The 288,358-nt window shown below is 48.9% G+C and overlaps 1 protein-coding gene across 1 annotated transcript; it reads right to left on the reverse strand.

The window, feature by feature from the left end:
- Window positions 1-11,650: 11,650 nt before the first annotated feature.
- On the reverse strand, window positions 11,651-218,916 carry SLC14A2 (solute carrier family 14 member 2). The gene is made up of 20 exons (XM_075532623.1): window positions 218,825-218,916; window positions 63,068-63,251; window positions 59,015-59,195; window positions 57,858-58,047; window positions 57,062-57,190; window positions 53,545-53,737; window positions 49,486-49,633; window positions 47,755-47,889; window positions 46,592-46,641; window positions 46,183-46,354; window positions 29,706-29,831; window positions 27,959-28,041; window positions 26,581-26,740; window positions 25,185-25,374; window positions 24,095-24,223; window positions 23,174-23,366; window positions 18,382-18,529; window positions 17,273-17,407; window positions 14,179-14,228; window positions 11,651-12,079 (listed from the first exon to the last, which is right to left on the reverse strand). Exons 2-20 carry the CDS (start codon window positions 63,239-63,241, stop codon window positions 11,879-11,881), a joined length of 2,787 nt encoding a protein of 928 aa, XP_075388738.1. The 5' UTR covers window positions 63,242-63,251; window positions 218,825-218,916; the 3' UTR covers window positions 11,651-11,878.
- Between the last annotated feature and the right edge of the window lie 69,442 nt (window positions 218,917-288,358).

The following is a 288,358-nucleotide window of genomic DNA, read 5'->3' on the forward strand; positions in this document are numbered from 1 at the left end:
CACCAGCACGCTTCGGATCCCTACTCGTTGCTTATGTCAGCGCTTGCTCAGCTGTCTCGCTCTGTGCGTCTGCAGTGAACAGAGAGGGCGCGGCCTCTCTCTGAGATAAGCAGGGGCTGGTGTGACAAGTCCCCCGGCCCAGCATTTCTCGGAGGAGATTGTATCAGGCTGGAACATCTATCAGGTAGTAGAGGGCCAAGGCACCTGTGGGGTGGACACATGTGGGTCTGACCTCACAGCCCTGTGCATTCTGACAGCTTGCATGCTCCTAGTAGCTTCGGGGGAGCAGAAGCCATCCTGGAGAGGGAGCAGGGCTCAGAGGGTCCCCGTAGGGGCTGCCTAGGCCCCCCACCGGCCAGGCTTCAGTGCAGGGAAAGGTTTCTGCCTCTTGGTAACTTGAGACTTCTGTCTCCTGCGGTGACAAGAACAAAGAACCCCCCCCCCCCCCTGGAACTGCTGTGGATGCTCACAGCACCCCGGGAGAATGCGGAACCATGCTAGAAATGAATGCAAATAAACAAAAATAGACAAACAACGTTCTTAAATGAACAGGAACACACGCCCAAGTGAGCAAAGAAAAGTCCGGGGGAGAGACGGAACGGCAGCAGGAATGAGAGTTCCAGGCGGATGCGGAAGTCTGATCACCCTGGGTTACAGGTGGGTTCCTGTTTCAGGACACAGGCGACATCACACCTGAGAACACAGCATGAAATTGGTACTCCTGGCTATCTACGGCCGCAGAGGAAAAAACGGCCTAGAAAAAATTCACATACTGGTCGAGTGTCTCAGGGTCACTAGCTTGTCTCAACGATGGCTCCAGGCAGAGAAAGCAAAACCACATTGAACAAACTCTTCGGGAGACACTAAGCGAAAACACTGGATTCACGTGGGTTTGGGCGTTGAATGTTCACTCCCCAGGAGCCCTGGTGGCAGAGTGGTTACGGGTTGGGCTGCCATTCAAAGGTTAGCACTTCAAAGCCATCAGCCAGCCACGGAGAGAGAGATGGGGCTTTCTGCTCCGTAAGTGGCAGGAGTCTCGGAAACACGCAGGGGCAGTCTGCCCTGTCCTACAGGGTCGCCTCAAGTCGGCATGGAGCCGATGGCAGCAAGTGGTCTGGCTGCAGTGGCTACTACATTGTTAGGCTCCGGCATGACGGTGATTGTGCGGCTGGTCCAGGACCAGGACCTGTTCCTGTCTGTTCTCAACAGGGTTGTTGTGAGCTGGAAGCTACTTGATGGCACCTAACGACAATGACAACAACAACAACAACAACAACAACGGTCTGGTTTAGCAGATCGCCCATCGGGCTGATCACCCATGGCCAGCAATCGGAACCCCCCAGTGCCCTATGGGAGAAAGACGAGGCTGCCTGCTCCCGTAAAGATGGACAGCCTTGGAAGTGCACAGGAGCAGTCCCACGCTGTCCTGTAGGGTGACTGTGAGTAAGAATGGGCTTGACTTGATGGCGCTGAGCTTGTTAATATGGACAACGGGCTAGAAAAATCCTAGACCAGAAAATTCCGGTTAAAAGCAGCCCCCCGCCCCCTCGTGTTGCTCCTGTCAGCTTCTGTGGAGTGGCCTCCGGTCCCAACTGCGGTCCCAAGACTGTCTAGATGGGTTCAAACGGACATCCTCTCGTTAGCAGCCCGCGTGTGGTTCGTGCCACCTGGGGTCTCTGCATCCAATGCAGGGAAGGAAGATCTCTTCTTCCCACGCTCAGGACTCCTGCAGGACTAGACCTGCCAGATGTGAGGGTGTGAGTCCCCACCAGTCAGCAGACACAATAGACACAGTTTGATAATGACTGGAATTCTCAGCTTTAGGATGTAAAAAAGCTATGCTAAAAAGGCTAACAGGAACAAAGCAGAGTTTTGAAATGATAAGCAAGGTTGAAGGGTCTGCTGAGAAGGAAAGGCTCACATCAATGTATTGATAGTGCTTTTTAAACACACACACACACACACGGAAATAAGATGACGAGGAAGATATCTAATCAAAGACACGAACTTCTGGGAGAAAACGATACAAATGTATTGAATACTACTAGCTAAACCAAACTCAAACCCCTTTCTCTTGAGTCAATTCCAACTCATGGCCACACTATAAAAACCCAACCCAACCCAACCCAACCCAACCCAACCCAACCCATTGCTGTTTGAGTTGATTCTGACTCAGCAACCGAATACAAGAAATGAGGAATATTGTTATGGTGGTAGTGAACAGAAGTTCAACATCATAAATATGTCAAGTTTGCCCAAAATAGAATTGCACAAAATTTATGCACCTCCAAGGAGCCTTAAATGCCACGGAGGGCCCTGCCCCACCTCCCATGCAGGGGTGCCAACCTCGGCCGGGCGGTGGTGCCCTCTGGGGGATTCGGCGAGTCCCGGCGAGTCTGATTGAGCCAGTCTGGGCGGGGGCTGGGACACCTGGGTTTTTAAATGCTCTGCCGCCGCCAAGTTTTCTTATTGCCAACACCCCACCCCCGGGGACCCTCCTTGTCACCGTGGCTCAGGTCACACTTGAGACGATGCCCCCCCACAACAATAGAGCAGCGGCTCTTCATGACCCAGACTGGCACCCCTGAGAAACCAGTGTGGAGACAGCAGTGAGAACCACTCCCCACCCTCACCCTGCCGTCCCTGTCCCCATACCTGGCCCCGAAGGAAGGCAACTGGCAGAAGGCAACTCCACCACCAAGATCAGCCTGAGCTTCTTCCTCTTTCTGTTCAGTGTCACCTGAGCTCCAGGTGTTCCAGAGCCCCTATCCCCACCCCCCTCTCACTTGCCCTGTGTTCTGCTTTTCTCCATCCGGGAACGTCTGGTCTCAGATGTCCACCTCGTGAGGGCTTCCTGCCCATCTGGAGGGAACCGTCTTTATATTGGTAGCACCTGCCTGTGCACCTGCGGCTGTGGCCACCGTCACCACCTCTCCCTCCCTCTCCCCAGGGCAGCCATCCTTGGGCCACCGAGTACCCGCTCTCACCGCACACCTGTTGCCAAGCTCGGGCCGGCAGTGCCAGGGGGCTGGGCTTCCCATGGAGTGCAGGGTGGCAGAGATGCTGCCGACAGCATGCTGCTGTCCTTCCCCCCAGAGCTGAGCAGGCGCTCAGCAGGCTTCCGGTGCCAACCCCAGCCGTGGACGCTTTGCAAGTAACTCTGAGCCGGATGTTTGTTCGTGGTTTCTTCCTTTTTAAAAACATCGAGTCTCCTCCGCTGTGCTTCCTCGCCCCCAACCACACAGAGAGGCAAGCTTTCCTTGTGAGGAGTCTCTGTACCCCTTGTATTTGCCCCTCCTGTCTCGAGGTGCCCATGTTGAGCCCATTGTCCCCACAGGACCCCGTCGGAATCCACCTGGGTGGGACCTGCCTGCCCCAGGAGGACACTGGTTGGAGGAGACAGGTTGGGACCCAGGAAATAGACACCACACAGTCGGCTATCTTTCTATCATTTCCTATGCACACCAGAATCATCTCGGAAGTCTACACAGACAAACAAGATCTGTGCCCCAGCCCATGAGGGTCTCACTGGCCCGGGACAGGGCTTACTCACTCACTCACTCACTCACTCACTCACTACCCACTCACCCACCCACCCACTCACTCACTCACTCACCACTCACTCACTCACCACTCACTCACTCACTCACTCACTCACTCACCACTCACTCCCCGCTTGCCCTGAAGCCCATGCCCACTCATACTGCCCCACAGGACTGTAACTCTTCAAAGGGAGTAGAAAACCCTCTCTCAAAATGATTTAGTGAAATAAAAAAGAAAACTCTGTCTTTCTCCCGAGGATCAGCTGATGGCTTTGAACTGCCAACCTTATGGGTTGCAGCCCAATACATACCCACTACGCTACCACTGTTCTGGTGCAGTATTTCAGACGGTTCCCCTTTGTTTCCTCTGCTTTTGTGTGTGGCTTCAGGCTCCCATTGACCCTACAGGGCAGGGTCTTATGAGACTGTACATTGGTATAGCAACAGTCATCTTCTTCCCGTTGAGCGACTGGTGGGTTTGAACTACTGACCTTGTCATTAGCAGCCTGTCATGAAGTGAAATCGCTTCACATGGGTCTTCTAGCCATAGTCGTTGTCACTTCCGTCAAACGACTGGGCGGGAGCATGTGGCAGAGCTGTAGGGATTGGACAGGGTTGGCCTTCTGCTGGGTCTAAGAGTGAGCCATCTCAGAAGCAGGAGAGAGGCCTGTGACCACGAAGAGAGAAGAGCCACCTGTGGAGTGCACCTGAGATCTTTCTGCAGGGGCAGATGCAAGTTACAGAGGTCACAACACCAAGACCATGAGACAGAGCAGAGTGGCCCTGCAGAGACTGCGAGGCAGATTGGTGGGTGGGCTTCCTGGCTCATGGAGGCAGAGACCAGGTGCATGATAGGCCAAGGACCAGCAAGGTATGCCTGCAACTCTGGCTGAGAAGAGGCCCTGTGGTCAAGAGAACTGTATTGTTATCATTTAGAAACTCGTAAGCTTCCTGAATAAACCATACAATCATGAGTATTGTCTAAGATTTCTAAGTGGCCATTGCAGTGCATAAAGACCTCTGAGTCCTTAAAGGGGAGCCTTGGTGGCACTGTCGGTTAGGCATTGGACTGCAAACCAACCTCAAGGTTAGTGGTTCAAACGCACCAGCCTCTCTGAGGGAGGAAGATGAAGCGGTCTGCTTCCGTAAAGGTTTACAGAGTCTCAGAAACCTAAATGGAGTTGATATGAGTTGAAGTCTACTTGAGGGCAGTGGCTGGAGCTCTGGTGGCTAAGCAGTAGACTACTGACAGCAAGGTCAGTGGTTCAAACCACCAGCCTCTCTGAGGGAGAAAGATGAGGCTGTCCAATCCCATAAAGAGCGACAGTCTCGGAAACCCTAAGGAGCAGCTCTACTCCACCCTAAGGGGTCACTGTGAGTTTCAAACAACTTGTTGGCAGTGGGTCATTGAGGGTCCTGGCAGCAGCAGCAGGCCAGGAGTTCGTCAGAAGCCCACATTTTCACCTCCAATACTGAGGTCGGTGCTCCAGGCTGTGTGTTTAAATCAACTCTCCAGTTGATTCTGACATGTGAGGGGCTCCAAGGAGTCCACGAGAAAGTGCCATTATCCTGTCTTTCTATTTTCCATGGAGGTTTTAAATCCCCCTCCTATACAAGAGTGTGCAAACAAGTGTCAGGTCTGGCGACAGCCCAATCTGCAACCATTCCAAAGGAAACAGAGGCAGAGAAAAGCTGTTCACCGGGCAGCCTGCTAACCGAGCAGCAAGCGGGAACAAAGGCTCAGCTCCTTTCAGGGTATAAGTAACATTAATACTGAGTTTCTAACAATACTGGTCATATTTCACATGGTGGTGGGCTATCATTCTCAAGGTACATGATAGACAACCAGAGGGTCGTTGGCCATGGTCCGAACACACCAAGAACTTTGCAATGAATCACCTTGAGGCTACTTTCCAAGTGACTACTTACCAGACCTCACATCCTGGTGGTGGTTGGATACATTTTATGTCAATTGAAGAGGTATAACAGTGTAGGGGTGGAGTCCAACCTGATGATGTCTCCTTGGGTGTGCGGCTTTCTTTTAAGCTGGGAGATTGGAAACTTCCCTCTTTCTCTGCTCCGTTGCCTGCCTTCTTGCTGGGACTCGCCTCTGACCTTGCACCACATGAGTGCACCCACCGGCCCGTGATCTTCCTGCGTTCTGCATCATTGCGTGTGGTTATGTGAGAGTCTGGAAGAGGGACTTGTGGACTAGAATTGGATTTGTGGATTTGAGTTAGACTGGGCTTGGATGCCTTCTTCGTATGTGATTACTTGATGTAACACTCTCTCTTAGACATAGATGGATGTCACTGGACTTGTTACTCTAGACAACCCAGCCTAACCCAACCATCCCCAGGGACGCTGGAGGGTCAAGGCGATCTAGAATGGGCTCTGAATGGTAATTCACACCCCAAAAGGCTGAAGCATGCATGTGGGAAACAGTGACAAGCCACATGAAGCCCTAAGAAAATTGATTACACTGAAACGTGGCTGACTTAAAACGAAGATGGCTCCAGTCACGCTTACAAAACCAGCGTCCCGCCCCATGCACTGAAGGGGGTAGGGATGACTGAAAGGGTTATTCCTTCTATGCCTCCACCGGGGGTCCTCAAAGTGTGGTCCTTGAGTCACCGGTGGTTCTGTTGACACTCGTTGGAGAAGCAACGCTCTACCATCACTTGCCACACTTGAGACCCAACTGAAGGACAGGATGGTTGAAGAGGACAATGTGAGGGCCTGTCCATCAGATGGTCCAGGGCTTAGGGTTAGGCCGTGTGTTATCAGTCAGAAGGGCTTTTTCCTAGGATGTGACTTGCGTGTGTTGGGAGGAGGTGATAGACCGGAAGTCTGGAGACGGAAGCCTGGTCTTCCTGTGTGTGGTTGTGAGCGAGAACCATTTTCAATGTTGCGGGGGCAGGGGCTCTGTTATAGACTGCACCGTATCTCCCTGCCAGGCCATTGATTCTGACTCCGAGTGACCTTCTAGGGAGAGGTAAAACTGCCCCTTGGGTTTCTGAGGCTGTAAATGTTTACAGGAGGAAAAAAAGCCTTATCTTTCTCCCAAGGAGCGGCTAGTGCATTTGAACCAAAGACCTTTTGATTAGCAGCCCAACAAGTAACCCACGATGCCACCAGGCTCCCTTTCCTCCCATAGAATGTACTATAAATGTTAACCTCTGTGGCTATGATGAAGATCCACACGGAATGGGCTGTCTTGTTATGTTAAAGGGCAGGATTAGAGTACCGTGCGCTTCCAATCATTTTTTTTGCGGGGTGGGGGTGTAGGAGTCTCCAAAGAACCACAAAGCACAGCTTAAAGAGACAAGGACCTTCCCTCACAGTGGACGCAGAGAGAAAGCCTCTCTCCAGGGTTGATGCTCTGCCCTGGCCCTTCCAGCCTCCTAAACGGTGAGAAGACCCAGTTCTGCCGAAGGCATCCCTTGTGGGATTTATGTGGTAGCGGCTCTGGCTAAAGAAGCCAGGGCTCTGCAGACTTTGTGTCTGTGCCTGGTGCTCAGAGAAAGGCCTGGCGGTGCAGGGTTAAGTGTTCTGGCTGCTAACTGATCAGTTGGTAGCTTTGAAAACACCGGTGAGGTAGTTAATTGTGCCAACCTGGCCGATAAACATGTGGGGTTAATTGAAGGGCAGAGGGATAAATGCCTCAGTGAGCCTCGTCTTTCTAGTTTTTGGGTCTCTTGCTTTGTGATGATCGGACCAGGGTGCAGCTGCCTTAGCCATTTCCCTGCCTCAGCTGGCAAGGCTCACTTCCTGTAAGACATCCCTGAGGAGAAGCCACATGGACCTACCCCAATGCAGCCCTGGGTGCTGGAGCAGCTGTGTGGAGACCCCTGCCAGCGCCGAGGTGCTTACACGCTCACTGACTCGGCTTTCCTCCTGTAGTTGTGTCATAGTGTGTGTTTTGTGAGACGGAGGAGGACTTTGCGGATTGGTGTTGGACATATGGGCTAATGTTGGACTTGTGGGCTTGGGCAGCACAGGGTTGGGATGTTTTCTTGATGTGCACTTACCCTTTAGTTTATAAAAAGCTCTCTCTTATACATGAGTTTCTGTGGATTTGTTTCTCTAAAGTACCCAGACTAACATAACCGGCCCCTTCTTGCTGGCTCAGGATAAAGATTTGCAAACTGTAGAGAGCAGTTCCACTCTGCTGTCAGGTGACAGTGGGTGGGCATCGATTTGACCAAGACGGAACGTGGTTGTGAATGCATATTCCAAATACCAGCCAGGAGGAGTGAATGGACTTGGAGGGCGAGAGGAGGGTCGGGATGGGAGAGCTGCTCTCTGCATTCCATCAGCAACTATCTCTTAGGAGCTCTGGTGGTGTAATGGTTTTGCGCTAGGCTGCTAACTGCAAGGTCAGCAGATCAGAACCACTGGCTGTACTGTGGGCGAGAGATGAGACAGTCTGCCCTCGTAAAGAGTTAGTCGGAGGAACCCACGGGGTAGTTCTACCGGGTTGCTGTGAGTCAGCATTGACTTTATGACCATGGGAGATGTGCCCACCAACGAAGAGAAGGGACAAAAAAGATGACCCTGTGTGTGTGTGTGTGTGTGTAGACATACACAACCCTATCTCTATCTCTACCCCTGTCTCCGTATCTAGATATATGTGTGTGCATGTATATCTTTATACACATATGTGTATGTATGGATGCACATGCATTTGTATGCTACACACGTACTCCCGTGTCTGCCGATGTGTGGGTGTATGTATGGATCACATGCGTGTGTTCTTCACCATTGCTAGCCTCACATTGCTCATGACTTTATTGGCGTGATAGGACCCACATCATCAAAACAGAACCTGCGTACAGTGCTCTCCGCGGTGATGACCCTCAGGCGGCCTCTGGAATGTCCCATCGAGAAGGATTTCTTACAACAGGGCCACCTGCTCCGGGGAAGAGGGCAAGGAGCCACAGCCCACATTTCTGCCACTTTTCCAGATGTTCCTGGAATTCTAAAGTAGTAATAGTTCATAACTGGGACCACTGTGGGGATCACAATCCTGATCTAATCGGGACACAATGCAGAGCTTTTTCGGTTTGTTTCTGTTTTCCTCTCATCATTTGACCAGGGTGTGGCCAGAATGAGAGCCAGTGGGGCCCGAGTGGCGCACTCTGGGGCTTAGCAGAGGGCAAGAGCCCCTGTCCTTGCTGACAAGGACATGCAGTGGCGCTGACCACGCTGCATGGAGTCTGAGAGTCCGTCCTGTGTGTCTGTGGAGAGCCTCTGGAGCATTGCTGCGTTGAACATGTTGACCATGGCCTCTTATTCTTTGGTCAGGAGCCCCATTACTGTTTATCTCTTTCTGCCAGTCAACTTGATCGATCAGTGGTATGCTGGTAAGCCAATTGGGTGGAGGGGATATAGGTAGAGTCTGCTGATTCCTGGGGTGTAGATACTCCCATCATGGCTGATTTCAGGTGATGCTACTGAACCTGGAGTTGGGAGAACTGTGCTCACTCACCCAATCAGCTCTCAGGAGCTGGTGCAACCTGGCTCTGACAGTCCAGGGCTTGAAGCCTAATTGAGGGGCTGGATTCAATTGTCTACTTTGGTGTATTTTCTAGGCAGGGCTCACTTACATGGGGCTAATTATTTTACCTCATCAGTTTCCATCTTGCTTAGATTCTGGAGCCAACCCAACCTGCTTGAGACATGAGGCTATTGAAATACTTAGAACAGCTGAAGGCTTTTATTAGTGACCAATAATCAGAACTACAAACTCAGGGTTTCCTGTTAATGAAACCACATTACAACATTTCAGCAGGGCATGCATGAAAGCCGGCTCTTCAATGGCACCTGCAAGTCCTGGGGCCGAGGAGCTGTGTGCACAAGCAGCCCTCTAATGGAATTCCCGGATGCTTAACTCCCCAGAGGGCCGCAATTCCATGGGAGTGTGACTCGTGGCTCCCTGTTCTGAAGAGAAGGATTTGTTTCCAGCAGAGGCATTCTGCATGTCCAGAGACGTCGAACTTGGCTAGCTCGGGCCTGGAAGGGACACCCTCAGAGGTGGGCAGGAGCTGACAGAAGCCGTCAGGATTTCAGGGTAGACGAGAAAGAACGGATGTGGAGCCCAGCCTTTTGAAATGACAGATTTGGGTGAAATGCAATTCTTTCCGTCAAGCTACATGTAGAGAGGATTCCACCCCTTTCCTCCCTGCTCCCCCATGCCGGCCAAGTGCCCAACTCCATGCCCGGATGCAAACACGCCCGGACGCACTCGGGAGAAAGGCCTGTTGAACTTGAACGTCCTTTGGAGCACACTTCTACTTTGCAACAAACGGCCTGGCCATGAATTGGAACCAGCTGAAAGGCACCCGCCCCCCATCATGCACACTGGAAGTGTGTGAGGCACCAACCCCCCTTGCAGGCCTCTGTACAGTTCACCTCGTCTGCTGGGGGAAGAAGGCTGGGTGACTGATGGTGGTTTCCCACACCAGGGGCCTGTGGTTCAGGAGTTCAATTCTACAGCCCGAACAACCAAATCATAAGCACACACGCCATCGAGTTGATGCTGACTCATGGCAACCTTAGTTAGCGACCCTAGTGGACAGGGTAGAACTGCCCCCCCCCCCGAATTGCTTATGGGAGTAGAAAGCCCTTTTTCCTGCGGAGTGGCTGTTAGCTTTGAAGCACTGACCTTGAAGATGGCAGCCTGATACGTAACCATTGCGTCAAGAGGGGCTGGGTTTGTAATTTTAGGGTGCAAGGTCAGAGATCATTCTCTAAAAAGAATGACCTGCACGGGGCGGAGACGAGCCAGTCAGGGTGCAGTGTAGCAATGATGAGACATACAACTTTCCTCTAGTTTTAGTGCTCCTCCCCCACACCCCACACCCCCCACTATCATGATCCCACTTCTACCTTACAAATCCGGGAGCCCAGAGGATATACATGGGTACAGATCAGAGCTGGAAACACAGGGAATTCCCTTCGGGACCAGTGCTGAGAGTGGCGAAACCGGGAGGGTGGAGGGAGGGTTGGGTTGGAAAGGGGGAACCAATTACAAGGATCTACATATAACCTCCTCCCTGGGGGATGGACAACAGAAAAGTGGGTGAAGGGAGACGTCGGACAGTGTAAGACACGACAAAATAATTTATAAAATTTCAAGGGTTAGTGAGGGTGGGGGGCAGGGAGGGAAGGGAAAAATGAGCTGATACCAAGGGCTCAAGTAGAAAATGTTTTGAGAATGATGATGGCAACAAAGGTACAAATGTGCTTGACACCGAGGATGTATGTATGGATTGTGGTAAGAGTTGTATGAGCTCCCAATGATTTTAAAAAAAGAATGACCTGATGTATTGATTATGTATACACACACTCTTGAATCAGTGCCCCCCAAACACATCAAGTCTGTTCTGGATCATTTCTAGCCCCTCCTCACTTCTTTTCAAACTATGCAGGACTGTGGAAACCCTGACCCCCACCCGACCCCACCCCTGGGCCAGGGGCAGGGAGGAGGAGGCTGTATTAAAGGGTTAAAATAACCAACCACCTCAAACTCTGAGCACAACTTGCAAAGTCGTTTATTGAAAACATGATGGTGAATATTGCAAAAGGAGCACGCTGGTTCAAAACGACGATTCGGGTGTTGCAAAAGATCAGCTTTCATTTCAAGTTCAGAACCGTCTCTCCCATGGACGGGCAGGCACGGTGGCGTTTTCATTGGCTTTGGAGTCTGAACCCCAGACCAGCAGCCCCAGTCCACCCTAGACTGCCCTCACTTCATCTCTGGGGTAGAAACCTTTCTCTCACGCAGAGCAACTCCTGGGCTCTACTGCTTCCACCCGTTTGCAGGAGTGAGAGAATCAACACCAGTTGGGTGGGGGTAGGGGGTGGGCTGTGGAGCCCGACCCTGTTCATGGGCCCACTGAGAAATTGAGGCTGAGAACCGGAAAGGACTCTCTTAGAGGCAGAGCTGGTGTTGACCAGCCTGTCCACCTTCCAGCATGTTCCCCAGTGCTGAGCTTCCCCACAGTGAATACTGTCCCTAATCTCTGCCCCTGTCTCAGCGACTTCTCTTTCGGGATGTGGCTTAATTTGCAGAAGAAGGCAAGTCCCCTTCAAAGGGAGCTATTTTGGAGGCGCTATGGGTCTAAAGTCGAAACTAACCATATCCCTCATAGGTGTTACGCATCTTAGAACAGAGAGGCTCCCCAGTGGTGATCCACTTCTTCCCAGTGATTGGAAGTCACTGGGGGTGTAGGCTCGCTTGCAGGGAGAATCACAGAGCAGACAGAAAGGAAGTCCTAGTGGCTTCAGCCAGTCGGTGGGAAGTGGAGTCGCCCTGTTTTGGAAGAGGCAACTTAGGAGACATCATAAGCCTGGTACTTGGTTATGGTAGACGCCCTTCGGTTCCTCTCTTGGGACAGGTAGTAGATGCGGTTGGCCTCTGGGTAGGTGACTTTGCTGAGGGGGAGCTTGTAGATGGCAGGGTTGTTGGTCATCAGCAGCAGGAAGGTGAGCGCCGAGAGGCAGAAGGGCCAGGTGCAGGGGGGTAATCCAAACTGGGGGGAGAGAGCACAGAACAGCATTGGTCACACCAGATACCTGGGCTGGTTTCATCAGTCCTCACCCATCACCTGTAGTCCTGGCAAAGGTTGGGTGGGAGGGTGGGGCTCTGTAGGCACTGATGACGCTGATCTACATAAAAAATCATGCCAACCTGCATCGCAATAGGGGAGCAGACATGCTTCAAAATGTATCCATTGGAACCCTGTAATCATCTACTTTCATCTGGACAGCATGGCCAGGGGTGTCTGGTCAGGCTTGACCTCCAAGTCTTAGAACTTTAGCTGTTCTACTACCTTCTCCCATCAGCCTCCATTCCGATGCTTTGACCCCTTTACTCTTTGGTCACAGCTGATTAGCCAGGTGGTAGGCACCCGGATCAAAGGAAGATTTCCTATAGGAAGGTAACCCGGCCCAGTAAAATCTTTCTCAAGAGTTTGCACTAAGAGGCAAAAGCAGCGCCTCTCTCCAGAAATGGTGTGAGAGTCCCTGAGCACAAAGGTGCGGAGAAGCGGGCTGGCCGGCCACTGGAGGAAATCCAGGGAGAGACTCCGGGGAATGGGGCGGGCATGTGCAGAAAGGCAGAGGGGCCATCCAAGTACCAGGGGGTCTTCAGGTTGAGGATAGCTTCCTCTTGTCAAGACTCCCCCACTGCCAGCTTCCTTTCTCAGGAAGATGCCCCGAGGCCCTCTAGCTGCCCCTTCCGGCTCGGCTCTGCCTTTGAGACACTGAGCGGAGAGCTTGCTAACCGAGAGCCTTCAATGTAACTACAGGTAGATCACACCAGGCCAGCTCTCCTCCCAGATCACCTTATTGTCACCACTCAAAACCACAGCCATCCCTTTAGCAATGACTTGCAGCATGGGTTGAGGGGGCTCGCAGAACATACTGGCACCCATGTGTCGAAAGATGGCACTTGGACGGGACTTGGGGAAGGGCAGTGGTGGCTTGGTGTATGATCTGTGGCTTCAAGGAACAACCTGAGTGAGTAGATCCCTCCACAGGGCCTCCCAGAGCTGCCTTTGGCTCCAGAGCGAGTGTATCCTCGAAGACTAGACCCTTTCCGGTATGCTAAGTCCAAACCACCCATTGTCAAGAGGGGTGGGGAGGGGACGTAGGATCGCTGGGCCTTTTTCCTGGTTGTCCCTGTGAAGCGTGGACTTACCTAAAACCAGGAGCCAGTGACCCTGGCTGAGCCCTGGGCCACAGCTTCTGTGCTGGCGTGTGGGGACTGGGCCCATCCTGTTGTGTGTGTGTTGGAGGGTTGGTGCTGGCTACCAAGTGACTCCAACGTCACATAGCACCCGGAACTGGGCCTCAGACAAAGACTAGGGCCTTGGACTCCTGCCCAGGCCTCTGACCTCCCAGCTCTGCCTTCTCCGGTCTCGGCTGGGTCTTCCTGGTCCCTCCCATGAAGCCTTCACTAGGGACCCCGCATCTTTTCTCTACCCCTGCACTCTTGCTCCACTTAGCCCTGGCACTGTCCAGGGAATGAGAGGAACCTCTGAGTCTCTAAGTGACTCAACAAGCCCTGTGCCAGCTACTCGGCGATTGTGTCCACCGGCTCACAAGCTAGTTGGTGAGACAATTTACAAGCACACAACATTCTGAAATAGCAAAGGTTTCCAAATAGCTCTAGAGGATGATACCGTAGAAAGATCCCCAAAACTCGCAGCTATCGAGTCAATTCTGGGTCATAATGGCCCCGTAGGACAGCCCGTGTGGGTTTCCAAACACTAGAAGTCTTTATAGGAGTAGAAAGTCTGTCTTTCTCTCACAGAGTGGCTGGGGGGTTTGAACGGACAACCTTGCGCTCCTTCCATGGTAGACAGAAGTGGTATTCAAAATTTTGATTCACAAGATGGTGGTCTGCAAATCACCTTTCTAGAAGGAGCTCCAATGACTCACAGACAAGGGGACTGGCTGGAGACCCAGCACCTCCAGTCTGGTGGGTGTGGGTGAGCACCGTGATGGAGAGAAGAGGGACAGGCTGGGTCAGGGTGTCTGGAGGCGGGGCTCTGAGCAGCAGGCTCGGGGGAAGTGGAGAGAACCCCGGGCTGGTGCTGTGGGCTGGCTCTGGGCCAGGGGTACTCACCACGGACAGCATGTTTGCCAGGGCAGCCCCCAGGTAGGCTGCAAACAGCGCTGGAAAAAGAGCCAACGAGAAACGATTGAGTGTCAGTACCCGGGCTTACCCTGTCTGTTCTTTCCCCACTCATTACAAGGACATGCTCTGAGTATGGTTTCTGTGATTGGCAGCTTGGAGAAGTACTAAATTCCACACCGAGGCCAGCTACGACGGCAGATGGACGTGGTTAAGAAGTCCCAGATGGATGTGAGCTGGCGTGTGAATCCCAGAACTCCTGGCTGTGATGTTTCCTCACATGTTCTTAACATGATCTGGGTGTCCAGGGAGGAGTGGCTCGGTGGGAGCTTGAGGAACGAGCAGGCATGCTGGCTGCCTCACCTTCCAGGCTTGGCCGAGGCTTGGCCCCGGGGGGCCTTTGGGAAGTGCCGGGTGCCAGAGAGGTGAGAGGCTGTGAATAGGAACTGGCATTTGGCCTTTGTCTCAGGTCTGTCAGTCTCTTACCCTCCTGGGGTGGGGATGGCCAGGAACAAAAAGAAACAATACTCCTGCCGCTGTGGAGATGGTCTGGCTCCTTGTGAGCCCATGGAGGAGAGCTGTGTGTTCATAGGACTCCACATTTCCGACTTGTCCGAAGAAGACCACCCCGCTGCCCATCCGAGGCACCTCTGGGGTGCTGCTGCAGGGTGGTGACCGTTGGTACCCCTCAGGGACTCAGATATGAATGGCAGCCCACCTTTGTGACATCACTGGCCTCGTGAAACTTGGACACCGAATAAGGAAGACCCAGGAAGCCTCGATGCATTTGGATGATGGTGATGGCAGAGACCATCGAAAGTGCCTCAGACTTCCCAAAGAACAAACAGATCCGACTTGGAAGAAGGACAGCCAGCATGCTCCTTAGAGGCAAGGATAGCGAGACTTTGACTCATGAGCTTTGGACATGTGGCCAGGAGAGATCTGCCCCTGGCCAAGGGCATCATGCTTGGCAAAGCCATTGTCGGTAGGCGCCATTGAGCTTAGACCGGCCTATAGCGACCCTGTGCCCCAAAGAAGGAAACACCGCTGGGGCCTGGGCCGTCCTCACAGCTGTGCCTGAGCCTGAGCCCACTGCTGCAGCCACGGGCCAGTCCACCTCGGCGCCCTCCACTTCAGCAAGAATGAGCATCTCTCCTGACAGCACACCCATCCTCGCCTCTCAGGAGCTCTCCAGCCGTCCTTCTTCCAAGACGGATTTGCTGGTCTGCTTGGCAGTCCACCGTACTTCCCATATTCTTTGAAATCTTCACCAAACTTCAAACGCATCGATTCGATGGGACAGCTGAGGGGCAGTGGAAAAGAGGAAGACACTCCACAAGATGGATCGACACAGCAGTTGCGACAAGGGGCACGAGCGTAACAATTGTGTGTGTGTGTGTGGTTTTATTCTGCTCTGCAGGGTCGCTACAAGCCAGAACCCACTCAAGGGCACCTGACAACAACCACCTCTATCAGAGTGACTGGGTGCTCACTGCGACTCATCCCGGCCACGGCGTCCGGAGTCCCTAAAGTGATTGTCTTCATGTTCCAGTGGGGGGCTTGGTGAGGTTAACTAGTATGAGGTCCCTATTCCTTTAGTGGCAGGGTTTCAAGGGGGAGGGGGGAAGAGGAGATTACAGAAGAGTGTAGGTTAATGTGACTGTGGAACAGGAAACAGTGGTGTGGGCCAGAGCAGCCATCTAACACAATCACTGCCATCTCAAAAAGTCTGTCTTCGTGATGCCGAACTCTGGATAGTGGATGGAAAAATAGCTTTGAGCGTATTCATCAGGAAGGAACCATGGGAAGCAGGCGCCCTCGCGGGGCAGTGGTTAGAGCACTGGCCTGCAGGCGGACGGGGTAGTGGTTTGGAGCCACCGGGGGCTCTGCAGAAGAAAGACATGGCAGCCCACTTCCGTCAAGATGGCAGCCTTGGTCACCCATGGGGGCAGCTCGTCTCTGTCCGACAGGGTCTTGAGATGGACTCCACTCAAAGGCAATGGATGATGAACACGAGTCCCGGGGCGGGACCAATAGTTCTCATGCTCCACTGGTAACTGGAGGGTTGGAAGTTCAAGTCCACCCCTAGGTGCCTCAGAAGAAAGGCATGGCCATTAACTTCTTGGGGGAGGGGGAACTCAGCCATGGGAGACTCCCAGGAGCAGAGTTCTACTTGAACACACAGAGGTTGGCATGAGCTGGAACCAACTCGAATGGCCACAAGGACTGGAATGATGGGGGGAAAAAGTCTTTAAAAAAACAAAAAACCCTTTTATAAAAAAAAAAAAAAATCCCACCCCACGCCCAAACTCATCTTTGGGTAATTTGGGTAATTTCCAAAGACTACCCTTGCGGTGTGTGATAGGTAGGTTTATTGTGTCAACCTGGCAAATAGGCGCATGTGGGATTAATCAGGTCGCAGCTTGATTGGAGGGCAAGGAGATAAATGGTTCAGCAAGGCCCGCCCCTCGCTCTCTTGCTCTTTGGTGATCAGACTAGGTTGCGGCTACTTAGCTAGTTCTCTGCCACAACGTGTGAGCTACACTATCTGGGGGAGAATCCAACCCGTGGATCATGATGCTAGAGCTTGAGGTTCCTTTGAGACCTGCTTTGCCGTGCTGTGGGTGTGTACATCACTGGAGCTTGAGGCTGGTGGAGCCTGTCGTCTTGCATTGCTTGAGTTTGACATCCCTTCTGGGCCTGCTTCTTGAAGCTCCTGAGTTTCTGGCTGTTGGTGACTCGTCCTGTTGTTTGCTGCCTGTGGGAGGACTGCCTGCATTACCTGAGGGAAGACTCAGCTGTCTGCTTCCTTGACCTTGGACCCAGCAGCCCTTCGTGAGTTGAAGGACTTCCACAGAAGTGAGTTGAACTATGTGGGCTAATTAGCTGTTATATTCCTTTGTGCTGTATAAATCTCTCTCTCTCTCTCTCTCTCTCTCTCTCTCTCTCTCTCTCTCTCTCTCTCTATCTATCTATCTATCTATCTATCTATCTATGGTTTTCTCTAGAGAACCCTGCCTAACGCATGGTGGGACAGATGCAGGCGTCCTGTGGGGTGGGAAGGGAATTCTGCTGGAGTGCTTACCACAGGCAATGGCGAGGAGGTGCGTCTGCCAGGTAATGACGTAGAACATGCCTCCAATGGCGATGCAGGCGAGGGTGCTGTTGAAGCCACACAGGCCGAAGTAGATGGAGTCGAAGGGCGTGGCGATGGTGAGAGCTGTGAGAGAAGGTGGGGGACAGAGCTAGGGGTGTGTGTACCTGGTCCCCTCATTGGGCTGCCCTGACCGCCGGGATCAGCCACTCACAGCCCAGACCCCACAAGCCTGTCAGGCACTTTTGAAAACCCCTTTTGAAGAACATCTAAAAGGAGCAAAGGGCCACAGGGCCTCAGGCTCCCCTCCCTGGTGGCTAAACAGGCACAGATGGGCAGGAGACCCTCTGGGCAAGGACACCGAGGCTGGATTTAAATAGTGGCACGTGGATTAAGTGGTGGGTGGCTGACTGCCAGGTTGGCTCCAGGTGAGAGAAAGATGAGGCTGTCTGCTCCCATAAAGATGGACAGTCTCTGTGACCTTCAAAGCAGTCCTGCTCTGACCAACGGGCTCTCTGTGAGTCAGAATTGACTCAATAGCAGTGGGTTTTGGTTCCCCCGCATAAGGACCTCTCTGTCTTTACGGTTATCTTAATGTTCTTTCATGGAAAATAAACCCCTATTATTATTATCATTATTATTATTATTAGTACTAGTAGTAGTGTGATAATTACACATTGGGCTGCTAACTGCAAGGTCAGCAGTTTGAAACCACCAGCTGCTCCACTGGAGAAAGATGAGACTTTCTACTGCTGTCATCAGTCTCAGAAACTCACAGGGGCAGCTCTGCCCTGTCCTGTAGGGGCGCTATGAGTCAGCATTGATTCGATGGCAGGGAATCTGGTGTCTTTGGTTCATGATTGGAGATAAGACTTACAGTAGGATATGTTTTTAAGACAATATGCCCCTTCAACGAGCTTCACATTTTTACTGGAGTATCCATGATGAAGACCACTTTTCTTGAGGGCAGCCCTTGCAATGAGGGGCCCAGGGGCACCGGCATGAGAGGTGGAGAAAGGGGCACAGAGGGAGGAGGGAACGTTTGCAGGACTGGCGGGTGGGTCACGGAGGCCTGGGCCACCCCAGGTGCAGACACTGACCTGCCAGCATACCCATGGTGGATCCAATGGCCGCGTGTAAGCAGACAAGAGGCGAGGAAATGAGCAAAGCAAAGAGGAAAATGCCTCCGGTCCAGGGGCTGTCGCATCCGTACACCTGGCCGATTCCAACGGGGATGGCTCGCAAGAGCTGTGGGCGAGACAGGGTCACATGCTCATCATGACGGCAAAGGCCACGGCTGGAGAAGACCCCGCCCTCCACGCCAACCCTCAGCAACAGGTGTCCATGTTTGTCATGTGAGTAAGCTCCAACTGCAAGGGACACAGGTGTGGCTCCCCTACCCCGTGGGGGTTAGGAAGCTGAGCTTCCTTTATTTAGAAACCCCAGTAGGAGCATACCTTTCTACTAAGCCTTTCTTTCTTTTCTTTGCAAATCGAAGGGATGTGGCAACCCTGTGTTGAGCAAGTCGATTGGTGCCCCTTCCCCCCCCCCCAACAATGTGTTCACTTCGTGTCGCTGGCTTATGTTTTGGTAATTCTCACCATCCACCCCCACCCCCCAACAAACTGGTTCCTAATGTAATTGCACATTTTAACTAGGACCACAGCACAGTGTAAGTAGATGTTTATGTGGACAGGGAGACCACAGACACCCCCACACCCACAATTGCTTTATGCTGATACTCGAGGTATTGTGGTGGTCTGGACCTGAACCCACAAAATCTCTGCGGGTGGCTGACTAAGGCGCGCATGCCCTCAGTGGAGAGAAACGGAAAGCTCCCGGATGAAGGGAGTTGTCATCAGACACAAGTCGTCATGTCTGACCCAAGTTAGGGTTTACAAACTTGCTTATAAGGTTTAGTCTTAAAGCATTAGTTATAAAAGGTGAGTAAAAGGGGCATAGTGGGTTACACGTTGGGCTGCTAACTCCAAGATCAGCAGTTTGAAACCACCAGCCGCTCCACAGGAGAAAGACGAGGCCTTCCACTCCTGTAACGAGTGACAATCTGGGAATCCCACAAGGGCAGTTCTACCCTGTCCTGTAGGGTCGTCTCGAGGGCAGTGAGTTTGGGTTCAATGGAACCCCAATCCATTGAGTACTCTAGCTGCTTCTGACTCCCGGCTGCCCCACATGTTATAGGGGCAGCACTGCCCCCTAGACTTTTCTCGGCAGTAATCGTTACAGAAGCAGATTGCCAGACCTGTCTTCTGCAGTGCCGCTGGGTAGATTCAAACTGCTAAATTTGAGGTTAGCAGTTGTGAACAAACTGTGCCTGCCAAGGGTTATTGGAAGATGCATAGAAGGCCAGGCATTGATGGGAGCGGGTCCGTGGTGTTTCTAAGAATGTCTGGGTGCGGGTGGTCAGGCCAGCCCATGAGAGCAGCGGGGCTGGTCTGTGGAGACCAACCCCAGATGGAGGTGGCCTTTGGTATGTCCTTTTGGGACTGACTGGTGGGACAGGCCTACTGCTTGAGCCAGGCCTCCTGGGAGCTCTGGGACCAGCCTGCTTGCTGAATGAAAAGGGCATGTGAGGGGCTGGCCCCCATTACCCTGTGGGCATTGCACCTGTGCTCTGGGGACTGGGATAGGGAATCTGACCAGGGGGACCAGACCGGGACACCAGCTTCCCTCACCCCTAGGGCTCGATCCTGAGTTTTTGTTGCTGTTTTGGGGAGAATGCTGACCAAGGCCTCTGCAGCTAAGTGAGTGCTCAGGGAGGAGATTCTAGGCTCTCCAGAGTGCTCTGGGCTGGTCTCACCCCTGGGTGGTAAGCAGAGAGGAGTCAGGGGGTGACCTCATGCCAGGCAACTATTTTCTTGGCCCACCTCTGCCTGGAGAGGCTGCTGGGTGGGGCCACTGGGGAGGGAGATCAGGGCCCTCACACCCAGGGGGTGGGGTGAGCTTGCTGGCCTGATGGGCTCACCCACTGGAGTAGCTGGAGTTGGTGTCTGTCTGTGCAGAGTTCCAGCCCCGTGCCAGTCAAGGGAAAGACAAGAGTCATGGGGGAGTTAGCCCCAAGGCTGAGTAGTCCCCAGCAAGCCACGCCCTCCGGAAGGGGGCACTCCCTGCGCTCTGGGGCCCCAAGGGCAGGCCCCTTACCCTCCCCCTGCAGGAAACAGGCACTTCCTGTTTCCCCCAAACTCAAGGCTCAAATGATCCTAGTCCAGAAGAACAGCGTGTCTACTGTGCCTAGGGGCCATTCACTTGGTTCCAAAGCTGTTTCATGGAGGAGGGCCGGGGGTGAAGATGGAGGAGAAATTCACCCCCCCACCCCAATGAAATGTTCTTTTCTACTATTCTTGGAATTCTCTACTATTTTGGAGTGCTAACTGGCTTCCCCAGCAATTTTTTTCCCTCATTTGTTTAAGACTCCCCAAATAGCTTTCTCACTGAAATGTGGGTGGGGAACCTGAGAAATAGGCACAATGGCCTCTTCCGACATTGTCTCCCCCGCATGCACCCGTTTGAGCAGCCTGGCCTCCGAGGTCTGAGGGGGCTTTTAAAAAGTCCATGGAAAACTGCCATGGTCTTTTAATTCCATCCCCTGCTCCCACCCACTTTTGGAAGCCTCCCCCCTACTGATTCTATGAGCACAGGGGGTCAACGCCTGGAAGCCGAATTGCCAGCATGTCTGCTTGCTTCTTCCTGGGCCCCGACAGGATCTCTGATAGGGTCTGCCCAGGAAGGCCTCCCCACAGCACCCCTACGAGGGGCCTCTCCAAACGCTGTTGCTCCTCAGTGCACAGGGGTGCCCCCACCCACCCCTGCCTCCCTGCTGCCGCCTGAGAGACCTGTGGCATCATTTCTGCACAAGGTTCCTCCAGCAAGCTCTGGCAGCCCGTGGTGAGGGGATGGCTTGCCAACCAAGGACGCTGCCATGAGCAGTGGGGGGCAGGAAGGGAGGGCCTCAGAACCCCCGTCTGGGTAGATAAGGAGCCCCTGCCCTGCTTCTGCAAGCGAGCGGAGTCCCGTGTTTGGCGCAGTGTTGATTAGATAGGCGGGCTTCCAGAAGCCGCCCTCAGATACAGAGCGCCTGCGCAGACCGCAAGAGATTCAGCGGCTGGGGTACTAGGAGGAGCAGAGTCCGAACCTGCAATGGTCCCGAGCTTTCTGAACCCAATGGACAGATCCCTGAGGGGGGAGTAGAGACTTCTTAACCCAAAGGCGGCTAGGGAGTTCGGCAAGGTGCCTGCCCCTCGGTGTCCATTGCGATCACTGGAAAGAAGATGCTTAGCACACGCGGAAGGAAAACATCACAACGACCTTAGAATTTTAAAAAGTGGGGGAGAACGGACCCAGTGTGGAAGGCAGGAGGCCTGAGAGCTAGTGTCCGACGCTGCTCCTAACTAGCTGGGTGTTTGCAGTGCAGCGGATCACTGAGGACGGCTCCTCTAGCCACAGTCTCTGTCGTTCCCACCATGCGGCTCTTTCCCCTTGGGTCAGGTAAGAGACCGTGGGGGGAGGTGCTGACAGGGTTGTTGTGAGTGGTGGTGAACCCGGTGAATGGTGACCGTGAGAGTTTGGCACTCTTTCTCTGGGCATCGTTTGAGTTTGCCGCCCTGAGCGCTCTTTGCAGGACAGTGTCTAATGAATTCTTGTACGCACAATACCCCATGCTGGAGATGGACTAGCTGTTACTTGCGGTCATTGCCCATCTTCAGTGTGTCAGATGGTGGCAGATTGGGTGTTGTGAAGATGCTGGGCCTCATGCACAGCAGAATCCAGCACCACCCGGTCCTGAGATGGCCTCACAGTGGTGCTTATGGTTGAGTCCAGTCTCCAGCCACTGTCCATCTGTCTTGTGGAGGGGCTTCCTCCTTTTAGCTGCCCCTCTACTTCACCAAGCATGATGTCCTGCTCCAGGTACTGGTCTCTCATGACAACACGTGCAGAGTGTGTGAGACAAAGTCTCACCATCTTTGCCTCTAAAGGCGTAGTCTGGCTGTATTTCTTCCAAGACAGGTGTGTTTGCCCCTTTGGCAGTCCATAGTACTTTCAATATTCTTTACCAGCACCCCAAACAATAGATACATGAAAGGATTTGGGGCTCACACTTAATTCTAGCCCCAATCTGAGAACCATTGGCGCTTGACAGCATTGATGACTGTATTACCCCCCTCGGTGGGATTGAACAACAGAACTATATGTGAGTGGATGTAGTGGACTGTGTAAGATATGGGGGAAACCCCCAAACAATGATTATAGGAAGGCAGAGGATACAGGGGAGCTGACATCAAGGAGTTCAAGAAGAAAGAAAATGTTTTGAAACCGATTGTGGTAGCAATTCTACAATACTGCTTGAGGTGATTGATCTATGGAATGTTACAATATCTGTAAGAGCTCCCAACAAAATGATTAAACATTTTTTTAAAAAGAGAGAGAAAAAGAGATTGGGAACCATCAGCTCTTAGGACATGACCCAGCTTAACACAGATCATTGGAGATTAGCAACGTGTGGTGAAGAAACTAGATGGTGCCCGGCTATCAGAAAGGATAGTGTCTGGGGTCTGAAAGGCTTGTCCTAAAACGAGCAGCCATCTAAGTGAGGCATCAACGTCTGAGAACAAGCCGATGACCACCTGTCTGCCAGCATGCTGGAGGGGGTGCTCCCCGGTGGACGCACTCAGAAGAACACAGTGGCCCCAACAGTGGACACTCGCATCACAGAGATGGGTCAGAACAGCGCCATGTTCTGCTGTCATGGGCCCCCAGGGGCTGGAGAGGACCCCAGGGAAATGAACGACAACCACCACCTCTGGGTGTCTGACACGATCAATAAGTAAACGCCACTTTTCAGCCACGTTTGGACAGACCACCCACGATGCCACCTACCAGCGGCACTTGGACCTCCGACCAGGTGATGTTGGGCACCGAGGACGCAGGCTGCAGCAGCGTCGTGGGGAAGAAGAGGTTGTAGTGGCCGGTGGCTGCCAGGTACAGGGTCACTGCGATGTTGAAGGGCAGTGTGAAGACCGGGAGGTCCCACTTGCTGAAGATGGTGCCCAGGGCGCTGGAGAGGATGGGACTGACGGCAGAAGCACAAGAGATGCCACTCAAGAAGCCACCCGGCCCTGACACTCGAGGGGGCTGTCAGGGGACTCAGTGGGAGTGGGTTCCCTTTTGGAGATGAGCGGTCTACGGGACTCCCTCCCTGACCCTGGTTGGCCTGTGGGGCCCTTCCCTTGGCCTCCTTCCTGGGCCAGGCCCCATGATAGGTGGACTGTCCAGACTCCAGGCCTCTAGAAGGAGGGCTTCCGAGAGAAGTCCCAGAGCCTGCGACTTCACCCACAGACATGAGGAGCCACATTCATTCTGCGACGTTCTCCGAGAGGCCAAGGGCACGCAGCCCCAGACCAGAGTGCCCCGGGCTCCCTAGAGGGAGGGGTTCTGACAACCTAGCTTCAGCCCCCCTGGGAGTTTGTCTCGGTCTGCTCAGGGCTCCCACAGACAGGAAGAGCAGGGCAGAGAGGAGGCATGAGATCTGGCAGGCCCCGGTGGTAGTCGGCGGCCCTCCATCTTGCCACGCTGGCAAAGTAGGCTGAGAAACGGCCCTTTAAGGTCTTTCAGAAGCCAAGACGACAAGGAGTACAGGGGATAGGTGTGAGACAGATTGTGGCGGGCTGCCCGCATTGCCGGCAGGCGGTTGTCCCCATGGGCAAGCTAAGCCCCCGTGACTTTTGAATCGGGCTTGCACAGCGAGCGGGGGAGGCTTGGGGCCCTCGTCTGAGCCTGCAGGCACGGAGGCAGACTTACCAGGACATGGACATCACGATGACGGGAAGCAGAAGCCACCAGTAGTAGTCTCCTTTGTCGGAGAACACGGCCATGAGCAGTCCCACCAGTACCCCGTTGTACCCGTGGAGTCCTGCGGCGATGGCCGACCTGGGGGAGGTGGAGTGAGGGCTGGTGAGGGTCCATGATGAGGGGAAGCCTCTGTTTGGAAGTGGCCTCTGCCTCTGATTTTCCTCTCAAGCAGTGGCTCTCGACCTTTGTCATGCCGTGGCCCTTTCATACAGTGCCTCACGTGGTGGTGACCCCCCCCAGCCATAACATTATTTTCGTTGCTACTTCGTAACTGTAATTTTACTACTGTTATGAATCGTCATGTAACTATCTGATATGCAGGATGTATTAGACAACTCCCATGAATGGGTCATTCGACCCCAAAGGGGTCTTGACCCACAGGTTGAGAACCACTGCTGTAATGGGCCCTGACCACATCTTCATAGTTGCCTCTCCTCTAGGATCAGGGAGAAGGGGGCCAGCCGTCAGCCCCACACAACCCCCTTGACCACAAGTAGCTCTGACGACAGCACGGACTGCTGGTAGACCCAGGGCCAACGCTAGTCAGCCACAACGCTGAGTGAAATCAGCCTGACACGAAGGGATATACAGTGTGTCCCTAGGCACCAGCCCTCCAGCAAGCACGTGCCCACAGAGGAAGGGCATGAGGGCTTCCTGGGGCTGGGGGAGGGAAAATGGCATGATGGCTGATGGGGCACTGGGCTTCGGCTTGGGGTGATGGCGGAACGACTCTGGGAAAATGGACAGTGGCGATAGTCACCGACTGGCGAATACCATTCATGTTAACTGAATTCTATGGAGGAAGCCCTTCCACGGCCCCCGCTCTGTTACAGATCCCCTAGCTACCATGCAGAGCTACAATACCACCATCAGGAAGACAAGCGCCCAAGGGAGGGGCCAGTGTCCGCTAGTGCTCTTACTGGGAGGAGGGCCAGTGGCCAGGGCAGTGGGTGGGTAGGGGGTGTGGCCTCCACAGGAGGGCTCTATGGCCCTGAGCGTGGGCTCTGGGAGTCGGGGCTCCACGGAGCTGGCGACTTACTTGTCCTGACTGAGGATGAGGGCGGTCAGCGTGGAGACAATGGTCCCCAGGCAGCCTGAGATGGCCCACCAGGGATTCTGGATGAAGAGGCCCAGGAGGATGAGGACGCCGCTCAGGGGGTTGTTCACAAACATGACCTGGGACGTGCCTCGGAGGACCCAGTCCAGGAACTGGAACACTGGTGACTTGTCTGCAAAGAACCATGCAGGACATCAGCAGCAGCTCAGGGAGCCGTGTGGGAGGGGGACAGCGCTGAGTGGGGTTGGGGTTAGGGGAAGGGAGTCTCAGCCTCCAGGTGGGTCTGTAGAGAGTCCACACACACACACACACACACTCACACAGCCATGGGGCTGATTCCACGTAGGCTAGAGTAGAACTGCCCTGTGTGTCCAAGGCTGTAACTCTTCCCAGGAGGAGAGACTCTCATCTTTATCCTGCAGAGCAGCTCGTGGGTTTGAACCGTTGGCCTTGCAGTTTGTAGCCCAACATGTAACCACTCTGCCACCAGGGCTCCTCCAGTCACCACAGAGAGGCACAAAGACACAGGGAGGGACCTGACAGCCCCTGACTCGCTATGTGCTGTAAGCTGCACATGGTCTTGAGGCCAACTTCTAAGCCAGCGGTTCTCAACCTGTGGGTCGTGACCCCTCGGGGGGGTGTCGAACGACCCTTTCTGGGGGTTGCCTGATTCATCACAGTAGCAAAATGACAGTGATGAAGTAGCAATGAAAATAATTTTATGGTTGGGGAGTCACCACAACACGAGGGACTGTATGAAAGGGTGGAGGCATTAGGAAGGTTGAGAACCACTGGTCTAAGAGGTGGGGTTGGGGTACTTGGCCCTGTTTGTGCCCCACCCCTTCCCACAACTGCAGAGTGGACTTTTGAAGACAAATGACTGATCCAGGGAGGGTCAGACTTGCTGCAGGAAAATGCATCCCACCTGGATGGGAGCTCTCGAAAGAGAACCGGCTGGGATGATGGACATTGTTCTGTGAGCCAGTCAGAGGCTACTTTTCTAGAATGCACTGGAACCCCAGTGCAAAACTGTCCCTCTGCAGCCGTCTGCTGGGATGTTGATGGAGCGCAAGGTTTGTGTTCAGAAACGAGAGCTTACTCACTCAGACTTATCGGTGCGCACCTCCCAAGAGATGGGGCAAAGAAGTCGTGGGGAAATGCCATTGTCTTTGGATCCCATCTCCGACCCCCACCCAGACTTTGACCTCCCTGGTCCATCTGTGACAAGAAGCCAAACGCCATCTTGTCTCCTCTGGAAGCCAGCACGGTGGGACTCGGGCTTGTCTGGTGGGGACTTGGCAGCACACTTCTGGGGGATGGTGGAATAGGAGGTGACTTTTAAAGGCTGGGGCGCGGCCGTCTAGTGTAGATCCCTTACCTTTCAGGCCCTCTCCGCACTCCTTCATCTCGCCCGTGACATAACTGAGGGCTCTGCTGATCCTTTTCCCGCCGGCAGCCAGGTAACTCTGCATCCAGGATACCGGGGGGCTGCCCCCCTCCACCTTGATCTCGGGGCTCTCCTCCATGGTGCGGAGGTCCTGGGCAGCAAAAAGAGGTGGAGCATGCCTGGCTGCTCAGGGGGCACAGCTAACATTCCCAGTTGGTGCTGCAGCTGTTCTTTCTACAGATTGACCTGTTGTCATGGAGTCTGTTCTGACCACAGTGACCCTAAGGGACAGATAGAGTAGAATCCCCTAGGGATTCCTAGGGAGTCATGGTGGCATAGTGGTTATGCGTTGGGCTGTGATCAGCAGGGTCAGTAGTTTGAAACCACCAACCACCCCGTGAGAGAACCAGGGGCTTTCTGCTTCTGCCAAGAGTTAGTCTCGGAAGCTCACCGGGGCGGTTCTATCCTGTCTGATGGGGTCATGGCATTGACATGGTGGCAGCGAGTTTGTGAGGGAGAGGCAGGCTGCCACAGCTTTCTCTTAGAGCACTGGGTGACTTCGAACGTTGGACCTTTTAGCTCAACGCTGAGCCAATGGGCTCCTTTTTAAAAATAGGTTAGAGCATCTTTTGTTTTGTTTGGCAAGATGGACAGCCGGCCACCATAAGGTACAACTAAACGATAATGTCATCACGATCCTGGGACTGGGCTCTGGACTTGGACAGGGTCTTATTTGCAAAGGTCAAGGTCCACGTCAAATGGTAGAATTAAAATTAAAGCACGGATCTTCAGATTCTTTTAAGGATCATTTACACCGTCTAGCCCACACTTCTCCCCAGGGGAGGTACTGCATTCTCACCCCCAGCTTGCCTGGTCCTGATCGTGGAACTGCATACGCACCGAACTCACTCCCCGCCCTCCAGTGGGTTCCGATGCATGCAACCCTGGGGCAGGTAGAGCGTCCCTTTTGGGAGGTTCTGAGGCTGTCCATCTTTATGGGAGCAGACATAAAGCAGACGTCTTTCTCATCTTTCTCAAAGCAGCTCGTGGCAGCCCTGCACATAAACCCCTGCTCCACCAGCGCTCCTGGGCATATGCCCACCGGTATGAAATTACTCACATCAAAGGTCTGTTTCTGAAAGTGAGTAAATGCTTATCTTTAAGTCCTAGAATCCTGCATTACGAGGACTAATAATAATTAAAAAAAATAACGGTGGAAAAGACAATGTCTATGCTAGCGAATGATTCTTCTTGAAAATAGGCATTGGAGGAATAGCCAGTCTAATTCAGAGGGGTTCTGTGTGGGGCGTTAGCTCCCTACTCTGTCGGTAGGGCGCGGTGCCCCTAGGTCGACCAGTTCCAGACTCACAAGCAGTTCCAGGGTGGGCTTCCGGTATTGATAAGGAAATGGGTCTTTGTTTGATCTCTCCTGGTGATCGCCTTTCCCAAATACTGGAGGCAGAAAGAAAGCACGTCATCCATTAGGACACATCCCAGCTGCATCCCTCCCCTCCCCACCCACGCCCCTTCCCACGGCTAATTTCTTGCAAGACTTGAGTTGCAAAAGAATATTTCGTATTTTCTATTTCCCTGACAGAAGCCCACAGACCCATGGAATCTTGCAGCTGGAAGGTTCTTTTACTGGTCATGGACCCCGTTGGGACCTTGTATATAAACAGGGCATTTTATACGAATCTGGAGTGGGGTGTCTCAGGTTCCCCGACCTTGAGTGCAGAGCCCTGATTTTGTTCAACCCCTTCATTTTTTAGATGAGCAAACAGCAGCCTAGAGGCTCCACGGTCCCTGATCCAGGACAAGTGAAATGCCTGTGACCGCTTGACAGAGATTTTGGAACGCCCTTTAATTCCTGGAAAACTCTTGTCGCGTGGCACGCAGGAAGCGGTATTTTCATCACGACTAGATAATTAATACCAACTCAAAGGCACCGGCCCCGAACGCAGTTTGACATTTCAGTCTTGGGGCTCGGGCCCCCTCCAGTGGTCAATCTTAAGAACGGCAGCCTGAGCGGCGAGCGCCTCGTATTGGCAGGCACTCAAGTGAGTGTTTCCTTCCGGTTTCAGGAGTCCTCAAGCGTGCGGGAGGGACGCATCGGAGGCAGCGTTACCACTGGTGAAGGAGCTGGGTGCGTGCACCGTGCAGAAGAAACCCAGTGATTTTGGAAGCTTTATAAAGAGGAGGAGGAAGCGGAGAGGATCCCTCTGAGCCGGAAACCATCATGTGCAACCAGATCCACCCACCGCTGCTGGCCAGCAGCTGCTGCCGCAGCCGCTTGGTCCAGCCTCCACCTCCCAGGCTCTCAGCCAGAGGGCTTTCTTCCAAGCCTTCCACGATCCTAAGAGTGTTTGGAGGCAGACTTAGTCTGTTCCTTCCCATTCCCAGGGCCGTGGCACACCAAGATCCTGTGCTGGGGGGTGGGGGTGGGGATGGTCCCTGGGAGCATCCGGCTGGGTTTGGTGTGACATGATGGAGTACGGCCACTTGGAAGGAGAGAGTCACTAAACGCAGCCTCTGGGACATGAGCGCCTCCAAAAGACACTGAGTCTGGAAGCAGCTGCATTCCAAGAGCTGAGGGGTGGGTAGGACTCGATACTCATTAGCTCTTCCTGGGGCCCCTGCACCCTTCAGCAGGGAATGCTCACAAATCCTCCCTGTTTGTGCGCACATGTGAGCAGCTTCCAAGCCCATGTTTGCTTCTGGCTTTCATTCGCACTGGCTCAGCCCCGATGTCTACTAAACCCCTTTCCACCGTGGCTCCCCATCTCCGCCACAGGCAAGGGTGTCTCATCCCTAGCGTCCTAGACCAGGGATTGCTGGCTCGCCCACAGATTAGAATCCGATGGAGAGCTGTAGACCAGCTGAGTTGGGGTCGCCGGGAGGGCATGCAGGTGATTCCAATACAGCAAACCCACTGGCAGCCCCAGCTCCACTGGCTGTCACCCAGGGGAGGAGCGGGGCACGCAGACACCACCAAAGCTGGCTGTGGCCAGAGCTCAGCAGTCAGGTGGTTAGGGATGAGTCCGCCCAGTGGCCCTGCTGTTGCCCCCATTCTAGAGACCTGGGCAGCCAGGCCCTGGGAGCGAGGGGAGGATGCGCACCTTTGCTTTTCCTCCGAATGGATGACCACTCGATGTGGAAGACGCTCCTGGGCTTGCGGAGCACAGCTTCCGAGCCCTCCTCGGCCTTAGGGCCCCCCACCGTCGGTGGCCGCTCCCCACCACCACCTAGCCAGAGCAAAATGAGACAGATCAGTGGTCACCCTGGTCCCCACCCTGAGCACCAGGCCAGTCACGCAGGGAAGCCAGCAAGGAATTCGCAGGGAGGTCTGGCTCACTGGGTTCCTCAGTGCCTCTAAGAAGCCTGCCACTTCCTTCTCCCACAGCTATCTACGCTGCACCGGGGCCAAGCGGTGGGCTGAGCCATTGGATGGATTTCTCCAGCCAGCATGACACTTCCTGGGACCCACCATCATGGATCAGGGTGCACTGTGTGCATGCAATCTCACGTGGGAACAGGGGCTCCTTTCCTATGTTGAAGGAGCCGTGTCAGTGTACGGGGGACACGCCCAGTCACTTCTGAGCTATAAAAGGAGCAGGTGAGGCACAGAGACAGGTAAGCATGCAGAAGCCCCCAAGGACCCAGAGCACCACAGGCAGAGAAGGGGAGAGAGCTTCCTCAGAGCTAACCTCAAACCAAGCCAAACACACAGCCATTGAGTCCGTGCCGACTCCGAGTGACCCCAGAGCACAGGGGAGAACTGCCCCCGTGGGATTCTGAAGCTGGAACACTTTATAGGACCCCTGTCTTTCTCCAGGGGAGCGGGGGGATGGTTTTGAACCACTGACCTTGCAGCTTATAGCTCCAGGAGCAATCACGATGCCCCCCCCCCGCCCCTCTCTCCCTTCGAGTCAGTGCCCTGGATTTCTTTGGAGGTCTAGCCAGGTGTGGCGAGGGCTAGTGACCCTCCCTCTGCAGAGGCCTTCCTTTGTACCAGACCATATAGAAGGCAGGCTTTTATCTATTTTAACCATCGACTAACATGTGATCTAGCTATCCATTGCTTACCTGTCCATCATTAAATTATGTTTCAGATGATAAAAATACTAGCAAATTGTTCTGTTGATTCTTCCTAAATCCAGTGACAACATAATGTCTCCTGGTTTTCCTCTAATTGAGGAAGGCCCACAAATACTAGCGAACACACTACGGTAGCTAACTGAAAAACCAGGTTCACAGCTGTCCAGTCAGTTCTGATTTGTAGTGACCCTAGAGGACAGGGTAGAACTGCCCTTCTGGGTTTCTGAGACCATCAGTCTTTATGGGCATTGAAAGACTTCTCTTTCTCCCTCAGAGTGGCTGGTGGTTTTGAACTGCTGCCCTTGTGGTGAGTAGCCCTCTAAAAGCAGACAACCTCAACGTGCTCCTGCATCCCAACGCTGGCAGCAACAAGAACCAAGCCCGCCTGTGGAAGGTCCAGACGAAACCACGCGATTTGACGCATCATTGTATCGGGCAATCATGACGGCTCTGACCAGAGTGCATTAGGAAGTTCAGAATGCAAATTAGTATAGGGTTTGGCCTTGTGGTTAGTGAGAGATGTAAACTGAGCCTATGAAAAAGGTAAACGAATAACAAAAAATTATAACAACTAACAAGAATTCACTGCTGCTGAGACTGCACACAGTCATGTGGGTGTCCCCACCTCTGACCATGGCCCCTGGTGCAGATTGTATTCTCCCCACCCCACCCCCATGGTACGGTCCTGTGCCGCCATGGCGTCTAGCCCTGGAAACTGAGAAAACACATTCCTGGTTACTAAAGCCACCCGCCTGTGGTAATTGTAGCACCGAGTGATGAAGATGCCACTGAGTTTACCTCGGAGGAGTGAGCGGACCCTCGGCTGCTGGCTGGCCCATCCCCGTTCATCGGCTGCTGCCTCGGTCTCCCTCTGGGATAAGAATGAGACCCTCTCACTGCTGCTGAGTCAGTTCTGGTTCATAGTAACCCTACTGCAAAGCCCGACTCACCGCCACTGAGTCTATTCAGACTCATCCATGTTGGGCTGCTCGCCGCAAGGCCAGCAGTTCAAAACTACCAGCCACTCCAAGGGAGAGCGAGGAGGCTTTCTACTCCCATAAAAAGTTACATCTTGGAAACCCACAGGGGCAGCTCTGTTCTGCCTTATGAGGTCACTGTGATAGGACCGAGGAGAACTGCCCCTGTGGAGTTCCGACGCTGTAAATCTCGACAAAAGCAGAAAGCCCGGTGGGTTTGAACTGCTGACCTTGAGGTTAGCAGTTCAGTCTGTAACTCCCTACACTATCAGGGCTCCTTGATAGGGAGTAGAGAGGGGCTCAATATCATCCGGTGCTTTAAAAACTGCTGGATCTCTACTGCTCTGCCCCAGGCCAAATATACAAATAAAAACTCAATCGCCACGATCTTGGAGAGGTGGCTGTGACGTGCTGCTTGGGTTGAAGACCCCTGGTCTAGGTGCTTGCTGTTCAGAGGGAGGCCCATCGCCATCCTCTGGGAGCTTGTGTGGAAATCAGCATCCCAGGCCTGGCCTCTGACTCATGTGATCAGAAGCTGCACTTACGGCTCGGGAAGCTCCAATCTACGCAGAGAGAAGGGTCCGGAGTCTGGGACCAGCTACAAGCAGTCCTTTGCTGTCCCTTAGGATCTTAAACCCTGGGACGAGTCGGGCCCTCTTTCCACCTGGGCCAGGCTGGTTGGAAGGCATGTCCCCAGGCGCAGCCCAGGTCTAGGGAATGAGGATTTGCTGATGCCTGGAACCTGCAGGGTTAGCAGCTCTGCTTGGGGACCACTCGAGCTGGTGGTCCCGTGACCACCTGCAATAGCAGAGAACAGCCCCGCTGTTAAGCGATCCCACGTGTATGCATCCAAAGCAAACCCACGTGGCCTTTACAACCTTCAAATGAACAGGGTCTATCTGCCCTGCTGTCTGTCCACAAAGATGGGGACTAATTTCTTTGACATGCAGCAAACAGGGGTCACAGGACTCAGCCCCCCCGTCCCCAGTGCTTTTCTTTGCTTTTCAGAGTCTGGGGCTTGAGAGCAAGGCAGATGTACCCACTCCACTCACGCCTGACCCAATGGCTCCCTGTTTGTGTTCAGCGACGTGCCCCCCGCTGATTCACCTGCACATGAAAGTTTGCAAGCAGCGGTCTGCTAGAAACAGCCCAGGCACCAGCCGCTTCCACAAAGCCCAGCATTCAGAAGAGCAACAGCTAGTTTCTTGGGGACCCCTTGTCAAGTGGGCGCCAACCCCTGGATGACCGGATGAATGCCAGGATGAACCTTCATGACCTATGATCCGTTGGAGCTCATCATTGAGGCTATTGGTTTAATCCATCACTCCAGCGGGGGTGGGGGGTTTGCCTTATTTTCACTGACCCTCGACTCCCCCCTTCATGATATCCTTCTCCAGCGATAGGGCGGGGGCATTCCCGAGTAGGGCGAGTGGTCTTGTCTACCTTCTGAGATCAAAAGGTCAAATGCACATCCAAGTGCCCTCCCTCTAGGCTTGGGATGGGAAGACGCTCCCACTTCAGCTTCCTGTCCTTGGGTCCCCATGGAGCCATAGCTCCCAAGCTAAGGAAGTTTCCCTCCACCCTGGAGGACTCATGCCAGGGGGTGAGCCCTGAGGGGCTGTCATTTTATCACCAACAGATCTGGGATTCTCCAAAGAGCCAACCCCTGTGTACAGCTACCAGAACCCCAGTGCCCCTCCGACAGCCCATTGATCTCTTTCACACCAGCCAAGAGTCAGTTCCCCCGGCCACACGCCGAGTCAAGTTCTGTTCTAATAACCCTGGCTCAACAGACTACAGCTGGGTGGGACCTATCCGCTCACAGTCCCCTTCCTTTGTCCAAAGAAGGTCAGGAACGCTCCCAAGTCACAGAACCCCTAAGTCACGGCGAGGTTGGGAATTGAACCCAAGACACTTGACTCTCCATTGACGCTGCTTGGTACTGCCCAGCACAGACCTGTCCCAGACAAGAGGAACACTTCCTTTTTATTCCGGGGCCGGAATCTGCACACCATGACCAACAGTGTCTGGAAGCCATGACCAACGGCTTTTTACTAACTGGCCTTAATTTTCCGAACTATAAAGAAGGCACTTCCCTTAACTGAACCAAGGCAACCTTAAAACTCCAAAACCAAACTCACTGCCATGGAGCCGGTGCTGACTCCAGAGACCCAATTGGACAGTGTAGAACCAACCCTGCGAGTCTCGGAGACCGTAACTCTTTCAGGGAGCAGAAAGGCCTGCCTTTCTCCTCAGGAGCGGGTGGTGGTTTTGAACTGCTGGCCTATGAGGTAGCCACAGTATCACCGCAGGGTTGGCTGGCTTTGCTCACGCAGGACTCTCAGGTGGGGACTACAAGAGGCCCACGTGGGAAAGCTAAGAGCTGGCTGCAGAAGGCCAATGGGTCACCACCTACCACTTGTCTCTTCCTGCTAGCAGCTGAGTAAACTGCCTGCTCCGATCCCCGTGCTCCGAGAGTCCTGGCCGTGAACATCCACCACCCAAATAGCACCTTTCTTCCCATGGGGCAGGTCTGTGCTTGTATTGGGGTGGTGACACCAGCTATAGTCCCACGTCTTCCATGAACACCCCAGGTTCCTACTGCACAGCCCCTGGGAGGACAGCAGCCCCCAGGTGTCCCCTGGAGAGCGGAGGATACAAGGTTAGAACAGATGTAGCAAAGAAGATTAGAAAGAGAGTAACCAGCTCCCCGGGGCTGAGAAAATACTTAGAGCTGGGATGACAGCCATTTCCCATCTGGGACAAACGCTCCGGGTGGTTTGGGAATAGAGAAAAGCCAAGTGCTAGACTTCCACGGTCTCCGCCAGCCAATGTCACAGGAAGACGATGCTCCGGCAGACTGGGGAAAGAACACAGTGCTTCCTGAGTGGGGACCAGGCCCTAATCTCTGAAGGGAGTGCTGTGAGTCACGTCATCTCACTGCCGGTTTCCTCGGGGCATCCACAAAGAGACACACAGCCCCTGCAAGAGCTCACCCTGTAAACGGAACCCACAGACCACCTCACGAGGATCGTGGGAAAAGCCCCTAACCAAAGAAAGCGGCTCTCCTACTGCCTCCCCGACTCACGGCGGCCCCAGAATGCAGTGGAATGTGCCCTGTGGCCCGTTCCAGCCTGTGGCCCTTCCAAACCATCACCATCGTGATGGGCAACCAAGAGCTTAACGACTTGTGCCCATGAACCACCCCCCCACCCCGCCATCGAGTTGATCCGCCCCAGAGCGCACAAGCTTACAAGGCAGAGTGGAACTGCCCCATGGGTTCCTGAGACGGTCACCCTGTAGTGGAGCTGGAAGTCCCGAGGAGCTTTCTCCAGGAGGGCTGGGACCTGCCTTTTCTCTCTCATGTCCTTGTGAAGCAGAGCTTCCAGGAGCTTGTAAGATGCTCAGGGAGATAATTTGGAAGGGCTGCACCATCAGGCAGGGCACATCCCTCTGGTAGCTCCGAACCTTCTGCTCCACACGGGCTCGTTCCTTATCCCCCGCACACTTCGGCTATTTCCCACCTACCTGCATTGACTTTTTGTTTTCTGTTCCAGGGTGTCTGTTGGCTTTACGTTTCAGGAATTCAGGGCGTCTTTGATTTGAAGTGCACACCCTTCTTGCAATCGAAGGCGCCCCTTGTGGACGATCATTTTCCTCCCTTTGCTTAAAGACTCAGACAATATAGAAGGAAAAACCAACCAAATAAAAACACTTGGGAAACAGAATGCACGAGTTTGTTGCCGTGCCTGACTCCTGCTGTAGAGAAAACGGTGTTTCGCTAGCGTTTACTCGTCAAGTGCCGTCATTTTGTTCCAGCCTGGAGTGAGCCTATCTTGCACAGAATGAAAGTAGGGGTGAGGGCTGGCTGTGGCCAGCAGGACTTGGTAAAGAGTAGCATGCGCAACGGGTTGGCCACCTAAGACCCACTGACCACAAATCCCCGCCAGAGAGGCTAGACGCCTACAGGGAACAGGAGAGAACAGAAGTCAGGGAGGACCAAGGTCTTGCTTGATGTGATTTGTGTTGGGTCGTAAGCAGCTTCAAGACGGGACTGGGTGCTTGCGCGCTGCAGAGAACATGCCAGTCACACGAAGCACTCAGGGACGTGGCAGTCTAGAGCCCCCTGGCTCCTGGAAGGGCCCAAGGGTTGCTCACTCAGCACAAGGGTGGGAAGCTTGGGGCCACATCACCTGTGGTAAGCCTTAGCCGTGAACGGAGTAACACCTGGCAGGCCCTCCTGCCGTTGACCTTGCTGCTCTCTCCTCCTCTAACAGGCCTCATTAAGCACCCTGATGCATGTAGCTTCATGCTGGGGGTTCAGGACCATGGCAGGGGCATGATCCGTGTCCGTGTGGATTGCCACCATCCGTGTTTGAACAGGCAGAAGTCCAGCTCTGCTTCCCTCCTACGGACTCGGAGCAGGAAAGGCTATGAGCCAGAACGATTTGTTCTGAAACACCTCCCCACACCCCGAGGCGCAGCGGCGATCCCACAGTACCCAGGCTTCCACTGCTTTCTAATCCTCTGAACATGCCAATCATTCACATATCAGGAGTAAAAAGGATTTTATAGAAAAACGCCACTGTCAGATCAAAGTTGGAAGTTCCTTGAAGAGTTATTTGAGCAGAACGAGACAACCAGAACTGTCTATAACACCCTTCAGAAAGGGAAAACATACCCAGTCTAGCAACGGAATATCAACTGCTACCCAGAGAGCTACATGCCTGCACACTCTCTATACACTCGCTCCCCAATCCGACTCTTCTTAACCGGGTCTGTGCTCTGGGGGAGAAGGCATTCAACTCTACCGCATTAGCCAGGTGTGAGGGGCCATCCCACCAGCGGACCTCCACAGGATTCTACTTCAGAAATACACCAATGCCAGAGATGTGCAGCGTAGCACCAAAGCCAAGAGGGAGGCGGGACAAGGTTCCAGAGTTGCCGGTTCGGACCCCTGAGTTATAGAAAGGATGACAGAAATATACACAGGCTGATCTAGTGGCCAGGTGGGGTGAAAAAGAGACTCAAGGGCGAATCGATTAGCTGGGGACATTGCCGGGTAAGCATTGAACTGCTACTGAGCACTTCAAGGTCGGTGGTTCAAACCCACCATCCACTCTGAGGGAGAAAGATGAGCTTGTCTGCGCCCAGGAAGATGTCCAGCCTTGGAAACCATCTGAAGGGGTGCTAGGAGCTGGAATGGGCTTGATGGCAGTGGCTCTGGCTGGGTTCTAACCAGGTGTGTGTTGGGACACTGGGATGGACTTGTGTCCTGAAATCCTTCATTGCTAGGTACACACATCTCTGTGGAAGCTGCGGTTTTCCCATCTATAAGATAAGGGGTTGGAACCATCCATACTTAACAACCCTTCCAGCTAGAAGCTTCCAGGGGCTAACCTTGCTTTGGAGTTCTTGAGTAGGTCCTTGTCCCGGGACTGGTTTCCCCAGAGGAAGCTTAAGAGGAGGAAGGACCAAGACCAATGCTTCCTTTTTCGTCCCCTGGAAAGTCAGATGGTCGCACAGACTAGGCCCCATTTCCCAGGCCTCGCTCACTGGTACCCTTCTCTCCCCGGGGGTCTCTTACCTGGGCTCCTTGGATTTCCCGCACAGGCTGGAGAGATCTAGACCAATCAGGATTCCCGAAGAAGCTTCTTTCCAGTTGGGGTGGCGTTTCTGGTCCTCACTTCCAGGTGCTGTGACTTCTCCCTACACTCGAGCCTCTTTACTTCCTGGGGCCCTCCTTCCTACCCCGTTGCTTACTTCCTGTAAATTCACCTGGCATGTCCCGAAGCTGGTGCCCGGGACGGAATGGGACCATGGAGGAGGAGGGAGATGAAGAGTCCCTAAGCTCCTTGAGCAAGTCTTCTCCGGCCTTCCTGCCAAATGACTGCTTCCTAAGATCCCATGGGATGACCGGCTCCTGCTACCATGGTTTCCCCACCTGGGTTGATTGGGCCGATTTTTTTTAAAGGAGCAGAGCTGAGGCGTGAGCCTCCCTGTCTGCTCTCAGGCATTACCTCCCTAGTTTTTCCTTCATTAGAATTCTTTGCTCCAGTATTTGCCTTTAAAGCAATTATCTAAGTGTTGTCTCCTCAGGGGGCCAATTTGCCTTCCAACCTCAATAAGCTCCCTTAATTCCCCCTTTGCAGGCCAGGAATAGTATTGCCATCAGCTTCTCTCAATGGAAATTTCTGCACGGCTCAAGGCTAGATGCGGTCTCTCTGAGTTGGTGGAAAATCTGAGATCTCCCCTCCTTCTGACTCCTGATGTCAGTGTCCTGAGGGGTCTGGGGACTCACCGAGAGGCCAGCTCAGAGGGCGTGACCTAGTCTCTGCGTTCAGAGGGACTCTGAGGAATATATATATATATGCAGGAAGCCATCCTGTGAAGGCACAGGGTCTGATGGGCTACCGTTTGGGGAGGGGGCCCAATCCAAACATACTTTGTTTGGCTCTATGCGTATGCTGGGTCATGCATGCTTCACGCCTCACCCCTCCCTTCTCCCCCCTGCACAAACCCACTCAATGCCTTCGTGTTCAGGGCCAACCTGGCCTACGCCGAAACAAAACCTCACCCCGAGGAAATTAGCTCTACCTGAGTAGGCAAACGCCCCCACTGACGTCAAAGGCCCTGTCCCACCTGGCCAGGTGTTTTGGGAATTTCTAAAGAGGGGTCATGATCGTTGGAAGACGTTCCGAGGAAGCAAAGCAAACAGCAGAGATGGGAGGCACCTGGAGGCCCTGCATTCCTGGGAGAGGGGAGGGCGGGGAGGAGAGCAGACCAGTTCTCTGCATAGGCACCGGGGCCTTCCCTCGGGCACTGGTTCAGGGTCCAGGCTCATGCCCTGATGGCACCTGTGTTCACAACCTCAACCTGGCTAGTGGCTGTGTTCTTGGTCCTCAGCCTGGCTAGTGGCTTGGCTCAGTCTTGGCTGCTCTGCCCTGGCCCAGCTGCTCTGCTTCTGCGAGCTCTCGCCTTCCATGGGGAGCTCATTCCTGTCCCCCAAGCACCCCAGAAAGAGGACACCCATGATTAATACACAACCTCTTTGAAAAGACAGCAAGAAATCCAGGAAGTCATCCAGGGAGTTCCCGCAGGTTCCACAAACCAAATGGAGCAGTGGTGCTCAGCAGTGCTGTCAGTGCCCGTCCGACAGGCTAGCCGCAGGGCAGGGCCATCAACTCGCCCTGGGGAGCACCAGGCAGATTGAACTGCATCCCCAACAGGTCCTAGAGAAGGCTGAAGCTCAGCTGCCAAGAAACCCCAAGAGATCTGCCATGTCAACAGACTTCTCCCTGGAAGGCTCTCCCAATCAGATTAACCTTAGTTCCCTTCTTGGCTACAGTTGAGATGCCCATTCCACTCCAACTTTCCAACCTCATAGAGGGAGGACGGAGGCCCTGGGTGGTCAGGTCGGTACCTGCTTGGTTAACTGAAAGGTGGGGGTTGAGCCCACTCCCAGGCACCTCAGAAGAAAGGCACTGTGATCTCATTCAGAGAAGTCAGCCACTGAAAATCCCACGGCGCCAGTTCCACCCTGACACCCAGGGGACCACTCTGAATCAGAATCACCAGAAGATGAGGGCAGCGGGAGAGGCCTACCTTGACTGGCAGAACAAACTTAGAAAAGTCAGAATGTGGGTGAAGGGAGACAACAGACAGTATACGACACACAACAACAACAATGTATAAATGATCAAGGGCTCACGAGAGTGGGAGGGGGAGGGGGGAAGGGAAAAAAAGAGGAGCTGATACCAAGGGCTCAAGTAGAAATAAATTGTTTTGGAAATGTTGATGGCAACATATGTACAAGTGTGCTTAATCCTATTGAATGATGGATTGCTATAGGAGTTGTAAGAGCCCCTCCATAAAATGATTATTAAAAGGAGGAAAGAAAGAAAGGTCAGAATTTTACAGGAGGAAGAGCCAGAGTCCACGAGGAGGAAGTGAACATGGAGCTAGAGTTTCTCCAGAGAGCTGCTTCCTTTCTTGCCCCCAGCAGCCCCTGCAGCTTGAGAGGTGCTGACGGCTCCTATTGATCAATCTACGGCGGGCAAAAGAACCTTTCTGCCTTCCCCACCTCCCTCCTTGGGCCCTTAGAATTTCTAGTTCCTAGACTAGGGAACAGAGAGTCTCTGAGCGGTCAGAGACAGTGACAGCCAAGAATGGAGGTGATCTCACATAAAAAGTGAATGCTTTCACCATTGCTACATGAGATTGTAGTTTTTATTGAGTCAAAGTCATGCCCACATTGCCAGCCCCACCCCAACCCCGCGCCCCCGTGCCCCCATTCCTCTCTGGCTTTAGCTTACAGTGGTCTCCAGGCCACAGAACCTTTACAACAAGAGAGCACAAAGCAAGAGTCACGCACGCCGGTGGTTTGATGGAACCACCCATAAAGTGGGGACCGTTGGGGCTTCACTGGGCACCTGGTAGAGCACTGGCCTGGGAAGAGAGACAGGAAGGAGAAGGTCAAGAATGGGAGGAGTGATGTTGACCCCTCAGCTCGTGTCCACAGAAGAAACCACGTTAAGCAATGTGATCAACCAACGCCAGGCCTACAAGGAAGCTCTTGGAGAAACTCTAAAGGCAGCAGCCATTTCTTTTTTGCGGGTGGTCTCCATTGGAAAGCTTGTTGTTTTTTTGCCAAGTTAGTAACGCCTTCTCTTTCCGACTCTGTCGGTGCTCCTAGCCATCGAGTCCCCGGAAGTTGGAGTTGGAAGACGGAGGCCTCAGAGGTCTTCTGGCCCAACTTCCCCCCTAAAAACAAGCATCCCCAACGGGCCTCCATGCGTTCCTCTGGCCAGGGCATGGAGCACACCAGGCAACCACTTCTCACTAACGTACATTGTTCAACACCCTCCCCGTCTCCCATGCAAAGTCTGCCTGCTTATCACTTTCACGTCGTGGGCCTTGCTTTACGCTGAAGTCTGTTATTCCACACAGAGTACCTCACTCTGGGGGCAGTTGTGTCCCTGACGGGACTTCCGGTCTCCAAGACAGCATCAGATCCACCATTGTGTCCTATGAGGCCAGAGGGCTCTGGACTTTGATCCAACCTTTATTCTAGACCTTTGTCCTCACCTCAACCTGCCTCTCCTTGGGAAAGACCTTCTGAAAGTGAAGTACACATTTTTTCATTGCTCTCCTCCCCTCCTCTTGCGTCAAACCTAGTCTCAGAAACGATTTCTTGCACCCAGCGTACAAATGATTGATCATGCTTACTGTGTTAACAATCCCGGGGCTGTTTACATTTGAACAGACTTAAAACCTTAAAGACAAGACGAAGAATGTTTGGGCAGCAAGATAGGGCACAAGAGGGAGGGAAGTCTTCTTAGCATCCTAAAATCATGCTTGATACTTTTTCTGAATAGGAGGCCAACCCGATACCTCACTCAATAAAGCCAGCGTTATGAAGTTATGTGGGCTTAGTTAGGCAGTTTGTGGTCCCATTCCCATCTTCCCTTCAGGTGAGCCTATTCACCTGGCCAATCAAATATCCATGAAATGAATTCCTTGAAGGCAAGGACTGGACTGGCTCTTTCCTGGTCTGTGGTTCAGCCTCGAGACTGAGTAACATATTAATAGTTCTCCGTGCTACGTCCTCTGGGTGAGCGAGTGGGTTCGGTCAAGTCACAGGGAGGTCAAGCTGAGCGTCGGGGGAATTGGCTCAGGAGAGTTCGCAAGTCACCCTGGGAAACCAACCCAGGAACCTATCTGTGAGGAAATAAGGGGAACAGGAAAGCATTGGGGGGGGAGGGGAGTCATAAGTTAGCAGAAGGAAAATAAAAACACATATGAAGATCCAACTTCAACCTTTAATCCAAAGCTGTTCTGAAATGACGCTCATGATTTTTTAGCTAACCAACCCAACAGGTAAAGAACAGAATGGTTTCTGTCGGAACTCGGATGGGTGGCGTGGGAGATCGAGTGGAGGAAACATATCAAAGCAGGACAAATATACAAGTGGTAAAAATGTTAAGAAAAATATGAGCAACTTGGGGCAGAGATCAAGGAGATCAACCATAGGAATGCTAGAGGTTCCATATTAAGGAAGAGAGAGATGGAGGGGAAGCAAGAATCAAACGCATGTTCGGAGAATGTTATATAGGGGCTAAATAAGGATTCTTGAAAAAAAAATGATGAGGCATATTTGTACAGGGATAAGTTGAAATAATAAATCTAGGAACAAGAGGAGGTTGGAGAGAAATGAGTGCTTTTAGCTCTAGAGCTCTGGGAAGGCGCATAGTGAAACATTAAGAAGGCTGTATTTTCCCAAGGTAAGAAAAGAGCATTGGGGCAGTGGGGGTATTTCTGTAGGATCATAGATAAATGTATTTTTGATCATCATTATTGGGAAAGGGACAGTAACCAGTAGGGGAATGGGGAATGGTCGAACTTTAAAATTAACTAAAAGGAAGAAAGAAAATGGTAGCATCATGAGCAAACCTGCAAAATAAGTAAAGTTAGAAAGGCAAAGCAGCTACATAAAATAAATGGGAAAAACAAGTAAGCCAGAAAAATAAATCATATTGATTACTACACTAAATACAAATGGGCCAATCTACCTTATTAACTAATAGAAACTCTAAGATTAGGATAAAAGTTAAAACATACCTTTCTGCTATTTTTCAAGAAGAATAGTAAAAAAAAATGGTAAGCTTAAAAAACCAAAGGGATAAGGAAATGCTCAACAAAAGGCAGATAGGACTACATTAATGTTGGATAAGGTGGAATGGAAGTTAAAAATACTAAGATAAAGATTGTTTGCTTTTTTTGTAATGGTAAAAGACATACTTTACAAAGAACCAATCACAGTAGTAAATAAATAGTTATAAATAATGTGGCAGCCAAATATATGAGGCAACATTTTAGAAAGAATTTAATAAAAACCAGTTATTGGTAGCATGATTTTAAATAGTTCTTTTCAGAGTTAAGAGTTCATAAATGACAACAAAAAATAAAGACATAAAGAAATGGAATGATTCAAACAACAACTCAATTCCATATATATTTACTTTAAATGAAAAAATTGGCATTTTTATAGTGTCTGAAAATCTGTTGGGTACATCGTTAGAAAGAAATACCTATTAAAACTTTAAAGTAGAGATATTATAGCCCATATCCTCTATTCATATCCCAATAAAACTAGATCTGCCTCATTTCCACTGAGGCGAATTCAGCTCATCGTGTCCCCATAGGGCAGACTAGCTCTGCTCCCTAAGGTTTCTGAGACTGTACATCTTTACAGCACCAGAGAACCTCTTCTTTCCCACATGCAGCAGCTGGTCCACTTAACCCACCAACCTTGCAGGGGGCAGCTCAATACTTAACCCGCTGGACCCCAGGGCTTCTGAAAATTGGTTACAAAATGTTAAAAAATTCCCCAAGATTCTTAAGTGCTAGAAATTGAGAAACATATTCTTCATTAACCAATTGCTCAAAGATCAAATCAAAATGAAAATGTCAAATGAATTAAAATCAATGAAAGTAGGATATTTTATTTCAAAACCTGTAGTACATAGCTACAATTATGCTCCCGAAGAACTTAATAGCCTTAAGGGCTATTCCTATTAAAGAAGAAGGATTTAAAATGAAAGAACTCTACTTAACATTTTAAAACACTAGAAATTAAAAAAGAAAGAAAATCTAGACAAGCCGCAAGATTACAGGATGGCAGAAATCGATAAAATAGAAACCAAGTCAAAGCAAGTAGGAAGGACGCGTAAGTGTCCAAAAGCTTCTTTGAAAAAGCCAATACAATGCATGCACCCATCATCACAAAGTCAATTAAAGAAGAGACCAAAGCGGTACAAAATATGCAAAGAGAAAGGACCAGCCACAGATATGAGGAAAGATGAACATTATTATAAAGCATTTTGAGGACCTCATGCTTGTGCAGTGGAGGGGCAGCAAAACGAGGAAGGCCTTCGACAGGATGCGATGATGCCACGGCTGCAACAGTGGACTCAAACACAAGGACAATTGTGAGCATGGCACAGGACCGAACAGAGCAGGGTTTCTGGGGGCCGCTGTGGGTTGGAACCAACTCGATGGCACCTAACAACAACAACAGGGCAAGGATGACAACAGAGTTACTATTTAAAATGCAGTAAGATAATACCATGCTGTGGCTGACAGTATGGTTCAGGACTGACCTCATCAGTATGGTAGGGGAGATAAGAATGGACTGAGAGGTACCGAGGTCAAGGTAAGAGAAGATGAGACATCTGAGATAATAGGAAGGGGTATGATGGCCTTCACTCAAGTCTCCTGGTCTGTGTTTGCTCTCTTGAGCGATTCCAAATGTATGTTCGACAGGAGCACTACCACTGGCAAAACCAAGAGCTGTCAGTAATTTGAGGTTCATAGAAAAACCTTTGAGACATAGGGTGCATCTGATGGAAGCCATGGTGTCGTCTCTGCTCCAGAAAGCTGGACGCTGAATAAAGAACACTGAAGGAGAATGAATGTCTTTGAAGTGTGGCGTCCTTGGAGAATATTGACTATACCATGGGCTGTCAAACAGGGAGCAAATCTGTCTGAGAAGAAGTACAATCAGAGTGCTCTTTGGGAGACTTCATCTAATGTACTTTGGACATGTTGTCTGTGGGATCATTTCCTGGAGGAAACCATCATGCTTGATAAAGTAGAAGCTTAGAGGGAAAAAAGAGGGGGGACTCTCAAAGAGCTGGATTGATACAATGGCTAGAACAACGGACTCAACCATAGCAGAGTGTGAGGACTGAGTTGCGTTTTGTTCTGTTGTACAGTTGGCCATGAACTTGATGCACCTCATGAGAACAAGTAGGAAACAGTGAGAACCGGTATCTGAAAGATCTACGTTTCCTGAGCGACCGCAACCTCACGTTGTTGGTGTCGATCAGTACACCCAGGGCTCCTGCACTTATGCTTTCAGTGGGTTGGTGAGATGGAAAAGCCTGGAAAGCGTGGGAAGGGAATGCTCCAGGGAGCTAGCTTTCAAGTATTTGGGGGTACTTCAAAGGTCATCTGGGCACCTGCCTTCTGCTCTGGGCAGGATCACTTGCATTGTGCCTACTTGTCTTAGTGTGGAGGGGATTCTTCACTTCTGCCTCATTCTTGCGCATGCCCATGGGAATGATGAGCTCTGTCCATCAGCCAGAACTAAGGAAGCCTCTCAGAGGGCCTCTTCTAACAATATTTGGGAAATCCCATCAATATTCTGCCTTAGTCATATATGATTTCTTAGCAAGCTACACCAGTGGCAATCATCAACACTTCACACGAGCAGTCCTTTCTGGTTACAAAAAGAGAGCTCTGGTGGTGTAGCACGTTATGGGTTGGGATGCGAACCACAGGGTCAGTTGTTCAAAACCATCAGCTACTCCTCAGGAGAAAGATGAAGCTGTCTGCTCCCATACACATTTATAGTTTGGGAAACCTAATATACGGGTCACTATGCGTTGAAATTGAATCGATGGCAGTGGGTTTGGTTTTGGGTTTTTTATGACAAAGTAAGAGATCATTTGATTTTTCTATTTTCAGAATAAAGAATTTCTGGGGCCTTGGTTTTTCCCCCTAGACCTATTGGCTATATGTTTTCCTGTTGTTCAATAGCTTAGCCTTTATCCATTTTGTCATCAAGTAACCTTGGCTGCTTTGATGCAGTGACATTTGGGGGCTAACATGGAAGCTTGGGGGAAAATAAGTCCAGATACTTGTGGCCAGTGGTAGCTTGTACATGACCAACCATGATGTGGGTGGGAAGAGAATGGGCAATGCTGTCCACGTCAATGGACAGTCTTCTCCATATTCATATCGTTTCACATTCCTGGAAATCCAATACAAAGCATGGCTGACAGACCATTCCAATTGGACACAAAGCTACGTGAGGGGAGCCTCTGGGCTTCCTGGACAGGGGAAGGGATTTTCTAAGGTAAGTTGGTCATTCTGAATCAATGGGGTTCTGGTTCTGGTTATTTTTGGGTTAGAGTGGATTGGGGGTAAACTCTTTTCTTGGAAGGGCTTCCCTTCTGGAAGCCTGGCAAGGAACTGACACCCCCTTTCCTTCATTATTATGCTGGTGGGACCACATGACTTTCACACACCCTCCCAGCTCTGAGATTCCATGAACTTCCTGCCTGGAAGCATTTAGGATTTGGTTAAACACGCCAAGAAAATCATCAGTCAATCACCTTCCCAAAAGACTAAATAAGATTTATGTTTTAAGCCAATGGCATTGAATACACACTCCTTGCTTATAACTCAAGCAAGCTCATTATCAACTTCCTCTACAAAAGAGATTTATGGAGATTCAGGAGAGAGAGAGAGAGAGAGAGAGAGAGAGAGAGAGAGAGAGAGAGAATGAGAATCAGCTTCATGGAACGAGAGTTATATTTCTGTTTGGGATCACACAGGCTCCAGGAAGACAAAACCGTGTTGCAGTTGATTGATTAGGTGGAGACCACGGGCAAATAAGGGGCACAGACACCAGCCCTAAGCAAAGGACATTTCTCCCTGGGCCTTGGCTAGTCACCGCTGGGGGACTTCTCTTCGCTGTGCTTTATTGTGAGGAAGTAGATGCGGTTGGCCTCCGGGTAGGTGACTTTGCTGAGGGGGAGCTTGTAGATGGCAGGGTTGTTGGTCGTCAGCAGCAGGAAGATGAGGGTGGACAGGCAGAAGGCCCAAGTGCCTGATGGTAGGCCAACCTGAAGATAAAAGCATTGGGGTCTGAGCCAGGGACCCTGAAGGAGAAGGGTATGGAGGGGGCTGAGGATGGGGACCTTCCCGTAGTGCAGGTCTTAGTGTTTCTGGATTCCTACTATCACACACCAGCCACCAGAAGTCGCTCAGTATTCTTCCCCAAGACTGTGTGTGTCTTGAGGTCCTGAGGTCCTGGCTGGGGAAGACGCTGGAGGGTAGGGTTCAGGAGAGTCCACACTTACCACTGACATGATGTTGGCGAGGGCTGCTCCCATGTAAGCGCAGAACAGGGCTGTGAGGAAGAAGGGCCATCAGAGTGTGCTTTCCCACCCCGTCTGCCCCTGCCTTCCAGCGACCTGCCAAGAGCGAGAGCAGAGGCCCCACCCTCTCTCCCACCACATCCAACGCTCTGTGTCCAGATCCATCCGAATGACTGTCTGTGTAATGACTTCTCTTCTGCCAGGGCGGGACTTCAGGAAGAAAAGCTCCCTAGGAAACCTAGCTTTCATTGTCTCTCCACGTTAGACTTGGCTCTAGGGCAGTGGTTCTCAACCTTCCTCATGCTGCGACCCTTTCATACAGTCCCTCGTGTTGTGGTGACCCCTCCCAACCATAAAATGACTTTCGTTGCTACTTCATCACTGTCATTTTGCTACTGTGATGAATCACAGACGACCCCTGTGAATGGGTCTTTCAACCCCCAAAGAGGTCGCGACCCACTGGTTGAGAACCGCTGCTTTAGGGGCCTTGGAGTAGACTCTGTTTCACAGGGACCCGATGTACAGTGGAACGAAGCACCACCCGGCCCTGCCCCCTCCTCACAAGTGTTCTTAGGTTGGAGGTCATTGTTGTAGCTGCCATGTCAATCCATGAATCCAGGCTTAGTCTAGGGCCTGGCACTTAACGAGGTTCTACAAAGACTTGTCGCATGAAGAGCTTGAGAGAGCAGGGATGCTGTTCCGAGAAAATGCACAGGGGTTGCCTTGCAACCCTTAAAACACCAGGCAGATGTGCTCGTCATGACAAAACCCGCCTCATTTGCTAGAAACAAAGGCACCAAACCAAACTCGCTACCCCTGTGCTGATGCCAACGCATGGTGAGCCTAAGGTTGCCGAGACTGCAAATTGTGACAGAAGCAGACAGTCCCATCTTTATCCCACAGAGCAAGTAGTGGATTTGAACCAGGGATCCTTCAGTTAGCAACCCAGTGTTGATTCTACAGTACCATCAGGGCACCTTCATGCAACATAAAAAGGGTCATTCCTTGTGAAAGGCAGCACGGGCGGTGAGGTCCAGCCTGCTGGATCTACCACCACTGTGGTCTTATTTCTCAGTGGTCACCATGGTGTCACATAAGCAAGAGAAGGCAGAGTGGCTTGCCGGCCAGCTTCTTGGACTACTCACCACAGATGAGGGCCAGCAGGTGGGTCTGCCAGGTGAGGGCGTAGAACATGCCTCCAATGGCGATGCAGGAGAGGACGCAGTTGTAGCTCCAAAGGCCCAGGTAGATCTTCTCAAAGGGCGTGGCCACTGTCAGGGCTATGAGACAGCAAGTGCGGTGTTTCTGGGCACTTGTGGGTCAAGCGCCCAGGCCACCGTGTGGCTGGCACTAGGTCTCCATTATCTGAGACCCAACCCACTCCTGTCATCCACTCCAACCCCAACAAGTCAAAGGAGCCTCCCCACATGGCACCCAGTCTTCGGAAGCCAACAATGATCAAGGAAACAGTGGTTTCCGAGCTGTCCAAAGCTGGAGGGGCCACCAGAGGGATGAGTGCTTCTGGGGCGAGGGGCAGGGGAGGACGTGGGGCTCCAGGTGGTTGGCCCGAGCAGCTGCCTTTTGAATAGGAAGATGCTATTTCAAATGGCTTTGAAAGTTATGTATCTACTCCTGCAGATTGTGCTACCCTAGAGGAGATAAGAGGTGGATACCAGGTGAATTAGGGTCAAGAGTCTATGGGTGCTTTTGTACAATGTATGCAATTTTTTGTTTGACATTGTCTACAAATTAAAAAAATATATAAATGAAAAGTTCTATTTTCATAAAATGTGTACAAACCTCGACTAAGTCAATCTCTCACCCTGATTTCCGACTGTACTGACAGCATAGTTATTTGTATGCATATCAGAAAAGCCCCTGCTGCCACGTCAATTCTGCACCCCAGCAGCCCTCCGCCCTGGGCTGGAACTGCCCCACAGGGCTTCAAAGGCAGCAGGCTGTATGCCGCAGGCTGCTCCATCTTTCTCCCCAGGAGCGGCTGGTTGGCTTAGACGGCTGACCTCTCCATCAGCAGGTGAGTGCTTTAAGCGCTGTGCCACCAGGACTCCAATAAACTCCCTGCCATTGAGTCAACACTGACTCATGGCAATGCTACAGGGCAGGGTAGAACTGCCCCTGTGGGTTTCCTGGACTGCCACTCTTGACGGAAGTTGACAGTCTCATCTGTCTCCCACAGAGCAGCTGATGGTTTTGAACTGCTGACCATGTGGTTATCAGACCACCAGGTCACCAGCTATGCCATCAGGGCTCGCTGAGGCCTATAGACATATGTAAACCTGAACAGACCTATTTACATATGTGCACACACACATGCATATATATGTATTGCTATTGGATTACATTTATCATTGGGTATGTAATTCTTGAGAAAGCATTTCCCTTTTTGTTGGTTGTTCTTGAGTCTACTCCAACCCAAGTGAGCTGTTCAGTGCCAGCAGAAAGGTAGGCAGTTCAAACCCACCCAGAGGCATCTTGGAGCGAAGGCCTAGTGGCCTGTTTCCGAAAGCTCATGGCTCTGCCAATGGAGTGCAGTACTACTCTGTCCACATGGGGCCGCCGTGTGTTCCTCTCCGTGCATTCAGACGTTTGACTTGCTGGCTCACATACAGCCCAGCTGGATCTGCGGACTGCTCCCCACCCCACCCATGTGACCTTCTTCCTAGAGAAGCCCCTTTAGCAGGCTGACCAGGTCTTTGGTCCCCGCACATCTTGTCATGTTTGGCTGCTATCATCAGCTCCCTTCACAGACCCTTCCCCACACCAGCGTCCTAACACCCAGGGAAGACCCTTAAGCCCAGGGCGCTTCCTGGGGTCATCACTGCAGGGAAAGGCATCCCAGCGCAGGGGGGGCCTACCTGCTAGCAGCCCCACGATGGAGCCAATGGCTGCATGCAAGCAGATGAGGGGCGAGGAGATGAACAGGGCCACCAGGAACACGCCACCTGTCCAGGGATTATCACAGCCGTACACCTGGCCGACTCCGACTGGGATGGCCTGTAGCAGCTGCAGAGTCAACAAAGCCCAGGTCAGGGGAGCAGGGGCATGGGGTGGGTGGGTGAGAGAGCAGAGGCTGGGCCCCTGTCGGGTGGAGGGGGTGTGATGGGGTGGAACAGAAGGAAGGTTGATGGTACCCTCCGGAGCATGAGAGAACCGGGGAGGGCGAGCGCGGGAGCATATAGCGCCTCACTTCACCACCTGGCAGGCATCTGAGTGTCTCCTGGGTAAGGCGAGCTGAGCCCTGATGCAATGTTGGGCATGGGCGTTCCTGAGGAAGATGGGCTTCTGCTGGGAGGGGGGACGCATCGAGGGCACCAGAGAGTGGAAGGGACCCAGATGGCTGCTGGAAGGATCAGGCACCGAGAGGTTTTCTCTAGACCTTCTGCATTAGCCATGCTCCAGGGCTGTTGGGGACAGTCAGGGCAATGCTAATGAACATATCAGAGGCCATTCTGATGGATGGGTTGACCACAGGTTGCAGAGTTTGTTGGTGGCCAAGCTTTGGCTTGAGTCTCTGACCTTGACCCCCAGTCGAGGCTCTTTCCCACCCTGTCTCTCCATCAAGGTACTGTGGACGAGTTCTCCTTGGCGACTGCTGCCTATTCAGTGCCACCCTAGGATCAGTGGGCCCCAGGCCGTGGAGCTGGCATCCCCCTGCCCTCAAGGATCCCTTAGCATCGGGGAAAGGCAGTGCGGGGGGCATTCAGAGTCTCAGAGGCTGAGAGAAACTTGGTGGTGTTGGAATGTGAGATAATTAATTTGGCAGTGAGACTCATGGGGTGGTGAAATGGTCAGGGCTCGCAGCTGCTAACTGACATCGAAGGGGGACAGGAGTCCACCCAGAGGTGCCAACGGAGAAAGGCCTGGTGATCTCCTTCCACAAATTCAGCCACGGAGAGGCCCGTGGAGCGCAGCCCTACTGTGGCCCACCCGGGGCTGCCACGACTTGACAAGACAGCAGCTGGTTTCGTGGGCAGTGATGTTACGTGGCCTGTCTTGGCAGACCTGTCCAGATTTCGGCCGTCCTCTCAGGGCAGAAAGAAAGCGGGGTGCGATGGGGGGATGGCATGGTATGGAAGGGGCCCAGCTTGTCTGACTGTCTGATCCGGGCATGTCACTTCCTCATGCTGGGCATGGATGTCCCACGAGGCAGCGAGCCTGGCTGAGGGCCTTGCAGCGTTAAGACTCTGTGACGACAGGGTCCTGTGTGGCTGGGGATGCCGTAAGCCCTTCCTGGCTATGTAGTGCTTGTGATTAGTTCAGTGGCTCTCAAACTTTGCTGCACGTCGGGATCACTTGGGGATCCTAAAACAAATGCTGGCATTTTGGGGGTCAGCAGTAGGAGCCAGGCATCTGGTGATTCTACAGTGGAACACAGTTTGGGACTGCTGGGTTGGTGGCAGGAGGGAGTCTGGACGGTGTAGTGGGCGATGTGTCGGGCTGTTAACCGCAAGGTCTGCAGTTCTAAATCACCAGCTACTTCAAGGGAAAATGATAAGGTTTTCTACTCCCGCAAAGAGTTAGTCTCAGAAACCCACTGGGCCAGTTCTACCCTGTCTGACAGGATCTCTATGGGGCGTCATGGAGTCCAGGGCAGTGAGTGTGGCTTTGTTTGGGTTAGTGACACTACCTGGTGAGCACTAGCCTTCGAACTGACAGAGCAGAGATTCAAGCTCACTAGCTGATGCAAGGTAGAAGGATGAGCCTGTCTGCTCCCATAACGATTCACAAAGCCCAGGAAATTCTCAGCAGGGTCTCTGTGAGCCCGAATCAACTGGGCTCCAGTGGGGATGGTGGCAGCTTTGTTGTGGAGTGCCTGCGCGGAGCAGACAGTTAAGCTACTAGCCACAGGTGGTCAGTTTGAATCCACCGAGGAGCTCCTGGGGAGAGAGGGCTAGTGAAAGACTCTAAAATAACCATGCAGCCCCTGAAGCCCCGGTGCTGCACAGTTCTGCTCGGATGCGCCCGGGCTCACCATGAGCCGAGGCCCACAGTTCGGAACCGCTAACTGCTCCACGGGAGACAGACCAGGCTCTCTACTCCCGGAGGAGCCTTCATCTCAGAAACCCACAGCGGCAGCTCCACCCTGTGCTATAGGGTCACTGTGAGTCAGCCTTGGCCCGTGCCAGTGGGTTTGGTTTGGGGTTTGTAGATAATCTGCCGCTGAGGTTGGGAGCTCACTTCATCGCTCCCATTGGATCTAAGTGTGGACTTTCAGAAACCTGATTTGGTTCAGGAGTTGATCTGATGTCTTCCTGGAATAAACATCTGAGTGCCAGAGAGACTTGCCCACCCTAGTCTCCACACGAGGGGCCTTCTAAGAACCAAATGGTGCCTGGAAAGGCAGGGTGGGGCCCTGTCTTATGTCTAGGAATGGGGATAACCCCATACCCCAGGCCAGAGTGCTCAGCTTAGGTGTGGGGAATGTGGTGGACAGCTCCTCCACAAATGCCCCCGCCCCCCAGAACTCCCAGGGGAACCCCCACCTCCCGCTGCGAGCCGATCTGGGAGCACAGGTTTTCAGGGCAAGCAGGCAAGAATGAGAGGAATGAGAGAACACGTGGCCTTGGACAGGAGCCGGGCTCCATATTAGCGCCCGGTGAGCTGAGCACGGGCCCCTGCCCTCCCTCCACGCTGCTCGAGGTCGCAGCTGACACCCCGGGGTGCGGGGCAGTCAGGTGTGTGGTGGAAATGTACTGACACCAGCCTCCTCTGAAGCCCTGACACATTCTCACGGAACAAGCTGGCTAAACACCAGGAGGCCCTAGCCTCGATGTCTCAAGGAAAAGAGGGGGCCCGCAGGCTGTTTGTCACTGAGTCTCTAAAACCCAGACCCAAAAGACTCGAGGAGGAGCCAGTGATTAGTGGTGAGGGTGCGGGGAGTTCAGCAGGCTAACTAGAGTCCAGGTTCTCTCACTTCCTAATTGCTTATTTTAAAGAGGAACCAAAAAGACATCTCTCCGTCTCTCCGACCCACAGGGTTCTCGGCCTCTCTGGGCTTGGATCTCAGCCTCATGGTCCAGATGGAGACCTAGGGTCCCTTCTCTCTGGGAGTGCCCCACGTTCCTGGGGCTGTCACCCGGATGAGGCGTCACGAGTCAGTGACCGATCAGGGACAGTAGGGCCAGGAAGGCCAACAGCAGCTGCCAGTCTAATTGCCAGGAGGCTAGATCATTGTCATTTTGTCAGTTCCAGCTGATTCCCGTTCTTGACCCGGCTGTTTTACATGTACAAGAACTGTGGTTGTTGTTGTTGCTGTTGTTGCGTGTGTGTGTGTCTCAGAGACAGATTCCGACTCACGGGGGCCCTATAGGACAGTGTAGAAGTGCCCCCGTGGGCCTCTGAGAGTGTCCGTCTTTGTGGGAGCAGAGAAAGCCCCATCTTTCTCCCTTGGAGCAGCCGGTGCTCGCGGACCCCGTGGCGGACCGCATCACCCTGGTTGAGAACCACTGATACAATGAGTACCTGAAAATTCACCCTCCATCTTCAATTGATAATAACCTCTGAACATGATAATGGGAAAAAAGGTTTATTTTAATCACTTGTTCCTTTTTCCTTTATCAAACTATCCATCTTATTTAATATTTCCCCCTCCATTGCCACCATTCTGCAGTGTCGGGTTAACACATGTCGGTTTACTTGTTTACTATTTGTTTCTCCATCGAGAGTGTGTGCTTCCTGAGGGCAGGGATGGCTGGCAGTTCTCGCGTCTTCCCAGTCTCTGAGTGAGTAATGAGCGCGTACTAAGAGCCGGATAAGGGTTTGGGTCATGAGTGCATGGTTTTGATGACAACGCTTTCTCTTCTCTACTCAGCCCCAGGGTTGGTCAGAGAGGCGTCTAGGGAAGCTATGTTACCCACAAAGTTGTGAGTGCCGTGGAACGAAGGGTCACACTCCTCTGACCTTGGGTCACTTACCAAGGGCATTTGAATCTCAGTCCAGGTGATGTTGGGCACCGAGGACACAGGCTGCAGCAGCGTCGTGGGGAAGAAGAGGTTGTAGTGGCCGGTGGCTGCCAGGTACAGGGTCACTGCGATGTTGAAGGGCAGAGTGAAGACCGGGAGGTCCCACTTGCTGAAGATGGAATTCAAGGCACTAGAAAGAACTGGGCTAAAGACGGAAGAAACAGAGTCAATTGCATCCTTAGACTTCCACTCTCTCATCCTCCCTGGCCACTGTACCCTCCCCTGCAGATGCCCCTTGGCACAGATTTTCCTGGATCCCTAGAATCTTTCTAGTGGTCTGTTGGTTGGGAATGGGAACTAATATATTCAATATAAGCAATGGTCCTAGACATTAGACGCTTACAACGTTGAGAAACACATTTTAAAGTTATCACAAGTCATTTTGAATAGAAAACTTAAAAAATTAACAAATATATACAAATATATCTACTAATGCTAACCCAATGCCATCTTTTTTAATAGCCTTTCAGATGTCCAATGGCTATTGTCCAAGCCTTTGGTTACCTGAGTCCCATAGGGACAGCGAAGAGGCTGAGATGCTCTGGGATGCCCCAGGGGAAAAGAAAGCCTACAGTGTGGATTTCGTAGACAGATAAAGCTGGATGCACGTCATCACACCCACTCCCTAGGAGGTGTGGGCAATCCTGGGAATGCCTCTTCCTCAGCTCCCATTTCTCCTGGAAGGGACCAACCACTGTAGATCATCAAGATTCCATCCCGTCTCCCATCCTCAATGGGCTGATGGGTCAACCTTTAGTTTGTGATCCTGAATCTCACACGGATAATCGAGAGTTCCTAACATTTCTCTTCCACTGTCCCTAGCAAACCGACTTTCCAACTCACGGACATCAGTGTTTCACATTTTCTCTTTTCCCCTCAGTTCTTCACTCTGTGACCCTTTCCTCTCAGCTAGCCACCTGGACACATTTCCTTAAGAAAATACACGCAACGAGAAGAGAAATGCTCTCCTTTCCCAACCAGAAGACTCACCCCTGCCTGATTGGTCCTCACAAACTGCCTCCCCGGTGCTTCATGTGCTGGAGGAAGCGGCCCTGTTCCATGATCAGGCCACCTCTCCCTGTCCTCCCGGGTCCACTGGCTTCAAGGACTTCACATCTGTAAATTGCTCCTCACTCTTCTGTAGCTTCTCCCCTCCCCTCTGGAGGACTCTCATCTGTACACACCCTGCCCTGAACCGTCTACCTGGAAACAGTCTCTTTCAAACAATGTCCTGTCCAGGGTTTGTCCCTCTCTCTGATCTCCTTCACAGAAATGAGCCCTCCTTCCTCTCTCTTGGCTGCCCCCGTACTAGTCTAATTCCACTCCAGCCAGGCCCATGTTCTCGCCGAGCCACGGGGACAGCCCCTGTCCAGTGACATCTTGTCAAACACAGTGGTCCACTTCCTTGTCCCCTACATGTGTTGAAGGAACTCCTTGAACCTCCCCACGGCACCAAAACACGCCCGCTCAGGGTGCTGACAATGAACTCTCTCAGCCTTCTTATTGTCTCTCCAGAGAACCCGTCTCCGGTCTCCTCCCTCCTCTGACAGATATCTCGGTGTGGGGAGACCCCAGGGCTCTGTCCTGCCTTCCCTCGCTCTGGTCTTGGATGCCCTTTCGTCACTCGGATGGCATACCATCGGTGTGCTTTCGACTCCCATCTCTTGACATTGCTCCTCTCTAGACGTGCCCATCCAGTGACTACTTTCAGTAGCTCCGCTGGGACTCTCGAACGCTGACGTCCAAGTAGAACTCGCGGCTTGCATTCTGCTTGTGCCTCCACCAGACCATTTCTCTGTCTTCTCCTCAACCCGGCAGCCCAATCACATTCCAGGAATGTATGGACTCTTTTTCCTCCCTCCTTCAGCATACTTTACAGTCTCCCTGCAAATCCTATCACCGCTGCGTTTCTTAGAACATTCTCCCATCCAACCCGTTACCACTACCTCCATGGATATCAGCTCTCTTCGTCCCTTGCGGCAGATTCACCACTGCGTGTCCCATATCCACTCTGGCTCCAGTTAAAATTCATTCTCCATTCCCAAGCAGAGTGGGTTGTTTAATTAAACCACGACTCATTACTCTTTTGCCTACAGTTCTCTAACGGTGTCCTGTCACAACGGTAATGAAATGAAAGGGCTTACAAGGTTTGTCCGGCAGCTGGGGACCATTTCTTGCTGCCCTCTGACTCCTGGGCTTCTCGGGCTCGGCCTTTGCTTCTGGCGCACACATACTTCCCTGCTGGGACCTTGGCAGGTGCTGACGCTCCTGTCTTTCACCCAGGTCCTCACCCAGAGGGCACCTTCTTACCGCCGAGGGGACAGCTCCCAAGGCTCCTTTGCAACGAGACCTGCCCTGGCCACTCGTTTCTGGAACCATACTGCCCCACTGGCCCCGTTTTGCTTTCCCCCAAGCCGCTCTTGCATCTTAATGTTGTAGTCTTTATCAACTGGTGTTTGAGATTAATGTTATCTTGCCAAGAAGCATCTGAGCTCCTGTAGGATGGAGACCACCTGTTGTTGACAGCAGCCCCAGGATCGAGAAGAGTCCATGCGCTCAGAAAGAACTCAGCCAATACTTTTTTACTGGCTAACGATGGGCAGTGGACCCACTAATATGTACCGTAGGGACTGGGTTTCAAGGACGGCGTGAATGGGTTCAAGACTACACGGGGTGGGAAGCAGAGAGCTTAACATGGAGAAGTTCTCCATCTCCATCTTTGTGTCTTTGACACTGGAAAGGTCGAGGGGCACGGCAATGAAGACACACCCCCTCCCAGAGCAGCGTGGCTGAGGGGCTGTGCAGACAGACTTCATCCATATAGTTCTCAACCCAATGCAGACAAACGGAGACAAGGTCGCCGAGGGTCCCTCATGTATGGACAGCAGGAGGCCTTGGGTAAGCTCCCATGACGGCTGTAGCTTTTCGTCCCCACCAATTGAGAAAGAAAGAAACCCTCCAACCCAAAATGAAGTTGCCTGGAAGGCTTCTTGCAGACGCTTCCTGGCAAGCACAGCCAGGCGATAAGGACACCACATTTAAGCTTTGAGAAAGTAACTGGGTTCCATAACTCCAGAGTTTGGCCTCAAAGGATGACATCTGCATCTGAGAGGTGGGGATAACACTGCCGGCCCCCTTGGGGTGGTGCGGAGCACAGGGGGGCAGATGTGAAGCCAGGGGGCTGGGCACACGGCACCATCCCAGGCTTCCTGCTGTGTCCTGCATCCTCGGACCCACTATTGGCCTGCTGCCACCTCCAGTGGGTGACGGAGCACATGCCTCAGGCCCAGCCCAGCCCTGCACTCAGCTCCCTTCTGTGTTGGCCACTTTTGTTCCAGCTGCAACACGAAGTGACTGAACTAAGAGCCCAGCTGGCTCCCCGCAGGGACCCTATGTTCAAGTAGAGAAAGTCTGCTCCCCGAAAGCCGCCGGTGCTGGGAGCCTGGGGCAGAGAGGAGGGGCTGCTCACCAGGTCATGGCCATGAAGGTGACCGGCAGGAGCAGCCACCAATAGTAGTCCAGCTTCTTGGAGAACACGGCCATGAGCAGGCCCACCAGCACTCCGTTGTACCCGTGCAGTCCAGAGGCGATGGCCGACCTGGGGTGAGACAGAGGGACTTTGTGTTTGAATTTGGGGGTGCTTATCAAGGCCCGCCTGGTGCTCTGAGGATGCACTTAATTTTTAGCAAAATCACATGGAAAACTTAGCTCGTTCCTTGAATAGTAGGTGGTCACATAGCTGGCAGAGCTGTTCTGGGTCTCTCTCTCTCTCTCTCTCTCACACACACACACACACACACACACACACACACCACCCCCACCCCCCTTGATTGCTCTTGCCTGCATGTAAAACATTCACATATTGCACTTAAGAAAATACCTCTTGGTATGATTTGCACCCCCCGTATAACGCACGTGTCATTTGCGCAACTTGCTTTAACCAGAATTAACTTGTGCATGTTTGTCTTATCCGTAGGGTCACTGTGAGTTTGGTTTTGCCTTCTCTGAAGTCTCCATTACACATGGTTTATAATTTTCTAAGAGAATCCTGTCTCTTCTGTCGACTAGACTATGGCCTCCCTGAGGACAGGGCAGCGTTCCCTAAAGAAGAAGAGGTTCTTCCGTACCCCCTTTAGAAAGGGTGTTCAGAGAAGACCCCGCAGCCACACAGGGCCTGGTGCATCTCTTGTTGTAAGCACTGGGAGCCCTTGTGATCTGTAGTGACCTCCCGCACCTTGACCAACCCCCTGCAGAGAGGGGCCCACCTGTCCTGGCTCAAGGCGAGAGCAGTTAAGGTTGAGACCACGGCGCCCAAGCCGCCAGCAATTGTCCACCAGGGATTCTGGATGAGGAGCCCGATGAAGATGATGAAGCCGCTGAGCGGGTTGTTGACGAACATCACCTGCGCAGTGCCCCTGAGGACCCAGTCCGTGAACTGGACGGCCAGGGGCTTATCTGGAAGAGACAGAGCCATCAGCAGGGCCAGCCCGGGCCTCCCTGCTGCGTCAACGGCTGGGGGGGATAGCCAACGCAGACAGGGCTGCCTGAGCCTGGTGGGACAGAGGGGCTGGCGCCCGGCCCAAGTCTCTGAGTGGCCCAGCTGTCAGCTGCAGGGGGTGGTCATTTCATGCCATACAGACGGAGCCCTGTGCTGAGACCGATTTAACACCGAGGGAAATGCACCGTCAGAGGGAAGTCGGGGCTGGTGTCTGGACAGCAAAGAAAGTAACCGGCGTGGAGGACGGCGGCTGTACCAGAAACGGTTTAGCCCAGTGGTGAACACCTGGACTGAGTCGGCGGGCGGGCCTAGAAGAGGCGGCATGCATTTGGCTTCATTCTCTGCTTTCCAGGACAACCTGTGCAGGTGTGGCAGGAGGGAGGGGATGCGTGTCACAGTTGGTGGCTCAGGCAGGGGAGGAGTGGGAAACACTTTAAAAGGAAAGGCCCGGAAACCCCGGGGACAGGGCTAAGTCCATATTTTCCTGGCACACAGTTGGCACATAGGAAAAGACGGTGGGGCAAGTGGGAGGAGTCCTCGTGGCATAGTGGTTGCACATCGGGCTGCTAACCACAAAGTCAGCAGTTTGAAACCACCGGCCTCTCTGAGGGAGAAAGATGAGGCTTTCTACTCCTGTAAAGCTTGGGTTTGGGGACCTGTGGGGGCAGAGTGGATTCTGCGGCAGTCAGTGTTTGGTTCCGTGCGACCAGAGGAGGAAGGGTGGTTCTGAAATGGGTTCCAAGTGGTTGGTGTGGGCATCTGGGGTCCATGGACATGTGTTTCCTTCTGAAGCAATGAGGGTGTTAGAGTAGTGGGGTCCGTCTTGCCTGCCTGGAGGGAGGAGGGGCAGCTTTCTCCCGTGAGACCAGAGGGAGGGCTGCCTCCCCAGCCTCAGCCAGTTGTGCCCATTGGGTAGTCACCTACCTTTCAGCCAGCTCCTGCACTCCTTCATCTCGCCCGTGAGGTAGCTCACTGCCTGGAAGAGGCTGATGCCCCCCCGGTCTGCAGAGCTCCGAGGGGCCACACCACTTTCTCTCCTCTTACTCCTCTCACGGGTCTTCTCAATTTTCACAATGTGGCTCTCTTCGTTGGATGCCCGAAGATCCTTTCAGGAGAAGCCATGACAAGATGTCGAATAAGCTAACCTTCAGAGAGCAGGGGCTGGAGGGGGTGGGGAGGGGGTAGGCTTTTGGACTAAAGCTAAAGGGTAAGCAGACTAATGGGCAAGACACATGGGGGAATGCTACCCGGAATGCCTGCTTTCCCCAGGACAATGGCCCGCTCTGCGCATAGGAGGCTCTTGGCCTTTGTGTGCAATGGCTTGCCTTTGGTGGTTTGCTGAAGCCTCTATGGCTTCTTCCCAGAATAAATATCTATCTTTAGCTCTACATGTACGTCTACCTCTCTCTATCCGTATCATCTATCTATCAAGGCATAAACTAACACCGATTACTAAGTCAGGCAATTGCTTTGAAATGCAGTCATCCAAAATAGAGAAAGCATGTGACAGACTTGTACATGTGATAGATGTGGTTTTAATTATAATAACTCCTGATGAGTGGGCCCACCTCAACCTACCTTAGGACAACCCTGCAGGCTCACCCCAGCTGCAGAACTCACAGCAGATCAGCTCAGGCTCTGCTGTGATCGCCCCACTCCCCATTTCTCCTGCTGCCTCCACTCTGCATGTGTTGACCCCAAGAATACTCCCCAGCAAAGGTCTCCCACTCAAATCTCGACCTCACCGATCTCATGTTCTGCCACTGGGCCTATTGTTCAACACCCCGATGCACCGAGGAAGGGTTAGTGAGAGGGTCCGTTGGAAGTTAGTGAAAGTGAAGATGGAGAACTTTTTCCCCGTCCAAGTCCATATCCCTGTCAATTCTACCTGTAACCCCCTTGGCTAGCAGTCCTTTCTCTAAATCTATTCTGTCTGGGATAGACGTCCCTCTACGGGATATCACTGTTGAGAGGTTGAAATGCAGTTCGCTTGAAGAGAGACCTGCTTGAGATGGATTTTGAGTAGTTAGTAAGAAAAAGAATATGTCAAGAGTATTTTATATTGGTTACATGTTAAAATGGAGTATGTTATTAAAATTGATTTTGTGTGCTTCTTTCTACTCATTTTAATGTGAAACCTCAAATGTACGCACACGGTTCATATTTCATTTCCACTGGACACTATTGGGGTCGGGACCTTTCTGCCTCCTTGCTGTGTCTCACTTGGCAGTTGTTTTTGAAGAATCAGTGAACATGGTGGTATAAGGAAGCCCAGAGCTCTTTCACGCACAAAGCAGCAAGGAGATTGGCAGACACTGAGCCTGAGGTGGTAGGTGACAATTTACACGAACAATAGACTCTCATCAACAAGCTAAAAAGGAAAAGGTGGGATGCACCCAAGCGGTGCTCAGCGTAAAATTGAGAAGCACGTTCCCAAGTCAATAACTTGACCTTCCATTGCAAGAAACTAAAAAGAGATGAATTTGTTGAACAAGCGCCAACCAAGCAGAACACAACCTGGTGCCGTCGGTGGCTTCTCCCGGATCGGGACCCTGGTATTACAAAGTTTAACCACTCTCCAGAGTCATGGTGATGGGGGCAGATGTGAAGGTCTTTCTTCACGGCTTCTCAGTGGGGTTGCGCCTTCAGACTCGTGGTTGACTGTGCTCTTTGTCTGCCAACCTTGCATCTCCAGCAGAGGAAAGGGAGGAAGTAATGAAGAGTGAGTGAAAAATAAGTGAAACAGAAAAGCAATTAAAAAAATGAGAAAATCCAAAGAGGGTTTCTTATAAAGATCAACACAATGGACATATCTTTAACTAGACTGATAGAGATATATAGATAGATAGATAGAAATTCAACCCAAATCCAGAATGTAAGAGGGACTATTACTACTACTGCTTTGCAAACATGGAAAGGAGTAAGGAGTGAAACCCAGGGTAACCGAGAGAGAACAAATAGAGAACCCAGAGGAAAGGGAACATTCTGAGGAAGACCCGAACTACCGAAACAGACTCAAGAATAAACCGAAAATCAAACTCGATCTTCAACGGTTAAGAGATTGACGCAGTAAAGGCAAAACAAAAGCAGACACCAAAAGCTTCCCACCAAGAAAAGGCCACGTCAGGATGGCACTCCTCCCGAGAGGGCTGCACGGTGCTGAAAGGATGGGCACCAGGCCTTCCCACGCTCTTCCAAAGAGCAGGGCAGGAAGCATGGCTCGATGACAACCACCAGACAAAGATAACACAAGGAAAGCAAGCAACGGATAATCATCCTTTATGAATATTAACCAAATATGAATATTCATGACATCCCGGAACACCAAATCTAGGAACATAGAAAGAAGATTATACACCCACGATCAACTGGCATTTATTCCAGGAATTCAAAATTGGCTCAATAAATGAACCCCGAAACACCTACAACATGAAACCCCACAGTAACAGGCTCAGACATAAGCCTAACCCCGAGGGGGTGCAGGCAGGGCGGGGTTCTGTTCCGTGGCACACAGGCCGGCGAGGAGTCAAACTGACTAGGCGGCACCTCCCAGCAAGATAAGGCTCAGATGAAGGGCTTCAAAAATCTGAGATGTCCATCATCTTTTAATTCCACTTTCTCATGGACTTTTTGAAGCCCCTTTGTATGAGTGGAAAGGATAAAAGCTTTCCACCAAGAAAAGTCAAAATGTCTGATCTTTGTCAGTAAGACAAAGATGTCAGATTTCATTGCCTCTATTCAACATGGTCCCAGAAGTTTAAGCCAGGGTATTTAGGCAAGAAGATAGAAATAAAATCCACCCAAATTTTGAAGAGAGAAATTAAAATCAATATTTTTGCAGAGGGCATATTTAAAAAAAATAAAGATCCACAAAATTAAAAACATTTCTAAAACCCAAAACAACTATTACAGAAAACAAGCAAACCTATCTATGTAAACATTTGTAAACAAATTTTCATGGTAGTATTTTCCAAAATAGCCACAAAAAAGGAGAAACAACTCAAATGTTCAGAAACTGGTAGATAAATTAAATGTGGTATATCTATACCATAGAATATTATTCACTCATGAAAAAGGAATGAAGTACTCATTTTACAACACCATGGATCCAACTTGTAAACGTTAGCTCAGTGAAAGAAATCAGCCACAAAAGACTGGATTATATGACTCCTATGGTGGAGCTGCTGGTGTGCTAACTACAAGGTCAATCGTTCAAATCCACCACAAGGAGACACGTCAGGCTGGCCGCTCCTGTAAACAGCTATAATTTTGGAACCTGTAGAGGGTTGTTACGGGTCAGAGTCAACTTGATGGCAATGGGTTTTGGGGAGTAGATGGACTGTCTAGAATTGATACACTTACAGGGTCCAACATTAGGTTAAACTTCCAGGGGACCAGAAAGGTGGAGAGTGACTATTAATGGGGCGTGGGGGTTCCTTTGGGCTGATGCAAACCTACTAAGATTAGAGCATTGTGATGTTTGCACAACTTTGTGAATATACCGAAAATGATTTAATTTGTGTTATTTAAAGGGTGACTTTTACAGTACGTGAAGACTGATAACTCATTAAAAACACAGTAGCACATTAGTAGCCCATCTATATATCTGTGCTACTACGTTCATCGGGTGTTAATGACTTGCCTTTTAATCGAGGAAACGGTAGGCTAAGTCAAGGGTGTGGGTCTTCTGAGAAAGGTTTTGGACCGAGGCGGGGAGGCTGGTGTGTGAGTGTGTGCCTTCCCCACTGGCCCTTCACATCTCGCTTCTCAGAGAACTGTACCCCTTGTCTTTGGGTAACAGCTCTGCAAGGATTGGGGGGAGTCTCCCAGGGCAGTCGTCCTTTCAGGGTGCATATGCAGTGTGTTGGGAAACCAGGCAAGTATCATTGATCAATACCCTCTTCCCTGCCTCCTCCTCCATCAAGAACACATCCTGGTGGTGGCTGGGTGGGGGGGTTGGTGGGGGGAACTCCTCACCTTTTCTTCTGGCATTTCCAGGAGGGGCAAGGCTGGGTGTGTGTCCTGGGGGCTTGAAGGCCAGCTAGGGCTGGTGAACTCGGACTCGTAGAGTTTGTATCTGCTGGAAAGAGGTTCTGCCAGGAGCGGGCTGCTGTGGGTGTCAGGCATCTCCTTCAGGGGGTGGCTGGTCATCTGGCGAGAGCTGGGCAGAGGGAGAGGGAAAGAGAAAGAAAGGTGCGTCGGGATGGGGCCCAGAAGCTGAGCCAGAAGGGCCAAGATGTCAGGGGAAAGGAGGTTTGTCTGGAGGAGGTTTGTCTGGTGGCATACACCAGGCCGATTCTTAGGCGCTGGTGCTGCCAGAGCCGCCCATGACTTCCAAATTCACCACTTTCTTTCAAGTTCAGAGAAAAGTTCCTTTGACTGGGAAGCCTTCCCTGACCCCTCCACACCATATACCACAGCACATGAGAGAAGGCTTCCTCCACCCAGGCCTTATGTGGTGCATGCTTTCATGGGACCCAGTGGTTTTATCTGTAGAACTAACTAGTTTTGCAACAACAAGGAGACACTCTGTCTAGTACCCTCTTCTTGGCTGGACTTAACATTCACGAGGTCCGTGGCCCTCCCTGTTCGGTTCAGTGCCGAATCCCAAGTGCTGGCACACAGTAGGTGCTCAGTAGCTGCTTCCTTAAATGCGGGAGGAGGAGGAGGAGGAGGAGGAGAAAGAGGAGGAGGAGGAGGAGGGAGAGGATGCAGGCAGAAGATGCAAGTGACCGAACGTGTGGAAGCACTGCACTGCCTTGGAGAAGTTCACCAACCCCAGCGGGCCTGGGGAGTCCTGTCCTGCGTGCTTAAAATAGAATGACAGGTTGCTCCCAGGCCTGCCGTTCTAGGAGGGACCCTGACCATGCTCTGCACCTTCCTCCTGTGGTTTTGCACACAGAATTCAGATACAGCTAACTTTTGTTTTTGGCGCTCTATTCTGGAATCCGGTGCCCGGAGGACTTGCTGTCTGAGTCTGCAGTGAGATTTCAGTGCCTTGGGCCCACTGCTCACGGAGGGGACGCGTCCAGCCTGCCAAGGTTTTGGAGCGAGTCCACTAGCCTGAGCACGGTCTCTTCTTCGTTGGTGTCCTATCTCCCTCTGGTGGTCAAAGGATGCTACTGCATCTTGGCCCATTGGTAATAAAGTTCCTTTGAAGCTGTCCAGGTGACAACAGGCAATCTGATAACAAAACATGCGATTTGAGTGACCCCTACATCTGTATGAACGAGCGATTTACTGGGAAACCCTTATGTTAAAAATTCCCAACCCAACTCATTGCCATCGAGTCTTCATCAAGGACAGGGGAGATCTGATCCATAGAGTTTCCAAAGCTGTAAATCTTCCGAGGAACAGTTGTTGGGTTTGAACTGCCAACCTTAAGGTTGGCCACGCCACGCTTAACCCATCATGCCACAAGAGGTCCTGAGGTTGAAAACCCCATCCACTCACTGTCGTCGAGCCGATTCCGACTCCTGGTGAGCCCCCGTGACTCGAGGAACTCTACTTTCCTTACAAGCTCTTTTCTCTACCTCTGCGTCCTTCTGATGGGGACACAAACATGATCCCATTTCCAGATGGCCAAACAGTATGGCTCAGAAAAACGACGTTGGAGCCGCTTCTCAGGACTGTGGCCCGCTGCGCTCTCCAGAGCCAGCCCGCCGCCCTGCCACGCCAGGACAGAGGGGGTTCGCTGCTGATTCAGGATCAGACCCTGGCGGCCTCCACTCCTCTAGCTGCCTGGCGGGACACAGGCTGGGGAGGCGGAGCAGGGTGGCTGCTGGTCCCCAGGCCCACGTCTAGGCCCCCAGTGCCATCTAGAACAACGCACTAGCGTACACGATGCTAGGGAACACGGCGTCCCTTTGCCATGGGGGTGCTTATCCTGTTAAAATGGGAGAATGTTGGCAGGGGGGGGCGCGGCGGCGTGACTGGCAGCTAGGAAGAGGGCCTTCGAAAAGCAGGGTTGGTGGCAGGAGGCCTGCTGTGGAGACCCAGATGCCTGCACTTCCTTTCTCGGCCACTAGGGGCTGCACGGCGCCCTGCGGGGCGGCTAACAGCAAGGTCGGCAGTTTGAAGCGTGGGAGAGTCAGTCTCAGAAAGTCACAGGGGCAGTTCTACCCTGTCCTGCAGGGCTGTTGATGTCCACCCGATGGCAGGGAGTTTGGTGTAGATAGGGGCGGTGTGGGGCCTCGGCTGCCCTCTCCTCACAAGGCAACAGAGAATTCCTTAGAACGGGGAAATTGCTGATCTGGTTCTTGGCACAGAACAGGCGCCCGATGATGGTTTTTCGCTTCCCCTTTTCCTGTGCTGTCCGGTGAGGAGGAGGATGGGCTAGTGTAACATGATGAAGTATAAGCTGGCTGGTCTGAGACAGAATGCTTTTCAAACGTTTCCATAAGGCGTCGGCCCCTTGTGAAAACTGGACACGGAAAACCCTGCCCCAGCCACGTTCCGTCTGAAGACAGCAGGCCTCAGAGCTCTTCCCAGCTCAGCCCTCGGCCAGCACATTAAACTCGCTTCCAGGAACACATAATGAGCTGCCTGGCACCCGCACGGTCTCCTTGGCTGCCTGCAACTTCGCTTCTCCCAGAAATAGGAATCGAAAGGCCTGTTGGGATGGGCCCCCTGTCTCTCCAAAGAGCCTTTGGGGTGAGGAGGTGGGGTGGGGAGAGGGGGCTCAAAAACACATGCTCACTCCTCTGCCCTCCTGGAAAGAACTCTCTCAGTCAGTCACACTGCAAAACCTTTGTTGAGGACCTACTATGTTCACCCTGGGGCTAGCCTGGAAGGAGCAGGGCTCCCAGGGGGCAGGAGGGGCCAGGGGTGGGGGTGGGGGAACGGGGTCTGTGAACAGGCAATTAACTCCTATGGGAAGTCAATGTCAGAGGCTAAGTAGGGATGGCTTGGAGGGTCACAGAGGGGCTGCCCAGAAAGGCTCAGCGTTGGTGAGATGGGGGCTTAGCTGCCACATCAGGAGGGGGTGGGACAAATAAGGGGGAGACATGCTCTCTTGGCTGAGAAAACACCTAGGAACAGAAATCCCCCTGTGGACCCCACTGGGCACAGGAAGGGCTGTCAGCAAGATTGTATCCCAAAGTTGGATGGGCAGGGAGGGTGGTCAGAAGCCAAACACCCAGAGTTCTTGGTCCCTGTGATACGTGACTATGCAGTGCACTACCAGGCAACTATGAAGAATTACCTGGAGGAATCACATTGTGCCACATGAAATCAATAGACCACAAAAGAACTCTGGTGGCGTAGTAGTTGTGCGCTGGGCTGCTAACTGCAAGGTCAGCAGTTTAGACCGGGCTCTCTATTCTAGTGAAGAGCTACAGTCTTGGAAATGCACAGGGGCAGTCCTACCCTGTTCCCTAGGGTCTTTCTACCCTGACCTGTAGGGTCGCCATGTGTCAGAATGGGCTCGATGGCAGCTGAGTTTGGATTTTGGTCTATTTGGACCCATTTCTTCTTCCAAAGTTCAGAAAAGCTGGCCTTGGAGTTCTGGGAGTGGTGTCTAGTGTGGATGCTCTCTGCATGGACTCAAAGGGCCACCCTGAAGGTGACCCTGGAGCAGGTGGCCTTACTTGCTGAAACACTGCCGCCATTGAGAGCCTGACGGGCACCTCTGACTGTGACACGTGTGGGTCGTCGTGAGTGGGCGTTGTCTCCATGGCAGTGGGCTCCTGGATAAGATGTTCTTGGGCCTCTGATATGGGGGTTTGGGGGGAGGTGGTCCCAGGTGCATCGGGCAGATGGATGCCCAGCATCTCCTGTTGGCCGAGGGCCTCTGACCCGTGGGGCAGCGTTGTTCTCCTGGCAGACTTGAAGGCAGAGCTGGTTCTAGTGCTGCCCACCGTCTCTTCCCTGAGTCCAGCAACTCCCCTTTCCCATGAAAGAGACCCCAAACATTCCTTGCTCTGGAGCAGCCCCCTTGATTGGAACCCCAATCCCCTGGCAGCGAGTAGATTCTGACTCTTAGTGACTGGATGTGGGGTTTCCAAGGCTGCGAATCTTTAGGGAAGCAGACAGCCTCGTTGTTCCCCAGACCAGAGGGGAAGCTAAAGGATGGAGGGGATGGCAGGTGCTCTGGGCACCACTTAAAATGTGTGTGAGTGTGTGTGCATGTGGTGCACACTCCTGAACAGTTTCTATGAACCAGGGGCTTATTCCATCATGGCCGACAGCTGGAGTGGGAGCCAGTGTTGGTGGGCAGAGGGGACAAGGAATACAATGACATCATGATGCCCTGCTCATATGGCGGCACCTGACAGAGGCAGCCAGAGGTTGGGTGGGAGTGTGTGTCCGGTGGATGTGTCATCATCTACTCATCTTGAAATCAGGGTGGCGGACGCAATGTAGAGACTGCCCTTGGGCACAGGTTACCCTTCTTCTACCCTGCCCCTGGTGACCACAGGAGCAGCAGCAGAGGCAGGACTGCAAAATCACTTTGCTACTCTGGGGTGGGGGGAAAGGGGGATCATAGGGACACATGCCCCCAAAGGGAAGTCCAGTGGGAGGAGCTAGGAGGCTGCTGGGTGAGATGTCTCCTCCCCCCCGGGAATGGACCGGTAGGGGTGGAGAGGGGGAGGCCAGGGAAGAGCTGGAGCTGGACAGGCATGGCCATGGCCTGGTGAAGGGCAGGGATACAGGAAGTGAGCCAGGCGGCAGCTGAGGTGTGAGAAGCCTTTCTCTGAGCCTGGTTGTGTAAGAGATTGGCCGGCACCGAACTTTCTTGGCGGGTCTGGCCCAAGGAGACTGCTCTGGATTGCCAGTGAAGCTCAACTTACCAGGGCCGGGGGGAGTCGGGTTGGGTGGGGCAGCCTGTCTGCGAGGAGTGACCAGTGGAAGCCTGCATCTGGGGCTTCATCTTTTCAGATTCTCCCCTCGGGCAGGAGCTGGGGCTGGGCAGCAGGACTCCAGGGCCACCAGGAAGCTCCCATCCTAGCTAAAAGGCCATGGAGTAGCTTTATCTGCAGCGATGGGGGAGGGAGCTGGTTGGTATTGATGGCCAGTCAGTGGGTCTTCCAGACATCAGCTTGTACCCCAGGGACATTGGCAGGGCCTGCTCCACCCTCTTCAGAAGACACTCTTCTGATACATCTCACAAAATCCAAACTCACTGGCTTTTGACACCCCACAGCCCTCCAGGACAGGGCACACTGCTCCTGGGGGTTTCCGGCCCTGTAACTCTCTATGGGTGTAGGAAGCATCATCCTGCTCTGGCACAGTCGTGGTGGCTTCACACTTTTGGTTAGAAACCCAAGGCGCACCCCCTAAGCCATCAGGACGCCTTTTAATACACTTACAAATTAAAAAAATTGTTGTAAGCTGTACATTGCATCACTATGAATCAGAATCGACTAGATGGCACCTAAGAGCAATAATATATGGGGAGGCTTTAACAGGTTCGTGGAGAAATGGGAAGAAGAGGTAATGATAATTTCCCACAAATGTTTCAAAGTCCTGGCGTATACGTAGAAGGAACCCCGGGGTTAAGCCTTCAGCCACTCACTGAGGGGTCAGGGGTTTGAAACTGGCCCCTTCTCTTTGTGGGAGAAAGGCCAGGTGGTTTGTCCCTTTAAAGATGATAGCATAGGAATCCTTGGGGGACAGCTCTGCTCTGTCACCTGGGTTCACCGTGAGTTGGCATCGGCAGGTGACACACAGACACCACAAAGATATATATGTACAGCGTGTATGGAATGATGCATCATGCGATATGTTGTATATTACATGGTGCACATATTATGTTACATTACAATATAGTACATACAATAATGAAACATATGACACTTTTTTTTCCAATTCGACATTTTTTTGCAACCTCGCAATGACAGAGGCACGCATTCGTGCTGTGCACTTAGCACCGATGACGGTTCCAACTTTCCTCCACTATAAACATACAGACACGTGGGGTGACCCTTCACAGTTCCACCTGCGGAAGCTGAGGGCTCCTTCCAGGGTCCCCAGGTGGATGGGTTCGCTCTCTCCCCTGGTCTGCCCCAGTCGGCCCCGCCCCCTGGTGGCAGGCAGCGGAACATCATCTCAAGTCCCAGGTACTTTCAACTTTCTGCTCAGCCGCTGCTCAAAAGATCCCAAGCATTCCCTCTACTTGGGGGAGGCTCACTCCCGAACTGGGCGTGTTTACACTTGGTTCTGTGGTTAAGAGCGGAGCTGGGAGCAGGTGGAGGGGGTGGGGAGGGTGGAGGGGGAGGCAGGGCCCAGGGGCAGCACCCCTTTCTCATATGCTGATTGTACCTGCTGGGAAAGGGCATAGTCTAAGAACACAGCAAACCCGGATTAGGAAAGTCACTTACAGAATGAAAAACAAAATGGAGAGAAAACTTTCTGGGAAGAAATATGAGCTTGCAGGGGGAATTCTTCTGGTCCCCAGAGACAAGGCACTCTCTCTGGTCCCTGGTTCCGTCTACACAGGCAGCCACAGGGCAGCACTCCTTGGCCCATGGGGCCCACCCAGGGGTGGCACTCTGGCCACCCAGCTAATGGGATCGCTCCTCAGGACCCAGCGTGGTGGTGCCTGTGTCACAGTGATGCAAACGTCTTGGTAGATCTTACCTCCCCCCAGCACACACACAGCCCCACATGCACTCACACATGCTTACCCACCCTCCCCAGTCACCCACATATTCACCTCATACATCCTTACCCTCACTCTCACCCACACAGGCACTCTTACCCACATACATGCATACACCCCCCGGCCACCTCTCTACTGACTACAAGCTGCCCCCAGTGACTCTGGGTTAACAATTGCATGCTAGTGAACAGAGACAGTGCTGTGAGCCAGACTTAAAAAGACACATCGACTCCCCTGGGCATGATGCTCTGAGCCAGGGTTTGTCTGCAGGGTTTTCAATCTCTGGTTGCTTTTTTTAAGGGTGGGGGTGGGGAGAGAGTAGGCTGCCACATCTTTCTTCTGAGGTGCCTCTGGGTGTGCTCCAACTTTCCAGCAAGGGCCTTAACTGTTGGGCTGCTGAGGGGCTCCTTAAAAACCAGGCCCCCCTGAGACACTCAGGGTGAGCGCACAGTGTCAGGAAGCAGCCTATCAGACTTCCTCCCAGGACTCTTCTGGGTGGAGTTTCACTGACTGCCTCTCAGCCAGCACTTAACCCATCGCACCAGCCAGGGACCTACACACACACACACACACACACACACACACACACACACACACACACACCTCCATGCCACTGAGGAGTTGACTCCGACTCCTGGTGACCCTGTAGGACAGGGCAGAACTGCCCGCTGGTGTTTCCAAGGCTGGTGTCCTCACAGAAGCAGAAGGCCACATCATTCTCCCAAGAAGCGGCTGGTGGGTTTGAACTGCCAAGCTTTTGGTTAGCAGCCAAGTGCTTAACCACTACACCACCAAGGCTCCTTGCATTGATCACAGTAAACTCACTGCCATCAAGTCAATGCTGACTCACAGCGACCCAGTAGGAGAGGGCGGAACTGTCCCTGTGGGTTTCTGAGGCTATAACTCTTTTAAAAAAATTGTTTTACTATTCTTTATTTTTATTTGTTTATTTTTAAATCAAATACTTTTATTGGGGGCTCTTACATCTCTTATCACAATCCATACAATCATCCACTGTGTCAAGCACATTTGTACACATGCTGCCATCATCATTTTCAAAGCATTTTCCTTCTACTTGAGCCCTTGATATCAGCTCCTCATTTTCCCCTCCCTCCCTCCCAAACCCTTGATAAGTTATAGATTGTTACTTTCATATCTTACATCATCCTCTGTTGCTTTTCACCCACTTTTCTATTGTTCATCCCCCTGGGAGGAGGTTATATGTTGATCCTTGTGATCTATTTCCCTTTTATCCCCAACCTTCCCCTTATCTGCCTGGTATCTCTATTCTCATTATTGGTCCTGTGGGGGGTTTATCTGTCTTGGATTCCCTGTGTTTTTGGCTCTTATCTGTAGCAGTGTGCATGTTCTGGTCTAATCCGATTTGTAAGGTAGAATTGAGGTCATAATAGTGGGGGGGGGCGGGCGGCAGGAGAAAGCATTAAAGAATTAGAGGAAAGTTGTGTTTCATTGGTGCTATACTGCACCCTGGCTGACTCATCAAATCCTTGTGACCCCTCTGTGAGGGGATGTTCAATTGTCTACAGATAGGCTTTGAGTCTCCACTCCAAGACCCCCACACCCCCCACCCATTCACATTGTGTATGATTTTGTTCTGGGTCTTAGATGCCTGATACCTGAAGCCTTTCAACAACTCATAATCACACAGGCTGGTGTGCTTCTTCCATGCGGGCTTCGTTGCTTTTCAGCTAGATGGCTGCTTGTTTATCTTTAAGCCTTTAACACCAGAGATGCTATATCTTTTGCTAGCCGGGCACCATCAGCTTTCTTCACCACATTTGCTTATGCACCCATTTTGTCTTCAGCGATCATGTCAGGAAGGTGAGCATCATTGAATACTGGATTATTAGAACAAAGTGTTCTTGTGTTAAGGAAGTACTTGAGTTGAGACCCAATGTCCATCTGCAAGCTTAATTCTTAACATAGAGATATAAGTACTGAAACCATTCAGTTTAGGTCCCGGAGCCAGCCCACCTTTCTCACCAACCCTGACCCTCTTTCCTTGCACAAATGCTTCCTTTTCTGAAGGTAGCACCAGTCTAACGTGGGAGGCAGGGATGTCTCTGGACAGACCTGGGAATCAGAACAGATCCCACCAGGCACAGTCCCTGGAACCTCTTCTATAGGCAAAGCTCGAAGTCTGATGAAGGGTAAAGGGAGGGAAAAGAGCCACTTACAGAGCATGGCAGTGCAGAGGTTGGCATGAGGGCGGTCTTCGGTGGAAGAAGGTAGTGATTGGGCTGATGGCAACTCTCAGGTCTTCTGGAGCATCCGCCGAAGGGCTACCAGGGTTGAGTTCTTGGCACAGCAGCCTGGGGTGGCCCGCCTCCCCTGCTTGTCCAGGGCTCCAATCAGCAGCATGTAACTTGCCGAAACTAGAACCATCAAACCCCCAAAGCAAACTCACTGCCATGCAGTTGATGCCAACTCACCGCGACCTTACGGGAGAGGGCAGATCTGCTCCGGTAAATCTTCAAGAGAGTATTTTGTTTGTGAGGTGCCATTGATTGGTTCTACCTATGGCCACCCCACCCCCCATGCAGCAAAACAAACCCTGCCTAGTCCTGTGTCGCCCTTGCAATGTTCCCATCGCTGTCACCCCTGAGTCAGTCCGTCTCCTAGAGGGCTCGCCTCTGTCACTGCCCCTCTACTTTATATGATGTCCCTCTCCAGGGAGGCGGGAGAGTAGAAAGCCTCAACTCGCTCGGTGGAGCAGCTGGTGGTTTAGAACCGCTGACCTCGAGGATAGCAGCCCCACGTATGCCCCACTGTGTGACCTTTCCAAACCTGGCTCACTTCATGAATCATCTGTGCCGGAGGCACCAAGTCACTGACTTTGCCCTCAAGGGCAAGCAGTTGGGGATGCTGTCGCTTTGCTGAAGAACCGTGGGATCTAGGTGAGACCCGGACTTGAGGAAGCAGACCTTGAGCGAAACGATCCAGGTTATGGATGGGCGTGCCACGCGGGGCCAGCTTGGAATCCAGAAATGCTTTGAAGGTTTGTCACTAAGAATGGAAACCTGGTGAGGGAGAGGTGTATCTTGTGCTCAGAGCCCTTTCCCCCATAGCCACAAGGGAACATGTCTGCTGCCCCTTGTGTCCCCTGGAGTAGAGATTCTCAAGCAGGGCAGCATAGTGTCACTGTCACCTTAAACCAGTTGTCGCAGAGTCAATCCTGAGTCATGGTGACCCCACGTGTAGCCGGTGCCGCGGAAGGTTTTCAACAGCCGATTTTCTCAAAGTCCATCTGCACCCCTGTCTCTCCAAGACACGTTGAAGCGGATGCAGACCTCCAACTTCGTGGTTTGTAGCCGATCGGATTGTGGGAACCATGTACATTACCCAGGGACTCCCTTCACCTTAGGCAGCTTTGCATAATGCGGATGCCTGGGCCCTCTCCCCCGAAGATGCGGCTAGAACGGGTCTGGAGCATCTTCTGAGCCTTGGCATTCTTTGAAAACTCCCAGGTGATTGTGGTGTGCATCCACTTTGGAGAACTTTTGAGTTAGACCTTTGCTTACGCGATCCTTGCACACACTTGATCCCCTTGCCCCTCAGGGGGTGGGCTGAGGCTCTGTGGTGTCAGCGTCATCCTGGGGCTTGTGAGAAAGGAAAGCTCGACTGTGATGAGAGTTGTACGAGCCCCCAATAAAATGATTTAAAAAAAAATAGAAAGAAAGACAAAGAAAGGAAGGCTCTCAGCCTTAGCCCAGACTCAGACTTTACATTTTAACAAGACCCCCAGGGAATACCAAGGAGGCTGGCTGTCTGAGAAGCCCAGGTGTTGGGGGCCAAGTGGATAGGGTGTTGCTGAGAGGTGGGTGGGCTGTGTAGGGGTGGTGGTGCGGAGGACCTGGAGACCGTCTTCATCCGTTTGTTCCGTGGTCAAAGCATCCAGGGTACAAGCAAAACCAGACTGGGTTGGGCAAAACCAACCACCATAGGCTCAGAACCAGATGTATGCTTTTCATGAGCTCTCCTTTACACACTCCATCTCCAGAGGAGTGGAGGTGGCACACACCCCAGGCTCTTGCACGGTGGCCTTTGCTCCTGCTTCCCACCTGGCCTGCTGGGGGGCTGAGCAACTGCTCGCTTCTGAGAGAGCCTGCGGGGACAGCACACTCTCCTGGAGAGAAGGTTGTAGCCTGTGGGCAAGTGGAGTCCACAGCTGGAATCTCTAAATGGCTTCAAGGTCCGGAGAGGAGAGAGCCGCGGGCTACTGCTGAGCCTCAGCAATGCTGGGGTGCGTCCAAGTGGGGAGGCTTTCGGTTGGGGCTCTCCCAGACCCTGGCCGTGCCCAACCTCAGGGGAGCCTGCTGGGGCCAGGCGAGAGAGGCGAGGATGGGAGCTGGAATTAGAGCACACATCATGAAGCATTCTCCTGGTGGACCAGTGAAGGAAGGAGGGCAGAGAAAGCCCGCCTGGAGGGCAATGACTGAGTTGGCCTTTGGGGGCAGAGGAGTGGGGTATGGCTGCTTTGTTGTTAGGTCCTGTCAAGACAATTCTGATTCCGAGTCACCCCGTGTCCATAGACGGAAACACCTCCCGGTCCTGAGCCGTTCTCACGTTTGAACCCATGGGTGCAGCCTCTGAGTTCCTGCAGCGCGTGGAGGGCTTTCCTTTCCCCCATACCCCTTCATTTTCACCAAGCATGATGTCCTGCCCCGGCCACTGGCCTCTCCTGATAACGTGAGACAAATCTCACCAGCCTTCCTCTGAGGAGCATCCAGGCTGTATTTCTTCCAAGACAGATTTCTTTGTCCTGTTGGAAGCCCACGGTCCTTTCGATAGTCTTCATCATCGTCAGCACCACTGTTTCAAAGGCATCCATTTTCCTTTGGTCTTCCTTTGTCAATGTCCAGCTTTCACATTTATGGGAGCCGAGCGAAAATACCATGGCCTGGGTCAGGTGCAGGTGCACCTTAGTGGCCCAAGTAACACTCCTGTTTTTCAGCACTTTAAAGAGGGTGGGTCTGGGAACCGTTTCGAGCACCATTCCCAAGTCCAGTAAGTTTCCCAGGAGCTGCAGGACAATGGAGAAGACCCACCCTCTCAGGGGAAACTGCAAGCGGAGATGGGAACTCCACCACCCGACGCTTTCTCCTCCCTCGCACCTAACCAGAAGTGTGCTTTCTCCAGAACACCAGCAAAGCCACTGGAGGCTGCATGAGTCATGAGGAGTGGATGTCTTTGAGAAGATGTGGGTGAAGGCGCTTGCCAGAACCCTGGTCCTCTGACCCCTCTGCTGCCTGACCGAGATTCTGGGAGAGATAAGTTGGCTGCATTTAAATAGCCATGACTCTGGAGAGAAGGAATTTGGACACCACTGGGAAATACATGGAGCTTGTTGTGAAATCTCTGAAGACAGGCTTTCTCAAGCGCTTCTCAAAGAAAGGTGAATGTTGATGAGTGAAATCCAGTGGGAAAAACAGCTCAGGCTGGAGCCCCGCCATGCCTGACAAGGTCAGGTCTGCAGCCCATGGCAGGCCCACTCCTGCGCCGCTGTGAATCAGCTCTTCATGAGCTGAGCTCTAAAGTCTCCAACTTTACTACTGCTGTCAACTCCGGCTCACGGTGACCCCATGTGTATCAAGTGGACCTGTGCTCCAGTGACTGGCTTTTCAGAAATAGCGGGTCATGCCTTTCTTCCAATGTGCCTCAGGGTCAACTCCAACCGCCAATGTTTTGGCTAGCAGAGACCAGGGATTTAAAAGAGAGTAGATTTGCTGATGTCGATTTCTAGTGAGGGGATCCTTCCTGAAAGGAGTCCTGGTGGTGCAATGCTTACATGCTTGGTGGCTAATGGAAAGGTTGGCAGTTCAAAGCCACGCAGCCCCTCTGTGGGGAAAGAATTGGAGATTTTCTCCCATGAAGATGAAAGCCGAGAAAATTCTATAGATCACGTCTACTCTGTCATGTGGATGCCCTGAGTTGATATCATCTGGATGGCTTGCCCAACTGACAATTTCCCTATTACACCAATTTTCCCAAGGCAGAGCCTGCATCAAATGTTGTCCCTTTGTTCACAAATCCGGGCTAAGTACCTCCTATGGGGCAGTCACTGAAGATTCCGTGAACAAGAGAAAGCTCCTCTTATCCTCATTGGAAGAGAAAGAAGACTATATGACCAGATCGGGGTCACCGTGGCTCCCTGGGGAGTGTGAGGATAGGGGATGGAGTGGAAATCAGAGGGGCATCTTTGTGTTATCTCAGTAAGAGAGTGGTACCCTTACTATTGACTGAGTCAAGGCCGAATAAACAAACAAGCAAACATACAAGCAGAACCCACTGCCATCCGTCAAATCTACTCCAACTTACAGTAGGATTTCTGAGACTGTAACTCCTTACAGGATTCAGCAGCCTCCTCTTTCTCCTGCAGAGTGGCTGGTGGGTTTGACCTGCGAGCCTTGTGGTTAGCAGTCCAGTGTTCGTCACAAAGGGAGGCCGACTATCTTGCAATGTGCTGACCAAGACTCTAACAAGGCACTGTCCGCCTCAAAGGGTTCAGTGAGAAGCTCTGGTAGACCAGAAGAAGCCTGCTCTTGGTTAGGAAGATCTTTCATATGGTCTTTCCACTGAGATCATCTTTAGAGATCTCTGAGCTGGGTATTAAGAGGGCCTGTATCCTATTTCCTTCTGTTTCTCAGAGTTTATACACTAAATCCTTCTTCTGCTATGCCCTTGACTTCTACATAAGGATTGCCTTGATTTTGGGCAAAGTTCTCAATTCCTTCATCTGACGAATTTGAACTAAGGGGCAAATGGGACTTGATCGGGGGTCAGGAGTTGCAGACCCTCTCGACCAGTGATTTGTCCTTCTCAGGTTAAGGGTACAGAGGGGAATGTCCTACTTGAGAGAAGACAATGACTCATTTGGGGATCTGAACCCATTATCTTTGTTGTCATTAAGTCCACACTCTAACCACTGAGACAAAATTAAACCCACTGGCTGCAAGTCCATGCCAACTCGGTGATCCTTTAGAGAAAGGACTTCTGAGGCTGTAAATTCTTACAGTAGCAGCCAGCCTCATCTTTCTCCCACAGAGCAGCTGGTGGGCTTGAACTGCTGACTTGTTGGTTAGCAGTCCCAAGTTTACCCAACAATGTCTCCAGGATTTCACTGAGACAAGAGGCAGGTAAAACATACTTCTAAAAGCTGATGATCCATCAATATTTTATTTTTTAAGGGTTCATGTAAAAACATTAAAGAAGAAAGATTTTTGAGGAGATACATTAAAAATGAGATGATAATCTAATCTGCCACATCATCATATGCTTCTTTTAGTCCTTTCAGACTATATTAATAAAATTTGATATACTTATGGTGACGCATTCACTACTGAATATTACAGAGATGTATCAAAAAGAAAAAATCCCAGCTATTCCCCAAATGCAGAAATGGCCACCAGGAACCTTGGGGAACTTTCTTCCTGACACCTCGCCATGATGTTCACAAGCAGAAAGAAAAACAGACAGACATTAATCTTCTAGAAACAGGATCCTGCTACATTTTAAAATGAAAGTTATATTTAATGTTACTTGATGTAACAAAAAAGAAACTAAATAAGTGGTTAAACTTCAAATGAATGTTTATTCATCACAGAAATGCTTTTTTATTTTTATAACCCTTGAAGACTAAGAACAATTATTTAAAACAACGAAGAATCCAGTGTCTTTTGGAAAAATTGGATTTTTATTTAGGCAATGTTGGTTGCCTTCACACTAAAACAAAAAATGAGAAAATTGATTCCCCTACACTTCCATCAGTTTTTATTAGCTTTAGTTTGTCAAGGTTTAGACTTTCTATTCTTAAATGATAATTCCTAGCTGTTTCTTTATACATATACAGACATACAGAGACCACATATCCATATACATGTAATGCATATGTGTGTACACACATACACACACATATATATGTCCTATATATAAAATAACTAAGTAATCAAGCCCAGTTCTTGTATCATAGCTTCTACATTCCTAGGAGCCCTGACAATGTAGAGGTTCAGTGGTTGGCCGCGAATGTAAAGACTGGTGGTTTTGATCTCCCAGCAGCTCCATGGGAGAAAGACATATAGTCTGCTTCTGTCAAGATTTACATCCTTAAAAACCCAATGGATTAGTTTTGCTCTGTCCTATAGGACCACCATGAGTCAGAATTAACTTTATGGCCAGGGATTTTTTATTTTTAACTTATTTCCTTTCATGGATGGGAATTTCTTATCACCCACATGCACATGCACAAACACATAATGCATATTTCATATATATTTTAAAGAAAGGCCCATAGGTGTTGCATATCTTGAGTTAATGTATGCTTGGTATATATTATTATTATTGTTGTTTTTGCAAATTAAAGGCTAATGCATACAGGGTGCCCACATAGAAAATGTGCAGGGTAGCATACTTTGAAAATAACACAGGAGGTGGCAAGTTGCAGGGCTGGCACAAAATCCATACAATAAGTGCAGTCCTTGCATAAAATAAAGTATCTATGCTTAGGAAACAAGGTGATTAATCCTTAATGTATTTCTGCATGCCTATTGACTGGGGTAGTCAGTTACACATTGGGCTGCAACCCAAAAGGTCAGCAGTTCAAAACTACCAGCTACTCTGGGGGAGAAGAATGAGGCTTTTTACTCTTGCAAAGATTTGCGGTCTTGGAAATCATACACTGTCCTATAGGGTCACTATGAGTCAGAATGGACTCAATGGCAGTAATTTTTTGTTTTTGTTTTCTTTGTTTGGTTTAATGACTTCTCTTTGGCTCCAGAGCTAAATAATTGATAAAGATATCCCTCTGAGAATGGGAGCAAGACAAAGATGCTTAATATCAATAAGTCTATTTAGTATTTTGTCCTACTCATAGTAATAAAGAAAGAGAAATAAAAACCATCCATCTTTATTTGCAGATGACATGATCCTACACATAAAACCCCCCAGTGAGTTTATAAGAAAACTACTGGATCTACAGTAAGAGAAGAATTTAGTGAGGTTGAATGCTGAAATAGCAACACACAAAACCCAGTTGAGTTCCCACTAACAAGGAGTAATTCAAAAAAGAAATCAAGAGAAGCAATACTGTTTAAAATCACCTCCGAAATGTTATAATATGCAGTAATTAACCTAACCGGGGACATAAACTTTTTATACAATGAAAATTACCAAATATTCTAAGAAACTAAAAAAAGAGCTACATAAATGGAAGGACATTCTGTGCTCATGGTTTGGAAGACTTCCTATACTGAAAATAGCACTGTACTTAAAATGACTTATAGGTACATTGCAATCCCAATACAAATGCTATTAACATTCTTTGATAAAAATGGAATAAGTGATGACCAACTTTATATGGAAAAAAAGAAGTCCCAAATAGCCAAAGCAACAATGAAGAACAAAGTAAGAGGCCCCATATTCCTTGATATCAAAATATACTCTATAGAAACTGTAGTCAAAATAGACTAATATTTGTTTAATAATAGACACATAGATCAATGGAATATAACTAAGAACCTAAAAGGAATACATCAATATGTGGAAAATAGATTTTTTAACAGTTTTATTGGCATGTAATTCACATACAATTAAACATTTAAATATATTAAAAAGAGTTGTGCAAGACAAATGATTTTTGACAAGGAGTCAAAGTGTCTTCAATGGGGAAGAAACTATCTCTTTAATGAATGGTGTTGGCAAAAATGTATGTCACTTGGGGAAAATGGAACAGAACCCACAACTCCAGCTATAAACAAAACTAGCTCAAAAATGAACCAAAGACTTAAATGCTAAACCTGGAATGATAAATTTCCTGGAATAAAACACAGGGAGAAAACTGTGGGATCTAGGTTTTGTAAAAATAGTTTAACAAACATAATTACAAATGCACAAACATCGGACACCAAATTAGACGTGAAATTAAACACTATTGCTCATAATAGTGAGCAATCAAAGGAGTAGAAAGACAAACTACAGTCAGAGATAAAATATCAGAAATGGCATATCCAGTTAGGACCTAACTTTTTAAGAACATAGAAAACTTAAACAACTCAACAATAGAAAGATAAACAATTCAATTAAAAAATTAACAAAGGACATGCATGGACAGACACATCACCAAAAAGGACAAACACATGAAAATGTGTTTGTAGCCAACAAACACATGAAAATATTCTCATGGACATTCATTATTAGAGAGATGATAATTAAAAATGACAACAAGAAACCACATCTTCATAGCTAAAATGGACTGGTTTAAAATAAAACAAAACACCAGATAATAAAAGTCGGTCAGGACGTGGGGAGAATGCCTATCCACTGCTGGTGGGATCCTGACATGGTGCAATCACTATGAAAACTAGTATGGTTTTTCTATCATGAAGTTAGAAGTAGAAATGTATTATGCTCCAGCACCATATTCTCTATATAGCCTAGATAGAGAGCTTACAGATCTAATAAAAGAGACATGGGCAGATATATGTATCCCTATGTTAATCGCAGTATTATTCACAATAGCAACAAAAAAAGGGAAATAAATTGCCAAAGAACCCTTCATTGAATAGACAAGCAAAATACAGCACACTCAAGGGAGTACTACTACACAACTAAAAAGAACAATGACCAATCTGTGAAACATCAGAACATGGGTGGATATAGAGGACATAATGTAAGTGAAATAAGTCAATCACCTAAGGACAGACATTGTTTAACCTGCATACACACAGAGGCCCATGAGCAGAGACAGGGAATCACTCTCAAAAGGAGCACAGAATGTGTTGTAATGAACACAGGCTGGTCAAAGCAAACAACGGCACTGAGAAGTATACAAAAATAAAAGGATGTTGGTGTTAAAAAGTACAACACACCACCAATAGCCAAAATGAGTGCATAGTAACAGATGCCATTGAGTTGATTCTGACTCACAGCACCCCTATAGACAGCTTAAAGCAGCCCCTATGGGTTTTCGAGACTGTAACTCTTTACAGGAGTAGAAAGCCTTATTTTTCTCCCTTGGAGTGGCTGGTGGCTTTGAATTGCTGAATTTGGGGTTCGCAGTCCAACATGTAACCACCACACCCCAGGGCTCCCTTCCCTTGCATTGGTACAGGTGAGTATGTAGTATGTGCACAAATAGAAGTACTGATATGTATGTATATATGCAGATTGTGCATGCGAGTATATATATTCATAGAGAACACAGTTACTTTTCACATAGAACCAAACACGTTGTGAGAACAATTTTCTGGGTGGGTTTGAAGATTGAGGACTTCATGTTATGTGGCAACTCAATCAGCGGACATGGTGTTGTTGATGAAGTTTATGCTCTGCATCCCAGTGGGGTGAGCTGCGTTGGGGGATGTTAACAGCTTGTGAAGAGTTGTTTGAGGAACAATCATTGGTCTCAACTTGTCAGGACAAACGAGAAAGAAAGAAAGAAATCAAAGTCTCAGAGAAGAAATTTATCTTTAGGGCTGAAAGACCACGTGAGCCATGCCCTCATCTATCCAGAGACCAGAGGATTTAGATGGTGCCCAACTCATCACTACTGACGGCCTGGTCAGGGTCGTCCTGATAGGACAGGTGAACAATGTAGAAATAAACTCAAATTGTTTAAATGTTCAGACTTACTGGAACAGATGAAACTGAAGGGCTCCTGAGATTATAAATCCCTGAGAAACTCTTTAAAGCTTGAATGGAAACTATTCCCTGATGTCACCTTCTAGCGAAATCACAGATGGGCACCTAAAATAAAGACTACACCCATAAGTACAGTCCTCCACTGGAACACCATGTATGTGCGACCAAAAAGTCAGCAATGACTAGAATAAAGGTGAGAAGATGAAGAGACAAAGAAACTAGAGCCCTGGAATTGTCAAATGAGAATCTCGTCTGCTGTGTAAACTTTTGCAGAAGAAAAAAAGGCAACAATAAAAGATTATTAAAAAAAATTGTTGAAGATGAATTAAGAATTAGAATGAATTCTCACAAGATTGGACTGTAGTCTTCAAAATCTCTTTTATGTCATAGTTATAAAACCTGGAAGAGCTACTACGTCAGGTTAGTATAAACTATGTTAGCCAGGGTACAAGGTGACCCCTTATTATTCTAGTTTCCTGGAATTCATAGAGTTAAGCTATCCAGAGAAGCTGGATGATTATTAACAATCTGTGATATGCAGATGACACAAACTTGCTTGCTGAACGCGAGGAGGACTCGAAGCCCTTGCTGATGAAGATCAAGGACGGCAGCCTTCCGTATGAATTACAACTCAATGGAAAGAAGACCATGATCCTCACAACTGGACCAACAGATAACATCACGACAACCAGCGAAAAGATTGAAGTTGTCAAGGATTTTGTCTTTCTTGGATCCACACTCAGTGCTCATGGAAACAGCAGTCAAGAGATCAAACGCTGCCTAAGATTAGCACAATCTGCTGCTCAAGACCTTCAAAGTGTTGAAAAGCAGGGAGGTTACTTTAAAAAACATCATTTTTAGGGGCTCATACAACTCTTATCACAATTCATACATACATCAATTGTGTAAAGCAAAATTGTACATTAATTGCCCGCATCATTCTCAAAACATTTGCTCTCCACATAAGCCCCTGGCATCAGCTCCTCATTTTTCTCCCTCGACACACCTGATCCAGGTCATGGTATTCTTAATTGCCTCATATGCCAGTGAAAGTTGGTCATTGAATAAAAACAACCAAAGAAGAACCAAGGTGCTTGAATCATGGTGCTGGTGAGGAATATTGAAAATGCCGTGCAGTGCCAAAAGGACCAACAAATTTATCTTGGAAGAAGGACAGCCAGAGTGCTCTTTAGAGGTAAGGATGATGAGACTTGGTCTTACATACATCGGACATGTTGTCAGGAGAGACAAGTCCCTAGAGAATTGGTCCAGTAGCGAGGCAGCGATGAAGAGGAAGGCTCTCAACAAAGTGCACTGATAAAGGGCGGCAACAATGGGCTCAAGCCTAGGAGCACCTGTGGGGATGGTGCCCGGCCGGCAGTCCTTCATTCTGTTGTGTGAAGGTCGCTATGGATTGCAATGGACCCAATGGCTCTGAACAAGCACAATTGCAATCACAATCCATGTCAACCTACTGGACATTGTAAAGATGATGGTCTGAGACTTGAGTTGAGTCCACACAAGACCATGGCACTTCAGCCTCACACTGTGCGGTAATTTGTTTTGGGGGGGGAAACTGCCACCATGCCATGAGGGTGCTCAAACTGTCTTCTGGTGAGGTCCATGTACTGAGGAGCTGAGGCCGCTCCCAACAACCAGCATCCACGTGCCAGCTGAGTGAAGGAGCCACCTTGAGAATGGATTCACTAGACTCTGTCGAAGCTCCAGGTGACAGTGGCTCCAGTGGCCATCCTAGCCGTGACCTCCTGGGATCATCTAAGGCAGGACCACCCAGTCATGTTATTCCTGAATTCCTGGCCAATGAGGTTGTAGGGATGAACTATGTAGCTAATGTTATTTTAAACTGCTGAGTTTGGAGCAATTTGTTGTGCATCAGATCATTTATTCATTAGTCACAAGTTCGTCATCAGGAATTAGGATTTCGTGGCCAGCAATGGGTCTTAGAGAAAACCCTTGCCTGGGGATTCATTGGACGACCTAATCAATCCATTAGTCAAGGACCCTGTGGGTTCAGCACTGCGATTCACCCTGTGGGAACAGACCAGAGAAATATTAACTGCCTTACCTTCAAGGAGATTTAATGCCGAGGCAACGTTTAAATGCATTAAAAAAACTCAGAGAGCAAAGTAATAGAGTATTTAAGAGATCCATTATTTTATTATTGGACTGTCCTTAGCGATGTCCTCTCATTTGCAAGCCTTGTAGCCTTGAAGAATGTGCAACACATGATGAGCCTGGTCCTCCAAAAACTGCCGCACACTGAAATGTCATAACCCACTGCCTTCGAGTCGATTCAGACGCATAGTGACCTTTGAGAGTGATGATAAACGCTCCATAGGGTTGAGAAGACTGTATGTACATCCTTATAGAAGTAGACAGCTGCATCGTTCTCCTGAGGAGCAGTTGGTGGATTTGAACCACCATCTTTGCAGTTATCCGTCCAATGTTTACTCCCTTCCATCCCAGTCTCTTTAAAAATGTCATAGAAGCGATTATGTAGAACCTGTGGTAGAACATGGAGCTTGCTCTGCTCAGTTCCCCTTCTATGGTACTTTCATCTCTTTAAGCGGCTGGAAAGCTACCCAATTAAACGTATCAGCATCCCTGGTAGGTAGGGCTTTCGAAGAAAATCATGTGTTGTCTATTATATGCGCTTAGACAAAAATTTGAAAGTGGAAGTGAAGCAGAAGACTTCCTGCTGTCCTTCTGGCTGGTTTCTTTCTTCTTCTTCTTTCTTTTCTTTTTTTTTTGCCACTCAGTGCTCAGGGAGCAGCTCTGAGGGGTGTGAGAGGCCTTAGCTACAGCGACTCGCTGCTTCTGGTTTCCTGGTTGCTGAATTACGGCTATAGCGGTGGGCTCTTGGACTCAATAGTTTTGGGGTGATTCCTTCGGAAAACCAACCTTGATCCATATTTTGTCAATTCTTGAGCCCCTGAATTCAATCCCTCCCTGTTTAAAATACCTGGAGTGGCTTCTCTTTCCTGTGCTGGGCCTTGGCTGATAGAAGCCATGAAAAAGGAACTAGACAGTCCTAGATGCGATTGGAACAGGGGAGGTGAAGGAGGGGCACTGAGGTAAACTTGGAAGAGGTAACATTTTAGCATGAAGAGCAAAGATGTCAACTAGCACAGAAAGAGAGGCAAGGGCTTCCTGGTGGGAGTGATGAGCACAGCCTTTCTCCTTCCCACGAGTTGGTTCACCTCATCACCTCCCACCCTCCCACTGGGTAGGTTCTGGATTTTATTAAGACCTGAACATGAATCAATGGGTACTTGGAGTTTCTGTTTGTCATTACTGAGAAATGTGCTATTTCAATATGGGACGCAATACCCAGAAGACAGATCTCCAGGGAGCTCCCTCATGGATCCTGCAAAGATAAATGCATCTGGAGAAGGCAGGGCCCTTTCTGTCCCACTGCCTTCCACCACCCTGTCACCACCCTGCTGGTGATGGTGGGCTGCCATCCACGTTCAGCTCCTGATCACCTACCTCCCTGGGGGGAGAATGAAGTATAGAGGGATCAGGTGTGGGCTGGCATGGAAAAATCAGAACAACAATCACTGCCCCGGGAATGAGGAGACCTGAGATCCAAATCTAGTTCTGCTGCCTCCCAGCTGCTTTGCCTTGGGCCAGTTGAATGGAGAGTCAAATCTTTAATATTGTGCAAATCTGCTGGCTTCTGTCCATTTTAAAGGCTGCAGCCCCAAACCAGACTGTATCGTTTCTCCCACTATAACTTCTCTAATCCACGCCCCCTCCACAACCCAGTGTTCTTGGTGCAGTCTGAGTAGCCTTGTAAGCATGTAAATATGATCATGGATCACCTCCCCTTTAAAACCCTTTAATTCTCCCCATTGCCTCCACGCTGCAGACACTCCTGGGCAGAAGATTTGGTCCGATTGGGAGTCAGTAAGCCTCTTCACCCTCCTCTCTAGAACTAGAGGCAGCAGTCTCTAAGGTGGGCCGTTCACCCTGGAGGGTGCAGAAGACAGCCCACTGGGCTGTGGGTGGAAACTATTGGAATGTCTGTGTATGTTTCTGTTCAGAAATGGAGGAGGAAGGGACGAGGAGAATGAGGTTTCAGGGGGGAGTGTAGAGTGGTGGTAGTGAAGTACAAGGGAGACGATGTTAAAGGGTCCAGAAAGAAAAAGGATGTTTGGAAATTGATTGTGGTAGCAACTGTACAATTCTGTTTGATGTGATTGAACTATAGCATGATATGATATATGTATTAACTCTAAATTAATAATTTTTAAAAACAAAAAAATGAAGGAGGATTTTAAGCCTTACAATCACTTAATATAAGATGTTGGCTCATATTCCATGCGTCATGGATGGTCCTTGTCACCCGTGTAAAGCCAGCATTGTAAGGCTAAGAGATTGGCGGTAGCCTAGGCAGATTCCAGAACCAGACAGCCTGGATACTTGCCCTTTTCCTGTTTTTTAGGACTAGATTATCCTTTTGGTAAGACTGAGAGCCTCATAGCCCAAAAGGATTTCCGACAAGTGGGTTAAGAAGATTCCTGATTAGAAGCCTCGGATTGTAAAGACTGGCTCAAATGAAGAGCCAGTGGCGGTCTCATGCTTCTTTGGTTCAGATTAAAAGCTCGTCACCAGCCACACTATGAAGTAAAGTTCAGGAGAACCGAATCCGTCACGACAAGGTAGTCGTCAAACGTGTTTCAAATGGATGGTGTTTACTGTGTTCACCGATGAACACTTCCTGTGGGGAATGGAGCCCTGGTGGTGCTGTTGGGGAAGCACTGGGCTGCTAAGCACAAGGATGGTGGCCCAAACCCACCAGTAGTTCCACAGGAGAAAGATTGGGCTATCTGCTCCCATGAAGATTGAAAGCAGTCTTCCCCAAAGTTAGCAATACTGCCTTCTGTTGGGTAAAGGGAGCATTGGAATAATCGTGTGTGTGTGTGTGTGTGTGCGCGCGCGCTGCAGAAACAGATACCTACATTTTGTTCTGGATTAGGGGGCATCCTACCAGAGGTTTTAATTACCAGGGTGGTATTGGCTGATCCCACCCCCCTGAAAACAGGGCGGTGGACCAGATACATTTGGGAGCCTACGAAAGCCACAGAAACTATAGACAGTCTCTATTTGTCAGAATCAACTCAACTCAACTCAACTCAACTCAACCTGGGTTTGGCTGGTTGTTAAAGAGGACCTTGACTTAAGTCTGTATTGTGCCTTGACCCATTGGCTGAGGTCAGTAAGCAATCGGCTGTCATGGAGTCTCTGATTTTAACCCTTTAAAATGCAAACCAATAGTGACCTCATGCGTGTCAGGCTGGAACTATGCTCTCCAGGGCTTGCCCTGGCCGGTACTTTGGAAGCAGATCACGGACCTTTCTCTCTAGATGCCTTGCAGGAGGGATGGAACCTCTAACCTTTCATGTAGCAACCAACTCTGAGCATCGTTTGCATGACCCAGGGCTTTCCAGATCTGTAAGTCCATGCATGCAATGGATAAGCAAACATATCAGGGATGCCTGCTCAAAAATATGTTTCCAGTAGAGCTAGACAGTAAGGAAACCTTAGAGATCGCTGAGGCATGGATTTGGGTCTCACCTGTGCAAGGACCCAATGGATAGTCTCTGACCTCATGCAAGAAGGCCAGCCCCTTGGTTTCCGAGCCTCCTGCTTCATTTGTAAAGCAAGGCTGTTGCTGGGCAGTGTAGTTATGTCCATTTCCACTGAGTTTCAAAGGAGTTGGCTTTCTGGTGTAGAGTATGTTGTCTACAAAACTCATTCCATCTGGACATTGTCAGATACCTACTCAGTGTCTAAAGAAAAGGGCTCAATATCTTGTAGCATGCAACATGAGGTCACAGAGGGATGGCGAGGGCAGCCTGCACCCCCACGGCGGCAACTGACACCGACCCCATCATCGAACCTCGAGGCCCTCTTCACACTCCAGCCACTCTGGAAACAATTTGTTCACGCCCGACGTCGGGTGATACACGACCAGCATTGACTACGTGTCTCTAAGTCAGCAGCGGCGAATTGTCGGTGGGGAGTGACTAGCAATAAATAATCAGCTTATTCCCATTGCAGGAACATCTGTGGCCGAGAGAAAATTTGACTCGTGGGAAATGCGAATCAGATCCCCCAAAAGTGGGCAACTTTTCTCCATGCAACCGCACTCACACATGTTCTGAAAGCTTGTCGAAGCACACAGCGCTGTGAAACATCCCCTTAGCTGGCAACTTCCATCCTCCATCCTCCCTCCTCCCCGCTTACCCGGCAGCCTGCGGGACACCATTAGTGATCCATTCCTTCGGGCTAAGCATAGACCCCTTCAGGTAGCCTCGTTAGACAACCAAACCGCCCCAGAAAGAGCTAGTGCATCAGGCCAACACCCCTTAATGAGATTTAACTTATTGAATGAGTTCTGGCCTAGCAGGGGATGCAGAGAGCGCATTCGGGCTCTGGGGATCTTGGCAAGGGGCACAAGAAGAGGCGGAGAGCCCAGAAGGGCCGAGAAAAGAGCAAGAGTGGAGCGTGCACCAGACCAAGGCCACGGCTTCCGGTTTGGCCCAAGAACTTGATTTTTAACCCTAATGATCCAAACCAGTTGCTATCCAGCCAGTTCCAGCTCCCGATGCCCTCGCGCGTGATAGGGTGGAACTGTGCCACGGTTGTGACCTCTCAGATATCCCTCTTGGTGGATATGAACAGTCGGCATTTTGGTGCATGGCCGTGCACATAACTGGTTCACCCAGAGCCTCATTGCAACCATTTAGGGTAAGTCTAAAATAGACTAGGTCAACGCCAAAGTCTTCCAAATCCCCCACATCTGAGTAGGTGTCTTGTCTTTCAGAATTAATTCAGGATAAGGTCACAGGTAAAGGGACCCAGGAAATAGCATCAACCCCCAGGTCTGAAGGAACCAATCACCGGCTGGTGGATTGTTGACAGACAATCTGGGACTCCGGAAAATCACACCCATTTTCCTATCAGTTGCAGACAAATGAGACCAGAAGGGCGGCTTTCTGGGAAGAATAGAAAAATGCTCTTTAAAGCACAAAATTGCTGTGATTGGGGATTAGCTGTCACAGGCTTTGCAGGATCCCATTTCTCATTATTACTGTGGATGACTGAGCAGTGGCCATTCTGATGAAATCGTCTTGATGATTCCATTTCGGACGCTCGCCTGCTGCTCCCCCAGCAAACGGACACATCTGTTCAGTAACAGCCTAACAGCCCCCTCCTCACAGCGGATGGATTCCGTAGATCCGGGGGAGAAAAAAAAAATTCAAGTCGTTTGACCAAATACACTTTTATTTATTTAGGATAAAATGTATCATTTGCTAGCTAAATGGACAGGTTATTTTTAACTGGAGTTTGTGCTTTGTTTTAGGAAATAACAAGTTAGCTCTTTTACTGAAAAAGACCAGGTGTCTAATGGACTTGGCTGGTTGGGCTGACAGACAGCTGATATGACATCAATTGACTAAACTGACGGGGATTCGAATGAGCTCTGTCAAAATGTTTGAATCGATCAGCAGGGAGCGTCAACCAATTTCTGCTCTGGAGGAAGCACTCCAGGGTCTGCATTTCACAACGAGAAAGCATCAGCCATTTGGCCTGAAGATACGAACACTGATCCAAGAGGAGAACTCACTGAAGGAACCTCTGCGTTTAGGAGCCTTCTGACTTCTTGCAAGCACCCGCGCTTCCCCAGGAAAGGCAAACTTGATTGAGTGCCCTATCACAGCTGCATTTGCCTAGCCTCTGGGGAAGGTACCACCCCAGACATTCTCCTAACCCTGCCCTTGGGATGAGGGAGGAGCCAGCCTATGGAAAAGCCAGGCAGCGGGCAAAGTGGGGTCCCCACTCATCTGTTCAGTTGCAAACTGAAAGGTTCGAGGTTCACCCAGAGGAGCCTCTGACCAAAGACCTAAAAATGTGTCACACACACACACACACACACACACACACACACACACACACACACACACACACACACACACACACTCCAGAGTCCAGCCATGGGAATCCCTATGGGGTGCAGTCCTCTTCTGACATGTCAGTATTTCACGACTCCTTCCACACACCTGCTCCATCTCAAATGCTTTTTTGATCACTAGGATGTCCAACACCCTTATACTCTCCCCTTTGAGGGTACTACGATCCTCTGGTCTCCTAAAGGAGGGAGTGCCAGATTGTTCTGTGCACTAACTGTCTACAAGAGAGCAATCACATGTTTACGAGGGACACTACTTGAACACCTGCTACCTGCCAGGCATGGCGCTGAGTGTGTTACACATTACACATCACCCGCATGGCTATCTGATGGCTAATTGGTGGTCTTCTTGACATCTCCTTGGCTGACGTTTCGAGCTGAAGTTCCGGCATGTTTTCCTGCGGATTTGGCTCCATCTGGGTGGTGAATTGGCATGCCTCACGCAGGCCCTTGATGCCAGGACGATGGTGCCCCTCAGCATCAGGCACTGCAGCGTGGCCCCTCACGGTGCATACCGATGGTGACGGTGCAGCGGCTGGTGCCAAGATTCTGGCTGTTCAGCATGTTCAGGCAGTCTTTCCAAAGCGGAATCCTCTCACTGCATATCAAGGGAAAATGCTCCCAACCTTCTCTCAGAACACGTGGACTCGGTGTTAGCTTCCACTGAGTCCACCCTGGACTAACACTCCCCAGTGCTGGGCCATCGGCAGGATCAGTCTCACATGCGATCATTGTGAGCCACGGGGTCCTCCTGGGCTGATTTTCACAAGTACACCCACAGGATCCTGGGGTGTATGAATAGAGAGAGCTAGCCCACTGGCCTGAACAGATGTGGGGGAACAAGTCATTGGAATGAAGTTTTTCCTCCTAGTCTGTCATAATCTGAAGGTCTCTGCTGAGACCTGTCTGGCCTCATAGCAACAGGCCAGCTTTCTCCGACGACAGGGAGTGACTGTGTATGTGACGCACTGGCCATGTATAGAGCCCAGGTCTTCCACATCAAAGGTGAGAATTCCATCATGGTACGACCAAACCTGCCCCCCACCCCAGTCACTCTCGTTCAGCAGAAAAGATCCAAAGTTGGGGTGTCATCCACGTGTTGCGGTAAGTGGAGGTTTCCCTCAAGTCAATGCCTGGGAATGAGTCAGTCTGATGGAGTCTTTGGGAAGGAGGGTCATGGAGAATTTTGCGCAGCCCCATTCATTCAGCAAAAGTCCGCTGAGTACGCAGTGGTGCCGCTGCCAGGTCGGGGCTAGAACCTCCTTCCAAGCCAACCAAACTCAGTGCCATTGAGTTGATGCCAATACATAGTGACCCTCCATGAATAGCCCCTGTGAGTTTCTGAGACTATAACTCTTCATGGGAGCAGAAAGCCCCATCTCTCTCCTCCGGAGGGGATGGTGGTTTCGAACTGCTGACCTCACAGTTAGCAGTCTAATTTGCAGCCACGACACCACCAGGTTCCTTGGGAGACTCCTTAGAGATTATTAACAGAGAGTCAGCCTACCGGAGTGAACAGCTATGGGGGACAACTCATTGGAGAGAAGACAAGAAAAGGCACACAGTATTCCCAGATCCAGAAGATATCTCAGCCAAAAGAGATACATTACACAGCATCCCCGCTGATCTTCCTGGCTATTCGGTGCCAGGGCCAGGGAATTGAGGGAGAAAGGGAAGCCTGGGGGGTGGGGGGGAGATGACTGGGATATCTGGGTCTGCCATGTGTCTGCTCATTTAGTAGTCTGTATTGCATATGGTTTGGGGTGCTTACACAGTGGGTTGCTCTGGGTTGACTAAAGCAACAAATCCAGAGACACTCATATGTGTGTAAGAGATAAATTTAGATCCAAGAGTAATTGTATATTGAGAAAACATCCTGGTCTAGTCCAGATCAAGTTCATAAGTTTGATATCAGCCCATATGTCCGATATTAGTCCATACACCCTTCTTCAGACTCATGCAGTACATTTAATGATGCAAAATTCAGGAAGATCACTAGCTGGTGGATGGAAAGTCCTGTAGATGTAATGGCAGTGGATGCATTTTCACGGCTCTGGATGCCGTCAGCATGGTTAAATTGGCTTGTCAATGGAATGTGAAACAGGGAGAGTGCGGGTCTGACTCAGTGAGCCATTTATCTCTGGTACACCTCCAAATGAGGTCATCTAACTGGGACCTGATTGACAGGCTAAACCCCACCCCTTCACTCCAAATACCCTCAAGTCCACAGGTTATGTAATTATCACACATAAGAAACCCAACATCCCTGGCACTCCATGATGCTCACCTTCCCCACACAATTGCTGAAGACAAATGTGTACATAAGCAAATGTGTTGCAGAAAGCTGATGGTGCCCAGCTATCAAAAGATATAGCTGGCGTCTTAAAGGCTTGAAGGTAAACAAGTAGTCATCTAGCTCAGAAGCAACAAAGCCTACATGGAAGAAGCACACCAGCATGTGTGATCACGAGGTGTCAAAGGGATCAGTTATCAGGCATCAAAGAGCAAAAAATCATATCATTGTGAATGAGGGGGAGTGCAGATTGGAGACACAAGACCCATCTGTAGGCAAGCGGATATCTTACAGAAAGGTCACAGGGAGGAGATGAACCACTCAAGGTGCAGTGTAGCAATGATGAAACATACAACTTTCCTCTAGTTCCTAAATGCTCCCCCCCCTTGCCCACTATCATGATCCCAATTCTGCCTTACAGATCTGACTAGACCAGAGGATGTACACTGGTACAGACAGGAACTGGAAACACAGGGAATCCAGGACAGATGATCCCTTCAGGACCAGAGGTGATAGTGGCGATACCCGGAGAGTGAAGGGAAGATGGGGTAAAAGGGGGAACTGATTATAAGGATATGCATATAACCTCCTCCGTGGGGGATGGACAACAGAAAAGTGGGTGAAGGGAGACATATAAAATATGACAAAATAATAATAATTTATAAATTATCAAGGGTTCACAAGGGATAGGGGAGTGGGAGGGAGGGGAAAAATGAGGAGCGGATACCAAGGGCTCAAGTAGAAAGCAAATGTTTTGAGAATGATGGCAACAAATGTACAAATGTGCTTGACACGATGGATGCATGGATTTTGATAATAGTTGTACGAGCCCCCAGTAAAATGATTGAATCAAAGAAGGAAAGAAAACCAACATACCTCAAAACAAAAACAAAGAAACGCACCCAACTCCCGGCCTTCGGGTCAACTCATGGCAACGGCCCTCTAGGACGGGGTAGAGCTGCCCCTGTGTGTTTCTGAGACGGCAACTTTTTACAGGAGCGGAAAGTCTTCCCCTGGAAGAGTGACTGATGCTTCTGAACTGCCAGCCCCTCAGTTAGCCACCACGCTTCCAGGGCTCCCTGATACATTGTAGGGCGAGCCCACGTTATTGTTGCCCAGTCATAGAAACCACTCTGAGAACCCGAACATCAACCTGATGGCATTGAGTTGCCATTGTTCCCAAAGGTGGCATTTCAGTCTCTCAAACCAGCCCACCCCTGAAGAGTTCTGTGCTCTTTGATTTGAGTTCGGGGAGCAAAAAGAAGCCCGAAGGGTCAAGATCAGGGCTCGAGGGTGGGGGATAGGGCTTCCCCAGGCCATCTTCATTGGGCAGCCCTTGTCACTCTGGAAGAATAAGCAGAGGCCATGTCATGAGCGCAAACAAGTCCTGGGTCTTTTCTCACCAATGCCAGGCTCACGTTTCTTACCACTTCTTAAACTTCCATGACACCCCATGCCCTTTCAGAAAATCTACCAAGATTACCCCTCTGGGTTCCCCAAACAAACACACACACCAGTTGCCAGACCCTTCCGAGCCGATCTCTCTGCCTGGCACTGGGCAGTCTCAGCAGAGTCCCTCTGAAACCACTGCTTCGGCTGGACATTTTGAAAGCACCCTGATGAGAGAACTTGTCTGCAGCCACCCCCTATCACAGAGACGTGCTTGAGCAGGCTCTGCCCAGAATAAATCCTGGCACGAAAGAACCGGAACCCTAATGCATATTTTCACTTTCCCTCATCCATCCCAGTCTACAGTCAGCCGCTCTTCACGATTAGTGGATGCTGTCATTGCACATTTACCTCCTTGCTAACCCAAGGCTGGCAGGACTTCTTGGTCATTTGCCGACGTGGTGGGTGGTAAACAAGGCGAGTTCCCGATTGAGGATGAACCAGGCAACACTCTGCCTTCTCGTTTCAGGCCTCAGACTATCGACAAGTGTCCCACTTCACAGTCTACTGAGTGGCACGCTTTCCCATTCCGTGCTTTTGCTGTTGAAATCGTCCTCAAGCACGATGCGGGGGTGCTGTCTCGTGTTCTAAGCACACGGCTGTGTTGCGCCTTATAGAGAACACATGCTGGGGATAGATGAGCTTAGTTCAGGCAGGGGTGACAGTGCTGCTGGCTGGGCTTCTGTGCTAACCAACAGATGCTAAATAAGGGATCTTAAAACAGAAACATAGACAAGACAAGGTCGTGTATTGATGAACAAAACACACACACAAAACCAAAAAGCAAACTCATTGCCACCAGGCCAATTCTGACTCATAGGGACCCAATAGGACAGGGTAGACCTGTCCCTAAGGATTCCCAAGACTTTCCATCTTTAGGGGGGTGTAAACAGCCTCATTTTTCTCCTGCATAGCAACTTCTTAGTTCAAACCACTCACCTTGTAGTTACCAGCTAAATGTGTATGCTCATTACACCACCCGGGCTCCCACATGTTGATAAAAATGATGGTTGTATTTATTGGTCAACTGAAAAATAGACTGTGACCAGAATCACATAAGACCCCAGCATCATATTTCTCCTGGAGAAAAGGTTCTATATTGACCGAATCGGTGTTCAACGCAACTATCCTGAAGACGGACCCATCTGCCGTGCCCCTAAGACCTCACTTTATTTCCCCAGTCGCAGCGCCCGTGCGGCAAGTCCAGAGAAAGCTAAGTGGCTGAGATGGGTGGAAGGTTTCTCGCTGGGCCTTCACATTCTTTTACTTTCCTACCGGACCTCGTGGTGTTTGATCCAAGAGTAGCCAGCTGGTGGGATAGGGTCGCTATGAGTCGGAATCCACTAGACATCAGTGAGAAGGAACACTGAAGCTCTGGATTTGAGTCTCAGCTCCCCCCACCCCCTTCCATTCCCCATGCCTCCCCCCCACCCACACCCCATCACGACCATGACCTGAGAGCTCTCAGCTGCAAACCGAGGATGCGATCATGTCTAAGAGGCTGCTTCATAGCTCTGCTTGGGTGATGGGGCCTTTAGGCTGGGAATGGCCCTGGGCTTATATAAGCGCTTGGAATTCTTCCATATGCTATCTCTGAAGGGCTCTAAGAAGTGAAGTCCCAGAGACAGTGGGGGTGGAGGGGTGGTGCTACATCCCTGAGGGATGCTCTGGACCAACTACTCCCTTGTTTCCTGGTGCTCGGGACCACCCGGACATTTACACAGGGGTTATCATGCACACAGGAGACCTGGAGGCACAGGGGCCAAGTCAGCGTTGCTAACCATCAGGCCAGTGGTTCAAACCCACCAATGGCCCTGTGGGAGAAAGCTGAGGCTAGCTATGGACTCCTGTGCAGATTTACCGTCTTTGTGGGGCAGTCATCTGTCCCTTGGGTCACAGCAGTGGGTCATTTGGTCTATCACTCACTTGCACTTGACCCGGAGACCCTGGAAGCCCATCTCCTCCAGTACTTTGGAAGTGACCAAGCAGAGCCAGCAGCCAGGTAAAACTGAGTGAGGATTTGTCGATGCTACCCCAAAGGATTACCTTGAGCCCCCTCTCCCCTAGGTGAATTGGTCCACTGGGGGAGAGAACCTTGAGCTAGCCAGAACTGAGATGGGGAGGGAGCAGAGTGTCCGGTCAGGAGGGGCTGCCTGAGCGAGTTCCCTGGGTCCGGCTGGGTCTGTACCTCTAGGGTAGCATTAGCATATGCAGGAACCCCAGGCACCTGGCTTTTATTGCTCTTACGCCACAGAACACAGTAAAAATGATCTGGCATGGAGACACATATAATGCAGGCTGGCTTATACACATTTTTTCCTTCTTCTGGTTTTAAAAGAGATGTATGTATATGTATGGATGGTGATAAGAGTTGTATGGGTCCCTAATAAAATGTAAAAAAAGAAAAGAGGAGAAAAAAATGATTAGGGAAGGGACTGTACAGATGTGCTTTATACAATTGATGTATGTATATGTATGAACTGTGATAAGAATTGTATGAGCCCCTAATAAATTGTTAAAATAAATAAAAAAAAAAGAGATGATAACACTTTCAGGGACCCCCGAGGGTATCCTGGGCCCCAGGCATGGTGCCCGCCATGCCCCATCAGTGCTTTTGCCCTGAGTGCAGGAACGTGGGCCTAGTGCAGCAGGGAGTGCTCTGAGATTCTCGGTGGATCTTGGGAACAAGAAGCGACGAGATCTCCGATCAGCCTCTGCACCTTTCCAAGTCATTTCTCCCCTATCTCTTGGATGAGGGAGGAGCTAGGACACCTCTCCAGGGCGGGGACTGAGGGGCGGGGCTGTCTTCCAGCACCGAATCTCCAAGCTTCTGATAATACCTGACACACCTCCAGTTTCATTTTTATTTTTAATCCCCAGGGATGGCGCTCCCCCAACTACAGTATTAAAGGTGTTTGCCACTTTGGGGGGTCTCCTGCTCCAGTCTGATCATGTGCCTGTGTGAGCCGCCACTGATTTTCCAAATCGCAGCCATAAAACCATAATGAGTATGGAGATTCCAACGTGCAAATGACAGAGCGAAGCCATAAACATTCATATAAATATATACATACAAACAAGTCTATAAACCAAGCCCTGGAGGTATTCTAAACACAAGAACCCAGCAGTGAGAGCTGTTACATTGCGCAACAGAACTTTCCAAGGAAATTCATTTAACTCGATTGCACACACCCTTCACCCCCATCCAGGAGTCATCACTGATAACCAGCACAATTACTGTCTCTCCCTGATCGGGGTTCAGTTCAGAAACTCATTCTTGAATTCATTATCAGGCTGGAAATGAGTTGAATCCACAGCGACTCTGGTCACATGACTACCCCCCCCCCCCCGCTGCTCACAGATCTTCCAGTTGGGTTCAAGGAGATGCCTGCTGCAGTCCTCTGTGTTAATGTAAAGCTACCTCTAGCCTTGGAGTCCCTGCCGGGTGTAAGTGGCTGCCTGGCTGCTAACCCAAAGGCTGGCAGTTCAAGTTCATGACTCCAGGTCACCCCAAAGAAAGCCCTCCTGAATGACTTCCCCAAGCCAGCTGTTAAAAACCTTGCAAAGCACAGTCCTGCGCTGACACACATGAGGTCATTATGAGTCAGGATCCCAGTGGCCACTGCCTTTATTGTTTAAAAATCCCACAAAACTCCTTGATTACCTGGTTTGATTTAAGAAAGCATGTTAGCAGGTAGGAAGGGTACCCGTCATTCCTGCTGTGTTAGGGGCTTGGCGGGTGGGCGCACACCTTCCTTGAAGCATGAAGCAAGGTATCTGAATTTCTGAAATGGACCCCAGATCAGGGAGAGGCAGTAACGGTTCCAGTTATGGACTAACGGGAGCTGTTCTGTGTGCTTTCCGTGAATTTCCTCAATTCGATCTCAAGACTATCTCTGAAACTGATACAAGGCCAGGGCAGACTTGAAGTGGCAGAGTATGAAATGCAACACAGGGCCCTTGCTCAAAGCAGGGAGGGATGCATCTTTAAGGGGAAAACATGTTCCAATAATGTGGCACTTAATGATGCTCGCCTTCCCTGACTTGATCGCTGAAGACAAAATGGGTGCATAAGCAAATGTAGTGAAGAAAACTGATGGGGCCTGCCTATTAACAGATATAGTGTCTGAGGTCTTAAAGGCGTATGGTTAAACAATCGGCCATCTAATAGGGAAGCAACAAAGCCCACATGGAAGAAACACACCAACCTGTGTGATCATGAGGTGTTGACAGGAGAGATATCAGAAGTTTAAAAATAAGCAAGCAAATTGACGTGAAGGGGCATGGACAAAGGGGAGACCCCCAAACACACCTGTAAGGTAATTGGACAGTCCTTCACAGAAGGGCCACCCGGAAGGGATGACATATCCAGGTACAGCACTGATGAAACATAACTATCCTCTAGTTCTTTAGTATTTCCTCCCCTTACTATTATGGTCTTTTTAAAAACCGCATTAATCTTGTTTAGACCTGCGTATGTTCATTTGTATAATGAAGACCATTTGATGCATGAAAGCCAAGACAGCTAACCCTTCAGAAACAGTAATGGGACTCATGATTCCCGAGGGTCCTGGAAGAGAGGTGGGAAGGAGGGAAGAGGGAGCTGATAGCAATGATGACTGTATAGCCCCACTTGAGGGGAACTATTGAACAGAACTGCAGGAAAAGGGATACATTGCATGGTGTAAGATAAGGCCAATATATATAATATATATATTATATATATTATACTCAAGTATACACTGATCCAAATATCAGCCAAAGTACCTAATTATACCACAACAAGTACATGAAAATGTGCTGAAAAACTCGGTTTATACAGGAGTGTATATTATATATATAAATATGATAACAACAATAATATATAATCGAATAATAAGTGTTCCTGGGGGGTAGGGTTCTGGAGGGAGGGGATAAAAGAGCTGACATCAATGAGTTCAAGAAGAAAGAAAATGCTTAGAAACTGATGGTGGCACCAATCACACAATTATGCTTGATCTAATTGAATTATGGGTTATTACAATATCTGTAAGAGCTTCCAATAAAGTGCTTTTTCAAAAGGAAACAGTAGAAAGTCTATTTTTTCTTCCATAGTTTGTTTCTCTCGGTCCGTCTGGGTGTTTTTATGAAGAAGGAGTGGCGTCTTGGGCAGGAGCAGGAGGCTGACGGGGACTGTTTGAGCGAGAGTTTTTTGCCTCTTCATTCAGTCAACACTTATGTAACACACAGTATGTACTAAATGATGGGGACTGAAGACGTGTGCTTCAAACCCCCCTGGAAGCACCTGAGACAAAAGACCTGGAGATCTTCTTGGCGGTCAGTGTGGGGGGATGATACTACCAATGGTTAGTGCCCAAATGGAGGGGGATCCCACTGTGCCGAGGGAACCCAGGGAAGGGACGCCCCACCCTGCAGAGCCCTGTGATCTGAGTTGTCCTCGAAGGGGAATGGGAGGAGGTGAATCTGGAAATGCGGGGAGTGAGCGGTGTGGAAAGCTAGCCAAGCTCAGAACAAAATCACTGCTGTCAAGGCCATTCTGACTCTGGTGACCCTACGGACAGAGTAGAATCACCCCTGTCAGTTTTGGAGGCTGTAAATCACTTAGGGAGCAGACAGCCTCATCTTTCTCCTGCAGAGGCTGGTGGGTTTGAACTGCTGACCTTGTGGTTAGCAGTGTAATGTATAACCCACCATGCCACCGGGGATCCTTGTCAACAGGGGCAGCAACTGCAAAAGTTGCAGCTAGGAGGGTGAGGTAGGTGGGGTTGGACGGGGCTCGACGGGGCTCTGAGTTCACCTTGAAAGGTGTGTGTGTGTGTGTGTGTGTGTGTGGTGTTAGCATAGAAAGGGCTGGCTTAAAGCACAGAAGTGTATTCTGTTGGCCACCGGCATTTGGAGACTGGGAGACCAGTTAGCAGGTCACCTCGGGAAACACTTGAGAAGTGATGAGATGATGGTGACACCGGCTTGGTGGGCTGTTCAAAGTTGAGGTGGAATGAGTGTGCAGGGACGCCTCGGAGCTGCTGGAGAGGGAGACCTTGGGGGCACCAGGAGACTGGTCCGACAGGCGAGGGTAGGAGCTGTGGGGCAAGGAGGGCATGCAGGGATGTGGTAATGGGTATATGGACATGTCAGCGTGTGTGCCAGAGTCCCCAGTTATCCAGTCGACTAAACTACGAGTCTAGGTGCTATGTGAAGGTCCTCCGTAGATGTGATTGATGTCCGTAGTTAGCTGACTGTAAGTAGCGGAGTGTATCCTAGACGTCTGGGTGGGCCTGATTTCATCAGCTGAAAAGCTTGGAATAGAGAGCTGAAGTTCTTCGAGGAACGAGGTCATTGCCTATGGACTGAAGCTTTAGCTGAGAGTTCCAGCCTGCCCTTCCTGACACTACAGATTTAGGGCTTGCCCAGCTACCCCACTCAGGCCACACGAGCCATGTCCCCCCATTTCTTATGTATCTCCTGGCATGCCCGGGCAGGGAACAACGTGGACCGCTGATCTGTTAACTGAAATGGGGCAGGTTTGAGTCCTCCCAAGCTGCCTGAAGATCTATGGTACTCCCCAAACACAGGTCGTTGAAATCCCATGGAGCCCCGTGTATCCCCAGTGACAGGAACCGATCCTAGCCTTGGCCAGAGCCAGGCGGGTGGGTCATAGCAGCCATGCCACTCTCCAGGGGGGGGGGGTCCTTGTCCCCGACCCAGCTCCTTAATCCAGAGCTCTGAGCAGCAGAGCATCCCCTTCCCCCACCAGATGGGTCTCCCTGGGAAAGACAGGCAGGAGCCGGCCTGTCCTGGGCAGTCCCCTGCAGGTTCAATGCATCACAGGAAGTGCGCACTCAGGCTCCCCCTCCTTCCCTGCTCCCAAATAAGGGCTGAAATAGACCCACTGGGTCTCCACGAGGCTCCTGTTCTGTCTGCTGCATCTGCCTCTATTAACCCAGACCATGGGGGTCCTGGGTGTGAGACCCATTTTGTTCCGGAGCGTCATGCTCATCCCACAGCTTCTAATCGTGTCTCAGACTCATGGAGAGGGTGTGACAAGACGAGCTTTTCCACGCGGCTTACCCACACGGATCCCTTTCGCTGCATGCCACCAAGGCGAGGCAGGACAAGGCAACGGTGCCAGGGTGGAGCTCCCAGGGGGGCTCGAGGGGGAGAAGAGAGTTTTCTCAGTCACCGTGCACCCACCCTCTACCCCTTGGCAAAGCACCTGCCTTCTCTTTTTCGGGTGAAATCTCTGAGCCACTCAGCAGGAGGGGCTGCGGACACTCTCTTCTGCGCAGTGTCCTCAGGAATAGGGGGAGCAGAATGCCCCTCAGCAGTGTGCCTGGACAGGCTGAGTCAAGCGGGCAGGTTGAGCAGCGCACGCCCCACCCCAGTGGTTGGGAGCCATCCCACGGTCTGAGCAGACAGACCTGCTCCTCTGAAGCTTGCTTGGTGCTGCCTGGTGGGTCCCGACTCTTAGCGACCCCCATCCACCACAGAAGGAAACATGGCCAGGTCCTGCACCATTCACTCTCAAGAGTTCCCTCCTACTCTGCCGTGGTTTGGAGGCTGCGCGGGAGCCTGTCAGACAGGGCATCTGAACTTGCAGCGGTGTGACTGCCAACATCAAAGAGTTATGCAAGAGGGACACCCCAGGATGACAGTGTGATGTGGGACTGGAGGAGGCTACCCAACACCTGAAAATGCAGGAGCGGCCTCTTTGACCCTCCTCTTCACACCAGCAGCGCTGTGAAGACTGCATTTCTGCAGAAGGGGAGGCGAGGTTCTACTTGGCCTCCCGCTCTGCTGCTTCCTTTCCCTGGGCCATCTCTCCCCCGGGTAGGGCATCCAATTGCAGGAATTAAGCATGTGTGCAGCTATGAGGCTTGAGTAGTCGTGGAGTGATTCACTTGATGCCCATGCACCCAGGGCAGCTCACGGTGAGGTGGAAAGATCATCCACGTCCGTGGGAAGAGCGTGGGATTTGCAGTCACACTGCCTTCGCTCACTCACTGCCCCGAGTCCATTCTGAATCACGGCGACCCTACAGGACAGGGCAGAACCGCCCCTGTGAGGCTCTGGACTTCAACTCTCGATGGAAGTAGAAAGCCTTGTCTTTTGCCCCGACTGCCATAGGTGCTAGGATCCCTTAATTTTCAAATGAAATTCCTCCTGAATCGATAGGTCATCCATTGTACCTGCATTACAGGAGCTGTTGATGACATGAGGTATTGCACAGAAGAGGTGCCCCACACGGTAAATGCTAAGTAAATGGGAGAAACACAGAAGCAAAAGCTCTCGCTGCTGAGCAGGACGCCCCTTGTCGCTTCCCAAAGCTGCATCTCTCTGTGCACTGGAGCTGGTTGCCTCCTCTTTCTTCCTCATGCCCTGCGGCTAATGGATTCCAGTCACCCATCTGTCAGTGAGCAGGTGCGCGCTTAACCACGCTGCTGTGCTAGCGGTTGTAAATTCCTCCAGAGGAAAGCGTGGAAATACTTTTTTTTCCAGCTCATTTTTATCGGGCCCCTACTTCTTGCATAACACGACACGCAGTCCTATCACAAATAGGCGTGCGTCTTTTAAAGCTCGGAAAGCAGGCTCCCATTTTTGGAATGCAAGGGAATCGTCTTTCAATGCAGTTGTGCAAGCAGGTCAGACTGTTGGGGAGCTGGCTGAGGGCGCGCGGTGATGGGCTTGGAGGGCGATGGATGGAGGCAGGATGAGTCTGGGCAGGGTGCGGAAGGAGGAAAGAGGAACTGTGGTTTGTGGAGCAGGTGAGGGCTCCCGGGGATGAGAGGATGGTTGTGTGTGTGAGAGAGATGGGCAGGGATGCTCCCTAGAACAGCGATTGCCCAGGGGGAGCCTCAGCTGCCTGGGGTGTGACCCTCGCTGAGGGTGGTCAAGTCAGGGGAGTGTGGAGACGGGGAGTTTGGGTGTGGGACTTTGCTATCAAGAACTGGCTTCTTTCCGAACGTGCCAGAATTTAGAGCTAGCTAGAAGATATCTGGCTCCGCCTCCAGTCTATCAGGCTAGTAAATATTATCCCGATTTTTGTGAAGAGGAGACAAATCATGTGCCTAAGAGTAGGAGATGGCCCCCCTCTTGCGTCATCCATCCTGCTGTCCTGGTGCCTTCTGTTAGCAGAGCTAGATCAGGCAAATAGCTAGAGGACAAAGGGGTGTCAGGGAGGAAGGAGGGATGAGCAGGGCTTTTCCTTTCTAAAGACAAACCATGACAACAACTTGGCAGGTGACTTAGGAAGCGCACACAGGCCTCTTGTTGCAGCATCTCTTTCACTTGGCCGAAGCGGTGGATGGCTCCGATTTAGCGTTTCTTCCTGTCCTGTGCACGTGCACTGCCTCCTCTGAGTCTTGTATCTAATGCTCAAAGCTCCTGAGACGGACTTTGTACCAAGTCCTCCACCACTCTAGCCTCTCTCCTAATATGCTGTATCCTTGGACCCAAAAACCTGATACCATGCGCTGGAGTTGTCTGCTCCGTGGTCCTTCCCCAACGCTCAGCGCCAGTCCTGAAAAAGCTAGGCCACCGATCACGTTCTCCAGTGTCCTGTCTCTGCTTTCTGAGGCTCTTGGAAACATACACTCATTCACGTAGTCTATATTCTATCAGCCCCCTTTGTCACCAAGCTCCTCATTTAAATAAAATGCAAATCATAGCATTCAATAGTTCCCTTGTCAAGGAACCCTTGTAGGTGCTTTCCTATGGTGCCTCATCCCTGGTGCTGTTGGGTAAGCACTGGACTGGCAGCCTCAAGGTTGATGGTTCAAACCTACTAGCTGCCCCGAGGGAGAAAGATGAAGCTGTCTGTTCCCGTGAACATTCACGGTCTTGAAAACAGTGTCCCGGGGAGTTGGAATCGCCTCAGTGGTTGTGGGTTGGGTTTGGTGGAATCTTTTCTCTGAGTCAGGATGAACTCCACAGGAAGGGGAGTGCTGCCCACACGGGCCAATCGTGGCTCTAGAATTCCTAGAAGGATAACCAGTTGGCTTGGAGTGCCAATGCCAGTGTTTTAAAGTTGCATTCATCTAAGAAGCCCAATATTTTGTTGTAGACCAAATGCTAAAGTTCAATAAAAAGAGCTAAGTTTTTAAAAAAATATATCCTTCTACTTATCCTCAACCTAAAATTGGGAACATTATTCCTTGGACTCGGTGTTGGTAAGAGGATCTGGGGATGGCTGGTGGAGGGCTGGTACAGAGGGAGGTGGGAAGAAGTTGACCTTCTTCCCAGCATCACTCCCACGAGCCCAGTAGGGTCTTAGGTGCTAGGTCTGCGCTCTGTACACGGGGCTTCGGATCACGGCACTGTGGTTGGTTCCAATTGAGAAGCGTTCAAAGTGCAAAGCCTTAGTACAGAAAAAAGTAAAAATTCTTCATGAGTCTATTTTAAATCTTGATTGCATCTTGAAATGATACGATTTTGGGTAGGCAGGGAATCCCTGGGTTATGAACAGCTGGCCTACGAATAACCCATAGTGACGAAGCAGACACTGTAGAAGACACAAGTCCGTACGTGGATCATAGTAGCAAATAGACATGGTTTGTGATGCCTATCAAAACTTTATTACTACCATTACTGAATTGTCTTGTTAAATGCTTTTCGTGTACAGGAGAGGGTTTTAGTGTTTTGTATGCACTGAAGGTACCCGGCATGCATTCACTGCCCCTGAGTCAATGCCGACTCATAGTGACCCTAGACCAGGACAGGGTGGAACTGCCTATGGGAGGTTCTGAGGAGCAGAATGCCCCTTCTTTCTCCCAAGGAGATGCTCATGGTTCTGAACCACTGACCCTGCAGACTGCAGCCCAGTGAGTACCACTTTGCTCCACCCTATATACAGGGGACCCTAAAAAAACTTTAAGGGAAAAATTCCATGATCCATCCATTCCATTTTCTCCATTGAACCCTTTGAAGTTCCCTCCCTCAATGTATTCAAACAAGCATTGACTAACTCATGCTACGTACTAACAGTACCTAGCAATCTCAACTTAGATCCCCAATCTATGTGAAGACTGTTTTAGGAGCTGAGCTCATTCTTAATCCGGGAACTGACTGCATTGGCTCTAGAATCCCCCACGGAAGGAGCCCTGGTGGGGTCAAGGACTGAGTGCTTGCCTATTAACCCGCCCCGTGGCATCACGGGAGAGAGCCGTGGTGATCTGCTCCCATGAATATCACAGCCATGAAATCCCTGTGGACAGTTCCACTCTGTTATGAGGGGTCAATGTGAGCTGGAATTAAAGTTGATGGTGCCCAACAATGACGACATATTCTTATTCAGAGAGGCAATGGTTAAAATTAATTCGACTTTCCACGTAAGAATATTTCCTTCTTTTCTTAAATGATTTTGTTAGGACACAATCCAGATATCCTAATCTGTCAGTCATTCGGTCTTCTCAAGGAGTGCTGTAAAATCGCTACCACACTCATGTTCAAGACTCTTTCTTCGTCCTTGTGCTCCTTGACATCCGCTCCCCGTTATCTACCCGCTCCCCGGCCATACCCCCCAGGAACCCTTATGCTAGTGATTGTCTCTATACATTCACTCAACCTGGGCTTCGTATACCGAAAAACCAAGTAAGACACCTAACCGAGGGTGCAGTGCACTACCAACAATAACAAAGTACAACGGAGGGAAGGCCCGATTTGAAAACAAAAACAAACCCGAAAATAATAGTAAACACCAGATCAAGCTCAATGACAGGGTTTGCTGTCCCTTTTCTTTCTTTTACTAACAATGTCCAAGTGACATGTGTGACTTACAGTCTTGGTCGATCAGACACTCTTGGTCTAGAACTGTGGACCTTTAGTGACTTGAGGGAGCCCTTGAAGATTGCAAGGATCCCCTCTCACAGTCTGTCAAGCTGAGAATCGCCTCTGGGGAGGGTCTGGTTTATTGCCAGTAATCTTCAAAGGAATAATCTCACCTCATTGCCTCTCTAGGCCATGCTGCCCCTTCAGAAACTATGTCACCAGTCCCCGGAAGACTGGCGAAGCTCGTGATGTTGGGGGTCAGAAATCCAGATTCGTGCCCAGGGTTGGAGCCCAGCTCTGTTGGACATGTGCTATGTATGGGCTGCCCCACCCCTAGTGAGACCAGGGAGCATGTCTCCCATTGCCAGAGAGACCCAGACAGAAGAGGTCAGGGGTTAAGTCCTGCCCCTTCCTGCTCTCCAATGCCTGTTTCTCTTGGCTGTGCAAAGCCTTGGGAGCTGCAGGAACACAATGCCCCTGGCTTTGGCTGGGGAGCTGAGCCTGGGAACGAGACCGCCGCTCTCCAGTCTCGGCTCTTTGGCAGAATGCTTGGCTGCTACAGGCCATCAGCCTTCCTGCATCTGCTTCCCAAGATGGGCACTGGGGAGGGGGGCCCCTGGGTTCACGTGAAGGCTGTTTTTGTGCCACTCAGCCACCAGCTGGAAAGGAACTGGACAACCTGATATATGGCCTTTGTGTCAACGACATTGGGATATTTAGACATAGCCAGACAGTGAGCTGAATCTCTTTTCCACTTTAAAAAAATTGTATAGGTTTTTGTAAACTGATAGGTTTTTGGGGAAGGGTAGGGGAGGTTGAAAAGTCAGCCAGTGTCATCTTCTCATTTTACATGGCAAATGAACGGAATGACAAAGGTTAAACGTCTGTGCAAGCGTTCCTAGCAGAAGAAACGGCCATCAATGCGCCAATTGCCTCCGCGGGGTAGCAATCTTCCTCTCAGGTGATAAGGGAGACACTGGTGCTGCCTGCTGTCCCGGACGCCAGCGAGATCTGAACATGAATCACTGCCCATCACAGACAGTTATTGGACTCTGTCACCTGGCTGCTGCCAGTTGCTGTAGAGATGCCAATCAGGGGCCTTCTAGTGGCCCCAGAGACTCTCCACCCTTCGCCATGACTCCTAGAGCCCGTGACTCGAAGCATGACAGCTAATGTGTCCACGGATGAGATTAATAGGACTAGCCTGGGACACATTGATGAAATGCCGTTGGCCCTCTCAGCTGCATGAGCCATTTGTTCCAGAAACCCACTCTCAGGTGTTGTGGAGGGCCCTGTGGGTGGGTGGAGGAGAGCAATTGAACAAGCGGGACCTTGTTCTGGCGTGTGTTCCATGGCTTCCAACCAGCAGCTGGGAGCTTGCCGGAAATGTGGAATTTCAACCTCCTCTGCACACCTCAGCCCAGTTGCCTTGGGTGAATCCTGACCCACGGCGACCCTGGCTGTGTTAGGATGGCACTGTATCCATAAGTTTTCAGTGGCTGATTTGTTTGAAAGTAGATTGCTGGGCCTTTCTAAAGAGGACCCTTCGGTAGATAGACTCAAAGCTCCAGTCTCTTGACAAGCAGCTCAGCGCGTGAACCTTTTGTGTCACCCAAGGGTCCCTCTGCCGTGACAGCATGAAAATCTGCCTCCTACATGCTCGCCAGGGATGCTCACCACAGCCTGAGAGCAGGGTCCAGGACATGAGCAGCTCGATGTGTTCCCATCTCACGGGTATCTCATTACCACAAAGGGAAGCAGAAAGTACAACCTGCTCAATACAAAAAGTGTACCTTCAACGGGGTGGGAAGGGGGCAGGTAAGGGTTTGTTGGTTGACATCTGTGTTTTAGGTCTTTCTGAGGATGGTAGGAAGGAGCCCTGGGAATGTCGTGGGTTACCAGGTGTCCGCAGTTCGAACCCACAAGTCGCTCCCCTGGAGAGAGAGGAGGCTGTCTTTCCCCTTAACGATTTACAGCTTCGAAAACCTCCCGGAGGCAGTTTATTCTGTCTTATAGAGATCCGGATGAGTCGGAATTGACTGGCTGGCAGTGAGTTTGGTTTTGGAGTTTGGGGGTGAGGGCAGTTTTAAGAGTTCAGCTCCTGCACCCTGAATGACAAGACTCAAATACTTGCTCAGTCATTCATGTCCGCCCCAGGATCTTCGGTGGTTTGAGACCTGGGACAAGTGACATGACCTTCCCTTGCCTCAGCTTTCGCCTCTCTCAGATGGGAGAATCCTATCACGACTTTGCAGAGTCGTTAGATGAGATAACTGAGTTCCCGCCAGACTTCTTGGAACAGTGCCTTGGCATGTTGTAGGAACCCTGGTGACGGCGTGGCTGCCAATCCCAAGGTCAGCCGTTTGAAATCACCAGTTGGTCAGTGGGAGAAAGAGGAGGCTTTCGACGCCTGGCCAGCGTGGTTACCGTCTACCACAGGGGTGGGTCAGCCCTGTCCTATGGGGTCCCTATGAGTCAGAATCGACTTGATGGCACTGAGTTTGAGTTTGAAGCTCTCAAAGCCAATCCCTAGTCTGCTCTCCCTGCCGGAAGCTGTGCCTTGCAGTGGGGTCAGAGAAGCTGCTGATTGCTGAAGGGGCACATCTGTTTCAGGGGTCACATGAACAGCAGTGGGCATGGGGTGGGGTGGCATGGAGCAGGGTTTCACCTGTGCTCTTCCAGGGCAGGGATCTGGACTTTGCATTCCTTGGGACCCAGATAGATGGGGAAGAAGGTGTCACTTAGCTTCCGTGGAGCAAGTTCTGCATGCAGGTAAAGACCTGCAATGACCCATGTCCTGTGGAGAATTCCAGAAAGCAAGACCAATTCACCTCCAGGGAGTCCTCACCCTGCTCGGTCTGAAAACGAACGTGCCATAGTTTTATGACGTGAATTATAGGCCACTAGGAAATGAACTTGGGCCGTCCCATAGCGAGGAGGAATCTGGGTCTGAGGCCCCGCCAAGACTCATGCTGTCGGGAGCTCTTTTCTGAGGTGTAGTGCTCAGGCCCGTACCCAGCTTGGGAAGAATGAATCAGAGATCCAGGAGACCTGCATCTCCCACTAGCTAGACATTGCGCAAGTCCTCCTGCCTCTTGTCCTTGGCCCTGAGCTGGACGGTAAAGGGTGGGCCTGGAGGTCCTGCAAGCCATTTCCCTGGGCGACAAAGCACCCCAGCACCAACGGGTCTCAGTTGAATTCTGGGCAACTCATCAGAGTGAGGGGGTCCTGATGCCCTCCCCTTTCTGAGATGAGTCAAACCTTGAGGAATCATGGTTCTGCCCGGGCTGAGGGAAGGCCTCACCCCCCGACAGAGACCTTTGTGACTGCGGAGGAATCTGGCATCTTCTCTGGGTTCGTTGCTCCGTGGCCCCTCCTGCTCTCCCTCTGCCCCAGTATCACCGCTCCCCCCTTCTTGAGCAAGCTCACCAAATTCTCTCTTCGTGGGACAGTTCAATGGAAAGTTAGTCTGCAGTGCCAGTATCTCATATTTCACGGCTTTAATAGGGTTTTCATGATTTTACAAAGTGGCTCCACCAGACACCCCCAGCTGGAGGCAGCTCAGTGGGAGCCTGGAACCCTGCATCTGGGTTTTTCAACTCTTGCCAACATCCATTGAATTTGATCCGGAATGACTATGAATCTTTGGAATGTACAGTCCTTTTTCTCTTGCCTTATCCAAATAAAAAATTTTTTTAAAAAGGAGAGGGGCAGGGGGAGGGACAGGGGGAGGAGGGAGCGGCAGGGAAAGGCCCTAGGAGAATCCCATATGGAAACACTAAGCTTGCATTAGGAAGGATTTCCTATAAACAAAATCACAGTCAGAGATGTTGGCCCCTCACCATGTGGAAAACAAAGCGTCCTTGTGTGGATGCTCATGTGGACTTCAGTACAGATACAGATTTCTTTACTGGGGTCCCCTTGCAGCTCCCCTTCTTTCTTTCCCCAAACTCAAAATCAAACTCACTGCCGTCGAGTCAATGCTGACTCCCGGCTTGCTCTCTGTTGCTCGCTCTTTCCCTCTCCATCTCCCCCTCCACTCCCCCACCAACCCTGCCCCCCTGAAAAAACCCAACCCCCCCCCCAAAACGAGCCCCAAACTCCTAACGAGAAGAAACCTTAATCGTTCTGCGCAGTAAATCCCCTACAAATAAATAGCCAGGGAAACTTCAAACAGGCTTAATGGGAAGCACATGGGAAGAGCTCAGCAGGCCTGGCCGAGGCGGTGGAGTTGTAATTTAATGTTATGATCTGCCATAAATATGCGCCATAATGAGCGGCACTCGGGGTTCCCTTCTGCGTACCAGAAAGCTGCAGGTTTGAACCCTTTGGAGTCTTTTTCCTCTTCTGCTCTGCTTTCGTTCAGCCAGCGAACCTCATCATGAACACGGCCACCAGCCCTCCTTCCACCAACTGCCCGCCCGCCCGCCAGGAGAGCCTGGTCTCCTGTCCCCGCTCCCTGCAGCCCCTTTGCTCCACATGGATGTGGCTGTCCTGTCTTTCTCATCGCAGTAAAAGAAGTACAGGGTCGGGTTTACAGGGTTTTCAGAAATGTGTTCAATCACCAGAATGAGAAAAATGAGGCTACACCACCTCTGGGTCCTACAACAGTTTTCTCGCAGAGTTATAGCTGGGCAGGCTGGCAGGCCCTGGGAGAGGCCAGCGAGGCCAGCCCCCTGCCTCTCCACTGTCTTACCTAAAGGCCACGGGGAACCTCCTTCGCCTCGGAGGTCACTCCGAGAGAAGCTTCTCTAACATTCTCTGGCAACTGAGCCCCGCCTCGGAGCTGACAACGTAAGAGGCTTTCATGGAGCCAGAGAAAGGCTCCATGATCCCACTGTTTCTACTCATCCCGTCCCTGGGGATGGAAGACATTTGGCTGTCATCCTTAGGGATGAGTTCATCGGGAAGAGTGCCTCCAGCTAAGTGGGTGGGATAAACTCTTTCTTGTTTCAAAGGGAGGAAATTCAATGCCAAGTTTTCTGTGCCTAGGACTTGCTGAACACCAGTCTTGGAAGGGACTTCTGAGCTCATCCAGCCAGGGTCCCCTCAACAGTGCCTGACTGGCCAACTGCCCATCTCAGCTCAAGTGCATTCCATAACTTGGAGCCACCGCCCCCAGAGCCAGTTCCTCAACCCTTGGAGAGCCCGAACGACCTCAACGTTGCGTCTCCACTGAACCCAGATCCACAGTCCTGCTACGTGTCTTTGCTGGTTCTTGTCTAGTTTCTTGAATGACTAGTGTCTTCTAATGATGTGTCTTGAATGACCAGATTTCTCCCCACCGTTGCCTTCCCCAGTATTACAAAGAAAGGACCAGCGCAGTTTCTTCACCACAATCCCCGTCTTTGCTTATTCTCACCTACCACATGGGATACTTATGCCAGCCTTTCCCACAGTCTAGATTGTCTGTGAGGATCCCATTGAGATGAGGCTCTTTCTCTCTACATTCCACCCCCCCCCCTTTCATCAGGGTCACATTGACAAAGTCCTGACTGGTGTTAACTGGTGAGAGTGGGCACTGCCCCCCATGACTTCTCATTTTTATTTTCTCCACCAGTGCTACCTAGCTCTGTGGCCCTGAACCCTTCCTCTGCCACCCAGTCTCTCAGCTGCCTTCAAAAGATACTCCACCCAGCACGCTTATATGCTAGTACAACGGTTCTCAACCTGTGGGTCGCGATCCCTTTGGAGGTCGAATGACCCTTTCACAGGGGTCGCCTGATTCATAACAGTAGCAAAATTACAGTGATGAAGTATCAACGAAATAATTTTATGGTTGAGGGGTCACCACAACACGAGGAACAGTATTAAAGGGTCGCAGCATTAGGAAGGTGGAGAACTGCTGTTCTAGATACTTTCCACAACTCTGGAATAAAATCCACATGCGTGCTAAGACCTCTAAGTCTTCCGAGCATTAGCCTCTCTCTTCCTGAACGCTCACGCCCTCTCCATTCCTCAGACACACTGGCATTCCCACTGTTCCTTGACCATACCAGGCACGCTTCTGCCTCAGGACCTTGGCACTGACTGCTCCTCACTCCCTTACTGCACTCAGGCCTTTTCAGGTAGACCTCCCATCACCAACCTACCTACACTAGCACTAGGGTATCATCCTTCTCTCACCCAGCTGACTGTACTGAAGCATGATTGTTATTTAAAATATGATATTTCTTGTGTCTTTTTGGCGACAGTTCACACAGCAAATCAGGTCCTCATTTACCAAGGTCTTTACATACAAGGGTGCTTCAAACGGTCTTGGGGGAAATTCCATGATCTTTTAATTCCATTTCTGGATGGCAAGCAAACAGGCCCAGCGAGGTGGGGTGACTTGCCCGAACAAGCACAGTCCGTTGCTCACAGAGCCAAGACATGAACCCAGGTGTGCTGGTTCCCAGCGATGCTCCTGCCAGGCAGATGTGCTGTTTGGATGACAGCATTCTGGCAGCAGATTCCCGGCCCCGCTCCACACACACACACACACACACACACACACACACACACACACACAGCATAGGAACATGGCACAAACATCAGTCTGCTGTCTTTTCAGAAATGGGCTGTCAGATCCTCAAAGAGGATTACAGTCAGGGGACCAAGCTCCAGAGACAATGCGATTTTCTGAAGGTCTCCCAGAGCTGGAGTTGGAAGCCATGAGTTGGAAGCCATGACTTCTGAAGCCAGGCTTCTCAACCGGGCAGCTCTCTAGAGCAGAAGAAAGCTTGGTCTCCTCTCTCCAGAGTGAGGCTCCTGCACTTCAGCTCTCTGTTCGAGCTAATCAACAGGTGCGACTGTGAATGCATCCTATTCACTTTTAGTTTCTGAAAAAAAAAAACCAAGCCTCATTATCTGGGCTCCTATGTTGTCACCAGTGGTTACATGACGGGAGGAACCGGAAGGAGTGTAATTTCTGGCGCTAAATTGCCATGCGGAGCAGAGGGAAACATGCAGCTGGGTCCTCATTAGCTACCGTCAGTCACACATATTGAAAGCTGGCAAGCCCGTGTGGTAATTAATTAGAGCAGCAGTGGGCACAGGACCCTGGTGGACAGGCAGGTGGGTTGGAGGAGGCCTGGACTCCTGCTAAGATGCAGTACACCCAGCTTCCTCTTAATCCAACCCACGGGACAAGCACTGTTGCTGCCTGAAGTTGTAAGAATGCAACACGACTTAATAATTAATTTTCATTAGCAGAACCCTAAAAGCCACATGGTAGTCAGTTTACTCTATCCTTCTGTGGCTCTAATCCCTTGATTCTTTGAATATTGGATCCATACTAATATAATTTTTTTAAAATGGTCCAATATCATTCTAGACCTGGCTGGCGACTAGCTCCATGCAGTTTGTTCAAGTTGTGATGTATTGTAGCATACAATATGTCCTGGGATTTCAAAGAATTAATAAGAAATAGACCAAACTCAAACCCATTGCCACTGAGTTGACTCTAATATAACAATCCTACAGGACAGAGTTTCTAGGTTCAAATCTTCACTGAAGCAGACGGCCTCATATTTCTCCTGTGCAGTGGATGGTGAACTTGAACTGCTGGCCTTTTGGTTAGAAGGCAAATGCTTTAATCCATGTACCACCAGGATCACAACTTAATATGAAATAAAAATGTAAAATAGATCACTACATATTGAAAAATTTGAACGTATCAGGCTAAAGGAAAATACTGTTAAAATCCATTTTGGCTGTTTCCTTTTACATTTTCAAAAGTGTGACCATTAGAAAAACATAAAATTATATATGTGTATCTGTGTGTATATATATGTTAATGTGGGAATTCAAGAACACTACCTGTGCTTACGCAGAACTTACACACAGTCCAAGGTGGAAGGAAGGTTCATTCAAACAGGACAGGAGAATACTATGTGGTTTGAAATCAGGAAAGTGTGTGCACACTTCCTCTGGACTTCTTTAATCCGTATGCAGAGCATAAACTCAAGATGCTAGGCTACATGACGAAGAACACAGCATCAGGACTGGAGACAGGTCCACGAGCAATGTGAGACATGCAGATGACACAGACTCGCTTGCAGAAAGCAGAGAGGACGTGAGGCCCCTGCTGATGGGGATCAAAGACTGTTGCCTTCAGAGTGGGCTGCAGCTCAATGCGAAGAACACACAAACCCTCACAGCTGGGCTCAGACAACATCGCGATACACAGAGAGACTGGAGTAGTGAAGGGCTGATTACATTTCACTTGGATCTATAATAAACACGCATAGGAATAGCAGTCAAGAAATCAAATGATGCCTTGCATTGGCTAAGTCTGCTGCACAAGACTTCTGTAAAGTGTGAAAGAACAAAGAGTTCACTTTGAGGACTAAGGGGCATCGGACTCAAGCCAGGGTATTTTTCAAACACTTCATAGACACGTGAAAGCTGGACCGCATAAGGGAGACTGAAGGAGAATCGATGCATTTAAGTTGTGGTGCTGGTGACGAATAGTGAGGTACCATGGATTTCTAGAAGAACAATGAGTCTGCTTTGGAAGAAGTTGCAGTCAGAATAGTCTTTATAGGTGAGCCTGGAGAGACTTCATCTCAGGCCAGAGAAACCAGTTCCCGAAAAGGACATCATGCTCTGCAAGTAGAAGGTCAGAGAAAACGAGGAAGACCCTCAATGGGACCGACTGACACAGTGGCTGCAGCGATGGGGCCAAACAAGCACAATTGTGTGGGTGACACAGGTCAGCCAGTGCTCCGTCCTGTTGATACAGGGTCATCATGCACCGGGATAACATCTCAAAAGAACATTGGGTGATGTGCTGCAGCCAGCAGAGACCGGCTTGTGAGGTTATCTGCCCACTCAACAGTTGTATTGGCATTTGAGTCAGTTACCATGCACTTCAGTGGTTTAAATATATTAAAAAGGAATGTATAATCATCACACAATCAACTTGGAAATGATTCCTCATTCTTGTACCCAATATTATTAGCTCCCCCTTTCCCTCCAACCTCCCCTGCAATAACCCGCCCACTCACTGCCATGCAGTCCCGTGTGACTGATGGTGACCCTGTAAGACAGAGCAGAACTTGTTCGTGGGTTTTTGAGACTGCACATCTTTAAGGGAGTAGAAAGCCTCTCTTTCTCCCACGGAGCAGCTGGTGGCTTGGAACTGCTGACTTTGCAACTCAGTCTGCTGCGGAATCCACTGCCCCACCAGGGCTCCTGCTACCACCCGGAGGAACTATGGATCTAGTGACTGTCTCCATGCATTACCTCGCCTGAATTTCACACATGAGAAAAGCATCCACACCCGCCCACCATGACAAAAACAAAGACACAAGGATCTCAACAGAAAAACAAGTGGAAGATCACAGAAACTAGGAGCAGAGAGAATGGGTCAGAAGGGAGAACAAATGATCCTGAGTTAAACTTGAACGAGCTCTATCTGCAGAAATCCACTCTCCAATGCATTCTGTCGGCGGGAAAGACAATCCACACATCCCTACTCCTTGGTCTCGGGATTTCTTGGGGCCCTTGCAAATGGATTTTGGGCTTTCACTGTCATCCATAGCCTTCTGCAAAAGTGGGTGTTCAGAATTTAATCTCTGATCTTGGCTTGTATGATTTACAATCCGTGGATCACACAGGCTGATGATGCCCCTAATTTCAGAACCAGTTATGGGACACGTCGTTACATTGTGGAAATTGCCAGGCTCTACAGAGTAAGGGTTTTAGTTTGTTTCGTTTTAAAAGTTGGTTAACCAGCTCTCCATTTCACCCATCACATTGCGCCGGCCTGGCTGGATTACTCAACAGGCCAGGTAAACACAGGTGAAGCACAAGCATACCTGTGCTTACTCTGCCTACGGGGTAATCCCACACTGGTTCTTGGTAGGTGCTCCTCCCCTTGTCTCCTTGCTCGGGTTTCTTCCCTGGGTGTGGAGGTGGAGTCAGATAGCTTTGAGAGCTTTCCTCTGTCTCCTTCCCCTGGCGCCTGGACCACTCATCCAGCCGTGAAGGAATTCACTCCTTCATCCACAGCCATTCAGTCTGTGTGCATTATTGCGTTAGAACGGAGAGGCGAAGCTCAGTACATCACCATTCTATTCTTGGGAACTTGTGGTCTAGGAGGGGTGACAGCGGTGATAAAACTGAGGCGAAGGAAGACAAAGTTCTCTGGCCCTGCTGATGGTGCAGCCTCATCAACAGGCCACTCTGGTACCTGCGTGGGGTGAGGAGCAAGGGCATGTAAGACTCTGGAAAGAAAGGGGGTAGAAATCCTGTCAGTAGGGGAACAAGAAGAGTTGACCACCCTGCCATGATTGAACTGCATGGCACTGAACACATGAATTCACCTTCTTGGAAACTTCAGCTGACAATACGACCGCATCTCCTGTGTCCCCGAGACCTTTTGAGGATGAAAGTGGACACTAGATAATGGGAGTTGAAGGGTCTCATAAACAGCAAAGGATTGGGAGGAACTGAGGCGCTGTTAGCGCCCCTGCCCCTGCTTGGGTCTGGTTCTCCACACCCTCGGCTTGCTGCTGGATTGATTAAGTGCCACCACAATTGCTCCAGCGACATTCCCCCTGAGCTATTTCTCTACCAAACACAGAGCAGGCAAAGGTGGACACGGGTCTGCTCAGAACTGAGCTTGTGCTGCTTAATAAAAAGGAAGGAATGGCCTGGGCCACCGGCAGAAAAAGCGATCCCTTCTTTCAAGAATGTCACGGACTGTCAGGTGGCAGACTTGTTGGTCAATTCCATCTGGAGCTGGAAGGCAGAATGAGACAGATGTCTGCGAGAGGAGAGAACTCTGTGTGCCAGGAGGCCATGGGCTGAAGCAAACCCCGGGCGTACAGCTCAGTGCGCTTAGGCCCTAGGCCGAGCTCAGGGTGGGGAGTGAAGTCCACTTGGCCAGAAGGACGAGGAACAGCAGGTTAGTGGACGAGTCTCCCTTAGACTTGTTCAGATTTCAGAGGTCAGCAGTGAAATCATCGTAGTGATAACACAGCCTAACAACCCAGCAAGTTTTCCAACCTCGGCCTGAGTGGAATCGTGACGCTCTCCATTTTACAGATGGGTAAACTGAGGCCCCGGATAGTAAGGCCGAAAGTTGCCAGGTCATCTGACAGGGACTTGGGGGTTTGCTTGCATTTTGTCACCCCTCCATGCGCTTGGTGGGGTGACTTTTCTCCTTCAACTATTGACCCACCTTAATCTTAGGAAGCCTTCTCTTTTTTTTGGTTTGGTTGTTCTAAAAACTTAATTTTTAGAGCCATTTTAAGTTTGTAGGACGATCGTAGAGAATGTGAAATGAGTTCTTATATCCTGCCTCTCTTCTGTGTACAAGGAGCCCTGGTGGCGTAGTGGTTACACAATGGGCCACTAACTGCAAAGTCAGTAGTTCAAAATCACCAGCTGCTCCGAGGGAGGGAAAGACGGACGGCACTTCCTAGCCCCATAAAGAGTTATGATCTCAGAAATCCACCACAGCAAGTTCTCCCCTGTCCCACAGGGGTCACCGTGAGTCAGCATTGACTCTAGTTATCCCTTACTATTGCCATCTTGCATTTCTGTGACGTGGTACATGTGCCCATCTGATGGGCAGAGAGTGAGCTGCTATTCATGAGAACTCATGATTTACGTGGAAGGAGCTCTGGTGGCATAGTGGTTACACCTTGGGCTGCTAATTGCAAGGTCAGCAGTTTGAAACCACCAGCTGTTCCCTGGGACAAAGAGGAGGCTTTCTACCTCTGTAAAGAGTGACAGTCTCAGGAACCCACAGAGGTGGCTCTGTTCTGCCCCTGTTCTGTCGTAGGGTGCTGTGAGTCGAAATGGACTCCGTGGCAGTGAGCTTGGGTTTCATCATTGACATTAGAATTCTCTCTTTGTTGTGACTGATGTATCATGCCATGCATCCACCACTACATTATCATGGAGAACAGAGTCACAGCTCCCAGCATGCCCTGCCCTCAACTCCAGTACTGCTCCTTGGCTCTCCCCCTGGCTTCCCAGCTGCCCTGGACTCTCTGAGTCTTATGGCTTCCCTCCATAGCCTGACCCAGGCGAGGACCTCCCTCTGGGATTCTGGATGCCCTTGCTGCTAGGTCGGTTCCACACTTGCCCTGCGGCCCTGCACCCTGCCTTGGGACATTGAACTCTGGGGCCACAGGATGCCCTAGCAGCCTACCCACCTGGGCCTGCCGCCTCCTGCCTTCCCACCTGCTCCCTTTCTTGTCCTTGCTCTCCTTCTAAACCAGTGCTCGGCTCTCCCTCCCCTCCAAGCCGAGGGCCAGGCAATGACGGGTCTCCCCTTCCTGGAGAGGCTTCCTTCCACATTCCTTTCGCTCCCCATGATTGTGGACCTCTGTCCATCACTCTGACCTCCCTCTCTGATGAGACAAGGGGGGGAGGCTCTGCTTCCTCCTTCCTTCCTGCTGTTGATATGCGCAGAGAGCTGGGGGAGACATGTGGAGACCCGCACTGGTGTTGAGATGCTTCCACCACCGCTGGAACCACAAGACCTTTGACCCACTGGCCTGTGATCTTCCTGCATTTGGCCTCATCGCATGTGCTGCCTGAGTCTGAAGAGGAGTTTATGGACTGGTAATGGTCATACAGGCTAATATCGGACTTATGGACTGGACTGGGATGTTTTCCCAATATACAATTTCTTTTTTATGAAAAGTTCTTTCTTATACACGTATGAGTGTCTATGAATTTGTTTCTCTAGTCTACCCTGATGAACACACTAACTACCAGTAATAAGAAAGCCCTATTGATCACAATGGTGTCACCTGTTGCTCATTCAGGGGGTGGAGGGGGAAGCAGAGCCGGCAACACCTGGGTTCACAGCGCATGAGGCAGCTCCCCCCACCACCCATCAACCTGCCTTGCAATTCAAGCTGTTGAGCGTTGGAGCTGAGGCCAGCGGATGGTCAACCCTCAAGCAGAGTCTACTCCAGTGGCCTTCTTCAGACCTGCAGCTTCTTGGCATCCTCGCCCCGCTGCCCGCTCTGTCCTCAGGGTGAGCTTTCTGGGGCTCCTCCGCAGTGGCTGTGCCCTGAAAGGCTGGTACTTTCCAGAGGTGCCCTTCTCTCAGCCCTCACTGCCACCAGCCTTCCCGAGGTGCCTCATCGACAGCGACAGAGCTGCGGATGGCTCAGTGTTGCCTTTATCACGTTCTGGCACTTTTAGCCCGTTGTCCTTATTTTTAACGGCACCCAGGGATGCCTTGCCTCTCCGAGGGGAAGGGGTTGCAAGGTGTCCATGTCTCCCGGGCTTAAGCAGCCCTGGTGGTGCAGGGGTTGGGTTTCTGCTGGCTTACCCCAAAGTCAGCAGTTTGAACCCTCCAGCCCCTCTGGGGAAGAAAGATGTGACTCTCTGCTGCTGTAAAGATCCCGGCTGTGGAAACCCTCAGGGCAGGTCCCTGTCCTCGGGCCCCTTGGGGTTGGCATCAGTGTGGTGGCAAAGGGTGTGGAATTGGGTTTGTCCACTGTTGGAGAGCTGCAGAGCACCTCAGGACCCAGCTGTGCTGTGTGACCCGATCCTTGTGGGCACCCAGGCCAGTCCCAATCTTCTGCTTTGATCTGCCTGCAGCCCCTAGAATTAGTTACTACTTCCTCTGAAGAAAGGGGAGGTCTTTCTAATATTGGGGATCTGTACCGTAGGATCTTTCAAGGATCTTTCTTTTGTTTTCCACCTGTTGTTCTCCCAGTCTCAGTCAATGGTGTTTTTTAGAGACTCTTTTTCAGACCGGAGTCAGAGAGACTCCTTTGCACCCTAGCCACCCCACTCATTCCATCTCCCTTAACTGTCTCCCGAATGTAGTGCAGCCTTCCCATCTCCACTAGCCCTGCAGATGCTCCGGCTCTGCTGCTTCATTTTGTGCATGACTGAAAACACACACATCCGGTGGCTATAGATGTCTTCCTAGGCAGCAAGTCTCATGCCATGGCTCCGCAGACTCAGTCTGGCAAAGGCCTAGTGTACTGTGGTCTCTCTGTACGCTGCCTCCACTTATGTCTCCAACATCAATAGCCCAACATGTCCTCCTACACACCGCATGCTCCACCTCAGGGCACACACCCCAGGGCTCCCCATTTCCTCCATCCTTTTACACCCACCGTGCTCTGGCATCTCTCTGGCTGGTAGGGCTTCCTGCATGGACTCCACCTGGCATACACCTTCTCACTTTACTCCCCGTGTGAGTGCTCTTTCAAAACACGCCCAACTCCCCCAGGCAGTCTTATCTGCTCCTCTTTATGTGTCCTAGGTTTCTGTTCGTGCGCCTCATGCTTTGCGTCAGGTGCCCTCCATGAACGTGTGAGCAATGTGAAGGCAGGATGAGCTCGCACTTTTCGTTGGAGCTCCTGTGTCTTTCAAACCAGACGCCAAGCTTCTGTTCGATTTGGACCTAGTGAATGAACGTGTGAACCATCTCCCTCCCTGACACCGATAACACAAACACTTAGAAAGGCAGGTCCGTGGCACGATCGAAACAAGGCAGAGCCAATGCCTTTCCAAACTTTGGGAAGGGAACATCATTTAAAAACCATGGAGCATAACAGTAATTAAAATATTTTTTTCTTAAGTGGAAACAAGGTCCCTGTTCTAGATGCAGCCCTGGTCATGTGAACATCTGAATGTGCCTTAAAGTCTCACCACTACTCCCCACCCTTTGGATGGAGAAATGAAAACTCCCATGATCCCATTTATCCCTTTTATCGGTGAGGAATCAGAGACAAATGAGCCAAAGCTCCAATTCCCAATTCCATGGTGCTGAATGAAAGCCAGTGGTGTTTGAGTTGTTGGTGGAGTGTTTAGTCCTTCCATGAGACTGCGTGGGAATCTCAGTAGGGAAGCCTGTCAAGGAAGAACCCCTTCAGTTGAAGCTGGCACAGAATCCTAGAGCCTCATCTTTCTTCTTCCTGTCTGTGCCCTGCGTAACGGCCTCTCAGAGAACTTGTAGAGTAACCTAGTTCGATGACCACAACAACACGTGCACCACGAGTCAATCACCAAGCGCCCCACTATTGTAGTCGCTCCCGCAGTGCTGACACTTGGTCTTAAGACTGTGGGTTGCCAGCAGGATCTACGATGTCTGCCCTGAAGCAACCCCTGTCTCAACCATCAGTGGCTGCCAAGGTGAGTACAGCTCATGGCAACCCCACACGCGCCCGAGTAGAACTGTGTCTCTACGGGATTCCCAATGGCTGGAGTTTCAGAAGACATCACCAGGCCTTTCTCCTTCCTTCCTTCCTTCCTTCCTTCCTTCCTTCCTTCCTTCCTTCCTTCCTTCCTTCCTTCCTTCCTTCCTTTTTTGGTTTTGTTTTGAGGTGCTGCTGGGTGGACTTGAACCTTCGACATTGTAGATAGGAGCTGAGCATATTGGCTGTTTGCATCACCCAGGGACTCCAACCCTAAACTGGTGGCAGGAAATCTGATTGGCCAATTTGAAATAACCGGTGAGGACACGCCAGTGAGCGGTGCAATGAGTGATAAGAACGCTAGGTCCTCAGAGTGCGGTGGAGAGGGCAGTCATTGTGGGAAAGCAGAACAAGGGATCTTGGATGAAGGGAATGGAAAGGTGGGATAGGACTTTAATCAGTATCAGGGAAAGGAAGGAGAGCTGTGATGCTGTGGCTCAGGGGAGGGAGGAATATATATATGTCTTTGCTTGTGGGATAGTTTGTTTGTGGAATATTTTAGCTCCAGGGCCAACGAGACTTGCAGACCTTGGAGTGAAGCGAGTTGATCATGAAAATGGACACAAGCTCCTTTGAGGCCCACATCCTCCATGACACCTTCTCTGCTCATCCCCCAAAGCGAATTGATCACATCTCTGAACTCAGGCCCTTCATTCAAGGTTTCAAGACTCTTTCTCACCCCCCTATCCCCAGAGTGCATGGTCGTGAAGAAAAGAGCGAGTGTCCTCCTTTCTTTATTTCATCCGTGGGATTGGATGCATCCTGGGAGAATCTGATTGGCTAAGGATGAATGTCACCATGAAGGTGTTCCTGGGACTCGAAGCATTAGAATCACCATTCCTCGCCATTGCCACCAACCGCCTCCAGCTTTATACGGTCTCTTAAAATGACTGAATTCCTGGGTGGCTCTCACAGTTAAGGGATTGACTACTTGCTAAACGGTTCATGGTTCCCGGTCACCAGGAAGAAACAGGGATGGCAATCTGCTACCGACAGTTCACGGCCTTGGAAACCCACGGGAGCCATCCTGTTCTGCACACCCAGGTCACTGAGTTGGAGTCAACTTGAAGGCAAATAACAATAACATTGCTTTGTCCCAGGAACTGTGGGGTTGACAGATGGACACTTGGACGGAACCGCTCTGGAGTCTGAGGGTTCTGGGTCATAAGGGAAGAAGAAAGGGGGCCCATTTGTCATTCCTGTCATGGTGTAGAGACTCTCTTGTGGGAGAGGCGGTGGTTTTACAACACATGCACAAATTCTTTGACATTCTTCCCCCTCAAGTGGTTGCATCCAATTCCCCTCTTCTGGATTATTAGCTAGCCCCTAGGGACTTACTTCTTACAAACAGAAAGTCATAAAAGTAAAACTGCTGCCATGACTGGTGACACAAGGTCATGAAAGGCAGTAAGGCTTCTGCTTGGTTCTTTGTAGCCTCGTGCACGTGCCTTGGGAGCTGAGTCACCATGTAAGAAGCCCCGGTGCCTTGAAGCCATGGAGTTGGCAAGGCGACGTGGAAAGAACCCTAGAGAGCAGGAAGGAGATGCCTGGAGCCCCAGCTTTCCCAGCCCCAGCTGTTGAAGTCTTTTCAGCCTGAGGTCCAGATGCGTGAGGAAACCTTTGAGATGACTGTACTGCCTGGAAGCCCCCAAGGCAGACCCCAAGCCAAGTCCCAGAATCCTGCACGAGGATCATAATAAATGACTTCTTGTTGTATGTCACGGTTTGGATGGGCTGGTTACATCATGGTGGGGATCCAAAACAGGAGGGCGGGTCCCAGGGATAGTTTTGCTGATTTCGTTTCTCTTCCCTAGGTCTGCCAGCGCATTGTTTAAGGCCTCCGGAGGCTCTAATTCCTGAAACGTGAAATCCCTCCGTTCCAGCGAGGTCTCACAGATGGTCCCGACCCACTCCAGCTCCTGAGGGAACAGAATGAACTTTTTGTCCTGTGGGGTACATGGCCTCAAAGAAAACATCTCAAGCAATTTAGAAAGATGTCTAGGGGCACAAGGTTGAAATTCAGAGCTCAGCGTGGCCAATCAGGAAAAAAAAAAAGCGGGGGGTGGGGGCGGCAGCGGGGAGGAGGGAAGGAAAGCAAGTGAGAAAACAAGACAGACTAGGCTCTCAAAGAAAATTGAGGAGCTGGAGAGCCTTCAACTATTTTGATTTATATTTAAACATTTCTAGAGATTGAAGTCTTGATTAGCCCAGGCCTCTCCAGCTCTGCCAAAGCCTTGATTTATGGGAAGGCCGGGGCAGAGCAGAAAGAAAGCAAAAATGAGGTGCTCTTGACAATCACCTCGGCGCTCTGGAAGGAGGACAGGAGATGAAAAAGGCAGCGATGAGATGGGCTTCTGGAGCGACCACGGCTTCAAGTGAAACCCACCGGGATGCTAGGTTGGGCGTGGCTCCCGAGAGACTGGGCCCTAGGGTGGGGCTGTGAGCCCTGGCTGGCACTTCCACGCAGGGACTCTTCCATCACGGGCAGGAGCCGTGGTTCTCCACCTTCCTAATGCCGCGGTTCCTTATGTTGTGGTGACCTCCCAACCATGAAATTATTGTCCTTGCTACTCCATAACTGATCTTGCTACTGTTATGAATCGGGAGACCCCGGGATAGGGTCGTTTGACACCCCCAAAGGGGTCACTACCCACAGGTTGAGAACCGCTGAGCTCGAGGGAGACATGTCTAACATGGAGAGAAGGAAGACAGCGATGGCAATCCAGGCAGGATAACGGAGTCCCGACTCACAGAGCACTGTGCTTTTGTGTCCAGCCATAGACTTGATGGCCAGGTGGTGGCAGGAGGCTGTGGGAGAACTTGCACGTGGGTTGGTCACGACATGCGCACGTGCACAAGACTCTTGGGGAATGGAGCCAAGGGTGGAGAGGAAAAAGAGTCACAGGCTTGATGTTGTGAACGAAACCCACCTCTCTCGAGGTTTGGGCACAGAAATCTGAGAATTCTAGATTCGAACTTGGATTTTCTATGTCAACGTGAAAGTATGTTTGTCAACAAAGAAGGGTGTATCTTATATTTGTTATCCTGAGCTTGAACGCTTGCATACTTAGCCATATGGACCTTGGACCCCCAGGCGCCCCATCACTCTGGCCCTAACAAACACCAGCTCCAAGGGCGTGTGCAAAGGGCAGCTACAGATGGGGTCAGCTTCAGGGAATTTTGAGTTTCTCCAGAGCCCTCCCATGAGTGCAGGCAGTATCTGGGAAATGGTACTGCCTTCAACTCTAACTCACCTCACGAGTCTGCCATGGCTTGTCTTGTCTATAGAACAGCACTGAGGGCTGATGGGACATTGTAACCCTAATCCCCTGTCCTAAATCTACCTCCCACCACTATCTTCTGTCCCTCCATGAGCCTCTCTGTAGCTGGCCATGCTTCATGACTCCTGAATACTCTTTTTCTCTCCTCCCTCTGTTCCCTTCCAACACACACACACACACACACACACACACACATGATCACCCTCAACTTTGTTTTCTGTATTTCTACATCAGGAATAGTAATAGTACTAAAGTTGAACATACACTCAACATCACACACCTAATTGCTTTGAGTTGTCTTTGTAACTAGACGATGTCTTTCTTGTGACCAGGGGCTCCCTCTTGTTCCACTTTCACATTCCACTCATTGACCAGCAGAGGTTATGGCAGAAAGCTGGTATGCACTCAAGACCCACTGATGAAGTGACAGGCAGATTGATGGAGGGATCGGGTGATTTGCTGCCAACCCTCCTTCCACGTAAGGGAACACCCAGAGAACTGGGGTGGTCCGGCTTCCCTCCCCTCCCTGCCATTTTCATCATTCCATTGGATTATTTCTATTCTATTATGCTTTATCATGGTGAATTTATTTCAACCCCTTTGAGCATATTGATATTTTGGCCTTAGCTCGTATCGGAACAATTTCTCTATTACAACTTTGAGTTTTCATTTGTAATTTATAACAAATTACTCTTGTAGACAAGCCTTTGTTGAAATGGATAGGCTCAGTTTTTGATTATCTTTGATTATTTCCATATGATCTTTGGATTGCTTTTTTAATATCTCTTCTAGCAGGCTCACCCCAGCTTCTCTTTGCCTTTAGGAAGCCGCTGGCACTAGGGCAGTCGCTTCCAAAGTTGGGTCTCATGGCTAGCATCATCAGCCTCACCTGGAAACTTGTCAGTAAGGCAATTATCAGGAGCCCGCCTCCCTGGCCACAGCCCCCTCCCCAAAATCACACACACACAAACCAACAAAAAACAATCTTTTGCTGCCTGGTCAGTTTCGCCTCAGTGACTCTGTAGAGAATTGAGTTCCCCCATAGGGTTTTCAAGGTTCTAAACCTCTAGGGAAGCCAACTGCCACATCTTCCTGTATTATGGTAGAGGGGGTTTGAACCACTGACCTTTCAGTTCACAGCTGAGCACTTTAACCACTGAGCCTCCAGAGCTCCTCTGCCTGGCACCAGACCAGGCTTCCTATTTACCTGTTCCCACCAGGCCATTGAGAGGCAGGGGAACACTGGAGAACCGCTTGATCAGATGACGGAATAGTGCACTGATGGTTTAGATGCTGGCCTTGCACTCAGGCTTGATTATTAGTGCGGCTCAGTCTCAGTGTCCTCAGGCTTGCTTTCCTGTCCATCTAGATGTTTGGGGGAGCAAAGATGGGGAGCAAAAATTGGCTGTCTTCTTCTCCAAGGGGTTTTGGACTGGTGATGAGGGGAAACTAACAGTGAGACAGACCTCGTAGAGTTGTTCCAAAGAGCAAGTAAGTTCACCGCGTCCACAACCTTACAGGCTGTGTTAGTCTGAGTGGGCTAGAGAAACAAATTCATTGACCCCATATTGGTATAAAAAAAGCTTTATATCAAAGATCCATGTATAATGAGAAAACATCCCAGCCCAGCCCAGATCAAGTCCCTAAGTCCGATATTAGCCCATATGTCTGATACTAGTCTGTAAATTCTTCTTCAGACCCATGAATCACATGCAATGGGAGATCACAGGTCAGTGGGTGGAAAATCTTGTGGATCCAGTAGCAGTGGAAGAATCTCAGCGCTGGTGTGGTCTCCACATGGCTCCTCCAGCTCCAGGGCTCTGGTTCCATCAGTGTAGCTCCATGTGTCTTGTCAGCAGGAAGATGAAGCAGAGAGTGTGTCTGGCCTCCAGTGAGCTATTTATCTCCATGGTGCCTCCAAATGAGATGATCAAGCTGAAACCTGATTGACAGGCTAGACTCCACCCCTTCCTCAAGTTGACCGGAGATTATGTAACTACCACACAAGTCCTCTTTACAACCCCCCAGAATTCTCCAGTAAGCCCAGGAGGACAGCGATTTCTTGCACACTCAAGAAGTCTTGGTTTCATTCATACGTAGGTGCTACAGCCCGGCAAAGAAGGCACAGACCGTTGCCCATACGCTGTACTTCTCGTGTTCAATAAATGACAGCCGTGATGGACAAGGAATTGAGAAGCAGCAGTCATTCCCGAGAGCTGGAGTGGGCAGTCAGAGCAGGCTGCATGCCAAAGGTGGACTTCGAGTTGGAACATACAGAGTCTATGGACAGACAGCTAGTAAGGAAGGGTATTTCCGATCAGCCCACATAGGTGAATCCCAGGAATGAACACGCAGAGTGAAATATGTGTGCAGAGAGGCAAAGTGAACAACTACCAGGAGAGGTGTTTCTTGAAGTGACTCGTGGCTACACTGAAGGCGTTATCACAAAACAAGGTGCCGGGAGGTGATGGGATACCGACCGGAATGTTTCATCAAGTTAATGCAGGCCTGGAAGCATCCACTAGTCTATGCCAAGGCATTTGGAAGATAGCTAGCTGCCTCGTCAAACAACTGGAAGAAACCCATATGTATGCCCATTCCAGAGAAAGGCAACCTAACAAAAATGCAGACAAGATTGAACAGTATCATTAATAACACATGGAAGTAAGAGTTTGCTTGAAGCTAGACTTTGACAGGGACCTGCCAGCAATTGAAAACCAGCCTCACAGAGGACATGGGGTAAGGGGTGTCATTGCTTACGTCAGATGGATCTTGGCGCAAGCAGGCAGATGCTTACTTGTGCTTCCTTGGGTGTACAAAGGCATTGAACTGTGTGGGTTATGAAAAGCTAAGGATAGCATTGCTATGTGTTCTGGGATCTCAGAACACCTAGGCGTGTTCTTGCAGAATCTATACAAAGACCAAGATGCAGTGATTTGAACAGAGCAAGGGAATGTTGAATGGTCTAACACCAGGAAAGGTGTGTGTCACGATGATGAAATTATAATTTCCATCATGATTAATCATTCTGTGCACCGAGCAATGATTCAAGAAACTAGACTGAGGAAGAGCACAGGAGGGCTTATGACCAACCAAATGGCAGTAAGTTTGCTTGTTTTTTTTGGTTTGGATACGTAGATGACACAACCTTGCTTGCTGAAAGCAAGGAGGACTTGATGAAAGTCAAGAGACTGCGGTCTTCCGTGTGGATTGCAACTCCATGTAAAGAAAACAGAAACCTTCACACATGGACCAATAGCCATCATGATCGATGGAAACAACATTGACATTGTCAAGGCTTCTCGTTCACTCGGTCCCACAATCAATACGCATGGAAGCAACAGTCAAGAAACCAAAGGCCATATCGCATTGGGCAAAGCTGTTGCCCAGGACCTCTTTAATGGGCTAAAGAGCAAAAATATCCCTTTGAAAACTAAGGCGTGCCTGGCCCAAGCCATGGTACTTTCAACCACCGCACATGCGTGTGAAAGCTGAACAGGGAACAAGGAAGACCGAAAAAGCAGGGTTGCATTTGATTTCAGGGTTGGTGAAGAATAGAGAACGTCCCGCGGGCTACTAGAAGAACAAATAAGTATCTTGGAAGGAGTACAACCAGAATTCTCGTTGGAAGTAAGGACGGCTAGACCTTGTCTCGCTTACTTTGGACATGTTATCGGAGGAGATCAGTCGCTGGAAAAGGACATGGTGCTTGGCCCAGTAGGGGCTGGAGGGCAGTGAAAAGAGGAAGATTTCCAAAGAGATGGATGGACCCAGGGGCTGCAGCCCTGGGCTCACAGCCTAGCAGTGACCTGGAGGGTTGGGCAATATTGTCTTCTATTGCACACGGCGGCACGATGCACTGCAACCCACCAGGGGCCCCAAACAGCAGTCCACACAGTGGCAGAACAGCTTGAAAGGGATGCTGATACCAGGCGCCCAGGGGAAGGGCGGCGAGGGAACCTGGGAGCTGCTGGGGAGAACTAAGAAGTCTCTGGCCATGCTGCAGACTTCTCACGGGTCCGTGGGGGTATTTATCTGGTGATGAACTGGCAGCCTCTGGTGACATGTTTTCAGGAAAGAAAGAAGTGTCAATCCGTGAAAATTTGCTTACGGTATTTGGGGAATTACCTTGGCTGGCTTAGTGCACACAGTCTCAGCTCAAGCCAACCACTGTAACAACTAGCCCAACCTTGACATTTCAAATGTCCAGGGGGAAAGTAAGCAAATGTAGCCTAGCACGATTCTCAGTCTTGGCTACATATTAAGATCAAGGGGGAGCTTTAGGGTGAAAAATCTGTATCTGGACTCTATAGCCAGAGATTTTGATTTAATTACTCTCCAGGTGGGGGCCATGCACAAATGTGTTTTAAAAGCTCCACAGGTGATTCTGGGATGCTGCCAGGGCTGCAGATCCCCACCCTTTGATAATCCTGCAGACAGAATTGTAGGTGCCAAGTAAGGGCCAACCAAGTTCATGCTCATGAGGAAATGTTTCTGTTGTTTCAAAATTAGTTGTCCCTGATTTGGGGCGACACTTCAAATAACAGAGCAAGTGGACATGGCCTCAGCAGGCAGGGACGTATGGCAGACAAGAGTGATCTTGGTTCCCATGCTCCAAAATATAGATCCAGAAGAGAAGAGACAAGGCGTGGGCCCCACCGTGCGAAGTCATGGGAAGGTCTCTAAGTGCAGGTCTCTGAAGACTTCTGCTTGACTCGCTACAAGGAGGGGGGGCTACAGAAACAGGACCATCACTATAAAAACATTGTCCTATTTTGCAGACTTAGCTGCCCCGTGTTTGTTTTTTTAACATTCCCCTCTGTAGCCCCGTAGCCATGACCATTAAATCGTTGCCATGGAAAATGTCTCCATGCTTGCTTTTAGCATCTAAAGGAAACGCAGAGGGGTTGTGGCATAGTCTGTGGGAAGGAAGGGGGTAACCTTTTAAAGAAAAGAAAGCAAGGCCGCTCCTGGAATCTCTGAAGTGAGCGTGTGCCATGTAGACACGTGTTCTAGTCCCAGCCTCTCTTCCCGTGGGTTGTGCACCCTTGAGTGTGCTTTTGATTCACCCAGAGCTCTGGTCTCCTCCTCTGTAAAATGGTGTAATCATATCTTAACTTCCGGATGTGCCCCGGAAGTAGAAGGGAATGAACTGATAAACTACAAGCAATCAGTGGTTAAAACCCACAGTGATTCACCTCTCATGATATATATATAGTTTCCCAAGTGTCAAGCTTCAGTGTAAGACTTCATTCTATGATGCACGTTTTGCCATTTACGAAAGTTTTATCGAGTGACACCTGTGTATATGGCTCTGCCATGAGAATGTGCGACAAGGACCAATCACTATAAAGGCCTAGTCTCAATTTGTTTCTATTCTAGTCAAAGTAGATACAATAAGCCTCATAATTCATCTGTGTTGGTTTAATACAGCACAAGGGAACATTGTTTGCAACCTCAAATTCCTTAATTTCTTCCTAACGCCTGCTCCACAGTCTTGGGAGTCAAATGGTTCCCCTTGTGCCGTGTACCACCAAGGCTTGGATCTCCAATCCATGCTCATGAAACAGTGCACGGCACCGGGGACATCTGCTGCTCAAGATCTCTTTAAAGCGTTGAAAAGCAAGGAGATTACACTGAGGACTAAGGTACCCCTGACCTAAGCTATGGTATTTTCAATCACCTCACATGCATGTGAAAGTTGGACCTTGAATAAGGAAGGCTGAAGAGGAATCAATGCATTTGAATTATGGTGCTGGCCAAGAATACTGAAAGTACTATAGACTGCTGAAAGAACCAACAAATCTCTTTTGGAAGAAGTACACCCAGAATGCTCTTTAGAGGCAAAGACAGCAAACTCCGTCTCATGAACTTTGCACATGTGGACAAGAGAGGTCAGTCCCTGGAGAAGGACATCATGCTCGGTGAAGTAGAAGGGCACCGCAAGAGAGGAACAAATCTTGTGACACTCATATCGGTGTAAGAAAGAGCCTTAGATCAAGAAGTCATTATATATCAAGAACACATCCCAGCTCAGTCCAACTCAAGTCCCTAAGTCCAATAATAATCCTTACGTCCCTCTTCAGACTCACATGGTCACATGCAATGATGCAGAATGCAGGAATATCACAGGCTGGTGGGTGCAAAGTCGTGTAGATCCAAGGTTGGTGGAAACATGTCAGGGGGCCAGCCACTCTCAGGGTGGCCAGCAAGGAGCAAGGTGAAGGCAGAGATAGAGGGAGGTGCCTTGGGCCCTCCTGATGAGAAGGCCATGCCTACACGGAGATGCCATCAGGATGATTGACAGACTGGCTATCACCCTGACACTGTCATATATCTCTAAATTGACATAAAGTTATGTAACTACCACAGCCCTCGACAAGCTGGACTGACACAGGGGCTGCAATAATGGGCCCAAGCGTGAGAACAATTGTGAGACTGGTGCGGGACTGAACAGTGCTTTGTTCTGTTGTCTGTAGGTTTGCTGTGGGTCAAATGCACCCAACGAAAGCAGCAACCAGGTGGAAACATGCATCACAAGAGTATTGTGAGGCTCAAATAAAGTGACGGAGTCACCCTTCCAGAGGCTATGTAAAAGTCAGGGATGGCCTTGAATTTGAAGAATTGTAGTCCCAAGTGAACAATATATCCTGTGTCCCCACCTGGAAGACTCAATGCCTGCCATTCAATAATTAATCCAGATGCTCTCCGACTCTCATGTCACTGTCAGAGCTCAACACTTGGGCCCACCTGGGGGGGGGGGTCTCAGGGTAGGTTGTTGCCTAGACAACCTGCTTCTAGAGATGCAGGGAACAGGGCCTTTCTCCGCCGTTGTACTTTAAAACCCAACCTTTGGGTTCAACCCCAACCCTTTGGATGCAAGAAGAGCTTCATTTCAAGGTGAGGGGGGAAGGATTTGAGGAGTTGGCAGCCTGGCTCTTAATGATGCATAAGGTGGCGTTGGGCAACAATAGCCGTGAAAAACAGATGCCAAAGGGACATCCCTCCTTCATTGTTACCCTGCTAACAAGGGGTGTAGCTGGAAGGAGACCAGAGGGCTGCACTCTCTCCCTGCTTCCTCCACATGCTGGTCCACGCTGTTCTCCTACTGGGCACCACTTGCCTTGGGAAGAAAGAGTGGGCCTGCGCTCTCCCAAGGGTGTCTGGCTGAGAGGATAAGGCAGCTCAACCCCCACGGAGCTCCAGCCCTCTGGAAGCTCCTCCAACCCAGGGCCACGAGGGGCAGGTTAGGAGTGATTGCTCGGACTGTCGCCTGTTCTTCCCAAACATCTTCTTCTCCTGGAAAACCCTGGGGTGGGTGTGTCCTGGATGTGGTTTTTCCGCACTGGCCTGTTTTTAATTTTTCAAAACATCGACGCTTGAAGTAACTGCCTAGTTTGAAGTTGAGTCCAGCGACTCTCCGATGAAGGGGCAGCACAGGACGGCTAAGGAGGCTGGTGACTGGCCCCAGGCGGGACGCTAAGGACCAGAGTCCCGCATTGTCTTGCCTCCCAATATGCCCCAGTATCCTGCCGAATCGTCCCCACAAAAGCTAAACACCCACTGCTCCGCTGAATGCCAACGCGTAGTGACAGAGCAGAACCACTCCACAGACTTTCTGAGACGATAAAACTTTATGGGGACAGACTGCCTCATCGTCCACCCTGGGAGCGGCTACTGGGTTTGAACTGCTGAATTTGTGGTTAGCAGCCCACTGCTGAAACTGACAAGCCATAGGTGTTTTTAATCGACCCCCTACCCTGCTTCCCCCAGCTGACCTGAGGTTAGCTTTTTCAGAAGTAGAACAAAAATAGCTTTCGTCTTCTGAATTTAAGGGGCAATCGAACCTTTCCCCAAATTTATAAGACATCCTAGGTATGGAACAAGGCAGAGAAATTTCTCTCGGTTTGGGACAAAACTCAAGTCAACAGAAGACAGCTCTGGGCTGGGCAGCCAGCTTGCTCTTGAAGCTGCTGGGTCTCTTTAAGATGCAGAACTCCGAGGCAGGGAGGTCAAATGCCGGCCAGTGGAAGTTTCCACACTCTGTGTGTCTGGGCCAGCATCTCTTGTCTATCCCGGCCTGGGAAGGGTGGGCCGTGGGCCCTGTTCCCACAGGCCTGAGATTTATGAGTTCAGTCTGCGAGGGGGCGTTGGCCTCGTTTTCTCGGCATGGACAATGGTAAAAAGGGCCACAGGGACAATTTGGAACCTGGCTCCATCTGTTAGCTGGTCTCAGCCTCACCCCATGGCCCTTTCTCTCCCTTGGAGCTCCAGACAGATCCTTGGCGCTCACATGGGTCCCCCGTGCTCAGATACAAAACCAAGACGGGACGATAGAATGGTTTGCATCCAGAGTTCTTCTCATGCGCCACCTACATGACTCACCAGCCTCCCATTGACCACATACATTTCAACTTCAGTTGCCACCTGGAATATGCACGCACGCGCGTGCATGTCTCTCTTCCCCTTAGCTCGCAGATCTCACCAGCACTCACCCAGACAGACCTGCCCTCAGTGTATCCTGGCCCCTGGGAACTAGCTTCTGTGTGGAATCAGGGCTGCACGGACAATTTATGGGACCACAGTCCCTTGGGGGGAGGGCAGAGAGGGCCATGGGATTCAGCCTCATAGAGGTGCTCTGTCTTTGGGAGGAACTGGAGGCTGTTCAGGGTAGGGATATGGTGTCAGGGGACCCAGAGGGGATTCTATGTTCTGCCCCTGACCAATTTTCAGAACCCTGGGCAATTGGTTTCCCCTCCCTCAGCCCCAGTATCCTCCTCTTTGGTCAGACTGATGAAGAGCGGCCCTTCTGCTTGCAGGTTTCCTTCTAATCCCATGATTCCTTCCTTACACACTCACACACACACACACACACACGCACACACACATACGTGCAGTACACAGGGACCCACCTAGACATAGGAGTGCATGCACGTATTCAGGCACATAGAATGTATACCCACAACCCACCCAGGCACTCCTTCCCTGCCATCTAATTCACATCTTATTCAAGTTCTACCTCTTGCAACCTGTGTCTTCCCAGCCTGCCCCGACCACCTGCTAGTCCGAACCTTGCTGGCAGCCCCACCCCCACCCCCAGTGTCTGCCTTCAGCATCCCTGCAGTGTCCAGTCTGCTGGTATTTCTGTGTTGTCTCCAACTGCCGAGTGCATTCCCCAGGGGCCCTGGGCTTGAGAACCTTTCCTTCTTCACCTACTCCATCGTATGCAGAAGTCAGTCGTCTGTGATCCTAAGGACACTCAGCTCCTGGGCCTTTGATTCGTCATCCGTACCTTCCAAGGCCCTGCCGTGGTGCATTCACATGCTGATATAGTTTTATGTCATTGGCAACAGTAGGATATACTCTGCAAATGCTTCTCTTTCTTTCATCTCTGAGTTTCCCTGTCATTCTTAGCACCCCTCACGTGGCCACTTGGGCCATTGGCTGAGGACAACTGGTCTTTGAGCTAAAGGTGTATTTGGTTTGGACTTAAGGGGCTACATCTGCATAGTGGTTAGCCACGTGTCTGTCCACGTCACTTATCTCTAGCAGTCACCGAGGAGTTCTAGTGCCTAATGGACTAGTCATGGAGCTGCCAACACTGGAGAAAGATGAGACTGTCTACCTTTGTCCAAAGGGGGCAGCTCTGAGTTCCCTAGAGGGCTGATATGAGTCAGAATAGACTCGCTATTCTGACCAGTGAGGTCTAGCAGTCACAAGGACACCTCCACTGTCCCCGTGCAGTCACACCCTGTTTGTTGGTTGTTGAAGAAGCATGGACGTTGTCCAGAGACACGAATGTGTCCTGTGGTGTCCATTGCTAGAATGTTTGAAAAGTGGAGGAGAAGCAAGATTCTCCGAGGACAGAGGCAGAAGCTAGTCATGGGTTGTATTGTAAAGAATTTGACCTTGCCCGCAAAGAGCTTTGACTTGCCTCAGCTCCTGGATGGAGAAGGAGGAACTTTGCTTGCCTGAGAACTTCGGGTTGGCCATATATTAGCAATGTGATTTTGGTTCCGTGCTGGCCCCACCTGAGGGTGCAGGCTACAGAAAGACCCATAATATGATTTAGGTTTGGAGCATTGGGTCACGCACGCAATGGGAGTGGCCCTGAAGACTATGCTCAGTCACACAGGCACTCATCTCATCATGTCTATGTGAACAAAGCCTTCGTCAGAACTTGGAACCCCGAGGCTGGGATGAGCTTCCTGGGTTGGCACTCTTCTGTGGGTATTCTTACATGCTGATGGCAGCAGAGGAACTTGCCCTGCCTCTGCGTGGAAGGGAGCATGGAAGCTCCAAGCTTGGTACTTCTCTTGGGCTTCATCCTGTGGTTGATAGTTATCTGTAGCCTTTCCTTGTAATAGACCACGACTGTGAGCAGAATTACTTCCAGTGGGTTCTGTGAATCCCTCTAGTGGAGGAGCCAACCTAATGGTGATCCGGGGGACCTCCTAAACCCATAGTTGGTGTTCAGAGGTGAGGGTATCCTTGGGGACTGTCACTTCTAACTCTTCAGTTGGCCTAACCTCTGCCAGCCACCAAGCATGGACCAGCTGGAAGCAGAGGAAGCTTACCTGGCCAAGTGTCAGGAACAAACTCATGTCAAGTCATGCCATTGTAAAGGCATCGTTCACTTTGTTTCTTCTGGGAGGGAAAGTCCTGACACAGAGTTTTTCAGAAACCCCACGCTTCAACGTCTGGCTGATGTGACAAGAAATACTGGCTGTGACAAAGATAACATGAAACTCATTATACACCACTACAATGAGGGCTTCGATGGCAATCTGCTTAATAAGTTTCATACATTCAAAGAGCATTTTAGATTTGTCGCTGCGAAAGGAAACCCGATATGCTCCGTAATCTCATCGCTCATAGATGAGAGAGGCCTGACAGAGGTTCCCCAAAGCTGATAGCAATCTTGGGAGAAAAAAACCCATATGTCATCACCGGTGATGAATTCTGAGGTTGAAAGACGCCTTTCCAAAACCCTGAACAATACAAGACAAAATTTGATCACCTTGTTAGAGGGAAGACAGAATTATCTTTGTATCCTTTCCTTGAAAGCAATAGTGAAAAGTTACTGTCATTTAAAGAGACAATCAAAGGGTTTGTGGGTTTAAAAAGACAGTGGTAAAATTTGGGCTGTGGGCGTGTGCCAGGCGGGGGTTCTAGATCTTGTGACTCTCTGCCAACACTTGCCAGCTTTGACAACACTTGTCGTTTGTTGTGATGTCTCTTTGCATATGACATAAAATGTCCCTTGTCTTACGTCATCATGCATTTGTCATTTTGAATCTGTCTTTGTCAGGTGCGGCCTCTCCTTGCTAAGCGGTGAGGGCTTCAGACCCCATGCAGCCTGTGCGTGCCCTCCTGTGCCCCTCTGCTCTGCCCACTGCCCCCTCCCCTCGCCTCGCCTCTGCTGGGCTGGTGCCTGCAAGCAGGGGGCCTGGGGGTGAGGACAGGGCCTGGGTGGCACCAAAGAGGACAACCCCGGGAGCAGGTGGGGAATGAGGCTCTGACTGACCACACGCATCCCCGGAGCCCACCTGGTTCTTTTTCTTTAAAAGGAGTAAACATTTTGTCATGCCACCCCGAGGGCCCCGACTCTCCCAGCAACTGTCTCGTCAGGGCCTGGCTGGGCCTGCCAGCTCCCCCCCTGTGCTTCCTTTTAATAAAATTTAATGTTTTCATTTTCAAAGACCTAGAAAATCCAAACACTTTTTAAAAGCCCCGAGGAACTATAAAAATTAATAGCACAGGGATAATTTCTTTTTCAGTGGCGACTCAATTAAACCTGCCAAAGTCAGACAGTGTGATTTAAACGCACCGCTTGCGAAGGGACCCGAGCGGAGCAGGCAAACATGTAATGAAACAATAATATTTACCAATTACCCTCTTGGATGTTTCCCACCAGGCCCCTCGCCCCCAGGGAGAATTTTTCCCTCCCCTCCCTCCCTCTAGGGGCTCCAGCTCAGCATCCCTAATTGTTTTCTCCTTGAATGGTCACATTGCTATCAACAAGTGTCTGAACTGTTTCTCCGCTCAGGGTAATGGAAAAATACCACCCGGGCCGGCTGCCCAGGGCAGCCGGCTACATGGACAGCATCCTGAATGTGGAGCTGAGATCGGCCAGGGAAACGCGCAGTGGCTCCAGGCTCATGCTGGCCCTCCAGCCAGAACAGACCTCTCACCTTCCAGACTCAGACTTGCTGCCGGGCACTTGCTTTTGCCGTGCCTCCTGCCAAGAATGTCCTCTTGCCCCTTAAATCGTATCTTCCCTTGGAGGCTCCCGTCTAGATCAACATCGCAAGTCGTGGTTTGTGTGGACCTAGGGTGCTGGAAGAGAAGCTGCTGGCATTTCAAGTCCCAGCAGGCTCACCCCAGGGGGACAGGTTCCAGCAGAGCTTCCAAACCAAGAGAGTAGGAAGAAAGGCCTGGTGGTCCACTTCTTAAAACTAGCTGGTGGAAGCCACAGGGATTTCCGCAGAAGACTGTTGACTGCAGGACTGGGTTGGAAACCAAAAACCAAACCCACAACTGCGAAGTTGCTTCTGACACATACGGTGACACCCCCCCAACCCAACCTTGTGGTAAAAAAACTGAAGTGCTCCCTAGTTTGCTTGGCAGTAGATTGCCAAGCCTGGGTAGGTTTGAACCAACAACCTTGAATGTGAGCGATTGAATTCCAACCATTTAGGCCATCCAGGAGCCTTCTAGGCTGGAAAGCACTTAAAACACTCAGTGACCAGAGCCAGGGACTCCAGAAGAGACCAACTATTGTGAAGATGACGCGGGACCAGGGCAGGCTTCTTTCTTGGTATCCAGGGCTACCATGAGTTGGTCTCACCTCCAGAGTAACTACGGTACCACCAGGATCCAATCCATCTCCATGCAGAGCTCTGCTGTCAGCTGACGACGTAGCCTTCTATCTCCTCCTATGTGCCCAGTCGGGTCCTATCCTAGGGCTTCTTGCATCTGACTCCTGGCAGGCTTATCTGTCACTAAAGGCATGGATTCCTCCTTGAACCCTGTGCGCTAGTCATTGTATTTCGCTTGGCGCTCTGCCGCGGGTGGAGGCTGAATGTGCAACTTGCAATGGCGGCTCAGCATGCTCTCTGCAGCAGCAGAGTTCACTGTGAAGCCCGGGACACAAGCACTAGGGATTCACTGTAGCATTGTTGACATGGGGGAAACAGAGGAGCTGACCCCGTGTCCATGGCCATCGTTAGCACTGCAGTAATACCGTAGAAAATACGGACATGCTCCTTGGAATTTTCAATGGCTGCGACCTTCAGAAGTAGATCGCCAGGCCTTTCTCCTGAGTGGACTTGCCTCTGGGTGGGACTTGAACTTCCAACCTCCCATTTGATATCCAAGTGCTTTACTGCTTATGCCACCCCGGCACCTCCAGGGCATGCTAGAAAAAATCAAGCCAAACCCATTGCTGTTGAGTTGGCGCTGACTCAGGAGCAGTGACCCTAGAACAGGGGTTCTCCACCTTCCCAATGCCGAGACCCTTTCAAACAGTTCCTCATGTTGGGGTGACCCCCCAACCATAACATCATTTTCATAGCTACTTCATCACAGTCGTTTTGCTACTGTTATGAAAGGGGTGACCCCCAAAGGGGTCATGACCCACAGGATGAGAACCGCTTCCCTAGAGGATAGAGTTAAAACTACCCCCACAGGATCCTCAAAGCTGTCAACCTTTACAGAAAGAGCTAGCCACCACTTTCTGTCGTGAAGTTGCTCATGGGTTTGACCCACCGACCTTTCACTTCACAGCCTAGCACGTACCCACTGAACCGCCAGGCTCATTTGGTGATGAAACAGAAAGAAAGAAAATGCTCATCAGTATGTATAAATCTCAACAACAGAAATGTGGAGTGAAAATAACAAGATGCTGAATAACAAGTCTGTTCAGATGCAGGCAATGGCAACGGATTCTACATCTCCCAGTACAGTACAGTGTTTGATGGATCTACGGGAGGATGCCTAGGTTTGAACACATGGGTGAGGAAGAAAACATGCACTTCTGGGCAGCACTGCCTCTGGAGGAGGGAAGGGTATGGGGCGTGGACAGCAAGACTCTTTAATTCTTTCTGGATATTTAAAATTTTCATTATTCAAAAGCCAATAAGAGCATGTTAATATTTGCTAATTCCTCTTGGAGAGCACTGTCCTGGTCATAGAGACTGGTGGGAAGTCTACCCAAGGACTGCCCCCTTCACCTGTTTCCTGCTGGACTACATTTCCCAGCTTCCTCTGTGGTGAACTGCACTCACATGACCATGTGCTGGGGGAGAGGTAAGTAGAGGGGTCTGGTTCCTGAGATGACTGGCCTGGGTCAGCAGCCCTGGCAGTCGGCAAACTGACTGTGGGCTTAGCTGCCACACTCTACAGACAGGACTACAGGGGACAGGAGCTAAAGTTGAGTACTAAGTAGGGTGCCAGGGATGGTCCACTGCCTACAGGATGAAGGGGAATCCAAGCATGGCCTGCTGACCCACACAGGCACTTGGCTTCTCCTCACTGTGCCCAAGACATGCCACGCTCCTTCCGGAGCCCCTCCCCACAGCTCTCTGTTTACAGCACACGGAGTTGGGTGCGCTGAGTTAATCCTCACTCATCCTGACCCTCTGGGACAGAACCTGTCTCCCTTTACTAGTCTTAATCTCTATGGAGGAGTCCTGCTGGTGGTTGGGATGCGCTTGGCAATCCGCTCCAGTATACATGGCCTATGGGGCAGGCAATCTGCTCTGTCACCTGGTGTCACTATGAGTTGACATGGACTCAACAGCATCCAATAGCAACAACATCAACAACCTTGATGGAAGCACATCTCCAAATGCTCCTCCCAATTGGCTGCCCCCCCCCAAAAAAAACCAAACTTCAACCTCATTGCCATTGAGTCGATTCCGACTTACATTCCCAACCCTATGGGACATGCTCGAGCTGCCCCTGTGGGTTTCTGAGACTCTAACTCTTGATGGGAGTAGAAAGCCTCATCTTTCTTCCTTAGAGTATTAGGTGGTTTCGAACGGCCGGCCTTGTGGTTAACAGCCTAACTCATACCCACAATGCTGCTGGGGCTCCTAAGTGGGTTCATACCTCCCACCTTTCTCTCAGCAGCAGAGTGCATAGTCACGGGGCCCACCAGAGTTCCTTTTCCCAGCTGCTACTGCTGCTGCTGCTGATTCCACTTCCCTCCGCCTCCCACACCTCCCTTCCAGTCTGCAGAACTCTTATCCACACTGCTTGTTGGAGCTTGCACCAGGTGCTGCCCAATGTTGCTGCTCACGTCTTGGGGGCAGAGACAGTGCCTTAGCTCTGGAGAAGTGATGGGATGGGAAGGAGTGCCTCAAGTTGGCGTTTGAAAAGCCTGTTCTAAGTGGAGAGGAGATGACGGGAAAAACAGATTCCAATTGGGTGTCCCTCCTCTGTTGCATCTGATGAGTTCACAATGCGTTATTCTCCCCTGAGTTGAGGGAGGGCAGGAGGGACCAAACAGGTTACTCCCGTAGGACTGGAAGAGAGAGAGAGAGACAGGGCAAGGTTGTGGAGGCCCCCCTGGAAGGTGCTGGACCCCTACATGTGAGTTTCATTCTCACTGGAGGAAAGACTAAGCGAGGCCAACTCCAGCAAGCTCCCCGCTAACCCTGTCTCACATGGCCTGATGTGCCCCGCGCTCACCTCGTTTTCTGTCTTCACAGATAAGAGTCTCTAGAACAGAAGGGCACCGTTTGTCTCAGAAGCAGTTTCTTGAGAGGGCTGGCTGGGACTCAGCCCTGCTTCCTTCGCCAGCCCCAGCAGAACAGAAGGCTTGAGGGAGAATCAGAGAGCAGGACAGGCAAGGATGAAGGTCAAAACTAACCACCACCACCCACCCCATTCACGGCATTGAGTTGATTCGGACCCATACTGACCCTTTAGGAGAGGGATGTTTCCGGGACAGTTGGGAATCCCCATCTTTCTCCTGCAGAGCAGCTGGTGGCTGGTCCTTTTAAATCGCACCATACGTAACCACGACGGCACCAGGGCTCCTTACCATTGCACGGTGATGGCATTCTATGTATGGCCCTCAGCGTTGCTCAAGCCTTTTACACTCAGATGCCCCTCCCTCTACTACAGAGGTTCTCAACCTGTGGGTCGTGACCCCTTTGGGGAGCTGAACGACCCTTTCACAGGGTCGCCTGATTCATCACAGTAGCAAAATGACAGTGATGGAGTAGCAACAAAAATAATGTTATGGTTGGGGGATCACCGCAACGAAAATAATGTTATGGTTGGGGGGTCACCGCCACATGAGGAACTGTATGAAAGGGTCGCGGCATGAGGGAGGTGGAAAACCACTGCCCTAGTGTGCTTTGCTGTGTTGCTCTTCCCAGATCATTGTGTGTTTTGCTTGTCGGCACATGGAAGGCGTCAGCCCTGCAGCAAATCAATCTACCCGCCCCGTTTTCCTCTCCACCACGTGCTCACGTTGTGTCTCTGTGTCACACTGCGGTCCTTCTCGCAGCATTTCAAACCTTTTCATCATGCTATTGCCCAGGGACTAGACAGCAGCGTAGGGCAAACCACCTTTTCACGCACCGGAGACCAAAAAGCCACCGTGGCGCCTTGCATTTGGATTTTCACGGGATCGCAATGGTCTGGAGCCAAGCCTGCCTCCTCGCCACGGTATGCCGCTGCCCCCAGTTTTGTCCAGTTGAACCTCAAAGTAGCCCCAGCAAGCTTGTATTCCTTACCTCATGTCAGGGGGGCTGCGTGGCCTCCAGGCCAGTACCACACCTCAGATAAAGACCTCTAAGAGCACCCCTTCCCTCTGCAGCCACTCCTTTCTTTCCACCAGCAAACCTCCGAGATTTCACCCCTTTGCCCCCCACTAAACCAGTCCTAGGGATGTCTGGTGGTGGAGTGGGCACACATTGGATCGCCATGAGTCGGCATCAACTAGGTGACAGGGAGTTCAGAGTGGCATTGGCATCGATGCCAGCTAGCTGCTGGCTGGGTAGAAGGAACAGACCCCTGGGAGTGGGTGTGAGTGGCTGAAGGAAGGAGCTCCCAGGGACGGTACAGGTGCTCACAGGTGGCTTGAGGCCCAGAGTGTGGCTATTGTGTCACAATTAACATCTAGAAAGCGGCATTTAGTAGGGGCTTCGGCATTTAGTAAGGACTTGGGGCCACACTCCTGAAGCCCCTGCCAGACCACTTTCATTTGGTTGATCTCTTGACCCTTAGGAAGGCCAGATACCACCTTGGGTCAAGGCATCCTCTTCCCCAGAAGAAAGCCCTTGGGCTCAAACTTGGTACTTGAGGGAAGTGGACGGACCTGTGGCTTTCACTGTCTGAACCGAGCATTGAGTCCACTCCACGGAGGCCGTGGGGAACCAAACCTTTCCTTAGAGGTCCATAATCCAAAAGGCACACAGAGTAGTGTCAGAGCTTGTTTAGAAAAGGGAGAGCCAGCCCCAAGAGCCAGATACAAAGGTACATACCCTTGGAGGGGAAACTCAAGGACAGTACACAGTGGATACCTCCGCCAGCGGAAACTAATCCCCTGGTCTCCTGGCAGATGAGATTTGCACCTCCTAGTTGCTGACCCTGGAACCATCCACCCGCTGGCTGGCCAGGCCATCTCCCTAGGTTCTCTCCATCTTTGGCTGCCTTGCACAAATCCATGCTGTGCCAAGAATTGAGCACACCCACCCAAGTGAGTCTGCAGCTCTGATCCCCTTTCTCTAGCCAACTGCATCACATCATTAAAGACCCCCTCAAATCCTGCCTTCTTCACGCTGGATCAAGGGGTTTGCCCTCAGCACCCACCTTTTATTCACTACCTGGCCAACCTGCTCTATTCTGGGTCTGACTCAGCACTTCCCCCCTGCCTGGCACTGTGTCTGTGTGCATGTCTCCTTGTTAGTTTCCCTGTATGAACTCCTGAGAGCACGGGCTACCTGGTGCCCTCTCCTTCATGGGCCTCTGTGCTGCCCACACAAGGGATGAAAGAAATACATTGGTCCACTGGTTGAGGAGACAGAGCCTTCATTGACTTAGTAACAACTTGTTTCTTAGCATCTCTGACCAAATGGACAACTGTGGGGGGCAGGGTTAGAATGTTTCAAAGGATCCCTAGTGGTGGAGTGGATTGTAAGTTGAGATGTTAACCCACAGGTCAGTAGATCAAACCCACCAATACGTTTATCTGTTCTTGTAAAGAAACCCATGGGGCCAGTTGGACCCGGTAGCCGTGAGTTTGGTTTGGTTTGTTTGAAAGATGTTTCATACTCTCTGGTTCAAACGTGAACTGATGACTGACACCTAGCGTCAGCTCACCTCTTTAGCCTTTATCCTCTCCTGCCCACAGAGCCTCACCCCAGCAAGGCTGGGCTCCTTTTTATTCCAACACAACCTACAATGCCTGTGTGTTCCTGCAGGGGCGCTGCAGCTTTTGTGGTTCCTTCTCTGTCCCTTCTGGGCTTTACACCTGCCCAGTGCCTCGCTAGCCCCTCCCACTGCCAAGGCAGCCCCTCATGGCTTTCCATGAATCCCCCCTCTCCAGTGCCATTTCTGTCTGAGAGGGCTGGGTTAGCCCAGATTAATACATGGAGACAAGGTCTGATTAGTGGTATAAGGGGTGGGGACTCATTTCCAGTTTAAGGTCCTAGGGAAGAGGTGGTATTTTACCTGAGCCTGGATGCCAGACCGGCTCTGGACTGATGGAGGAGAAAGAGAGATGGACAGGGAGAGGGACAAGGGAGTTGATGGGGCTGGGGTACTGGAAAGGAGGGATCCAGGAGATGGGACAGAAGGGAGAAGACGGGACTTGGCCTGGGTCCTATCTGATAAGCTGAGGGCACACAGCTTGCCAGGCTTTTAAATAGAATGCCATTAATTACACCTAAAGTGGTTTCTTAGTGCCTGTGGGTGCCCAGCCTTAGGCCAGGCCAGAGAGCCCAAATAAGAGCAGCCCCCAGGAGTCAGAGTAGCGGGGGCCCCGAGTTAGCCTTCATGGTTTCCAGAAAGTACATGTCTGCCTAAAAGGCTGCCCTTGGTGGTCTCTTTTTAAAAACCACACCAGGTGCAGGTAGGTGAGGCAGGCAGTCATTTGGGGTTTAATGGAAACAGGGGTGATGCATCGAGTTGGTAAGCATATCCAAGGAGAATTCTCATGTGCATAAACATTTGGCACTTAGGATTGGCAACAGTGGTGTGCTCTTGGGGTGGTAGGGGTGTCATTGACACCTGCCTTGATTGGTGCTCCATGTGAGGGGACACTTTTAGCAGAAACTACCTGCCTAGGTCACCTATGGCCGGCATTCCAAAATCACCCTTGCTTACAATGGTCTCTCTCTCTCTCTTTCTCTCTCTCTCTCTCTCTCTCTCTCTCTCTCTCTCTCTATCTATCTATCTATCTATCTATCAGTGGTATAATTCAAATAAGTTCACAGCTGGTTTGCTGCCCTGATGATCATTTTAAGCATAACAAAATGAAATGTAGTTTATTATTTCAAACAGTTAATACTTAAATAAGAGAGCAATGGAAGACGTGTACAAAACTGTATGATGTTCTAAGAAACAGGTTTAAAAGATCGATGACAAAATATTAAACAATATTTGATAAAAACTAAAATAAAACTCTTATATAAGATCATTCCATATTGCTTCTTGGTTGGCATTCTCCCTTGCAATATTCTTTGCTTTTATGACAAGAATAATGCTGTCTAATTTTTTATACCTGTGGACAGAATGGACATTAGTCCGGGTGCTCAGAATATGCTGGTGCACAGATGAATGTTAAAGACGAGTAAGGGGTATAAGTTTATAGTTTCCACATTGGGTGGTGACTCAGCCACCCACCTTAGAGAGGACCCCAATTACAAGTGCCATTTTCACAACCAGTTTGCTGAACGCAACAAAAAGAATGAGATATTAGTTCTGCTGAACTGGTGTGAACTGGCTGAGCCCCACCACTGATTTTATATATAGTGATAGTTAGGTTCATTGTGCCAGCCTGGTCAATAGGAACATGTGGATTAATCAAGTTGCAGTTTGATTCGAGGCCGGGGAGATAAATGTCTCTGCAAGGCCTGTCTCCCTCCCTCTTGCTCTCTGGTGATCGGAGCATGCTGGCTAGTTCTCTGCCTCAACCTGTGAGCTACACAACCCTTGGGCCAAGCCAACCTGTGGACTATGTCGCTATAGCTTGAGGCTCCTCTGAGACCTGTTTTGCCACGCTGCTGGTGTATACATTGCTTGATCTTGAGGCTGGTGGATCCTGTCGCCTTGTATTGCTTGCATTCAATATCCCATCCAGGCCTGCTTCACTAAGCTACTGAGTTACTGACTATTGCTGACCCACCCTGCTGCTTGCTGCCTATGGGCAGACTCTGCCTTGCCCAAGGCAGGACTCTGCTGTCTGTTTCGTTGACCTTGAAGCCAGCAGTCCATGTGATCTGAAGATCTGAAGAACTTCCAGTATATCAACTGTTCCATGGAAGTGAGTTGAACTGAACCCTCTGCACTGCTGTGTGGACTAATTAGCTTTTATATTCCATCTCGCTGTGTAAACCTTTCTATCTATCTATCTATCTATCTATCTATCTATCTATCTATCTATCTATCTACCTACCTACCTACCTACCTACCTACCTACCTAATCATAAGTGCCCTGGTTTTGTTTCTCTAGAGAACCCTGCCTAACACACACATATAGTATATAAGGCCACATACAAAACAATGTAATTATATTGTATAAATAGAAAATAGAATTCCAATCAGTAGGAAGTTTCAAAGACCTTTTCCCATAGCATTTGGAACCCTACAACATCCTATGCTGTCCCATTTAATCTCCATAACAACTTTGTGAGAGAAATAATATTATCATTGCCTTAGATAAAAGGAATCCAAGACACTGAGAGATTAAGTAATCTATTCAAGATCATTTAGCTAAGTGACTGGGGTAGGACTTGAACCATCTCTGCTCGAAGACCCTGGTTTCTATGCTCTACTGAGAGTATCTAAGCAAAGGCTGAAGGGACCTGCCAGGGATCCTCAAGAGGGAATTTCTGCCTGGAGATGAATAAGATTCATTCCTCTTCTGTTGGTCAGTGGTCTAGTCTATGAAGTTTTCAGGCCAACACTTAAACTCAATTCAACTCTAAGCAATGTTGAGGGTGTGGTATTGGAAAGGGAGAGGGCATGCAGAGGGAGGTGGGTGAGAAGTCTCTTTACAGCCCTACCACCAAATCGTCATTTTCCTTACAATTTGTCCTTGCTGTCCCCTTTATGGTACCTAGCCCTTGGGGAACTTTTCCTTTCTACACATACTATATGTTGGATGTCACACCATAACTTGTCTGGTCTTTGGTCCTTAGTATCCAATGTGCCAAGTTGACTTTTGAGATGGTCTCTATGTTCAGGTGGGATATACTTAAGGTTATGCTTTGGCTCAGCATGCAGGAATAATTGTGCAGAAAGAAAGCAAAGAGTCATTAAAAAGACCGGAGAGTTTGTCCCACTTCTATTCAATATTGTACTGGAGGTCCTAGCTAATAACATAAAACACTGAAAGGACATTAAAGGTATCCAACTGGGAGAGGAGGTAAAACTCTCGCTGTTTGCAAATGACATGATTCTGTACATTGAAAATTCCCAAAGCTCCACAACAGGAGTACTGACAGCAGTAGAGGAATATGGAAGAGTGGCAGGATACAAGATCAACAAACAGAAGTCTATTGGTTTGCTGTATACATCGAGCAAGACCATGAAATAAGAGATCAAGAAGGCAGTATCCTTCACAATAGCCAAGAACAAATAGAAATATCTAGGGATATATTTAACCCAAAAAAACCCCAAAGATTTATACAAGGAAAACTACAAGACCCTACTACAGGAAACCAAAAGAGACCTCCACAAATGGAAGACCATCCCCTGCTCATGGATTGGAAGACCCAATATAGTAAAGATGTCAATTTTACCCAAGGCACTTTATAAGCTTAATACTATCCTGATTTAAATACCAACAACCTTCTTCAAAGAATTGGAAAAACTGACCACCAATTTCATATGGAGAGGAAAGAAATCCAGAATTAGCAGAGAACTCCTCAAGAAGAAGGACAAAGTCAGAGGGCTCCCTTTACCTGACTTTAACACCTACTACACAGCCACAGTGATCAAAACAGCATGGTACTGGCATAATGACAGATACTCAGACCAATGGAAAAGAACAGAAAACCCAGATATAAAACCATCAGCATATAGACAACTGATCTTTGACAAGGGCCCCAAAAGCATCAAGTTGGAGGCAGATGCCCCTTTTAACAAGTGGTGCTGGAAACAATGGATATCCACCTGTATAAAAATGAAACAAGATGTTTACCTCACCCCATGCACAAGAACAACCTCAAGGTGGATCACAGACCTAGAAATAAAATCCCACTCTCAGGGTTATCAACAAAGGAATCAGGACAAACCTAAGAACCTTAGCCCAGTGAATATACAGACTGACTGCAGTAGGGAAGGGTACACACACAGGTGAACCTGAAATGGACAAGTGGGGTTTACTGAGGATAAAACACCGGCGTGTGTTGAACGACTTCCCCAAGAGGGTAACAAGGCAACCCACAGACTGGGAGAGGATGTTTAGCAATGACACAACAGACAAAGGGCTTATTACTGAAATCTACAATACCCACCTGGCCTGCAAAAGGAGGAAAACAGTCAACCCCCCGAGGAAGTGGGGAAAAGACCTGAAAAGAAGTTTCACTATGGAAGAGACCCATGTGGCCAATAAACATATGAGAAAATGGTCCCGATCATTAGCCATCAGAGAAATGCAAATTAAAAACACCATGAGATACCATTTAATATCCTTGAGGTTAGCCCAAATCAGAAAATCACAGAGCAAAAAATGTTGGAGGGGATGTGGCAAGATAGGAACTGGTGGTGGTGGTGTAGGTATGTACAGCCTCTGTGGAAAGCGATCTGGTGATATTTAAAGAAAATGGAAATTGACCTACCTTATGACCCAGCTATCCCTCTACTGGGCATACACCCCGAAGAGGTAAGAAATAAAACATGACCAGTCATTTGTGCTCAAATATTTATTGTGGTGCAATTCACAATCACAAAGAGTTGGAGACAACCTAAATTTCCATCTATAGATGAGTGGATTAGTAAACTCTGGCGCACACACACAGTGGAGCACTACGCATCACTAAAGAGCACTGATGATCACATGAAACACGTAGTTTCATGAGAAGAGTTAGAGGAAATTATGTTAAGCAAAGTCAGCCAATCACAATAGGACAAGTACAACATGAGTCCCCTGAGGTAAGTATAATCAGCACAGTTGGTATAGAAGAAAAGCCACTGATCTCATAATATATGGGTTGAGGTACATGAAGTTGGATAGGGGTCAGACCAAACCCAAGGAGGCACATGTTAATCCAACACAAAGAAAGAGAAAGTGGGGGCGGGGAGAAACTGAGATGATGGCATGGGGGGAGTGGGGCACTAACCCACCCAGGGGGAGAGTATTGGTTATGTCCCCACAGAATTGGGAGTGTGCATACACACCCCACCATGACGCACCAAAGCATGAGGGCAACATAACCACACAGAGGAATGCATGGCCAACCAGAGTCAAACTGAACCCCACCCTAGAAGTATGTGCAGTAGAGAACAACAGTAAACCTACAGGTTGGGAGCATACCATGCCCACACGGAAGCCACGCAAGAAAGGAAAAGAGAAAGGGAGAGTTGGTCTAGACCCCATATTGGCACACCAAGCCTAGAGGAGGATGACCCTGCACAGAGCTGCTAAGGCACAGAAAGGACTGTAGGGCCAACAACAGCCCATGACAGGTCGTCCCTTAGTGGAGCAGACCACGACAGAGGACAATACTGGGGACACATGGCAGGTAGGTAGTGCAGTCTGAACTCCTCACAGCAGGGCAAACCAAGAAGGGCACATAACAGCTCAACAATCAGAGCAAAGCCAAGCCATAAAACCCCTAAAAAGCTCCCCAAATAGACTTCGGGTTATGAGGGGCAGCTCCTGGAATTCCCCAAAGACCAGTGGGGAGATTGTCATAAAGGTCAGCTGGCAGACCTGGAGTTACGTATGTGTTTTCTCCTTTTCTTTTTTCAATCTTTTGCTTGGTCTCTGTTATTGTTGGCTTGCCTACTTATGTAAGACAGGCATGGTAAGCAAGCTCAGGAGAAAGCAATGGGACCAATGGTCCTAGAGGGATTTGGGAGAAGGAGGCAGGGGAAGGGTACAGTGAGCAAACAACACCATAGACAGGGGAACAACTAGGGAATTAAAATCAACAACAAGGAGGACATAGAGATCCTGGGGGTGTTAGAGCAAGAGCAATCTAGCTGAGAGGAATTACGAAGAGGCCGATGTAGGGTGAGTGTGATGATGGGGCAGGAGGAAGATAAAAGGAAATCGAGGAAAGATCTAGGAAGCAAAGCTATGGATAGAGGTATAAGCATAGGTGTGTACATATGTAAATACATTAATCCATAAAAAGAGAAGTATTGGTCTATCATATATTTATAAGGCAATGCACTGAGATCATGGATGGACTTCGGGCCTCTGCTCATGCCCTCCTTCAATTCAAGAACACCTTGTTCTAACAAACTGGCATTCTCTGATTCACACCCTACCGGCACCATCCCTGAAGACAAAATGGGTGCATAAGCAAAGGTGGTGAAGAAAGCAGATGGTGCTGGCTATTAAAAGAATTAGCATCTGGGGTCGTAAAGGCTTGAAGTTAAATAAGTGACCATCCAGCAGAGAAGCAACAAGTCCACATGGAAGAAGCACACCACCCAGTGCGAACATGAGGTGTCATCAGGACTGGGTAACAGGCATCAGAAGACCCATAACAAATAAACAAAAAACAAACAAACAAACAAAGAAATATTGTTGAGAATGAGGGGGGTTGGGGCAGAGACCCAAAGCTTGTCTTAGACAATGGAATGTCCCCCCACAGAGGGGTCACAGGGAAGGGATGTAGTAAAACACGGATGAAACAGACAATATTCCTTGAAGCTTTCTCACCCCCACCCCGCTATCATGACCCCAGCACTCCCTTTCACTGCACGTTATACAATACACAGGTATAGATCAGAGTTAAGAGCTCATGACACATGGAATCCAGGAAGAGGAATGGGAATAGTGATCCCAGAAGGGTAGGAGGAAGGGGAGAGTGGAAGGGAGAAAGGGGGAGAACCGATCGCAATGATCGAATTATGAAAATAATAATTTATAATCTATCAAAGGATCATGAGGGTGGGGTGAGGAGGGAGGGTAAAAAGAGGAGCTGATACCAAGGGCTCAATAGAAAGCAAATCTCTAGAAAAGAATGATGGCAACATATGTACAAATGTGCCTGATACAATTGATGTATGGATTGTAAAAAGAGTTGTAAGAGCCCCCAATAAAAGGATCTTTTAAGGTTAAAAAAAAAAAAGGAGAGAAAGAAACGGCCAAGCTGGATGTCAGGAGAGACTGACATTTTCTCTTGACCGTGGAATATCTAAGTGAAGGGAAGAAGTGATGACGACGAAGAGCTGAACAGAGGTTTCATTGTGAAATATGATAATGAAGTATGCATGGCGTAGAGTTAGCAAACCCACACACGCCGAGCACGTCTCAAGGTGAAAAACTACAGAGGAAAAAGAGACTATACTAGAGCTGCCTACTGAAGGACTGAAGGGCTTTATGGGCAAACTACTCACCAGCGTGGGAATATCAAACACAGGTGGAAAGAGCCGCAGTGCCCGAACGAAATGGGTGAAGTGCCATCCTTTAAGGGCGTGGCGTCTGATCAAGAACCAATGAAATTTTAGGAAGAAGTCTGAAAGGGCAGGTTCAAAAAAGGCTCCAGGAATTGATGGAACACCAATTGCAATGTTTCAACAAACAGATAAATGTTAGAAGATTGGGAGACCTGGTCAACCAACTGTATTTGTGTCCATTCCAAAGAAAGGCAATCCAAAGTATGCAGAAGTGATCAAAATACAGCATTAATATCATATGAAGCAAAATTTTGCTGAAGCTAACTAGAAACGGTTGCAGCAGTACATTGACAGAGAGCTGCCAGAAAAGCAAGCTAGATTCAGAGAACGTGGAAAATGTGATATAGTTGTGGGGCCAGATGACCTTGGCTAAAAGAAGAAAATACCAGAAAGATATTTACTTGTGTTTTATTGGCTAGGCAAAAACATTTGACTGTAGATCATAACACATTAAGGATAACAATGAGAGGAGTAGGGACCTAAAAATAGTCCCCAAACCAAACTCACTGCCACTGAGTTGGTGCTGACTCACAGCAAGCAACCCTAAGGACAGGGTAGAACTGCCCCTGTGGGTTTCTGAGACTGTCACTCCTGTGCCATGTCTCATCTTTCTCCCAAGGAGCAGTTGGTGGTTTCGAACTGAGAACCTAGCAGTTAGCAGCCCGATGTGTAACCAGTATGCCACCAGAGCTCTTGAGAAACAGGAAAATGTTGAACTTATCAAGGATTACATTTTACTTGTATCTTTTTTTATTTTACTTGAATCATTTGATTGATAATCAGTGCCACGGAAGCAGCAATCGAGTAATCAAAGGTCCGGGCAAATCTGCGGCAAAAGGCCTCTTTAAAATATTAAAACTAAAAAATACCGCTCTGCGCATTCAGGTGTGTCTGACCTAAGCCATGATATTTTCACTCAGCTCCTATGTATATAGAAGCCCAGGCCGTACACCGGGTTTGCCTTGGGCTGTAATCACAAGCTCACCAGTTTGAAAACACCAGTTACTGCTCAGGAGAACGCTGCGGCTTTCTGCTCCTGTAAAGACATGGAAATGCACAGGGGCAGTTCAACTCTGCTCCCACTAGATCACTCTGAGTCGAAATCAACTCGACGGCTGTGAGCTTTTGGTTTTACATAGGCAAGAACTGGGCGAGGGGTAAAGGCTGACGAAGAATCGATGCATGTGAATGACAGTGCTTGTGAAGAATACCGAACAGGCCACGGGCTGCCGGAGGGACAAAGAGCTCTGTCTCGGAAGAGGTATGAGGGGGCTTCAAAATGTTCTTGGAAAAATCCCATGACCTTTTCACTGTTGCCCCCCACACATTTAAAAGCCCCCTTGTTTAGCCAGAGTGCTTCTTCAGAAGTCAGGATGGCAATGCTTCTCACCTACGATCGTGTGTTATCAGGAAGGACCGGTCCCAGAAGAGGAGATCATGTTTGGGAAAACAGAGGTCAGCGAACCGAAGGAAACCTCTCCATGAGATGCACTGACACAATGGCTGCACCAGCGGGCTCACACGTACGCACACTGGGCAGTGTTCCGTGCTTTCGCACACGTGGTGGTTATGAACTGGCGACTAACAGGCAGCACCCAATAACTGCTAACTGAAAGATCGGTGGCTCCATGGGAGAAAGACCTGGTGACCCACTTCGGCCAGGTTTCCACCCCAAACCAACGAACTGCTGTTGAGTCTTGACGCCGAGTCCTAGGCAACGCCATAGAGCAGAACTGCTCCTTAAGATTTGTGCTCACCATCGTCAAAGGTGACAGGTACCAACCTCTATGAGAACATTCCCTGCCAGAGGGGGTCTTTATTAGTGGAGACTGATTCGAGGGGGCCTAACAACAGCCCTTGAGAACCAGGAGCAGTTGCTCTCTCGATGGAAGACAGCAACATCCAGGTCAAGAAGACGGAGCCGGAGGGCCTCACACGTGTCTATTCTGAGGTTTGCAGCCTTTTTCAATCCCACCTGCACCGCCCCAGAAGCGGTATGCCCCTTCTACCCTGAATTTTGGTGGGATGGGCAGTGCCTGCTTTGAATTCTAAGGTCAGTTTATGACTCCTCCACAGTCAAGAAGATTCTGTTGGGCTTTTATTTCTCTAGACTGTACTAGGAATGTCACTACATATGTTTTGGTTTTCCAGATTTATAATTCTACTACACTGCCCCACTGATTTGGTGTTGCTGTAACCAAAAGGTGGTTTTAACAAACAGAAATTTATTCTCTTAAAATTTAGAACACTAGACATTCTCATGCTGGGTTCCAGCTCTATAGGAAGGTCCTTGTCTCCTTTCAGTATTTGTGGGTTGATGTTCCAAGTCTCTTGGCATCAAGCTTTCATTGTGTGTTAGTCTGGGGAGACTAGAGAAACAAATTCATAGACACTCATATGTGTATAGCAAAGAGTTTATATAAAGAATGATTGTACACTAAGAAAACACCCCAGCCCAGTCCAGATCAAGTGCATAAATCCTATATTAGTCCATATGTCTGAAACTAGTCCCTAAATTCCTCTTTAGATTCATGTAGTCATGCAATAATGTTGAATACAGGAAGATCATAGGCCAGTGGGTGGAAAGTCCTGTTGATCCAGTGGCGGTAAAAGCATCTCAGTGTTGGCAAGGGTCTCCACATGGCTCCTCTAGCTCCCAGGGCCCTGGCTGCATCAGTATAGCTCCATCAGGCTTGTCGTCAGTAATGTCTCACAGGGAAAGAGCGTGTATCCCGCCTCCAGCAAGCTATTTATCTCCTTAGTGTCTCCAAATGAGGCCATCAAGCTGCGACCTGATTGACAGGCTAAACTCCGCTCCTTCACTCAAATTGACAACAGATTATGTAATTGCCATGCCTTGGGTCTAGGGGGTTCACAGCGAAGGGACCCTGAGCTCCTGACTCTTCTTTCTTGTAGGTATTGAGGGTCGTCTCTCTGTGCTCACTTGTTTAATCCTGTATGAATCTCAAAAGAGATTGAGTCAAAAAATCCAACCTCACGCGGTTGATTGGATCTTGCCTCATTAACATAACTGCCTTCAGTCCCGCCTCATTAACATTATAGAGGTGGGATTTACAGTGTAAAATAATTACACCAGATTTCAAAATGGAGAATTACCCAATACTGAGAATCAAGGCCCAGCCGGACGGACAGATATCTTCAGAGGACACATTTCAATTCAAACATATGCTATTGCATTTTCTTCTTTAAATCACCATAGGCCCTACTCCCCCCGCCCCCCACTCACCCCGCTGCGCCTCACAAGGATTCTCTCATTGGTCTAGAATTCTCTAGACCATTCTTCACTCCTAGTTTCTTGTCTCCTAGAGCTGTAAAGGGGAGAAATGGATTGAGTTGGTCACAGCCACAAAATAACCAGATCCCTTCTAGCCAACAGATGATTAACTGAGCAACTGCTATGTGACCAGTCCTAAAGGCAGCAGGTACAATGCCAGGAGAAGGGACCATCTGCTCTAAAGACGGAATGTTTAGTGGTGGAATTTAGGGACTTGTGGGATACAGATCTTTCAGATAACCTTCAAATTGCTCAATGCAGACAGACAAACATCTGTGCAAAGATACAGAAAAGGTCTGCTCAGTGTGAATGACGAAAATGAGGCGAGTTAGAATCCCCCCTCCCCAAAGTGACTGCACTGTTCCCGCCTCCCCGCCCTTGTCAACGCCCTCTTCTCCAGGGCTGGGGCCTGGTACCCCGCCTGTGGTTCCCTTTGTTGTCTTCTCTTCCTCACCCACGTTGGGACGCCCCTCCCCCTGCTTCCTCCACAGTTGCCCCCCGCCGCCCCCCTTGCCCTCGCACAAGGTTCCATTCTTCATTAATGCCGTTTTAAAGCCAGCGCCGAGCTGTTTTCCAGATGTGGCCATGCGCAGACAGTAATTGTGGCTGTGATCCCTTCCAGCTGCGCCCGCCGCTTGCCAACAAACTCCCCGCCCCCACCGTGCAGCCCCAGGAGTCTGTGTTTTGGGGGCTGCAAATTAGGGCAAACGCTGTAAAATGATCATGTGCTACCCACGGCCTTCCCCCACAAGAATTATGGACGTTATAACTGAGCTAATTGGCATTAGGTCTTGCCTGAAAGGTCAACAGAGTGGCAGAGAAACAAGATCTTTGTAAATTGATCGGTTGATTTCCCCCCCTTGCCCCTTGGAACTCCCTCTCCTGGTTTGAAATATGGCCTACCTGCCCTGCGGAATTGCTGACTCTTGTAAATTACTGCTTTGACTGTAGGCACTGTGACACATTGTTTCACATCACGTGCAAGGCAGTGGGTATGTTGAAGGGGTGCATAATTATACCCTGCAAATTCTTTTACCATACCACAAGCTGTAGCCTTCACGCAGGCAATGAACGCTCTTGACCTTCAAATCTAGCATGATTTATCAGAGGGGAGCATACAGGTTTTTTCCCCCCCTTCTACTTCTTCTTTTTTTTTTTTTTACTTTAAATACAGAAGTCCCTTTTAAATGATTTGGTGGCATGGTGTACCCTCGCTGTTCTGTGGTTTCTCGGATGGAGGCCTCTTGCGTGACAGACAGCCTTTTGCATACTTATCTGTGGAGGTTGGTACCCACCCAGCAGCTATGCGGAAGAAATGTCTGGTGATCGATAACACAAGGGGCTGTCGGAAGTGGGGGGTCCAACCTGGCAACAGCATACAACAATAACATAGACAGTTACCTTTCTGCCTGGTTCCCTAACGAAACCACCTTCTTGGCGGCTCAGCAGTAAGCAAGTCCTCGTTAGAACATAAGCAAGATTGTCTGGGTAGAATGAATCACTCTACCTGAGGTTCTTCCCCACCCCCACCTCCCTGCGCATTCAGAGACCCGTTGAGAATCTAATGAAAGCTGACCACATAGGTACACACGCTCGCGCATAGTTCACTTATAATTTCCGGGTGTTCAGAGAGCTCTTGAATCCCAGCCTTGGAACGATTCCAAGTTATGAATCCCTGCCCAGTTATTAACATTACCCATTGACACTTGGGCCCAAGAGAGCTCATTAGACACCTTGTAGCAGAGAAGCTTTAAGGAAAAAGCGTTTCAGGTTGGTCAGTGTAAAGGGAAAGGTGAGAGAAACAGTGTCTTTGGGCTATTTCTAAATCACAAGGGGTCTGAAAATTATCTACTCAGTAACACTGTGGTTCTCGGACTAAACAAAGTTAAGTAGGTGTGTTAGTCTGGGTAGACTAGAGAAACAAATCCATGGATACATATGTGTATCAGAAAGAGGTTTATATACAAGAGGAATTAAATATTGAGAAAATATCCCAGAGCAGTCTAGTCCAAGGCCATAGTATGAGATTAACCTATGTGTCCGATACCAATCTATAAAATCCTCTTCAGACTCACGAAACACATGCAATGAAGCCAAATGCAGGTCAATCACAAGTCGGCGAGTAGAAAGTCTTCGGATCCAGTGTCGCTGTAAGCATCCCAGCACTGGCAGGGGTCTCTCTTCTGAGGTCTGGTTGCGTCCATGTGGCTTGTCTTCTGCAATGTCTCCCAGGGAGCAGCAGAGAAAGAGGTATCTTCCGCCCCCAAGGAGGAAGTCCCAGATTTCCCAGAATTCTTAGGAGAAGGCCATGCCCACACAGAAGTTTCATTGGCTATCTCCAGATTGACAGTCTAGACTCCACCCATACACTCGTAATCCTTAAATTGACACCAGATTAGGTGACTTCCACAGTGGGCAACTCGTGTACATTGGTGCACATTCTTCTTGGAGCATAGACAAAGCCACTGTGATGTACGAACGGCAGGTTCTGTCTGTCCAACAGATAGTCAACAGATAGTCAGTGGTAACTGTTATCATAGAAGAAGGAGTCTATGTGATATGGCTTAGTTCTACTGACCTTACCTGCAAGGTAAGTGGAACGAAACCACCAGTTTCTCTAAGGGAGAAAGATCAGGCTTTTTACTCCTATAAGAAAGACGGTGCTTGGGAACAACAAGTGATCCAAAGTCAATGGTGTGGAGGCCGTAGGGGACCTGGTAGGGCTTGATCCAGGGCAATGTAACCAAAAGGAATTACCGAAACCCAAATGAAGACTGAACATGATAGCGGAACAAGAGGAAAGTAAAAGGAAATAGAGGAAAGAACTAGGAGGCAAAGGGCATTCATAGAGGTCTAAATACAGGCATGTATATATGTAAATATATTTATATATTACAGTGGGGAAATAGATCTATGTACATACATTTATATGTTTAGTATTATGGTAGCAAAAGGACATTGGGCCTCTCCTCAAGTACTCCCTCAATGCAAGAACACTTTGTTTTATTAACCCGGCATTCTATGATGCTCACGTTCCCACCACGATTGTTGAAGACAAAGTGGGTGTATAAGCCAATGTGGTGAAGAAAGCTGATTATGCCCAGCTATCAAAAGATATAGTATCTGGAGTCTTAAAGGCTTGAAGATAAACAAGTGGCCATCTAGCTGAGAAGCAACAAAGCCCACATGCAAGAAGCACACCAGCCTGTGTGATCACAAGGTGTCAATAGGATCAGGTATCAGGCATCAAAGATTCAGAACAAAAAATCATATCATTGTCAATGAGGGTGAGTGAGGAGTGGGGACCCAAAACCCATCTGTAGGCAATTGGACATCCCCTTATAGAAGGGTCACAAGGAGGAGACGAGCCAGTCAGGGTGCAGTATAGCCCTAATGAAACATACAACTTTCCTCTAGTTTTTTAATGCTCCCCCTACACACTATCATAATCCCAATTTTACCTTACAAATATGGCTAGACCAGAGAATGTACACTGGTACAGCAAAGAGCTGGAAACACAGGGAATGCAGGACAGATAAATTCTTTGGGCTCAATAATGAGAGTAGTGATACCAGCAGGGTAAGGGAAAGGTGGGGGTAGAAAGGGGAAACTGATCATAATGATCTACACATAACCCCCTCCTTGGAGAACAGATAACAGAAAAGTGGGTGAAGGGAGACGCTGGACAGTGTAAGACATGAAAAAAATGTTTATACATTATCAAGGGTTTGTGAGGGAGGGAAGGTAGAGAAGGTAGGGGAAAATGAGGAGCGGATTCCAAGGGTTCTAGTAGAAAGAAAATGTTTTGAAAATGATGATGGCAACAAATGTACAAAGGTGCTTGACATAATGGATGGCTGTATGGATTGGATAAGAGTTGTATGAGTCCCTAAAAAATAATTTAAAAAAAAGATGGGGCTTTTTACTCCTATAAGGAGTCTCAGAAACTCACAGGGGCAATTCTCATGTGTCCTACAGGGTCCCTATGAGTGGTAGTCAACCCCTTTTGTTCTTTAGACCCTTGGACCTAAGGCTAACTAGCCAAATAGCTCTGCCAACCCCTCCTATTCTAGACAGTTCTTCTGGAGGGTCATCTCCTTGGGATTCAGATACACGTCCTGGTCTGGACCCAGCCAGTCCTATCTGCCCTCTGGTCCTAGACCTCTAGCAAGCCTGATCCACTGTGACATCTATTAGTCAAGGACCGGCCTGAGATCCTCACCTCTGTCCTTAGTGGATTCCTGAAGCTTCTATAGCTCAGTGTGACAAAGGGCATTTTCCAACTGCGGCCCTCTCCAGTGAGATGGACCAACATGTTTTCACATGAGCCTCCTCTTCCGTCTTTGGGGTGCAGTGCATCACCGAGAGGAACCCCAACCCATTGACACTCCCCCCAGTCGATCCTGACTCCCGGTGACCCTATGTGTGTCTGCGGAGAACCAGACTCCATGGCGTGTCCTGTCTGGCTGGTCTTTTGGGAGGAGAGCGCCAGGTCTTTCTTTCTGAGGTGCCTTCAGGTCGCCCCAAACATCCAGCATTTCTGTTAGCAGCTGAGTGCTTAACCCTGTACACCACTCAGGCGAATCTGGAGTGCAGTGTCCATGGCAGTAAAAATCAGCCTGCCATGGTGGCCTTGGGGACATCTGCAGCCCTTGGATCCACTGCCCCAACTGTCCTCCCCTGGAGACAAACTCCCTCCAGCGCCCACACGCACCCACTCTCCCCTTCAGTGTGATTCTGTCGCATGTTTCCATCTCTCACAACCCCTACACAGACCCCCCCTTACGGACACCATCCACTGAGAGCCGATGAGAGGCCCTCGGCCGAGACACAGCGTGGGCAGCCCAGCTCGGCACTGGTCTAGGTGTGGCCATTCCTGCTTGTCTTTCTGTTGGTGGCTCCCAGCCCTCAGCCCCCATCTGCTGCAGCGCGGCACTCTGAGCATCACACTGCCGCTTTTCCTGAAGAGGTTTCACGAGTTCAGAGCAGTCCTGGGTATTGGGGAGTTGAAATTATTTTTACCCATGTGCAGCTGAAATAGCCATCTGCCATCACACCGCCCAATTCCCCACTGTGTTTAAAATCCATCTGGAGTTCTTTCTCTTTTGTTTTAATCTTCCTTATGAAACGTAAAAGAAACTCGAGTCTGCGGCTTGGTGCAAGGCAAGGTGTGAGCATCTTCCTCTCTGTGGCAGAAGCTGTCCTAGGGCAGCGGGTGGACTGAGTAGTTAATGTCACTTCCTGACTAGTTAATGTGTCCAGGTCCAGCGCTGTTCTTTACACGGGGTCACTTCTTGGGCCTACGTAGAATGTCATTCTGCCGCTGACACATGTAGCCTCCTCCATGAAGTTTTCCAGATTACTCAGCCCTCACGTCTCTGGAGTCTCAGGGTCTGCGATGGGGCGTTCTCTTACGACCGAGCCCTTCATTTTCTTCAGGCTGCCCCAGCTGGACTGACTTTGTACTGCTCAGCTCTGTGACAATGACAATGACCTCACGTTGAACCACAGAACCCAGCCCAGAAGGAGACCCTCAACAGCGTCTTGGATTGCCCCCCAACTCCATCCTTCAAGATTCGTCAGATCTTTCACATATTAGAGTTCCTATCGTGTCAATTCTGTGGTCAGAGTCCAAGGCTGAGCCCATGACCTCTCTGCTTCTCCCAATGTCTCCACGAGTTGAGCCCCAATGTGAGGACCGTCTCTCAGACCTCAGGGCCTACATGTTGACCAGCCCAAAGTCATTTCACTCAAATGACTTTGATTTAAATCGAAAAGGTGACGGTGTTTGGAACATTCATTTCGCGAACATCTATTAGGATCATAACAAGGGGGGGGGGAGGGGACTGGTGGTTCGGTTGTAGAAATCTCTCATTCCATGTGGGAGCCTGGGCTTCCGTTGCTAACAATGCACTTCATGCCCAGCTACTGAGGCTTGCACACAGCTCTGAGCACACAGACTAAGATGGACTAGGAAGAATGGCCTGGTGATCTACTTCCAAAAATCAGCCAGTGAACACCGTCTAGATCACAATGGTCCAAACTATAACTGATGATGGAGATGGCAAAGGGCCAACCGGTGCTTCAATCTACTGACCATGGGTCAGTGTTTAACTCCAGGGCAGCTAACAACAGCAGCAGCAACATAGATTAATAAGGGCCAGACACCTGGGAAGATGCTGGTGATTCAGTGGTGGTTAAGCCCAAGTTCCTATCCTGGAAGCGCTGGTGGAGGAGAGACAAGGGTGGGACTGAGCGGTCAGTCTGCAGGACCCAGAGGGCAAAGGCAGGGAGCCTCCTTTGCTGGACCAGAGACTCTGCCAAGGCCATTTGTTCCCGTGTAGGGCATGTGTTTATCTAAACTTGCCTTTGACAACCCACTGGTATGACATTTGTTCCTATGAGTCCAATAAACAAAGGCTTGGAGCTCACAGGCCAAGCCCCATACCCGGAGGGAAATACGGTGAGCCAATGGCAAGTCTTGATTAGCCCCTCCTTCCTTCCTTCCCACTGAAAAATGTCTACCTCATGTTTTTGCTATGGCCTCGTCTGCTTTCACAGGCTTTGTTTACAAAGTAAGGGATTTGAATGACGGAGACCTCCAGACTGCCTTCCCTATTGACAGATAATAGTTCCTTGTGTCTTTGAGACCTGAGAATGTAAGTCCGTGGGAAGATGGAACTCAATTTTCACTCAATGTTTTCAGGAAATCTTTAAAAAAAATTTTATGCATGGCTATAAAAACCAGGAACTCCTTAATAAATGCTGTGACTTGCATGGATAAAAGAAAACACACAAAGCACCCAGAAAATTCCATTCATTTCAGCATCCTAAATTGAATTTCCCTAACTCATCATTTCTTTGTCAACATCCACCCCGATATTTGTTGCAAGGTTGGGGTGCTGACTGTCCACCCTGTGTTCTACTGGGCTCTCCTACGCCAGGGTGGCAGCTCTGAGTCATGTATGACCTCTGAGAATACCAGATCCACCACATGAGAAAGCTGTTCTCAGTCAGAGTAATTTCGGAGACTACTTCAGGCAAGAGAGCCCAAACCTTGCGCTAGGCTTTCTCCCTTTTGACACTTGGCTTGGGAGACCCACAAGTCAAAGACCTGCTTCACTTTCTTTGAACAAGCCCATAGGGTAGGTGTCCTTCAAAATATCAAAGCAGATACCCTGCTATCAGCATCGGAGGCCTCTGCCTTTTAACATGATTAATTTATCCAACAGGTATTGTGTGTAAGACCGTGTTTTAAAAACTGGGAATTCAGCAGTGAACATGGCCACGGGTTTCTGCCCACAGAGCAGATGTTTCATCAAGCCTCAGCCAAAGACCAAGGACCTCACACACACTCAACTGTCCACTACCAATTCTGTCTTGTTCATTCATCTCAGACATCATTCCAAGGGACAAAAATATATAGATCCAAAAGGCATCCTAGTGACCCACCACCAGTCATCAGTGCTATGACTGGCTCGTAAGCCAGTTATTCTTCTCAGTTTAGGATCCCAGCACTGGTGTCATAGAAGATTATGTGTTGAGCAGCTAACCCAAAGGTCAGCAGTTCGAAACCACCTACTGCTCTATGGAGATTTGCAGTCTCAGAAGCCCACAGGGACTGTTCCGCTCTGTTCTACAGGGTCATTATGAGTTGGAATTGACTCAGTGGCAGTGAGGGTCTTTGGAGGGTTTTGCTTTTGAAAGTTAAATTTGGAAAGGGCCCCTGGGTGGAGCAAACAGCTTAATGTACTCAGTTGCTACCTGAGAGGTTGGAAATTCAAGAACACACACAAGTGCCCCAAAGAGACACCTGGAAATCTGCTTCCCAGACAGAAAACCCGGTGGAGCATGCTCCTGTGATGCACACCAAATCAGCACGAGTACGGGTGGTTTCTATCGCAGCTGGTTTGGTGAAGCTGAGAGGAGGCCATGGGGCCTGTGGTAGAGGAGAGTTAGGGAGGTGTGGCAGTTACATAATCTGGTGTCAATTTGAGATTTGAAAGGATTAAGAGTGAAGGGGTGGAGTCTAGTCTGTCAATTGGGTCATAGCCAATGAGACCTCTGCATGCGCATGGCCTTCTCCCGAGGATTCTGGAAATTCCTGGGTTTCCTCCTTAGAGGCAGGGGAGACTCTCTCTCTTTGCTTACTCCCTGAGAGATGCTCTACTGACAAGACACATGGCACTACGCTGATATACCCTGTGCTCAGGGAACTGGAGGAGTCATGTGGAGATCCCTGCCAGCGCTGAGATGCTTCTACCACCACTGGATCCACAAGACTTCTCACCCACTGGCCTGCGATCTTCCTGCATTCGGCATCATTGCATGTATTCTGTGAGTCTGAAGAGGACTTTATAGATTGGTATCAGACATATGGGCTGATATCGGACTTATGGATTTGATCTGGACTGGGTTGGGATGTTTTCTCAATATTCAATTGTTCTTGTATATAAAGCTCTTTCTTATACACATCAGTGTCTATGAATTTGTTTATCTGGTCTACCCGAACTTAACACTACGCAGTGACCTGAGGGGTTGGAAGCAGTAGGGAGGGTGCCCCCTTTCCTGAGGACAACAGGAATAAAGGTTTCAGGTAGGGGAGGAGGTTGTCCAACAGGGCCAGGGAGGGGGAGTCTAAGTGGGGATTTTGGGGGGTTGAGTTGCTTTATTGTGCATCCTCAGCCTGTTACTAAATCTGGGGATGCCGGACGGGTGCGTCAGTCACCTGTCAGGCATGAAGTGACCAGTGACCAGGATTAAAAAGAGGGTGGTGGGGGCTGGGAGGAGCAGAAAGGCCTCATTATATGCCTGGGAATCCTCAGAGCCCAGATAAAATTTTATGAGTTGCCTATAGCTCGGCACCCCATATTTTTGACATCTTCTATTTCACCCACAGTATTTTAAACACAAGACACAGACATTACTGTGTTCATGTGTGTGTGTGTGTGTGTGTGTGTGTGTGTGTGTGTGTGTGTGTGCATTTTCTTTTACTTCCTGTCAGGGCTTAGTGGGTAGCTCTGAAGGTTTTAATACTGAGGGGCCCATTTCGTGTTATTTATGACCCGGCTTGCTTCAAAGCTGAGGCCCATAAATCGTCAACACAGGCCATCTCATTCCAGCAACAACGAGGCTTCGTCACATGTAATTAAAAGATCCCAAAGCCATTGGAATGTAATGGATCTGGAAATGACACCACTGGGGCGAGGGGCGCCGGCTCAGGAAGAAGCGCCCATATTTCAAAAGCTTGCCAGTGTGGTCTGGGATCGATGGGCTGCCTGGCGGGGCTCCAGCAGGTGCTGCCAGCAGAGAGGGGACTCTGGGTTGGAGCTGACCCTGGCTCTGAGACCACACTGATGGGACTCTCATCTGTCAGGAGGGGTCCCGAGATTTGGGCCTCAGCCTCGTTAGCCTGGCCGGCTGGGTAGCCACCAAAAATACATAGGCATCCTGTGCTGGGACTCGGGGTGGTTTCTAAGAGCAAGGAGGAGGTACAACCTAGGGATCAGAGTCTAGAGGTAAGGGATGTAGATCCCTTCCCCACAGGGATCTGAACCAAACTCAGTGCCATAGAGTCAATTCAGATCCATAGGACGTTATAGGACAGACTAGAACTGTCCCCTTGGGTTTCTCAGCTTGGACTCCTTCAGGGCTGCAGAAAATCTCCTCTTTCTCCCACAGAGAGGCTGGTGGGTTCGAACCACAGAGCTTCTGGTTCACAGCTCAGTGTGGAGGCCACCATGCAACCAGGGATTCTTCCCCCAAGTGCTTGCATTGCCATCAAGTCAAGTCTGACTCAGAGTGACCCTATAGGACACAGCAGAGCAGCCCCAGTGGGTTTCCAAGACTCTGATAACGCTTTAGGGGAGTAGACAGCTGCATCTTTCTTTCTCTGAGAAACTGGTGGTTTTGAACCACTGACCTTGGCACCAGGGTTTCACATGGAAAACACCCTCTTATTTGTGGTCCCCAGCATGTTCCCTGGAGCTGTTCCCCACTATCCTAGAGACCTATGGTAACTCTCCAGTGACTCCATGTTCTGCCCACCACTCCTTCCTCTGAGTCCCAGAGCACCTGGTCTGAGGAGGGCTTGGACTGACTGTAGCTACAGAGCTGGGTGAGATTACTCAGGTATCTGGTGACTTCCCGGGGACTCCTCGGAGCATGGAGTGTCTAGTAGGCCTCTCTGATGACCCTGAGGGCTTCATGGAACTATAATACACAGTATGTGGTGGTCAGCAGCTGTGAGAGATCACCCCAAGGCAGAAAGGAAGAAAGAGTGGGAAAGGGCTAGAAAGTAAGAAGATCTAAGCAATGGAAAGAGGGAGGGAGAGGAGTGAGGAATAAAGGGGAAAAAGAAGGCGGAGAGGGGATGGGAGAGGTGAGGATGGCAGGGAGGAAAGGAGGGAGGGAAGGAGGATCATCCTCTGGGCGCCCTAATGCTGGGGTTCGACTATTGTTTAGTAGAGGCAGTGGCTCTCCCAGCTACATCCATGAAGGCACATACAGGACCCCCCTCCAGCAGGCAGACCCCGCTGAGCCCAGGACTCTGGGTGGTTCTTTGGTTGAACAGCCATTGGTGCCCCAGGGCCCCCCTCAGTTTCATCAGCCCAGGACTCGGGCGGTTCTTTGGTTGATCAGGCATTGGTGCCCCAGGGTCCCCCTCAGTTTCATCAGCCCAGGACTCAGGGCGGTTCTTTGGTTGATCAACCATTGGCGTCCCAGGACCCCCCGCAGTTTCATCAGCCCAGGACTCGGGGAGGTTCTTTGGTTGATCAGCCATTGGCGTCCCAGGACCCCCCTAAGTTTCTTGCCCTCACCACCTAGCAAACGGGTATTTTCACTCAAGACCTCCCCCCTCTTGCTTCAGAACACTTTCTTAACTTCAACCACCTTGGATGCTCACCAGAGCATTTGTTCCCTTAGTGAAGACACACACACACAAAAATCCCACCTCCACCCCAAAGCCCTCTGGAACAGTCTAGGGAGAAGGATGCCAAGATTGCCCGCATGCTGATGTAGAGGGGACACAGGATCAACGGGGCTGCTTTCCTCAGCATCCCTGAGCATCCTACTGACATGACAGTCCATCGAGTCCCTCTGCCCTGGACTTGCTCATTCATTGCTGTGTCATCTCTCTGAATGTCTTCATAGGGCAAGAAACAGATCTATCTCTGTAGAGTCCCAAGTGCCACTAAGGTAAAGAAAAAGCATGCATGCTGGTTCAGGAGGCTCATGTAGTCAGTAGAGGCCTCGTTCAAGCCTCTCCTTTTTCCGTTTTACAGATGTGGAAACTGAGGTCCAAGAAGAAAAGGAAAAACAACAACAACAACAACAACAACACCAAACCAATAGCGTCCACACTTGACTTAACAATGGGAATTTTGTACAAAGCCAAATAGCTAGTTATCTTCCCACCCGACCCTAGCTCTGAGCATCAAACCCAAACCCAAAGCAAGCTCACAGCCCTTGAGTCCGTTCTGACTCTCACCACCAGTTACTGTAACCCACGCTCAGAGCCAGGTTGGAATCTCCACTCATCACTCCCATCTGTATGCTCTTCGGCAGATTCGTTTACTGGGAACCTCAGATCCTCTCTCTGACAAGCAAGGATGAAAACACCGACCGCCCAGCATGGCTGGGGAGGATTCAATTAGAATGTCACCAAGGAGCTGAGCCTGTGTACCATGGGAGCTCAACAGACCTTAATTCCTTAACGCTCATTCTCATCACATAAAATCCAGACGAGACAAACAGGTAGAAAACAAATTACATTTTCAACACAAAATCTTGGTCTATTTGTCACATTCAGCTCAAGTTGGAAAAGGTGTCGGAAATAATGGGAGTACGTAAAAGAAGCCATCCCAGCCTTGTCATTGAACGGCAAGCGTTATAGAGTGTGAGCGAGATCCTTTGTCAGCAAACAAAGACCCGGTGATGTTCATTAGCCTTCAACGCCATGTAAGAGGGAGAAAGGAGAAGCTGACATGTTGGAAAGATTTCTAACCCCGAGAACAGACACATGCAAGAAAAGCTTTCCAGTGGACTCTGTGTGAAGAAGGGATATTCCAACAGATGGGAAGGTGGTCAAAAATTAAAGCCACAGACTGGACCTCAGGGCTCTTTACTCACCAAATCCATTGAACCAGAAGCCTTATGTGCATTGATATTTACAGGCATTCCTGTTTGGAAGGCGTGGGTTCTCTTCCCACCAGTGACTGTAAACATGCCCCATGATACCGCGAACAATACACAGACCAGAATAAAAAGCACCTACACCTGTAGCCAGTAGATATTTTCTGACGTGTAGTGTTAGGGAACAGTGTATGTATATAATAAATTTGCCTTCGCCATAATCTTTACAAAAGCATTTGCCTGGATTTTCTTCTACAGAGCGGATGGCTGGTGTGAGCCACCAAGTGTTGGGTTCGCAACCAATTGTACATCACTTGCACCATCTGTGGACTCCAAGTACCATGTAGGGCCGAAAATAAAAGCTCTAGGGATTAGGGACAAGCTCTCCCCTCCATTCAAAGAGCTCCGTTGCCACAGAAGTTAAGCTCTTGCCTATTTGATTGAAAAGTCAGCAGTTTAAACCCAGCAGTCACTCTGCAGGAGATAGAGGTGGCAGTCACCTTCTGTAATGATCACACCTTCGGAGGCCCTACCAGGAAAGTTCTACTCTTTCTACAGTGTCACTCTGAATTGGACTTGACTGTCCAATCTATGATATCCTCATGAGTGTGAAACCCATTGTTTCAGCCATGGTGTCAATCATCTTGTTGAGGGTTTCGTTACCAAGCATAATGTCCTTTTCTAGGTACTGGTCTCTCCTGATAACACGTCTAGAGTATATAAGACAAAAGCTTTCCATCCTTGCTACTAAGGAACATTCTAGCGGCACTTCTTCCAAGAGAGATCTGTGTGTGTTTTTGGAAGTCCATGGGACTTTCAACATTCTTTGCCAGCACCATTTTTCAAAAGCACCGATGCTCCTTCAGTCCTCCTTAGTCTATGTCCAACTTCCACCTGCATGTGTGCACCATACTTTTTCCGTATGTGTGCTGAGAAAATGATCAGAGAAGCTGGATTAAATGAAGAGGCATGTGGTATCAGGATTGGAGGAAGACTTCTTAGCAAACTGCAAATGGCAGATGACATAGCCTTGTTTGCTGAAAGTGAACAGGACTTGAAGCCCATGCTGATGAAGGTCAAGGATTATGTCTTCATAGGGATGACTCTTACAACCGAAGGTAAAGAAGGCCTAAATTTCACTACTGGACCACTAGGTAACGTTATGCTAAATGGAGAAACGGCTGAAGGATTTCATCTAGCTTGAATCCACGATCACTGCTCATGGGACAGCAATTAAGAGGTCAAGTGATACATTACATTGGGTCAGTCTGTGGCATGAGACAGACCTCTGTAAAGTATTGAAAGGCAAGGAGGCTACTTTGAGGACTTAGATGCTCCTCAACCAGTAACTTGGAGCTCATTAAAAACTAAACAAAAACTCATTTCCATCAAGTTGATTCTAACCCATAGTGACTCTACAGGACAGGGTAGAACCGATCCTTTGGGTGTCTGAGACGTGAAACCTTTATAGGAGTAGCCAGCCTCAACATTCTCCAGCAAAGCAGAGGATGGATTCAAACTCCTGGTCTTGTGGCTAAATGTGTAGCTCACTACACCACCAAGGCTCCTTTTGGATCCAAAAGACAACAATCTTTAGAACATTTCCATGGTGCTTGCACTGAGTAAGGTCCATGTCCAGGGGGCTCCAGGGGCCTAGCGGGTTATGCACTGTGGTGCTAACCAAACCACAAGGCTGCTGATTCAAGCGCTCCAGCTACTCCCAGGGAAGAAGATGAGCTTGTCTGTTCTTGTAAAGAAGTGTAGCTGGGAACCACCCACAGGGCTATGTTCTACTTTGCCTTGCAGGGTCTCTATGAGTTGAATCAACTCCCTGGCAGTGAGTCTGGTCTTTTGGAAAGCCTATGTACTTTTCTCTCTCCGTAGGCACTCACAAAGAACTTACTGAGCTTTGTGTGACCAAAAAGTTACAACATGGTTAGGACGTAGATGGCTGCCTAAGCATTAGAAGATCTGTGGTGGTTGTCCTTAGCTGCTGTTGACTATACCCTTCACTCATGATGACCCCTTGGCCAATGGGAAGAAACACTGATTCCTCATTGGCCCCGTGATCTGGTGTGGGTTGGCCCATTGTGATCCATAGGGCTTCCACTGGCCGATCTTGAAAAGAAAATTTCCAGGCCTTCCTTCCTAGCTTCTCAGTTGAGTGTAGTCTAGAGTGCCACTGAGACCCGGTCAGCACCGTTGACGCGTCCACTGATACATGCATCCATTGATAGACAAGGAGGTTCACTGTCTGGAAATCCAATCCAGGTCTCCTGCGTGGAAGAGGGGATTTCTCCCATGGAGCCATCACTAAGGATGAAGGAAGCTTTCAGGGACCACTTTCCTTCCTAGTTAAATCCAGAAGGATCTGGTCTCATAGATGAAAAGGATACATTTGGGGAAGGAATGCCTAGGATTCTTTGGAAATCAGAACATCTCTGCATGTTCTGAGATGCGTCAGTAACATGTAAATGTGTGCTTGCATGTGTGTGAGTGCACACACACACACACACACACAGCTGCTACGAACACTTATTAGGTACGTATTTGGCTGAGGGAACAAATGTGAACCAAAAATAGAGCCTGTGTATTTCAGGTCAAGGTCATGCTACATTCTCTGGGGGGAAGAGGCCAATCCCAGGGCAGTGTTCCCTGAAGACAGTGGCAATGTGCTGTTTCATGAGCACCGCTTTTCTTGGGAGGATGCTGTCCATTTGGCCACAAGGATGGCTTCCTCGGAGAGGAGATGCACACCGGGAAGGCTGGAGAAGAGTCGCAGGCTGTGACCTTGTCACCTTGGCTCACCAGCTTCAATGCACTGTCAGGGCACAGTGCACTTTGTCCTCACAGTCCTGTGACACGCATACACAATGTTCCCATTTCACAGTGGAAGACGTAGTCTTAGAATAAGTGATGCTGCTGGAAATGTCAGGGTTAGGACTGAACCTGGGGCCTATAGTTTCCAAATGTCATGTCAATCTTTACCAGCTCATGGGTCACTTTAAAGAAAAAAATATATATATTGCTGTAAACTTTATAAATCTTGTGAAAATGTTGAATAGGTTAAGATTGATCCTCCCACACACACACGCCAAACCCACTGGCATCAAGTTGATTCAGACTCATAGGAAGGCCCTCAGGGGGCAGAGTAAACCCGACCCATTGGGTTTCAGCAGGCTAACAGCCTTTAATCTTTCCAAGGAGTAAATTGGGTAGTTTATCTAATTCTAATGTTACTGGCCTTTTTAGGGAACCCAAACCAAACTCACTGCCATTGAGTCGATGCCAACTCCTAGCGAGCAGATAAGACGGGGAAGAACTGCCCCTGTCGACCTCCAAGACTACCGGTAACTCCGGTAGTTGAAAGCCCTGTCTTTCTCCTGAGGAGGGGCTGGTGGTTTCGAACTACAGACCTTTCAGATGGCAGCCCAATGCGTAACCAATGGTCTTTTTTTTTTAAGCCTATTTTCTCCACCACCGCCACCCCATCAACAGCAACGAACTAATAAGATGCTGAAGGGACTCTGCTGCTGAGATTTTAGAGATGAAAAATAGGACCCGAAAGGTGATTTCCCTTCTCATCTCGAGTCTTGGATTTGTCAGCTTCACCTCATTAGCAGAGAGGTTCCCTCTAACATTCAAGATGTTATTTCTCAAACGAGCTTAGGTGAAGCCTCAGCCTGCTCCTGTTACCAGATCAGGACGTGTCTAAATCCGCAGGATAGAGAGATGAACGTCACTCTCTGGAAGGGTGCTAGCGGACAGACGTCGGCAGGTCTTAGTCCTGCCATTCCCCAGCTGTGTGACCTTGGGCAAGTCATGCCCCTCCCTGGACCTGAGCTGACGAGTATGTACAATGAACTTTGGGGGATTATTTCTAAAACTTAGCCTGGCTGTTTGGACCGTCTCTGTTTATAACTGTTCCTTGCATCCACTCGCCAGCTATTTTCCTGATTTTAAAGAACCTTCTTCCAGCCTAATTTCTTCTCTCTTTAAGTTATGTTTCCTCTGCGTGGTGGCTGAGAGGGCTCATGGTGAGTTTCTCCTGTTTGCTCCATCCTGCCTGTCCACCACGTTCCCTCTTCTGCACACCATGTCTCAGCTACGCCTGGTGGCTCATTTCTCTAAGATCAGTGACCCTGGAACCCTGCCCTGGCCCCTCGGGTTCACTCTAGCATCTCTTTTTCAAGGCACTACCTTGCCTCTGCTGCTCTCCATTGCTGTCTTTTCTAGTGAGTTTCTTTATCTTTTTAAGTAAAAGGCAAGCTTCTGACTCAGATCCCGGCTAGCGCTGTCCCCTGAGTCCCCATGGAATCCAGCTCTGTCCGTCTGCGCTTACTGACAGATGAATGGACCTGATGTTGCCCACCTACTCACGAAGCGCTCTCGAAGAGCCTGCCTCTTGGGCACCAGGACTATCATCTGCATCGTGTTGCCGCCTGGGGAGACCCTCGAAATGACCCTGACCCTGTTGCGGATGAAACCGGCAGAGAGGATGTTTTTTAGCACGTCCTCTGGATGCCGACTCTCTGCGGCTCCAGACCATGAGGGGTCACTGTTGGGAAGAGAATGGCCATGCAGGGGGAGCTCTGTGGTGCCCACAAGCCTCCCTGCACAGCCCACAGACTTACAGCGGAGTTCATTTTCTCTGAAGCTGCCCTGCCCGTGGAGAAGCACTTCTCCGTACCTTGCTGCCCCTCCCCTTACGGAGCCGGATAAAATGGTGCTTTTCCTGCCTGGTGAGCAGGTCTCCATTTCCTGCCGTTTGGCTCACAGATACCTTTTGAACCCAGCAGGATAAGTCTCAGGAGGTTTGTTTCAGAGCTTTAAAGAGTCCTCAACCATACCTTGAATGCCATTGTGTCTCAGAGAACACCCAGAAACAAAATGGCCACCATCCAGGGCATTGAAAGGTGGCCCGGCTTCCATCAATTTGAATTTCTGTGGCAGGCAGTCCCTGTTTAAGAACAAGACACACCCCTGAAGGGGTCTTGAAGTAGAACTTGTAGGTAAGTTGGGACAGGTGCATATATATGATTTTTCTTTCGCTTCATGTTCGTGCAAGAGAGGCGGCCTGGTCGAGCCATCGTGAAGCATGCGGCTGCCAACCCCAAGGCCTGAGGTTCGAACCCACCAACCGCTCTGCTGAATTTACAGCCTTGAACACCCCGTGGGGCCATTCTACTCTGCCCAATGGGGTCCGAGGAGTCAGAATCCACCAGGAGGCCATGCATTTTGGCTCCATGCAAGAGAAGTCTGGAAGCCCTTCCGAAGGTTTAAAAGCTGCCAGTGAAGCCGGTGCAGGTGATGGTGAATTTGCTGTGAGGAGGGGCTGGTTTAAAATTTCATTATTTCAAATCAAGGGTCAATTTACATACCGCTAAAGGGCACGCTTGAGTTGTCTGTCAAGTTAAGTGATTCACAACGGAGGGCTGTGTGTATTGTTAACTTCAAGTGGGAGTCTCGTACTTTTCAATCGCATGCAATCACAAGGGGTTCATTCGTCAAGGACAATGTGAGAAAACACACACCTCTTCTCAGGATTGTCATCTGAATGTGAACATAATTCTTGAGCAGATTTACAAAATGCCAAATGGAATGCACAGCAAGTAGGTCAGCTACGCTTGTGAGTGATTTGAAATCATGCTTTGGCAATAGAAGCATATTTTTATCACCCGTGTTCAATAAAAACCATTTCTGAGTCTGGGCGCAGGGCTTTGGACAAGTTCAGTGCAAGGCAAAGGGGTGAATAACCAGTCATAAAAGGAAATGCAGTCCAGGAATACCTAGGCTGTGTATCCTGGGGGAGCATGAAGCGACAGAAGGGACATTCCTCAGGACATGCAGGTTGGATTATGGCAGTGGTTCTCAACCTTCCTCATGCTGCGACCCTTTAATACAGTTCCTCATGTTGTGGTGACCCCCCCACCCATAAAATTACTTTTGTTGCTATTTCATCACTGTCATTTTGCTACTGTTATAAATCGGGTGACCCCTGTGAAAGGGTCGTTCGACTCCCAAAGGGGTCTCGACCCACAGGCTGAGAACCTCTGGACTATGGGGTCAGCACCACAATCGCTCAGCACAAGGTCCATTCATCCTGATTCTTCGTGGAAATGGAGACTGGACCCAGAGGGTCAGTGCTGCTCCCTGGCAGTCCCTGTTTTATTTCTTTATGCCTATGATCAGCTTATTCCCTTCGTTTCCAATAGAAACCACAGTTATAGAACTCCAGGTAGGTCAGAGGGGGAGTTTAAAGGATGAGGAGGGACAGAAGGGAAGATATTCCATGCTAGCAAAGCAGTTCACCTTGATAATCAAGTTCTCTCTCTCTCTCTCTCTCTCTCTCTCTCTCTCTCTCTCTCTCTCTCTCTCTCTCTCTCTCAATCCCACTGGCGTTGTTACTCTAGAGAACCTAAGTACCGAGGGTGATTTTAGAGTGAAACATTTTTAAGGTTGAGTTTTCTATATTGGTTCTCAAGACTGGCTCGGCCCAGGGGCACTGCTGAGTCTGGCTTTCTAGTCAAGAGAGTCCTGCGAACCCACCGCATGGGGTGCCAATAGACAGAAGGAAGAGACCACCATCAGGAGAGCAAGTGTCTGTGAAGAGAGGGTCCCGAGCGCTTGTAACTCAGGTGATTTTCTACAATTTTGTCAGAATGAAAAGTAGAAGGAAGCTGGCTGGTTGGTCCTATTCGATCGGACAAAGTGGCAAAAGACACAGATGAGCTCAAGCCTCCAGATCCACCGTTCGAGAACTGCCCCCAAAGCTCTGTAAGTTGTCGCTTGTGCTCTGAAAGCACAGCTCATTTCTTGTCGTAGCAGAACCCATATTTCTGAAACCCAAAGCCAGAGTCTTGTTATAAATGACTGAATCACAACACCGATTGGATACCTAACCTGAATTGTTCCTGAGTTTAAAGTCAGGCCATTGAATAGGAGGAAATGGGATCTTGAAATTTGGAGAGATAATCAAGACATTGGGTGACAAATGGGGAGATAATCAGAACATCGGGGATATTGGACCTCCACATTCTATTGAATTACTCTTGCCAACAACACCAATCCCCCCATCTAGAGAGACGACTCCATCTTTGTCTTCAAAGTCACTCTCCCCGGCAAACATGAACCTTTCCGTCCCTAGTTGATGATATAGCCCAGCTGTGCATGAAGAGTCTTTGCCTGAGATAGATTCTGGAGCCCTGCTTGGGAAATCACCTGAGACAGCTGTCTTATGAGACACTGACGAACATTTCCCAAATCCACCCCACACCCATTTTTGTCTTTAGAACTGTAACTGGACTTTAGTTCCAGTGAACCCCAAAAGGTAAAATATAAAGTGTGACCAGGAGGAGGTTTGATACTTTCCAAAACAATTGCTTGACCTTTCTAATATGTACAAACAGAAATCTGAGGACTATGTGTTGGAATGGCTATTGAGAGTGTGGGATGATGGTTCAGGGAACCTAAAACTGGATCTGTTTGCAATGCTATTTCCTCTTTTGCTTTTGAGTTATCTTTAGTACAATTTTAATGGCATGTGCTATTAATGATTTTGTTCAATAAATTCTTCATTTTATTAAGTCACCTTTCTTTGGAATGGGCAGAAATATGAATCTCTTCCAATTGGTTGGCCAAGCAACTGCTCTCCAGATTTCCTGGTAGAGGGCTAGTGAGTGGCTGCAGCACTGCCCCGGGTTGTGGAAACATTTCCATTGGTATTCGCTCAGGACACAGGGTCCTGCTGCTTGCACGTGTCTTCAGTGCAACACCCACTTGTTCCTTCAACAGCATTGGTTCTGGATCAGTTGCTACCTCTTGAAATGATTGAATGTCACCCGGTTCTTTTCGGGACCGTGACTCTGTGTGTTCCTTCTGATGCTTCTGTATCATTCAATATTTTGCCCATGGAATCCTTCACTGTTGCCTATTGACTGTCTTTAGCTTGAGATAGCTTGAGAGTGCTCATTCTTTTGGTTTTTAGATTCTAGTTCTTCAAACATTTCATTAAAATGCCTTACATTGTCATCGCAAGCTGCCTCGCGAGGTTTTCTGTTCAGCATTTTTCCTCATTTGGTTCTTCCATTTGCTTCAGCTCCTATACATTCCAGTGCAAGCTTCACAGGGTTTCCTGACATACGCTTTGGTCCTCTCTTTCTTCTTTGCCTTTTCAATCATCACACCTTTTCTTTAGGTATGGTGTTACTGGCATCATCTGTGATAGGCTGAGTTGACTAGAGAAACAAATCCAGGGACACTCATATATGTGTATTTTAAAACATCCCAGCCCAGTGAAACTCAAGTCCATAAGTATGATACAAGTCCATAAGTCTTGCTTCAGATTCATGCAGCCATGTGCAATGACGCAGAATGCAGGAAGATCACAGGCCAGTAGGTGCAAAGTTTTGTGGATCCGATGGTAGTAAAAGCATCACAGGGCTCTGGCAGATCCCAGAGTGGCTGCCCAGCAAGAAAGTGAAGGCAGGGAAAGAGGGGGGAGGTTTTCAGGGCTCTCCTTATGAGAAGGCCACACCCACAAAGAGGCACCATCAGGCTGTGACTTGGTTGACAGGTTGAACACCCCCCCCCTACACTTTTATACATCTTCAAGTTGACATGTAATGATGTAACTACCATCTCATCCCACAACTTTTCTGGTCTTTGGTCATTAGGGTTCATTGTGTCAAACTGTTCTTTAAATTCAGGTGGAACCTGCTCGAGGTTGGGTTTTGGCTCTTGTGGACTTGTTTTAATTTCCGTCAGCTTCAACCTGAATTGCTATATGGGCAGTTGATCGGTTCCATAGTTGGCTCCTGGTCCGGTTTTGGCTGATGATATTGAACTTTTCATCACCGTCCCCACAGATATAGTTCACTTAATTCCTGTCTACCTACCGCATCTGGTGGGTCCATGGGGAACATCACCATTTAGGGTGTTGGGAAGTATTTGTCATGGTTTTGCAAAATTCTATCATGTAACCTTCAGCTTTGTTTCTGGAACCAAGGCCAATCCTCCCACCACTGGTCCTTCCTCTTTTTCGCTCCAACATTTGCATTTCACTCACCAGTAATTATCAATGACTCTTGATTTCATGTTTGATACATTTCAGAATAAAGAAGTTGGTAAAAAATGTTAATTTCTTATCATTGGCTGTTATAGTGAGCTTTTGTGCCAACTTGGATAGGCCAGAATTCTCAGTAGTTTGTCAGTGAAGCCCCTCCATACAGTGGCCCAACATTATGTAAACAACTCCAGGAGGATTATGGTGGAGTGCAGCCCCTTACTCAGGTCATGGCCAGATGTTTTCTCCTTGGGGATGTGGTCTACGTGTTACATATAACCACCCAGACCAAACTCACTGCCCTTGAGTCCATGCTGACTCCTAGCAATCCCCTGTGGGTTTCTGAGATGGTAACTGTTTACGACAGGAGAGCAAAGTCCAGTTTTCTTCCATGGAGCCACAGGTGGTGTTAAACTGCCGACCATGCAGATTGCAGCCCAACATGTAACTACTATATCACCAGGGCTGCTACCTATGAACTTCTACTGACCTGGATCTTGCATCTGGCTTCTTGAGACTTGGGTCAATGCCTATCATATTGCCTGCCATTGCTGGGAGCTCTGCTGCCTGAAAATCTTGGCTTCACTTGACCCTGCCTCTATTGACCTGTGGCCTTCTTGCTTCCCTGTTCTTTATTCCTCACCCTGCTCTATCAGTGTCGGCCGTTGCATGAAGGGGAAAGGGTCTGCTGCTTAGCATTTGACCCATAGACTTGAACCAGACTGGGCTTGCCCACTTTGAAGCTGCGTGGCCAACCTCTAGATGTAGGTTTTTCTTGTACATATAGAATGATCCCTGGCTTTTCTTCTCTAGAGAGCCAGTGTGGTACACTGGCTTTAGTGGTCTGCCTAGATATTTGAATAATTCTGTATTAACTGATCTTTGTAGGCAGATAGATAGGACCTTTTCACAGGCAGCCCTGAACTTCAAGACAGATATTGAAATGTTCGTTTTGGCAACGAATGCAACACCATTTCTATTTAATTTGTTACCACAGTAAGCCACCACAGTAAGGCAAGCTAGCACACAGTGGGGGATGATATGGTGGCTTGCACTAAATTTAGGAGCCCCAAAGGTGTAGTGATTATACATTGTGGTATGGTCAGCAAGGTCACAGTAATTCAAAACCACTAGCCACTCTGTGGGAGAAAGATAGGGCTTTCTACTCCCATTAAGAGTGACAGTCACAGAAACTCCCAGGGGCAGTTCTACTCTGTCCTATAGGGTCACTGTGAGTCACCATGAACTCCATGGAAGTAAGTGAACACGAAATTTAGTTGGCATATGAGATCTGGCTTGGTATGTATACTATAGAAGAAGGTGTCCAAAGGCTTAGGGGAAATTCTCACATTAAGCCGATTTAAACTCACAGACCTACGCATGGAGTGCCCCAAGGACACGCCGTTTACTAGAACAGCGAGGAATACACTTGTGAAGGAGAGTGAGGGTCAGGAGCCTTTCCTCGCACCCTGGGTGGACACGGGCTCTCTAAGGCACCGTGGAGACCAGCATCCTCGAAAAATTGCTGTGATGGCTGTTGGATAGAAGTCAGATTTGGCAGTGGGAATGACCCTAACAGAATTAAGACACTGATTGGATCCCATGGTGGCTCAGGGCGAGTGGCAGCACTTAATCAACAAAGACAAAGCTTGCGTGGTTACTGCGATGGGCAGCTGAGGCAGGACAGTAATCAGAATGATCTCACTTGTACGGATTTATGACAGTTGGCTACTTAGTCCTGGGGTCCCTTAGGAAGGACATACGTACGACATTTATCAAATAGCTACTTGATTTGTACAAACAGAATAATTCTAGGTCACATGAATAACAATTGAACTCAAATCCCCTCAAAGTCAAGGCCTCTCCATCCATTCCCAGACTTGATCCAGTTTACAGACCCACAAACTCTTGAATAAAGGGAAGGCTGGTCCCCTGGATGAAGGACTCCCACGGCACTCACTGCCAAACATTTGAACTGTTAATCTTTCTCCCAGCTTTCTTCAAAGGAATCCATGGCCTTTTATGAGAGTGACTTGCTGAGAATAAAGGGATTATGGAGTAGAAGATGGACATCGTATAAATCAATTACATCCACATAACCAGTTGCAGAAACAAGTGATTATTATGACGATTCCTTTGTTTCTGTATGGGCTTATGTGCGTCTGCATCTGTGTGTGCAAGAATTATATTTTTGCTTTCTTCCCTCCCCAATATAATCTAAAATGGACATAGGCCCAATGTAGTTTCAGGTGTATGCATATTAGTTGTATCATGCTACATGTAAGCCTGGCTTTGTAATTGTGTTTATTTAGCGATTGTGTGTGGTTTAAGGAGACTATATTATATATACCAAGTTCAAAAGGAATGGACTGCAATAGTTGAGATTCTGTCTCAATGTGGCTGGGCTGTGAATCTTCATGGGTTGACAGGTAATGATGCCATTTGGCAGTGACGTCATGAGGTAATCATCCCCCATGGCCTGGTCAGTTGTAAGGGGAGTTTCCGCGGTGTGTTGCCTGCATCTAATAGATACAAAGATTTGGTGGCACAGCTGGGGGTTTTTTTTTTTTTGTACTCTGGATCTTGTGTCTGATGAATTGCCATCATCTGATTTCTAATTCTTGAAATCCACTGGCCTCCACAGCCTGTGACCCAACAGCCTACCACCTGACCTGCTGGTCTTGGAATGGTCAGCCCCTGAGGTTACCAGAGTCAGGAGGTGCCTCCAACTTGACCATTGACCCACAGACTTGGGACTTGCCAGCTTCTATGACCACATGAGCCACTACTTTGGGATACATCTTTCCAGTTTTCAGGATACAGTGAAGTGTATATGTGCTTCACTGGTTTGATTGGTCTAGAGAACCTACTCTAACACATACACACACTCACACACACACACATACATATATATATATATACATACACATGGCATATATGTATATATATATGTATTTTGGAAAGAACATTGAGAAAGAATCAAAAGACAATAGGATATTTTCCAGTGAACTTTTGAACTCCATCATTTATGTTATAATTTAATAATCACAAAATTCCTCTGTGAGAGCATTGGCTCCATTGCTCTCAGTTTGAAGAACAGAAAATTCTGAATTTCAGATGACTTAGATGATGTGAGCGAGATATTTACTGACTTCTCAGCCGAGTTCCCTGTCTGCTCACTGGGCGGGGAGATGGAGTGGAGCAAGTGTGTTCACCCTCTGACTCCCAGGGAAGGTAGAGGCATCTAAGAGAAGGAGTGCAGTCATCCCTTGCACCCATTTCTGGGACAAGTGCTCTAATCCATTCCCCACGTGGAACCTCACTGCAGCACTTTGAAGGGAATGGCATTCCTGTTCCGTAGAAGAGAAAATAGACGCCAAAGAGGTTAATTAACATGCTCAAGCTCCGAGGTTTAGGAGGTGGCAGAAGCTAGGCTCCTCACCCATGTCTTCACTGCCCTCACATTAGACTGTATCCTCCAAAGGGCGGATGGCTGTGGCCACTCTCTGGATGTGTGGAAAGCTATCTTCATGTAAGAGAAGAGGTTTAAGGTTTGACTTATGTATCTGAGATCGGGAACAATGGGACCAGGGTGTGCTAGAACAGGACCTGGGGCTCTCTGATAATTTGATCCAAGGAAGACCAAACCCGTCACCTCCTGAGTCTTCTGTTAATTGAGTCTGAATGTTCTACATTTAGTTATTTTATGAAAAAGAATCTACCAAGCACCCACTGATGACGATACGAGGCACTATGTTCAGAGCTCAGGTGGCAGAAGGGGAGACAGAGGAGCAAACAGGTAATGTGAGTGGATGTGACAAGGACTCTAGGAGAAAGAATACAGTGAAATGGAAAGGCTTTCCTATCGGATGGAGCTTAGCACGCACGGGGGCTGGAGATAACAATATCATTTGGCAGTGATGTCATGAGGTACAGTTTCAAGCGGTTACCTTCAAAGTTTCAAGAGATGTCCAGGAGCAGTACAGGCTGAAGCCAGGCACTACCTACAGAGACCCCAGGTCCACCATGGTGTGGCTGGAGCCTTTTCAATGGGTGCCTTTGTGAAGACGGACTAACAGCATAGTCTTCTTGCTGCCTTTGTCTTCTCATGTATCCTATTCACGTCTTGTTGGGATTTCAAAGACCAACTGAGATCATTTTGATACAAGATAATTCAACCAGCACGTTCTGAGGCCTTCAACAATGAGAGACATCGCCTAACCCGGCAGACACTTGCTGTGGAAGCTGAGGGCCCTAAGTTAGAGAACACACATTCTCTAGTCAAGGGTGAAGGTTAAGAGAATAGCACAGTCAAGACTCCATCAGTTGAGCATCTGCAAAGCACCACAATTTGTCCCCACATGTTCTCTGTCCCCCTGCTAGTCCTCCCCACAACCAGGGCAGGCAGGCATGAAATGCGGCCCAGTGTACCCGAAGGAGGTCCAGTCTTGTCACAGCTTCTGAGGTTAGATTCCAACTCCACAAAATAGATGTTTGGGGGTAAATTCCTTAACCTCTCTGGTCTCTCACCTGCAAAATAGACTCACAGAAGCGCCTTCACAGGGTGGCCGTGAGGATGAAATTGTGAGATGCTCACCAAGGGTCTAGGGGTGGGGAAGAGCTCAACAAATGGAGTCCTCCGTCCTCCGCAGGGCAGCTCCAGGACAGGGGCTGCCTGTGAAGAAAGCCTCGGGGCGGCGGCGGCGGGGGGGGGGGGGGTCCAGGTGGCACACCAAGGCAGGGTGGAGGCAGGAATGAGGCGAGAAGGACTCCAGGGAGCAACAGAGCCCCAGGGGTGCCACGGGCAAGTGCTTCGTTGTAACGGAAAGCTTAAACCCACTCTGCTGACAGCGAGGCGACTCTGACACCCAGCCGCCCTGCGGGACAGGACAGCCTGGCCTCTTGCATTTCGGAGGCTGTCCACTTTTCATAGGAGCAGCGTGCCTCATCTTTCTCCGTCAGAGCAATTGGTGGATTTAACCTGTTGACCCTGCTGTTCCCAGTCCAACACATCACCCGATGTGCCATCAGGGCTTCTGCGGTAGCGACACAATTTCATGTCCTCTTAATCAAAGAATGAAAGCGCGGAATTGAGCCTGTCAATCGGTCTCCTTGTGAGTGTGGCCTAATCATGAGGATTCTAGGCACCCCGTCTCTTTCTCCATGGAGGCAGGACACACACTCTCTGCTTTACCTTCCTGTTGGCTTGTCCTGTGGACAAGCCACATGAAGCTGATGGCAGCCAGAGCCCTGGAGCTGGAGAAACCATGTGGAGACCCTTGCCAGTGCTGAGGTGCTTCCACCGCCACTGGATCCACAAGACTTTCCACCCCCTGGCCTGTGATCTTCCTGCATTCGGCATCTCTGCATGTGCTGCATGAGTCTAGAGAGAAATTTATGGGCTAGCATTGTATTTATGGACTTGACCTGGACTGAGCTGGGATGTTTGCTCAACACGCAATTGTTCCATGATACAAAGCTTTCGCTTACACATATATGAATGTCTCAGGATTTGTTTCCCTAGTCAACCCGGCCTAACACAGCTTCTTCACCCCAGAAGGTCGATGGTTTGAAACTACCCAGCAGCTCCCCCAGAGAAAAGATCTGGTAATCGGCTCTGGTAATCTTTCTTGTACAGCCTAGAAAACCTATCATTTTACTCTGTCACACGGGATCACTGTGAATCAAAACCAATTCCATTGCACCTAACAAGAATGCAGGCAGGCAGCAAGCATCATTTGAACAGGGTCTGGAAGGCCAGAGAGGATTCTGGTGGTAGGTCAAGAACAGTGATCAGTGAGGGAATCTGATTGCTGCTGCCGGGTGTCCTATATTCAATATCAGTAATCAGAAACTAGAGTGACTTTCTTGTCACATGGCTCCTTTCTTTAACACCTTCTTAAACTTGATTGCATACTCCGATCCACACCGCCTTCACAAGTGTAGACTCCGGAGTCTCTATCACCTTGCCAGTTGGTGTTACAGGTACACAGCCTATTCTAGACCATCAAAGGAGTCCTGGAAGGACACACGGACCACTCCTGACTTCAGCTTTGAGTGGACTAGCATTTTGGGCGGCAGGAGATCATCACATCTCTACAGTGACATTTAATGATGCGGGGACCCCAAACCACTCAGATCACCTGATACAGGTGTCCTTAACAGAATGTCCCAGGGCTTCTTTGGCCCAAGGGAATGGAGAGTGGCTGTTGGGTAAGATAAATCTCCAATGACCTCGAGGGCAAGGAGAATTGGTAAATCAGGTGAGAGGCTGAGGAAAGCAGTAAGAAAGCCAATACCAAAGAAAACATCCCCACGAAGCAAGCAACAGCAACAACAAAAGTGCACCAACAAAATATTTGTCGACATCGGTTGGCATCGATTCATCAGAAACTCATTTGGGTTCTTCGTTTTGCTTTTTAGAAAGAGTGAGTGAATGAATGAATGACTACATGAATACCATTTCCTGAATAAAGTCCGTTTACCAAAACCATCCGTTCATTTCAGAGGATGGTGGAGACTAGGCCCGTTTCCCGGGAGCTGTCAGTGCAGAATTAAGTGTGCTTTGTGGCATTTCCATTCCGGGCAGTAAGTTATGCAGTGGCGTCAGGAGGGGTGGTGTCACACAGGGCGGTAACTCATGTTGTTACCCTCTGCTCCCCAAGGACCTCCTGCCACACCAGACCCTGCAGAATCCTTAGGAATGTTCATTATCCATTTTAATCATAGAATCATATGTGGTAAATAGAGTTGTAAATGGCTCAAATGGAATATCACCTAGATTATATAAACACCAACACCATCGATTTGTAGACTCTTTCTAGGTTGAATTACAGCATTACTGGTTACAACCTGACTCGTGACTGAGAGGAATCCTTCTTTTGATTTTTCTCTCCTTCTTTTCCTCTAAGTAATTCTTCTTTCTCAGGAAAGTTATTGGGTTAGGTTCACAAACACTCGCTACTCCAAGAGTGTCGCTAAGGGTGTAGCCCCCAAAGGTGTCACAATCAAACCTAAACCAAACTCATCTGTCTCCCTCCCAGCTTCTGGTGAGGTCAAACCGCTGAACTTGTGGTTGACCCACTGCACACCAGAGATCCTAACTGAAACTCCAGGGCTGAAACTCCTCCTGGCCTGACCTGGGAAAGCAAGCCTGCCAGGGCCCCTTCCCGAGTCTCTCTGCAAGCTGGATCTTTTCTCACGGGGTCCTGCTGTTTGTGCTCACAGAGCTTTGCGGCTCTGGATGACGATGACAAGGCCATGAGAAGACACTTTCCTTTTCACAACTGAGAGTGTACCTGTGTTTTCACGGTGCTCAGTGCTGCTTCCTGCACGTGAGCATCCACCTTTCCATGTGAAACTCACAATGCCCCTCTAAGGGACATGACTGCTTTCCGTGAATGAGATGTGCCAGCTGAGGGTGCTGCTGTCAAGTGCCCTTGAGTTGACCCTGAACTCCTAGGGACATCACATAACAGAGCAGCCCTGTACCCCAGAGTCTCTTAGGTGTGACTTGCAGTTCAAGCAGATTGCTGGGTTTTTTCTCCTACCTGATGGCGGGTGGGTTTGAACCTCCGAGCTTTGGACTAGCAGCTGAGTGCTTAGCCATTGTGTTCTCAGGGCTCAAACTAAGGCCAAGAAGGAAGATGCATGACTACGGCTGGGTAGGATTGAACTGCTAATCTTTTGAGCAATAGCCAAGTGCAAACCCAGGGCTCTTCTCCATGATACCCAAACCAAACCAAACTTACTACCATAGAGTTGATGCTGACTCAAAGCGACCTTATAGGACAGGGTAGAAATGTCCTTGTGGGTTTCCAAGAATTTATGGGACTAGAAAGCCCAGTCTTTCTCTCCCTCCAGGAGAAGCTGCTTCCTAATGAGACATCTGCTTAATGAAAGAACATGATGCTTATGGCCAAGTATCCCAGAAGTCTCTAGGTATCCAGGGATAATTCGACTCTCTTTCTAGCAAACCCACATTCCTGCCTCCCTATGCTCAACTCCAGTTTCCCAGAGAGAGGTCTGCGGGTCACCTGACTGTTTATGACAGAGGCAGATTTGAGTTTCCAGCAACAGAAAGTCAGATGTCCTAGGATTCTGTACTTCTGATCCTGTCACCAGATGATTTTGATGGAAGAAAAATGTGAAGCAAAATTCAAAATCATCCCAAAGAGCAGACTTACTGGTTAGACAGAGACTGGTGGAACCCTTGAGACTATGACCCTTGTCGCCCTTCAGGTCTGGAAATAAACTCATGCCACGACTCAGCTTTCAGCCGTAAGGACAGACAGATTGATAAGGAGAACAATGGCACAAGGGGGGGATGCAGGCCTTCAAAAAAATCAACCAGTGGAGAAAGGTGTGTGTGTGTGTGTGTGTGTGTGTGTGTGTGTGTGTGTGATCTCTCTTCCAAGGTTATGATTCCTATCTTAAGTGTCCTTGATCCTCTTTCTTTCTTTTCCCAATGTTCTCTAGTACTTCTCTGACCACCCTCCTGTGCCTTCTGTCTGCCCTTGCTGGTTCCTCACGATGTAGTTACTTGGCTCTGCCTTCTACAGGTCTCCCTCCCTAAGCCAGCAGTTCCTGCTCTGACAGTGACCTCTTCTTCTGGGTGTCCAGTTGTCCTTCATGCAATGCTGGAGACCAGAAAGATTCCTCCTCCAGAATCTTGGAATGTGTCCTCCATGCCTACTGGGTTCTGCCTGAAAGAAGCCCTGGTGGTATAATGATTATGTATAGATCTGCTAACCTCAAGGTCAGCAGTTTGAAATTACCAGCTGTTCTTCAGGAGAAAGATGAGGCTTTCTACTCCAGTAAAGAGTTATAGTCTTCCAAAATGGGCGCATAAGCAAATGTGGTGAAGAAAGCAGATGGTGCCTGGCTATCAAAAGATACAGAAGGGTCACTAGGAAGAGATGACCCAGTCAGGGTGCATTTTAGAACCGATGAAACACAAAACTTTCCTCTAGATCTTTAATGCTTCCTACCTCCCATGATCATGACCTCAATTCTACTGAACAAATCAGACTAGAACATGCAGACTGCTGCAGATAAGAGCCTGCAACACAGGGAATCCAGGATAGATAAACCCCTTAGGGCCAAGAATAAGACTAGAGATACCTGGAGGATAAGAGGAAGGTGAGGGGAGAAAGGGGGAATTGACCACAAGGATCAACATGTAACCCCCTCCCAGGGGGCCGAATAACAGAAAAGTGGGTGAAGGGAGTCAGAGGATGGATGATGTAATATATGAAAATAACAACTTATACCTTATCAAGGGTTCATGAGGGAGGGAGGGTGGAAGAGGGAGGGGGAAAATGAGGAGCTGACACCCAGGGCTCAAGTAGAAAGAAAATGTTTAGAAAATGATGATGGTAACATGTACAAATGTTCCTGACACAATGGATGAATGTATGGATTGTGATAAGGGATGTAAGAGCCCCCAATAAAAGTATTAAGCAAACAAAAAAGTTCCTGTCTTCAACTTGATGGCAGTGAGTTTGGTTTTTGAGGCTCTGCCTAGCACTACTCTGCATTGGTGTGAATAATTAAGATCTGGTTGTTGAGAAGCAAAGTGCATCATCAAATGGGCACTGAGTCCCTACCAGAGCAAAACTCCAAGTAAAATCTCATGAACTTCCTTCAAAAGTATGTGTACATGACTGCTGACAGATCACTTATGAAAGTGCTGGGGTGATGGGAGTCTTAGGTGGCCCTCTCTCACGCACATCACTCTTGTCTGGCCCAGCTGTTCAGGTCCCAGAGATGCTCAGAAAATAGAGTGGGGACTAGGCACACCGTGGTCACTGCTGGAAGGAACATTCAGCAGCACAAATCCCGCTCATAGTCCCCATTTAAAAGGCATTTATTTTGTCCCAAATCTCCATGCATGTTGGAGTAGCACTGCACTTGATAGGGGTTTCAAAGCCTGTGAGCTTTCCAAAGTAGACTCTCAAGCCTTTCTTCCCAGATCCTTGGGTGAATTTGGATTTTCCGGCTTTTGTTTATTCCTGAGTGTTCACGATTTGTGCACCTGTGCTGTTCTGTGCTATTGATATCACTGTGAAAATAGCATTTTAAAAAAGGCTGAAAAATTTGGAAGACAGCTCCCAGGCCAACCAACTAGAAAAATTCCACATTCATGCCCACTGCAAAGAAGGCTGAACCAACAGAAGGAGGAAATGATTGAATGGTATCATCAATATCACAAGCATGCAAAATGGGGTGTTGAAGATAACTCCTCAATGGTTGCAGCAGTACATAGACAAGGGACTTCCAGATATTCGAGACGGATTCAGAAGAGAACATGCAATGAGCAATGTAATTGGTATGAGTCAAGGTGGTTTCTTTTTGCCGTACTTATTTTATCTGTATGCTGAGCAAATAACCCAAGACCCTGGACTATATAAAGAATAAGGCGGCATCAGGACTGGAGGAAGGCTCATGAACAACTTGTAGTATACCGATGACACAACCTTGTTTGCTGAAAGTGCGGAAGGCTCGAAGCACTTATCGATGAAGATCAAGGCTGAAGCCTTCAATATGGATTACAACTCAACCTAAAGAAAACAAAAACTCTCACAGCTGGGCCAATAAACAGCATCCCAATTAACGAAAGATTAAAGTTGTCAGAGATTTAATATTACAGGGAGCCACAGTCAAAGACTTCAAAGGAGGTGTTATTACATGGAGCAAACCGACTGCAAAGGGCCTCTTTAAAGTGTTAAAAACCAAAAATGTCACTTTGAAGATTAAGGTGCACCTGGCCCCAAACATGACATTTTCAATCACCTCATAGACCTGCGAAAGCTGGCCAGTGGATAAGGACGACCAAAGAAGACTCGGTGCCTTTGAGTTCTGGTGTTGAGGAAGGGTGTCAATGTAACACGAGAGCCTGAAGAATGGACCCATCTGTGTTGGTAACTGTAGAGCCAGAATGCTCCTTAGACGTGAGGAGGGTGAGGACATGATCTTAAGTACTAGATCTTGTACTTTGGACACGCTATCAGGAGGGAACGGTCCCCGGAGAAGACGTCATGCTTGGGAAAGTAGAGTTCAACAAGAAAGAGGAAGACCCTCGACGCGATGGGTTGGCGTCGTGGCTGCCACCATGGGAGTGCGGTGTTCTGTTGCACACAGGGTCACCTTGAGTCACAACTGGCTGGATGACACCTCACAACAACCACAGCCACATGGGGACACCACTGGTAGGTGCATGGTCTGCTTTGTACTGACCTTTCATGATCCCAGTTCTTTTTCAGGTGATTGGTCACTTGTCATGGGTAAACATAAACGTGGTCACGTCTTTGTAGGACGTTTTGGACATGCTAGTTGGGGCTTTACGGCTGGTTGGGACCATTGCCTATTTGATGATGGACTTTGTATCTCCATCAATCGGGTCTTGATTATTCCCCCTGATGGGAGAGAGCCCTACAGAGCTGACGCTTCAGTTCACGATTACAGGGAAAGCATCCTTTCAGACTGGAAGAACATACATAGCAAGCATGATTTCCACCTTTAGGATCAAGGGGGTGGATACAAGGGCTGCCCGTTGGCCCAGGGACCTCTGAGTGACCCGGTGGTGGGTTCCAGTAGCTGTTACCTCTCATCCGTCTACATGAGGCTTGCGGCTTGCAGCACCAAGTCTCATAATTCCTAGCTCTGGGTCCCAGCAAACTCTGGTGTCTGCTTAGAGAATTCACCTTAGAGTCAAACCCCAGAGTGGCCCCACAGCTGCAGGGCCTCCAGACCTCTGGCTGTGAGGGCCAAGGGCCAAGATCCATGAGATTTGTCTGAGGTTCTAGCTGAATTTTTCAGGCAAGAGATGTTTTGGCTTGACACCTTTTTAATCACCAAGCATCCAGGTTGCGGTTTATCAGTGTTCTTTCCCATCTTTGTGTTCAGTCCTGGCCCCTTAGTCCAATTAGCTCTCTGTCAGGGTCTCACACACCTCCCTAGCAACTAACAGTAAATTATGTGTCTTGGATTCCAACGGGTGGGGGCATGCATGCATGCGTGTGTGTGTGTGTGTGTGTGTGCGTGCACGTGCATGCGCTAACTCATGGCCACGCAGGCGTGGAGGTGGGAGAGGATTGTTCCAAGCTCTGAGTTAAGGCCGGGGACCTTGCAGATGGGCAGATGAAGAATGATTTCCCCCGAGGGTCGTGCCCATCCCAGGAGCATTCCAGTTCCCACAAGAAGCCATCCAATAGAACTATAGCCGTTTCAGAGGCAGCTAATCTGCAAGGGATATATTTTCTTCCATCCACACCCCACCTGACTTGCAGTTGCCTGGGTGGATTTCAGTTCATTTATACACAGATTCGGGTGCTTGTTAGTGTACTCTGCAGTGCTTCCCTAAGGAGACAACTCTGCAGATGGATGGCATTTTTTATTTTCTTTTCTTAATATTATTCTTGGCCTTTTGGAGAGGATTTCCTTTTAATGATTATTCCTCCTGGTATTGTTTCAGTTTCCAATTACAATGCGGGTACACTCCAGCACACGGCTATTTTTGTAAATGGATGTATATGCGTATTGTTAATTGATTCCCCAAACAGGCTCCAAACGTTTGCATTTAGATTGTGTATTCTATTACTTGCATGCCACCGGGCTGGCCCCCCGCCAGCTGGGGCACTCCATCAGCCTGCCAGGAGCAGGGTGGGCATGCCACCTCTCCCAGACACCTGTGCCAACCAGCTTGCTTGCCATTGGCTTTGCTCTCCAGGGAGAAGGGAATAAGATGGCACTGTAATGAAGAGGGGAACCAAGTCCCAAGATCCTCTGGTTCTGTTTTAGTCATAAAAGAGCTGGGGGAAATATTCGACTCCAATCCTCTACACTATCCATCTCTTGGCGTAAAACACAAGAGTGCGTGCTGGTTACTGTGCCTTAATCCTTGATCACGGTTGGCTGAGCCGGACGGCAGTTACTGGAGCGACGGCTCTGCGAGGATGCTTTTCCTGGCTCCCCGAGGCCAGGGAGAGGTCCCTCCTTGGGGCTCTGTGTTACGCCTCCATCTCAGCAGTTCTTGATGCACTTAACAGGTTGGAAATATGGGTGGGGGTGCTTGTTTTCCATGTGATGCAGTGGTTACAGGTTGGGCTGTGATCTGTGAAAGGCAGTTCAAAACCACCAGCAGCTCTGAGAAAGACTGGGCTGCCTGTCCCCATAAGCCGGTAGGCTGGACTACCCACAGGGACATCGCTGTGAGTCAGTACTGACTCGGTGGCAACGGACTTTTTGGTTGTTCTTTTGAGCATGGCAAAAGACACTAAGATCTACTGGTGGGAAGGAACCCTGGTGGCATCGGGGGTTATGTGTTGAGCAGCTAACTGCAAGGTTAGCAGTTCAAAACCACCAGCAGCAACTCAGGAGGCAGCTGAAGCTTTCTCCTTTTGTAAAGGTTCATAACCTCAGAAACCCACAGGGGCAGTTTTACTCTGTCCTATGGTGTTGCTATGAACTGAAACTGGCCCCATGGAAGTGAGTTTGGGAGCATTCTGCTTGGCACATGCCAGGCAGGTGGTAAATACTCAGGGAGTGAATGACTGGTGGGTGGGTGGGGAGCAAGAGGGAGGTTGTTTGTTGTTGCTACCTGACATAGAGTCAACCGACCCTCAACTCACAGGGACTCTGTGCCACCTGCTGAGGAGGACATTGTGATGGACCCGGTTTTCATCCATTAACTTCTTTGTTGAAATATGTCCAGCTCATGACAACAGGCATGCATCGACCGAGTGGATGCAGGTGCACTGACCTGGCAGGGAACCTGGCAGAAGGTGAGGATTCTTCCCTGGGCCCCCACGACCCCCGGGAGGAGTGATGCTTGAGATTTACTGTTGGATGCATCCAAATAATAAGATCGATGCTAACATCGCTTTTAAAAAGATTATCTAATTTTTTTATACTGAACCCATAACAGACAGTTTCCTGGATAGGTAGTAAGGAGTAAGTGGCATGATCTTGGTATCAGCTGTGAGACATGAGAGAAGCCCTCCTAGTTCAGTGAGTTAACCATTGAGTTGCTCATGGAGAGGTGGGTGGTTCAAACACACCAGCTGCTCAGAGGTAGCCTGCTTTGGTAAAGATTTACCATATCAGAAGCCCTCCTGAGCAATTCTCTGTCTCACAGAGTCACTGTGCATCAGAATGGACTTAGCAGTGGCAGGTTTCCTATTTGTGGTTTGGATGAAATAGGATGGAAGGTCTCCAAGAGCACTCGGAAGTCTGAACAGACGTTTGGGAAGGTAGCAACATTCTCTTTTAACTGTTTATTTTTTTTAATTGAGAATGAGGTGGGGGTTTACATTTCAGATAATGAATTTTGTGTTCAACAACTTAAACTACTTACCAACGCCCCAGTTGCTTGTCTTGCCCCCTTTCTCTTCTCCCTCTTGTAGAACACTATCTTCTTTTTCACCCAAGTGAACCTCTATCTACCTTCGCTAGCCTATTGCTTCTTTGGAAGCATGGGTTCAAAACTGGGAAACTATGTCTCCTATCTTACTCCTTATTCTTTATGATGGGATAGAAGACAGTGAATCTAGAAGATGTTACATATGTTTAGTATTAAGGAGTTAAGATAGTTAACTGAAGATATCAAACTTAAGCTATTATCCAAAGATATTTTGTTAATCTGGCATTCCAGATATCTGATTTTCTATAGCACTTACCATAAGTGAATTATTCTTAAAGTACCGAATATATTTGAATATAAGCTGACCTAAATATCAGCCGAGCCACCTAATTTTACCACAAAAAACGGCATAAAAATTGTGCTGAACACCAGCCTATGTGATCATGAGGTGTCCAAGGGATCAGGTATCAGACATCAAAGAACAAAAACTCATATCATTGTGAATGAGGGGACGTGCAGAGTGGGGACCCAAAACCCATCTGTAGGCAACTGGATATCCCCTTACAGAAGGGTTGTGGGGAGGAGACGAGTCAGTCAGGGTGCAGTAGAGCCACAACGAAACATACAACTTTTCTTTAGTTCTTTCATGCTTCCTCCCCCCACTATCATGACCCCAATTCTACCTTACATATCTGGCTAGATCAGAGAATGTACACTGGTACAGATAGGAACTGGAAACACAGGGAATCCAGGGCAGATGATCCCTTCAGGACCAGTGATGAGAGTAGCAATACTGGGAGGATGGAGGGAAGGTGGGGTAGAAAGGGGGCATGGATCACAAGGATCTACATATAACCCCCTCCCTGGAAGATGGACAACAGAAAAGTGGGGGAAGGGAGACGTCAGACAGTGTAAGACATGACAAAATAATAATAATTTATAAATTATCAAGGGTTCATGAGGAAGGAGGGAGTGGGGAGAGGGTAAAAATGAGTTGATACCAAGGGCTAAATAGAAAGCAAATGTTTTGAGAATGATGAGGGCAACAAATGTGCTGGACACAATGGATGTGTGTATGTTTGGATTGTGATAAGGGTTGTTCAAGCCCCCAAGAAAATGATTAAATTTTTAAAAAAGTGTTGAAACACTCGGCTTATACCACGAGTATAAACAGTACATGCACTGTTATGTAAACTATTTTCTAATTGCTCTCCATAACCAATGATCTTTTTTCCCCTCCTAAGAACCTAACTGGAGCCCTGGAGATACTGTCAGTTAGGCATTGCCTGCTCGTCACAAAGACAGTGGTTCAAAGCCACAAGCTGTTCCCAGGGAGAAAGACGCAGCTGTCTGCTCCTGTAAAGATTCCGTTTCAGAAACCTGACATAAGGGTTGCCAGTGACAGCAAGGCCAGGTGTTGGGGGTGGGGGGATGAGAGAATGGAAAAAGGACAGGGAGGGATGGAGGAAGGGAGGGCAGGAGGGGAGTAAAAGCCAGGCCCCCCTCCCACACACACATGGTATTTACTGGGACTGATGAGATGGCCTGTGTACAGGGCATGGTTTCCTCTGTGAGTGCTCCAGTCCATAGATCAAAGCAGAGAGAGAGAGAGATCACAGCCTTGACCAGCCTCCAGCTTCCTTCTCCATCAGAACCAAACACTGCTCTGAGTGGTTCCAAAGGGAGGAAGAGTGACATTGAGACCGCGGCCCATGTTTGTGTCGCACGCGGTCTAGTGTCCAACAGGAAATCAAAAGAAACCCTGTATAGGGCTGCTAGGAGTTGAAACCGACTCATGGCCACGGGCTAAGAACCTAACATTCCTTCTTAAGGAAGAGGACTGTAGTCTTGAATTGAATGCGCTCAATCCTAAAGATACAGGTTTCGGCATCAGTCAGTAGGTGAGAAAGATCTAGGCAGGAAGCTCAGGGAACGGGATGCCTAGAGTTGCATGGTTCATAATTCCTAGCCAAGAATTGGCAGGTGCCTTCCCCTCCAGGAGAAACGTGCCCAGGCCATGACAAAGGCTGTCGGAAGAAGCGAATCAGGCAAGATGGGTAGCGGCATGGGTGTTTATGTGGTGCTGGCCTGAGGTTTGGTGCTACAGTGAAGGGAATAATAAGCTCTCCAGCTGAGAGGCCTTTGGGCTACTAGGGACCCTTTCATTTCCACCAGGAAACAGCATGTCACTTCCCATGGCTACCCTGAGGCTGGCACTGTCAACCCACACGCATCGTTATCTACTGGGAGGCAGAGGGCTGAGGGCGCCTTGGCTGGGTTGAGGGCTTGCCTTTTGTGCAGATCCTGGAATGTCTTGGAATCCCAGCCCGACCAAATCCGCCAGGGCTGCGTCTCAGGAGGAGTTACTTGGAGAGGTCATCGTGTCTGCCGAAGCTCACGAGAGTCAGGAGAATTTGTGGGAAGAGTTCTGTCCTCACCACGAAGCCTACCAAGTCAAGCTGGTAGTCACTTACCCTGATCTCACCAAACTCACGTCAGCTTGTGGCCTTGCCCGGAGGTCTGCCCTCCCAGCTGTCAATGGGAGGGGAGCTGGGGAGGACACCAAGCACTAGCTTGGTCCAGCTTCATTTTGTCCTCTGTTCCCCACGATGCTGTCTGTGTTCCATTTCCAAGTCTCTTTCATACGGAAACAGAAGCTTGGGAGATGAAAAGACCCACCCGAGGCCAAGCAGCTGGCTACTAAGCCAAGCCCGTCCCATGAAAGTGGAGGCTGCGCCCCTGCCCTACACTCCGCCCACACTCCGTAACCCTCCTTTGAGCTCAGGGATGCTCTTGTCAGCATGGCAAGGCAGCTTCTTTCTATTCATGAGATTAATAATCCATATTTATAGGAGATTGAAAATCACCTGGAAATTCTAGTGTCACTCACTCACTCACTGAACTAATAGTTATTGACAAGCGTGTTCTTGCCATTCCCATGCATTTCGGCTCCATGAGGCTGATTCTGCTCCAGGCCAGGGGATACCACAAAGGCCATTGTGACGCCGTCCTCCAAAACGTCCCAGAGAAACCAATGCTCTTAGGATGCTCAGTGGGAAACTCACGGTATTTTTGTTTTGGGGATTTTGAGAAAGGCTGACGATTGCACTAGCCCGGGTCTTTTCTGCTTTTGATAAAGTGGGAGACAAGGCAGATGATGTGCTGGCACCGATCCATGGTTTAAGTGTAGCTATCAGCATTATCATGGGCATGATGCCCTCTGGGAGCTTCCCAGTGCAGGGGACCCGTGAGCCCGTCATGTCTGTGCCATTTGGGGATTTCACTGGGAAACCTTATCTTATCCCCTGCCATCCCTGAACTCTCCCCATTCACACCTTTTTGGTATCCAGTATTGAAAAGAAATGCACCCTTAGTCCTTCTAAAGGAATGTCCAGGGAAAGGATTGACATAGTGGTCACAACATTGGGCTCGTGGCCACCCTGGTGAGGACAGCACAGGACCCGGTCGCGCATGAGGGGGCTGTGAGGCTGAACTGACCCAAGGACACTTCGCGGCACGAGGATCTGAGAACTGCCATCGTTGCTTCTGAAAGTTTTTCCATGATCGTTCAGGAATGCTTTTTAACTTACCCTTGTGCCATGAAGCTCAGTCAGCAGAGAACCTCACAGAATCATTTGCTCTGATCACGACCCTGAGCAGGTAGACTGCTGGCGATGGATTCACCTAAAAGTTACTGACAGGAAAAAGTCCTTGAGAACAAACTGAACTAGACATGGCCTTCTTGGTTGAGAAATGATGTCTGGGAATTCCACTCCACCTTCCCCACCCTTCCAGCCACCAGCCACTCCAGTAATGGGGCTGTGACCTCATCCTCAAAGACAAACTTTGAAGGCACGGCGAGCCTGATGTATGTAAATCTTGTGACGAGCCAGACTCTCCCGGAGAGGCTGCCCTGAAGAAAATCTATTGCCCTAATCAATTACCCAACTTCCAAGTGAAATAGATGGCTCTCTCTTGCTGGAAGACGATCAAGCCATCATTTTTCTTAGTAATGAGCAACAATGCAGAGGGGAATTGCAGTTTCTTCGTGGCATTGGGCACAGGGTTCCAGTAAGCAGGGCCTGGCCAGGAAAGCTGGGTGTTACCTGCCAAGATGATGGAGAGGGATCTGGAAGCCTCTCTCAGACCTAAACTGCACTCCAACAAATTTCTCTCGACTGTTTTGTATGGACCAAGCCGATTGCTGGGTACTAAAAAGCCTCACGTGGCATTGAATCAATTCGGACTCATTGAGACCCTGTAGGACTGGGCAGAACTGCCCCTGTGGGTTTCGAAGACTGTAACTCTTTATGGGAGTAGAAAGCCTCATCTTTCTGCTGGGGGTTTTGAATTACTGACTTTGGGGTTAGCAGCCCCAATCATAACCCATTATGCCACGAGGGCTCCTCTGGGTGTAGAAGGTGTACAATGGAGTAAGGACCCTCTGCCATAGCTGGATGTTTCCCCACGGGGCTTTGCTTCCTTGTTGACTATTCCTTCCAGGCTGGCCAGTTCACTTCCGATTCTTGAGCTCCTCATGATTGTGATTCTCTCTTATTCTCCCTGATGCCAACCAATAGGACAGGGTGGAACTGCTCCTGTGGGTTTCTGAGGCTAACTCTTTATGAAAGCCCTATCTTTCTCCCTTGGAACAGCTGGTGGTTTTGAACTGCTGACCTTTGAGATTGCAGCCCAACTCATAACCACTACACCATCAGGGTTCCTGTGGTTAGGACCAGAGTCCTTTAAAGAGCCTCACTTTCACCATCTGACAGGGACTGGGATTGATCTTGTACTCCAGGGATGGTTCATGAGCACCGGAATGTGTCCCAGGGCCAACATCCATGATCCTGCCTCAGTTTCCTTGCCCAGTCTCCTCTTTCCCTTCTGAGCTCAGTGCAATGTTTTAAACCTTAGTTGGCTGGGTTAGGCTTTTCAAATAGCTTTCCAAGTAGCCGAGAGCCCACTATGTTCCACGTCCTTCTTCCCTTGAGAGTCTGGCTATGACAATGACTCAGAATCATGAGGTCACAGTCTACTTGTCTCCAAGTACGTCATCCCCAAGGCATTGCCCTGCAGCAGGGCTTTGCCTAACAGAGTGAGCTGCTGACATATAGATGGAAGCCTGCACCCTGTGTGACACTGAAGCACCCTCTGTGGTCCACACTCTCCTTGCAATGGCACTGGCTTGTATAAGAGATGCCTTTCTAGAGCACTGCTGGGCACGAAGGGGAGGATTCTTCCTGGGAGAATGTGGGCAAGTTGAGTTAGTTGCCCTTTCCTTTCCACTTAGCTCCAACTTCCTTCTCTGTCAAGTCTAGGTACTTGAGTGCCCTCCCAGCTGATCCTATGAGTCCTTCTCAGTGATGCCACTTATCTGCAGGGTGGGTGCTGAGCAGCAAGGGGGGAGTCACTGTGCGAAGTCAGTACTTGAGGTTAATTTCCAAATACCAATACAGAGCTTGATGGGAGTGGAGCTACAAATTCTACTTTGAATAGAGGACTGGGAAGTGATGCTACAAAGAAAATACTTGGAATGGTCCTTAAAAGGAAAAAAAGGAGGAGTTGACTTGGTCAGGGAAAATGTCCCCTCACCACGCCAAATAAACCCACTTCCATTTAGTCAATTCTGACTCATAACAACCCTATAGGACCGAGTAGAACTGCCCCCCAAAGGTTTCCAAGAGTGTACATCGTTATGGAAATAGACTGCCTCTCTTTCTCCCACCAAGTGGCGATGGGTACAAAGTGACGACCTTTTGGGCAAGGAAAAGTTGATCCTAAGATATTTCACTGCTGCTGGTGGCAGAAGAGAATTTTGATATTTTCTTTGACAGGAAAACATACTTTATACTTGAACCTAGAAAAGTTGCAAGTTGTCAAAAATGAACTGGAATGCATAAAGATCAATATCCTAGGCATTTGTGGGCTGAAAGGGATGGTGCTTTCCATTTTGAATCAGAAAGTCCTATGATTTATTATGCTGGGAATGACATTCCTTTTGATTAGGAGGCATGGACTTGCAGCCATTGTCACAAAGGCTATTTCAAGATCTATCTTGAAGTACAGTGCTGTGAGGGGATTTTATCTACTTCGATTCAAGGAAATCCAATCAATACAATTATCCGGATGTAAGCACCAGCCACTAAAGCTAGTGATGAAGAAATGAAAGAATTCTACCAATATCTTCAAGTCTAAAATCGGTCAAACACACGATCAAGATGCATTGGTAATTATTGGAGACTGGACGGCAAAAGTTGGAAATAAAGAGCAAAGATCTGTCATTGGAAAGTAGGGTCTTGGCGATGGAAAGGAAGCTAGAGATTTTATTACAGAATTTAGGAAGATCAACAATTTCTTCACAGTCAATGCCGTTTTTCAATGTCACAAGCAGGGCCTGTACACATGGCCTTCTCCATATATAATACACAAAAATCAAATACACAGAAATAAGAGATGACGAAGAAGCTCAGTACCAGAAACTAAAAGGATATCGGACATGTAAGCTAATATCAAACTTATGGACTTGATCTGGACTGGGTTGGGATGTTTTCTCCATGTTCAATTGCTCTTGTATCTAAACCTCTTTCTCAGACACATATGAGTGTCTACCCAGAGTAACACAGGGACACTTGGCAGTGCTACTGTCTCGAAGGGTGCTATGACACAGAATCAACGTGACCGCACACAACAACCACAACATGTGTTTTACACCCCTAGGTGGCACAAACCGTTCACTCTAGACTAGGACTAGACAAGTTTTGTGGACTAGGCCAAGCCAGTGAGCTCCCACCTCGCTGAAGGCATATGGTACCACCTTCCTGCTCTAAGGGGGCTTTGAGCCTCCGTCTATCTTTGTATCGGTGGGGCAGACAGCTCAGCACAAGGCTGTGGATGCTTCTTCATCTTCAGCTGGATGGACCACTGGTCCAGGCACTTCCTAAAGAGGCAGAAGGAATGAGGCATCCATGCAAGAGTGGGCCAGACTGTCCCCCTGTGGGCTGCCCTTGGTGAGGGTTGGGTGGCCTCCCTGCCTCTGCTGCCAGGGGCAGCTTGGGGGGCTGGAAGGGTGGGAGAGTCTGGTCTCTAATTCCTTATACTTCTCACTGTCCTCCAGGACTTGCTGAACATAGCAGGGTGGGAAGGGGTTGGGGATGGGGATGCTAAATACTCCCACTCCATGCGATCAGGGTTTAACTCCCAACTAGACTGGCCATGTGACCTTAAGGAGTTTACTTAACCTCTCAGAGGCTTATTTTCCCTGTGATATGGGCATTTCCATGGTTCTTGTATAACCTGGCGAGGTCCCTGGGTAGTGCACATGGTTTGCTATCGACTAATCTAAAGGTTGGTGGATGGAACCTACCCCGCAGCACTGCAGAAGAAAGGGCTGGAGATCTGCTTTTCTGAAGGTTACAGCCCAGAAAACACCCTGGAGCCCAGTTCTAGTCATGGACTTGCCATGAGTTAGAATGGACTTGAAGGTTGGGGAGTTGGTTTGGGTTGGTACAACATGTACCAGGTACCAAGTTTAAATGTAATATGCAAAGAAGCATTTGACACTACAAGAAGCCCTCAAACATGCTGGCTACCACATCTCCCAATTTGATGGATACAAACTGTGAAGCTCACAGAGGTTAAATATGCGACCTGCAGTCTCCTGTCCAAGCTGGGAGCAGAGCCTGAGCCGGGGAGGTGTGGTGAGGAGACGGGGAAATGGGGACATGCTTCTGGCCTCAGTTCAGTCACTAACCAGCTGTGGGGTTTTGGTCCGCCCCATCTCTCAGGCTCTGGTTTCCTCCATCTGTCAAACGGGGGACAGACAAGACCTTCTCTAAGACCTTGATCAGGGATGAAATTGTGTTCCTCCAACCCTAAGACCTGTCCCTGTAGATACTCCCCTGCTTGGAACCGGGCTTCTTGTTGGTTATGTTAATGAAACTATGCGGAAGCAGGGTGGGCCTTCAATCTAATTTCTCTGAGGGATATTTTACAAAAGAGCAAAAAAGACCTAGACACATAAGACAAGATGCATTTCCAGCCAGGAACACATCACGGATTGTTGGAAGTTATTAGAATCTTAAAAAGACAAAGAAGAACCTTCCTCTCCCCCCACTCCAGCTGACACCCTAAAGAGAGACTTCTAGCCTCCTAAACTCTGAGAAAATACCTTTCACTTCTTGACAGGGGCTCACTTGTGGAATTCTGTGTGGCAGCCCCAGGAAACTAAGACCACCTCCCAACCCTGAAGAAGCATTAGCCCTTCCTCTACACAGCAGAAACCCAGCCTATGGATCTGCTTCCAAGGAGAAGCCACTTTGTCCCTTAGATGCTGCTCCAATGAGAGGTCGTCACAACAGAGCTCCTCATGGGCTCCCTCCCACTCCCCACCTCCCAAACTCCTAGGAGAAGAACCCAAGGGAGGAGGGGGAGGGCCCACAGGGCACAGAGGGGCCGCCATGAGGGCGTCAGAGTGCTGACACCATGCCGTAGCTTGGCCTCCCTGGTTTTAACTTTTGCATTATGTCTAATTTATTTTTCCTTTCCTGCCCCTCAGTGACCTGAAGTCCAGTCACAACCTTATCTTGGCTTTCCTGTAAATGTCTTTCCCTCTGCTTTTAAACCTTTATCTCCTCCATGTTAATAAGCTAGAGCTGAGACTGACTGTGAAGGGGGAGTGGGTTTCCCTGGGGGGGATATATGTATTTGTAACCTAAAGAGATGGAGATGGGGGAACAGAAATAGAGAGAAGGAAGCATATAGAGAGGGGACAGAAAAGAAGATCGTGGAGGATTTGAGAGAGCGAGAAAGAGACAGACATAGGTCGAGAAGGAGATGGGGAGAAATGACAGAGGGAGTTGGGCTGAGACAGGCAGGCTGGCTCATCTCTCCTTTTGTGTCCCTGCTTACGAAGAAGAAAGCGGTGAAAAAGACCAAGTTTCTAGTCGAGTTAGTTGGTTAGTGAGATTGGACATGTGGATCCTTCATTTCCCTGATGCTTCTTGACCTTTTCAAGGGGATTGCAAGGCTATCGGCTGTATTAGAATCTTTTGCATCGTTAAGACCATCGACATGACTGAGCCAGGCTCATGGTTCTTCGATTGACTTGAAGGCTCTGGCATAGGGGAGGGGGAAAGGCATGGCACCAGGAAATCAACTCAAATCTCATTCCGAAGGATATTTATATCTTGTGGTTCTGTTTATATTTTATGCTCATTTCTGATTTCCTCAACTGGATCGGAAACTCCTCAAGGACAGACATTTTCATCTGAGCATGACACCTTGAACTTGCTCTCAGTAGAGTCTTGTTGACTATAGGAGCTTGTGGCTTCGCATAACTTTCAATGGTCCATATGAATGGAAGGATGCCAAATAAACACTGGCTCTTTACAGAAGAAAACCGAACCAAACAAAAACTTTGTAGGTCCCTAAATGTCTATGAGCAGCCCAGCCAGCACACAGAAGATGAAGTCTCTGCCTTTAAGGAATTTAATCCCTTCTTCCCAAGACTCAGAGGAAGATGCAAGAGTCATGCAAAGAACATACGTGAAGACGGGTCAGTGATCGACAGGACAGACTGACTCAGCAGATCCACCTCAGTTAGGGGCACGCATCTCTACCCCAATCAGTTTCCCAGAGACACCCCACCTCCACCTAGGTTAATGATACCAGATGATATTTCTGAAAAGTATCCCAGTCTTCTCTATCTCAGAGAAAATCACAGTGTGCCAGATTATTTTAAGGGTCCAAATGGTGCTTGGTAGGCTCTTGCCTGTGGATAAAGATCTGCCCCTGTGCTCAATGGCCCTGGATCACCAGGCTTTCCTAGCTGATGGTCCTTTCCCACACTGTTCTTACTCCCCCTTGTTCATGCATCCTTAAATGGTGAAGAGTTACCTGGGAGGGCTCACTCTTTCTGCTCATTGTCCAAATTTTATTCATTTCTCAAGGGCCTCAAAAGCTACTTCTTCCGGGAAGAATTCCCCAGAACCCTGAACCGAGCTTGGGACCCCTCTGCCTTTTCCCTTAGCACCCTGTGCTTACTCAGCTCAAAGGGTCTGGCCCCAGAGTGCACATTTGCTGAGGGGAAAGGCGCTGCTCACCTGGGACTCTCCTTTGTGCTGGGTATTCATTGCGTGTTCACTACGGGCTCACCATGGGCTGGTTTCCTGCGGGCTGAGGGCGGAATGTGCTCTCCCGTGGAGAAGCGCGCTTCCTTGCATGGTGGGGCTATGGCTGTAAGGCAGAAGCTACTGGCATCTACACTGCCCGTGACTGTGGTCCTCTTTGCTCCAGCCGGCCCGTTTCCCCACTGACATCCTCTTGTCCAACTCTGTGTCTTTGTTCCTCCCTGCCCTGAGCCCCAGACAGTCCCCTCAGTGTGACCCACCTTCCCTTGTCCCCCTTGCAAGGACCTTCCCCTGCATGACCTGTGATGGCCATTTGCATCTATAGCTCATGTACGCACTCAGGATCCTTTGATCTTGTTCTGCGTGGACATCACCGCCCCCCTCTTTATTTTAAAAAAAAATAAAGGCTAGAGTTGTCCGGTCCTGGTAGACATTGTCAGATCCACCTCCTGTAATGTGCCAGCTAGGGAGGCCCGGGAGCTTGAATGACTTCCCAAGAGGACAGAGCTATTGAGTGGCAGGCAATAGTGAATGCCAGTCCCTAGCCTCCAGGCTGGGTCTCCTCCCAACCCGGGATGATGTCGAGAACCGTGTAAGTCGTGTCTGTCAACCTAGCCCAGGGCGGAGGACAGCAGAAACACATACAGAATAAACACTGGCTGATTGACTACCAGCAGCATTAGCCGGACAGGCCATCAGGAGGGAGGAGGGTGTAGCCAACCCCAGCAGGCTCTGGGCAGGTGACAGGGGTCGGGGACAGGGGTGGGTCTTCTGAGGGGAATGGAAGGATGGGGTCGCAGATGCAGGTGGGAACAGGCTGGTGGCAGCCCCTGTTACCTAGTATGTCAGAACTGGAAGGGGCTCTCAGGCTGGGCCTGGAGCCAGTAGAGGTCCCACCGGAGCCGGGTTCCTGCTGCGAGGGTGAGGCCCTAGCCTTCCTTGGCAGCAAGTGGGAAGAGGCAGGCCCCTCTCGTTGAACACGCTATTCTCCCACGAAGGTGCGTTTCTGTTCTCACATCCACTTCTGCGGAGAAAGCCCCACATGCCAAGAGACTGGGGTGAAGCCAAGTGGGCCCTTTCCTGCGCCCCAGAGGCTGCTGGAGACGAGAAGGAGCTGATGCGGGGCCGAGCGTGAAACACGGAGGCGGGTCTGTACACAAACACGGGCTCATACAAATAAACCAAACCTGGCCAAAAATAACAGAAACGGCAGCAGATGCTTCCAATTAAAATGTCAGCGTCTGCCGAGAAGCTGCGTTCTCACGTGGGGTGGGTACTCGGGGCCGAGGACTACTGGAAGGGGCCACAGATGGAAATCTGTTTGCATTGTTCCACGTCCCAGATGCCACGTAAGACACTGGCCTGACCTTGCAATTAACACGTCGGCTGTTTCTGGGGTGCAGGCTGTGGGTGCAGGGAGCATCGTGGAGCTGTGAAACAGAGAGCGATTGTTCCCACTGAGCCCCCCGGGGAAGCGAGGGACCCCAGGGCCATCTTCGGAATGCGACTCAGTGGGCTTTGCAGCCTCCGTTTTCCTTCCTCCCTCCTGCCTCCACTCCGCTGGTTCTCCCACTTGGTTAGAAAAGAGAAATCCGTTTACAAGAGGAACAGGAAGTCACAGCAGCTGTCAGAAGGATGTTGGTGGGGGAGGGATAAAGGATACTCCCATCTTCGTGGTGGGGAGGGGGAGATGAAGGCTGAGGGGACCCACACTGGCTGTGTTCAAAGCAGCAGGCAGAGTCATGTCGTCCCCTGACCTCACATTGTTCCCCAATCCCTCAGACAATTGCTCCTTGCTCGTTGCTTGGCTGCTTACTGGTTCAAATCCATTTGAAACAGCAGTTGCTGTGAGCCCCCGCCAGTTCATGGTGGCGATGCCCGAGAGTAAAAGTGTGCTCCGAGGGTGGCCAGTCGCTGGTGTTTTCAAAGTAGATTGCCAGGGTTTTCTTCCGAGGTGCCTGGGTGGACTGGACCTTCTGCACATTAGGCGGCAGCTGAGCGTGCGGATGGTTCATACCACACAGGAACTGGATCCTTATCCCGTTACCTGGCAGGGTGGCATTCCGTTGTCGTTAATGCCGCTTGTCTCCTTTTTCTTTTTACTGAACTCTCTTTGTCTATATCCCCGAGGAGCCCTGGTGGTGCTGTGAGATACACATTGGCCTTCTAATGGCAAAGTCAGTGGTTTAAACCCAGCAGGGGCTCCATTGGGGAAAGCGAGGCTCTCTGCTCCTCAAAGGACTTCCAGCCTCAGAAACTCGATGTGGCTCCCTACCCGGTCAGAACTTGGTTTTGGTTCTTTCCATCCCCAGGTGAATAATGACCCAAGAAACCAATGGAGGAGACAAGGTAGTGAATGAGGAACAGAGAAGAAGCCAATGTCTATAGCGCTTTCCAAAATGTCTTATCAAACCAACAGACCCTGCGTGCTTGAGAGTGCCGTATCCTGCTAAATGCACCTCCTTCATCTTCTAATTCCTCATCATCACTTCCATACGAACACGCGCATTTCAGAGACCTCACTTATTGACTGGCAGGCGGATGTAGGACCACGGAAAGGAAGAACAACGGGAACAACGAATGAACCGAATCCTCAGTTTTCACTTCTGAGAGGAAAGACGCTCATTTCTTGGTTTGAATAAGCTTGTGAATCGAGTCCCCAACGCGCGCCGGTGATGTGGAGCCTGGTACCCACTGGGTAATAAAGAAAGATTGGAAACACCACTGGTGTTCTGTGAACTCAAAAGCATCTTCGTGCCTCCCATGGTCACTCTTCCTAACCAGATAAGAGAAAGACCCAGCCATCGAAAACAAACACACGATTAGTTTTGACAACAGAAGCTTAAACAGGACGTTAATTAGCAGCCATAGAGATAGGAAGGTCCTGGATGGGAAGAATTTTGCAGACAAACCCACAGTATGGCTCCAATGTGCCAGAGTCCTCTCCCTCACCATATGGCTGCAGTCTGGCGAATGGCTTGTTGGCAATTCATTACCATATCGCCTGGAACTCGGGAGCAGACCCGTTCATGATTAGCCAATTCATTATGCCAGGCTTGGTCCCTCACAGGGAGCCTGAGGACTGGCCTCCCCCTTTGTGTTATTTTAAGGACATATGACAGGGAAGGCGCAGCCCTCCCTTCCCCAGCTGCCTGAGAGCACTGTTTGCTGGAAAGTTTGCTGGAATCTAGATAGAATCTTTCAAAAAGAAAACAAACAAGCCAGAAAAAAATAATATCCCAGCAGTCATGAACTGTAGCCACAGCTGGACCCATCGGAACATTCCAGGAGATGAAAACAAAGATTTCCTCCTCCTCTTCTTCCCTACCGAGGGAGTAGACTTCGGTTACAGAAAGAACGTGATCAGAGACCCAGAAGGGTTAAAGCCTATTAGGCTACATGAAGCTGTGATCCTAGGAGAGTCTCTTTGCAACCAACTTTTGCTTGGAGGAGATCTGGTGGTCTCGTGGGTTAAGTGTTGAGCTGCTAACCCCAAAGTAAGCCTTTGAAACCCACCAGCCCCTCCTTGGGAGAAAGACGAGGCTTTCTACTCTCATAAAGATTTACAGTCTTGGAAACCCGCAGTTCTCCCCTGTCCTATAGGCTCCCCTGTCGATGCCGACTCACTGGCAGTGGGAGTTTGAGTTTCTGAGCTTTGGCTGGGTCAGTTGGCTCCTTGGTCCTCTCCTCCAGAACTTGCAAAATATGCCCTTCTCCACTCTACTTACTTCATGGGAATGGGGGGAGCAGCATCGGAGAGCAGGGTCTCAGATAGAGGAAATGACTCTGAATCCTTGAATCTGATTAAGCTCAGCAAATCAGCATGTGGGCTATTGGAGAGATTTATTTTCAAATCGTTAGCACAGGTGGGCCGGGAAGAAAGGGGCACCACCTCTTTTATTGGCATTCACTGCCAATGTGGTCTGCCCACACCGCTGGAATTTAGCTTTCTGACTAGAATGATTGCCAAGAAGGGGTTCCTGGGCTTTGCATAAGGGGCAGAGGTGGCAGGGAGGCCTGAGAACTCACGGATGGGGATGTGTGTGTCAGAGACTGGCGCCTGTCAGAGTAGCAGAAATGCCGGAGGAAGGTTGCAGTGAGGAACAGCCCCGGAGCAGGAAAGAGAAGGAGGTCAAGAACCAGACATCGAGTTAGCAAAAGGAGCGAGATTTGTGGAGCAGTTGGCTGGGAAGGGATGCAGGACCAGAGGGGGAGCCTGGGCTGTGAGGACGGAGCCCATGACGACATGTTGGTGAACATGCCTGGGTGCAAAGCCCCTTTGTGGCGCTTGCTCTTTGAAGTTAGTGCAGCCTGTCTGGCCCCCAGTCCTATAAAACTTGCCTCTCTTACTAATCGAGACAAGGGGCCCAGAAGCCTCCAAAAAGACACAACAGTCACAAACACTATCATTCCCCTGCATCACACATCTGGCCTAAAAGAAGCAGGCTTGCCACAATCACCAGTAATTACACATTTAATTAACTCTAATTTTGTTTCCTAGAATTCTGAAGGGCCCTGGGGAAGGCTTTCGATGGCCCAGGTCTCTGGAAAGAGCTGTCCAGGGAATATTAAAATGATGCCTTCTTCTTATGATAAATTTTCTTATAGCCATAAAGACATTAAAAAGATCCTAATGCTCAGTGTTTAAATTCTTTCTTTTTTAAAAATCACCCTACCTACCAAACAAACAAAAAACCAATTGAATAACGGATCCTGTGGTGTGGGAGAAACATGGCCCAGAAAACCCAGAGATCTGGGTCCTAGCAGTGGTGTGACTGAGATGAACAGTGTGACCTTGAGCACACCAGCTGACTCATTAGGTCTTCGTCCTCTTATCTATTCAGAGCCTGTAAGGTGAAATTCTTTACACTGATTAAAAAAATAAACCCCCAAGTTCATTGCTAGTGAGCTGGTTTTTACACACAGCGCCCTACAGGGCAGCACAGCCCTGCCCCTGTGGGTTTTCTGAGACTGCAACTGTTTACGGCATTAGAAAGTCTTGTCCTCCTTCCATGGACTTGCTGGTGGGTTTGAAATGCTGACTCCTCATTTAGCAACCCAGTGTGTGACTACTACTCCACCAGGGCGCCCCTCTGCAGCCCAAGCCGATTAGGTGCATCTAATAGTGTTTCTCAGAATCAGACTCGACTGGAAAACACTCCTAAAGGTCGACAAACAGACTTTGAACCATCTACAGGCTTTTCTTTTTTTGTCCTTGGTTTTGTTGTTGTTGTTGAGTTTTCTTTTGTTGCTTTGTTTTGCTCTGCCTTGTTTTCGATCGGTGGGATAAACAATCTGGAGGAGAAAACAAGGGGACCAATGATTTGGGGGGACATGAGAAAGGGGGAGATTGGGGAAAGGAAGTGGTATTAACAAACCTAGGAGCAAGGGAACAGCAAATGATAAAAATCAGTGGCAAGGAGGGTGTAAGAGGTCTGGTAGGGCGTGACCAAGGGAAATGTAACTGAAAGGAATTACTGAAACCCAAATGAAGGCTGAACACGGTAGTGGGACAAGAGGAAAGTAAAAGGAAATAGAAGAAAGAACTAGGAGGCAAAGGGAATTTATAGAGGTCGAAATACAGGCATGTACATATGGAAATATATTTATATATGATGATGGGGAAATAGATCTAGGTGCATATATTTATAGGTTTAGTATTAAGGTAGCAGATGGACATTGGTCCTTCACTCAAGCACTCCCCTCTCAATGCAAGAACACTTTGCTCTATTAAACTGGCATTCCATGATGCTCACCTTCCTGACATGATCGCCAAAGACAAAACGGGTACATAAGCAAATGTGGTGAAGAAAGCTGATGGTGCCCGGCTATCAAAAGATATAGCATCTGGGGTTTTAAAGGCTTGAAGATAAACATTGGCCATCTAGCTGAGAAGCAACAAAGTCCATATGGGAGAAGAACACCAGCCTGTGTGATCATGAGTTGTAGAAGAGATCAGGTATCAGACATCAAAGAACAAAAAATTAAATCATTGTGAATGAGGGGCATTGCAGATTGCAGTCCCAAGATCCATCTGTAGGCATCTGGACATGCCCTTACAGGAGGCTCTCGGGGAGGAGACGAGCCAGTCAGGGTGCAATGTAGCAACGATGAAACATACAACTTTCCTCTAGTTCCTACATGCTTCCTCTCCCCCTCCTCTCCCACCTCACTATCATGATCCCAATTCTACCTTACAAATCCGGCTAGACCAAAGATGTACACTGGTACAGATAGGAACTGGAAACACAGGGAATCCAGGGCAGATGATCCCTTCAGGGTCAGTGGTGAGAATGGTAATACTGAGAGGGTGGCCTGGAAAAGGGGAACCGATTACAGGGATTTACATATAACCTCCTCCCTGGGGTGGATGGTGAAGGTGGTGGGTAAAGGGAGATGTAAGATAGTATAAGACATGACAAAATAATAATAATTTATAAATTATCAAGGGTTCATGAGGGAGGGAGGGGAAAAATGAGGAGCTGATACCAAGGGCTCACATAGGAAGCAAATGTTTTGAGAATGATGATGGCAACAAATGTACAAATGTGCTTGACACAATCAATGTATGTATGGATTGTGATAAGAGTTGTATGAACCCCCAATAACATGATTTTTAAAAAATGCAACCCAAACCACATAACTCCAAATGACTTTGGAGATGGAGTTGAGCCTTCATTTTTATGAACATTAAAAAATTATTAGAGTCCTTGGGTATCCTCTTAGCATTCCGTGATTCTATGTTGTTATCATCTACATGATCTCTGGGTATGGAGACAGTACCTGTTGTCCACAGCACAAACCCTTGATCTGAAATTGTTCTATTGGACTGAGATATGGGCCAACTCCAGCCCAGCAACTCCTAACCAATCACGTGGGAGTGCTAGCTGCTCTGCAGGGAGGGAGGGCTCCTTGTCAGTCTTGCTGGTTTGTCTGCATCTGTTCCCCAGGCTCACTACTCTGAACCTTGGCAGGGCCCTGTAGGACCCAGGAGAAGGGTGTGGGGAAGGGGAAAATGCAATGGTTCTAGCTGCGGCATTTTTCCTCAGGAGCTAGAAATTTGGGCTCAAACTACTAGATGCTCTGAATGCCCATGCATCAGGGAAGAGGCTGAATTTTAAGCCAAGAAGGATGTTTTCACCACCTGGTTCCTCAGAGAGACACCAGCCCTCCTTGGGGGGATGGGGAGGGGGAGGGAGGGCTCTGCCTTGAAGAGAGAGGCCAAGTGGCCAGATGGGGAGATGCTTCCTATTAGGGCCATCTTTCTCACCAAGTTTCTTCTTTCTCTCCATGTCCCGTCTCAAAAACCAAGAAGTCGCCAATTATTATCCATTTATTTGCTGCTTCTTATAATGACATTACCCATGATTAACTCACCGGAGTCTAATTTGACTCCAGAGTTATTTCATAGGGATAAGCCACCACTGGGCATGATGGGACGCTTGTGAGCGCAGCCTTCCTCTGTTAGCTCAGGGAGCTCAATTAATGCACGCGGAGCAGGACAAAGAAGAGGGTGAGAAATGGCAGCTGCCTCAGTCTTGCTGAGCTGCAACGTCCCTCTGCATTCATTATTCCATTTGGTCCTCACGCGAGCTCTTGGAGGTAGCTAGAATAGCTATGATTAGCCCCAAGTTTACACACTGGGGAACAAATCCAAGTCAAACCAGACCATCGTACTCAGTGTTCATTCAAAATCCCCATTGACCCCCTGCCTGCCCCTCCCCACAGCACAAGAAGTCTTAAAAGATAGTAATCAGTGGCTGGATAGTCGCCACCATCTTTGTGGTAATTACATAATCTGTTATCAGTTTGAGAGGATTAAGAGTGAAGGGGTGGAGTCTACCCTGTCAATCAGTTCGTAGCTTGATGGCCTCATTTGGAGGCACTAAGGTGATAAATAGTTCACTGGAGGCAGGACGCAGGCTCCATCCATGCGAGGCATTCTCATTGACAAGCCACATGGAGACAGGCTGATGGCAGCCAGCGCCTCGGAGCTGGAGATGACACGCGGAGACCCCTGCCAGCACTCAGGTTCTTACACCACCACAGGACCCACAAGACTTCCCACTCACTGGCCTGTGATGGTCCTGCGCTTGGTATCATGGCCTGTGTTCCGTGAGACTGAAGAGGGCTTTATAGATTGATGTCGGACATAAGGGCTAATATCGGACTTATGGGCTTGATCTGGACGGGGCTGGGATGTTTTCTCAATATGCAATTGCTCTTGTCTATAAAGCTCTTTCTTATCCACATGTGAGTGTCTATGAATTTGTTTCTCCAGTTCACCCAGATGAACACCATCTTGGTCGTGATTGGCATTTTGCAAGGAGTCCTGGTGGCACAAGCAGTAAAGAGTTGGGCTCCTAAGCCAAAGGTCGGTGGTTCAACCCTCAACCATTCTGAGGGAGCAGGGCGAGGCAGTCTGTTCTCACACTACTCTGACTTGCAGGTTGCTGTGCACTAGAATTGATTGAATGGATTGACATTTTCAGTGTTTACAATTCGTGATCCATTTTTATCTTTAAGATAGTACTGAGAAGCACAGAAGACTCCCTGGTGATTTAATGGTTATGCGTTTGGCTGCTAACCCCAAGATGAGCAGTTCAAAACCACCAGCCTCTCTGAGGGAGAAAGTTGGAGCTTTCTACTCCCACTAGGAGTTAGGCAAACAGTTACAGTCTTGGAAACTCACAGGGACAGTGCTATCCTGGCCTATAGGGTTGCTAGGAAGTAGCATCGTCTCGATTGTAGTGAGTTTGCTGCTTGGGGAAGCCCAGAAGAAATCATATTGCCTGCTTTTACAGAGGGTGTAGCCTTGACTTAGGGCAGTGACTTGCCCAAGACTGCACAGTCTTCAAGTGAGAAAACTGGAATGAGAACCCTGGGTTCCAGATGGCTGAAGTAGCTTTTCTATCATTACAGCCTCCTCACAGTGACACGACAGGATAGAGTTGAACCATGCCTATGTGCTTCCAAGTTTGTAAATCTCTATGGGAGTAGAATGCCTCATCTTCCTCCCATGGGGTAGTCTCGAACAGCTCACCTTGTGGTTAGTAGCCCAACCCATAACCCAGTCCACCCCCAGGTTGCTATCAGTTGAAGTTGTCTGGATGGCAGGGAGGTTGTTTTTGTTTTCATTATAGCACCCCTGGAAACCAAGGACGGACTGCAAACATGGTTTTAAAGCAGCACGGACCAGGTATCTGGTATCCTAACTGCCTCTTGTACAAAGGATTCTTATCTGGGACAGATGATTTTTAATTCAGGACTTCTTGAATCTTCCTGGAGACAATGTTTACATATTTATAACACACACACTACACATATGTATGGTATGTGTATATACTAGGCATTGCTCCCACAAACAAACAAACATCTAGAATTCTCGTTGGAGGTGAGTATGACAAGACTTCAACTCACTGCTTGAGCCATGTTATCAGGATACACCAGTGACAGGAATAGGACATGGTGCTTGGTACAGTGGAGAGCCAGGGACAAAGGGATCCTCAATGAGATGGACGGACACAGCAGTTGTGCTGATGGAGCAGTGTGTCACTTTTGTGCATAGAGTCACTCTGAGTCGGAACCAGCGTGATGGTGATGGCACATGACAATACCGTGTGTTTGTGTGTGTCTCCACCCAAAATCCCACTGCTGTCAACTTGATTGCGACTCATCATGAACTCAGAGGACAGAGATGGATTGGTCCATAAGATCTCCGAGGCTATGCATCTTGATGGAAGCTTCACCTTCCTCCTGTGGAACGACTGGTGGGTTTGAACTGCTGACCTTTTGTTAGCAGCTCAATATTTACCTCCTGCATCTTGATCACACACACACACACACACACACACACACACACACACACACACATCTGGTGGAGGGGGGGGGTGGGGCTCAAAAGGTTAATGGGAAAGTGGAATGAAAAGGTAATGGAATTTCCCACAAACATCTGCTCCTTGAGGACACGGAGAGACAGGGCCATGGAGGCCACATGAAGCCAACATGTTGGTCCCAGGGCCATGGCTAACCAGCGACAAGTACTCCTGAGGCCGGGGGCTTGGCTGAACTGGGGTCTGACAATCAGCGAAGTTTCTGTGAAGGGCTGGGGACAGAAAGATGAACCCAGGAACTGAAGTTGGTGGAGCTAAGGCGGAGTAAGCAGTTGAGGGTGGAAATACGTCTTTAAAAGGCTAGCAATTAGGGAAAGCAGTGAGTTTGACTGCTTGCTCGGGGGAGAAAGCAGGACCGTGCTTTTTTCTTTCCCGTTTAGGAGAGGAGAGGATGTGTTTGTCTGAGGAAGAAGCTAATTGAAAGGGAGAGACCAGGTGAGGGAGAGGCACCTAATTAGGAGACTGGAGGGGATGAAGCTGGAGCAGAGATGGGGAGGGGTTAACTTGAGAAGAGAGTTGAGCCTCTCCTGAAGCAGGGGTGGTGGTGGGAGGAAGAGGTGAAGCTACAGAGCCAGCGTGAGTGCCTCGCATGGTCGCCAATTGTCTCATTGATGGCCCTGCTTTATGGCACTTACAGAGAGCAGGGATCTCTGCTAGCTGGTGGGGCTGCTCCCTGCCACCCTGTGGATAAGCCCCTTGGCTCTGCGCATCTGACACCTACTTGCTGCCCTTCTCAGTCTCTTGTGAGTCTCTCCATTTCCACAGGCACTGACCCTGTCCCTCCAGCTGTTCTCTGTGCCTCGTCCCCCGGGGAACCCATTTTCCCCCGCGCTTGCTCGGGGATCATTTCAGTAGTTGAATACAGAAATGCATTTGGGCAACTGTCTTCTTTATTGTTGCTCTAGTTGATCGCTCAATTTTTTTTTTAAACTTGCCCTAACCAACCTACCGGAGCCCTGGTGGCATACTGCTGGCATATTGGGCTGGTCACCACAAGGTTTGAACCACCGGCCACCTTGCAGGAGGAAGATGAGGAGATCTCTTCTCAGACCCCCACAGGGGCAGTTCTACTCTGCAGAGAGAGTGCGTGACCCAGAAGAGAGACCTGCCCCTTCAGAGTCATGACAGATGATATCGGGAAACGCGGGGGAAGCTTTCCCTCTGGGCTTGCTTAAGGATGGCCTTTACTGTTTCTCTCAGGTGCTGTCAGAGCCTTCTGATGGCTTCCCTTGTAGGGTTTTTCTGAGACTCGACCCCTAAGTGAAGAATGGAAGTACAGATTTTCACTTGGGGAAATTGGTGCCTGCAATAAAGAGAGCATGTTCTAGTCGACCTTGGGTTGGGGATGGCCAAAGAAATGTCCCCTGAAATCGAGGACTTTTCAGAAAGATCTTCCAAAAGGGAACAAACACCTATCAGGAGCCATTTTGTTCTCACCTCTTGCCTGGTTGGCTTGGAGCTGGGGTGGCCTTCTCTGACTGTGAAGTGACCAAGGACATGAGGGATGATGGAGCAAGGCAGTGCACGCAGGAGGCATCGTTGGGTCACCGTCTGCCTCTGGATTCCCTTAAGTTGGGTCAAATCCATCCCTATCACATTTCGGCCATTGTTATTTCTGGGCCATCTTACTAGTCATGGAATTCTGTTTCTGATATCCTGGCAGCAGTGGGGTTTTCCCAGTCCCCCGTGCTCCTCCCATGACCCCGGCGCTCCCGTGTACGTGACTATCTTGGTGTGTGTGCATGAACACAGCCCCAGAGCCAAAATCACTCTCAAAGCTGTCAGCTCTGCCTGCCTGCAGAGTACTCTGGCCAATGCCTCTCTCCTGCTCCCCCACAGCCTTCTCATTTCCACGGCAGGAGAGGGGTGCTGCTCAGGGGTGCCCCCTTTCTTTCCTGAATTGTTCCCTATATCCAACCCTCAATACCCACAGCCTGGAAGGGTATCATGCTCCCGTGTTTCTGAATTACTTTCAGCTAAGCTTTAAATGAAACAAATACAATGATATAAACACAGCGATTCCTCTTTGCGCTTTCCTTGAGTTTATTCAGCTCCTTCGAGCAGGAGCTCTGGTGATGTAGTGGGTTAAGAGTTGGGCTGCTAATCACAAGGTCAGTGGTTCAAAACCACCAGCTTCTCTGCCGGAGAAAAATGCGAGGCTTTGAGCTCCTGTAAGCAGTTAAAGTCTCAGAAACCCACAAGAGTCCTTCTATTCTGCTGTGTAGGGTCACTGAGAGCCGGGGTAACTTGGTGGTAGTAAGTTTGGTTTGGGAGTTTTGATTTCCATCAACACACTCTCCTCCTGAACTGGTTGGATCCTTCTCTGCGTTTTCCTGATCTTCGTGTATATGTCTGCATCCATGAGCAGTGGGTACCATGGCTCTCTGTGTTTAAAATCTGTGCATCAATGCTCTCCATACTAATGTGGTTTCGGTTTGACACTCAACCTTGACCTTCCAAGAATCACTGTGTCTCACTCACAGACACTCATTGATGTGACTGACAGGCACTGAGGTTGTTTCTAAATTTTCACTATTGCAAATAATGCATAAGTAGCATCCTTGTACATGTCGTACTGCGCATATGGGGGAAGGGTTTCTGAGGGTGTGTGTATGTAAATATATACATATATATTTACACACATTTCACACACACGCATATATATTTACACACACACACACATATATATAAAACTTGTCATACGACACACACACACATCTTCATTTGACTAGCGGCATCCACATTGCCCTCTCAAAGAGCTATGACACTGTGGACTCCCTCCAGATTCGCTGTGCTCATCGCCTAAGAAACCTGGGCATTGTTGAACTTCATAATCATTGACAATTGTATCCATGTGGAGGGCTCTCTCTTTGTCTTTATTGGCATTTCCCTGGTGAGTAATGAAGGATGGCATCTTTTCAGACCTTTTTAGGTCATTTTGATGTCCATTTCTGTGAACTGACTTTTTATAATTTGCCCTTTTAAAAAAACTTGGCTATTCATCCTTGAGTTGCTGTAGATGTTGTTGTGACACATTTCAGATAGGAATTCTTTGTTGTATTGCAAATTCCTTCTCCAAGTCTGTCACTCGTCTTTGATGAGCTTTGCTAACCTTCTTTCAGCCCACATTGTTGTGAAGTGCTGCCCGGTTCCCTCTGACTCACAGAGACCCCCCTGACAACAGGGTGAACCACTGCTTGGCCCCGGGTCCTCCACACACTTGAGTCATGTTTGAGCTCATAATTGCAACGACTGTGCCGGTGCCTTTTGCTGAGGTTTTTCTTCTTTTTCACTGACCCTCTACTTGACCCAGCATGAGGTCACTCTCCAGGGACTGGTCCCTCCTGATAGCTTGTCTCCAGTACATGACACGCAGTCTCCCCATTCTTCCTTCTAAAGAGCGTCCAGACTGCACTTTGTCCAAGACAGATTTGTTTCTTCTCCTGGCAGTCCCTAGTATATTCGATGTTCTCTGTCAACACCACACTTTAAATGAATCTGTGCTCCGGTAGTCTTCTTGGTTCGTGGTGCAGCTTTGAAGCATGCATCTGAAGGGATTGAGGAGAACGCATGGCTTGGGTCAGGGCGGACTTCATCTTTCCAGGTGATGCCTTCACTCTCTCATATGTGAACGAGTTTCGTAGGATTTTAAAATTTAATGGAATCCAATACATTAATCTTTTCATTTCCACTTTTTTAATCTAAAGAAAGGTACACAAATATAGAACTATTTTCTTGCAATATGTCTACTAGTTTAAAATTTTTAGTGTTTAGTACAGTGGTTCTCAACCTTCCTAATGCTGCGACCCTTTAATACAGTTCCTGATGTTGTGGTGACCCCCCCAACCATTAAATTACTTTTGTTGCTACTTCATAACTGTAATTTTGCTACTGTTATGAATTGGGAGACCCCTGTGGAACCACTGATTTAGTCCTTCATCTATCTGCAAATCATGTAGGAGTGATAGAGATCCAATGTTAAATTTCCAATAAGGCGCTAATTGTTTTGGCGCTAGTATCAAAACTTACTTCTTTGTAATCCCCCCTGACATGTACAAAGATGACATACATGCCTACGTCTCTGGGATCCTGCTTTATTCCATTGCTTCTTTGTCGTACACCACTCTGACACGATTTACTCTGTGTTTTGATACCTGTGGTAGATGCTCCCTTCTTTTGATTCTTGCTCAAAATGACTTGGGTTTTGCCTGGACCTTTTAGCTTACACCTGAGTGAAATAAGCTGCTTCCCTCCTGCCTCTTTCAGCAGCCACTTCTCCCCAATCTCCATCCGGATTCACATGGCTACCGCCTCCCAACACGCAGGTGCTGGCCCAGGTTCGGATACCAAAGGGCCCTCTCTTCTTGGATGGGTTGTCTCACGGCTCTTTCTATCTGTTTCCCCTGCTTTGCAACCTCAATGTCTTGCTGAGCTGATTGAACAAATGAAGGGATTGAGGATGCTGTGAAAAGTTAAAAACACTGTCCAAATGCAAACAGAAGCCATGTCTTAGGACTGGCCCGAGGCAAAATGCAAGATCTGGACCGTTTTCCCTCAGCGTTCTGCTTTCTCTACCCTGTCTGAATCCGGGCTCTGAGATGCAAAGGTCTTTGATCAGGGATAGACTTGAGAATGTTAGCGGTAGCTCGGATTCATCAAGGTCTTCTGACTCCAATATTAGGCTTTAGTTTGGGGACTTAATGTAAGTCCCTCAAATTCTTCAAATCCCGATTTCTTCCTTTTTATTTTAAAATCCCTATTTCTTCAATATTACAAGGGGCATAATGATTCTCTTTTGAGTAGCACTCTGAAATGCAGACGAGATAACGAACATGAAAGTATTTGGTAAAATACGAAGCGCTGTGTCTTAAGGCATTATTAATATTGCTCTTGCTGACATTTTCACGGGGAACATGATTTACAGGAAGGCAAAGATGGTTAACTGTGTTGAAGTACTTTTACATTTGCTGCTTGAATCAAGATGTGCAGGAGAATCACTTAATCATTTTGTAGGGTTGACCCAGTGGAACATCTACACAATATTCTAGAAGGCGTGGGGGAATCTGATTCTGAAATACCCTTTAGAATTTTTGGAATTCTTGAGTGGGTGGGGCAAACAGTGAATGCACTCAGCTGCCAATCAAAAGGTGGAAGGTTCAAGACCACTAATTGGCCCCTCAGAGGAAAAGCCTGATAACCCGATTCTGGAAAATCAACCGTCACACACCGTGTGGAGCACAGCCCTGCTTTGATGTGCTCGGCGTTGCCATTAGTCAGAAGGCTTTGATGCCAACAGACGCTTATTTCAAAGTTTGCAATTTGGGCATGTAGACACATGGACATGTGAGGGGTGTGCAGAGGTAATTCCTCGAGGTCTGTCTGCACCAGTAGGCAGGGCCATCCTTAGGGAAGGGCTCGGCTCAGCATTGATCTGGGGAATAAAGAGTCTCTGGAGCTCAGCGGGGGGTGGGGGGGGGGAGGGACGACAGATCTGCATTTGACCCTCCTCACTAAGTACACGTACCGTTCAATTAGAAAGAACGTTGAGGTCAGCCCTGATGTTATGTGAACAGACCTCCCCTGGAGTCAACATATGGCACGGCCCACACCTCTCGAACTCTTGCTCCTCCGCGATGGGAGCAGCTTGCTTCTGTGCCAGGAGCAGTCTTGGACTTGGGCCAAATGACACACCTGGACCAGATGACATGAGGCCATAGCCCACCCACTTAGCCTAATCCAGAATGCCCTTTTCACTGCCCTCTCCCCACTTCTACTGAATTTCTTGTATTTTCTCCTTGGTTTTCTTCATAGCTGAACCTTGATTCACGAGCCCCACTACACCTGCCCTCAGTCTCTGCCTATGGGCACTTACCTCCTACGATTTAGGTAGAGTTTTGGATTTCTGACTTGGGTTTGGATCTTAGTCCTTAGAACTCATGAATCTTTCTATCCTTTGCTCTTGGGGCCTTTCCATTTCTGACTCATTCTAATTCTCCCAACCCCATAGGGTCCCTGCCTGTTCCTGCTCCCATGTTCAGGAATCTACAAGGGCCCAACTACACTTTTAGGCCTTGTCTTGTTTCGTTCTGCACTGTGAATCCCTTTCCTGATTTCTAGGTTCTGAATCTGAAACAAATTGGTGCCATCTCCCCATCAGTGGCCACTCCAAAGGCACTCCACTAACTTTATTCTGTTGCAAATGGGCATAATGTTTAGGAACAGGGGCTCGTGTTGATGCTGTCTTCGTCGGTCGGGATTCTCCTTCAGGAATGAGAGCCGCATCCTTCTAGCCACTGAGCAGAGAGCTGCCTTTCTCAAAGCCATGGCCTCCCCTAGGGCATCCTGTAACCTATGACTGTTTGGGGGGTGGTTTAAGAAAGTAATGGCCCAGCCCTTCACAATATTACTGGATTCATTCTAGCGCTGCCCATGGGGTCCGCAGTTGCCTGTGACTCCCTCCAAGCGGAGCCCCTCCCTTCCCCATCCTTGCCCCCTCCATTTCATTGCCAGGTCAGTCCTGAGAGAAATCTTGGTTTGGTCCCATAAGCCCATTTCAGAATCAGATTCTTGAGGACCTCCCCTTGGGGCAAGGTATCAACTGCTGTCTGCTTGTACACATGGCCAACCGGCCCTCTGCTCTCTCATCCCCATCTTTCTTTGTGAACCCATTCTCCTTGTGGGAGGTGGAGGAAAGGATGATCCCCCCGCAAAAAAAGATTTCTGTGCCCGGGTCCCTGGATTTTGTGAATGGGTCACCTTACGGGACAAGAGGAATTTTGCAGAAGCGATTAAGGTTGCTGGCCTTGAGATAAAGGGATTATTCTCAATTCTCTAAATGGACCCAATCTAGTAATATTAGTCCTTAAAAACAGGAAAGCTTTCTTGGCTGTGGTCTGAAAGAGAGATCTGATGAAGATCAAAGGGCCAGGTGGGCAAGGGATGCTGGCTCTTAGGTTGGAGGAAGGGGCCACAGTCCAAGCAACATGGGAAACCTCTAGAAGGCAGGGCATAGAAACAGATTCTCCCCTGAGCCACTTAGAAAGGAAGGGCATCCCAGCTGACACTGTGATTTTAATTTCATGTCTTACTTTTGCCCTGCAGAACTATAAGGTACTGAGTGGCTATTGATTATGCTATGAATGTGTGGAGGTGTGGTGTAGCAGCAACAGAACACTAACTGCCTCCCTTGGGTGTCATCAACCTTGAGCCTGGCCCCTCATCTGCCTGGGTCTTAGCTTCTCCATCTGTACAACTGACCATTTGGGGAATACGCTTTCAGATCTCCTTCCAGCTTGATAGATTACGGCTCTACTGGTGAGAGCCCCCACTTGGAAACCCTCGTGGTCTTCTCTGGGGTGATTACATGGAGTCAAACCCTTCTGAGCTGCCATGGCAAGTCCCAGAGCCACCACACAGCAGGATCGCTGTAAGCTGCTGCTTTCCTCTGTGTGTCCCACTCTTCCCGTCCACCTTTCCATCGATTTTGAAATTTCCTACTCTTGGTAATCTTCATGGCATAGGGGAAAAGACAGCTCAGATTCAAGGTGGTGATCAGTTTAGGAACCAGAGATGATTGTCCAAAGAGGTTTCAGATCTTCGTTTAGTGGCTCTGCAGGCACAGTGGGTTTGGGCCACGTGGAAAGCAGATTTGTTTAAGATTTGGAGGCACCCAAGCTTAGAGGTGAGATCAAGGGCAGCAGGGTGCTGGAAGCCGGGGATGGTTAACTTGTTCTTGAGGGAAGCATACCATGTTTAGAATTTTTTAAAGGGTAAGCTTAATTTGGTCAGAAGCATGTACAATACAATGTCAGAGTAGTTAAACTATGCTCATACTAACCCACTAGACAAAACTGCTGTGGAAGAAGAGCAGGGCACGAAACCGGGCTAAAAATAGAGCATAGGGTGGCTTCTTCACCCTTCTAGAGGGTAACCCACACTGTTGCTACTTCATTAGCTGACCCGGGGGAAGCAAAGCTGAGCGTACCAACAGCGACGGCACTGTGACAATGATGACTTCCTGCTACATTTCTCTAGCATGCTTTGCTTTTCCAAGGGCTTCCTGTCTCTTACCTTGTTTAATCCCCAAATGTTCCACCTTTTGCTAAGCAAACTGAGGTGGAAGAGAGGATAGGCCTCATCCACCTGAGCGGACAGATGGGGACAGGTGTCATAAGGCTGCAGAGTGTAAAGGACCCTGTGTCAGTGCACGGGAGGCATGGCAGGTCTGTGGTGGGGTTTGGTGTCTGCATTCAAGCCTCAGTCTAACCTCCCCGCTACACACACAATTGCACATGGCTGTTGGTGTTGCCCACTGGAAGGTCAAAGGAGATCTCCAGAGAGTTTATACTGTTAACGGAAGACTGAAAAATACAGAAAATAGTTCTCTCTCACTCTTAATAGAAAGAATAACACTAATGAATTAGACACTAAAATTAGCTGGGAAATGGCCAGAATTAAGTGGAAGAGTAAGCGAGCCGTCAGCAATCTAGGAGTGGATCCCAGCCTCAGCTGAGACACTGGCCAGCAAGGTCTCTAAGTAACTCAGAGCACAATGTGTTCCTTCTCCTCCATCCTGGCATTCCAGGTAGGCTCCGTGCGGATTATGTCCAGACCCTTCTGCATTTTGGCCTCTGTAAAATGACATCACAACCCTCCCCATGGCTACCCAGGTATAATTGTACTGACCAACCTCAAAGGACGTAAGGCAAGCCGAGGCTAATGGTCTCCAGAGGCATCAAACCAAACCCACTATCACTGAATCAATGCCAACTCAGAGCTCCCGAGATTGCACAGCTTTGTAGAAATAGACACCCTCATCTTTCTCCTGTGAAATGGCTGTGGGTTTGAACCACTGACCTTGTGACTAGCAGCCCGATACCTAATCCACAGGGACACACTATAAAAAGGAAACATGGTCTTAGGCAGTTCTAACTCCTGTGAAAAGTGAGGAAGGGAGACAAGATTTCTTTAGATTTCATTTAGTCTGACTAGACCCTGTGTTCCATTTGGTCTAACAGTCTAGTTCCGTCTTCTAAGATCTGGGTTTTAGAGCCATGTTACAATTCTGACTGGTGATCTTGGCTATTACCCCTTAGAAGGATCAGTTTGCTCGTCTATAAAAATGGGCATGATCATAGTGAGTTTCTTTTACATATTACAAAACTGTTATGAGATTGCAATACTTAAAAACTAAAGCACGATAGAGAGGAAATACTACAACTTTATTATCACCAATATTGCAAATCACTGTGATAGTAATCTGATAGCAACACTGGTATTAGAAGAACCAGCAATTGGGGTTACGCGGGTCGGGCCCTTGTAGGATTGTTCACTGCACATGAATAGCTTGCCGAAGAGGCTGCTTGCATATTGAGATGATGTGCAAGAGGCCCTTTCTTGCATTACATCCTGCGGCTTTACAGCAATTCAGAGGGAGAGCCTGTTATCGATGTTTGCACTACAAGCTATAAAGTCTTAGAAAGAGTCACTATATCAAGCAAAGATCTTCAGAACTCAGTGGCTGTTGGTGACTCCCAGCACTGGCAGGCACTCCTAGCACTTCCAGTAGGAAACCACCTTGAGCTTTGCAGTAGCCTGCTGTCTTCATCACGACAATAATTGGTATTAGACGTTGGGCACAAAGGCTCACCGTTCACTGTCCTTCCGAATCCAACTCCTGCCAGCTCTGGATGCCAACTCAGAATCCCCGCAGCAAGAACTTCCTAACTCGGGGCTTTTTCCTGACAGTGTGTTTCCCTTTCACCGGAAGAGCTGTTGGGTAGCAACTGCCCAGCCAAGACGACCTCAAGTCCTGTTTCGTGAAGGAGAGGCCGTGTGATTAGTTCTCCCCAATGGGCTGGGAGTGAAAATGCTGTGTGCCGGTTGCTGGCCAAGGTGGGTAGGAGGTGGATGCATCAGTCTCATCCTCTCCCTCCCCCACCTCAACCAGCTGGGTGCGGTGAAGACGGCAGAGGACTCATGGGACCTAGGAGATGGGGGAGCCACAAAACAGGAGGCACCAGAGTTCCCGAATCACCGCCTGGACAAATGTGCTTTCCGATCGCATAGGAAATGAGAAAATGACATTCTAAATGGTTAAGCCTCTGAGTTTTGAGTGTTAGCTATCAACAAGTGTCTCCACTCCTAACATACGCCAAGCAGAAGAGCTCTCTACCGGCATTTCAGATGTGATCGCAATCCTCTGCCGCTACGGAAGCCATTGCCTTCCCTCTGCGCTGACACAGCACACACATCCCAAGCAGCTTTCTTCAAGAGCTGTATAGGTGTCAAGCAGCTGATCTGCTCATCAAACAACCAATAAATCCATGCTCGGTAAAACAGTAGTTCTCATCAGCGAGTGACCTTAAGATAACATTTACCTTGCTGGCGAAGTCATTCCAATCCTGAACCAGAGGTATCCCAGCTCAGACCCTCTTGGGGTGCGAGGAGGAAAAACTAATGAAGTGCGGAGACTGTTAATGGCTTAATCTTCTCTTATGTCCATCCCCCCTCCGTTCACAAACTTGCAAATATGTTCAGCAATATCTGATCTGTTCATCTATTTTTGACCTGAAAATAGATCCCGTTCCTTGGACTCTTACAGGTGGTGACGTTTGCCAGTGTCTGGAAGCTGTCGGAACTAAGAGGACATTGGCACAAGGGAAGGGTCTTCAAAGGACCCCGATCTCTCAGGTCAATTGCAGTTCCCACACAGTCCTAGGGACCCCAGAGAGGCAAGATAATTTTCATTTTTCCATTATGGCATGATTAGTGCAAACAGTTGTTTAAGAAGACGCAAACGCACCCTCGGTTTCTAGAACATACTCACAGTTTCCTTGGTCACACGGGCATCCACAGGTTCTATAAAGGGTCTTGCGAACTTCTATTTAGTTGACTTCAAACAGTAAACAAGAAAGCTCCCTGAAAAGAAAGATAGCAGAGGTCAGAAATACTAAAGGTGGTAGGGTGTTTAAATTTCTTTATTAAAAATAATTTATATTATTTATCTTCTGCATTATTGAAGATATATAAACTAATCTAACAGTTTCTACATGTACAAGTCAGTGAACTTTTTAAAAAAAGATTTGATATCTTTCACCCTCTTAAAAATTATAAGGAATACATGTTCATTTTTGGGGGAAAGAGATAAAATGGATTAGGAAACAGAATATTAAAAAATTCATCCCTTGTCCCCTCATCCATGAAACCTGCACAGCTTATTTAAAGAATGTGTATGCATGTGTGTCTATAGTTCAATTTAAATTTTACAAAATGGAGCGCATACTGCACCTATTGTATGCATTATAACCTACTTCTCTGCACTGAATAAGATATGGTGTACTTTTTTTTGCCAATAAATTCACTTCAATTGTGTGGTAGATGATTTCTTAGATGGGTCCCGACGATCCCTGCCCCTGGCGTGGTTGGCATTGTGCGACCTCCCCGCTTTGAGTGTGGCCTGGACTGCTGGCTTGCTTTTAACCAATCTGGCAAAGGTGATGGGATGTCAGTGTCAACATCCGGCTACAAAGACTCTTCAGTCTTGCAGTGTGGTCTCTTCCTTGATCGCTGGCATGAAGCCAGCGGTTATGCTATGGACTGCCCTATGGAGAGGACTACGTGGCAAGGCCCTGAGGGAGACTTCCAGCCCTCAGGACACAGAAAGAGGTGACTGCAGCCCCAGTCAGCATGAGGATTGAAATCTGCAAGAAGTCTGGATCCAGAGAAGCTGGTTGATGTGTGCCCTGATGGCGAACTGGCAGAAACTATGAGACAGTAGATGCTGGTTGTTTTCAGCTGCCATGTTTTGGATCTATCCAATATATAGCTGCAAATAACTAATGTAGATGATATAGTTAGTTTTTTAAAATATAATTTAATTTTATTGGGGGCTCTGACAGCTCTTATCACAATCTATACATATATCCATTTTGTCAAACACATCTTTACATATGTTGTCATCATCTTTTTGAAAACATTTTCTTTCTACTTGAGCCCCTGGCATCAGCTCCTCCTTTTTCCCCCTCCCTCTCTCCCCATTTCCCCTTGATAATTTATAAATTCTTCTTCTTCTTTTTAATGTTTTACACCAACTGCTGTTTAGTTTTTAATAGCTATTTTATATTCCACTGTAGGGCGACACCATGATGTATTCAACCTTCTATTGATGTACACGTTGGCTATTTAATTTTCCATGTCTTGCTATTATTTGTTAATGGGACTATGAAGAATGTTACTGAAGATAAATCTTGGTACATAACCTTCATTTCTTCCCTGAGAATAAAATTCAGGGATAGCTAGATTTCCAAGGGCATACATCTTTAAGAGCTTTTGATATGCTACTTCCCACATGCTTTCTAGTAGACTTGTACCCATCGGCACTCTGCTGACCGTAGTTTGGAATGCCAGTCGATCCCACCAAAGCCTATCTTTGGGCAGATTCAACCCCTCTGACGAGCTGTGTTTCCACGAAAATTGTCAGAAAACAGACGCTCAACCAAAGGCCCAAACCCAAGAAGGAAAGTTGAGGTTGGATTTTGAACACTATGACATGATTTGATAGTTTATTCAAAGTACCAGTTACTTGGAAATCAGCCAGATGAATCCAGCCACTCTGAAGTTGCTACTCTTATCTTTCAACGGGCACTGCGCTTTGGAAATACAAGGATGCAGACAACTGACATTCCCCCAAGTGCCCCGAGGGGCAGGGGGAGAAACCCCTTCACCCTGGTCAAAGTCAAAATAACGCGCTATGTTGAAAATCTTAGTTCGTTTCAGTCTCTCAAAAGGTTGTCGATAAAGTCAACTCTAAACTTGCCTAAGCCGCGTGGACTGAAATTGATAGATACTTTTGGAAGCAGTTTGCTCTCATCTGCACCCCCACCCCTAACATGTTGCAGTCCTTCACTGTGGGGGCAGATTAAATATTTTAATGAATGCTATATATTTTAACAGGCTCTGAACCCTGCGGTTGGTTTAAGCTAAGGGTGCAATTTCAGGCATCTAAATAAGTAAATAAATGAGGAAGAAAATCCATGGTAATTGCAGTAATTTGCAGTACTTCTAAAATTCTTAATTAAGAAATAAAATAGGATTAATTACCCATGTCCACTCTAGATGGCATCCATAGATCACCATTATGACCTGAGACAAGACCGGAAGTCATTGCTATAGCTGAGTAGCGGAGACAATACCGGCACGTTATTGGCCAAAAGGTGCAGGCATCAGGAAGGCTGGGTGACAGGAACAAAAAATGCCCACCTTCCAGAACTGCCCTGCCGTTGGTCCCTCTTGTGCCTGGAATCCTCCCTCCTGATCTTTGGAACCAGTTTGTCCCCACAGCCTCCCACAAGACCTTTGTGCACCTTTCTGGCAACTCTGCTTCGTCAAGCTTTTCCAATCCCCTCCTACCTACAGGTGGGAGGCCTCGTGGGCGAGGCTTCCAGTGCCTGCCTCCTCCCTCTTTCTGGTCCTCCCTAAGCTTCCACGAAGGGTGGGGGAAGAGGAGAGCTTTACTTTCTTTCAAAGGATAATTTATGTTACTGGAGTTGAAAATAGACACAGCGGCACACATAACATCCAGCCATTTTTACACGCGCAGTGCATTCCGTGTTACCTGCGGCACTCTTTCTGAAGGGCCCCTCCCCAGTCAGCCTGCACTCACCGGCCCCCTGAGCTTCCTGCTTAAGCTCTGCCGTCCTGTCGTCCATGTGATCCCAGACAGATGGCTTTGGAAAAGATCATCACGCTCAAAACAAGGGACCATCATGCTCAAGACACACATTCTTCACCAATTCTGCTCAACCATTGTTAGGTTTCAAGGTAACTTTAGGGGATATTTTTGGTTTCATGTGTAAGTTTCAAAGAGTATCTCAGGGCAATGGCTTTGGGTATTTATCCAGCCTCATGGCTCCTGAAATTCTGTCTTCCGTGAAAGTTTGAAATTCTGTTTTGCCTTTTCTCCATTTTTGATCAATGATATTCTTTTATAAAATATTTGATCAAAATGTTCTGTTGAGATCGCTGGGAAGCATCTACTGAAGAGAACTTTTCTTAGAAACAGAAACATTCTGATTCACATTCCCCTTTTAAAAATTAAGCATTAAAACTGGACAACAAAGACAGAAGACCAAAGAAGGATCGATGCATTGAAATCAGGGTGTTAGTGAAGACTATTGAATATATCCTGGACTGCTAGAAGAGCAAGCAAATCTGTCTTGGGAAAAGCGCAACGAGAATGCTCCTTCGAAGCAAGGACGATGCGACTTGTTGGAATATACCAAGGCCTGGAGAAGGACGTCATGCTAAGTCTACGAGATGGTCAGTGCAAAAGAAGACCCTCCGTGACATGGGTTGCCACCGGGGTTGTAACAGTAGGTGCAAACACAGGCAAGATTGTGAGGACAGCACAGGGCCAGGCGGTGCTTTGTTCTGTGGTGCATGGGGTCTCCATGAGTTAGAACCAACTGGGATGGCACTTACCAACAACAGAGTATGTGGTTTATCACAAAGAATCAATCTCGTTTGATGAGACCATTGCAGGTAGCCCAAAGAAAACCCATGCAGCCTCCCAAGGCAGGCCTAGGATGGGAGAAGGAACGGCTTTCTAGTCATGTAAGAATGAACTCTGTCTAGTGAGGTGGACTTCAAGGCTAATGTCAGCTGATGTCTGTAAGGAACAGCTTTGGAGTATCTGACTGTAGGCACAGTCAGCTGGCTGTGTGCTTCTGGTGAAAGCCTTAGTGTGGACTGTGGGCATGCATATCTGGGCCCTTCTTTTCTGATCCGTAGTGCTCTAAGTCTCACAGGCAGATATAGGCACTCAAGGGAGACAAGTGTGGACAGGCGTGAGCTGTGGAGTATGGTCAGCTCAGCAATGAGAAGGGGACAAACTAGGAGCCATCTAGAGGAGTCTGAATGACTCAGAATAAAAGAAGAAAAGAAAGGCAGTTATCTAATAGAGATTACTGAAAGGGCCAAGGGATCTTGTCTGAAGTGTTCTGAGCTGGGAGGACAGTTTTTCATTTCAAGGGTAGATCCAAACAAATCTATGTTTGTTAGTGCTTGCTTACTGTCACCTCACATGGAAGGCACAAGAAAGACCTGAGGCATACTTCTTGTTTCAGGTGACTCAAGACTTATATTTCTTGAGTTGAAAGGGGAACCAAAGAGAAACCTCCATCCTAGTAGCTCTCAGGACTGAGCCTTACTGATCTCTTCGTGGAAGGACCTTTCCAGAATGTTCAGTCAGGCTGAAGATGCCAATGGGATTCAAGAAGGCCGACACCAGAGTCCATATTTTTCTGTGCTCCATTTCTCAGAGGACCAGTCTATGCCGTGTGAGACTTGGGGACCTGTTGCTTTGAGAAACCCGAGTGACTATTTCCATTCCTTATAAATATGAGGTACAAGGCAGACTCATTCTGCCTTTAATGTGTTTATGGCCAAAAAAGAAGATATGGAGCATTTCCAAAAGTGAGGCCAAGAGGCCAATGAGAGGGAAGCTCCCAAAGCAGCCATAAAAAGTGAGCTACAATTGGACATTCCCTCCCAGAAGGTCACAGGGAGGGACTAGTCAGTCAAAGTGCAGCATAGCACCGATGGAATACAACAGTCCTCTAGTTCTTTCATGCTTCTCCCCCCACTATCACGACCCCAGTTCTACCTTATAAATCTGACTAGACCGGCGCAGGTACACTGGTACAGAAAAGAGCTCTCAACACACGGAATCAAAGACCGATAACCCCCTCAGGAACAGTAATGGGAGTAGTGATATTATGAGGGTGGAGGGAAGGTGGGTAGACAAGGAGGAGAAAGGGGCAACCAATCTCACTGATCAACATATAATCAACCCCACTTCCCCCCAGGAGAACGAACAACAGAAACATGGGTGAAGGGAGACAGTGGATAGTGTAAGATATGAAAATAATAATAATATATAATTTATTAAGGGTTCATGAGGGTGGGAAGGTAGAGGATGGAGTGAAAAAAGAGGAGTTGATACCAAAGACTCAAAGAGAAAAAAAAATGTTTTGAAAATGATGATAGCAACATATATACAAATGTACTTGATACAATTGATGTATGGATTGTTATAAGAGCTGTGAGAGCCCCCAATCAAAATGTTTCATTAAAAAAACAAAACTGAGGCTAGATACCAGGCTGGGGGTGGGAGGGAAGGGGAGCAGCACTATAAAGAATGTTCTGTTGAAGTCACTTGTTTAGCTGGCTCCTAGAAGGAGTGAGAGCAAGAGGTTAAGGAGCTGTAACAGAAGGTGGGAGAAAGTGGGCAGAAGACATTGAACCCTGAGAAACTGCCAGGAAGGGTCTGCTGGGTGGCACCGCTATAAGGAACAAGCAGGAGAATTAGTCACTTACGTCCTTTTGAACCCAGGCCTAACTGTTACATTTGAGAACTATTTTTTTTCCAGTTTTTAAACCTATTCATTTCATTCAATAAGTGTTGATTGAACATATCTTCGTTTCCAGAGAACTCATTATCCTTGGGTGCCATTGGTCCACACCCATGCGTGTGGCACAGAAGGACTGCCCCTGTAGGGTGTCTAGGTGGCAAGCTCAACAGCCAGCCTGTTCTCCCGTGAGCAGCTGTGGGTTTGTGCCACTAAGCTCTCGGTCAGCAGCTCAGTGCTTAGTTGTTGTGCCTCCAGGGCACCTTGGTAGAGTACTGGGTGCTGTACAATCCTGGGAGTAAGATAGGAATTGATAGGAGATAAGATAGGAGTTGACAAGCTTTTAAAAGAGACTTGTAGTTTTAGGATGGACCTGTGAAGACAGCCCTGCCCAAGTCTTCCTGAATTTGTTTGGAGGCAAGAAGAAAAAGGAGACACTGAAATGAAACCTTCATCTTGATCGAGGACAGGCTATCAGACACAGGATGTGCCCATCAGGGGCAGTTAATGCCACGCCATGTCTGTTGCCCCAGGCCTCAGACAAGCTGGCTGAGCAGAGAGTTCTTCAAAGAAGGACCAACACCATGTCCGACCCTGAGCCCTTGGCAGCTCTATCAGGCAGCAGCGGAGGGGCAATAAACAAGGAACCACAAAGGCGAGGTACATCTCAGCAGAAAGGAGTCTGCCATTGAGTCAATGCCTACTCATTGCAACCGTATATGGCAGGGTAGAATGTCCCTGTGAGTTTCCAAGACGGTAACTCTTTATGCCAGTAGAAAGCCCTGTCTTTCGACCTCAGAGGGGCTACTGGTTTCAAACTGCTGACCTTGCAGCTAGCAGCCCAGTGAGTAACCATTATGCCACCTGAGTGCCTTACTGGGAAGTAAAGGCTAAATCAATATAGACAATCACCCAGATGGCTACAGTCCTGCATGTCATAAAGCCTGCCTTTATAAATGAGGGGGACTCTGCTGAGTGATAACCTTCCTCTAGAACCATTCTGAAAAATCGCTGGTCAAGAACAGACTTTCCTCCATCACGAAACAAGTCAGCATCAAACAATGAATCATCTTCAAATGGACAACGGCAACGTGAAAGCAAAGGTGAGAAGTTTTTAGCGGGGCAGGGAGCTTGTGCTAATGATGGGGAAGTAATGTGGAAAAGGTTGTTGAGAGGGGTGGCACAGCGGGAAGAATCCAGCTCTGGATTGTACGCGCAGACACTTCTGAGGAAGTGCTTGCTCTGTTGGGTTTCTTTTCTGTCCTGTCCCTCAAGAGAAAGTTAAAGTGCTTCATGGAAATTAAAAAGAATCAAATTAGCAAACAAATAAAAAAAAGCCCACACTAAAATAGTACTCGTGTGGGTTTATTTCAAAGCTAGAGAGGACCACAAAGGAGTCCCCGGAAGAGTTTCACAGTGATGCTGTAAGTAATGGGAAAAGTGGCCACAAAGAAAATAACTAGTGGACAGATGATCTACACTAAGTGGTGCTGCCATCAAGCTGAAGAAAAGTTGTGTCCCCCAAGCTGTCATGGACAAAAATGTAGACAATCAAGAAGCAGACCTTAATGAATCCATCATTTACATCAAGCAAGGGGGAAATGTCAAGTTAGCTGAAAGAGATGAAAACACCAACCAGCTGCCGTGACCTGGAGAGAAAGCATAAAGTCACCATGAAACTGAAAGATCCATCAGAAGCAACATAGAAATGAACAGCTGATGTCCAAAACACAACACTGAGATTACGAACTGGGTTGAAAAAGCAAACAAAGAAAAATGGAAAAGAACTGTTTGCAAGGATTAGAGCCAGAACACGGTCGACCTGGAAGAGAGAAGAGAGCCGACGGGCGGGCGCGTGGTCAGTCTGGCTCGTGAAGAAGAGCAATAAGAAAAGAAAGACATAATAGAAAATGGATTTGGAGAAACATAACCTCAAAACATTTCTTTCAGAAATAAAATATTTAAACCTACAGACAAAATAGGACAAAAGAATATGTAACATGTGTCAGGAAAAGTTGGTACAGATGAAGACCCACACAAATGGCCAGGACAGACTCTTTAGCCATCCAGACAAACAAAACAAACACAAAAAATGAAAACAAATATTTTTATCAGGAAAAAATCCGAGTTGGTGTCAGAGTTTTTCATAGTAACATGCTATGTTAGCAGCCAGAGAAACCATACTTGCAGAAACCTCATTCAGAACTGGAAAAGAAGGAAGAAAAAATCTTGAAAAAACTTTATACCCAGCCAAACAAGTGGACAAGTACAAATGGCTCACAAAACATCTAGTAGCGCTTGTCCTGAAGACACTACGGATGGACCTTTAGCCAACCAGGAAAGAAAGGAGAAACTGAGGCAGAAAGACCAGTGCTGATTTTTTATTCACCTTGTTTGAGATGAAAATAAAAAACGTGATGGCAAATCTTGTTAGAGAAATCAGTGTAAACTTTACCAGGACAGTGTGAAAACAAGACCCAGCACAGGAGGCCCGGGAAGAGAAAAGATAGGATTACTATTTGGGGTGAATTAATCAAGTAATACAAATACATGTATATTAAAAGTATAAAGTTAAGATTAGTAAATAGTTTCATCACAATCGTCAACTCAATTTGAGTCAGGGTAAGAAAGTCAGAGGCAGATGAAAAGGAAGTATGTAAATCTTATCCCCTTACAAAACTGACAGGATTTAAAGGATAGAAGGCTATAAAGCAACTCTCAGTGTTGGAAATGGTTAACAAGTTAACTACTAACCAAAAGATTGGGTGCTTAAATCCAACTACAGACACCTCAGAAGAAATGCCTGGAAAACCAGCCATGGCAAACCCTGTGAAGTACAATTCCAAGAGTCACGGTGATTAGAAAACAAACAAAAAGTCTTTTAATATAGTACTGATCAAGATATCCACTTAAAGGACAAAATATATCAAGATTCCTCAAACAGTGCTGTAACCATGGACACCGCATGACATGGCTGGACCTGGAAACCATTGTGCCAAGTGAAGTTAGTGAAACAAAAGCACACGTGTGTGGGAGCCCACAACTCTAAGGACCTGCAGGTCATGGAATCTTCTCACCTGGTCTCCAAGCAACGAGGTATTGAGTCTGCCTAGTACCATCAATCATAAATCACCCACTTGTACATCTTAAAAACCACTTAGACAGAGGAGATTTCACCTCCACTAGGGTGAGTTTCTCAAGATGGGGAGAGATGGAGAAGACCAGTCAGTTCCTGCCATACAACCTTGCTAGATGGTCACCTCAACTCAACAGACACACCCAAAGAGTGATTAGCAAACCTCACTGACCCTTAGCTTGTCTTCAGATCAAGATTTTTCTCTGTTTGGTTTAGTCTTTTGTTGTTGTTGGTTTGCTTCCTGTTTGTGTTTTGCATGATTTTCTGCACAGGAAATCCAGGATAAGAAAATCTTCAAAGACAGTAACTGGATCCATAATTACGGAGGGGCATGGCAATGGGAAGCTAGCCACGATCAGCACAAGAAAGAAGAGAATGTTCTGAAGTTGTTTGTGGTGATGATCACACAACCCTTCTTAACATAATTTGGAACTATTACATTGCATAATATATTAACTATATACCAATAAAACGATTTGAAAAGAATACGTTCTGAACGATGACTATGAACCTACGCACGGATCACATAAGTGGAGAAACAGAAAAAACCCTAAACGAATCAAGTGAACGATTTTTAAAAGAAGCACAAGGAGCAGAGAACAGAAGATGCTAAGACCAAGTCTAAATGTAGCCCCGCATCACGAAACACACTCGTAAGAACACAACCACCAAGGAAACGGATTCCGAGTCAATGACAAATTAAAATCAATGATATGCTATGTTAAGAGGTTCCATTAAAACAAAGCAAGTGGAAAGCAGAAGAACAAAGGACGAGTCAAAGCCTTGCCCACAAAGGCAAACAAACACAAAAGCAAGACAACAGAAACCGAAGACCTCAATTTTAATGTCGGATTTGTATCAAACAAGACTGAGTTCAAGGTACAAAACATCAAATGGCGCAAAGGCAAGCATACCCTGGCCATCCACAGCAGGGCTCTAAGCTCTGTGAGTATTTATGTGCCAAAGAACAAAGCAGCAACATCGCAAACAAATAAAATAAAACAACCCAACACCCCTCACTGCCATCCAGTGGATCCTGATTCATAGTGAGTGTACAGCACTGTGTCGGACTGCCCTGTGGGTTTCTGACACTGGACGTCTTGATGGGAGGAGAGGCCTCATCTTCCTCCTGCAGAGCAGCTGGGGGTTTCAAACCTGCTTACCTTGCAGTTAGCAGCCCAACGTATAAGCCACTAATGTTATGCAGGCTCCTCATCGATTAAGCGAAAATGCAGTCCATTATAAGAAGAAAAGGCAGACATATAACTAGGCATTAATACAATCCCTCAGCTGCAAGGAATCAGATAAGGCGTCCAGAGCCACATTGCACCTTGTCGGGGAGTCAGCTACACTTCACCAGAAACAAAAACAAAAATCCAGACTCACGGCCATCCAGGCAGTTCTGACTCACAGCAATCCTATAGGACGGGGTAGAACTGCCCCTGTGGGTTTTCAAGACGGCAACTTTTTATGGGAATAGGAGCAGTGGGTGATTTCAAACTGCGGACCTTCCGGTTAGCAGCCCCAAGGCAGAACCATGGCACCACCAGGGCTGCTCTGCACTTTGCAGCTCCCTCGATTTGCACAGAGGCGCCCTGGCGGCGCCGTGTTGAGGCGCTGGGCTGCTACCTGAAAGGCTGGCAGTTGAAACCCAGCAGCTACACTGAGGGGAAAGATGGGGCAGGCTGCCTTCAAACATGTGGGAGCCTGGGACACCCTCAGGGGACAGTTCTATTTTGTTGGCATGGACTTGGTGGGGCTGAGTTTATTTGCACAAACATCCTTAAGACACTCTACCAGTCGCCCCACTGCTACAAACCCGTCCCTGTCCCTGACGTACAACGTCCAGACTCTTTCGTGACAGGCCTGGCTCCCCAGGCCCTCCCATTCTTTACGTGTTTGCAGACATCTCCCCAGACCAGGGCCTCCGTTTTCCACCTGCCCCTGGCTTCCCAGTGGTCCGTGTAGTTTCCTCTATCGGCAAGCTCTTCGTTCCCTTTGCTGGAAGGTGACCATAAACTTAAAGGTGACAATAACCGTGGTCAACTTCCTTTGCCTCCAGCCAACCTGAGGCACAAGACAGGATGCGTACACACCACACAGCGAGACAACCCCCTAGAAAACAGGCACAGCGTCCTGACAACGGGTCCCCTCTTATTTCTCAGTTCCTTGGAGAAGCTCCTGCCCTTTCTCTGCTCTGGTATTGTACCATCAGTCTGCCCAGTCTCATCCTCTTTCATTGGCTTTGCATCCCTAGTCTGGACCCACCTTCTGAGAGCATCACTAGGCGAAGCCAGCTTCCCTGGTCCTGCATCTGATGTCAAGGCTTTCTGTAACCAGAACAGGATGGCCCTGCCCTACACTCGTGTCCATTCCTTCTATCGTTGAGACCGTGTCTTCCATGCTAGCAAACCCTCCAACCATGCCCAGCCCTTCCTGACCTCCAAGTAGTTACCTGCCTGCTCTGCTCGCTTGCTCTCTCCCCCTCCTTTCCTCTACCTGTCTGTATTGTATTCCTGCTTCAAGAGGAAGGGGCGGGGGGCTCCTTCCTGGGCCACCCGGACACATAGCTCCCCTCTGAGCCCATTTGACATTTACTATCAAATAGCCCGCGTTGGCTTTTCTCTCCATCCTGGTTGGAAGCTGCATTTTATTTGTACATGTGTTAGATCATCAGGTAGACAGTAAGCCTCGGGGATCCTAGCTCCTCAGTGTTATCCTTGACATCTTGTGAAGGACCGAGAGTATAGTAGGTGCTCAGCCAATATCCAGTGGTTCTTTCCAAAACCAAACAACAAACAAACAAAGCAATTGGAGAAGCTGCTGCTTCAGTCTGTCATGTCACACCATGCCAGCAAGTGCCAGCAGGGACACCCACACCCGAAGCCTGAGAGACCCACATGCCCTGCTTCCACACTCCCCAAAGGGCAGAGTGATCCACTTTCTGACCGCCATTTTCTAATAGTTCTGCTAGTGTAGTTTATGACAACAGAGTTGCTTAATATTTAAAAAACTGCCTTCCCATCCACCGCCTTGGTGAATTCTTACGTGGTCCTGTTTTGTATGCAGGCCCTGGGTTGTTAGTTCACTTGGCAAATGGGCAAATAAAGTCAGAGTCTAAGTTTGGACAGTCAAGTACAGGCAGACACTTAGCTTAGCCCAATATTCGAAACATCACAGCCTACACTATTCCTAACATCACAGCAAGCTCTGTGGCTTTTCCCTCAATTTCCAGAACCTCTCTACAGAAGCATGCCTGTGTTTTTAAAGACATTGATTTTTGCTAAAGTTTCTCCTTATTTTACTTTTGATTTCTTCTTTGCCCTCTTTCCTGATGGTAAGCATTCTTTTTCTTTCCTGAATGATGGCCCCACTCGTCCCCCTTTGGTTCTCTTCGCCTGAGTTTCCACTTAGCCCAGCCACCCCCTGGAGAACCATTCTGGCTTAATGCCTCCTGCATCCTTTCAAATTGTTTTTGTTCCTCAGCTCGGGATTTCCTGCGGGGCCTGGCCTTCTCAGCTAATGAAGAGCCTCCCGCTAAAGGCACTGTTCCTGACCAAGTTTTCAGGCCCTGCTGGGAGCAGGAGTGGTAGTCTTGTCTGGATGCTCTGGAGAGGGGCCTGTGGGAGGCCCTGCCAGTGAGGCTCTCTGAGCCCTGTCCTCACTAGTCCTGAGTTTTGTTCCCACTGACCCATCCTGCTCACCACGGCTCCTCCACATCTTCAGAGTGATCCACTTTCCCTTCCTCTCAGAGAGCGCATATGTGGTGGGTTGGTAGCCACCACAGCCTGGAACGTACCTTCGCTCTGCACTTTACGACCCCACCCCACGGTGGAACGCATGCTTCAAGGCCCCAACCAAACAAGCAAACTCACTGCCATTGAGTGGCTTCTAACTTGTAGCAACTCTACAGGATAGGAAAGACCTGCCCCTGTGGGTTTCTGAGTCCATAGCTCTCTCGTGGTGTAGAAAGCCTTCTCCTCCCAGTGGGCGTCTGGTGGTTTCGAACCGTAGGCCTTGAGGTTAGCAGCCCAACTTGTAATCACCACGCCACCAGAAGCTCCCTCATCAAGGCTCAGCTCTGGTGGAACTCATGCCACCACGCTGGCTTGGTCTCCTCTCCCACTTGGAAAGTCCCTGGTGAATCTTCCTAATACATCCCTCACTCCTGCCCTGTCCAACTTATATTAAATGAGGAACCGATATGCGCGCCTTCTCTTTCTTCATATACCCTCCCGGTTCCTTGTGTGTGCTTCTTGTTTCCTGTCTCTGTCTTTTCCTTTCTGCTCCTCTGGTGGGATAGTGGCTATGCGTTGGGCTGTGATTCACAAGGTCAGCAGTTTGAAACCACCAGTCGCTCTTTGGGAGAAAGATCAGGCTTTCTAGTTCCATACACAGTTACAGCCTCAGAAACACCCAGGGCAGTCCGACCCTGCCCTGTGGGGTCATTCTGGGTAAGCCTTCACTCTTTGAAAGTGACTTGTTTTTGCTTTTTCCCTCTTCTCTACCATCCACCACTGCACTATCACTCCCCTTACCTGCCTCTCCACCCACCCCTGACACTCCCCCAAGAGGTCCCATTGGGCATCCCAGGACTCTGACTAAATCCGACAGGAGTAAACTCAGGTCTAGCAGTGAATACTGGCCCAGTAGGTATAAGTACATGGTAGCAGGCAGCATGACCCATCTGCAAAGAGAGGATCATGATACCGGAGAGAGGCTGCCAGTAGTATTGCAGATACGTTACATTACGCAAAGTGACCAGCGCTCGGTGAGTGAGAAGGCTTGCAGTTGTTACTGTGGGTGCTATGGACAGCCCTTGGGGCACCCAGAAGTCAGGTCACTTCTCCTCCCTTGTCCCCCAGAGCAGAGAGCTCTTCTTTTTAAGCACCTGACAGTTATATCATGTCAAAGGGAGATCCTAGACTTCCTGGAGTTCTCCGAACTGTGCATGCCTGCTGGGCTGCCAACTGAAAGGCTGGAGGTTCAAGTTCACTCACAGGCACTTTGGAAGAAAGCCTGCTTCTGAAAAGCCTGCCTTTGGAACCCCCCTGCGGCATCGTTCTAGTCTGACACGTACAGGCTTGGGTTGACTTGATAGTGGTCACTGGGGTGCGGCTTCAGGGGTCTTCTAGAGGGCCTCCTGTCTGTCAGCCACATCGCCAGCTCCTCCTCACCCAAGCCCACCCCTTGCCGCACTTCCTGTACTTCAAGGAAGGCATAACCAGGCAGGTGGACACCTGTGCTGACCAATCTGGAAGCTGGCATGCCCCCTGCAGCTAGCTTCTCGTGGCCCCCTGAGTGGAGGCACTAAGAAGGGGAGGCAGGAGAGAGAGGAGTGAGGAAGACCTCCAGTCTGAGTTCTTGTTGCAAGCAGCCCCCGGGGAAATAGGGAGGGAAAGATCAACCTCCCCCAGGACTCCCAAACCATCCACTGTCCTGCCCCGCACCTCCTGAAGATGGGACCAAACTGGGTGCGGAACAAGCCGGAGGACTTCCATGACATGCCCTTTGCCACCAGCGAGTGTGGCCACAGGAAGGCTCTGTTAGGCCAAGGACTGCCTGTCCTCTGTCCCTCTGGGCATATCTGCCACTGGCCATGGAGCTCCCACGCCCCTGGGTCAGTCCCTGAGCAGCCCCAGCGGTTGACAGCAGGTGTGGCTTCGCTGGCAGCAGGCTTCTCTTTGTCTCCCCTTGCCTCACCTTGTCTCGTTCCTAGATCAGGTTTCCCCCCTCTCTTGAGCTGGCACCTCCGCCATTCTCATCTGGTCCTCTTGTCTCTCTCTAGCTATTCCGTTCCCCGTAGGGCCCTGTCTTTCACTTCGCTTCTCCCCTTCCCCTCCGCTGCCCTGCACATGGGCCCCATCCCCCCACCTCACTCTCTGTTGCTGCAGTGGCGAGAGGGGGACAATCTATCTGTCAGAGACAAGCTCCGCCAACCTCGAGACCACCTCTCTCCCGCTGCTGGCAATTATCTGGAGGTTGGCACGGGGCCCGGAAACTGCCTTGCGCACCGCCCTGTGGCTCAGGGCCTGCCCCGCCACACCAGCCCCCACAGAAGATGGCTTGGTGCCGTGCCCAGGATGTGACAGCCTGCAAAGGTCATGCACACCCCAAAGAAGATGGACCGCTCTGTGAGTGGAAGTGACATTGGGCAGGTTTGCAAATGTCCCTCCAGACTTCCTAGCATTTCACAGAGGCAAAGAGAGAGTAGCAAAGAAGAGAAATGACACATAGTCACCGTACATGCCAACCCCCCTCCCCCGCAGGAGCCAAAGTGCATGCACACATATGCTTGCTGGCACACACACACATACACACCCCCCTGCACACGCAGTATCACGTACTGCACAACCAAGTTTCCATTCCTTTGTTTCTTCTTTTGAATGTACCTTTGGAATCTAGGCGGTTTGAAATATCAGAACCAGTTCCCCCACATTGGAAGTGAACAGTCAGCCTGGAGCAGGGTGGGGGCCCACCTTGCATTTGCACCGGGCTTCGTAGTAGTTGTGCAAGCTGCCGCAGCTGTGATCTGACTCTCTGAGAAGCTGATCTGATTTCAGAATAGATAGGAACCGCCCCCCCCAACTCTACCCAATATGGTTATTTATTCCAAATCCTCACTTTGGAGAAGGGGGTGTGTGAGGCCCAGCAAGGCAGGCAGCTTGTTGGTAGTGGACGCCAGACATAAGCTCAGGTTTTTAGACTCCTGCGAAAGTGCTCATTTTATACCCAATGCTCTTGCTGGGAAGCGAGGCGGAATGATGTCCCTTAAAATGAGGAGGAGTCCCTAGGTACTGCGCGTGGCTCATGCACTTGGCGCTAACGTCAGGTGGGGGAGGTCAAGTCTACCCAGAGGGGTGTTGGCTGAAAGGGCTGGGATCTGCTTCAGGAATCTATTGGAACCCCCGCCCCCCTCCAGTGGAGCACAGCTTGCCTCTGACACATGTGGAGTCTCTCTCAGTCAGAATCAAGCCCATAGCAACAGGCGAAGTGGGTGAGGCTCTCTGCTCCCAGGTCATGTCACCCATCCCCACAGCGAGGCAGGCAAGAGAGTGTTTCTCACTACCCACTACTGGAAACTTCAGGCTTGTCCGGGTATTTAAAGGGGTCCGTGGCCATCACAGGGACTGTCACAACCTGTCTTATGGTGGGGGTCCTGGATCCGGGCTCAGACTAGATCTTGGAAGTCCCAGGGGGCAACGTACACCTCCTGCTCAGCAACGACCCCGGAGGGTCCTAGGGTGTGGGACTTGACAGGTGTGTAAAGGCACTCAGGGTGCGGGGTGCTTGCCTTGGGAACAAGGCGCTGGTCTCAGAAGGCAGCTCTGGACAGCTATGCCTTTGCGACTGAGGTTTTCTCTTTTCTTCCGCGGCTGTGATGGGGTGGGCGGGTGGGGTGTGTGTGTGTGTGTGTGTGTGTGTGTGTGTAGGGGGAAATTCCCTGTAGCCCAACAGACTGTAGATTTATGGAGTGGTACGGAAATTTTTGTCCTGCGCTTGAAACTGCTGAAGAGGGAAAAAGGAAGAACTGCTGCTTTCTACGGACGTATGAGACCAGCAGCATCGATTTGTTTTTCTTGGGGCTTGTCCTCCTTTTAATGAGAACGTGATGTCTCCTGGTCCCGGGAGAGGGCCGGCCTTCCTGCAGGTAAGACAGGCCCCTGGGAAAATGCTGACGTTGGTTTCTTGTACTTTCTACTCTTCCTCTGTGTATTCCCCCGCCCCCCCCCCCCCCCCTACAAAGCAAAACCCTGCTCCCTTTTGAATCCTACCCTCCGTGTTGCCAGCATCTCATACCACATCAGGCTTCCCTGGGAGAGAAATAACCTCACTTTAATTCACAGTCGATGGGAAAAATTGATGGGTCATAACTCCTTTCAGATACTTGTCTTTAAAAAAATTGGTGAAGATGAGCAGTCCTCCTAAACCCCCAAATATGATCCCTCTCAAACAATGTCATTGCAGGTGCTTGGGAGAGACCAGTTATGGGTGGGATTTGGGGGAGGGGGCGGATGTGAAGGCCTTTTGGTTGCCCTTTAGGAGAAATATATCACTACTTTCACATGATGGCATTTTCCTTGTGAGAGGAAAGATATTTGGCAGGACTTGGGATGCCGTTTTCGTAGCCCTTTTTGTCCTGTCGTGCACCGGCTCCAGGGCAGTGGGTTTGGTTGGGGGTATGCTGGGCCTCAGAAGTACTGAGGTCTTCAGCCTAAATCAGCTGGTTCTGGCCCAAAATAAGGATTTTGCTGTAGAACCACCTCTTTACAGGGCCCAGGTCATCCTAGCCCCTGTGACCTCACACTTGTGCCTGTAAGCTTTCTTTGCAGAATGGAGGGAGAGGTGCCAGGGCCAACGATAAATGAGGAAACATCTCAACCAAAGGAAATGTGGGCTGGCGTCCTGAAGGATGGATTAGGATCCGGCTCCCACCAGTAGAGGAAGGAAGAGAAATCCAATTCTTGTTAATAAATGGCTTGATTACACACAACCCAGGCAGCTCCTGGCAATGACCCTGCTATCTTGGTTCATGAAGTAGTTAGTTTATTATGCCAACCTCGCCGATAAACACGTGGGGTTCATTGAAGGGTGGTGAGATAAATGGCTCGGTGGGCCTTGCCTTTCTAGTTCTCATGTCTCTTGCTTTGTGATGGTCAGACCAGTGTGCAGCTGCCTTAGCCAGTTCCCTGTTTCAGCTGGCAAGGCTCACTTCCTGCAAGACATCCTTGAGGAGAAGCTGTATGGGCCTACCCTGATGCAGCCCTGGGTGCTGGAGCAGCCATGTGGAGACCCCTGCCAGTGCTGAGATGCTTATATGCCCAGTAATTCAGCTTTCCTCCTTCAGTGGGCATCATTTTGTGTTTTGTAAGATGGAGGAGGACTTTGTGGATTGGTGTTGGACATTTGGGTTAATGTTGGACTTGTGGGCTTGGACAGCACTGGGTTTGGATATTTTCTTGATGTGCACTTACCCTTAATATAAAACCCTCTCATACATATGGGTTTCTGTGGATTTGTTTCTCTAAAGTACCTAACTAATACAGTTCATCTTCACATGGCCCAGTGCGTGGAGGCACCTGAATCTGAGCCACAGAAAGGCCTTCTCCAGTGTTAGTCCCCCCACCACGTTAAGAACTTCCAAAGATGCACAGTCCCTTTGCCTGCCTGCTCTAGGACTCAGAGTCACCGTGACCTGCAGGACATCACTGTTGGGGAACATTAGAAACTGAGGCACCTGAGAAGACTGCAGTTGTTGTTCAACTCCAAAACTCACTGCCACTGAGTTGATTCTGACGCTTGGCGGCTGTGTGGGACAGAGGAGAACTGCCCGTGTGTGTTTCTGAGACCGCAAATCTTTATGGGAACAGAAAGCCCCATCTTTCTCCCTCAGAGAGACTGATGATTCAAACGGCTGACCTTGTGGTTAGCAGCTGAACACAGAAGCCACTACACCACTGTTATGTCTCATCAAGTGAATTCTGACTCAAGGTGAACCCATATAAAAGAGTAGAACCATCCCACAGGGTTGGGTTCCTTGGCTGCAAACTTTATGGAAGCAGATCACCCAGTGCTTCTCCTTCAGAATCACTTGGGGGTTCACCTGGCCAACCTTCGATTAGCAATCGAATGAACACCATGTCAACGGGGCTCCCTGGAGGAGTGCAGTGGGCAATAGAAAAGAGGGGTGACATGGGCAGAAAGGAGTAAGAGAGGTTTTTTTGGGGGGGGGGAAGGTTAGGGTGAATGTTATAGAGATGAACTGGGAAAATAACCTTGGCCTTGATAGCCGATAAGGAGCCCTGGTGGTGTAGTGGTTATGTGTTGGGCTGTGATCTGAAAGGTCAGCTGTTAAAATCACCAGTCAGCTCCTTGGGAGAAAGACTGCATTTTCTACTCCAGAGTTACTCTTGGAATTGCCAAGATGGCAGTGAGTGCTCTCTCCCTCTCTTTCTCTCTCTCTCTCTCTCTCTCTCTCTCTCTCTCTCTCTCTCTCTCTCTCTCTCTCTCTCTCGGTACCCTGTGCAAGGGGCACAGAAGGTGCAATGTGATAGGGAGATGGGGGCAGGTGCCCAGGGACAGCGCTGCCGGGAATGGGGAAAGAATCTGAGAAATACCCATTCAGCTTGACCAAAGAAGTTAAAGGAAGGCAAGCCAAAGCCTTTGCTTCCAGCTTCCACGTCACATAGCAAGACCCAGGATGCAGGAGCCAATAAAATCTTACAGGCACCCAAGGACCAGGCCCACACACTTCCAGTGCTTCTTAGGGTGAGTATTTTCTGCAACAAAGCAAAACAAATTTACAAGTATCTCATTAAAACTGCCGGGGAGGGAGAACACGAAACGTTTCCAGGGAGAGAGGGATGGTAAATGGAATTAATAGTACAGAACTCATTAGTGCCCGTTATTACTAATTTATGTGCAATCTTATTGATATTTTCTTTATTTAGTGCAGTGTCTGGGTGGTGTGGTTGAGGGCTTTCTCTGTGTCTCTCCCAACCCAGACCCCTCACTCCTGTTTTCCCACGAGTCAAAGCTTGCAAGAGGAACAAGTCTCTTACTGGGAAAGATTTCTAGAAACAGTAAGAAGGGTCCTTGAATTCCAAGGTGCAGGGGGCCAGCCTAGGGCATATGGTGGGGCCAATCTGCCTAAGGAAGCCCGGGGTAGGTGGTACAGTGAGGGGCGGCTGTGGGGAGAACGGACAAAAACTCAGCATGCAATCTGATCTGCAGAACCCAGTTCGTTCAGACTCCCAGCCCCTAAAGTCTAACTTTATCAGATGGTGGCGATGCTACCATGTTAGGAATATAATTGGGTGACCAGAGAACTTCATCGTGACTGACTCATGGTGGTCCCTGTTGTGTCAGAGGAGAAGTCTGTTTGGTAGAGGTTTAACATTTTTTTTTCTTCTTTAAAAAATATTTTAATTTCTTGCTCTTGCTATTGTTGAGTCCATAGGGCAGTCACTGGTTGCTGTTGTTCTCTCCCACCCACCTTTACCCCTCCCCCAAAGTTAATCGTTTTCTTGTGAGGTGCCTTGGGGTGGCTTTGAACCTTCAACCTTTTAGGTAGCAGCAGTAGGGCACATTAGCCATTTGCCCCACTCAGGGACTCCACCATGGGGTGCTGTGCCATCAGGTAGATGCCAGCTCCTTGGGGCCCCGTGTGACAGGAGAACTTCTATAGTGAAGTGAGCAAATGGAAAGCAGCCCCATCTGCTGTCAGATGGGAATGTGCTTGAGACGCAACAGAGTCATCACGGCTTCATGACAGCCGTCTCTCAAGGCCAGTGGAGACGCGTTTTGAGTCTCAGGGGAAGAGACAAGTGTCCAGAACATGGACTGCTGACTCAAGTGGGTCGATTTGAGAGCAGATTCAGTGGGGACAACACCAGGACACCCTGTGGGAAACGGTGGGAAAGAGCCAAGGGTGGGAGAAAGCAGACACAGTGAAGGAAGGGGGCAGGACACGAGGATGCCAGCCTCAATTCAAGTGTCTCCGCCAAGCTGCTCAAATCCACCTCTCCATCTCCTGTGGAGGAGCCCTGGGAGCGCAAAGGCGAAGGGCTTGACTGCTAACCAAGTTGGCGGTTCACACTCATCAAGCGACTCCATGGAAGGAAGAGCTAATGATTCACTTCTATAAAGAGAGCAGCTTGGAAAACTCTCTCGGGCAGTTCTGTTCGGTCTCACCGGGCTGCTATGAGTCAAAATTCTCTCGACAGTCCCTGGCAGCATGCCACTGCTGGCTCAAGAGGAGGCTCCAACTCATGAGTACAGCGTGAGGAGCTCTTCCCTCATAGCCAGGATCGAAACTGCCAATGGAAATGAGTGAGGTCACGGTGTGAGTATTACTTCTGGACGCAAAATCGAGTTCCTAGATGTCAGGACTGGAAATGGGGAGCAGGTACTGGCTGAGGCCTTAGAGACAGAAGAGGGAACATTCTGCTATGATTCCGTCTCACCGCTCACCTCTCTCAGGGGCTGGAGACCCAGAGAAGGAGAAGGCGACACACTCAAGGTCATCGACATGTTTGAGGCTGCAAAGACGCACCGGCGACTGCCACTGGGGGGGCCAAGTGGGAGGGTCTTCCAAGGACACAGAGAGAGGGGAGGATGTGCAGATGCACAGTTTTGCTCCTTCTCCATTGTGTTTTTAAACAGCAACCAGAAGGAGGCACAGAGGGCTCATCATTCTGCTACAAACAGAAAGGTTGGTGGTTCTAGACCACCCAGAAGCACCTTGGAACAAAGGTCTGGGTCCAAAGAAAACCCTATGAAGCAGTTCTACTCTGATGCTTATGAACTTGTCATGAGTCAGCGCTGACTCATTGAATTGATTGGGTTGGGTTTTTGAGCAACTGGAAACCAGGTCAAATAAACAGAAGTCTGGTGAAGACACAGATGGTGGTCAGGGATGCCTCAACTGCCAGGGCGGCCTCTCTTTGGCAGCTGACAAGACACCTCTCTCTCTGTCTCCACTCAAGGGCACTCATTTGGCTCCCTGGGGAGATGAATGGCCAGTGAGCATCTACTAACTCATTTTCATTCCTGGGGGGAATTTGGATTCAGCCACCATTCGCATGGAATCACACAGCAGAGAGGTTACACTGGCAAACTGAAGGATTTCCAAAAACCAGGCCCAGACTGACTGTCACACATGGTTCTCCCAACTCTAGGTTCCCCCAACTTTAGGGAGAGTATCTCATTATACCAAACCAGTGACTGTGAAATTGATTCTGACGCACAAAGAGCCCATGCGTGTTAGAGAACCATGCTCAAGGTGGTTCTCAAGAGCTGAATTTGAGAGGAAGAGGGAAAGGAGGGGGCATTAGATCGCCGGACTTTTCTTCTGAGGCACTGGTGGATGGTCTCCAACCTTTTTATTAGCAGCCAAGCCTAGTAACCATTAGCGCAACCCAACCCAGGGATGTACTTCAGTATACTTCTAGTTTACAGCCATTGGTACCCCAAAGTCTAGCTTTCTGTATACCAGTATGGCCACTCGCAGAAAATATTTGGTACATTTTATCACGTTAGCAAAAATGTGAATGATGATGTGGGAAGTCTCCACAGATGCCACCCTGACATCTGTGGACACCCCCCACCCCCACCCCTCTGCTACCATCTGTCCCTGGAACAGGTGATATATTGCTCCCCTCTCACCTGCACGCGTGCCCAGAACAGGCACACGCATGAGGACCTGGGTCCAGAGGGGACACATGGGGAGACGTGCTCGCTGACATGTTGGAAGCCCCTCTGGGCCCTGCTTTCCCATTCTGAGAAAGGAGATGGCTGGAGAAAGGCCATTCAAGGTTTCTTTCGAGTCTAACAGCTCGGTGAGGGGTGGAAGTTTGGGTCACACAAATTCATCCTATGTTGGTCATTTCAGGCAGAACGTTAGAAAGGAAGGAAGGCTCTTCACCGGTGGGGTGGCGAGGTTTGGGGGCGGTGGGCTCCTAAAGTGTGCAGTGCTGGGCTCTCTTCCCGAGTGTAACCCCCTGAGAGTGTGTTTCCCTTCCAGAAGCTTCTGGCCACTCTGGGTGTTGCCAGGGTGCCAATTCCCCTTTCCTAATGTTCCGGGAAGCACATTGTCATGGAAGACGAATCGCTGGCACTTGATCCCTGTAACAGCAAATGAAGACGAAGGAGAGAAACCAGGGCCGAACAGCTACCTTCGTTTTAATGCCAGTTGCTGCAGACCCATTCTAGAAAGCTCCTGAGCTGCTCAGCACCTGACTCCAGCCTCCCCCTCCCCCTGGCTCCATTCCTGCAGCTGGTGACTACCAACCTCCCATAGACGCCCCCTGTTCATCTGTCTGAAATCCCATCAGCCCTTGGGCATTTCTCTCAACATGGCCCTATGAGCACTCACACAGATCCCCAGGTTTGCCGCCACCATTCCTGTGGACTCGTGACTTCTGACCCTCAGTTCCCCCCGGGGAGCGTCTGAAGCCGGCACACCCGTTCTCCTCCCACCTCCGAGGAGGCTGCTGTGGTGGCTTGTTGACACAGTTTCACTTCTCACCGTGGGGACCCTATGTGTGCAGAGGGCAACTAAAGCTCCTTATGGTTTACGGGGCTGTGACTTCTCAGAATTAGCTCGTCAGGCCTGCCTTTTGCAGGGCCTCTGCCTGGGCTCGAACCACCAACTCTTCTCTTAGCAGCCACGTGCTTGACCTTCTGCACTGCCCGGGGCTTCCTTCCTGGGATGTAGCTGCTCTGGTGACCTCTGTTTCAGAGATGGGCAAAGGGAGGCACTGTGAGCTAAAGTCGCTGAACCTAGGTCACACGGATGGCAAGTGGCAAGGCCAGGATTTTAACCAGGGACATGCAGCTCCTGCCTGGGTGCTCTTACCACATGACCCTTAGACCCTTGTCACCCACTGCTTTCCTCACTGCTTCCCAGGACCCCCGGTCCATCTCTTTGCTTTCAAACAGTGTGCCCTCATTTCTTGAGGTCTCCCAACTGCCTCTAGACCTGAATGCAATGGAATACACTTGGTCTCGTTCACGAAACTCCCTTGGCCGGCACTGACTGCCATCAGTGTGACTACCTGAGGAAATGCCTCTGGTCTGGGGCCCTCGACTCTTTGTCTCCTGTGCACATGCATGCCCTTGGCTTTGGAAACCCCTGTGCAGTGGGGGTAAAGAGGCATTTCTAAACCAACCCACACGCAACCAAGGATGCTGTATCTAGGACAAGGTCGGGGGCTTTCAGGGACCATTTCCCAAGAGATCTTTTGAAAGAGGTTACTGTTATGTATTCTGCTCCACTGGTGGTACAAAGGATTAACGCGCTGACCAAGAGGGCCTTCGGAAGAAAGGTTTGGTGATCTATGGCCCCAAAGCCAGCCTTTGTAAATGCTCTTCTACGTGAAAACACACAGGCTCGCCACGAATTAGGGTTGACCACACACAATTGTTTGTTTGTTTTTTCCATCAGTCCGGTCCTAAATAAGATGCAATCTTGTTTGATAGGTGAATCAAAGACTCAGTGAGATTAAGTAGGGAGTGGGGGAGGAAGACCCTTTGTCAACGGAAAAGTACCGCAGAAGATGTGCTTTGTGATGACTTATTAATATTCAACTTTCACCAAAAGTGCAATTGATTAAAAAAATTGTGTATGCACACGCGCTAAGTGGGGGTGGTGTGGGGTTCCTGGTCTCCCTGGTGTCTCCAAGTCCCCATGTCTGTGAGCTCCACAGGGGCATCTTCCATGAAGGCTACGTCCCCTAGGCATACCTTGACTGGAATAATAAGACATTCCCTCACGCCCCTCCAGCGCCAATGCCCACCTTGTGTTTCTTCCAAAGGCTGTCTTTACCGCAGCTTTGAAAATCTACAGCAGCCCCGCAGCTGGGAAAAGAGTGTATCGTTTGGCTTTTTGCCCAGAAAATAAGATGCTTCAAAAAAGGTCAGAGAGAGAGAGAGAGAGAGAGAGAGAGAGAGAGAGAGAGAGAGAGAGAGAGAGAGGTGTCTCTCTGGGGAGAAAAGTAAAAGAAATAAATAAAACCCTCTCTCTCTCAAGGTTAATTGAGTGGAAGGTGAATTTTCATCACATGTTGTCCCTTTGCAAAAGCTGCACACCCTGTATTAGTGGAGGGGGTGGCTCATGGGAGAACAGGGCGTGGGTGGAGGAGGGGGGCTGCACTTCCTGAACATTCTGTTCCCGGAGCTGGCAGGAGCCCCCAGCCCTTGGAGAGGCCACTCTTGTCATGGGTGAGAGGAGAGTGTGCACAGCACGTGCCTCTGCACTGAAGAGTTGGGAGACACATTGGAGACCAGAGGAGACCCCAAGGGACACAGCCCTATGTAACTTCTGGTCTTGTGGAGTGAACCAGTGTCATGACCCTGGGTCCGCTGCTGGACCAGGACGTGTGGGCAGCAAACAGCACTGCCCTGAGCTCCTGGAAACCTACTTTCTTCCTAGTCTGCTTGGACTGAATTGTGTCGCCTGCTACCATTATGCTGAAATACTAAGTGGTATACCTGTGACAGGAGCCCTGGTGGCAGAGTGGGCTATGAATTGAGCTGATAACCATAAGGTCAGCTGTTCGAATCCACTAATCACCAGGGAGGAAAATGAGGTTTTCTACTCCTATCAAGAATTACAATTCTGAAAGCCCTCAGGGGCAGTTCAGCCCTGTCCTATATGGTCACTATGAGTATGAGTTGACTCGATGGTAGTCTTTCTGTTTGGTTCTTGTGATTATGACACTGTTTGGAAATAGAGTATATCTTTTGTTATAGTTAACTAAGATGCAGCATTGTAGAGGGTGGAGGGGTGGATTCCTGAACCAAATCTCTTCTGAGTGGTATCTTACCAAAGAAGCAGAATAGACACGGATACACACAGGGGGAGGTGACCATAGGAAGAACTATTTACAAGCCCAGGGTTGTAAATAGGGATGCTTGCGGCTGCTGGCAAGGAAGTGCTCTCCCGTAATGTTGGTGCTCTGATTTGGACGTGCACCTCTGTCACTGTGAGACAGGGCTGTTCTGCTCTCTGAAGTCACACTTCTGTGATGTTTTATGCTGCTTCCAGGCAACGATGGCAGGGTCTTTGCACTTGACTGTTCCTTTGCCTAGACCCATGGTCCTGGGTCGAAAATCTTACCCCCTACATTGGGCAAGCTCTGGAGCCATTTTCAGTGGTCACCTCTGCAGGGGGTGTTACTGGCATCTATCTAGTAGCTAGGGACTAGGGGCATGCTCATCATTCTAAAATGCACAGGACAGCCCTCCCCAACCAAGAACCCCCTCAGCCAGACTGTCCAGAGACAAGCTGGTATAGAATTCTCCCTATACCAGATCCTCCTGAAGTCCTCTTACCATTATTGTGATTCTTATTGTGACTAGGTGCCATTAAGTCGTTCTAACCAATAGCAACCCTATGAAGGACACACTGCCTGGTCCTGTACCAACCTCGCAATCGTTCCTATATTTGAGGCTATTGTTACGTCACCTATTCGATGTGTTTGCTCACAGCCACTTAGGGAAAAGCCTTCATGGTCACCTTACATGAAGTAAAGCACACAGGCCCTTCCATCACTCTCTCCCCACTTAGCGGACTTATATTTTCTTCCTAACTCTCAAGCTTGTCTGATGTCTCCTGTGTAATTGCTTATGAATGGGTTACCTGTGCAAGAATGTCAGGTCCACACAAGCTGGGACACTGTGTCTTTGGACATTTATTGCTGACCCAACATTTACCACACATCCCATAGTAAATGCCCAACGAATGCATGTGGAGTCAACAGATGAATGGGCGCTTGTTCCAAAGAGCTCTGTGGCTCTGGACTCCTCCCTTAGCAGTCCTCCTTGACCTGAGGATGCTCACATAGAAAGGAATGCAGAGGACTGGGTTTTAGTTCTGGGCTCCTTTGATTCTTTAAGGAAGAGGAAATGGACTTGAGGATTTGTGGGGCGGGAGAGGGCAGGTTGCAGTATGGGAGGACAGTGAAGGCAAGGTATGGAGCTTCTTCAAGCTTAAAAGGGAGGGGATAAAGTCCTTGCCCCATGTGAATGATGCATGGGTCCAGCAAGCAAGGCACTTGGCACACAACCAGGTTTGCACCAGGTGTGTCGTGAGGAAAGAGGGGGGCAGCTACTGCTATTGACTCCGATTTCAGGCAGGGATTCCAATGAGGCAAGTGGAGCACTATTTGGGGGCATAAAAAGAGTAAAGGACAGCAAACACGCAGAGAGGAAAAAATAATCATTAATCAAGATACGTCATGTTTTCATGCATTTTCTGGAAAATGAAAATGATTGCAAAATTCCATAATGAAGGAAACATCAAGATTTTAATCAGACGGACAAGCTCAGCCTCATGGTTTTTCCTTTGCTCTCGGGGTCCCAGTTCCATAGCCTGCCTTCACTTGAACTTCAGATGTTGTGTTCACTACAGAGTGGTTTGAATGTGCACTGAGTTGGGTCTTTTCAAGAACCGTGGTCAGATAGGATGCCTCTTCATCGCTGAGCTTTCAGTTCCTGGCATTGTGTGCTAAGGATGGACTTCAATGGCCATGTGTCAGGCGATGAGGAACCTCCGGACATTCACATCAAAGGAAGAAAAACAGCAGGAGAGAGCTCTTGAGACAGCTGGCAGGGCCTTAAACGTGGAGTACAGGATCTCCCAGGCAAAAGGAGGCTGCGTGGAAGGGGCTGAGTTTCCCCGTGACCAAGAAGCTACTTGGGGTTAGGCAGACCGGTCAGCCTGGGACAGCCTTGGGTCCATCAGTTTCCTTGGTTACAAAGAGTGCCGCCTGAGCCATGGAGTCCTCATGGTGCCCGGAATGATTACCCTAAGGAGATCTTTAAGCCTTGAGCCTAAACTACTCCTAAAGTCATCTTTGAACCAAACAAGAGGAATGAATGTTTGTATTTAGCAATATACTCTTTTTCTCCTCTTTTCTTTTTTTACATTTTATTAGGGGCTCATACAACTCTTATCACAATCCATACATATGCATACATCAATTGTATAAAGCACATCCATACATTCCCTGCCCCAATCATTCTCAAAGCATTTGCTCTCCACTTAAGCCCTTTGCATCAGGTCCTCTTTTTTCCCCCCTCCCTCCCCGCTCCCCCCTCCCTCATGTGCCCTTGGTAATTTATACATCATTATTTTGTCATATCTTGCCCTAACTCTTTTTAAGAAACACCAAGTTCATGGAAAACTTCCATGATCTTTCCATTAGACTTTCCCCATAGACTTTTAGAGACTCTCTTGCAGGTGGCCAGATTGGCAGCAATAACTTGAAAGAATGGATGAAGAGCTTGTGTGGGAGGGGTGGTGGTGGTGGAGGCGGTGCGCATTGAGTTTGAGGCTGTGATGGTGAAATGTTTGGAAGAGCATGGTGCCTCCCTTGACAGATGTAACCACTGTCACTGATTTGTACGTGCAGAAATCCTCGGAGTGGTAGATGTTTTGTTCTGTGTTTTTGTCAACAACAAACTCAAACACCGTGCAGGATGCTCCTCCCTGCATCCCCCCGCCTCCTTTGACATTCTAGCATGTTCAGGGTTGAGCAATAAATCCATGGTCCCCAGGTTCTGGCTGCCGTCCCATCAATTGCTGTTGCAGGTCCCTCCTTCCCACTGCGCAGGGAAAGATGCTGCCTTCCACACAGCCCCATTCCTTGCAACTCCCGAAGCTGCTGGCAGGACTTCTCAGACATCACTGCAGACCCTTAGCTGAGTTCCAGAGTGCTTACCCTTTGCCCCATAGCCATTTTTCACATCTGACCTCTCCCTTCCCTTGCCAGCCTCTTAACCCTTCATGGCCTTGACTTATGACCTGCTGCCAGCACCACAGACTAACTGTCCCAGGAGCAACATTTACACAGAAGCACATGGGTTTTTGATTTTGTTTGGTTTTGTCTTTCCCCAGCGATCTCATTGGAGAGAAAAATGCAATGCCAAGAAAAGTAATAAATAAAATTACATTTTGCTAACCCGGATTTCCATGATATTAACCTAAATGTCCATTGCATTTCACGACACTCCTTTGACCACAAGTGCAGGAATTGATGACCATGCAAGGTAGCCAGTCAGAAAAAACCACATTCTCACACTACTCCACAAGGGCAGTAGTCACTGGGGGTGCAAATGTTTGAGCGCTTCTTTACAAGGGGGCAAGGTTGATGGTTTGAACCCACTCAAAGTTACTTTGGAACAGAAGTCCAAAGATCTGCTTCTGAAATCTCACGAGCTTGAAACCTATAAAAACCCACTGCTGTTGAGTCAATTCCAACTCTCGGTGACCCTACAGGAGAGAGTAGAACTCCTAGTGTTTCTGAAATGGGCAGCCCTTTTTCCCCACCCAAAACTCTCCATAGCAGCTCTATTCTGCACACTCGGCAATGCCACAAGTCAGCATTGCTTGGGAGACAACTAACAACAACAGCTCACACGTGGTGTGTGAACTAATAAAGGCAAAGGATTTAGCGCACGGTGTGTAAAATCAAGTGATAAGTGCTGAAACTGGGAGATCGTGCACCCTGAGATGACTGAAATGATGCACAGTTAAACACTTGATTTTCATCATCATTGCACGTTGGGTTGCTAATGTCCCGGCCACTTGATGACAGCAACGATGCTACAGATTGCATGATAGAATTTTGCAAGACCAATGAATTGTTCATACAAAATACTTTCCCCAACAACACAGAAGGGACTTCTCCAGGCGGAATACAAATAAATCAGATCGACTACATGTGTGGGAAGAGACGATGGAGAAGCTCCCTATCTGCTATTAAAACCAGGCCGGGGCTGACTGAGGAACAAACCCTCAATTGCTCATCTGTCAGTTCCGGATAAAGCAGAATACCATATATTTATATTTGGAACATAGGATGGGATGTATAAAATTTGAATCTAGGAAAATTTGAAATCATCAAAAGTGAAATGGAATACATTAAGATCGGTATCTTAGGCATTCCTGAGCTAAAATCGACTAGTCTTACTCATTTTGAATCAGACACTTCCGTGCTTTACCATGCAAAGAACGACAAATTCAAGAGGAAGGTGTCATATTTGTCTTCAAAAACAACATCTCAGTAGATCTAGAAGTACAATGCTGTCTGTGATAGGATGATATCTATTTTCCTACCAGGAAGACGAGCTAATACCACTATTATTCAAATTTATGCACCACCCACTAAAGGCAGAGGTGAAATCGCAGAATTCTACCATCTTCTTCACTGTGAAATTGACCAAACAAGCAATTAAGATGCATTGATAATTACTCGTGATTGGATTGTGAGAGTTAGAACTAAAGAGGAAGGATTCGTTGTTGGAAAAGATGGTCTTGGTGACAGAAACTAAACTGGGGATTTTATGATAGAATTTTATGACACGAATGACCTCTTCATTGCAAATACCCTTTCCGACAACATAAACAGAGACTAGACATGTGGGTCTTATCGCATGGAGTGGGCATGAATCAAATTGGCTACATTTGTGGGGAAAGAAAATGCGGAAGGTCCATATCAACAGCTCAAATAAGGCCAGGGCCAAAAAAAGCCAAAATAAGAATGGACCATCAATTGTTCCTTTGGAAGTTCAGGTTGAAGTTCAAGAAAATTAAAACAACTCCACAAGAGTCAAAACACACACTTGAATATATCCTAACAGAATTTAAAGAGTATCTCAAGAACAGATTTGACACATCAAACAATAATGACCAAAGATCAGGTGAGTGATAGGATGATATTAAAAATATCATACACAAAGAAAGCAAAAGGTCATTAAACAGACCAGAAAGAATGAAAAGACAGGGTGGATGCCAGAAGATTTCTGCAACTTGCTTTTGAATATAGAGTAGCTTAAGCGAATGGAAGAAATAAGGAATCAAAATAGCTAAAGAGAACATTTCAAAAGACATCTTGAGAAGACAAACTAACGCGTGGTAACGGCATCTGCATGAGAGATCTGCAATGAGGAGACGGACAGCTTAGCTCAAGCCGAAAGAACTGAGGGGGAAACGAAGCCAGAGTGCAATATTGAATGATTCCATGGTCAAAATATTGACTGCAGTGGGAAAGATCAAAAGATTAAGAAATACGCAGTCACTGTACCCAAAAGAATTGGTTGACATTCCACCACCACTCAAGAGATAGCTTATGATCAAGAACCAATGGTGCTGTAGGAAGAAGTGTCAACTGCCCTGAAGGCAGTAATGGAAAAGAAGGCTGCAGGAGCTGACAGATACCACATGAAAACATTTCCACAAACTGATGCAGCCCTGCAAGTACTTACTAGTCTATGCCGGGCCTTTTGGAAGACAGAGACCTGGCTAACCTATTGGAATACATCTATATTTGTACCCATTCCAAAGAAGGAGATCCAACAGATTGCAGAAATTACTGAACAATAATATCATTATTAATAGAACACAATGTCAAGAAAACAATGCGAAATAAATGATATCATTAATACCACTTACAACTACATTTTCCCTCAAGACATTTGCAGTAGTACATTGACAGTGAGCTGCCAGAAATTCAAGCTGGATTCAGAAGAGGATGTGACATGTGGGGGATCAATGCTGATGTCAGATGCATCGTGGCTGAAAACAGAGACTATCAGAAAGATGTTTACTTGCATTTCATTGGCCATGCAAAGGCATTCGACCGTGTCGATCATTCCAAGGTGCGGATAATCTGGAGAAGAATGGGAATCCCAGGGCATTTCATCGTAGTCATGCAGATCGTGTACATAGACTAAGAGGCAGTCCTTCAAAGAGAACGAGGGATACGGTGAGAGGGTTTTTTTCTCACGAAAGGTACATTTGGGTTGTATACTTTTATTATAGCCACTCAATATACATGCTAAGCGAGTAATCCGAGAAGTTGGACTTCAGGAAGAACACTGACAACAATCTGAGGATGAGGATGACACAACCTGGCTTGCTGAAACTGAAGTGGACTTCGAGCACCCCAGAAGAAGGTCCAAGACTATAGCCTTCAGTATGGATCACCACACAATGTAAAGAAAGCAAGCATCCTCACAGGCAGACCAAAGGACAACTTCATGATAAATGGAGACAAATGGAAGTGGGCAAAGATTTCATTTTTACCTGGATCCAGAGTCAATGATCATGGAAGCAGTGGTCAGGAAATCACACGATGTATGGCACTGGGTAAAGCTACTGCATGATCTACATGTTAACGTGCATGGATGCAACTTTGAGCACTAAGGTGCACTTGACCCAAGTCATAGTATTGTCAATGGCCTCATCTGCATGTGAAAGCTGAATGGTGAAAAAGACAGACCTCAGTAGACCCGGTGCACTTGAATTATGGTGCTGGTGAAGAATCCTGCGAGCTGTATGGGCGGCCAGGACAACAACAACCTCTGTCTTGGAGGAAGCACAGTCAGAATGCTCCTTAAAACCAAGGATGGTGAGATTTTGTTTCATGTCCTTTGGAAATACTGTCAGGGGAGACTGGTCCCTGGAATAGGATACAGTGTTCGGTCAAGGAGAAGGTCAGGAAAAAAAGAGGAAGACAGTCAGGGAGAAGGATTGACACAATGGCTGTAACCATGGACTAAAATATGGGAATAACTTTGAGGCTGGTCAGGAGCAAATCGAGGGCACCTAGCAACAAAAGGGTAGCTTTCAAATCAGTCACTATGAGGAGCTGGTGTGGAAATACCTTAGATCCCTCAGCCTCCGGATAGTCCTAAGCTTTGTGTTTTACCAGTTTTCCGAGTAAGTTAGGCTCCAGTTTCTCGTTGCAATACCAACTTCACCCACTGCCATTTCTTCCCTACTTCTCTCCTTGTAAGGAGTTAACTGTAGGGCTTCTAATTCAAAGTCAGAGGTTCAAATCCACCAGATTCTCTGTGGTCGAAAGACTAGGCTAAATCTTGCAACTCCTGAAAGATCCTTGGAAACTCTGAGAAGAGGTTCTATTCTGTCCTAGAGAATTGTTCTAAGGTAGAATCTACTTAATGACAGTGAGTAGCTCTTCCAGTTGCAGCTAGAAATCCCCAACTACATGATTGCATTCAACCTCCATTGCAAGGTTGGCTTCTGGGGGAAGCAGACGCAGAGAGGGCATGATGAAATCGACCTCGATTAGATGTTGATCTGACCATTATCAGAGTGCTAGCTTGTGGATACAGAAATTGTGCATTATCAAATTCGAGGGCCCTTTGTACAGGGTTCATTTTTTCTGATGATTCTCTTCCACCCCCACCCCATGTTCACCTGCTGCTGTTCAGTGTTCTGCATTTGTGATCCATGATTGTCTTGGGTAGAGAACGAAGAGCCAAGGGAACGGTTTCAATCCCCTGCTACTCCTCTTCCATCCTGCTGTTACCAGCTGCGTGTGTTCCTGAAGTTGTACTGTCTTCAGACTCACAGTGGCTTGACGAGGCCAAGAAGAATGGTGGCCCTTGGTGACCACAAAAGCAAAGACCCCTCCCTTTGCAAACACAAAAAGCACAGGACCATGGGAGGCAGCAGCAGCGTGTTTTCTAGCTGGGCCATGTCAAATTTATAGGTAAACAAAATATCAAAGATCAGATGAGGCCACATCAGCCGTTTGGATGTCTCCCCAACCAAGCAGAGAATGCGATGTCTGACTCTGTCCCGGACTCCTTTGCACCGGGGTGATTCACAGCTGCAGCCAGGCAGAGCACAGGCCAATAATGCTATTTGTTTTCCATCTTGAAAAAAGCTGAGGAAATATATAAACGGCTCACAGGAGATGGGAGCATTAGCAGACAGTCAGTCTGACCATAGTGAGACAGGCAGATGTTTGTGGGACTGACGCCAGCGGGGTGTTTCCATAAGTGATCACGTGGGGCCTCCTCTCTGTGCCCAACTCTAGGTTTGATTAAGAGGTCAGGTGAGGCTGCCACAGTACGAGGACAGAGTCCACATGATATATGACCGGTCTAATGATCACTTACAAACAGCTTGGTAAAGGGGTCCAAAGACAAAGCCATTTATAAAACCATACATGTTTGGGTCCTGCTAGCCTGGCTGTTATTAAGACACAAAGTTTAATTCTTTGGGAATGTTTCCCCAACCACCACTCAGACCTTTCACATTTGACCCTACCCCCCAAGTGTTCTTTTGGGATGAGATGCTGGATGCGTGTCAGGGTGGAGGCTGGTGGACTGGAGAGAGATGGTTCCTTGGAAACTAGGGAGGTGGAGTTCCCCATCATTCCTTGTGGGACTCTTCTTGTGTGCCTGAGCCTGTGGGGAAACAGGCAAAGGAGATGCCGCCATCCTGCCCTGGACAGTCATGTGCATGAAGTCCTGTGCATGAAGCTGGTCACTCATGGCACCCTTCTGTGCCACCTCAGTCCTGAGCCCCCTTCCTGACGAGACTGCTGTGGTTGGGTCCATGGTGGTGGACAGCCACAGAGACTCCCAGAAACCCTAAATGACAGAGGAGTGCTTATGGAGCAGACTGCAACATTGTTCTCCCCTGCTACTCTGTTATTTCAGGGCCAATCTAGTGGGTTCTGATTCTGATCCCACCCTATGGACAACAGAACCAAACACTGCTCAGGAGCAGAGAGAATGGAAATGAGAGACATGAACAATGTTGTTTGTTTTTCATGATCAGAAAAAATGGCCAGGCAATGTCTTTGGAGAGGAAGGACACCACAGGGTAGGTGGGATTCACCTTGACGAAGACATAGGGTTCACAGAGATGCCACTAAATGGGTGACCTTGGGGAAGTTTGGAGTCATTCAGTCAGGTCCATCCTGTAGCAACCCTTTACACAACAGAGGTAACCCTGCTCGGTCCTGACCAGCCTCACGGTCGTTCATGTCCCGGAGCCCCTTATTGCAGCCACTGGGTTCATCTATCTCCCAGGGGGCCTCCCTCTCGTTTACTGCCTGCTGCTTTACCCGGCACAATGTCCTTCTCCAGGGACTGGGCTCTTCTGACAAAAGTTCAAAGTCGGTAAGAACACGTCTCACCAGCCTTGCCTCTAAGGAGCACTCTGACCATACTTCTTCCAAGACCAGTTTCTTTGTCCCTTCAATCTTCGTTGCCAGCACACACTTAGGTAGATTTTATGGGGTGCTTGTCAGCATAACATAGGATGCAGAACTTTCCAGATAAAGGACTTAGAGAACAAAAACTCAGCATAATACCGAAAGATTCTAAGGGTTTGGCCTGCCTGAGTGGGCCTGAAGGTTTGCTCATTGATCTGCCTAGTCAACACCATTATTCAGTGATCCCAAGGACAGACTGAGTGATGCTTGGTGTCGCTGCCTCCTGGCCACACCTTCCTCTGCTGGTGTCTCCTCCACAGGCCCATCTGCTCAGTCACAGGCTCTAGTCAGTGACCCTGGGCTGAAATGTACTTGCTCTTCAGCTATGAATGGCAAGAGGATGTGTTTCCTAACTATAAATTATTTAGTAAATGTTTACACAGTGCCTCCTTTTCAGGAAGGCATCGGCATAAGACTGCGGAAGAATGAAAATCCTATAAGCACAGTCTGTCTCTCTCAGCAAAGAGTTTGCAATCTCCTCATGGAGTGGAGTTAAAATTAAACACATAATTAAGCACGGCTGCTGTCAGTGGCATATGCACGCAGAGAGGAGAGGAAGCAATGAGGTGGGCATCAGCAGAGGAAGTGGTCCCTTCTGGTGGAGGAGCCAGGGGAGGTTTCTGTGGGGGCTGGGTTCGGGGTGGGGGGAGAGTGGGCAGTCCATTTTGGGGGCACTAGAGAAAGGGCAGCGGTCCAGAGCTTAGCCTGAGATGAAGAGATGATGGAGATAGGAGTAGAGGCTCCTTCTCATGAACAGCTTGGCGAACACATCCGAGATGGAAGGAGACAGAAAACCCAAAGCAAACGCACTGCCATAGCGTCAGTGCTGATTCACTGTGACCCTACAGGATCGGGAAGAATGACTCCTGTGGGTTTCCCAAACTGTACGTCTTTACGGGAAGAGAAAGCCTAATCTTTCCTCTGTAGAGCAGCAGGTGGTTTTGAACCGCTGTCCTTGTGGTTAGCAGCCCCACTCATCAGCCACTACACTAGTAGGGCTCTTCAGATGGATACGGGGCGTACTAATTTTAGGAGGGTCATGTTCTGTCTCAGTTTACCGAGGACATCAGTTGACATGTTATTATTATTAAGACCCCTTTTTCAATTCCCAAGGTTGTCCTGGTTTGGACAACAAGTTCTATGCCGAGAGCTGCCGTCAAGTCATCTTCCACTCGTGGTGACCTGGGAAATAGAATGAAACGCTGGCCGGTCTTGAGCCACCTTCATGATTATTGGCAGGTTTGAGGCCACTGTTGTGGAGTGCCGATGAGTTGATTTTGACTCGTAAGGAGCCTGTCCTATAGAGTAGAATGGCCCTGCAAGGTTTCGAAGGCCGTCTATCTTCCTGAGAGCAGACTACGAGCTTGTTCTCCCCGAACGCCTCTGCTATTTTTGTGAGGTGCCATCAAGTGGATGTGGTCCTCAGAAGAACAACAGAACAACACGTTGCCTTGTCCTGCACTGGCCTCACAGACATTGTGCGTGAGACCAGTTGGCAGCCACTCGTGTCAACCCCTCTCAGGAGGGTCTGCCCCTTCTCACTGCTCTGGTACATCACCAAGCACGATGCCCTTTTCCAGGGATTGGGCTCTGTTGCTATTCTGTCTGAAGCACAGGTGAAGTAGTCTCTCTAGCCTGACTTCTAAGAACCATTAAGGCTGTGCTTCTCCCAGGACAGATTGGTTTGGTCTTTAGATAAGGCTTTCAATATAAACATATATTTTGCCAGCTTCATAATTTAAATTCATTCATTCTTCTTTGGTCTTCCTTATTAATTGTCCAACTTTCACATGCATATGAGGTAGTGAAATGTATCATGGCTTGTGCTTGCCATATCTCAATCTTCCAAGTCTTTAAAAGTTCTGTTATAGTCTTCTTAATTATGGGTAATACTTCTAACATCAACAAACTTCAAGATGGCATATGGGATCGAGCTGAGAACAGCAACTTGAAGGATGATATTGGAAACTTATGGGACAGAGAGTTTATACTAATCGGGGATAAAGAATTTGGAAAAGGGGGTTAGGAATGATTATACAACTCAAGGAATGTATAAATAACACAGGCCATCTAGAAATTGTGGAACGAGTGTATATTTTGCGGTGCATACTTTCAACAACAACAATAAATACATTGTTTTTATAGAGCTTGTAGGAGTTAAACAAAACCAAACACAAAGAAAAAGAAAGTCCAGTCTCTGGTGGTGTGATGGTTATGCACTGGGCTGCTAACTGCAAAGTCAACAGTTCAGAACTACCAACCGCCCCTCGGGAGAAAGATGAGGCTTTCTACTCTGGGGAAGAGCTACAGCTTCAGAAACCCACTGGGACAGTTTGACCCCGACCTTTCGGGCTGCTATGAGGGGGACTGGCTCAACGGCAGTGAGTTTGTTTGCCTTTAGTCCAGAGTTAACCATTTCACACTGCAGACATGGTGGCAGAGACTGGGGGTGTGGACTTGTACCAAGCCACCTTTCTTTTGGCTTCTGAAGTGATCACACAATCAGAAATGCAGAAGGGCCCCAGGACTCCTTGTCTCTAGAAGGAACCCAGTTTCTGAAACAGGTGGGCTAAGGTAGATAGATGCACACGCATGCCCATGGACCAGGCATGCAAATGACATGCTAATGATCACGGATCATCTATGAGCGCACTTGAGCCACATCCAGCCTTGCTTTGCAGATAAACATGGTGGGTGATTATTCTATAACACTGCTAAGGTGCTGGGGGTTGTCCCTCATTTATTACTTGACTAATAAATACTTTAATTACACTTAATAAATAATGTAAGCAGGGCTCAGTGAAGTGGTAATTCTTTAAATTAATTATTAACTGCATGCAAAAGACTGTGCTGCCAGGACCAGTGAAAGAAAATTCCGGGCTTTAATCTAAAGTGATTATTCATGATCTGGTATAAGGGTTTCATTTGCATATTATTAGGGAAATAAACTTTGGCCTCTTTGGCAATACAGATAGATCTCTGAGCCCGGGCATGGTGAATCTCCAAATACTAAAGCAGTAATAAACCCTATGTCATAAAGCCTCTAGTTTATAGCTTTATAACAGCTGGTTTTTGATTTTCCAAATATATTACAATGATAAAGTGACCAGTTAATGTGTAAGCTCTTTGTGAAAAGTGGGACCTACAGATGGTCGGCTGATAGGAAACGGTAAGTGTGCAAACTGCTTGCTTCCTTGGAGACAAGAGCCATAAAACGATTTTTAGGAAGATATGCAAAGGAAATAACTCCTTAACCCTTCTGTCTGCTGCATCCCAAGCACACACAGCCCTGAGGTGTATGGGTGTGTTGCTTCATCTCTCTCTGACTCCCTCCATGCCCCTCCACTCTGACTTGCCCCTGGGAAAGCAAAGGTCAAGGTCAGTCATCCTTGACGGACACAAAGAGGCAATGCAGGAGGTGTCGAAAATCAACACAAGGCTTGAATTCATGGGCACTTGTGCTCTCCCACTTCCTCCACGATCCTGAGCATTTCCCAAGCCGATTGCCTGCCCCAGTAGCTGTGGGCAGGGTTCCGGGTCCGAGATCAGCCTCCAGCATGAGAGCCACAGGGCGTAAGCTCAGAGTACACAAGGAACTGAGGGCGGCGGGGAGGGATGTCTTTTTCTCTGTCCCCTTTGTCACAAAGCCAAGGTCCAGTGGGGAAAGGGACAGAGCAGAGAGGGGTGCAGAGGGGCAGTCAGGGGTTCCTGAAATAGCAATCTCCGAAGGAAGTAGCAATGACCTTCTTTCTCCCCATCCCCCACCCAACTAGTCATCAGTCTAAACAGGACTTAACCCCGAAACCAAACTGCCTGCCAGGGAGCCCTGGTCCTCATTTAGGAACAAGGAAAGGAGCCTCGAAGAAGTCGAAGAGGTTAAGTAACTGGCCCAATGTCACACAGCTGGTCGGAGCGGGAGCCAGGATGCAAACTCAGTTCTGTGTCTTGTGTCCTCTGCTGCTTTGACCTGGGGGGCGGTGCTGCTAAAAGGGTCAGAAAGGGCCATTCTCTCCCCCCAACTCCCCCCATGACAAGCCAGGTGCCATGTAAGTTCTCTCTTCAAGTAGAACAGGGAAGTGGGGTCCCTCGGTCCACATCCCCATGACTAACTAGGAACCACGAGGTTGCTTCTTTGATCTCTGCAGGTTTCTCCTTTTTGGGGTGCCACTGCATCACCTCTGAGTCATTGCCACCTCCTGCACACAAGGACACAACGCTGCCCGCCCTGCACCACCCTCACAACTGGGTTCGGCCGGAACTGCTGTGTTGACCCATCTTATTGCGGCTCTGCTTCTTTTTCACTGTTTCCAGGGACTGGTCTCTCCTGATAAGATATCCAAAGTACAAGAGACAAAGCTGTCATTCTTGCCTCTAAGGTGCCTTCTGGCTAGGACAACCAGACTAAGGGTCGATACTAGAAAAAAAAAATGAAGTTCCCATTTTATTTTACTTCTTTGTTTAGCTCTACGAAACCATTTGAAGCTCCCAAGTGCACACTGTTTCTGAGCTGGTGAATTCCTAAGTCCATCTGGAGTGGAGCTTGAAAGTCAAAGGCTCCCCCTTTCCTGGTGTCTGCGGCAGGAGGCCCCTGCTGCCTCCTGCTCTCCACCCACACAGCCTTTAAACACACACATTGGTCTGAAAGTTGCCCTTGGCTGTTTTACTACTGCCAAACAGACCGAATTCCTCCAGGGCCTCCTCATCTTACCTTCCACCCAGTACTAAGCACTAGCGGTCCCACCCCATTTGTCCCAGGGCCAAGATCCTCGGTGGTCCTGCCTCAACCACTCTGACATCTCTGCCTCCCGGTTTGACTGGGTGGAGAAAAAGGGAGAGAGCTCCAGGAAGCAAAAGGGTTTTTGATTTCATTCCCAAGTCATTTGCATCTAGTGCCCCTCAGCGAGAGTCACTTGTAGACTTACCCTGGGAATAGCTACCTGAAAGCCTTTTCTCTCAAAATCTCACAAACCGAGAAATGGCGTGACATCATACTGGAAATGAGAGATACTGCTACTGGTTCAACTAGTTAGGCTGGGCCATCCATGGGCATCACTAGGAGACAGACAAAGAGAGCCAAAGTAGAGTAAGGGAGGGCACTGAGGTCCATTGGGAGGGCCAGCCCAGGGCCAGAGGCAACAAGAGAATATGAATCCAAGGCCGCAGTCAAGCCTCAGAGATCAGAGCAAAGCAGATACCAGAAATAGGGAAGCAGATCAATTCCAGATCAGATGCATCATGGACAAGATGACCATGATGTTCTTTAGACAGGAAGTTCTTTATTCTCCAACCTTGAGCCAAGAGTCAACATCTGGGTTCTGGAGAATGTCAGCCTGAAACTGCAGACTCGGAATATCTCACCTCGACTTTGGGCAGCATCACCAGTGACGGGGAGGTCAACCACTTAGACTAGTTGTACAACATATCTGTGTTCTTGACTGACCTAAGTGTTTTATCTCCCGGTAGGTTCTTTCTATTATTCTCCTCTATTTACAGATGACAACACTGAGATTGCGGGCGCCTAAGCAGAATGGATGCATTTAAATTCTGGGGCTGGCAAAGAATATCGAAAGTACCAAGGACTGCCAAAATGACAAATCTGTCTTGGAAGAAGTACAACCAGAATGCTCCTTGGAGGAAAGGATGGTGTGATTTCATCCATGTCTTTTGGACATGTTGTCAGAAGAGACCATTCCCTGGAGAAGGATGCCATGTTTGGTAAAATAATGGAGCAGAAAAAAAGAAAATAAAAAGAGGAAGATCTTTGACAAGATGGACTAATACCATGGCTGCATTGATGGGCTAACTTAAAACAAGGTGGCACAGAATTGGGCAGTGCTTCCTTCCTCTGTTGACAGCAAGTCTCTGTGAGTTGGATCCAACTGGGTGGACCCTAACAACAACAAAGCAACAACAACAACAACAAAAGCATCAGTTTGCCAAATGGCACACAGCTAGTTAGTGATGGTGCCAGGATTCCATCGAGGTGTGTGTCTCACTCTTAGGCTTTCAGAAATCTGCCAACTACAGAGGGAGACCACTCTCCAGGGTGTAGTCTTCAAACCATGCCATCTTGGGGGTTTGCCTCTTCTTTCCTCAGCTTACTAGGGTCACCTCCCATTTCATAGCTGCTGGGACCCTGTGAGCTAGCACCAGCTGTGAGCTGGGACCCTGTGAGCTAGAACATTTCTGCCACCGGCGAGGAGAGAAAGGCAAATCCAGCCTGGAGTTGGCATGGATACCCCCAGGTTACCCAACGACTTGACTTATGGTTCCAGAATGAGTGCCTAGGGAAGGGCTCAGCTTGGGGCAGGGGGCGAGAGCAAACACAGTGGTTTGAACAACTGCACAGGGCTCAGTGTATATGTTGGCAAATCCTCCTGTTGGAGTCTTGGTTGGCATGCATTAATGACTAACAGAAATCAAAAAGGAATTTGGGGGGAAAAAAGTGCTATGTGAAAAGAGGCTAAGGCCAAGTTTCCTAGAGGAGGTCTAGGCCCTGTCATCCATTTTCATTAGTTTTATGATTCGATCCACTCACAAAGGTCACTCGTTAGCTTCCGGTGAACCGCAATATTATGACCAGACTTAAATAATACCAAGGCAATTCACTGAGAAGGGAAACATTCGTTTAAAGCAGTTGCTGGCCATGGAAAGAACCGTTCCACAGCTGAATTAGTCCCTTGTAAGGGACGGGGGTTTTCTTACGGGCACAGCACACATGGCAGACCGAGGTTGGGAGGAAGCTCTCCGGGTCTAGAGCCCATGCTGCCACCATGTCCCTCCCCCAGGGGTCTCTTCTCTGGCTTTCTTGCACTGTGATTCCTTGCCCCCCTCCAATCCTGGGTTGCTATGGACATGGTGCTGTCTTCCTTAAAACCCACCATGAACTTTAGGCCAAACCCTTTTCTGTGTTTTTCCTTAGTGTAGCAGACACTAAGAAGCCGAGTTCAGAGTGATTGAATGGATTAGGTGTCATCATTTCATTGGCGCCTCTTCATCCCTAAACTCTCATCATGATAAGAACAAGGACCAGGTCTGGTGGGTCCCACCCCGATCCCTTACGCTTACCCCAGGACCAAGCACTCAAAGAATACCTACCCACACCCCAAGTGACTCTCAAAAGAAAATATTCCACAAACTAGAGATGAATCTGGAGAGTTTGTTGAGTTTCGTTACTGAACACTTTGCCTTCTGGGCCCCGAAATCCCTTGCCCGCACCCAAGGTAAGTTCGTGCTATCAACTGAGAAGCAAACCCCCTGACTGGGTTTCCAGGCCAGGTCTGTCCCTGACATGCCTTGATCTTGAGAGAGCAAAGGCCCCAGCTAACATCAGAGTGCTACAGGTTGGTGGGGAAGATTCAAGGAGACATTGACTGGAAAATACTGGCTCCAGTGGCTGGAATGGGCAGTAGGGGACTAGGTACAGGTCCCTCCCTGCTGCACTTTTGGCCAGGTAGCTTTGTTGGAATTGGGTTGCCTTCTTGGCATCTGAGGCTGGTCTTCCTGCCACGTTCCTATCATAGACCAAGTTCATACTGTTCTTTGCAACTTTATTGCCAGCGCAGCAGCACACGCCTCTATCTGCTGGATCCCCCGCTGAGCACAACTCCTCCACGGATTGCTTGGGGCCAATGGCATTGCTCTGCTGACTGCAGAAGCTTTTTGTTTTAGTTTCTAAACATTGCCTTGAATGTTCTAAGTCATCACGTTCACAGGCTTAACCCATGATCTTCCTTGCACAGGCCTGTGCCTGAGAACAGACACACACACTTTACATTTGCCCCTAAGTGCTGTCAAAATTGTGTAGATACAGATGGTAAGACTTAGCTGTAGGACCCAATGTGTGTGTGTGTGTGTGTGTGTGTTGTGGCAAGCTAGTGGTTGCAATAGTGGTAGAGAGGTATAACTCCATCCAACCCACGCCAGCCAGTCATGTGTAAAGACACTGATTTGCTACATCTCAAGAGGATGATTTTGAAGGTTTAATTCAAGTGGTTTTACTTAATCAAACTTAATAAATATGCATCGAGCACCTACCATAAGCAAAGACCTTACTCCATTTCATGCTGTCTGAATGAATGTCTTTGGTTCTCTCTCTAGGTGTCCTTGGGGTCACCATGGTGCAATTTGCTGCATAGGTCACATGCCTTGCACACTCTCGCTCACTGTCACTGGGTTTTTGAGGCTTTGAATCTTTATAGGCATAGACAGCTTCTTCTTTCTCCCTTGAAAGAGCTGGTGGATCTGGTGGTTAGCACAGGAGTCCTCCTGGCATGGTCCTTAGTACACAGTATGTTTTAACCGGTAGACTAAAGAAACAAACCCAGAGATACTCATATGTGTGTAAGAAAGAGCTTTATATACCAGAGCAGTTGAATATTGAGAAAACATCTAGCCCAGTCCAGGCTAAGTCCATAAGTCTGAGACCAATCTATGAAGTCCTCTTCAGACTCATGAAACACATGCAATGTAGAAAGATCACAGGCCAGTGATTGGAAGGTCTTGTGGATCCAGTGGAGGTAGATGCATCTCAGCACTGGCAGGGGGCTCCATGTGGCTCTTCCTCCTCCAGAGCTCTGGCTGCATCAGCATATCTCCATTAGGCTCATCGTCAGTAATGTCTCACAGGGAAAGAGCATGTGTCCTGCCTCCAGTGAGCTATTTATCTCCTTAGTGCCTCCAAATGAGGCCATCAAGCTGAGACCTGACTGACAGGCTAAACTCCACCCCTCCACTCTTTATTCTCAAGTTGACACCAGATTATGTAACTACCGCCCTGTAAGAGCTCAATTCATGTTTTAATCAATTTAGGGATGCCTATTTGAAGATAAAAGGATGAAAAGAAGAATGAAGGATCTAAGGTCATTTGTAACTCAGGCTTCCCAGAACTCTGAATGCAACAAATATCCAGATTATGAGTTTTGCTGTTACTCTGAGCACGAATTCTCCTTCCAGGAGTCATTAGCTGTCAAAAATGTGTTACTTTCTTCAAATCCCAACTTACCCCTTAATAAAATGAACAGGGGCCTTGGGGGGAGGGGTGCTAACCCATGAACGATGTGCTTAGCCTTTGGTTGGCACCCCATGTGGATGCCCAGCACATGATTACAACCCCTCTGCTGCTGCTCAGAGGGTGGGGGAGCACTGACCAGGTGAAACGTAACCTATTGGTGCATATTGGTGGGCACAGGTTTGGAAAGATAGGTAGTGGTCACATGAGAAGGGGTGCTCAGGGACTGGGATAGGTCTGGCAGCCTCCAGCTAAAAGGGGTGGGGGCCATTGAAGTGCTAACACGAAGGCAGGCATGCCTGGCTCCTTACAAGGGAAATTAGTTGAACTTCATTGTCTGGTGTGGGGCCCTGGACACATACGTCTCTTTCCATGAGGCTGGTCTCTGCCATCAGGAAATAAGGATGCGCCAACCTGTGACTGGCACGGTTCTGATTCTGTTCCCTGGGTTCTGGTAACACCGCCAGTATCTTGGGAAGTACCTCCTCTGGTGACTTGTGACAATGTCGGGGGCGCAGCCCCAGCCCTGGAGGACCACTCTTCAAGGAGGATGAGAATGGGAAGGGGCCCTCCTGGCACAGTGGGCCCCACATTGAGCTGCTTGCCACAAAGTCACCATCCTCAAACCCACTCAGGTTAGTCTGGCCGTTCTCATGAAGATTTAAAGTCTCGGAAACCCAAAGGTGAAGTTCTGCTCTGTCACTATGAGGCCACTAGAAACTCAATGGCAGTGAGTTTTTTTTTTTTTTTTTTAGAAGAATAGGAAGGATTGGGAACGAAGAAGAAAAGAAAAGGCAAAATGGAGGGTGTTGTGTCTGCATGTATACCTGTGTGTCTATGTGTTCGGTGTGTGCACATGTTTGTTCAAGAGACCGGATAGTGGGAAACACCTGTTCAGAAGGATGGAAGAGTTCACCCTAATCTGGGATCCTTAGTGGGGTGGAGGTGGGGGACCAGCATACTCTGGGGGAAAATATTCAGAAAGGTTCAAGGTTTCTTCCTTCTACATTTGCATCTCAGTTTAATTAAATCAACCCCCCTTCCTTTCCACACATCTTTCTTGTTCTACTCCTATAGCTTTGGGGTTGTGACTTTCCCCGAAATCTCTAGCCACCCTAACTTTCTCAGCTTCTGGCCCCTCTGGTATTTCCATTTTGCTATAATTATCCAATTACTGAAACCATTTAACCTATTTATTCAAGCAATCAAGCTTTTTAATGCATGGATTTATCATCACCTCAAATCACCTGTCACTGCATTTGAAAAAAAAGAAAAAGAAAAAGTAGCCAGGATGCCTGCGAGACGGTCAGGACATTATTTCCCACAGGCGTATACAAGAGCACACTGTTGGGTAAGTGTTGGGTTGCTAACCACAGGCAGGCAGTTCAAACCCAAGAGCTCTTACAAAGGAGAAAGAGGAGGCTATCTGTTCTTGTAAAGATTTATAGGCTCAGAAACCCTATACAGATCAAGATCAATGCGATACAGAAGGGGAAAAATGGAATGGGGGAGCTGCCAGGGGTGAGGAGAAAGAGAAAAGAGTGAGGGAGGGAAAGAGACAGGAGAGAGTTTTGATGGGTTTTGTCCATGTTCCTATGAGGATAGATGCATCATGTCCTCTATGGAGACATTGTAAGGGAGAATGCAGAGATGGGAAGGGTTGGGGATGATCAGAGAACAGAAAAGATAGAAACAGGCTTACTGGAACTGCATCTCATGGGGGAGTATGAGGCAGCAGAGCCCAGTGTCCTTGTTAAAGCCAAGAGGAACTCTTAGAGCAGAGAGGCTAAGGGGCCTTGCTAGGGACACACGGATGTATGGGCAGGGCAGTCTTCTGGCTTTGTAGTTCCAGGTACATCCCTACTACGAATGGGGTCCCAGGATGACTGGGTACCATTTATAGATAGCTCTTTCTTCACACTCTCTCTAACTCTTAATATTTACCCTCAGCTTAACATGTTTGTATATTGTATTCTTTGCAAATTGGTAACAATACAATTTATATGTCTTCTGGGGGCAATGGTGACACCTACCATGAATTGCTCTCTTAGCTCAAATCCAACACAGCTCTTCATTCTGAACCCCACGCCATAGCCTTCATCTTTGCCTTAGAAAGCCTCCAGGGACACAGAGACCATTCCCTGATGTTTCAGCTTCTCATTTGAAATCTATCCTATAACTAAGGGTCCCTGGTGATGCTGTGGCTGAAGCAGTAGACTACTCATGTAAAACTGTCCATTCACATGCAAACTCAGCCTTCTTGTCCCATGTACTGTGGCAGGGTTGTGCAGGCAACTTTTTCTTATAAGCTGCGGATAAAAAGAGCTAAATCCTTAAAATGATAAATGAGACATAAGAAAATAATCCAGCTTTTCCCTGAACCCATAAATCCTAGGACTCTGAACTTTCTGAGGGAGGTAAGTTAAGGACAAATTTGAAACTCTCTACCATCATGTAACAGGGAGTCTATGAGAGTTAGGTTTATAGTACCAAGTAGGCCAATGGGAACATGTGGGTGGAGTTTAATCAGGTTGCAGCTTGACTGCAGGACAACTGAAATAAATAAAGACAGCTGGCATCCCATCTCCTTCTTACTCCCTGGTGATCAGACACTTTAGCTAGTTCTCTGCCTCAATCTGTGAGCTACACTACCTGCCGGCCAAGTCAACCAGTGAATCTTGTCACTGGAGATTGAAGCTCTTTCGCTGCTGGTGCATACATTGCTTGAGCTTGAGGCTGATGGATCCTGCCACTATGCTTGCACTCCAGATCCCATGATGGCTTGCTTCATTAAACTCCGTAGCTACTGCCTATTGCTGACTCACCCTGAAGTCTCCTGCCTGCCAGAAGACTCCGCTGTCTGATTCCTTGACCTTGGACTCGGCAGCCCACATGAGTCAAAGGACTTCCAGTATATTAGTTGATCCTTGAAAGAGCGTTGAACTGAGCCCTCTGTATTGCTGTGAGGACTAATTAGCTGTTATATTCTTTTTCACTGTATAAACCTCCATACACATATACATATTTTTATAATCATAAGTGTCCTAGTTCTCTTTCTCTATAGAACCTTGCCTAACATAGAGTCAGCTTATACATTTAATTTCCTCGAGAAATGGGGGAATGTGAAAAGATGAATATATGTCAATGGGGTTTAGAAACATTCAGGTAGGGAACAACATCAGCAAAAAGCAAAAGTGTCCCTGAGGCAGAACTACATGGGGAAGCATACATCAGAGACTCCAGGAACTGGAGGGCACTCCCTTAGCCCATGCCTAGTGAACCCCTAGCAGGTCCCACAGAAACAGTGCTTGGTTTCTGCTCGGACACCTCCAGGGATAAGAAACTTTATCTCTTCACAAGGCAGCTCATTAATTCCTACACTATTCTCATTGCTAACTGGTCATTCTTCTCATTTATTTTCCTCTTGCTCCAAATTGTTTTCTTCCCATCAACCCCGGATCTGCTTTCTTGAGTCACCTCCAAGAAGTCTACTTGCCATTGACCTGATTGTCCCAAATGTACTTGGAAGGTGGTTGGCTTTTTCCAACATAGATAGACTTGTTTCTTTTAACCAACCCTCACTACCCACTTGCTAAGGATTGAATTATGCCCCACACCTCAAAAAATACATGCTGTCAATGTTAACCCCTGTATCTGCAAATACAAACCTATTTGGGAGTAGGTTCTCTTTGTTAAGGGGCCAGATCACCTTTGAGGTATAGATAGAGCAGATTAGGGAGGAAGAAAAAGTAGGGAAGGGAGAAAAGAGATGCCGTGCTCCATGAAGCAGCCAGGGAACTAGGATTTTGTCCGGGAGCCAAAAGAGAGAGAAAGACTTCCCTACACCTGATGCCAGGGATTCAGACTTCTAGCCTCCTAAACTGCCAGACGGAAGACGAAGAAGAGAATGGATACATTTGAATTACAGTGCTGGGAGCAATATGGAAAGTACCAGGGGCTGCCAAAAGAACAGACAAATCCTCCCTGGAAGAAGTACAGCCAGAATGCTCCTTAGAAGAAAAGATGGTACGACTTTGTCTCGCGTCTGTTGGGCATGTTGTCAGGGGAGACTAGTCCCTGGAAAAGGATAGCACATCGGTAAAGGAGAGGGGCAGTGAAAAAGAGGAAGACCTTCGAGGAGATGAACTGATACAGTGATACAGTAGCTGCAACAGTGGACCACACTGTGAGGATGACCCAGGACCGGAGGGTGTTTTTTTCTCGTGCACTTAAAGTCTCTGTGAGTCAGAAGTAACTCGATGGTGTTTAACCACAACGGCAATAATCTTTGAGGAGAAACATTTATGTTTGTTACAGCTGCCTACTTGCGGGTCTTCTGTTCAGTGTATCCCTGGAATAATGAAGAGATCACTCGGTTCCTTTATCAAAAGGCAGGGCCTTCAAAGGCAACATAAAATAAATCCGAGTGTGTTATGCTTCCCACTGCCCTTGAGTTGATTCTGGCTCCCAGCCACCCTACAGGACAGAGGAGAACTCCCCCTGTGGGTTTCCACGACTGTGATGCTCCATGGCAGTTGAAAACCCCATCTTTCTCTCGAGGAGCAGCTGGGGTTTTTTGAAGAGCTGATTTTCCACCAAGCAGCCCACTGCTTACCTCGAGACCCTGCTGGACTCCTGCATTATATTTGGTGAGGGAGAACTGCCCGCCTCTCTCTGGACATGCTACTGCTCTCCAGAGTACCCCGTGCTGCTCAGCTCCTCCACATTGTATGAGCTGCTGTTTAGTCATGTCTTCCCTACCCAGGGTTTCTTTGGCTGTGACTTTTGGGAAAACCTACACTTTGGAATTTATATTTAGCCTTATAAATTTCAATAGGTTAAATGTGTCCCACTATCATAGCTGGGTCCTGGTCTGGGTTGCAATGTATCTCCCAGGAGGTTCCTCCTTGTATTTCCAGTGCAGCTTTTGGTGCCCTCAGCCTCATCACTGGTTCTGAGGACACGGACCAGAACAGAGTTGATGTGGAGCCCCGGGTCAAGCCAACAGACTTGGCTCTGTAGGCTGACAGTACTCCACGAGGGAATACTGTGGGGGGTTTGCTTTCCAGACAAACTGCTGAGCTGGAAGATTCTAGAGATGCAGCCATTCTTAATCATATTGTTTGTGGGTGACCTTCACTTGATTCTGACTCAGGTTGACCCTCAACGTTGAAGCAGAACAGCCCCACTGGGTTTTCTAGGCTGGAATCTTGATGGGAGCACGTTTCCAGTCACGCTCCTGTGGAACCACAGCTCAACTGTTGTGCCCTCAGGACTTGATGGTGATAATTTTGGTAACCAAATCACAGGACACTTTCATCCATACTGTGTTAGGATGATGTAAATTTGAGGAAGGACACTCTTGAGTAGACAGCTTTGAGTGGACACCAACCAATGGGTAGACATCAACCAATGAGTAGACACCAACCAATGGGTAGACACCAACCAATGAGTAGACACCAACCAATGGGTAGACACCAACCAATGGGTAGACACCAACCAATGGGTAGACACCAACCAATGGGTAGACACCTTAACAATTTGTACTTTTTCTTCAGTGGGTGATACTATAATACTAGCTGATCAAACACTCATTCTTCCATTTGTGCATTTCTCAATAAAACACCCTGGAATAACAGATGGATTTGATTTATTTTATACATTTTGTTCACAGTAATTTTAAACACTCCCACTGCTTCTGCTTTGGAGCTTGGCGAGTGTCCTCATGCCCGCGTGTTTCCATCTGGGAGTTTGGTCAAAGGAAATTTATCTGCAAAATTTCAAAGAATCGCCTCCATCGCCACTTGGCAGCATGCGGTCAATGAAGGCAATTCTAGGAAGATTTATTTTATTTATTGAAACTCCGACTCCATGGAGATCTAGATCGCAAGGACCTGCTCAAATTCCTTGTCCTGTCTTGGGGCCCAGGTGGAGGGGGACAAATGGATTCCTACCTGACTGTAAAAGATGATATATTATTATAAACAGAGTCTTGAATTCTAGGAAAACATGAGTTAGCATAATTGCATTACCATATTTCTAGGTGGAGATTCTTATTCAAATACCAAACAGGCAATCTTCCATTGGAAAAAGCCAATAAACACATTCACCAGCCTTCTTCTGTTATGTATTAAATAGTACAAAACAATTTTAAAGTTTAGAACCCATTACATTACAAGAGCTGTTCACTTCAAGTAGGTGGCAATTTGCTTCTTCTCCCCCCCCCACCCCACGTTTTGATAGCTATTCACCTCTATCAATTCTTATCTTGCCCATCCTTTAGAAACCAATTGCCGTTTTAAAAGTGCCATCTATTCCTGATTGAAATCTTCACATGCTGGTTTTTTAAAACTATTTTTCAATCTCTTAATAAAATAGATTGCCTCTCATCTGCCAGTTAGTAAATCCACAGATAACACAGTGATTCCAAGGACCACCTTCACCTTTCCCAGCTCTTGATTTGGCCCCAGACATGCCAGGTTTTCATGGCTGCCACCCATACGCATAAAACAGGTTAATGGATTAAATTCATTTAAAATTGTGCAAAGGAGAACAGTAAAGTTCTGTGAAACCTCCCAGCTAAGTTCAGCTAAACTCTTGGCATTTTCTTGACCCATGGAAATTAAAATCAGTCAACTCTTTCCTGCCATCATGCCAATTCCGACTCATAGCAACCCGCTCTCACAAGTCCGTCCTTCACTTGGTAACAAGTGTCTGTTGTTGGCATCTCCAAGTCACCAGACTGAGAAACAGTCCCTTCCTGCCACTGAAATCAACGCCCTCTGGTAGAAAACATTCTGAGTGGGTCAATTATGGAAACAGATACTTCTTTAAAAAGCCATCTGGGACAAGATGTGTGCCTGTCCACGAGGCTCATGCTCTAGGGGAGGTTTAGGCTATGAGACCACCTAGACTCAGAGATGGAGGAAATCAGGAATGGTTACCCAAACTGAGGAAGGTCCACATGTTGAGGGGGGCAGTAGGAGTTAGGAATGTGCACCATGCTTTGGGTGTACAGCAAGGGAAGTTGGCAAGCGTGATCTCCATCTTCTCCCCAATATCCCTCTTTCTCTGTTGAGAGCAAGAAAAGCCACACCCTATTCCTTTCAAACTATGGTTATCTGCTCAGATTCTTCATGCCCATTCCAAAGCCTTGCTCTGGCCACTCTTCTAAGTTGGGCACCCCGTGACCTTACATAATACCACACCCTCTTTGTCTCCAGTAAAGGGAGTTGACCTTTCTCTTTCTAGTCCTAGAGTTCAGGGAACGTTAAGACAACACAACTCACTGAACCTGTATTGATCACGGGCCAGGGGCTGCCCATTGCAAAGCCCCCGCCTGCTAGATCATTGTAACCTGGTAGCAGCACAACATGGAAACATGTGGTGTCATATGGCAAGCGCCATGAGGACAGGAGGGAAGGCTCTGGACTTTCGCAGCCAAAGAGATCGCAACTGTGTGGAGAATCAAAGCAGGCAGAGTGCATGTGAGCTGACTCTGGATTAAGGTTTTATGGGAGTATTCATTAGAGATGCACTAGGAAGGTGAGGTAAGGAGAAAAAACACCGAAGTGGGCGAGTTGAGATTACATTCAAGGACAAAGCAAATAGTCTTGTTAGGCTAGCAATGCGGATGATATCATTTTATTACATATAAAATAATATCCCTCACATGCTCTTTGACAGGTACCACAGTGCATTCTTCATAGGCACTCTTTCCAAATTTTTAAAAAGTAATTAGACTTCACTTTTTATTGGAAATTAGGCAACGGTCTACAGAACAACGGCTCATCAGGTTTGCATTCAACAGCTCATCAGCCTGCCGGATGTCATGCCCTGTCTCCATCATTTGGCCCCTTCTTCCTCTAATTGATATCGTCTTTCCATTTGCCCAAGTTAGCACCTGTCTACTATCTGGTATGTCATTTTCCCTTTTCTACGTTTCCCTTCCACTGCTGGTAGCCATTGAAGTCTTTTTCCTTTTAGTGTGAAAACCTTTTTAAAAGAAAAAAAATCACCCTCACATCAGCATGTGAGAGAGGTGCTCTCCGCCTCATGGGGCATATTGGAAATTGAGGTTTGATTACACAAGTATCCTGCCCCCAGTCCGACCCCCAGCTAGTACATCTTGGAGTCAGGATTCAAACCCATTTCTATCTAGTCCAGACTGAGAAAGATAATAATAGTTTGAGGGAGGGAAATACATGTTTTGAGACGATAACGAGAAAAGTTGGCGTTCAGCTCCAGAAAGTGAAGGGGAGGAGGAGGGGTTAGCTGAGGAGAGGAAGAAGAGAGAGTCCACTGAAAAAAAACTTTTGTGGTGACAAAGAGGGGGGCTTGGAGAAATCTGCAGAGAGGATTGATTTGCTAATATGTGGGAATCAAACTCTTGCCCCTAAGGTTGGATTTAATGACTCAGGGTCAACCCCGTAGACATTTGGTGACTGAGACTGGGTCTACAGGGCCATCAAATTCCATCTTGGGATCAGATGTCTTCCACTGACCGGGGAGATGCAGTCAGTCCAAAGCTTGCAGAGGGACCAGGGAAGGAATTCTGAGCCCATCACAGCAGCCTCTCAAAACCAAGGTCACGATGGAGGCCAGACTTGGGTGTGAGGGAGCAGCAGAGAAATTGGAGTTCAAGACATACTCTAGACTCTTTGTCCCCTGGGTCACACTGGCTACTCTTCAGCAGAATGACTGTGGTCAGGAAGTTTGTCCACAGCTGACCCCCTGAAGTGTAGCAATCCATGGGCCTCAGTTCGGGTATGATTAGGGACTAACTATTCCTGGCCACTTGCTAATGAATTATGTCTTCATTCATTGAGAATACCCTTGCTGGCTCTGTGAATTAAGCGTTGGGCTGATAACCAAAGTTTGGCAGTTCAAATCCACCAGCCACCTCCTCTGTGGGAGAAACTTGAGGCTGTCTGCTTCCAGAGAAATCTGCAGCTTCAGAAACCCTACAGAGCCATTACCTGCCTGATAGAGCTGCTCTGATTAGGAACTGACACGGCAGCAGTGGAGTGGGCTATTCACCTAACTACTTTTGGGGGAGGAGGGTTTCATAATGGCAATTTTGAAAAAGCTACCCCGGAAGCATCTTTCAAACAGTCACCTGGGTCCTGACTGCCCCCTGTGGCCTTATCATCCTGCACAGGAGTGTCTGTCATTTCCGTTTCTCGGTTGTCATGCAGAACACGGCACGTGGAGGGTGCCGTGCTGGGGAGGATTGCTATCCTTTCCAGCACTGCTATTTTTATTATAAAAGATGGAGAAATAGTAGGAGGTTAATGGCTTCTCAGAATAAAAACAAATAGTGACTAAGAACAAATATTCCAACAAAGCATTGTCTTGCTGGGGGAATGATATTCAACAGCTAGGCTTTGTGCTCTGTTTTCATCTCCCTCTTTGACGACACAAACCAGGGCTGTGTGCACTCAGTTACCACCATTGTTCTGCCTTCCGTTCTCAATCTCAAACAGCCTCACAAAAGAGAGACTCTGTTGGAAGGACCAGAACTTTAGGAGGGCCCAGGGCTCTAAACCGGGTCAATCTTTGTGTTTCCTTCCATTCTCTCCCCCTCCCCAGCAGCCTTGGTGGTGTGAGGGATCAAGTGTTAGGCTGCTAACCCAAAGGCTGGCGGTTCAAATTTGCTAGCTTGCAGAAAGATAAAGGTGTCCGCTCCCATAAAGATCTAGTCTGGAAACCCCGAAGGCGCAATTCCACTGGGGCCTATAAAGTCACTCTGACGGGTCAAAAACCTGAAGGCAATGGGCTGCTCGTACACTTCTCCTTCTTTATTTCATTGCCTGAGTCATCCCCTCCCACGGGTCTCTGACACTGAGCTCATGGAAGGCCCTTAGCCCCAGACCATGGTCACTGTGGGTACCGCCTAGTGCACAGAGTGCATACAGATTGCCCCCTTGTTTGGCATGGACTTCAGTTGCTAACTGGCCCATCCCTGCTGGGATGATGCAGCCCTTAGAACTCTAGCTCTCAGTGTCCCATGCCCCAATCATGCCCACCCTCCAAAATCTCACTCTTTGCTAACTGATTAGTAGAAAAAGAGAAGGAAAAAGCACATTATGCGAGTGCGTACCATGTACAAAGAACTGTGAGGTTTTCATAGTCGATTTAATCCATTTTTATAACCTTGAAAACAAGTCGTGTTATCTTCATTTCACTTTAAAGAAACGAAGTCACTGAAAGGGTGAATAAATTGTCCCATGTCAATGAACGGATACACGAAGGGTCAGGATACGTTCTTGCACACACATATGCCCATTCATCTGTTAGACAGGTAATAGGTTTTTCCTTATATAGCATCTGCTATATATCCCCCCCAACACCCAAATATACTGTGTCCAGAAATCCCGTAAGGAAACTTCTAATGGTTACAGGTAGGCTTTGTTGTTGGTCCGTGCTGTCCAGGTGGTCCTGACTCATAGCGACCCTCTGAACAACAGAACGAAACATCACCCAGCGCCATCCTTGCAATTGCTCTTATGTTTGAGCCCATTGTTGCAGCCCCTGTGTCAATCCAGCTTGACCAGGCTCTTTCTCTTTTGCATCACCTCTGCTTTACCAAGCACGATGTCTTTCTCCAGAGACTGACCTGTCCTGGCAACATGTCCAAAGTACATGAGATGAAGCCTTGCCATCCTTGCCTCTCAGGAGCATTCTGTCTGTAGGCCAGGTAATACCACATGGGGGAACAACGGTCTCTGCCCAGTCAGTGTTAAAACCTATTTACCAACCCAGATGAAATGCTGTATAACTGTTTCCAAGCAAAAGGTAAGAGATCTATGGTAGATGATGTGAAGTCTTCTCCCTTCTCCCTCATTCTTCTATAGATTTGTCTTCTCTCATGTTGGATCCCCAATTCCTTTCCTGGCTGTTTTCTCCTCATCCTAATGAACCATCCATACTCAGTCTCCTCAGACATGGCTCTCATACTTGGCAAGGTTAAGGTTTCTCTGAGATCCCATACAATATTCAGCCCACACAGCCATGACTCCCTCTGCCTTTGGGGGCAGTGGTCACCTTTCCAAACCTACCCCCCTCTGCTTTATCTCCCAACCCCTTAGTATTTGGCTTCCATTTTGTTTTCCAAACTGCCTACCCACTATTTTCTCTGCATTTTCTTCCTGATATCATAATTCCCAGTCACAGATAAAGCCAATTATTTCAATCTACTCCAATCTCTTCTTTCTCTGAAAGTCTTTGGTCACTCCTACATAGGTTTCCACAATAAAACCAAACCAAGCAAAATTCCAACTCATAAATGACCCTGTAAGACAGAGTAAGACAGTGTGGGTTTCTGAGTCTATAATTCTTTAAGGGAGTAGAAAGCCTTATCTTTCTTCCAAGAAGCGGCTGATGGTTTTGAACTGCTGACCTTGTGTTTAGCAGCCCAACCAATAACCACTCTCTTTACCCTTGTGCATGCTTCTCGAATAGATTTCAACTCAAATGGATTTATACCTTTGAAGGAAGAGGCTTGGGTTTATGCTTCTCTCTAACCTCTCATAGCCAATGTCCAACCAATACAACTGCTCAACTAAAGAAGTAGAACGAATACAGCATCTCTACATTGGTAACTGGAGTTTTTGTCTCAGCTCTGCTGATAGTTACTTATGTGGTCTTAGGCAGGTTACTTAACTCTCAAAGATTATAGCTCTATGGCCAAATGGAAAAAAAGGTATTTAAGCAAATTATGTCAATGGAATTTTCCTCATGCAACAACTGACTAAACATTGGAAGTCGGAGTTGGAAAGGGTCCTTCTTCCCTGTTTCCTGGCATGCAGTGATGGTGTTTGTCAGCGCCCGCTCAGTCAAACCCATGGGCTCAACATGTCAGTGTTGGGGAACTGAGGCTAAGTGTGCACTATGTGAGTGAAGGGGCCACAGATGGCATGTCCAGTTAATTAAGGCAGATTATTAAATTTCCATAAAGCTTTAACAAACAATTGAGCCAAAGCAACTTTCTCTGTTTTCAATGTGTGCCTGTGATTCAGCAAGGCGTCACTCAATGGACTCTGGGAGTCAAGAGGATCAGATTCTTCGAGTTCCTCAATCCCCGAGGACCCCGCCACAAGGGCAGGTTTTTCTCCCACCTCTCAGGTAAAAACTCAGTGACCCTAGCCAGGGAAGCCGTAGAAGGGGACCTCGGGGTTGGAACTTGGCTTGGAACTCTTTGTCTTTCTTTGCCTGTGGACTCTGGCCCAACCCTAGATGCCCTTGTCAGGCTGAAATGGATACATTTGATGTCAAATTTAGAATTGAATCCCACTCAAGGATTAGTTGGGCTGTTGAGGCTTCTGTGACTGGGGGTCCCTGGAACTTTCCACTGCCAATATCACAGGGTTTCTAAGGATGGGTTCCATATTGGGCTAGATTCTCTTCCGTAGGCTTTTGTAGTGCTTACTTAAAGGAGCCCTTCAAGATGAGACAGGCGACAGATGAGCTGGCCTAGTATACTTCTACTCAGATAGGTCTCCGTCTCTTAGTTCATACTCCACAGAGAGTGACTTCCTCAGCTCAACCCTGGCCACACGTGGCTCCGGCAGCCACAGCTGTCATCAGCAAGCTCTTGCCAAGAGTGTGGGCTCACCATGAGCCCTGGGCGTTAGTCTGTAAAACTGTAACAGTGTTTGCTCATGCATTAAGTGTCTTGCTTTTGTGTTTGTTGGTTTGGTTGCTTTTGCAAAGACGGGATCCCACAGTATATGCTGGTTTAGTCAGTAGATTTAAATTTAGCGGTAGATCGTGAGCATCTTTGCACGCCAATAAAAGCAGACCCCAACAACTTTCCCCGTATCCTTCTTGTCCTCCACTACCATTCTTGTGGACCATAGAGTTTGAAACAGTTAAAGTTTATTGTGCCATCCTGGCCGATAAACATATGTGGGGTTGATTGAAGGGCAGAGAGGTAAATGGCTCAGTGAGCCTTGCCATTTTAGTTCTCCGGTCTCTTGCTTTGTGATGGCCAGGCCAGGGTGCAGCTGCCTTAGCTAGTTCCCTGCTTCAGCTGGCAAGGCACACTTCCTGCAAGACATCCCCAAGGAGAAACCACATGGACCTACCCCGATGCATCCCTGAGTGCTGAAGCACCCGTGTGGAGACCCTTGCCAGCGCTGAGATGCTTACACATTCACTGACTCAGCTTTCCTCCTGTAGTCGGTGTCCTAGTGTGTGTGTGTTGTGAGATGGAGGAGGACTTTGTGGATTGGTGTTGGACATATGGGTTAATGTTGGACTTGTGGGCTTGGGCAGCACTGGGTTGGGATGCTTTCTGATGTGCACTTAACCTTTATATAAAACTCTCTTTTATACATGAGTTTCTGTGGATTTGTTTCTCTAATGTACCCAGACTCACACGGAGTTGATTCTGATACCTAGCAACCAGAGAGGGAAGAATAGAATTGCCTCATAGCATTTCCTAGGCTGTCATCACTGTGAGAGTAGATTGTCATGTTTTCTGTTTTATCTTGCTCTCATGGAGTGCCAGGTGGATTTGAACCACATATCTTCTGGTTAGCTATTGAATGTTTAACTTCATAACACCGGGCCCTGTGTCCTGCACTACATCACTTTATTCATGCTCAAGTACAATGCTCCCCCAAGTAGATAAAAGAGTAAATTTGATGTTTTGCTGCCTTTATCCTCTCCAATCCCTGCTCCCCATGATACCATCTGCCACTCAGCCCTCTTATTCAAGCAGGGAGCTGTGAGACATAGCTGTATGCTCACAGGATGCCTCCCACGGGAGCCACAGACCCCCACCTCTCTCCAGAAATCTAGAGTCGAACTAGGAGAGCTTTAAGAACCACCACCAAATCATCTGCAGGGTTTTAAGAGAACTCGTCTGTGTCTTGTGTCTATTAAACAGAGCCCGAATGGAGGTCTAATTTCATCTTCCTGGTTTTGACTTGGGCTGGTCTTTTGTTAGGGTAACCTCTCAGACTGGTCCATGGTCTGTAAGTCTGCTATTCTCTCTTAGACCCTGAGCCAGATCACCCAGTGGCTCTGGAGTGGTTTCCTCTCCCCTGATTTTCTAAGTATAGTCCGGGCAACCTTGGATGGGTCATGTTCTGGGGGCCCCAGGACCTCCAGCCTAGAGCTGGTCTTTTCCTGAGTGCCCTGATTGATGACTTTAGGTATACTAGCTCGCCTTTACCCTTCCTATATCAGGCATCTTTTTTTGCAGTTGCATTTCTGCAAAGCAGGGTTTTTTTTTCTCTCTAAGTTATGGTTTGCGGTCGCCATTTTATAGCTTCTTAAACATGGATCATTTCTGTCTAACAATCCGAAGAAGTGACACTCTGCCCTTGAAAGGTGCTGTTTCATTTGAGTTGACTCTAATACTGCTAAAATATACACCATCCCAAGAGACTGGCTGTGCTCAGAGTTTTCCCTATAAATGTGTAGCTTCCATCCTCAATTCCCTGGTCGGTGCTCCTTGTGTTGAATGACACATTTTCTAGAGGCAATGGCAGAGCAGGCGCTGGAAGCAGACCTGCACTTGCTCCCTCTGGGGCTCTCTCTTAGCAGAGTGCATTTCTAACATGGAACCAATGGGCTGTCATCCAGATAGACTGGCTGAAAAGAGCCAGTCCTTTCTTGAACACACTGATAGCTCTTTCATTCATAGTGTCTCAAATCTTCTCTGGACCCTAGTGAACAAGACAGGGAAGCTATTTTAATCTCCATTTTATAGATGAGGAAAGTGAAGCCCAGAGAGATCTTATAACTAAGATCACCTAGTTGGGGCCAAGCTACGACTGGAGGCCAGGTGGCCTGTCTACATAACCCTCTTGGCTGCACAATCAATGCTCCGCTGACAACCACCTGTTTCTCCACCTTATTTTATTTCTAAAATTAGGTCACATTTCCAATCTCATTTACTTCTCATAATAGCCCTGAGAGGCGGGAGATACTTGGCGGTCATTACTTCCAATTTACAGACAGAGAAACCAAGCAAAGAGACGCAAAAGCGGTGCCTGATTACATACACAGGGATCAGTGGATGAGGTGGGATGGAATTCCGGTCCAAAACCATGACACCTTTTTGCATACATGGGCAGATGTTGGCCTCTCTGCTGCCAGGCATTTAAAAGTCCCAAATCCGAGTGTCAGCAGAAACTCCTGGGTGGTCTTTCAAGGAAACCCTGCCACTCAAATGCGTCCATCATTTGGTCCTAAGTGACAGGCAGGTGTGTGTAAGCGGTGTGGTTTCCTGGACAGAACCAGCAGGGGGAACCTTGGGCATGGGTCCAAGCTGGGAAGCTGGACCAGTGACTTTTCTTCTAACCCCACTCATCAAAGCAGTCAACAGCATTAGCCGTGAAGAAAAATTAAACGAACTTTAGAATGTGGGTTTGGTTTCCCCCCTGACGAATACAAAGAAGGCTCTTGCCTTCTTCCACTGAACTGGGGTGTGGGTAGGAGGTCCGTTTCCTCCTACTTATGCCCCTCAGCAGGTATCTCAGAATGACTCGGCCACGATTAACTGTGTTAAGTGACCCACAGTCTCAACTCTGCCAATACTAATATTTCCCCAACACCAGGTTGCAAAAACTAAAAGTGAATAAGTCTGGCCTCTTAAAAGGTGAAGGGAGATGGTTGGGATGCAGTCATTCCTCACGGGAGGCAAGCAGCTGGGCGGATGTAACACTGATGTGATGGGTGGTCCAGCATCAGCAAGGAAGGGGCTTCCTCACCCAGGCCTGTGTGGCCAATGAATGTTCTCAGGTACAGAGTCAGACTCTGGGGACCACACTTTGGTTCCCTTAGACAAGGTTCCAGCCTTTTCAAGTGGTGACATTACATAGTCGTTCTCCTTGCTGCACACCAGGGTTCTTGTGAGTCAATGGAACCGATTACAACCCTCAACAACCCTGGCGTGCAATGTGTCTGATTTCATTGTCCTTTGTGTTATCAGGACAAAAACAAGAGTGGGCACCAGTTGCAAAGAAGGAAATCATCCATGAGAATGGACTGACACACAGCAACCGTGGGTTTAAAAAGAACAGCACTGGACACCTGGACAATGCTTTGTTCTGTTATATAATATAAAAGAGCGTCACAAGTGGTAACAACCACAACATCCACAACCTGGAAGTTAATATTTAAATCACCAAGACAAACCTACCATGTAACTATCTAAAGCCAAGCCTAGCCAGCAACAGAGATGAAGGGAGTTTTTCACCAGGCCTACAGTCCACCTTAAGGTTGTCACTACTTTCATCGTCAGCTATCAGTGTGAGGTGCACCTGTGAGCAGAAGTAGGCTGGTAGGCTGGAGACAGGAGGGTCCAAGCAAGGTGAAATGGCTTGGGCAGTCTTGGAGGGGGAGGTTGGACTGCTAGATAGATGGAGTGGTTGGAAAAGGCTCAGAAAGACAGGACAAGAGGGACGGGGTGGGGCCAAGTCAGCAAGTGAGCTTGGCTCACTTTCCTCACTTTACTGTGCTCCCAGGAACCATCTCGTTCTCAATCACCAACGGACTAGGCAAGGAAGTATAGGTGACTCAGGACAAAGCTGTCCCCACTTCCAGAGACCCAAAGAGCACCCAGCGAGGAGAGCTAATGAGCACCATTCCAAAGTGAAAGGCCGTCACACAGTTTTGTTCAACAAATGGATTGCTCTCTCTTTCAAGTTATATGTGGATCTTGACAACAAGATTATAACTAAGAGCAGCCAGTCACAAAAGGTGATTTATTGTACAGTCCCATGGATCTTAAATATCCAGAACTGGCATTATCTTGGGAGACAGAAAGTAGATTTGTGTTTACGTAGGGCTCCGAGAAGGAAGTCTGGGTAGGTCAGGGAGTTACTGTGAATGGTTACAAGATTCCTTTGCAGAGGATGAAGCCCTGATCTGATGTTAGATAGCGTGAATGGCTTCGCTCCTGTGAAACGCTGAAAGCACTGAATTGTATGTTACAAAAGGTTGAATTTTATGGTGTGCAAGTTATATCTCAATAGAGTTTTTTTAATTAAAAAATCAAACTGTGTGTACATAAAAATAAAACGTTACGCTCAGATCGATTCTGACACACGTGAACCTGCATGATAGACACAACTCCCCCTTTAGGTGTCCAAGATTGTGCTCTTTCTGGAAGGAGGCAGCTTCGTCTTCCTCTTATAGAGTGGCCGGTGGGTTAGAACCTCTGACTTTGAGGTTAAAGGTTGAGCGTGTTTAACTACCGAAATACCAATACACAGAAAAAGCACACTAACCACCGTGGACTTGATACTGACTCATAGTGACTCTTTGGGACAGGAGAGAACTGTCCTGTTGAGTTTCAGAGACTCTAAATCTTGAAGGGAGTAAAAGTCCCATTTTCCTCCTGCGGAGCGGCTGGTGGTTTAGGACTGCTGACCTTGCAGTTAGCAGCCAAACACATGTGCATACATGTATATTTGTATATGTACACATACACACACCTATGAGCAGTATATATATGTGTGTGTATAAACACACTAATTCAAAGTTATTAGAATAACACATACCATTGTTCAATTACGGAGCTATTGAAAGAGAGGCTTGAAGGAAAACGTGCGCTCTAGGCTTCTGCAGTCATGCGCAGACAGTTTGTTCAATGTTGGTAAACTAGAAGCCACTCCACAATCTACAATTATTCATGGAGACCAGCGAGAAGACGTGCTATTAGCCAATAAGGTGGTCTGTGCAGTGTGCCTTTCACGCCAGAGAGGATCTCAGTGCAGGCTAGGCTACATCTTCTCCCGGGACCGAGACCTCCCTCAGAGCCATCTCCACAATTGCTTAGCCAGATTCTGCGGACAACCTATCCCAGGAGTGTCCTGGTGAACCAGAAGCGGGGATTAGGAGCAACTGACCCAAGGATAGGCTCTCTGTGGAGGAAGCTGTGGAGTCTGGGGACTTAGGTGGCAGAGATGTCTCAGCCCTGGAAAGTTGGAAACCACCGATACATGCTCTGTCTGGGGCCTGGTGTCATCAGCTGGAGCATTGTCCTGACTTTCAGGACACTGTTGCTGTCCTTTGTTGCTAGGTGCCATTGTTTCATTCTGACTCAGGACCGTGCTATGTATGACAAAAGGAAATCCTGCCCATTCCTGGGCCATTCTCGCCATTGCTATGTTTGAGCTGGTTGTTGCAGTGAGACAAACCATCTCACCGAGAGCCTTCCTTTTGTCCACTGGCCCTGAAGGATTATGTTGTATTTCCTACGCTGCTGATTCTGGGCTGGAAGGCCATCCTAAAACAAAAAGGTTGGCTGTAGCATCCCTAAGGGGCAATACAGGTCCTTGGATGAGGTAGGACCATTGCCAGGCCACTTTATCAATTCCATAATTCGAAGCTTCTTTTGGGAGCATTCATTTGCCCCATTGGAAGAACAACCTGGTGATCTACTTCTAGAAATAAACCAATTAAAAACCCCTAGATCCGATATACAGCCAGGCAGGGGGTGGTACAGGATTGTGTTTCATTGCTGATGAGGCACAGACAGACTTCGCTCAGTGGCAGCTAACAACGGCAATCGTGGTACTTTTCAAAGTCCACTTCCCAATGGGATCTGGAGGTGGCGCGGAGACTTCGCCCTTCGGTAACCTTGTCTGGGATGTGCCTGCTGGATCAGTGAGGGACTGGGAAGGGGAACACAGAGCTCAGGGGAAACCCTGGACTTCAGTGGGTCTCAGTATCCTCAGTTCTCAAACATGAAAAATAGCCCGAGTACTCCCAACTGACCGCGCTGGGTGGAAGCTAAAAATCAGGTAGTTTTCCAACATGCTGTGAATGTAAAACCCCCTGTATAAGTGTCACTGGTTACCAGGGGAAGCTGAGTTGATAAAGGTTCATGGCTAGGATCGAGGAAGGCTTGGGTCTTGTCCATCTTCACCCAAGCAATCAATATATGTTGGAGAGTATCTTAGCTTCCCAGAAGTTCAGTTATCTCACTAGCAAATGGGCCATACTAGAATCTGTTTTCTCCACAGGGGGAGGTGGGGTTTGAAAGTCCACGGTAATAACTATGAATTGCTCCTTTCTGATGAGCCGTGAGCGAGTGAGCAGTGGACGTCCCACTTTTCATGGTGGCAGCTCAGTGGCCATGTTTGTCCCTGGAAAAGTGCAACCTCTGTGATCATGCCCTGGCCCTGGGGCCCTGCCCCAGTCCTCCTGTCCTCCTGGCTCTGTTTGTCCATGTCCTGTGTTTCTCATCAGCTTCTCCTGGACTCGCCCCTTCCAGCCTCAGGTTCCAGGCACCAGCGCGGTTTACCCAGCAAGTCAGGTTAAACCAAGTTTCCAGGTGCTTGCTTACTCATCGATGGTGGATAATTCACATCACGGATGAGAAAGATGTGGAATGATCACAATCGATTAGGAAGCAAGCTCAAGTAAGCCTGGGCTTCCCTTGCATACTGAGTATTCGCCCCTGTCAGGGATTTTCCGTTTGAAAAGAGGCTGGGCGTCTGAAGAAAGGTATTGTGAGGCTGCGAGAGAGAAAGATGCCGGCCTGACTTACGAAGCAGAATCTTTGATGTGGTGAAAAATATGAACTTGTTCACTATCGATAAGTGAATAAGCAAGTCAGTAAGTGTTTTCCAGATGGAAATCTCCCAAGAATCCCAGTCTGTTAGAGCTGCAATGGGCTTCCCAGCCCCCCAAACCACACACCCTTATCTGATCCACAAGATTGTGGAGTCCAAGCAAGGTTACCCCACTATTTAGTGGCTCAGTCAGAACCCAACCTGACTCTCTGCTGACTCTCTGGCCTCTATCCTGAGTGTTCTTTTGATGTCAATTCACCTCAGGTTTTAATTTTAATTTTTACTTCCCAGCCCTGTTTTATTACCGGAAGTTCCACCTGCCCCAGTTCAGCTAAGCTTCATCCCTAACTGACTCTGTTGGGAGAAAGCGTGGCCGGTCTATCCGTGCTTTGCCCATCTGAGCCACCTTCCTGACAGCCAGACTGGCGCATGGTTAGCATTTCCCAAAGGTGTCGGCGAGAAGCTACTCCCATCATTTATTTCTCTTGTAGAAAACAATAAAACAATAAGAGAAATGAATAAGGGATGGGACGGGTGGGGGTGGGGTGAACAAAACCCCTCTGCCTCAACTCCATAAATCGTGGAGAGACTGATGTGGTCTGACAGGGTCAATAAAAAATGGTGCACTTGAGCACTGACAGAGGATGAGAGACAAATGCAGGCCAATTACCAGGACTTCTGTTGGCTTGTTCCCCAACAGAAAGCATCATGTTCAAATTACTATATGTCAGCATCTGTGGGCTTCGGTTTCTATTTAGGACCATCAAGTAGATATGCTAGGTGTCAGATTAGTGATGTATTTACCAAAACAAAATGTCTCGAGTTTGGTTTTATTTTATTTTTTGGCTGTCAGAAAGCTCTAGGCTGAAGGTTTGGTTATCGGAGGTGTATCCTGGTCAATCAGAGTTCTTTCATTCAGAAAAGAGATGGGATCAGCTGGACACTCCTCAAAGAATCTCCCAGTTAGGATGTTCTTGTGAGCCTACTTAGGTTAAATACGTGGTCTCTCAGTGTGGTTGGCTCCTGGTCCTCATCACCCCCATGTGCAGCAGAACCAAAGGCTGCGTAGGCCTGGCCCATCCCGGTGGTCCATTGCAGCTGGGAGCACTGGGCTCCCCAGGGTGGGGCGTTCACTGACATTTTTAGAAGCGAATCACCGACCTTTCTTCCTGGGCCATTTCAGCACCATAGCAACACATGAGATTCCCCGGGCAGAGACGTGATGGCTGTGTAGGAGAGGCACTGGCTTGGAATCAAAGCTGGATTGGCAGAGTGGAAGCAGAGAATCCTACCACTGCACCACCGCGGTCCTCCTATGCATGGCTGGTGTGCGCTGCTTCTGCCTTGGGGTGACCCATCTGTGCAGAACAGAATGGCTCCATGAGTCTTTGAAAGCGGCGGCCTTTCAGTAGCCGATGTCTGGGCATGTTTCCTGAGTGTCTCTTGGTGGGTTTGGACTCTGGCTAGTGGTCGCGTGCTTACCCATTTGCCTCGCCCAGACCCCGTGACTAACGATTAGAGCCTTTGTACACAGCAGCGGTCACCGGCCTACCACTAGCCCCCTCCAACACAGGAACGTCCGGAGAAAAGCCTCATGCAGCGCAGCATGATGGGCCAACCATTAAGAAGTCGTAGCGTACCCTGCCTTCGAGCACCTGTTTCCCGACCATTCGCGTAAGCGCCTTTCAGAAGTACAGCGTCTGGATTGTAAAACTGCTCATAAAACATCGTGGGGCTGTGGAACGTGTGGTTCCTATAAGCGTGTTGCTGGAAAACCCAACAGGAGCCGGAGAGGAAGATACAAAATGAGCGATTTGAAGCCTTCCCCCAACTCCGCAATGGAGCCAAGAAAGGGAAGATAAGTGGAAATGCCATCAGTTACTGGTTTTCCCAATGGGGAAGTGATGCAAATATGCAAATGACGTGTGACACGATGGAGTGTGCTTTCTAGTGAAGGGCTTCTGTCCTTAATGAGAAATATTGAAGGTCCTGGGATGACTGGAGCATGAGTTGGGGAGCAAAGGAAGGGCAGAGATGAGAGTCTGGAGGATCCGAGTGGCATCTGCATGTAGCCGCAGAATGAGAATCTGGCTGGAGAGACACGCGTGCGTCTATGCACATGCTAGTATGAGGCCTGGAGGTCCTGGGTGCTGCAAACAGTTCATGTGGCCGGCTGTTAACTGAAGGTTGGAGGGTCAAGTCCACCCAGAACATTTTGGTGATCTACTTCAGAAAAAAAAGCAGCCATTGAAGACCCTACAGGGCACAGGGTCACTCTGCCGCCACCTATGGGGTCTTGGAGAGTGGGTGTTGACTTGAGGGCAATTGTTCTGTTTTATGTTTGCATGAGGTCGATGTGTCTACTGTCTAGAGACCTGCCAAAAGGGTAAGACAAAGACTAAGGCCCCAAAATAAGGGAGAAGGGGAAACAAGGGAAGGAAATGGAGGTTTGAGGATCTTGGAGAGCAGAGCCCTCTAGCCACCTTTTCCATGCGAACGACCCACGGGTGTCAATCACTGAGCCATCCTGGAACACTGATATTGAACACCGGGAATCTTCCCGGAGTCCTCTTGCTGAGTTGATAGCCTTCAAATGTTCCTTCAGTCATGCCACTTCCCTGCTCAGAAACCTGCCGTGGCTCCCTGTTTCCCACCAAAACAAAACAAACTCACTGCCATCAGAGGCATAACTACTGGTCTCTCCCCATCTAAAAGAAAGAAGAATGATGAATGGAAATAATTCAATAGACGAACAGATCAGAAAACATCAGTCTCTACAACTCAGAGACCAGAAGAACTAGATGGTGCCTGGCTACCACGACCAACTGCTCTGAAAAGGATCACATCAGAAGTCCTAGAGAGAGTGGGAGAAAAATGTGGAACAGAACTCAACATCTTAAAAGATACCAGGTTGTATAGAGACTGGTCGTACATCCAAAACTATGGTCTTTGGTCATGTTACTGATCTGGAACTGAACTCACTTCTGCGTTAGAATAATCAGACATTGAAGATTAAAAGGGCAGGATTCCCCCCAAGTTCAATGTTCAGAGGGATAGGAAAGAAGGAGAGATGGAAATGAGCAATACAGGGAGGAAGTAAGATAAGTGAGGATACGTTGGGGAAAGTGCAGCAGATTGGCTCAAAATTATTGAATATGAAACTGATGGTCTGTTCCGTAACCTTTCACCGACTTCACAATCAAACAAAAAGAATCCGTGCTGTCAAGACTGTAGGCGGGATCACTCTAACTGATTAGCCTAAACTCATAAGGCCCCAGCACATTTTGCACTCAGACTGCTCAGAAAACACATTCCAAGTTTGTACTCCACTTTAAAGAAACTAAAGCTGGGTGATGCAAAATTATGTACTCTGGGGATGATATGGGACCAGGATGACACAGAACTTTAGTTCAGAGACTCTTATTCAAGGAAAATGCCTTGTCCCTACGTAGAAAAACTGGTACATAAATAAAGGAGATCAAGTTGAAGGAGGCGTTGACTTGTTTTTATGCAGGTTTACAATGATTGGACCACTATTTCCTCTTATCCACCATTAGTCCAAGTGGTGTGGGATTGCTCTCCCGAACGTCCTCTGTTGTCTCAGGTCAACATTCTCCTCATCCAGGGAGCCCCAGCAGCTCCTGTGCCACCTGCTTCAGGAGCCCTTTCATTATGATGCCAGGCAGTACCGTCACCTCTTGGTTTCCATGCCACTCACTCACAAGGCAATCGATTCCCATTCAATTCTCTGAGCTCGGTGCACCTTTTGTCTCCTCTCTAAGCTGGTCGGCACCTAGAGAATGAGGATTGAGTTTCAGGTATCCCTGTTTCCTTCAGACTATCTCCTAGCGCCCTTGTTGTTTACAATGACCTTGATATGCCCGGAGGCTTCAAAAAATAGGTGGAATCTTTTCATTGCATTTTTCCCATAATCCGTGCTTGCTTCGACAACACATATACCAAAATTAGAACCCTTTCTCCACAGGTTTTTTTTGGAAGCCCCTTTATCTAGTTGATGAATAAATGACTGTTCTCACTGCTGTTCTATGTTCCTCGTCTTCTGAAGTCGAGCTCCCTGCTGGCCCCGCATGTACATTTATTCCAAAGGGGACCTCATACAAAGTCAAGGTCAGGGATGTAGCATGGGGTGGACAGCGCTCCTCTCCTCAATAGCTTCATAAAAAAAATCTGCTCAGGTAGCTATTCTTCAACTCCATACCCATACCTATAGCTTTATTGGATTGGATTGACTGTAGGTCTTTCTCATAAAAGAGAATTTTATGAATTAATGATGGTGGTAGCTACTCAGAAGGTAGAGATTGGTGAGCTGAGCCAAACCCACCACCACTGAGCCGATTCTGACTCACAGAAACCCTGTCAGATGAAGTAGAGCATCCCCCATTGGGCTCCCACAGCTGTGAATCTTTGGGGAGCAGACCAGCAGGTCTTTTCTCCCGTGGTGTGGGAGTCTATTCAAATAGTGGACGTGGGGCGTAGCAGCAAGTGCTTCGCTAGGGCACTGGCAAGTTTATTTTATTTTTTTAGGATTTGGTAGAAAATTTAAAATACTCATTCCACCTTCTATATCAAATTAAACATTGTTTCTGCTGATTCCTCTCAGAAATTCCTCCTTTCAAGATTCAATGTTGGACATATGTTTTTTAATGGCGCCATGGTGGTAGAGGGCGGCAGATGGGGCGTTCTGCTTCTGTGAATCCGTACAGCCTCCGATATCTGCAGGGGCAGCAATACTCCGACCTGCAGGATTACTACGAGTCAGAATCAACTGATTGGCAGTGAGCATGCTTGGAAGTGGCTATTCTTAAGGTGTGATGATTGTTACTGGTAACAGCCATGGCGGGATACCTGCAAGAAAGAAATGGAGTCCAGGCACCTGGAGGTTCAGTACTCAACCGCGAACCAAAAGGTGCAGAGTTTGAACCAATCTGAGGTTTCACGGGAGCAAAGGGCTGATGATCGGCCTCGTCTGGATGGCAGCCTTGGAGAGCATTGGATCCAGTCCCACGCTGTCCGGCAGGGCTGCTATGAGTCAGAATGGATCATAGCAGAGGGCTTGAGCCAAACTCAGACTCAGAGGGCGGGGAAGAGCAGAGAGAACGAGAAAGAGGCAGGGTCACTGACACTGGCCATGATGGAGGAGTTTGCTGAAGATGGGTTCCTCTCCTAGTAGAGTTTTCGGTGGCAACGCTTCATGGACCATAAAGGTTTTCCAATTATGAATAATCACCATCACAACTTTTGCCTCAGCTCTAATAAAATGGCTTGTGCTGGAAAGCCAGCTATTTTCCTGTGATGGAATAATTCTCTTTCTGATGTTATCTTGTGGGTTCATGTACACACATACACATGTCTGCACACACACGCGTGTTGTGTGGGCCTTGGGAGAGTTCATGGATTCTTTTTACCCTGTTCATCGTCCTTGCTGAAATGATGCCTCCAAAGCACCTGGGAATTCTGGGTATGTATTAAAACATAGATGCCTGGAAAACAAACTAAGCTGGCAAAATCCACCCAAAAGATCTTATGTCCTAAACAGGTAATTCTAAAGGAGAAAAAAACAAACTGTACTGGTTTTAATGACAGTTTAGAACCTCCTTTATTTCTCATCAATAATCAGCTAGTTTCAAATTGCCATCTTGACTCATGTCAAGGCAGTGACTTCTTTATGCCACATCCCAAATCCTCAATCTTCTCCCGTCAAAGTCTTCCCAATAATAACAATGACAATAACAATAACAACAGCGATCATCTCCAACAAAGAGCAAAGATCATTGGAAAGTTTTCCTTCCCCAAAGGAGGAATTTTTGAATGGCTACACTCTGCGCCTTGCATGCATTATGGTTAATTTCAGATTCCGAGGATGATTAACTCTGACTGGTGGAATAAAAGGCCACGACCAATTATTATTCAGAAAAATCCTGCTGTTTAGCCAAAGAGCGTACAGCGCAATCCAGTCCTTGATGTTCCTGTGATAAACGCTCACATGACAAGGTTATTTGGTGTAGAGCAGCCAGCGTGGTTGCTATGGAAACCTGTTCACAATGCTCATAAATCTGAGGTGTAGTTATCCTTGCTGTGTATGCAAAAAAAAAAATGGAAAGAAAAAAGAAACCTACAAAGCCAACTCAAGCGGTTTAATTTACAGCGCTGCCTCAAAAAAAAAAAAAAAAGCAAAGAAAAGGAGCGAATGAATGCTAAGATAATAGACCTCTCCATATTCTATTCTTTCACAATACAGGCACTTAGGACTCAAATGCTCTCTTCAAAGCCAAAAAGACTTTTAAGATAATCATTATGGTAGAGAATATAGGTCATCATTAGCACCGGGAGTGAGGAAAATAAAAGAGAGGGTTGGAAATTTGAGTTTGCCGGCATCAATTGTTTTCCCTGGGCATGGTTAGCAATGCAAACAGCTGTTGACAGCACACTGGGACAGGTACATTCGATAGGGAACAAATGGCTTTTTTAGTTGCTGCTTCCTAGAAATGATGGGCTGTGAGTCTAAGGGGCCAGAGGTCAAGCAGACAATGATAAAATATCCCCCACAGACCTAGTGTCAGGGGCCTCAATGTTCAGATCACTCTGATACAGTCTCGGCCTTGATTTTCAGCTCCACTCACGGCCCATTAGAAACAGAGGAGCCTGTTAAAGCAGCAGGTAGCCAGGCTTTCCTTAGCTCAGGCATCAGCTCTTGGGCCACCTGGCTT

The sequence above is a fragment of the Tenrec ecaudatus genome, chromosome 15 (assembly GCF_050624435.1).
Source record: "Tenrec ecaudatus isolate mTenEca1 chromosome 15, mTenEca1.hap1, whole genome shotgun sequence".
NCBI classification, from domain to species: Eukaryota; Metazoa; Chordata; class Mammalia; order Afrosoricida; family Tenrecidae; genus Tenrec; species Tenrec ecaudatus.

Excerpts from the sequence above, each read along its gene's own strand:
- SLC14A2 (XM_075532623.1), bottom strand. The coding sequence starts at position 63,241 with ATGACCAGCCACCCCCTGAAGGAGATGCCTGACACCCACAGCAGCCCG. Across the intron at positions 25,375-26,580 it reads GTGCGGAGAGGGCCTGAAAG|ACAAGTCACCAGTGTTCCAG; the intron begins GTAAGGGATCTA and ends GGTTCTTTGCAG. Across the intron at positions 14,229-17,272 it reads CCTCCTCGCCATTGCCTGTG|CGCTGTTTGCAGCCTACCTG; the intron begins GTAAGCACTCCA and ends CTCTTTTTCCAG.